The sequence below is a fragment of the Callospermophilus lateralis genome, chromosome 2 (assembly GCF_048772815.1).
Source record: "Callospermophilus lateralis isolate mCalLat2 chromosome 2, mCalLat2.hap1, whole genome shotgun sequence".
NCBI lineage: Eukaryota > Metazoa > Chordata > Mammalia > Rodentia > Sciuridae > Callospermophilus > Callospermophilus lateralis.
In genome coordinates, this window is record NC_135306.1 from 147,239,014 (window position 1) to 147,527,371 (window position 288,358).

At 39.4% G+C, this 288,358-nt stretch overlaps 3 protein-coding genes across 9 annotated transcripts; all 3 read right to left on the reverse strand.

Moving 5' to 3' along the window:
* Window positions 1–10,709: 10,709 nt before the first annotated feature.
* Window positions 10,710–212,670, reverse strand: Acer3 (alkaline ceramidase 3). 4 transcript variants are annotated; one of them, XM_076846599.2, is made up of 11 exons: window positions 212,509–212,670; window positions 134,494–134,604; window positions 102,055–102,107; window positions 89,966–90,018; window positions 82,459–82,540; window positions 76,455–76,490; window positions 61,301–61,359; window positions 39,629–39,730; window positions 36,553–36,657; window positions 32,919–32,964; window positions 10,710–10,822 (listed from the first exon to the last, which is right to left on the reverse strand). In XM_076846599.2, the coding sequence occupies exons 1-11, from the start codon at window positions 212,609–212,611 to the stop codon at window positions 10,775–10,777; spliced, it is 798 nt and encodes a 265-aa protein (XP_076702714.1). In that variant the 5' UTR covers window positions 212,612–212,670; the 3' UTR covers window positions 10,710–10,774. The 4 variants fall into 4 exon arrangements, with proteins under 4 accessions (XP_076702714.1, XP_076702712.1, XP_076702715.1 ...); XM_076846597.2 differs by lacking the exon at window positions 10,710–10,822 and adding an exon at window positions 31,979–32,427; XM_076846600.2 differs by lacking the exon at window positions 10,710–10,822 and adding an exon at window positions 31,979–32,427 and having other exon boundaries at window positions 212,526–212,584.
* On the reverse strand, window positions 16,884–19,998 carry B3gnt6 (UDP-GlcNAc:betaGal beta-1,3-N-acetylglucosaminyltransferase 6). Its single transcript, XM_076843952.2, has one exon. The coding sequence runs from the start codon at window positions 19,996–19,998 to the stop codon at window positions 18,850–18,852; it is 1,149 nt and encodes a 382-aa protein (XP_076700067.1). The 3' UTR covers window positions 16,884–18,849.
* Window positions 212,671–263,559: 50,889 nt separating the features above from the next.
* Window positions 263,560–276,671, reverse strand: Tsku (tsukushi, small leucine rich proteoglycan). 4 transcript variants are annotated; one of them, XM_076843954.2, is made up of 2 exons: window positions 276,621–276,671; window positions 263,560–266,079 (listed from the first exon to the last, which is right to left on the reverse strand). In XM_076843954.2, exons 1-2 carry the CDS (start codon window positions 276,631–276,633, stop codon window positions 264,998–265,000), a joined length of 1,095 nt encoding a protein of 364 aa, XP_076700069.1. In that variant the 5' UTR covers window positions 276,634–276,671; the 3' UTR covers window positions 263,560–264,997. The 4 variants fall into 4 exon arrangements, with proteins under 4 accessions (XP_076700069.1, XP_076700070.1, XP_076700072.1 ...); XM_076843955.2 differs by lacking the exon at window positions 276,621–276,671 and adding an exon at window positions 275,741–275,826; XM_076843957.2 differs by lacking the exon at window positions 276,621–276,671 and adding an exon at window positions 274,719–274,841.
* Window positions 276,672–288,358: the final 11,687 nt, after the last annotated feature.

Sequence of the window (288,358 nt, forward strand, 5' to 3'; positions counted from 1 at the left end):
ATTAGTACCACAAGCAGGGGATCCAATCAGACAGACCCGCATATTGTGTCCCTAGGAGTGGGGCTCCAATTTAAAAACTAAAATAGGTGCATGGACTCAGGGGGCACCAAGCAATGATAGTGTGGACATCCAGAGGAAAGGAGGAAAATCCAGAGACCATAAAAAGAACAAACCAAGATGCCCCCACTGGACTCCCGGCTCTGGGGCCCCTTCTCTTCAGAGAAGTCTGTCTCTGTTGCTTTTGCATTAAACCTGCTGCTTGCCTGCTATCTCTGTCCTGTTCTTCAGTTATTTGCTGAACAGAGACAACGAACTCAGCACCCCTAGATGTTAACACCTGGTGGATCCATGTGGAGGCCTCACAGTGGCCTTTGGACATGGTTTTCACCTAGCCCAACCCCTCATTTTGTGAAGACACAGGGTCCTCAGCCGCAGAGGCCTGTATGCATGACTAGCTGGAGTTCCAGTCACCCTAGAATGTTAGGACTGAAATGACCCACCTTGAAGCCTGTTTCCGGCAGCTTCCACCTTTTCTAACAGATGAGTCCAAAGGCCTAGAGAGACAGTGGCCTGTCCAGGGCACCCAGCCTGGTGTGTGAGGGGACAAACATTGGTCCTGCTCCTAGGAGAAAGGATAAGCCAGGAAGAGCCAGGCTGCCCAACAAGTTTGCAGAAGGGGTGGGGCCTTGACGCTTTCACCCTGGGACACTGCTGGTGGGTTTTTATAAGCTTAGTCATCTACTGGCACCATTAATGGCCTGATGTGTAAGTGTTTTTCCATTTAATTGTCACAACTGCCCTGTGCAGGATCCCCATTTTGCAGATGACACACTTAGCCTCAAGTCATACAATTAGCCTCAAGTCATACAACTCCATCTACACTGCACCCCAGGGAAAGACTACCTTTGCAGGCTCTTAGTGCTGCATGACCTCTCCTTGAATCCCCCTGTGACTGGGAACACATTTCCTCCCAGGGCAGCCGAGTCCCCTCTACCTGGGGAGTCTTTATCTCCCAGAGCTGATCCACCCCTTCATCTCTCTTTTCCTGGTTCTCTGCAGGACTCCACCCCCTCGCCCTTCCAATGCCTGGAATCTTCTCTGCTCCAGGCCAAAGAACCCCTATCCATACAGCTCCTGTGTATAAGGGATGTCCAGGTGAAAACCATGATAATGACTATTTGCTTTTTTTTTTTCCCCTTGAGGCCGGTTCTTACTCTGTCTGATGCCAAGACTGACCTTGAACTACTAGGCTTAACTGGTCCTCCCACCTTAGTTTCCCAAATAGCTGGGACTACAGGCTGAGGCACTGCACCAGGCCTGATTTTTTATTTTGATTTTTTAGGGTACCAGAGATTGAACTCACGGACATCTAACCACTGAGTCACATCCCCAGCTTAATTTGTACTATATTTAGAGACAGGGTCTCACTGAGTTGTTTAGTGCCTCACTTTTGCTGAGGCTAATTGAACTCTTGATTCTCTTGCCTCAACTTTGCAAGATGCTGGGATTAGAGGCGTGGGCCACTGTGTCCAGCTATTTTTTTTTTTCTTTCCTTTTTTTACTTTCAGCAACCAAACCATGAAGCTTTTTTTTTTTTTTTTTGGTGGGGGGAGGGGCACCAGGGATTCAACCCAGGGGCACTAAGCCACCAAGCCACATCCCCAGCCCTTTTTTGTATTTTATTTAGAGACAGGGTCTCACTGAGTTGCTTGGGGCCTCACTAAATTGCTGAGGCTGTTTTTGAACTCACAATCCTCCTGCCTTAGGCTCTCAAGCTGCTCAGATTACTGGGGTGCACCACTGATCCCAACTGACCCATCAAGCTATTTTTTAGAGTTCATTTACATGGGGAATGGCTCAGAGAGGTCTGGTGTGCTAAGGTGGAATATTAACATAAGCATGTTAGCCAGTCCCATCCAAATGCTCAGGGAATGGTTACTGACAGTGTTCTCCTAGGGCCCAGGAAACCAGAATATCATGTTGTATTCCAGTGCAGAGGGTGTGGAGGACAAATGACCTTTAAGTTACCCTCAATTGCATCCCTCTCTGAAGCACTGCTTGTATTTTTTTTTTACTATCCTGGATATTAAAACCTAACCTGGCTGGAGATGCAGCTCAGTGGTAGAGTGATTGCCTAACATGTACAAGGCCGTATGCTCAATTCCCAAGGTCAAGAAAGAAAGAAAGAGTAAAAACAAACAAAAAAACCCAGAGTGTCTGAAGTACACTCCTTTTTTACGTGAGAAAAAAGAAACTATAAGAACACACACACAACAACACAACCAAAGAACACAACCTGCTCTTCTGTGTAAAGGAAATACAGAATGGTAGAGCAGAAACTAAAGAGATTGGTTACCTACTGGACATATGGAAAGAAAGGTAGAATGGGATGGCAGGGAAAGGAGGGAAGGACACTTCTCTGACTATATCATTTTTAATATATTCACAAAATTGTGCAATAGTTACTAATTTCAGGCAAGCCGGGCATGGTGATGCATGCCTGCAATCCCAGGGGCTCCAGAGGCTGAGTCAGGAGGATCTCAAGTTTAAGGCAGCCTCAGCAATTTAACAAGACCTTGTCTCAAAAAAAAAAAAAAAAAAGGTAAGGGGTACAGCTTAGCAACCCTGGGTTCAATCCCCAGTACAAAAAAATTTTTTTTTCAGAACATTTTTATCATCCCCCAAAGAAACCCAGCACCCATTAGCAGTCATTTCCATTCCTCTTCCCCATAGTCCTTGGCAACCACTAACCCATTTTCTGTTTCTACCGATTGGTCCATCGGGACCTTTCATATAATCAAATTATCAACCTGTGGGCTTTGTTTCTGCCTTCTTTCACTTCCCATAATGTTTTCAAGGCTCACCTATGCCTGCAGCATGAATCAATACTTTATTCTCTTTTATGACTGGATAATAGTCCACTTTATGGATATTCCAGATTCTGTTTGTCTATTCATCTGTTGATGGACATTTGGGATTTTCCACTTTGGGGCCACTATGATAAGGTTACTATAAACATTCACATGCAAATTTTTGTGTGGACATCTGTTTTCAATTCTCATGGGTATATATATTTAGGAGTAGAATTTCTGGGTCCTGAAGTTTACTTTTTTTTTTTTTTTTTTTTTTGGTGCTGGGGATTGAACCTAGGGCTTCACATATGCTTAGCACACTTTGAGCTATGCCCCTAAACCCCCACATTTAACTTTTTTGAGGAACTATCAGATTGTTTTCCAAAGAACTGGGACTAGGTAAAATAGAAGAAATGTTTAAAAATAGGTAGCAAGGAGCCAGGTCCAGTGGCACATGCTTTTAATCCCACTGGTTTGGGAGGCTGAGGCAGGAGGATTGAGAGTTCAAACCCAGCCTCAGCAACTTAGTGAGGCACTTAGCAACTCAACCAGACCCTATCTCTAAATAAAATATTTTAAAAAGGCAAGGGAGGTGGCTCAGTGGTTAAGCGCCCCAGGGTTCAATCCTCAGTACCAAATAAATAAATAAATAGTAACAAGGAGATGTGAAGGAAGGACAAGGAAATAAAATTGTACCCAGAAGTTCTGCATGCTTTCCAGGCTGCCACTCCCTCAGCCTGTCCTGCTCCCAGTTCTGTCACTCCCAGATTCTGGGGAAATATGTAAATCTGCCTTGTGCAGTGTTAATTAGCCCATCAAAAAATAGATTAACCTGGCACAGTGGGGGCACTTCTGTAATCTCAGCATATAGGGAGGCCAAGGCAGGAGGACTGCAAATTCAAAGCCAGCCTCAGCAATTTAGGGAGACCCTGTCTCAAAATAAAATATAAAAAGAGGGCTGGGGCTGTAGCTCAGCAGCAGAGGGCTTGCCTAGTATGCATGAAGCACTGGGTTCGAATCTCAGCACCACGTAAAAACAAATAACGTAAAGGCATTTTGTCCATCTACAACTACAAAAAAATCAATCAATAAATAAAAAGAAACAGTTGGAATGTGGTTCAATGGTTTAGTGCCCTTGGGTTCAATCCTAGTATCAAAAAAGAAAAAAATATATTAAGCAAACAGATAATATATTTGGAGAAATTAACAATCTAGGGGATTTTCTGGCATTATCTGTTGGTCAGTCTAAGGATACTAGGAATGACCAGGCTGCCATAAACCATCGTGAGATCACCAGACTGATGTCATCCCCATAAACTTCCCCGTACTCACCTCTTACTAAGTTTCCTTTAAAAAAGAACCCTGAAAACACACCTCTCTTCTCCCTGAATGTGGAATTCCTGCTTTCCTAAATAAATATTCGTGCCTCTACTAGATTTGTTGAAATTCTTTTCCATCATATTATGTCAAGAACCCTACCTGTCCTCAGTCAGTTCCCCTGTCCTCCCAAACTCCTCAGGACCCTTTTCGGCGATATATCTTCTCCCATGTCAGGACTGTCCACTTAGATTCTCTCTGCTGAGCCCTGTAAGTTAATGACACAGACCCCAGACCCTTGGGGCAAGGCTGAGTATCCTGCCCAAGGCCCAGACAGTGAAGGGAGTGGGCTACCGAGATGGGACAGCTGAGTCTCAAGGGTCTCTGGATCCTGTATCCAGAGGACCAGAGCCAGTGGGCCATGTAGGGGGGCAAGGGTGGGCGCAGGTCCTCCCTGGATCATCTGAGACCTTGAGGAAGCAGCACCTGCCCTTGCCCTTCCTCCAGCAGGTAGAGGTCCACCGTTCTCCACCTTCTGCAGGATTTGGCTGACTGGGCTCTGCCTTCCCAGCAGTGAGGGGGTGGGTGGGTGGGGGTAACATAGCTGAAGGGGGTGTGCAAGGGGTCTCAGTTGGGCCTTAAGACATTTGGGTCTGGAGGGAAGTCAGGGAGAGGTAGAATTGCTGTCCCTTGGTGCCTGGGGACAGGAGCTCATGTGCCTAGGAAGTTTTTGGGTTTTGCTGAAGCTTCAGGTGTTTTGGCACTAGGTGGCCCTGAGATGTGGAAGGAATCTCCTGCTCCACTAGTGCTACCCACTAGAATACTGGTATGATCTGGGGTTGGCTGGGGGCTGCCAGTAGGAGTCCCCATACCCCACCATCCGTAAGAGTTTGGCCAAGGGGGTTCCCTTCTCCCCACTTCTGTGCAGAGCCCTGCATTGCTCTGGTGGGGGCACTTCAGAATACATAAGCCTGGGCCCAGAAGAGAGGGTTCGGGTTGCTTCACAGAGGGCACAAGGGATTGAGCAGGGGGCAGGTGGGAGGAGCCAGGTAGCCAGCAGTCTCCTGGCATTGAGCATTCCTGAGATACCCAGCGGCCTCCCACCTCTGCCTGCTGGGAAGTTCCGGGGATAGGAGGAGGGGCAGAGATTGAGGTATGGATGTAAGGAACCCCAAGAGCTTCCACTTGCTCCCAGGGCCCCTCACTCTCAATACAGGTGTTCAGACCTTCTCCAAGCTGCAGCTCACAACCTGTCTGCCGGACCCTCCCATCTGTCACTGCACACAAGGGCCTGTCCTGAGCCAGCCTCTTCTTTTGCCTGACAAACTTCCACTCCCCCACTCCACCTCCCACCTCCCATCTTACAGGAATCAGCCCAGCTGCACCTGCCCCCCGCCCCCCCGCCCCCCCCCACACACACCACAGCCCCAAGCCCCTTCCCCTCTGGCTACCTCCCACCCTCTGCCCTTTCTCCCTCAGGTCCAGTGCCATCCTAGCTCCCTGGCTGCAGCCCCTCAATCCTCTAGCCCAGCAGCCCACGACCTTGCACAAGTCTACATCCAAACCCTTACTCTTGTCTAAAACTGTTGAGAGCAGGAGGAAAGATCAAGGGTGGCATTTAAAAAACTGATGTCATTTCTGTGTTCTTGGGAGCATCAGGATTAATCTTCTGGACAGACTGCTCTTCTGTTGAGAAAAATGCTTTAATGGAGCTGTTTGTCATTCAAAGGTCAGGCGGGACATAGGCTGGGGGGCGGGGAGGGGGGAGGAAGGGATCCTTTACCAAGACAGTGTTATTGTGTAAATGACTGTCCCAGGGTGGAGAGAGCCCATTTTTGAAGAAATTGTTAGCATCTTGATTCAATGCTAAGAAGACTGGCAGTTTTCCCAGCCGCAGAGGGCAAAGGGAGGGCCGACCGAGCAGCAAGATTGACCTTTCAGAGGGGAGCCGGTGGTGGTTTCAGATTCTTGGTGGCACATAGCCGGGTCTTGAGTTTGGATGTTTGCAGGACGGGCCGAGCAGGGGGCAGGTGGGAGGAGTGTCTTCAGGGGGCCTCTGTCATCACTCGGCATGGGCATGGAGGGCCAGCCACACAGGCATCTGTGAGGAAAGGGGCCTGTGGGTAGTCTCCATTGCCAAGTTGAGACACATCTAAGGGATCACCATGACGCATTTCCCCCATATACTCAATATAATAGGTGCGCCTGAGAAACTAATGTGACTCCATTTTTAAAAATAAATAATAGCAGCTTCTACCTCAAGGCTGTCCTAAGGAAAGGGGCGTGACCCTTGTCCTTGGAAAAACCCACAGAGCACTCCTAAGTACATACTCACCCTGCTGAATTGTTTGTCTGTAAATAACAGGAGAGGTCTGAGGCGCCAGGTGTCTCTGACTCAGTTAGGCTAGGTGAGGACCCATAGCAACCCCCCTAGTAACCTCCAATCAGCATGAGACAGGGAAAATACCTGGGATGCCAGATGACCCCCAAGTAGTTTATGGTGGTTGATAACATGTTGGGAAACCATGTAGTTTAGCACGAACCCCCCTCGTGGCCTAAACTAATCAGTTCAAACGAACCCCCCTCTTGTACTAGCCAATCACCCCTACCCAACTTGTTCCCGCCATTGAATGTGCTAATCAATGTTAAGAGTTGTTGTTTGGGCTGGGGATGTGGCTCAAGAGGTAGCACGCTTGCCTGGCATGCATGCGGCACTGGGTTCAATCCTCAGCACCACATACAAATAAAAATGTTGTGTCCGCTGAAAACTAAAAAATAAATATTAAAAAAAAAGAATTGTTGTTTGACTTTCCCGCGGTATGGAATGATTTGCTGTGTGATGTTGTGACACATAGAGTATCTCCCCAAAACCTATAAAATCTCACTGAACAAAGGACCTAGACTCACTGCCTGCGACCGCTGCGTTGGGAACGGTTGTGAGTCCAGGCTCGAGCTTGCAATAAAGACTCTTGTGTGCTTGCATCAGATTCGGCTCCTGGACGTCTATTGGGGTCCCAGGAATCTGGCATAACATGCCCAGCTTTTGCAGGCTAGAATAATCAGAGCCCGCCTACCTCCTGGGCATGGGCGTGTCCAGGTTCTCTAGGGAGCCCAGCTCACCTCTCCCCAAATTTTAGAAAAACCCAGTGGGGTGGGTGCTTCCTCCATCTGAGGGGCAGTCATGCTTCCAAATGCCTCATGGAGGCCTGGGGGATGAGTGTCTGTGCCCACCTGTGGGATGTGCCTGCCAAATGGGGAGAGCAGGACGTGTGCCCATGTGCTCCGGTGTCCTATTAGGGCACACCAAGTTAGTGGGCAGGGTCTCCGCATGGCCTTTTCACCCGGGGTTGCTTGTCCAGCCCTGCTCCAGGACCCTGCTATTTCCCCGCCACCCTCTTTCAGTTCCCCAGTCCTCTCTTCGGGAGCCTTTGAGCCAGGCTGTCTGGACTGCTTCTTTCCTATGTCTCTGGCCCAGGCCGTTCCCCAGCCTCAGTATCTGGGCCTCTCCAAACTGGTTAATTTGGACCCAGGTGCAAAGGCAGGTCGGCCTGCTCTCCACCATGGGAACACCATCACCTGGTCCTTTTGGTTGTTTCCAAGGTGCTGGGCTTCTAACCCCAGGGCCTTGCACATGCTAGGCCAGCTCTGCCGCTGGGCGACACTGCTACCAGCCCTGGTGACTACAATTTTTATCCCCTCGTCCTCATTTCCATTCTCCTGCCAGAGGCAACAGATCTAACGGTGTTTAATGTGCATCTTTTTACATGCGTTTTCAGGTAATGCATCTCTTGTTTATCTACATAAATGTCATCTTATCTTCCTCTGATTCTTTCTTTTTGTACCAGGCACTGCGTTATCCACCTACCTATCAGCTCTCAGCTCTCAGCTGTCAGCTGTGGTGCTGGGATGGAACCCAGGGCCCGTCCCTGTTAGGCAAGTGCTCTTCCACTTGAGCTGCCCCTGGAGCCCCAGCACTAGGCTTCTAAGATCCCTCTTGTCCCCATGTAACAATGTCTAAGTCGGTGGGAACTACAGTGTCTGTCGCCTGTTTTACCTGCTACCCCCCGAGGAACGCACTCAGGAGACTGAAGACTCTCAGGCACCTGGAACCAGGCAGCAATGGCCAATCGCATAAAAGCAGCCTGTGAGATTTTCTTTGGAATATTCACCTCAGAGCCCCACTGATGGGTGGCTAGAAATGTGTGCCACTTAATGAAGAAGGTAGGACATTACTCAGAATGCCCACGGCCGGTCCCCGCACTCGCCCCCGCCTGACACAGTCCTGCCAGCACTTGGTATGCAGAGGGCTTCCTGATCTTGCTGACCCATAGTGCAGATAACATCTCATTGTTCTGTTCTGGCCTTTAGCCCGCTCATTCATGATCTTGAGGACTTCCTCACTGCTGCTGAGTGGGGTGCTTCCTCTCGGAGGACTGCTGCTGGCCCCTTGGGCCTCTTTCCTGTTGGGCTCACACAGTGTGCGTCTCTCTCCCACCGTCAGCCTTTATTTCCTTGGCCTTATTTTTCCTTGGACAGAAATCTTTAATCTTGATATATTCAAATTCAAATGTTTAAAAAAATGACATGTTTTTGAGTTTGAAATTTTGTTCGAAAAGTCTTTCCTCAATCCCAGGTCACAAGACATTCTCCTGTAGTTTCTTCTAGTATCTTTACAGTTTTATATTTCAAACGTAACTAATCTGCTTGACTTCGTCCTTGATGTGCCGTTTAATGAGGATCTGGTTCTATTCTTTCCCATGATGGAACTAGTTTTCCTCTTGCCACCCGCTGCACAGTCTCCCTTCACCTGCATCTGAGGGACCTGCCCACGCAGCTGCCTCTATCTCCCTCCTTTTGCCTCTGTTTGCAGATCTGTTCTTGCTTTAATGACATGCTATCCGCATTGCCGTAGTTTTGGGGAATGTCTAGTAAGGCAAAAGTCCTGCCTGCCTCTTAGTCCTTAAAATTGACCTAGCTATTTATTTACATTTTAGATTGTATTGAATTCTTTAAAAAATCCAAATTGAATTTTTATTAGGGTTCAATTGAATTTAAAGATGAATTTGGAAAGAACTGGCACTTTCTGACATCTTTATAATGTTATATAGTTTACTTTAAAAAATATCTTTAGTTCATGGGCCAGGCATGGTGGGGCACACCTGCAGTTCCAGTGATGAGGAAGGCTGAGGCAGGAGGATTGCCTGTGTGAGGCTATCCTGAACAACTTAGTGAGACCCCCATCTCAAAATAAAAAGGGCTAGGGATATAGTTCAGTGGTAAAGTGTCCCAGTACCAAAACTCTTTTAAAAAAAATTATTTATTTATTTAAATTGATAAATAATTGTATATACTTCCGTGTACCATATATCTTAAAATAGCTTTACATGGTGTAATGGCTAAATTGAGCTAATGAACATATGCATTGAAATAGTTAATAATTTTTCTATGTGTGAAGGGACATTTAAAATATAATCTCAGCTACTTGGGAGGCTGAGGCAGGAGGGTCACAAGTTTGAGGGCAGCCTGGGTAACTTAATGAGACCCTGTCTCAGAAAAAAAAAAAAAAAAGGCTGAAGATGTAGCTCAGAAGAAGGGTGCTTGCCTCACAGGCAGTAAGTTAGGTCCTGGGCTTGATCTCCAGCACTGTCCCCCTCTCCAACACCCACCCTAGTCACAGCCATTTCAAGTGTACAACACATGGTTACTAGTTATAGTCACCCTGTTGTATAACAGATCTTTTGAACTTGTTTTTCTTAACTGCAATTTGGATCCTTTGACCAACATTTCTCTTTCTCCTTCCTCCCCTCCCCAGGCTAGGAACACTCATTCTATTGGCTGCATTTATGATTTTTCCACATGAGTGACATCATGCCACATAGTATTCCATTGTGTGTATACCACATTTTCTTTATTAATTCATCCATTGATGGACACTTAAAAGTAGATTCTATAACTGACTATCATGCATAGTGGTACAGTTAAATTGGGAGTGCAGATATCCCTTTAACATATTTATTTCATTTCCTTTAGATATGTAATATTATGTGGTTGTATATAAGAACATGAACAATCGTTTTATTTAGATCATTGTTTACGTTCTTATTTTATTTTTTTCACAGATAGTCTCCCATTTCTGGGGATTGAAACCAATGGTCCTCTGCCGCTGAGCCATATCCCCAGAGCTTTTTTAAATTAAAAAAGAATTTAAGTTATAGATGGACACAATATCTTTATTTTGTTTATTTTTTTACTGTGGTGCTGAGGATCAAACCCAGTGCCTCACATGTGGGAAGCAAGTTCTCCATACAACCCCAGCCGCCTGCCCCCTCACCCTTTTTTTTTTTTTTTTGAGAGAGAGAGAGAGAGAGAGAGAGAGAGAGAGAATTTTTCTTAATATTTATTCTTTAGTTCTTGGCGGACACAACATCTTTGTTTTGTATGTGGTGCTGAGGATTGAACCCGGGCCGCACGCATTCCAGGCAAGCGCGCTACCGCTTGAGCCACATCCCCAGCCCCCCCCTCACCCTTTTTTGATACAGTCTCAGTAAGTTGTCGAGGCTGGTTGCAAACTGTGATCCTCCTGCTTCAGCCTCCTAGTTTGGTTGTTATTGTGTGTGATATTTTCTCCCGACTATATTCTTTAAAATGTCAACCTGTAGAAAAGGGAAAAAAAAAAATAAAATGATGAGTATCCTTATACTTTTAGCTTGGATTTACTAATTTTTAAAAAATTTTTAATATATGACAGTGGAATGCATTACTACTCCAATTACATATACAGAGCACAGTTTTTCATGTCTCTGGTTGTACACAAAGTATATTTTCACACCAATTCGAGTCTTCATACATGTACTTTGGATAATGATGTCCATCACATTCCACCATCATTGCTAATCCTCTGCCCCCTCCCTTTCCCTCTCACCCCTCTTCCTTATCTAGAATTCATCTATTCCTCCCATGCTCTCCCTCCCTATCCTACTATGAATCATGATGCCTCCTTATATCAGAGAAAACATTCGGCATTTGTTTTTTTGGGATTGGCTAACTTCATTTAGCATTATCTTCTCTAACTCCAACCATTTACCTGCAAATGTCTTGATTTTATTCTCTTTTATTGCTGAGTAATATTCCATTGTGTTTATATGCCACATTTTTTTTTTATCCATTCATCTACTGAAGGGCATCTAGGTTGGTTCCACAGTTTAGCTATTGTGAATTGTGCTACTATAAGCATTGATGTGGCTGTGTCCCTGGATACATTGTCGTGCTGAATGCTCTGTAGTATAGTTTAGGGTCTGGTATAGTAATGCCACTTGCTTCACTCTTCCTGCTAAAGTTTGCTTTAGCTATTCTGGGTCTCTTATTTTTACCAATATTTTGCCATCTTTGCTTTCTCTCCTTCCCCCCATACATTTGCACTTTTTCCCTGAACTATTGAACAGTTCCAGATATCATGAACATTGTCTTTTTTCTTTTCCTTTCTTCTTTCTTTCTTTTCTTTTCTTTTTTTTTTGTACTGGGAGGAATTAAACCCAGAGGTGCTTTAACACTGAGATACAGCCCCAGTCCTTTAAATATTTTGAGATAAATCAGGCCTTGAACTTGTGCTCTTCCTGCCTCAGTCTTCCTAGTGCCTGGGATTGTAGATATGTGCCATTACTCGGTATCTGTATTTTTTTTTTTTTTTTAAAGAGAGAGTGAGAGAGAGACAGAAATTTTTTTTTTTAATATTTATTTTTTAGTTATCGGCGGACACAACATCTTTGTTTGTATGTGGTGCTGAGGATCGAACCTGGGCCGCACGCATGCCAGGCGAGCGCGCTACTGCTTGAGCCACATCCCCAGCCCCTGTATTTTTTTTAAAATGACATTTTCTAGCTTTTTTCCCCCTGGAGGTAGTAAAATGCTTTTTATTTATTTATTTTCTGGTGCTAGAGATTGTGCCTATGGCCTCACTCATGATAGGGAAGTACTCTACCAATGAGCTACATCCCCAGTGACCTCCCCACTTCATTTTTTTTTCTTTTCTTTTTTTCCTGAGACAGAGTCTCACTAAGTTGCCCAGACTGGTCTTAGAATTATGATCCTCCTGCTTCAGCCTCCGGAGTAGCTGGGATTACAGCATGTACCTTTATGCCTAGCCTAATTTGCTCGTTTTCTTCTTTGGGGAAATGGGTAGTTGTGGCATGAGGCAGGGGAAACTGGGGTGGGCTTCACCTAGGAATTGTGCCCTCAACTCTGCCTGGTGTGTCACCTCAAAGGGCTACTGCCTTCAGCTCCAAGTGCCACTAAGATGGCAAGGAGCAAGGAGGTTTTCTTTCCAATGAAGGCATGAACAATGCGTGTGTGTGTGTGTGTGTGTGTGTGTGTGTGTGTTGCTGGGGATGGAACCCAGGGCCTCGCACATGCTAGGCCAGGGCTCTACCACTGAGCTATACCCTCAACCCAGCATGAGAAATGCTGTGGCTGTTCCTACCCATCCCTTCATATGTGAATCTTTTTTCTTTTTTGTAGTCGTAGATGGACAGCATGCCTTTGTTTTATTTTTATGTGGTGCTAAGGATTGAACCCAGTGCCTCAGGCGTGCTAGGCAAGTGCTCTGCCAGTGAGCCCCAGCCCCAGCCCCTGCACCTTTTATTTTTAATTGAAATTTGGATTCTGGGAAACTGTGGGAGATAGAGCACTCCTGGGGTGCCTAGGGAATAGACAGTCAAGTTGCTGTCTGCCTCCTCCTCTCTGAAGCTTGGAGGCTGGGCCTCTGGCTTTTGTAGCTCCAGCCTGGGGGGTGACTTGATATCAAGTGTGGTGACTGGTGCAGTGGCCATGGCCCAGGAATGGCAGGCAGGAGACCTGGGCCCATAGTCCTCAGTGCCAGCAGATTCATGCGACTCTGGGAAGGTCATTCCCTGGGCCTCAGCCTCCACATTTGCCAAATGGGGATGAAATCGCTCCCATTTTCTGCTTGTGGTGAAGATTCAAGGGACTCAGGGTGTTGGGGGTCCCTCATCACCTGATCTCTTTCTACATGAGTTTATGTGTTGTGTGCTGGGGACTGATCGCAGGGCCCTACCCACACAAGCAGCACTCTACTGCTGGACTATACCCCCATCTCATTTAAAGAAATATCTTTAAATACTTTGAAATTATTTTCTCTCATCTTTTTTTTAGATCCAGTCCTAAGTACTCTTTTGTTTTTGTTATACATGGTACTTTTATTTATTTTTTAATTTTTATTTTTTGTGGTGCTGAATTGAATCATAAATGTTATGCCAGTGCTCTGTCACTGAGCTACATTCCCAGCTAAAAGGGTACTTAATATTTAATAATAATAATAATAATAATAATAATAATAATTGAGCTAAATCCCCAGCCCATTTTACTTTATTTTTTTGGGAGGGTACCCAGGATTGAACTCAGGGGCACTCAACCACTGAGCCACATCCCCAGCCCTGTTTTGTATTTATATAGAGACAGGGTATCATTGAGTTGCTTAGTGCCTCGATGTTGCTGGGGCTGGCTTTGAACTCATGATCCTCCTGACTCAGCCTCCCGAGCTGCTGGGATTACAGGCATGCACCACTGCACCTGGCTCTTTATAATTTTATTTTTGTTTATTTATTTTTGGTATTGGGTGTGTAAGCACTTTACCACTGAGCTAGATCCCCAGCCCTTTTTTATTTTTTGAGACAGTGTCTCACTAAATTGTCCAGGCTCCTTTTGAACTTGCCTCAGCCACCTGAGTTGCCCCAGATGGTACTTTTAAAAAATGAATTTTCTGACTGTTGCTACTTTACAGAAATTAAGTTGATTTCTAAATATTGATTTTTCATTTGAAAAATTTGGTATATTTTCTTACTAATTTAATCCATTTCTGTTGGTGTTTTGTGTATGCGAGGCAGATTTTTTAAAAATTATTTTATTTTATTTATTCTAATTTGTTATATGTGACAGCAGAATGCAAATCATATTACACAAATAGAGCACAATTTTTAATGTCTCTGATTGTACACAAAGTAGAGTCACACCATTCCTGTTTTCATAAATTACTTAGGGTAATGATGTCCATCTCATTCCACCGTCTTTCCTACCCCCATGCCCCCTCCCTTTCCCTTGCTTCCCCTCCCTCTCCTTTGCCCTATCTAGAGTTTATTCCTCCCATGCTGCCCGCCCATCCTCATTATGAATCAGCATCCTTAAATCAGAGAAGACATTTGGCATTTGGCTTTTGGGGACTGGCTAACTTAGCATTATATTCTCCAGCTCCAATCATTTACCTGCAAATAGGGAAGCAGATTTTCTATGTAGACCAACACATCTCAAGGAAGTATGATGTCCCCTAGAGGGAGTTTTGGAAATTTTCAGGGATTTTTTCTGTTGTTGTTAAGCTCAAGAATTTACACATCAAAATTCATGTTGCTGTTGTTAATTTGCAAGGCTGGGGATTGAACCCAGGGCCTCACACATGCTAGGCAAACATTTTACCACTGAGATCCACCCCCAGCTTTTTTAAAAAAATTATTTTTGGAATATGGTCTTACTGAATTGTCCAGGATAGGCTTGAACTTGTGATCCTCCTGCCTCAGCCTCCTGAGTAACTGGAATTTCAGGTTTGCACCGCTGAATCCTGCTTCAAAATGTATATTATTTTTATCTTAATGTATTTTATTTTGCTTAAAATTAGAGCACTAGGTTGATTTAAAAATGTATGTGGGCAGATTATATCATCTGAAAATTTCATTTCAGAATGGAGAGAATATCTTAATTTGTATATAGAAAGAGGAACTTGGATTGGATAGAATTGTAAACTTCCAAGGTTTTAAAGGTTTCACTTTGTTGTACTTTTTTTTTTGGGGGGGGTACCGTGGTTTGAACCCAGGGACATTTAACCACTGGGCCACATCCCCAGCTCTTTTTATTTATTTATTTTGTTATTTAGAGACAGGGTCTCACTGATTTGCTTAGGGCCTCACTAAATTGCTGAGGCTGGCTTTGAATTTGCAATCCTCCTGCCTCAGCCTCCCAAATCGCTGGGATTACAGGTGTGTGCCACTGCCCAGGCTTTTTTCTTGTCTTGATGCACTCCCTCCCCCTTTGGTACTGAAGACTGAACCCAGGATGTTTTACCACTGACCTACCCATCTGACTATTTTTTTATGCTGCATTCTTGAGTCCTGGGAATGTTGAACAGAAGTGGCCATGAAGAGATGATGGGCACATTCTGTCTTGTTCCTAACCTAAAGGAATGCTTTCACCCTGGTTTTCTTTTCTTTTTTAATTTTTAATTTATTTTTTAGGTAGATGGACACAATACCTTCATTTTTTAATTTTTATGTGGTGCTGAGACTCAAACCCAGTGCGTCACACGTGCTAGGTGAGGGCTCTGCCACCGAACCCCAGCCCCCACCCCTAAGGTTTTCTCTTTTTTTATATATTTATTTTTTAATTATAGGTGGACACAATATCTTTATTTTTTATTTTTTTTTTATGTGGTGCTGAGGATGGAACCCAGTGCCTCACGCATGCTAGGTGAGCGCTCTACCTCTGAGCCACAACCCCAGCCCCTAACCCCTAAGGTTTTCTTTAGAATCATGAATGGATGTTGAATTTTTTTAAGCTGAATTTTAAAAAATTGCAAACTGTTTTTGGATGCGGAATTTTATTAAACTTTTCCCAGAACATCTCAGATGCTCATATTTCTCTTGATGTGATATATCACAGAAGTATCTTCCTGTGTTATCTATCAATTGTGAACCCCCCCTCAACTCCGTGCTGGAGATCAAACCTGAACCTCCAGCAGGCAAGCTCTGGTACACCCTCAGCCCATGATTGATCTTGTAATTCTAAACCCAACTGGACTGGGATACCCAGTTTGAATCCTGATACATTCTCCTTTAGCGCTGCATTTCGTTTCTTAGTATTTTAATGTAGGTCTTTTGCATCTATGTTCGTGAGTGAGACAGGTGCGTCGTTTTCCCTACTCGTGGGGTCCTTGGGAGGTTTGAGTGTCAATCAGGCTTGACTCATGAAGGGATTCGGGAGCACTCGCTGGTGGGATGAGGGCGCGTAGAGGAGTAGAGGAGTAGAGGCTGAACTGATCGTCCTCCCCAGCTGCAAGTCTAATGAGAGCACTGGGAGCTCCGGCTGCTCATAGACTCCCTGGGAACCCAAGTTGCCTGAATCCCCCCCGCCCCCCCCCCCCCCCCCCCCCGCTCCCAGAGTCCTCAGCATAGTTCACCAGCCTGGTGTCCTGCAGTCCTGGAGGGACGCAAGCGACTGACGGCCAGTCCCTATTAGAACGAAGAGCAACGTCTATGACCCATGGTGTGTGGGTCGCGCCCCCTGGCGGTATTTTGGCGCATGAGCTCAGGGAGCCGGGCAGTATGTGCAGGGTTGGTGGCACCAGATGCCCCTGATTGCCAAGTGGCTGCAGGCGATGCCAGGATTCTACGGCCGCGTGGCCATCCCAGCACCCGGACCACCCCGGACCACTCTAGCGACCCAGCTACAGAGACAGACTGACCAGGACCCAGAATCACACAGCAGACCCATAACTGCAGTTTTCGGACACACCTAAGCCATGAAGTTACTGAATCTGAATTTTTCCAGTAAGATGGGGATAATCCCTCACAGGTCAGGGAAATGGGAGGATATTGCGGAAACAGAATTCATTTTCCAGAAGATACTTATGCCTTCTGTCTTCTTGTTTTACTGTCTCTTTTAAGTACTGGGCAAATGGCATCTGGGGCAGGGAATTCAAGATTAATGACACAGTCATCCAAAATGAGAGTCTGCATCAAAGAGGTCTATGAGAAGGAAGTACAATACATCTTTTACTCATTTTTGCTCATTTTTTCATTATGGTTCATTTATTCCATAAATATTTATTGGGCACAATGGTAGGTAGAATAATGGTTCCCTTGATGTCCTCACCCTAGTCCCTGAAACCTGAGTGTATTAGGTTACATGGCAAAGGGAAGGGAGGCTATTGATGGAGCAAAGGTTGCTAATCAACTGGTTCTAAAATAGGAAGAGAATCCTGGACCATTCAGATGGTTCCTGTGTAATCACTGTGTCCTTACAAGTGGAAGAAATAGAGAATTTGCCTAGCATACTCCAGGACGTGGGTTTGATATCCAGCACCAGGGAAGGAGAAGGCAGAAGAGTTAGAGAAAGATTTGGCTACAGAAGCAAAGTACAGAGACATAACATTGTTATTTTTTGTTTGTTTGTTGTAGTTGTTTTTTGGTACTAGGGGTAGAACCTAGGGGTGTTCTTTCACTGAGCCTTATCCCCAGACCCTTTTTATTTGTTTGGAGGCAAGTATCTGGGCTGAGTTGCCCAGGCTGGCCTTGACTTGCCATCCTCCTGCAGTCTCCTGAGGGGCTTCTCTTATGGCATCCTTTTTTTTTTTTTTTTTTGTACTGGGGATTGAACCCAGGAGTGCTCTACCACTGAACTACAGCCACAGTCCTTTTTTAATTTTTTTTATTTTGAGACAGGGTTTCTCTAGTTGCTTAGGACCTTGCTAAATTGCTAAGGCTGGCCTCAAACTAGTCTCCAAATTGCTGGGATTACAGGTGTGCACCACCATGCCTGATTTATGGCATCTTTTGATAAACAGAAATTCTAAAAGCTATATTAGTCAAATTTATTGTACTTTCCCCTTATCTTATGTGTTCTCCCCTACAGCATCCAGAAGGAAATGCTGTCCTACCAACACCCTGATTTTAGCCTAGTGAAACCAGTGTTGGATGATAGAACATACTATAATAAATGGGGGTGACTTCAAGCTGTCAAGTTTGTGGGAATTTGCTACAGCAGCAACAGGAAACCAACACAGTGTTCTCACAGATACAGTTCACACCACTAGAACAAAAGGGTACTCATTTGCTCATTCATTCATCCCTAAAGCATTCAGGAAGTACTTGCTATGACCTGCTTATAAGCAAGGCCAGCAAAGGTCAAGTTTGCTGTGGCTACTGGGGGTCCATGATCAGGGCTGGGGGAAAGGTCGCCTAGATAGCGCTTCTTCCTCCTGTCCTGACTGGGTCTCAGTTTCTATTTTGCACCGTGAGGCTTTTTTTGACCTCTCATGGTACTGAGGTATACCGGCAGGAATGCTATTAATGCTCCTCAGTTCCAAATGTAAAGTGGCTTCTGGGAGAGGGCAGCCATCTGATGATTGTCAGTCTAGCTCTGGTTTAACTCATTTGAGAAGGAAACTCAACAAATATTTGTATCGCACGTGACAGGTGAAATTGATCCTGGCCCCCACACCTCCCTTATTCCATTGTTCATGACGAGCAGAACGTGGGAGCGAGGTATGCTGAAGGCTCGCGGAGGAGCAATGGTGCTGGGCTTGGGAGGGTATGCAGACATCACAGACCCAGCGGTCCTCAATCTAAGCTGCACCTTAGAACCACCCAAGGAACCCAACCAAAACCACCACGTACATGTTTGGGGCCTCTACAGACCTATAAGATCAGAAGCCCTGAAGATGGGGCCAGGAGAATATTCCAGACCCTTCCTCGGCGGTGGTTTCAAGGTGAAGGTGGGATTCAGATGCACCAGCTGGGCAGGGCAATGTATCAGAGCAGGGGAGACGCATTCTCATCATACACCGGGAGGCCCTGGCGGCTGAGGCCACTCATCAACCCAGCGTAGAGCAGCCTATTCAGCCTCAGGAAACCCTGTGTCCCCGGCCACAGCTCAGCGCCGGGTTGTGAAGTGCCTTCCACATGAGCAGCATCTCATAGGGCGCGAAGCGGTGCACTAGCAGCAGCTCGCGGTACATGCAGGGGTCGAAGGAGGGCTTCTGGGCGCCGGGCAGATGCACGCCAAAGGGCCGGATGCCCTCGTGGCCACTAGGCTGTAGGCCAGCGCGCTGCAGGCACATGCCCATGTAGGCGTCATCTATGGGGAAGAGAGGGGTGTGGCGTGCCGCTGTGCGCAGGGCCCGGGCCGTGTGGCGGGACAGGACGAAGCCGCCGCCGCTGCAGTACACTGGGTAGGCCTTCCCAGGGAAGAGCTGTGGGGGCACAAAGTACTTGCTCCAGCTGTCCCGGATGGGCACTGAGCCGTCCATGAGCTGCCCGGTGAAGAGGTGGCGGTCGGGCAACTGTGTCTCTAGGAAGCTAAGCACGTTGGCTGTGTGCACAAAGACGTCGTCGTCGCCGCTGAGCAGGAAGCGGGCCTGCGGGCAGCGCGCCGCCAGCCAGTCGAGCAGGTGCACGTGCTTGAGCGTGAGGTTGAGGAAGGTGTCGACGAAGGCCCACTGCAGCATGTCGCGGTGCTCGCGCGCCTCTAGGCGCACCAGCTCGGCGAGCTGCGGCGCCTGCGCCTCCTCCGGCGCCGGGGTCCCCAGCAGGAAGAGGCGGCGCACTTGCTGCCCTCTGTACCTGCGTTCCTGTCCCCACGTGCGACGGATGAGCTCACGCCTCTCGTAGTTCGCGGGCGACGACTTCACCGCCAGGAGCAGGAAGACGCCGCGGCGGCCCGCGCACTTGGCTGGCGCGTCCCAGAGGAGTGGGAAGTGGCGGCAGTGGCGGTACCGCAGAAAGTCTTGGATCCTTGCCGGTAGCTGCTCGAAGTCTTCAGTGCGGTTCGCGGAGGCATTGGCCACGCACGGGAGCCCCTGGTGGAGCTGGAGCGCAGCGGGCTGTTCCGCAGCAGCGGGAGTGTCGCTAGCGTCCGTGGGGCCCTCCCCTTTCTGTTCCTGCTGGGACCTCGGGGCTTGGAGGAGCCAGAGGCGAAGTGCCAAGAAACTCATGCCCACTAGAAGGCAGGCCAGAGTCTTGGGATTCATGGTCCTTCGGCAGGGAAAAGCCATCTGTGGGGATACCAAGTCAGAGATAAGGGGGGCGGGATTTCGACATCATGGGGATGACACTCTTGTGCTATTGTGTTTCTCCCAGCACAGTGCCCCAGCCCTTTCTTTTTCCTTTTGGTACTGGGAATTGAACCCAGGGACGCTTTACCACTGAGTTACATTCCTGGTCCTTTAAATTTTTTTAAAATTTATTTTTGGTTTTTATTCTGAAAACAGGGTCTCACTAAATTGCTGAGGCTGGCCTTGAACTTGGGATCCTCTGCTTTGGCGTCCTGGGTTGCTAGGATTACAGGCATGCGGAACCATTTTTTTTTAACGCTGCTGCTAAGATATAAAAAGAAACCAAAATTCAATATTACATTGAGGTATCTCAGGTCACTTACAGTCCAGAACTTTCTTCTGACCTGCACCTCTGTGTATCTCATTGCCTGGGCTCACCCTGGAAGTCATCCAGGCCCAGCAGACTCATCATGTCCAAAGTCAATCTCCATCTTGCTGTGAATCTGTATCCTCAGTCATTGGTACCAGTGTTCATCCAGCTGCTTCAATCAGAAGTCCTCTCTCCTCTGCTCTAGCTTACTCCACTTCCCACATCCTGTTGATTGTGCATCCTACACCTCTCTCATGTTTGTTCCCTCCTCCCCATCCCTGTCTTGCCTGGATCTTTTAATCTATTCCCCACGTTGGGGCCAGTCAAAAAAAGTATGAGGCCACAGCAGTGAAGTACACAGAATTCTGGCTTCCCAACTTAGAACTGTATCATCTGAACAAGGCAGTTCAGATCTCTGGGTCTGAGTGTTCTCATCTAACAGTAAATTCCCACCCTGGGGGTTGTTGTGAGCATTAAATGAGCATTAATGACCACTAGTATTGATACCAATATCCAATATGACTTTTTGTCAGCCCTCCAGTCCCACCTGTTTCTGTTTCTACTTAGGTTATTACTTGCTGTCCCCTACATGCAGGTCAGGGTCTGTCCTGCATGTAGCCTGCCCAGTGTGCCTCAGGTGAGGACTTCCTAAAGACCTCACAGGACAAATCCCATTTTTAATTATGTCCTGTTAAACTTTGACATTGAGTTCTGCCATGCATGGGGCATTGCCATTTCTTTTTTTTCTTCACTAGAGCACTGCAATTTTACATAATTGTGGAATCCATTACATATTTGTACATGCACACAGTATAACAATTTGGCCAATTTTGTTCTCCAGTACCTCCCCTTTCCCTCTCCTTCTCTCCCCGACACTCCCTTCTTAAAAAAACACTTCTTTGTTAACTCTCCTGACTTTCCCCCTTCATCTTTGACCACGTCTCACTTCCCTTTGCTCTCAGTTCCCTATCTAGTGATTTCAGTAGTAGGAGGTCTCTGTCTTAGATCAGCTTTTCACCTTTGTTCAGCATGATCTCCTTAACCATGTTGTTCAAGCCAAAAACCTCAATGGACTCCCACCTTTCCTTCATTTCTGCACTAAGCCCAGTCACTTCTAACTTGTATTTCATCAACCTATGTCTTTCCATTCCCCCTTTCAACAGCCAATGCACCCCTGCATCTCCTGCTGTGATGACATAGCCTCCTGCATGATCTCTCCTCCCACTTTCTCCCTTCATCCTAACCCTCCTCTGCTGCAGATGAGAGGTCTCTGAACTGTGCAGATGTTCATGCCATTCCTTATATCTTTTCCCCATCTTTCCTGGGTGCCATCTTCCCTGACCATCAGCCAAGTTGCAGCCTGCAGCTGCCGAGCCTCTTCCTACTCTGAAGCTTTTTCTTGCTGTTCGCCTACCTGGACTGACCACCTGGCACTCTTGCCTACTCAACGCCTTCTCATTCTCTGGTCCAAGACAAGTGAGAGAACCTCATAGATACGTCAGAGATCTAACTTCCCAGACAGAAACGCTAGCTGTAAGTATCATTCTTCACCTGGGTCTGCTTCAGTGTTTGGTGCACCAAGGGAAGAGGAGTGAGGAGATGAGCTATGCCTATTACCATCATAGGTACTCAGTGCAGAGTCCTGTGCCTGGCACTTTTGGGGCAGTTTATGAATAAAACAATAAAAAAATGAGTGAAAATAGAATTTGGAGTGTGAATAACTGGGCTTGTGTCCCAGCTCCTTTCAGTTTCCTCATCTGAAAAATTAAGAAAGTGAATACTCTTAATGAAATACTAATTTGGTGGGGCCAAGAGCGCCTTACAAATACTAGTTAAAATAATCATTGGGGCTGGGATTGTAGCTCATTGGTAGAGTACTTGTCTAGCACATGTGAGGCACTGGGTTCGATCCTCAGTACCACATAAAAATAAAATAAGGTATTGTGTTCATTTACAACTAAAAATATTTAGAATGTTCCCTTGTCTTCCCCAGCCAACACCAAATCATTTCTAGAAAGACATAATCTCACCTCAGCCTTAATGCAACACTGAATCTTATTTTACGACATGTGCATTTACTTTAATAAACCTGACCCAGGAAACTGAATCACAGCCAACTTTTGATATGAGAGGAAAAGGTGAGGAGCCAGGTCCCGTTCCTGCAGGCAGCGGTCACTTGCTCAGCTCTGTTTTTGGACGCTATGCTGCAGGTTTAGACTTGCTGGGAAGCATTGGGCGCCCTCTCTATGGTTCTTTTTGCTGGACTTCTCTTTTCCCAAAGCACTCTCCAGGTGCCCTGGAGGCCCACAATTTAATCTTGGCTGGCCCTGCTCCTTTGTCTCTCAGGACTCAGCTCCAGTACCACCTCATGGTAAGTCCAGGGCAACAGATCCTGTCTCCTTGTAGGTGCCATGGCTTCAGAGTTCGAAAAGTTGTTGAAAGAGGACAGATCTGCCATTTATTTGACCCCTTTGAGCATCAGGTTTCTTACTGTGGAATCTCAGGCAGGTTATTCATCTCAGTGTCTCAGGATTGAGTTAATTTGTGCAGATCCATGCATGATGTGAAATAAGCACCACAGCCATGTAAGCAGTTGGCTAACACTGTGTTTGTGGGTTGAGCCGATCATTTTTATATGAGACTGTCCTGCAGTCTCACACAGTGTGGTGTAAAGTTCCTTTGTAGAGTTCCAACTGCAGGTGTTTCTTCACTCTTACTGTTTTATGCTTTTTTATGCTATTCACTCTGCCTAGAATTCCTCTCTTCTTTTTCCAGGAACTATTTTGGTTATTCCTGCCACTGATTTGAAGCCATTATGGCTGAAGCAAATTCCTGTGCCACCCACTGGCCCCCTACCACTCCGGGGAATTCATGGGGCAGTATTTGTACAGCAGATGTGGGAGGCAAAGAAATCTTGTGAAGTCCTAACCACTGGGTTCTGCTACACTGGACCCATGCAGTGCTGAGTCCTGGTTCCTTTCTCCTTGAGCTCCCTCTGGTTCTTGCTTGGTGCTGTAAGGTGAAGGGAGTGGGAGAAGGAAAATGTACCTCCTTCCCAATAGGAAAAAACCCGGGTCCCCATCTTACCTTGCATGTCTGAGAGAAGACAGGAGCCCTCCCCAAACTGGAACGGATCCTTTGCCTAACATTCTAGGTTCCACCCCCAGGAAGGTGGCTTAGTTCAGTATCCTTGCATTTGACCAATCCACGCCATCCTCCTTCCTCCCTCCTCCTCAGGGGTAGGACATCCACATGCTTCCTTAGCCAATGTGACTGCCTACTTTCTCTTTAAGATTAATCTCAGATTTAAATCTTTTTCTAGGAGACTTTTTTAAAAAATATTTTTTAGTTTTAGTTGGATACAATACCTTTATTTATTTTTATGTGGTGCTGAGGCAAGCACTCTACCACTGAGCCACAACCTCAGCCCCATCTAGGAGACTCTTCTTGACCTCTCCACCTAGCAATTGCTGAGTGTTCTCCAAGTAATATACATGACTGTACTGAACTGTTCTAATGATGCGCTGCGTCAATCAGTTATCCCTGCTTGATTGAGAGCTATTCTGGCTGGGTGTAGCACCTATTCTGTTAATATAGGATGTGCTTTGAAATCTTTGTTGAATGGATTGCATGAAAAATGTTCAATAGGATTTTTTTTGTTGTTGTTGTACCAGGATTTGAACCCAGGGGTATTTAACCACTGATCCACATTCTCAGCCACCCCGCATCCAATTTTAAGTTACATTTTATTTAGAGTCAGGATCTTGCTAAGTTGCTTTAAGGCCTTGCTAAGTTGTTGAGGCTGGCTTTGAACTCACAATCCTCCTGCTTCAACCTCCCAAGCTGCTGAGATTGCAGGAGTGAGCCTCTGAGCTGACTATAGGAGCACTTTTTAAACACATTTAATGACTTTTGTGCATAGTGGTTTTGTGTGTGTGGGCACAAACCCAGGGCCTTGCACATGTTAAGCATGCTCTCTATCACTGAGCTATACCCATAGCTCCTGAGTAGTCTGAATTTGACAAGTAGTCAAGGGTTCATCCCTGACTTCTGTGAGTGGTTGGGACACAGGATGAATCACTCAGTCCTGATCCTCAAAAGGCTTACCATGTCTTGGGAGATGAAAGCCAGATACAAAATGATTATAAAATCATGTAACATGCACAAAACACAGAAGGGGAAATGGAGAAAGGGAGCCTGAAGGGTCCAGGAAAGACTCCACATTAGATCTGTACTATATCAGGCATCTATTGCTCTGAACAAGGCATCCTACAAATTTAATGGCTTTGCCACTCACTGTTCGTTATTTCTCTAGATTCTTTGAGTTCATGGGAGATTCTTATGTTGGACCCACCTAGATTTGCTCATATGGCTATTCCTATTCAAGTAGTGATGAGCCCTGGGCTAGCTCAGCTGAGATGACTGGCCTCACCCCTGTGCTCTCTCTTCCTAGGTTGCTTCCTGGAATAGTGGTCTCAGGGTTCCAAGGTGGTGAGCCCTGGGCTCCAGGTCTAGGATGAGGGCACTCATACCATATTTTGTTGGTCAAAGTATCACAAGATCACACCAACTTCAAGGGGTAGGGAGGAATTCAAAAAATTCACAGGTGTATTTGTCACTTGGTATATGAAGGTGGTAAGGAGTTTCCCCAGCATACTAGGAGAAGTGTAAAAGGGTGAGGACTAAACAAGATACTCTATTCTGGGAAATAGTCAAGGTTTAGAGTGGACAAAGGGGTAAACACTGGGAGTAAAGGTGTAGAGAGGTTAAGAAGGGTCTAAAATGTCATCCCCAGAGCTTTACCTTGATGTTTTGAAAAATTTCTGAAGTCCATTTCAGGAGTCCATTGTAGCAGTCCGCACTATAGGCAGTGTTGATATAATGCTCTTTTAAGCCCTGCAAACCATCTCCTTTTCAGTTATCCCCTTCACAAAGCCCAGATTGCTTTATAAATCCACTTCTATGTTCTGTCAGGCAAGGTTCCTGGTTCTCCTCTTGTTGTCACCCATCTGTTGATCCAGGCAAGCTGCCCCTCCCTGACACACAAAGGAAGGACTAGGTGGAGAATCAACCATATGGTCAGCAGTGACTGAAATTACCCATATTCCAGTAGGCTTGGCTAGGAAAGCTAATATTTGAAAAGCTGTGGTTTAGCAAAGTGACGAGTTGCAAGAACTTCTAATTTGTTTTACATCTTGTAGATGGAACTTGGGTCATTGTTAAAGAGGAAACCATAGACACATGTGGCTTAGGAAGGATGATTTTTCTCTTCCTGATTATCCCCACCTTCATACTAAAGCTGGAAGGATCAGTTGTTTACTTTAGAGCTCCTATAGCTGAGGATGCTGTATATTTATACCTCGTGAAGGTTTAATTGTAAAATTGTTAGCTTTTAGCCTTGTAACTTACTAAGGCTTGACGTAGAAAGGTACTGCAGCATAGTGTCAGGAGTCTAATAGCAAAAAAGACCCAGCATAATTGCTGAATGTCCTTCTCATGAAACAGGTCATTGCTGGCCTATACTGCTCCCTTAACCAAATTAGCAAAAGGTGTGTCCTCTGGGGTGCCACCTACCAAGCATGCATCTTGACAAGTTGAGTCCCCACCAATCCTTCTCAAATTGGTGCCTCTGTGCAGTGTAGAGGTATAGTCCCCCAGGTACAGTCCTGCCTCTTATAAATTTATTGATAATTTAAATATAAACCAGGGACAAAACATAACCAGAGTCTTATTTGAAACAGTATCATTTAATACTTTCACCTACAATAAGTAATGAGTGATGAAATACAGCCTAGATTATAGATTAGATAAAAATACATTATTCTACTCTCTTCTAGAAAAATGATTATGGCATTGGCAAATCAAATGGAAAAAAGAGAATGAGCAGATCTGAGATTACCTGGAAATGGTTAGTTCCTTATAAAGGTTCAATAAATCTATATGTTTATTAAATAATAGCTAGTAGAGCAAATGTTTATTACAAATATGAAATAGGAAACATTAATTTGAATGGGTTATCTGTTGGTCATACTGATAAGTTAGAAATATTAAAAGTATGGAAATGCTTGATTGTAAAGTGCCCAACTGATACATTAAACAGAAATTGCTAATAGTTTCTAGCTCTTAAGAATAAGCTTGATTATTCATTTGTATGCACAAGTTAGCTCTAGAAAGAAGAGCCACAAAGAAACCAACTGTGGAAAGAACCTTGAACTTGTCCTTTTAGAAAGTTTAAAAAAAAAAAAAAGGATATATGACCATAGCAGCTTTTTTGGCCTTGACAACTACCATGTGGCACATTTTATATGAAATGAAAAAAAAAAAAGGGTCAATAGATCTTAAATTTCTGGAAGTCAACTCAAAAACTGAATGCAACTAGCATGTTTGGATTTTACAGTATAAAATAAAATTACCTTAATTTTTTATTTCGATCTTTTTTGTGATACTGGGGATTAAACCCAGGGGCACTCTACCCCTGAGCCACATCTCCAGCCATTTTTTATTTTTATTTTGAAGCAGAAAGTTGCTGAGGTTGGCCTTAAACTTGTGATCCTCCTGCCTCAGCCTCCCGAGTTGCTGGGATTACAGGCATGTGCCACCACACCTGGTTTAGATTCCCTTTATAAAACAAATAAAATCATGAACTTTGCTTTTAGTAATTTTTCCTCTGGGGTTTAGACACTTTGTGACAGGCTATTGCCAATCTAGTAAAACTGATGTGAAATAATGATTTTATAGTTTAAATATTAAACACAAGACTTTGATTACATTTAAAACAGAGGGAGTAGAGTTGAAAATGCACAGAATATTTTCATTCTGACAAGTACACACTAGAGAAACGCAGTCAGGTGGTACTTCTGTGCCTCCATATTCCACACTGCTCATTTGCTGATGATCCAGGGCAGGGGAGACACACTCCCAGAGCCAAAGCCCAAGAAAATGCTGTTTCTGACTTTCTTTCTGTTTAAATAACACTTATTTATGTAAGTGCCATTCTTGCCTTACAGGCCACACTATCATAGACTGGATTTGGTCCTTGGGCTGCAGTTTGCCAAATCCTGGTCTGCACCCTTTTATAACACAATACATTTTTATAAATTTCTTTTAGGTGCAGGTGATCTCACAATCAATATTGATATCTCTCAATGAACTATATTTGTATGTTTAAAAGATTTCTCTAATAAATGTGCTCTGCAGTAACCTTAGAACTAATTCTGTAAACTTAATTTAAAAGTGATGATTTGCAGATGTGACAATTGCCAGAAAAGTTTCAAAAGCTTTATGACAATTCTGTGAATATTCACATTACCAAAGACTAAATCTAGTTCAAGTATTGACATTGTGCTATTATAAGCAATGAAACAGGTCACAATGAGCACAGTAGACAGCATGACCTGTGATGGAATGCTATAATACTGACAGCTGCCAAGAGGAAAAAAAAAATGGGGGAAGCTTAGGGCACTTGTAGGCCGGTAATTAAATTTCTTGTTTGGGTTTTAGGGTTTTTTAGAATGAAATATGGTGACCAATCTTTTCTTTTAGGTACTGGGGATTGAACCCAGGGGTGCTTTATTACTGAGCCACATGCTTAGCCTTTTTTATCTTTTGTTTTGAGACAGGGTCTCTCAAAGTTGCTTAGGATTTCACTAAATTGCTGAGGCTGACTTTGAACTTAACGATTTTCCTGCCTCAGTCTCCTGAGTTGCTTGGATTACAGGCATGAACCACTGCACCTGGCTGATCAACCTTTTCTACACTAACTGCCAATCTAAACAGAGAGTAATTTACAGGACTTAATGATAAATGAAGACATTAAGAAACAATATTAGATATTTACAGTGCACTGAAATGGGGCCAGTACTGCTTAGCTTTTACTCCAAATGTTTATCAAATATTTATCAATGACAGAAATTCTGTAGCTAAACACTACTGCTTAAAGTCTTCTACTTTGCTGCTCTATCAGGAAAGGACTGTACTTTGGTGAGACTTGTCATCCCTCATACTTTCTACTTGTCCTTCAACAGTGTCAAGGTCTCATACCTCAAACCTAAGTTAATTTTCAATGTGAATGTCAAGTAAAGCAGTAGCCTTACAAGGGTATATGCAGCAGACTGGGCTGAGAGTTTTGGAGAAATGGTTGAGTCTAGTGGCATGCTCACATGACCTCAGCGACACCAGCAACTCCCCCACATGGAACTACAATTAGATGTTAAGAAGAAAAGAAAACGGTGTTTCTTTGTTCTTAAAGGAAGTGCAACAATCTAAAAAACAGCACTGAAATTTTCCAGTTAGATGGATTGTGATGCTATGATTCTTTTTTCTCCCTTTTTCTTTTCTTATTTTTTGGTACTGGGGATTGGACGCAGGGGTGCTTAACCACTGAGACACATCCCCTGCCCTTTTTATTTTTATTTTTATTTTGAGACAGCATTTCACTACGTTGCTTAGGGCCTTGTCAAGTTGCTGAGACTGGTTTTGAACTCGAAATCCTCCTGTCTCAATCTTCAGAGCTGCTGAGATTACAGGTATGCACTACCCGCCTGGTTTCCCTTTTCATTTTCTAGCCTTTTTCATTAAGGGGTTTAAGTACATTACACAGAGTTTTAATTGCTGTTTGCAAATGGTTAGAGCACAGTGAATAAGCTGTATTTTCAGACATTGAAAAACAAAATAAGTGGTCAAACTAATTATATTATACCATTGATATATGGCACATAATGTAAGACAGAGGTAGATCCGCAAATAGCCACATAGCTGCAAATTACAATTGTAACTGGTTCTCTTTGAAACATCAATTTTACACAAATGCGTATCTAGCAGCACATCATAAATCACAGGCCAGAAGAATTTGCTATTATGTAAATGTGGGGTTAGAAGTTAATATTGCCAATTTTAGCAACAAATAATTGTTTTCAAGAGCAAAGCAATATGGAACTCATAGAACACATAAGAAAACTTTAAAATTTTAGACACTTTTAGGGATATTGGCTAAATTCAGAAGGTACTGGTATTACAGTAGAACAACTTCTATAGGCACCTAGATATTTCATGCACTGTGCACTTAAGTTTTTGGTCTCTTAGTTTTCTTTGACTCACACCTCCTTCTCACACCTCACTCTCCTTAGTATAAGAAAAATCCTCTCTGTAGAGAAAGTTCAGATTAACCCTGGAATTTTGCTTTATGTTGAATTTTGCATTATGTCTAAACCATCATACCCGATCTACTTCTTTTAAACTATTTTAATACTATTATTTTGGTTCTCACTTGAAGATCACTGAAAAACAAATGATCCTTAATCATCAGCATATCACAAAAATAAAAGAGATGACTTCAGGTGGTGGGGACTGTTTCATGAAAGTTCCAAGGGGTGTAGCCAACAAGTGCTTAATCAGATTAACACAAACACTTTTCACTTAGTTTTCCCCTAAAACAAAGTCAAATTGCTTTTAGTTTTCTAAAGAGAAAATGACAACACAAGAAAAATCTTCAAATGAGCAAAGTGCTTCTTTAACATCCTAATAAAGTATTAATGTAATTTGCTTTGAGCTCACAGATGAGCACCTTTCACATCAGGTGATAAGCAAACATACCATTATTTGCTCAGCAGGAAACAGGCTTTTTATACACTCTAGTTAACAGGAAGTTTTCTAAGCAAATGAAGGGAAGGGAGTGGGTAGGCATCCAATCCTGTAATGTCTACCCAGAATCCAAGAAGGAAAAAGAAGCCATTGAAATAAAGGTGAATTAACATTTGCATACAATTTGGCACAGATATAAAGTACTGAGTGTGTCACTTGTTGCTAATAAGAGAGCCACTGGGTGAGGTACAAACTGACTTGGAAAATTAAAAAGCCAATTAAGAGGCCTGGCTTTTTTTTTCCTCTGATTTCTGCTTAACACATATAAAGTGTTCTATGTGGAGCATTCATGCTGTATGTCCTCAAAACAGAAATAAAGGTCTTTGAAGAACTGGCTAGTCTTACAAGTCATCAGGAGTGCAGATGTCTCTATAGTGAGATGCTGGGCAATTTATTCAAGTGACCAATGGTGGTGGCTGAATTGAACATTCAACAAATGGTTCTAAATGGCCCAGTTTCAGGGCTCTCTCTTAATCTGACTTTACTACTGCAGAATATCAGTCTTATGATGTTAGCAGAAGTCATGAAGGATGTGCTTTTGGTTCCCATACATGGATTCTTCATTCAGTACAAAAATATAACGGTGTGAAACTAATTCTTTCTAAAGTGATAGCCAAAGGTAGATGGAAGAGAATGTAGCCAGAAGTTAGAATCTTGTGGCAAAAGAAAAAAGTTTTATGGACTGCACTGGAACTACATAGTTTTATGTCCTTCTAAACACAACCAAGGTACTCTTCGGATTTACGTTTTGGCAGGTATTGTTCTTGCTCAAAAGTAAATGGAAAAAAAAAAGTAGATGGAAGTATCTGCCCAGTAGCATGTTGCTATGCTAAGGGAAGGAAAATAGTACTCGGGCTAAAACTAAGGCCAGTAGGTGAAGAAAACAATTTTTGGCTTTGACTATGTATCAAGGTTACTTACTGAATATTGGAAAAATGACAGAGTGTTTTTTCCAACTTGGCAAAAGAGAAAAACTAATTTTTCTTTTGAAGCCATAGCTCAAGATGTAATCATTAGATGTTAAATATCTGCTCCTTCATTTTTTGATTATGAAAAGTGATTCAATTTGTTATACATTCAAATCAAAATTATAACTACCTGACTTACAATGAGATTTTACTGCTAGTTCTTAGCAATGTAATCTTTGGATGTTATGCAAGTTACAATTTTTTAATGAAATTATTTTCATTTAATCCATTCAAATGGATGAAGCATCTACTTAATAATAGATGGGCATTTAATCTGTAAACTCTGCAGTGTAGCTATTAACAGCTCCATTTTATTATTGAAGAAACTGGCTTAAAATAGAGACTTGTCCCTTATATCTATTTCCTTCAAAAAATGAAGGAGCAGATATTTTAATAAACTTTATATAAATAGAATTCTGACCATTTAATCTCTAGTTAACTTGACATACTTCCCTGGGCATAACTCTGAGAACTGGAAAATATCACATGAGGCAAAAAGTCAGCATTTTATGACATTCCCTGATAACTTCAAATAAGTTATGCTAGGAGGCTGGGATATGGGTAGGCTAGATCACCCATCATATTTGCCTAGCCATAAAAACAGATACAATTTAAAGATCTGCAAAGATCAAAGCAAAGGGAGCAACCACCTTTAACTGAGGAGCAGCAGGCTGTAGGTGTCCTGGTGGAGCTTCAGAAAGGATAAAAGATGACCCGCCTGTTCAGATTGGTCATGGTCCACAGATATCTCAGAGCCCAAGGCAAATCCTGGGAGGTGACAAGTATTGAACCCACCGGCCAGTCTGAATTTGCTTATACTATTCCATCTGCCTAGCACCAAGATGGACGGTGAAGAACTATCTATAATCCCACAGGGAGCTCTCTTTTTCCCCCCATCTTGGAAAATCATCCGTGAGGTTAATAGGACAACACTATAAACCAAAGCTGAAACAGCTAAGTGGTGTGTCACAGCTGGCCATCTGGATATAGGATTTGGCAGTACTTAATGACTATTTTCATTATTTAATCAAACATTAAGAAAGGTATAATTCACATGCAACCCTGTCAAAAAGAAAAATGGTTAATTTCCTATGACCAGCACAAACTGTTAACCTGTTAAGAAAAGCCCAATTTCCCCAGCATTCTAAAATATAAATACACATCTGTTTCTTTATGAACATCTTAGGATGAAGATGAGGAGGACAAATGAGATAAAGCCAGGAGCCAACATCCCACAGGTCCGTTCCTCATCCTCCCTGTGGCGGCAGCATTAATTAGAAAATCACTCCTCTGTTGTGATGGTCATGATGTATTTGAATATGTAGATCTTTAGATATCTCTTATTTATCCTGTCAGGTTTATGATAAGTGTCTTTGTTTTAATGGTGGAATAATCTCATCAGTACTTCCTGAGAGGCTCAAACATGATCACTGGCCAGATTCCGAAAAGAAACTGTGGAAACAAGTTAGGACAAAACAAGAGAAGATTGTTACATGTTATCCCCCCAAAATGAGAAAGAACCTGCAGGGCTGTGACTCCAGTGCTTGCTGAGTCTGCTGGTGACTGTTCTGATACAGTAGCCTGAGTGTGACACATTCCTTCTAGACTTGCACCAGTCTCAGAAATTATTTTCATTTAATTCATTCAAGTATATTAAGTATTTACTTAATAGTGGACCGGCATTTAATCTGTAAACTCTGCAGTGTAGCTACTAATAGCTCCATTTTATTGTCAAAGAAACTGGCTTAAAAAAGAGACTTGTCCAACATCATGTAGTAATAAACTGACGACTTAAAGAGTCTATGTCCTTTGATTTCAAAGCCTGTGCTCTATTACCTTTCCATGCCCCTTTTCTTCTCCTATATTACCCCATCTTCCCAATACCCTCCCCCTTCATACACACATGCACATGCCCCCCCCCCCCCCCCAGGACATGGACTTACTTTCACTTTTGGTCTATGTCTCAGGTAAAGTGTTCTAGTGTATAAACTGGAAGAAAAGGGGATGGGGGAAAGCTCTTAAGAATAATTTTTAATTATTTTAATTAAATTATTATTTAATAATTTTTAATTATTTTAATGGTTTACTGACAGAGTTAACCATACTGCCTTTGTATATACAAAGAAAAAAAAAACACTGGCATATCTAACATGTGGCAAGGTGCTAAGGAAGACAGAGAAATGATTAACTTGTATACCATGACATCAGAATGTTTGTAGTTCAGTAGTGGGCATCCCACTAATGCTTGATATGATTTATATCACAATTAACTGTTCCATCTTTTTTTTTTTTTTCACTGCCTCAGGACTGGGCTTGAACTCAGGGGCACTCTACCACTGAGCTACATTTCCTTTTTTGTTTTGGTACCAGGCTGCACATAACCCCCTGAGCCACATCTCTAGCCCCTTTTATATTTTATTTTGAGACAGGGTCTCTCTAAGTTGACTAGGGCCTTGCTAAATTGCTGAGGCTGGTTTTGAACTTGTTGTAATCCTACTGCCTCAGCCTCCGGAGCCATTGGGATTACAGACATGTGCTATCCACCCCTAGCTTCCCAACCCTTTTTATTTTTTATTTTGAAGTATTTTTATTTATATACTTTATTTATATGCTTCAGTCAACGAGGTACCTCTATATCCCAAATTTCCACATAACTGAAGCTTAAACATCTAAGCTTCTTTTATTTTAATTATTTAGAATGAAATGTCTCTAAAGAATACTTTATTCTTTCTCTTTTTTAAAAAAAAAAAAGAAAAAAAAGAAAAAGAAAAAAAACAGAAAGTAAACAATTTAAACATTAACAGATAACAAATTAAAAAAAAAAAAAAAGAACTCAAAACCCTACCACCCTGAGAGGGTGAGGCAGGAGGAGCTCAAGTTCAAGGCCAGATTGGGCTAATAGTGAGACCCTGATTCAAAGGGCTGGGACACAGCTCAGTGGTAGAACACTAGCCTAGCACGTGTGAGGAGCCCTGGGTTGGATCCCTAGTACTGAAAAAAAAAAAAAGAAGAAGAAGCAAAAAAGACTGCACCACCAAATCTAGTCAAGTTTTTTTTTCTACATTCACTTTTTTTCCACATGCAATCTAATTTTCCTATAGGTTTAATAATTTCATTAGTATGAATCTGTTTCACATAAATATTAGATTTTCTTTTTTTTCTTCCTTCCTCCCTTCTTTTTTTTGTACCAGGGATTGAATCCAGGGGTGCTTAATCACTGAGCCACATCTGCAGCCCTTGTTATATTTTATTTTGAGACAGAATCTCACTAAGTTGCTTAGGCCTTGCTAAGTTGCTGAGGCTGGCTTTGAACTTGTGATCTTCCTTCCTCAGCTTCCAGAGCCACTGGGATTACAGGCATGTGCCACCATGCCTGGTAAAATATTAGATTATTTTTCTATGTTGCTATAAGCTTTCCATATTTTAAATTTTAAATGGTGGAATAAAGGACATATTATAATTTATTTTATGATTCTGTACCATAGGGTAGTTTGTTTTGTCATTTTTCTAAATTAACTAACATTATGAGAAGCATTTTTGTATTTATACAGAAATTTTTATTATTTTTGGATAATTTCTCAAGGGAAATTCCTAGGAATATAATAATGGATAATAAATATACATTTTAAAAAATATTGTTGTGCTGGGGTTGAACCTGGGACCTCATGTGGGCTAGGCAAGCACTCTATTACTGAGCTATAACCTCAGCCCAACATTTAAAAAATTTATTTATCTATTTATTTATATCAGGGATTGAACCCTGTGCCACTTATCCTCTGATCCACATCCCCAGTCCTTTTTAGTTTTTATTTAAAAACAGGGTCTCACTAAATTGCCTAGCTTTTTGCAAAGATGCTGAGGCTGGCCTCGAAATGCAATCCTCTTGCCTCAGCCTATTGAGTCACTGGGATTACAGGTGTGCATCACCACACCTGGTCCAACATTTTATTTTTTTGAACACATATAATTGTCAAATTTCTTCTCAAATGCTTTGCATTAATTTATACTGTCAAGTAATGTGTGATATACAATTTTTACTGCAACTTAAGGAATGCTGAAGGGAGTTTCAAAAAACTATCGTTTACTTCACAAAATGCATTCCATTATTTTATTTTAAAATTATTATTTTGAATAGGTAATGAGTCATTTGGCAAAACAACTCAAAAAATGGAAGAATACACAGTAAAAAGAAGGTGTCTTTTCTACCCTTGACCCCCCCCAATTCCCCACTTTCATGGCCCAAAGGAAACTGATGTTACTTATTAGTTTCCCTACATAAACAGATAGTTTATGCCTTTATAAGCATATACATATGTTAATCTTTTTTTCCTTCCCTCCCCTCCTTTTCTTTCTTTCTGTTACTGGAGATTGAGCCCAGAGGTGTTCTGCAACTGATCATATCTCCAGTCCTTTTTTATCTTGAGCCCTGCTAAGATTTCTTTCTCACAAAAATAGACATAATATTGTTTTAGAATTCATTTTCTTCTAGCTAGATGAAAATTTTTTTCACTCATTTGCTCTAAGTATCTCTAAAACACACGGTTCCTTCTCTCTTTTTAAAATTTAAAATAGTTTCAAATGAACAGGAGAGATTGGTATGATAAATTCCTGAAACCCCCTTCTCCCAGATTGTTACCATTTAATTACCTTTGTTCCATCATACCCACACACCTATCTACATACACACACACACACAAATATGCACATATACATACATGTTTACATAAATATACATATATGTGCATATATATTCTATATAGTCTTTGTCTGACATGATGTTCAATCACACCCTAAATATTCCAATGTGTTCTGCCATAAAACAAAGACACTCACCTAAATTACTATAATATAGCCCTTCTAATCAGGAAATTAACATTAATATAACAGTAATATCTAAGCCACAGACCTCAATACAATTTACTGTCCTAAAAAATTTCTCTTCTTTCATTCTTATTGAGCCAGGTTATTAGCCAGGAACATAGTTTGTATTTACTTTTCTTTCTTCTATTGACACAGGTCTTGCTAAGTTGCTTAGGGACTGGATAAATGGCTTAGGCTGGCCTTGAAATTGTGATCCTCTTGACTCAAGTCTCCCCAGTCACTGGGATTGTGCCATTGCACCCAGCTTCTTTGTATTCTTCTTTTTATTTTATTTTATTTTTTTTGTGGTGCCGGGGATGGAACTTGAAGAATGGTATATGCTATGCAAGTCCACTATTAGCATTGACTGAGCTACATGTATCACCAGCCCTTTTAATTTATTTTTTAAAAATTTGAGACAGGGTCTTGCTATGTTGCTCAGGATGGCCATGAACTTGTCATCCTCCTGCCTTAGCCTGGTGGGGAACTGGGCTATATGTGTGCCATGGCTCTTAGCTGAAGAGGGACTTTTTAAGGTCATCCAGTGGCAGAGGCAAAACTGGAACATAAGTTCCTGATCTATCTCTTAACATTTCATACTTACACCATTCTATTCTAAGAGGAAAAACAAAAAACAAAACAACCCTTCAATACTAGGTTAAAAAACAAAACAAAACAAAACAAAACAAAAAAAAAAACAACAACTCCATTTCCTACCTGAAAAGGATGTGAAGATAAGAACCCAGTCCAGTTAAAATATGCCACCATGCATGAAACTGTGTGGTAACACCTAGAATAGGTGGCGCCTCCCTTCGAAAGTCCCTGTGTGGAAAGGAGGAAAAAAAATATCACATTAAAAGTTAAAAATATTTATTAGCACTAGTGTTGACAGTGTTAAGAGTATTTTGAACTACCATTTTCAAATATGGCAATTATTTAATTTCCCTAAGTCATCATACTATTTTTTAAAGTGTATTCTGAGGAATAGCACTCCTAGAAGTTCCATGAAGTGACTCTACTCAAATTAATGTGGGAAATATCATATAATTTTTTGCCTTCTTTTTGGTAACACACTTTGGGAAATGCTGGTCTAGCTAGTTAGTTCCCTTGAGTCTATCCACTAAGAAACTGGATATATGCTATTCCTGTCATCTTGGTGTGGCACCATGTAAAGCCCTTTAATAGCTATTATTTTTGCTCATATTTAGTGATTCCTTGAGAAACCTTTATTATTAGCTTTGCTTTAAAAATCTTTTTGCAGGTTATGAGAGTTGCCTAAGTCAGTCAGTTAGTGGTCCAGCTAGGTGTCAAATTCCAGATTTTTTTTTCTTTTCATAGTACTGGGGGGTTTGAACTCAGGGGAGGTCTACCATTTTGCTACACCTGAGCCCTTTTTAAATTTTATTTTGAGACAGAGTCTCACTAAGTTGCCTTGTGCTGGCTTCACATTTGTGATTCTACTGCCTCAGCTTCCTGAATAGCTACAATTTCAGGTGTATACACCAGTATAGCCAGCTCTAGATCTTTCCATTCAGTTTATAACATTAGCATTTACTAGAGAAAAAAAGCAAATACGAAACACCAGATGATTTTTCTAGATATTGTCATCAATATTTGAGACAATTACCATCTTTAAGAGCCACATTGTATGTTGTCAGTTCTCAACAGGGGATGAGATCTCAGCAATGAGAGGTCATCCCTGGTGAGGATTTTGCTGGGTATTCCTGATTCAGAGCCATGTACTTAGCTTTTAGTTTTCTAAACAAGGTGTGTTACTTGCTTATCTACATTTGAAGTCTATGTTTACTTATTTAACTGTTTACATGAAGAATTTCAAATGTGCAAAAGTAGGCAAAATAATATCCAACATGAGTAATTATCAACTAGCGGTAATGTAAGGGGAAAAATAGATGAGGATGGTGGGAACATGAGGTTAAGAGAATAATTCTGTAAAGTGAGCCGACTATACTGACTCTTCACATGCTTTCTCTCTCCAGATGCCAAAAAGTAATCTGTCTGCAGCTAGGTGGGGCCTGAAGGGATAGGATATGTCACATTCCTTAGCAAACTGAGGCAGAGGGTAAAGATCTGGCGGTCAGTGTAGATAATGAATATCTGGTTATCACTAGCTATCACACTTCCCAGGTCAATGGGTTGTTAATAGCTAACCTCTCGATAGCACTTCCCAGCACAAGGAGTTGGTAAGGATTAACCCCTATGGCCCCTGTACCTTCCTGCCCTTAGGCACATACACGAAAATTAAAAGGGGGGTTTATAAAAGAGCAAGGCACACTCACTCCCACAGACTCCCAGCTCTGGGGTCCCTTTTTCTTGTAAGAAGTCTGTTGCTCTCTCTTTTCTTAAAACTTGCTTCCTTCACTTGCCTCAGCCTTTCTCAGGTGTTTAATCTTCAACGGGAGGCGAGGGTGGGGGGGTGGGGGTGGGAACAAGGACCTGTTTCTGATCTCAAAGACCAGTATCAGTAATGTGTGTCATTTAAACCTCTACTCACTTCTCCCTCCTATATTATTTTGAAGCAAATACTAGATATTGTAGCATTTTATGTCTAAATATTTTAGTTATATCTCCAAAAGATAAAAACTCTTTAAGACATAAACTACAATACCATTTTCATACCTGAAATATTAATAAAAATCCCTTAGTATCATTATATATTCAATTATTGGCCAAAGTTCTAAATTTTTCATAAGTTTTTTTTTTTTTTTTAAGATTCAGAGTTAGTTTATTTGAATAAAGACACCCTCTCAGCTCCCCTGAAAAAAGGCTAACACATTGTATTTAGCTAATATATCTCTTAATTTCCTTAATAGGTTATTCCTCCCTCTTCTTCCTACCCTCTGCTATTTATTTGCTGCAGAGACCAGGTCATTTAATCTGTAACTTCCTCAAGGTCTGAACTTTGCTGACTGTCTCCCTAGGGTGCTGTTCAATATAGCCCCTGTCTTTCATATTTATGTAAAATTGTTAGGTCACAGAATTTTGAGTTAGAATGGTATACAAATTTATCTATTTGACATGCTCATTTTATGGAAATTGAGGCCTAGAAAAATAGTATCCTAGTGAAAGATGAGAATTGAGAGACCTAAGTTTAAGATACATAATTGCTGACAAGATGGTAAAAGGAATACTTACCTTTTTTAGAAAATAACATTGACCATATGAAAGTGCAATTTATATTTATTTATTACAAATCATTCTTATTTATTCAACAAAGCATATTAGTAGGTTTCAAAGATATACAATTTGATTAATTGTACAGTTCTGTGATACATACATACACAAAACCCAAAGTCTGCAGAGGTTATGAAACAATCTCAGGCTCAAACTTTTAAGTAATTTTTAACAGGTATTCCCAGCACTTTATTGTGCTGTATACATATTTTGTTTTTCTCCTTTCTTTTTTTCATTACTGGCTATTGAACCCAGGGCCTTACACATGCTTCCTAAGATCTCCACCACTGAGCTACATCCCCACCGCTAAGTTTGAGACAGGATCTCACTGAGTTGCCCAGGCTGGCCTTGAACTTGCAATCCCAATCCTCCTGGCTTCAGCCTTCCGAGTAGCTGCGATTACAGATGTGTCACCTTACCCAGTTTGTATATATTTTAAAAATGACAACATTAGTAAAAATTCACTCAGGGTGTTTTTTTTTAGACCTTTCCTTCTCATCACATGTGGCTCAAAGCACTGATATTTCTGTATGCCTATGAAATTTTCTGTTTAATAAAAAGCTTCCAAAAATATTTCTCAAGGAATGAAAATATATCTTACCTCAGCGAGTCACAAAAGATGTTATCTATGTTCCATAATAAAAATCCCAATAAAAATAAACCCAAAGATGTATACCCCAGTCCTCTAAGCCATGGATAAACCCTGTAGAAAAAAAAGAAAAGCAAAATGAAAAATTTTCAAATCATGTCACGAACACAGCTTGCAGTCATCATTTTCTGAGAAGGAAAGGTTTTCATTAGTATTAAAAGCCAGTCTTTTATTTAATACATTTGCTGAAGATGTGTAGGGCCAGCCTTCCTTCCTTCCTAAACTGGGGATTTACCCAGGGGTACTTTACCACTGAGCTACATCCCCAGCCCATTTTTATTTTTACTTTAAGACAGAATCTTGCTAAATTTCCCAGGCTGGCTTTGAACCTGTGATCCTCCTGCCTCAGCCTCCAGAGTTTCTGGAAAAATAGGGTGTGCAACCATGCCTCACCCCATTTTTAAAAATGTGGGTCTTGCTGTGTTGCCCAGGGCTCAAGTGATCCTCCTGTCTCAACCTTGTGAGTAGATGGGGCTACAGGTGTGTAATATGCCAAGTCATTTCCCAAATATATATGCCATTAAAAGGTACTGACAGAGAATGGGCCACCAAGACTTGCTAAGTATATCAGGAGGCTAATCTGAAAGTACTCACCAACTCACCAAAATTTAAAACACAAACACACACACACACACACACACACACACACAGAGAGAGAGAGAGAGAGAGAGACACATATTTATTAAATCACTTGATAATATATACTGAGCGCTTACTGTTTTCCTAGCATTGTTACGAGCATTTGAGAGGTTGGCAGTGCGTAAGATAAAGTCCCGGCTCTCAAGGAACTTACAGTATAAAGTGAGAGGGTAAATAAAAACTAAACTGATTTGAAAAAAAAAAAAAAAAAGGCCTGGGAAGGGGAAAGATGGTGATATGGAGGTATTATCTGGATGGGGTGTGCATACACACACACACACACACACTTAATCTAAAATCTTTAAATAAATCCTCGAAGGATGTATTATTCTTTTTACTTTACCAGTAAGGAAACTGAAGCTTGGTGAGTTACCCCAAATAATAATAACAGCTTATTTATTTTTTATAGTTTCAATGAGGTAAGCTGTATATATTTTTAAAGTATATATCTGATGAGTACCTCTGTACATACCCATGAAACAACCACATCAATCAAGATAAACAACATAACATCACCACCTCCAAAAGCTCAGTTTGCATTTTTTTTTTTTTTTAGAATGGAATCATGCCATATACAGTCTTTAATGTATGGCTTTTTTCCTTTTGACATTTTCAGATTCATTTCATGTCGTTATGTGTATCAGTACTTAATTTCTTTGTATTGCTCAGTAGTATTCCATTGTATGGATATAGTACAATTTATTTATCTGTCCAAATGCTGGTGAGCATATTTGTTTCCAGTTGAGCATTACAAATAAAGCAGCTATAAACATCCATGAAATGAATGCTAGGAAAGAAATGGCTGGGATGTATGGCAGATAAATGTTTGACTTTTTTTTTTTGGTGATACTTTGGATTCAACCAGGACCATGTACCTGTTAGGCAAGTGGCTACCACTGAGCTGGATCTCCAAGTCTCCAACTGTTTTCCTAAGGCATGGCTCTAATTTACATTTTTACTAGTTTCAGTTATTCCACATCCTCAATACTTGGTATGTTCTTTTCATTTTAGCTATTCTAACAGTGCTATTTCATTGTAGTTATTCTTTATCTTTCTCTTCTTCTTTTTTTAGTGCTAAGAATGAACCCAGGGGCATTTAATTACATCCCCAGGTCTTTTCATATTTTTATTTTGAGACAGTATCTAGCTAAATTGCCCAAGCTGGCCTAAAACCCTCCTGCCTTAGCTTCTGGTGTTACTGGGATTACAGGTGTGTAGTACTGTGCCTGGATCATTGCTTTTTTTTTTTTTTTTTTGGTACCAGGGATTAAACTCTGGGGCACTGGATCATTGAGCCACATCTCCAGCCCTACTATGTATTTTATTTAGAGACCAGGTTCTCACTGAGTTGCTTAGTGCCTCACTTTTTGCTGAGGCTGGTTTTGAACTCACAATCTTCCTGCCTCAGCCTACTGAAACGCTGGGATCACAGGTGTGTGCCACCACGCCTGGCTGGTTCATTGCTTTTAATTTTCATTTCCCTAATCATTAATGTCCTTGAGCATTTTTTCATGTGCTTATTGACATCCATATATCTTCTTTGATGCAGTACTTATTTGCTTTCTTATTATTGAGTTGTAAGAATCTTTTATACATTCTACATGTACATCCTTTTTTGGATAAATATTTTGCAGGTATTTTCTCCAAGTCTATGACTTGCCTTTCATTTTCTGAACACTGTCTTGAAGAATAAACTTGTCAATTTTTTTTCTTTGGAATGGTGTCTTGCTGTGTTGTCCAGGCTGGCTTGAACTCTTTGGGATCAAGGGGTCATCCTGCCTCAGCCTCACAAGTAGCTGGTATTACAGGCATGCATCACCAAGCTTGGGTTTTTTTTTTTTTTTTTTAGAAAAAGGAAAAAGGGTTATTGCTTTGCTAACAAAGGAGAAATACAGGGGACTCCTGTCCCAGAGGCTGTGATTCTCCCCATCAGGGAAAACAGAAGGCTTTTAAAGACGCTCTTTAAGGGTTGCATTCCAGGTGTGCTCTGGTAGGGGGTCCCTAGACACCTTAAAATTTTTTTAATAATGATGTTAAATTTAAGTTCATTTCCTCTCATAAGACTATTCAGTTGTGCTGCATAATTTGTCAAAAAGATGATCTTTTTCCTACATTACCTTGGCATGTTTACTAAAGATCAGGTAAATATGAGTGTACAGGTCTATTTTTGGATGTTCTGTTGATTTGTATTTCATCCTCACCACCAATGCAATATTGTCTTTATTGGTGTAGGAGTAAATCAAGTGGTGTTAAGTCCTCTTTTTCTTTGGTGCTGGAGTTGGAACCTAGGGCTTACGCATGCTAAATGTGCTCTATTACTGAGCTACATACCCAGTCCTAACCATCTTTGTTTTTCTTTTTCAATGCTGTTTGGTAATTCTAGATCTTTTGAATCCCATGTAAATGTCAGAATCAGATTTTCATTATACTGAACCTACAAATAAATTTGGAAGAATTGACAATATTGAGTGAAGTATTTTTTGCTAAGAAATAAATCTCTTAGCAAAAACCTGTATAGTTTTCAATGTACAGATCATGCACATAATTTAACCCTAAATATTTGATGTTGTTATAAATTTTACTTTAAAAAATTTTGTTTTCCATTTATTCAGTGCTAGTATATAGAAAATGATTTTTTGTTTGAATGACTGTAAAAATTTCACTTAGTACTGCTAGTAGTTTTTTGGTACATGTTCTTTAATATTTTCTGAACACAATCATGTTGCCATAAATACCACAATGGATAGGACTTCCATCAGCATAATGCTGAGTAGACATAGTATTAGCATAATATCCTTATTTTATTCTTGATTTTCAAGGGACACCCCCCCCACCCCGCCACACACACACTGGGAATTGAACTCAGTGGCGCTTTCCCACTGGGCTACGTCCCAAGCCTTTTTCATTTTTTATTTTGAGACAGGGTCTCACTAAGTTGCTGAAGCTGGCCTTAAACATGTAATCCCGCCTCAGCCTCCCTAGTTGCTAGGATTATAGACATGTGTCACCATGACTGGCTCAAAGAAATTTCAAAAAGTGTATCATGACTAAGTGTGTTATATACCGTAGAGTTTATAAGGTAAGAAATCCTCCTTCTTTGTGGTGCTGGGATTGAACCCAGGGCCTTGTGTATATTAAGCAAGTGCTTTCCCACTGAAAAAATGATTTTATCACTAGTTTGTAAGGTCTTTTGTTTATTATTTATTTTCAGATCATAAACAAGATGTTGAATTTTACAGAATGCTTTCTGCAAATCTACCAATACCATCATGCAGTTTTTCCCCCTTTATTTTTACTTTTTGGAATATGTAGAACAGTTTGAATAAACAGTTTTACATATAGTACCTTACATAAAGAACAGTATGTTTGCAAATTTAAATAATATATGAATGTACAATGGCATGTGTTCCTTTGTGTGTGTGTGTGTGGTGCTAGGGACTGAACCCAGGGCCTTGTGTATGCAAGGCAAGCATTCTGCCAACTGAGCTATATCCTCAGCCGGCATGTATTCTTATCAAAGATGAATTTAAGTTCACTGTTTATCAGTTCTAAAATACATTTATACAGATTGCTAGAACCGATAAACAGAATGAGGCATAAAATATTCAAGTGTTATATGTCATCAAATAGCCTCCTATTAATAGTCTTTCCCCCCTTTAAAAAATTTCCTTTATTTTTAAAACATGGTGAACAGCAATAATAGATTTTTTTCAACTATTTTGTTATTTTAACTATAGATATTCATATACAAGTGAATAAAAAGGTGATTTAAAAATCCAGAAAGAAAGCACAAACCTGGCAATGTATGTAAAGGGCACTACTCTCCTGTTGGATGAAGGTTTTCAAGAGAAGATGAGTTTATAAGAGAATCACAGACTTCAACTTTTCAGAGTTTATTACAGTCCACATTTGGGAAATACAAGAATGAGTCCCAGGAAACGGGGCTCATTCAGAGAAGGTACCTGGCAGGGTAGCAAGCTGTTTGTGCTAGGTATGGAAATGTGACAGGAATATGATTAGGAGGGAGTAGAGTGCTGGTTGTTTTTTTTTTTTTTTTTTTTTTTTTGCTTCTAAACTTACTTACCATGGACAATCTTCAGCTCTCAGGAGTAGTTCAAAGCAAAATTCTTCTGTGGGGTGAAATGAATTGTCTTTGGTTATCCAGGTAGCAGGGCACGGAGGAGAGAGCAAGAACTTTATCAGCACATGGTCCATGCAAGCTAAGTACAGGTATGATTCTAGGAACATTCTACCCATACATCGTCAAGTGCAAGAGTGTGAAATAAGAAGGCCTCAAAATATCTATGTTTGGAGTTACACGGTTTCATTCTGGACTGGCTGCTTGTCTGGTGTATAGCTATTCTCTGAAAAGTCCTTTCCCTTTACTTTCACTTTGGGAACTACCCTCGCCATCTCTTGGGTTGAAGCTCCTGTTTTGAATCCAATACCTTCCTCCTTATTGTATTACTCTCATTTTGGTGAAAACATTCTCTAAAATAGGAGCATGTTCCAGAGCAACGTTTATGGGATTCAAGTTTTGAGAACTTTTAATCCATAAAAAATATTTTCTCCGTATTTTATTGATAGTTTGGTTGGTTACAGAATTCTCAGTTATAAATCATTTTTCTTCAGAAATTTGAGGGTACTGATCTACTGTCTTCTAGTTTCTAATGTTGCTTTAGCAAGTCCAAAGTCATTATGATTTATAATTCTCCTTTGTATGTCTACCTGCTCCCCAGTTCTATAAACTTGTTGAATCTTCCTTATTATTCTGAAACTGACATGGATCTATTTTCATCCACTGTGCTTGGTTATTCAGTGGGCTCTTTCATTCTAATAACTCATGCCCTTCAATTATAGGATTTTTTCTTGAATTATTTTGGTGATTTTCTATCATTTTGTCTGACTTATCTCTCCTCCTGACCCCACCCCACTTTTTATAGTATTGGGAACTGAACTCAAGGGCTTGTACATGCTAGGCAAGCACTCTGTCAAGGAGCTAGATTCCAAACCCTTTTTTTAAAAAAAACATTTTGAGACAGGATCTTGCTAAGTTGCTTAGGCTCTCCTCAAATTTGTGATCCTCCTGCCTCAGCCTCCCGAGTAGCTGGGATTACAGATCTGAGTCACTGTGTCTGGCTTCTTCTCTCTGCCCTTAACGTTAGTTCTTCTATTCTGATTCACCATTATCTATTCAATAATATTCCCTTGGAATCTCTTCTATTTTTCATTTCTTTCTCTTTTTTTTTGTCCATACTCAGAGTGGATTCTTTAACTGGATTTCTCAAAAAGTTCACTTTTTCATTTTATCATATTTTAAAATTTTAACATTTTTTGGATTCTGTTTCCTTTTTATAGTACCCTACTCTTGAATCATAGGTATATTATCTGGGGGAATATTAATGAATTAATATTTTTATTTGAAATTTTCTCCTTTCTGCATTAATTTATTCCTTCAAGTTTAGTTTTTCATTATTATCTGTTTTGGACTTTTTCATATTGCATGCATTTATCATATGTGTGGTACTATCTCTTCACTGTGTGTGTGTGTGTGTGTGTGTGTGTATGTGTGTTATCTAGATCAAACCCAGGAAGTTTTGACAGGGTCTTGTTAAGTTGCCCAGGCTGGCCTCAAACTTGTCATCCTCCTGCCTCAGCCCCAACAGTCATTGGGATTACAGGTGTACATCACTGCACCTGGCTGTAATCCTAGACTCATTTTTTAAGAGTCCAAAAAAGGGAGACTAAAAAGGTGATCATAGCCCAATTTTACAGAATCTTCTCTTGGTAGAATTTTAAAAGAAGCAAAATGAGATACTGGGTGATTTTCAAGATACACTCTGTCTTTTATTTTTTCCATTCTTCATTTCTCTTCAGGTTTACTCTTGTTTTCTAATTCTTGAAGTTGATTGCTCAGTTAATTATTTTTCAACATGTCTATTTCTAATGCAAACATCTAAGATTATAAATTTCCTTCAAATAACCACCTTAGCTACATTCTATTTTGATTTGTAGTATTTTCATTATAATTCCATTCTAAGTATACTCCCTACAAACCCATGCTAGGGATCAAACTCAGGCCTTGTACATGCTAGGCAAGTATTCCACCACTAAGATACATGGCTAGCCCACCCCCCCCATCTGAGTGTTTTAAAATTTCTAATATAATTCCTTTTTTACTCATGAGTATCCCTCCTCTCCTTTTTTGGGAGGGGGCCAGGCTATCTTGCCCAGAATGGCCCTATACTCCTGGCTTTAAGGAATTCTCTTGCCCCAGTATTCTGAATTGTTGGGAATATGGGTTCTGTGCTACTGCACCTGGCTGGAAGTATGGTTTTAAGTTTGCAAGACTTTGGGCTATTTTAATTAATTCTGTTTTACTTAAACTAGTTGCACTGTACCCAGAGAACATGTTCTACATGATACTAATTCTTTAAAGTTTTTTGAGCCTTGCTCTAAAGCTAAAATGTAGTAGATTGAGAAACTGTTTCATACATGCTTGAGAAGACTGCATTCTTTAATTTCTGAGAGTACTAGATCATTTTGTTATGTATTACTGAAACTTTATCTATAGCTTTATTCAATTTTTTGGTCTGAGTTACTATATTACTGTGTTAAAATACTTGCATGATGGAGCACTATCTTTCTTTGTAATTTTGTCAGTTTTTACTTAAAAATTTCTGAGAAAGCTTAGGATTGCCATTTTTTTCTGGTAAACTGAATTTTTATTACTAATATAGAGAACACATTTGTTTTAAACAATGTCTTGAAATTTTGTCTATTATTAAAATTTCCAGTACCACTTTCTTTCTTTCTTTTTTTTTTTTTTTTTTTTTTTCCTTTTTGGTACTAGGGATTAAATCCAATGAACTACCCAGCCCTTTTTATTTTTTTTATTTTGAGACAGCGTCTTGCTAAATTGCTTAAGGCCTCTCTAAGTTTGCTGAGGCTGTCTTTGAATTTTTGATCCTCTTGCCTGAGCCTCCCCTGCTGCTGGGATTACAGGTATGCGTCATTGCACCAGGTTCTTTTGGATTTAATTTTCAGAATCCTATTTACTGCCTGGTATGTCGAGGGCGGCTGAGGCAGGACGATTGTAAGCTTGAGGCCAGACAGGACAACATAAGGAGACCCTGTCCCAAAATAATAAGGGCTGGTGATGTAATTCAATGGTAGATTGAAACTGAGTTCTATTCCTAGTACTGGAATCGGGGAGTCCTTCTATGCTTCTGGAAGATTATTGTAAAATCAATTACTATTTTTAGTAGTTACTGAAAGCACACATGTAAAAATGAAATGACAAGGACCTTAGAAATTACATAATTGATTATCCCCTTCTATCTTACATGTTATTTCCCTTACCATTTTAGTTACATTTTGTACATTTTCTTTTTCTTTTTTTTTTTCACATATAGTATATTTATTTTTTTATGTGGTACTGAGGATTGAACCCAGTGTCTCACACATGTGAGGCAAACACTTTACCACTGAGCTACAGCCCCAGTCCCTGTTTTGTACATTTTCAATCTCTCAAATTATACATTAGTATTTTAAGAAGTCACAATATTTTGTTGAAATATTTGTCATTTTTACTGGTTTTTTTTTTTTTTGCACCTCAGTTCTTGCTCCTAAATTTACAATATCTTTTTGAAGGTCTTTTAGTGAGATGTACAGTAAGCCCCCCTTATCTGCAGGGTTTCAAGGCTCCCAGGGGATGCCCAAGCTTTTGGATAGTATCAAACTCTATATTTGCTATGTTTTTTCATATACATGCATACATATGCAGATATAGTGCCTTTTCCATCTTAACTAAGCATTTATTTCATTTAACTATTGCATTATGGCTGTAACTTTTGCAGTTTAAAGTGACAGAAAAATTAGCATTTCTTTTTCTTTCCTCTCAATTTAATAGATAGAAAATTTGTTCTTTAGATCTTAGCAACTACAGCATGCAAATTTTTTCTTTTCCTTATTGAGAACTGTTTCCTTTTCACTTCAAGGAAGTACTTAATGGCTTCTCTTTGGTATATCTAAACTGCCAGCAACACTATTCTTGTACTTCAGGGCCATTAGTAAGTAAAATAAAGGTTACTTGATCACAAACACTGAGATACCTGGACAGCTGAGCTGATCTGATAATAAAGATGATTACTAAGTGACTAACAAGAGGGTAGTGTATTCAGTGTGGATACGCTGGACAAAAGGCTAATTGATATTCAGAAGGGATGGAGTGGGATTTCATCATGCTACTCAGAATGGTGTGTAATTTAAAACTTGAAATAAAAATTGTTTATTTCTGGAAATTCCCACTTAACATCTTTGGATTGTGGTTTGCTATGGAATGCAAAATCATGGTTAAAGGGGGAACTACTGCACTGGCAAACTTCTTCCATTTTATTTGTCTCTAATGTCTTTACCTTACCCTATTTTATTTTCTTTTTAGTATTTATTTTTTAGTTTTAGGTGGACACAATATCTTTATTATTTTTGTGTGGTGCTGAGGATCAAACCCAGTTTTTCATGAATGCTAGGCGAGCACAACCCCAGCCCAACCTTATCCTATTCTTGAAAGATATTTTAATATAAATTTCAAGCCGATGATTAATTTATTTCAGTATTTAGGAGATAACAGTCCATGTGTTTTGATTTCCATTGCTGCTATTCATTATGTCTACTATGGACCAATTATTATTCCTTTGTTAGTAACATGTCTCCCCCGCGCCCACCCCCCCACCCATTGCTGTGGATCAAATCCAGGGCCTGTGCATGTTAGGCAAGTGCTCTACACTGAGTTATGTCTCCAGCCCATAATATGTCTTCTATTTCTGGAGTCTTTTAAGATTTTTGTTTTTGGATTTCATCATTATCAGTATGCTTTTTCTATAAGCATTAAATCATAAAAACTTTATTTTTAAGCAAAAAATAATTTTATACTTTCAATTTCAAGAAAAATGCTAAGTAAGCAAAATGTAGGTCTCTCCAGGAATGGCTTGTGACCATTACCACATAAAAATCTTGCAAAATGAACTGCTTTTCCTGTCACAATTAGGAAGGTGAAGAATTGGGAAGCCACTGGACTAACTGCTACATCCAGCATCCCTCTATCTTAGTATAATTCACAGATCGAGTAGCTGCAATCATACGTGTTTACTGTAATCATGAAACACATTCTAGATCTAAACCATACGTGGATGACTTACATAGTACTACTTTTTTCCCTCACTGAATTTGAGTCTCATGTGAATATATGTGATTGGCAGAATCTGAATGCTATCTGGAAACTTACCTGCACAAAAGAAATATGGAAAATATATCTTTAAAAATTTTAGCACCTACTGCACAGGATGGCATACTTGAAGATATTTAGAATGATACTGAGTGAGCTGATCTTTTATATCTGCTGCACCTGAGAAAGATTTCCTTTTACTTATTCTGATTAAAATTTGCTTTTGTTCTTGAAGTTGTGTAGTCTTGTCTTTTATCAATTATAGAAATTTTTCACCTATTATCTTTTTGGATATCTCTTCCTCCCTCAATTTTACTATTTTTTTTTAATTGGAAAAACAATTAGACATAAATTATTCCTGTGATGTTTTCTGATTAATTTCTGTAGACTTGTCTTCCAATGTATTAATTCATTCTTTAGCTGTATCAATCTACTTTTAACTTATCCACTTAGTTTTTAATTTCAATGATTTTATTTTTTATGCTAGAATTTCTTTGATTATATCATATCTTGCCTTTCAATTTTATCGTACTTAATAATCTCCCATAACTTGACCTAATTTTCTTTTAGTTCATTGATTATTTGCATTTTCTCCTTCTTTCTTTTTATTACTAGGGACCGAACCCAGGGCCTCATGTATTCCCAAGTCCTCCAAGTGTACTCTCGAGGCCATTTACTGAGGCTGAGTTCGCCTCTCTGATTTTCTGCCCCATTGTTGGGGAGAGAAGCCAGTTCTTAGAAATTGCTTAGAAATGTTTCTTCTAAATTCACAATAAAATGACTATTCCAGAAAGAGGGTACCACTGATATTCTGTTCTTTTGCAAATTCCACACAGAATAAGGACTAGGCTGCTCAAGTTGGAGAGGCATGTAGTAATGTGGAAATTGGAGTTAATCTGAAAAACTGTTTGGCATCTATAAGGAGAAGAGGCATGGAGGTGCCTCAATGGTATATTTCCTTACACATTCTCAGATAAGTGTTTTTCCCCCATACCTGAAAAAGAGATTTCCATGTTACCGTCTTACTGAAGGGGGAAAAAATTGGGTGGGGAGCAGTCTTTCACTTACCATGTACTTCTTTGATGGTTCTGGTTTTATGTGTATGTGTGCAAGGTGATGGAGAAACAGTTCCAACTGGCAATCTTTACCATGCCAAAAGTTTTGTCTATTTTGAGGTTATGGAAACTGAAGGCTCTGGTCTCCTGGTATTAAATGCCTTCAAGTTGATGATGATCTAAGCACTCATTTGTAACTTTAGTTTGCAGTTCCTTCTTTGGATTTGATGTTTTGGAATTTTCCATGTTTCTTTGAGTTCAGCTAGACTTTTACAGGGTGTATGCTGTATTTTAAATTATCCAGAATTTCTAAGTGTTTTGTTATAAAAGGAATTTTCAGATATTTTGTCAGACATATTAAAAAAAACCCAGAAGTTTCTGAGTTTCAATTTGATATTAAGAACTTTCATGGATAAGCACAATCCTAGGTTCCAGGGATTATCAAGTTAACTAAGATTTTAAGAAGCTCACAACATAGTTGGGCAGACAGATGAACAACAAGGAACACTGCTAAGTGGAATGATCACCAAACAGATATATAAGAAAGAAGCTTTGGCAAAGCAGATGAAAGAAAGATGTTTTTATTTCATAGGCTTGCCATTGTTAAAGTACCTATTCATTTTTTTTTTTTCAGAGTTGGGTCTTAAATCCAGGGCCTTGTGCATGATAGGCAAATGCTCTACTACTGAGCTACATCTCCAGCCCTGTTAAGTACTTTCTAAAGGTCTATCATTTGGATTACTAAAAGTATTGGTATCCCATCCATCAGACTTGATTTAAGCCAAGAACTGTGTTTTATGCTTCTTTACATTTCCCATGTGCCCAGATTAAAAACAGAATAAACCGGGAACTTCTGATTCCAGAAATATATAGTAGATACATCTTTTTCCTTTCTTTCCACTAAGTAGAACAAAAATCCTGATATTATATAGAAAACAAACATGAGAAGACTGAGAAGTAGAAGAAGGCAGACTAACTAGGGACCTTGAAACCTGAGAAATGATACAGTAGTGAATTTCCTTTTTAAGTTAATATTATTTTAAATTAAAAAATCACAATTGAAGCTGGGCGCAGTAAAGTACACCTGTAATCCTAGACTCGAGAATGCTGAGGCAGGAGGACTGCAAATTCAAGGGCAGTCTCAGCAACTTATCAAGATGCTGTTTAAAACAATAAAAAGGGCTAGGGATGTAGCTCAGTATTTTGCACCCCTGGGTTCAATAGTCAGTTCAAAAATAAATAAATAAAAAATAAAATCACAACTGCATGTTTTTGTGGGGTATAATATAATGTTCTGATATACATATACAAGGTGAAATAAAATCAAGCTAATTAACATACACATCACTTCACCATTTTTGTGTGTGTGTGTGTGGTAAGATATTTACTCTCAGGTTTTTGTGTATTGTTTTGGTGGTACTGGGGATTGAACCCAAGTGCTTTCTAACAGGGAGCTACATCCCCAGCCCTTTTAATTTTTTATTTTGAAACAGGGTCTTGGTAAGTCACTGAGGTTGGCTCTGAACCTGTGATCCTCCTTACCTCAACCTCTGGAGTACTTGGATTACAGCCATATGCCACTTTTGCCTGGCTCTCTTAGCTATTTTGAAATACACATTATTACCAACCATTGGCACTGCTGGGCAATGCATCTCAAAAACTTATTTCTCCTGTCTAAAATGAAAACTTGCATCCTTTCATCAACCTGTCCTCATTCTTTCCCTCTCCCCACTAGCCTCTGGTAGTCACCATTTTACTTTATACTTCTGAGTTCCACTTTTTAAAATTTCACATGCAAGTAACAACATGTGATATCCAGTTTACTCCAGGTTCATGCACCATGTGTTTTCTTTTTACCAAGATATTTCAGATTTAGAACTAAAGAAGCCAGCAACTCCGTTCAATAATACAGGATTTCTCAGGAAACTTTAAAAGTCAAAAGAAAGAGGCATAGCATTTTTCAAGTTCTGAAAGGAAAGAACTGTCAACCCAGAATTGTATATTTAGTAAATATGTCCTTCAGGAATTAGTAAATATCAAGACATTCTCTAGCAAAGGTAAGTTAAGAGAATATACTGCCAGCAGATCTATCCTAAAAGAATTGACTACAGGAAATTATTTGAATAGAAAGGAACTGATGAAAGCGAAATTTTGGAACAGCAGGGAGGAAGAAAATGGAAAGAGTAAAAATATGGGATGATAAGGGCAAATTCCAGATGTCACCAGGTGAATGCATGCATAGAAGAGTTACTAGAACACCCTATAATAACATTTTCTTTATTAGCATAGTAAAAGGCACATCTTGCCTCTTTCTCCTATAGAGAGACGGCCTTTATTTGTCAGCTCTGACAAATAAACTCTCATGTATATCTTTGCCTGGTCTCTGTCTTTCATTTCTTGCTTATCAGTCTCTCATTCCTTGTTTTCCCTTCATTTTGGTGCCAAAACCTGGGACTGGGTTCCCCAATGTGCCCGTTTCCCTCTTTGAGGGTCACTGAGCATCCCTGGGCCCAATCTGGATTCCATCGTGGGACCAGGCCAAAGGCATTCTCTGCACCTGTTTCCAGTCGACCTAAACAACCTACAGGTCCCAGGAAGTGATTAATTGTCCAGCACTCCCAGGGTTATTTTGTGGTCAGGGATACCCCCAGCCACAGCTTTCAAAGCTAAGGCGGATCCTTACTGTTGACCAAGTCTATAGGTGGTCTTTTATTTGGGTCCTGGGTTTTGAGAAAAAAAATCACAGAGGGTGATCGGGAATTGTTCCTGATGAGACCTCTCAGCATTGGATCTCTACAGCTTCTGCCCCTACATAAGTCCCAGCTAGGTGCCCAAGTGCTTCTATGGGCCCTGCCCTTGACACTTTCCAAGCGGTAGTAAAGACCTCCTAAGCATAACTCTCCTCTCAACTGGGTGATACAACAGACTGGGGGATACCCCACCTCTAAATTCACCTCCTATATCTCACCATAGATGGCTCCTTATCCATTCCCTCCCATAGTCCTCTAGGCTGCCTCCTGGCTAACCTAGGGTCTCTCTCTCTCACCCTGGACCTAAAACCCCAAAACTTATCCATTTGTGCAATCAGATCTGGCCTCAATATCCTTTGGATAATGACTCTAAATGGTCACTTAATGGCAGTCTAGATCCCAACATTATTAGGGATCTTTTCAACTATTGTGAGCGTTCGAGAAAATGGAAAGAAATCCCCCCATTGTCAGGCCTTCTCTTTCCTTCCTTCCAAATCGTTCCTCTGCTCTTCCTGTTCTCTGGCCCAGGTTCTGCTGGCTCTTAAACTCTCTCCTCTCAACCTCAGGACCCTTCTCAAAAGCTCAGACTTCAACCCTGCTGACAAACTCCCTCCCTACTGTTCTCCACCTTCTGCTCTGACTCTTCTGGAACTTCCCTTACCTACTTTGAGTCTACCTACTATTCGTTTTTGCTCTCCCATGGCCCCCTATACCCAGCTCACACCTCTGCTTCCCTTTTGTGAAGCAGAGGGTTGGAGGGAGTTGTCCGGGTACACATCCCTTTCTCCTTTAGTGACCTCTCCCAAATCGAAAGGAGGCTAGGGTCCTTCACCATCAATCCTTCAGGGTACATTAAGGAATTCCAATACCTAACCCAATTAATATGATTTAACTTTCCATGATCCTATCCAACACTCTCCTACCTGAGGAGCGCAGGCGAGTTTGGGAGCAGGGTTAGGGAACAGGAGTTTTCCCCAGTTCCTTCCAGACCTATGTCAGGACTTACATTGAAATGTAAATGGAAGAAGCCTCATATTATACTAAATCAAAAAGTAAATTGTATGGTACTTTACTAGTTATCAGCCGGTCATTTTTTCTTAAGTTTCATATTTTTTGAGCTCATAATTTTGGTCCTATGCACCTAGGTTAATGTTTTTCTGACCAGTCCTATTTTTTTTTCAACTATCTGTAAGATTGCAATGGAGTGTTGTGTTGTCTGTCTATGTGTGTATAGGTCCATATGTCATGTACATATATCAAAATTGGCAGATTAAAAATAAGTGCTCATCAATTTAAAAATGGATACAAATACCTTTAATTCATGTGATTTAAAATGGTTCAATTTAAATTGGATAAACAGATGAAAGTAAAGATGTATTTAAAATTAAACTTAACTCACAAGTCTCTCTAGGTGGTCAAAGAACTAATAAAATGTTGTATCTATAAAATGTCTAATATCCATTGTTTCTAGAATTTTCTTCAACATGGAAGAAATGGCTAATACTGCTAAATACACTTGTCTGGTATCTTGGTAAAAATAAGTAAAATTATTACTCATAAATGTGTTTGTTAGACATCTGATTAATTCACAAGGTTAAAATGCTAACTGTTAAATATATCATCAAGTACTCTTAACTCCTTGAATTCCATTGGGTAACATTATTGATGTTTTCATAAATTGGTAAATGAAAAAAAAAGTGTTGGAAGTTGCTTTGTCATCACTGGAAAAAGGTTACTAAAAATTTAAAGTCCCAACAGGTATAATTCTATATACTTGAAGATTGTGTTTTCATGAAATGGTAAACAGATGTGATTCTATACACAAAAGTTTATAGAAGATTTCTATATTCAAAGGCCTAAAGTTTCAATTGTTTCAATTAAGAGTACTGTAAATAATATAAAGTATTTCTTTTTATTAAAATTAAATAATTTATCTAAAATTTAAAAATTTATTGAGTATTGTTTCAGATTGTAAGTAGAAAAGAGGGTTAATAGATGGGAAAGACAAATTAGAAGATTCTAGGTATGGAAACCATATTTAATAGAAAGAAAAGAAAGTATTTCTGGAAAGGAAAATACATGGATACAAATACCTTTAATTCACGTGATTTAAAATGGTTCATTCTATTAAATATGGAAACCATATTTAATAGAAGGAAAAAAAAGTATTACGTGATGAAGTAAATAACAGGATTTAAATAAGTGATAAAGAAGGTCTATGTAAGTTGGTTACATATGTAAATGAAACAATCAATCAAAGCTGTTTAAGGTTTTTTCCCCTAAGGTCAAATGTTAATGTACTGATATAAACCAAAACTTAATTTATGTGTTAAAAGAACAAGGATTTCTTAAAACATTAATTTACCTATAACATTGTGTTTATTAAGTTTTGTTTTTTTGAGCAAGTAATCTTTAAGGAATTAAGGATTATATAACTGTGGTTAAACAACAATTGTTATTTTGGAATATGTTATTACTTTAAGAGGTATACTTGACTAATATAAAAATATCAATGTAATTGTGATGCTATTACTCCTCTTTGTATATTAAATGTGTTCAAATCTTCTAGGTATGCAAGTCTTTAAGGTAGAAGCTTTAAAAGAGCATTACATCAAGCTGGGGTTCTCTAAACTAAAGCTGTATGGTAATTTTAGGCTTATAAAGATAACAAATTTTATTGGAGATTTATTTATATAATTTAATGTTCTATGACTGGACCTGTTATCAATAAGATATTTAAAGTTTTATGTTACTTTAAAAAAAAGGTCACACCTTGAGGTGAAGACCTAACATGATAAGACATTTTGCATGAAAATCTATGAAAAAGGGTACAGGTCTGACTACATGCAATGATACGAAGAAGACTGTATTCTCACCTACTTCATAGATACCACATAGCTGTAAATTTTTTTTTTTTTAATTCAGCTTGGTATTTTGTCTCCCTACACACTACCCCTCATGCTGGAACATAAGAACCACAGGGTTGTTAACACAATGATGGTTTCAATTGTCCCCCGACCCCCAGGCCAACATCATCAAAAGATTTATTGAATTTCTAACCCTAGTACCTCAGAATGTGATCTTATTAGTAAATTGGATCATTGCAGATATTATTAAATGAAATGAGGTCATACTGAAGTACGGTAGGCTCTTCCTCCAAGGTGGCTGATATTTTTATAGGAAGATAAGTCATGTGAAGTCACAGGGAGAAGACTATGTAATAGCAAAGGTAGCGATTGCTGCTATGAAGCTGCAAGTCAAGTTGCCAGAAAACCACCAGAAGCAAGGAAGAGGTAAGGAAGGACACCCCTAATGGTTTCAGAGGAAGCATGGCCCTGAGGTATCTTCATTTTGGACTTTTGTCCTCCTGAACTGTGAGACAACAGATTTTATTTTTTTTTAAAGCTACCTAGCTTGTAGTACTTTATTATGGCAGCTTTAGGAAACACAAGCACAGAAAGTATAGGTACATAAAAGAGATGCAGGATTTCTGCACTTCAATGGAAACATTAGACTCTGACAAAGTATGTACATATAATACTGTGAGCAACCACTAAAAAGCAATACAAAAAGAAATACAAATACTCTACATACACTAAAATGAAAATCCAAAGTTTTTAAGTAAATTGCAGGAAGGTGAGAAAAAGAAAACAGGGAAATATATATAAAAAAAGAACAAAAGATAGATAAATGGCAGACCTAAGACCCAACATAATAATAATTACATAAGTGCACATGATCTAAACACATCAATTAAAAGAGTCTGAAAGAGTAGATTAAAGAACTGACCCAGCACTGGGGCTGTGGCTCAGTGGTGGAGCGCTTGCCTAACACATGCGAGGCACTGGGTTTGATCCTCAGCACCACATAAAAATAAATAAGTAAAATAAAATTATTATAAATAAATAAAAAGAAAAAGAACTGGGGATGTAGCTCAGTGGTAAAGAACACTTATGTTCAACCCCTGTCCAAAAAGACAAAAATGAAAAGTCTTTGCATACCTGACATGTTGGATTATGCCAGGTAGCTTATGCTAATAATATGATTTACAATGAACACTTGTTTTTGTTTGCTTGGGGTCCTCAGCCATGCTACATCAGTTTGATCTCTAGGTAATACATCATGACTATGGGTATAACAACTTTACTGAATTTTGTAAGTTCTAGTGAATCACTGAACCTGAGGGTGGTTTGGGGAAACCGGATACATTAACCAACAGATACCTAATTAACATTTATAGAAAATTTCACTCAACAACAAAATACACATTCTTTTCCAGTTGGTATAAATATTTTTGGCATAGCCTGAAAAATTTAAAAGAAATGAAAACATACAGAATACTTTCTTGACTACTAAGGAATAAAATTAGAAGACAAGAAGAATGATAATAAGAAAATCTCCAAACACTTGAATGCTAAATATTACACTTCTAAATAATCCATGGATCAAGAACAAGTCTCAAGGAAATAAAAAAAAACATATTGAGCTGAATGAAAACGAAAATACAACATAGGAAATGTGAGACTCAGCTCAAGCAGTGGCAAGAGAGGAATTTGTAGCATACTGAAACTCATTAGGAAAGGGGAAGTCTGAAATCAATGACTTAAATTTCTACCCTAAAAACTTAAAAAGAGCTAAACAAACCCACAAAAAGCAAAGGTAGAATAAAATAAAGAGTGAAAATCAATGAAACTGAAAAAATGGGGGGAAAATCAATCAAACAAATATATATATTTTAAAGGAGCAATACAATTTGAGACACTTCTAGAAAGACTGACCATGAGAGAGAAAACACACATATCACTAAAATGAGGGTGTTTCATCCAGAGTATTACTACAAACCCTGCAGACATTAAAAGGAAGATAAGAGACCTTTATAACCAACTCTATACACACACATGTTGACATCTTAGAGGAAGGGGACCAATGCCTCAAAAACACAAACTACCATAATTCACCCAATATGAAATTGATCATTTTGGATAGCCCATAACTATGAAGGAAGGTGAATTTGTAATTTTTTAATGCTCCAAAATATAAATCTCCAGGCCCAGATGGTTTCAATGGGGAATTATATCAAACATTTAAAGAAGAATTAACACTAATTCTACCAAATTTTTCCAGAAAATATAAGGGAATAACATTTCTCAATTCATTTAATGAAATTAGTAATACTGATACCAAAAATGGATGACAGTACAAACAAACATGAACCAATGTCATTCATGATCTAGACACCAAGATCCTTAATAGAATATTAACAAATAAAATTCAGCAATATATAAGAAAAAATTATACACCATGACTAAGTGCAGTTTGTCACAGAATGTAAGGCTGGATCAGTATTTGAAAAATCAATCAATGTAATCCACTGTATTAACAGAATACAGAATAGGGCTTGGGTTGTGTTTCAGTGGTAGAGCACTTGCCCAGCATGAACAAGGTCCTGGACTCAACCCCTAAGCACCACAGTACACAAACAAACAAAAAAACCCAAAATGAAACAAAAATAAATACCATTTATAATTGCTTTTAAAAATGAGAATTCTATACAATGTTGATAAAAGAAGATCTAAATAAATCAAGAGACAATCTCTGTTCATGGACTCAAAGACCCAACAACTCTGCCAATTGACATGCATGTTTAATATAACTCTTAAAAAATCCCAGTAAGATTTTACATATAAATAATGTTATTCTAAACTTTGTAAAGAAAGGTAAAGAAACTTGAATAGCTAAGCCAATGTATAAGCCAACATATATATATATATATATATATATATATATATATATATATATATATATATATATTAAAAACAGGGTCTTGCTAAGTTTCTGAGATTGTCCTTGAACTTGCAATCCTTCTGCCTTGCCCTCCCAAATCACTTGCATAACAGAAGAGTGCCACCCTGCCCAGCTACCCAAATACTTTTTGACAAAGATGTAAAAGCAATTCAATGGAGAAAGGACAGTTTTTTCAATCAATGTTCTTGGACCAGTTGGAATCCGTGGGTAAAAAAATAGAGATTCAACTGAAGTCTCAGACCTTATACAATATTAACTCAAAATGAATTATGAACTTAAATGTGAAATGAAAAACCATTCAGTCTTTTATAAAAACGTAAGAGAAAATCTTTGAAATCTACAGATAGGAAAAGAGTTCTTAGAATTGTCACCAAAGCATGATTGGTGATTGGCAAAAGGGAAATTGAAAATTTGAACTCATTAAAATAAAAAAAATGTTTGCTCATTAAAAAACCCTGTAAATATGGTAAAAATTCAAGGTACAGATTGAGAGGAAATAATTGCAAACTACGTATTTGACAAATAACTGGAATTTCAAAACTCAATGGTAAACCCAACTACTTTCTATAACCATGAAGCTCTAACAAAAAAAGAATATGTTTACAAAATAAAAAACCCCCACTCAACTGTAATTAGCAAGAGAAACTATCTTTGTTAATCCTTATTGTAAATAAGCATGCAATGGGAAAAGACTTGAATAGATAAGTCAATGAAGAGCATATACTGATGACAAATAAGCATATGAAGGTATATTTAACATCATTAACTATTAGGCAAATGCAAATTAAAAACATAAGATATTGGTATTAGAATAAATAAAAATAAAAAAATGGTACTAACACTAAATGCTGGTGAAGATGCAGAGAAACTGCATCACTCATACATTGTTGTTGGTAATGAAAAATTGGTACAGACACTCTGAAAAACAGTTCAACAGCTTTGAGAAAAACTAAACATACAATCACCAAATGTAATTCCTAGCAATTCCACTCTAGGCCTTTATTTCAGAAGAAATAAACACTTGTGTTCACATGAAAACCTACATACAGATGTTCAAAACAGCTTTATTTATAATAGCCTAAAACTAGAAACAATCTAGATGTTATTCAACAGGTGAATGGTTAAACTGTGGTACACCTCTATCGTGGAATTACAGCAATAAAAATGAATGAACTACTTATATACTCAACAACTTGGATTAATCTCCATAGAATTATGCTGAGTTCAAAAAACAATCTCAAAGGCTATATACTATATGATTACATTTATATAACATTCCCGAAATTACAAAAATGGAGGACAGATTAATGATTACCAAGGGTTAAGTACAGGAATAGGGTGGGGTGTGTGACAGAAGTAAGTGTGATTATAAAAGGGCAACAAAGGAATTCTAGTGATGATGGAAACATTATGTATCTTGACTGAATTAATGGCAAATCCTGGTTGTGATGTCATACTATAGTACTGCAAGGTGTTACCACTGGAGGAAATTCATAAAGTGATAGAGTATCTCTCTCTATTATGTCTGCAATGTAGGTATTCCTACAATTATCTCATGAAACGTTTATTTAAAAAAGAAAACAAAACAAAAAGAGAACAAATCCACAAATCATATTACTTACTTATTTACTGAGTATATGTTATATGGCCAAGACTTAGTTAAGGTACTCTTATGAATGTTGTTTTTTATTAAAATTTCATGAACTGAACTCTTATTAAAGATTGTGCCCATTTCTCAAACTATCTTTCATGGAATGCTATTTCTCTGTGACACTAACATCCTTCCTTGAGAGGTGTTGTATAAAAGGAGCTCCCTAATCAAATAAGTTTGAGAAAGATAAAAACAACATTTTCTTTTTACTGTAGAATTTTTTCAAGGTTTTTGATATCCTAGTGAGTAATATACAATTTCAAAAGATGCCATCATTTACAGCTTTCCTCAGATTTAATTTTGGAACTCTTGTTTACACATGATGCCCATTAACAATTTCCTGAAGAACTAGTATTTCTTATACAATAATAATGTTGGGTTACAGTTTTCTATCAATAGCTCTGCTGGAGTTAGGTTTTGTGATTTATTTCAATGTAGGCTATAGATTTACTGTCATAAGCCTGAATATATTTATGGTTGATGATCCAAACTACTTACCATGTAACAATATAAATAGATCGAAGTACTAATGTAAAGACCAACATTCCATACATGACCTGGACAGAAAAGAAAAATGAAATCAGTATCATCATTATTCTTTGGCAAAGAAAGTATATTTTGCCCTCCAAAATAGCTCTTCCAATTAAATGTGAGTATCTATTATCTTTCATTATAATTTTGCAAGGTCAAAATATTTTATTCACCTTTGTCTTTCCAGTGCCTGGCATTTTATTTATTTATAGGTGGTACTGAGAATTGAACCCAGTACCTCACACAGCCAGGCAAGTGCTCTACTACTGAGCCACAACCCCAGCATATGACCCCCCATTACATTTTAAAGACATGCAAGTAGGTAATTAAGTCATGCTAATCTCGAAGGAAAAACTAAGAACATGATTATAAATAACCAATACTGGAAGTTCTATGCCAATTTTAATTTTCTCTCTCATTTAAAATTTTTTTTTTTTTTATATTGGGGATTGGATCCAGGGATGCTTAACCACTGAGCCATATCTCCAGCTCTATTTATGTATGTTATATGTATGTATGTATTAATGTATTGATTTATTGTACCAGGGATTGAACTCAGGGGCTTGAGCGCTGAGTCACATCTCCAGCCCTATTCTGTATTTTTTTTAGGGAAAGGGTCTCACTGAGTTGATTTGTGCCTCACTTTTGCTGAGGCTGGCTTTGAACTCACCATCTTCCTGCCTCAGCCTCTAGAGCTGCTGGGATTATAGGCATGCACCACTGTACCCAGCCTTATTTTTTATTTTGAGACGGAGTCTCACTAAATTGCTGAGGCTGTTCTCCAATTTGTGATCTTTCCTACCTTATTCCCCAGAGTCACTGGGATTACAGGCATACACCATTACTCATGTGTCATCATGCTTTGTGCCAATGTAAATTCTAAATGGTTATATGAAATTTTAAATATCTGCCAAAACTTGAAGAAATGGTACATTTTTAACCCACATTTCCTAGCTTCTTTTTCCCTTTTTAGCTTCACTTTCAGCAAATCATTGTTTTCCATGTAACAACAGTATAAACCTCAAGTCTTAAACTCTTCTCCAGAACGTCTCTACATTTATATGCATCCTCCTCTCTACATTCTTTCTCCCATATTTAGTCTCTAAAGAAAGTGGTGGCTATTCCTTCTTGACCACAGTTATCTGTCCTATAGGCTCACAACAACATATCTGGAGATAATATGTCTTAAAATCAGGAAGTGTGATGTCTCCAGTTTTGTTCTTTCTCAAGACTGATTTGTCTATTTGTGGTGTTCTGTGGTTCCATATGAATGTTAAAATTCTGTTTCTATTTCTGTTAAAAAATGCCTTTGGAATTTTTATTGGGATTGCATTGACTCTATAGATCACTTTGGAAAGTATTAATATTTTAATAATACTAAGTCTCCTAATCCATGAGCACAGATGTCTTCCATTGTGTCTTGTTTAATTTCTTTTATCAATGTTTGGTAGGTTTCAATATACACTTTTACCTCATTAGTTGAGTTTAATACTAGATATTTTATTCTTTTTGGTGTTGTTATATATTGAATTATTTTAATGTTTTTTAGATAGTTCATTATTAATAATATAGAAATGTAACTGATTTTTTTTATATGTTGGTTTTGTATCCTGTAACTTCACTGAATTAATTTATTAGTTCTAAGTTATTTTCTCAACTCTTCAGGGTTTTTTTTTTTTAAAAAGTATATATATTTTTAGTTGTAGTGGACACAATATCTTTATTTTTTATTTATTCATATGTGGTGCTGAGGATTGAACCCAGCACCTCACACGCACTAGGCATGTGCTCTACCACTGAGCCATAACCCCTGTTCCTCCTTGGGGTTTTTATAAATTCATCATATCTGTAAATAGGAACAATTTTACTTCTTCCTTTTGAATTTCAGTGACCTTTATTTATTTTTCTTCCCTAATTGCTCTAGCTATGACTTCTATGTCAAATAGTAGTAGTCAGAGTGGGCATTGTGAATTGTTCCCGATTTTAGAGGAAAAGCTGTTTTTATCTTTGATTATGATTCCAGCTGAGGGCTCCTCACCCTTTGCTTAGCTGCCCTTGAACTTGTGATCCTCTTGCCTCAGTCACTGGGATTGCAGGCATGCACAATTGTACCTAGCTAACTGAGGGCTTTTCAGGCATGACCTGTATTACATTGAAGTAATCTCCTTTAATTCTTTGTTGAGTTCTTTTACTCTTTAAAGGGTGTTGAATTTTGTCAAACATTTGTTCTATATTTATTGAGAAAACATGATTTTATTCTTTATTTTGTTAGTCTAATGTATTATATTAAAATGTTTTTCATATATTCAACTATCCTTGCATCTCAGGGATAAATCCCATTTGGTCATGGTGTATGGTCATTTTAACGTGCTGTTGAATTTGTTTTGTAATTGCTCTGAAGAGGATTTTGCATCTATGTTCATCAGGGATAATGCCCTATAGTTTTCTTTCCTCATAAAAATCTTGGTCTGCTTTGGTATCAGAGTAATTCTGGTCTCATAAATTATACTGTATTTGTTCTCCTCTTCAATTTTTTGTAAGAGTTTGAGGAAATTAAACATTAATTCTTTAAGTGTTTGTTAGAATTTGATAATGAAGCCATCTAATCCTGGACTTTTCTTTGTTGAGAAGTTTTTGATAACTGATTTTATCTCCTTATTAGTTTGAGGTATGTTCAGATCTTCTATGTTTTCATGATTTGGTCTTGTCAGACTGCATGTTTTTAGGAATTTATCCATTTATTCCAGATTGTCCAATTTGTTAGCATATATTTTGTTTATAGCACTCTCTTACTAAAATCCTTTTCATTCTTATGGCTTCAGTTAAAATATCCATCTCATATCTTTATTTTATTTAAGGGTTAGCCAATTTTACTAATGTATGTGAAGCTCTTTGTTTAATTCCTATTAATACACACACACATGCACACACAGACACAAGTTGACCCTTTCAATACAGTAACTCTTCATTTTGTTGTCTTCTTTCTCTGTTCTTCTACCATTTCATTTATTTCTGCTCTAGTCTTTGTTATTTCTTTCCCTCACCCAAATTGGGGCTTATTTTGTTCTTCATTTTCAAGTTCTTTGAGGTGTGAAGTTGTTTACTTGACATCTTCTTTCATAACATAGACATTTATCACTGCAAATTTCCTTCTTAGTACTGCTTTTGCTGTATCCCTGAAATTTCAATATGTTGTGTTTTCCTTCCTCTCAAGGTATTTTTCAATTTCCTTTTGACTCCCTTTTTGACCCAATGGCTGCTCAAGAGTATGTGGTTTAATTTTGACATATTTGTGAAATTTTCAATTTCCTTCTATTATGTTTGGAAAGGTTACTTGTATGATTTAAGTGTTCTTAAATTTGTTAAGCCTTGTTTTAATACTAACATTAAGATCTATCCTGGAGAAAGATAAGGGGACACTTGTCAAGAAGTGTATTCTGCTCCTGTTGAATGAAATGTTTTGTGTATGCTTGCTAGTCCATTTGATCTACAGTATTGTTCAAGTTTTTAGTTTGATATTCTATCTACAACTGAAACTAGGGTATTAAAGTCTCCTACTATTATTATACTGTTGTCTAACTCCCCTTTCAGTTCTGTCAATATTTGCTTTACCTGTTTAGGTGTTCTGATGTTGGGTGCACATTTAGTTTATTTCCTGGTGAATGAACTCTTTTATTATTTCACAATGTTGTTCTTTGTTTCTTGCAACAGTTTCTTCAAGTTTATTTTGTCTGATTCAAGAATACAGAATACTCACAAGACTTTTTTTTTTTTTTCGGTGGTATGGATTGAATTCAGTGGTGCTCTGCCAACAGAGCTACATTCCTAGTCCTTTTATTTTATTTTTTCATTTCAAGATAGGGTCTTACCGAGTTGCCAGGGCTGACCTTGAAGTGGTGATCTTCCTGCAATCTCCCAATTTGTTGGGATTACAAGGGGGTTTTCTTTTTTCAATTTACTCAGCTACTGTGTGTGTCTTCTGATTGGGAGTTTAAGCCTTCTATATTTAAAGATATTATTGATAGGGAAGGCTTTACTATTGCCATTTTGTTAATTGCTTTCTGTTAGTTTTGTACTTCTTTTGTTCTGTCTTTTCTTCTCTTGCTATTTTCTCCACCCCTGCTTTTTCCCCTTTCCAGTATTGGGAATTGAACCTGAGGGTAATTTATCACTGAGCTACATTCCCAGCCCTTTTCATTTTCTATTTTGAAATAGGGTGTTGTAAAGTTGCTGAGGCTGGTATTGAATTTGTGATACTCCTGCCTTAGCCTCCTGCATTGCTGGGATTATAGGCCTGTGCCATCGTGCCCTGCTAAATTTTTTTTTTTTTTTTAAGGAGAGTTTTGCTATATACAGTATTTTTCATTCAGCATTCTTCTTCTTCTTCTTCTTTTTTTTTTTTTTTTTTTTTTTTGGTACCGGGGATTGAACTCAGGGGCACTAAACCACTGAGCCATATCCCCAGACCCATTTTATATTTTCTTTAGAGACAGGGTCTCACTGAGTTGTTTAGTGACTTGCTAAATTGCAGAGGCTGGCTTTGAACTCCGGATCCTCCTGTCTCAGCCTCCTCTGCCACTGGGATTATAGGCGTGCACCACTGCACCTGGCTCATTCAGCATTTTGAATTTATCCTTCTACTTCCTTGTTGCTTGTAAGATTATTTGAAAAGTATGATGATAGAGGTTTCTGTAAATGTGACAAGTGCTTTTCTTTTGCGACCTTCAAAATTCTCTCCTTTGACCTTGGTCAGTCCTGATTATAATGTGTCCAAGCATGGGCTTTTCATCTTATTTGGTATTCTTTAGGCTTCCTAAATCTTGGTGTTTGTTTTCTTCTCTAAGCTTTTGGAAATTTTGAGCCAGTATTTCTTTGAAAAGGCTCTCTGCTTCTTTCTCCCTTTCTCCTCTTTCTATAACTCCCATAATACATGTATTAGTCTGGCTTAAACTTTATTTACTCTTTCTATTCTTTGGTTTTTCTTTGCTCCTCAGACTGAATTATGTATTGTGACCTGTCTTTGGGTTCCCTGATCTTTTCTTCAGTTTACCTATTTTTCAGTTTGGTTGACTTCTTTAGCGCCAGATTTCTACTTGGTACTTTAAAAAAATTTGCTCTGTCTTTGTTGAAAGTCTCACTTTGTTTCTGCCTTGTTCTCTTGACCTTGGTGAGCAACTTTTATAAGAGTTATTTTGAATTCTCTTGGGTAATTTATCTATTTCATTAGGGTCAGTTTCTGGAGAATTATCTTGTGCCCTTTTTTGGAACATCTTTGCTTGCTTTTTTTTTTTTTTTTTTTTCATTTTCCTTGACTCTGTTGGTGTTTCAACACTAGACAAAGCAAGTACCTCTCCTAGTCTTCACAGGAAAAGACCCCTCACCAATCGGCCCAGGCAGAGAACCTGGGCACTCTACTAATGCTTTCCCTTCCCAGGAAGAAATAGGCAGCTATGCTTTTCGTCTGTTCACTCCATGTTGAGTTGGGGTAGGAAAGAAACTGTGGTGTTTACCAAACCTAAGCTACCACCTCTACTCTGCTGAGTAGCCAGACAGCTGAACTTGTGAGCATTAGGACTGAAGAGAGAGAAAGATGCTACCTCTCTGGGTAATCCTGGGGAAGTTGGGAGCACCAGATAAAAGGATAATTCTTTCCCTCCTTAGCAAAAAGCTAAGAGTTGGGTTTTTTTTTTTTGTTTGTTTGTTTGCTTGCTCTGTGCTGAAAGGATCAATAGCATCTACCAGTCTAAAGTGCTGCCTCTTTTCTTTCTTGGGTGGCTACATTGTGATGAACTGGTCAGAGCTCCAAGATTTGCAAGACAGATTTCTGTCCTCTAAGGAGCTGAAGAGTCTGGGTATTGAATATGTGAACCAATTCCTTCCTCTCCTGGTGAAGGTGGGATCCAAGGGTTTTCTTCCTGACTTCATGGTGCTATACCAGGGGCAAAATCTCAAGATAGAGGGTGTCCCCAATCTCCAAAGCAGTTTAATAAATCTGGTTTTGCACTCTAACAAAGTGCAGGAGTCTTTTAATTCAATTGGATTCTTATTTTGCACAAAGTGACTCTGTAAATTATTGCTGAATTGGTATGTGTGTGGACAAAAGTCCAAGGCTTTCTACTCCAGCATCTTGGTGATGCCACTCCTTTATTTTTATCTTTTCTAGTTTTTAAAAATATATTCTTAGCCTTTCTCTTTTCCCTGATACATACTCCTCCTGGGTACTGGGAATTAAACCCAGGGGTGTTCTACCACTAATTTACATCTCCAGTTCTTTTTATTTTTTATTTTTGGGTCAGGGTCTCACTAATTTGCCCATGTTGGCCTTGAACTTGCCTCTGCCTACTAAATTGCTGGATTACAGGTATGCACCACTATGCCAGGTTTCCTGATATACACATTTTAAGGCTAACCATTTCCCTTCAAGTACTAACTCTGCTGTATCCTATGAGTTTTAACATGTACTTATTTCAATTATAATTCAATTTAGAGTGTTAGAGAAACAAAAAGAAAAAAAAGAATAAAAAGGAGTGAAAAAAGGTTAAGAAACTTATGGATACAATCAAGCAACTAATACATGCATTACGGGAGTCACAAAAGGGGAAGAGAGAGAGAAAAGGACCAGAAAACTTTTTCTAACTTCTATGATTTCTTTGGTCCATGACCTCTTGAACTGTAATATCTATATTTTAATATAATTGAAACATAATCAGAAATTATGTTCTGATTCCAACTGAAATTTGTTAATACTTGATTTATTACCCAATATATGGTTGCTTTTTGTTAATGTTTTCTGAATATAGGGAAAAAAGGCATTTTTGTAATCATTGGATACAATACTTTACATTTGCCCTTTTAATCAAGCTTTAAAAATTATATTAGCTGGGTGTGGTGGTGCATGCCTGTAATCTCAGTGGCTAGGGAGGCTAAGATAGGAGAATCATGAGTTCAAAGCCAGCCTCAGCAACAGCAAGGTGCTAAGAACTCAGTGAGACCCTGTCTCTAAATAAAATACATAATAGGGCTAGGGATGTGGCTCAGTGGTTGAGTGCCCCTGAGTTCAATCCCTGGTACCCCCCACCAAAAAATTATGTTGTTCAAATATTCTATAACATCTGTCAAATTCTTAGAACAATATATTAAAGTCACCTAGTATTATGAACTTGTCCTTTTTACCCTTCTAGTTCTATCAAATTTTACTTTATATATTATAGGTATATATAAATTTAAAATTATGGTTTTCTGATGATTTGGATCTTTTACTATGAAGTAATCACTATCACTAGAAATCTTTCTATTTTGAGACAGAGTTTCATTAAGTTGCTTAGAGCCTCACTAAGTTGCTGAGGTTGGCTTTGAACTTGTGGTCCTCCTGCCTCAGCCCCCCAAGCCATTGGGATTATAGGCATGCAACACTTTTCCAGTCCAGAGATGTTGCTTAAAGTGTATTTCATCTTATGTAAAAATAATGATATCATATTATTTTTGCTTAGTATTTGCATAGTTTTTCTTTCAACTTTCCTGCATCTTTTTCCCACCTAAAGAGATGGCTGGCCTCAAACTCCTGGGCTCCAGTGATCCTCTTGTGTTAGCCTCTAGCATAATTTGTGCACATTTTTTTTTTTTTTTTACATTGCTAGGAAAGAACCCAGGGTCTCATGCATGCCAGACAAGCATTCTACTGAGCTATATCCTCATATCCTCAATTCCCTATTCTTTTTAAGTTGGTATTTCTGATAACAAATTAGATTCTGAAGGAAACTACTTTAGGGGCAACATACTATCATAGGACTATAAGCTTTGGAATAAAAAAAGAGTTGGGTTCATTTTCTAGCCTTGACACTAACTGAGAAGCAGTGGGACAATTAAGAGTTAACCTTTCTGACTCTCAGTATTTCACTTATAAAATGAAGATATTTTAGTAAGATAATAGTTGAGTCAGCCTATATAAGCTATATGGATAGATATACAATATCTAGCACATAACAGATAAAAAATACTAGCTTTCTTTCCTTCTATTCCAAATGGGTTTACACCACGGTTTCTTTATATTCCTAATTTGTAATAAAATGCCATAAATGAAACCGTAAAATTTAAACAAAGCTACTTAAGTTATTGTTTTTCATATTGTTCTTTCTTTCAAACCCTGAGGGTCAAATGAGAAGTCAGTGAATTAATACACTGATGTGTCATGTCTAGATACAATCTTTAGGAGACATCTACTTTGGTGGGGAGATTTTAAGGGACAGGACTCCTTGAGACATAAGATGACATCTCATCTGAGATATTCAACTACTGATTTATTAGTTTGTTGTTTAAACAGTGTTCACAGACTTCTTAAGCATTCTTTTTATCTACTCTTATGTATGCTTCCCCCCCACCCCCCCTTTTTTTTTGCTTAAAATATACTGGTGATTCTATTGAATGTGACAGCAATGTGATTTGAGTATTATCCTTGGCAAGGCCATCCAACTAAATAAATGGCATTTGGCTTCCATTTGGAGATGTTTGGGTCATGTTGGACTTAATACAGTAAAGTAGAACTGTTATCAGTATTTTCTCCATCCAGGATGCTAATCTCGTTTAACAAGACAAATAATTCTGGTTGTAGCAGATACTGTTTTACAGCATTGGGGACTGAGCCCAGGGAGTGGGGGTGGTGCTCTACTACTGAGCTACATCCCCCAGCTCTTTTTATTTTTTATTTTGAGACAGTATCTAACTAAGTTACCCAGGCAGGCCTTGAACTTGTGATGTTCCTGCCTCAGCTTCCCAAATCACTGGGATTACAAGTGTGTGCCACCATGTCCAGCCTGCAGCAGATACTTTTAGAGTATTTATTAACCCTTTCCATCTAATTTTATCTCACTATCTCTCTAGGCCCAACTGAAATACCTCCTTTTAGAAGATTTCCATGATTATCATAGGCAGAAACTTATATATCTTACATCTTTTTATTTTTGGTCCTGAAAATTGAACCTAGGAGTGCTTAACCACTGAGCAACATCCCTATCCCTTTTTATATTTTATTTAGAGACAGGGTCTTGCTAAGTTGCATAGGGCCTTGCTAAGTTGCTAAAGCTGGCTTTGAACTCTTTGAACTCGTGATCCTCCTACCTCAGTCTCCAAGCCACTGGGATAATAGGCATGTGCCACTGTGCCTGGATTAATATGGGCTTTCATTATCACACTGTATTAGTTTATTGACTTGTATTTTGCATTATCTTACATTTTTATGCTTGTAAAATAAAATTTCTCCTTGTTTTGGACATTTTTACAGATGAGGAAATTAAAGAACAGAAACAGAAGAAATTTGTCCATGGGTAATTGAATGTCAAGAAATTAAAATTTTAAATTCTAAAGGCAGTGCTCCCTTATATTAGATAATACTCTCCTTTTCCATTATTTTTAGATTTTGAAAATATCTGCATTGAAATAGATATTTATTAAAATGAAAGATTACAGTAGTTAAAATTATAAAACAGAAGGCAAATAATAAAATATCAAATATTTTAATGGGCAAAAATGCTCATTAAAAATATTTTAGGTGGTAGATTGGGTTGTGGCTCAGCGATAAAGCACTTGCCTCCCATGTGTGAGGCACTGGGTTTGATCCTCAGCACCACATAAAAGTAAATAAACAAAATAAAGACACTACAACCATTTACAACTAAAAAATATGTAAAAAAATATTTAAGGTATTATCAAGACAATCTATGCAAGAGTTTGAACTTTTTATGTTTAATATAAACTGTCAGTACCCAAACCATGCTAGAGAAATAAATCTTTATGTTGGCCAAAGAATGTCTATTAGAATAATCAATTTTACCATGTTGCTATACCTGGCTTTGAAAAGGATCTAATTACACTTATAGCAGTAATTCTATCATATTACATATATATATATATATATATATATATATATATATATATATATATATATATATATTAGTTGTAGATGGACACAATACTTTTAATTTTTTTTTATTTTTATGCAGTGCTGAGAATCAAACCCAGTGCCTCAAATGTGCCAGGCAAGCAAGCACTCTACCACTGAGACACAACCTAGCCCCACTTCCTTTATTTTTTAGATTACCAATATAAATAAATTTTGAGTGATAGAACAAAGTTCTTTGATATTAACTACTTCAAGAGTTTGGTTTTACAAATACTTTTAAACATAAGACTATCCAATAAATAATTTCATGATAAGTAAGTATATCAAAATCTTCTTCCCTGATAAGTACTATAGAAGCATGTATTTATAATGGCTTCATCACTTTCTTTCCTTTTTTTTTTTGTTACCTAACTTTCCCAACATTTTATTTTGAAAAAATTTAAACCTCTAGATAAATCCAAAATATAAATACAATGAATAGCAAGCCACATGTTATATTATTATCATTACTGTTTTTGAAGTTTTGGGGATTGAATCTATGGATGCTCTATCACTGAGCTACATCCAAGCTGTATTTTTCTCCTGTAGAACCTAGTAAATACTTGGTATGAAGGCAGTGTTTCAGAAAATACTAACTTGTGTGCTTTCCTAATTTAATCTGCCTTCATTCCTCTAACTTATCCTTTGTTGGAACAATAAATTTATAATATACAAACATGATCACATCTCTTCTCAGCCCAATTAACTAACAGCAGCTAACATCTATTACTATAAGTAAAGCACAGCGACAAGCACATTACATGCTTTATTTCATTTAATTCTACAACAATCCTATGAGGTAGGTACTATCATTAATGTGATTTGATAGGTAAGAAAACTGAGGCATAGGGTATTAAATAATTTATCTAAGGTCACGTAGCAAGTGGCAAACCCAAGCTTTGGAGTCAGACAATCTAACTCCAAAGTCCATGTATTTAAGCATGAATTGCTGCTTATGTTCTCATTTTTCTTTGATTTTGAACATCCTCTCTCAGCCTGGACTCCCTGCAAATTCCTATTTATCTTGTTAGTCACATCTTAAAGCCTTATCCTAGAAACATTAGGCACCTTCTTTGCATTCACTGTTCTTTATATACAATTATAACTCACATTTCATCAAACGACCCCTTCAATACTCTTAATCATCTTTTTTTCCTTCACTTTTTTTAAATTGGTGCATTATGATCTTTCCCCATCCTGCCTTTCATGACATATCCCATTACAAAACAAATATTTAAACAGTATCTATTATTTGCTCAGCTCTGTATTAGACTCTGGGAATACAGCTCTTTACTTCCATGGAGCTTGCATTCTAGGTTTGCATGGGGGAGACAAATACATTTGAAACACACACATGTGGACACACACACACACACACACACACAAAACAAATTAGGAAAACAAAATAGCTAATTGCTATTAAGTGGGAGAGTCTAGATATGAATCCAGGTTTCTTTGATTTTAGATCTTAAAGTCTTTGCTCTGCTGCCTATTTTCAGCTTCTGTCTCAGAATTTGGTACTGTGAAAGCACACAGTGGATATTTCTTGAATGAATACTAACTGTGCTCTACCACCGAGCTATGACTACAACCCTCCTATCCTGATTTGAAATCTCTAGGCTCAGGACAAAAATCACATAAAAATATTTATTTCTGGAAAAAACATGGAGGGGTAGTTACATTAATAGAAGTCTTTCACCCTCAGATTACCTGTTTCACCTTAACATCATCCTACTTCTCCCTCCTACTTGTTCATTTATATATTCTGATTTTTAAAAAATAATAATCTTTATTTTTAGGGCATTTTTACATTCATAACAAAATGCAGCAGGAATATCATGAGTTTTCACATAGCCCCTGTGCACACATGTACAATTTCCCCCACTATCAACATCATACACCACAGTGGTACATTTGTTACAAAGAATCTATTGGACACATCATCATCACCCAAGTCCATAGATAACATTAAGATTTACTCTTGGTGTTTACAATCCTATAGGTATGGACAGATGTATCTACCATTTAATATACAGAATAATTTTACTACCTACACATTTGTAGGCTGAAATCTAAAATTTTCACTGTAAGTTGAATAGTTGCAATGGATATAATTTCTCAAATACTATAAACCCTGACATTTTAAAATACAATTACTATGTATTAAAGTAGGCCATTCCAATATTTAAACTTTTAAATTTTAAATAATTTCAGATTTACAGAAAAGTTTCAAGAATGCTACAAAGAACTTCCATCTAGCCTTCACTCGGATTCCTCAAATGTTAACCTCTTGCTACATCTGCTCTATCTATTTATCTCTTTATCTATCCCTAAATATTTTGGTTTTGATTTCCTAAAAATCAAGGACTTTCTATTACACAAGCACAGTATAAATATTATTAACTAGGAAAATAACACTGATATAATACAAGGGCTTTATTCAAGTTTTATAATTATATTAATAACATTCATTGTAGGCAAAGAAAATATAAGACCATGAGGTATATTTAGTTGTCAGTTGTCAGGTCTTTAGTCTTTTTTTTTTTTTTTTTTCTATTTTATCGTGCTGGGGATTGAACTCAGGGCTTCACACAGGCTAGACAAGTGCTCCAATACTGTCATTTCTTCTTTATTCCACAACAATTCCTTAATCTTCTTTTGTCTTAATTTTTTAAGGGAATAGTCAAGTTACTTTGTAGAATGTCCTTAGTTTGGGTTTGTTTCACTTTTCCTCCTGATTAACTCAGGTTATGCATTGTTGGTGCAAACACCAGACAATTCATATGTCCTTCCCAGTGTGTCATATTAGGAGAAACACCATATCTATTTGTTCTTTTACTGGAGATGTTAACTTTGATCATAAATTTATCCACATATTTTTTAAAATTTTTTTATACTTTATTTTATTTATCTTTATGTGGTGCTGAGGATCGAACCCTGGGCCTCGAATGTGGTGGTGAGCACTCTACCGTTGAGCCACAATCCCAGCCCCACATATTTTTCTTAATATTGTGTATTATGAGTTCATATTAGAACTTCCAATTTCAATCCAATTCCAGATTTCATTTTTGGCCCTTCCTTTTTCCATATTTATTTCTCCAAAATTAAGAGCTCAGACTTATTTGTTCAATTGTTTAGCAGTTTATTATAAGAATATTACAAAAAATATAGATGAAGGGATGAGTATGGTGAGGTTTAGAAGAAGGTGCACATAGCTCCCATGCCCTATCTGGTATTTAAGTGTGTACTTTCAGGACCTTCATGTGTTCAACTGTCTGAAAGCTCCTATTTTGCCTCTTCCCCGACTGTGACACTAGGGATCTAAGATAGGGCCCTCCAGTACCTAACTAGGAGCTCTACCAATGAGCAACCTCACCAGTCCAGTCCCTCTGAAATTGATTATTAAAGTCTAGGCCTGGTGCATAAACCACAGTGGACATGGATAGACCTAGTTTTCAACCTGTTTCCTTCTCATCAGCAAATATTATTGCTATACACACAAGAAAATATTTATTTTACTGGATATTGCAGCAGGAATAGCTATATAATAAATTTGTTATTTTTATTGTACAGTGTCAAATAGATCTAAAACATAAAATGGAAAATTGGTGGTCACAGAATTATACAAATTAACCCCAGATTTCCAATTTTTATTTTGCAGTTATGATTTTTCATTCTTATAAAGCCAAAAAAAATTTATAAAAATTGAGGATTTTTCATATAAAAAACTGCATGTTTTTCACTGTGTAAATAAATTTTTCTAATGAAAGGATGATAATGACAGCATTTCAAATTACAATAAATAAGAAGGTGATGATGTCCTTCCCTGTAGTATCTATTTTAATACATATGCTTTCAGTTGGCTGGAGAAAAGCAAGGCCCTAATGGTTATGGAATTTATTTCAACAAACAGATTTTGATTAGATGATTATTATATAGCTTGAGTTAAAAAAGTTACAGGAATGTTATTTTTTTTATAAGAGCACAAAATATTTAAAAAAATTCAAGGCCTCTGACACTTCTGAAAAGTGTGCTTGCTTGCTACTTATTCATTTACTTATGTTAGCAAGTTTATTTAAAAAATGGTGACAGGGGCTGGGGATGTGGCTCAGGCGGTAGCGCGCTCGCCTGGCATGCGTGTGGCCCGGGTTCGATCCTCAGCACCACATACAAACAAAGATGTTGTGTCAGCTGAAAACTAAAAAAATAAATAAATAAAAAATGGTGACAGGAGTCAGACAAATCTAAGGTTACAGTCTTGGCTCTGCCCCTTAATAAGTCCATCACCCAGGAGCAATATATTTTATATCTCTGAGCTCATTTCCCTTAAAATATGCATAATAATCTCTAATTTATAGGCTAGCTGGTGAATTTAGAAATATGTATAGTAATCAATGTAGTACCAGGAACCTGGTTGTATTCAATAAATAACAGTTCTCTTTATTTAAGGTCTGCAACTTTATTTCATTCTGGTTTCATAATGGGATATGCTTAAATCATCATTTCCTACAACAAAGTTTCCTGTGTTTGCTTCCTTTAATGTAAATGACCTCCTGCATCAACAAAATGTACTAAAATATATTAAGGTGGAAACAAAAAATTTGCAGCCTGTCCTTTGACCCGCTCCTCCTAGTGCAGGGGATTGAACTGAGGTCCTTATATAGGACCTCAGTTAGGCAAGCACTCTACCACTTGAGTTATATACTCCCAGCCCATGCAGTTTTTCTTTTCTAGATCATAATATAAGACTTTATGTGTGTATGTATGTATGTGATGCTCCTTGGTTCTTTCTGTCTGTAAGAGTAATCCTGCCCTTGCATAACTGAATATAATAGAGGGCTGGACCTTGGCTTTGGCTGTTAGATATATTCCTATTACCTAAACCTGGTTCCCATAAGCACTTATGTTTGCCAACCTCTTGTTTTAAACACTGACTTTTTTTTAGGCTCTCTCTAAAAGCTATGTCTACATATAATTACTAGAAAAGTGAAACACAAAGCAAGCATATACTATTAAACAATCAAATGTGGGGGCTGGGGCGGTGGCTCAGTGGTAGAGTGCTCGCCTAGCATGATGAGGCACTGGGTTCGATCCTCGACACCACATAAAAACAAACTAATGTATCCATCTAAAACTAAAGCTACATTAAAAAAAACAATCAAATGTGTGATAATTTAAAATATTTACCTGATGAAATATGGGATCTTTTACATGAAGGTAAACCTGCAAAATATTAGAAAAATACATGTAAATTAAATGTATTATGGAGGGGGAATAAAAACCTATTCCACCTACTTTGTAGATCCCAAACCTTTCCTGCTAATCTCATTTTGTTTGGACTTGACTCCAACCATGTAAAGCCAATCAGACCAGATAGCATGGCACACAAAGTGCTAGTACATACAGATGGCTCTCTACCAGTGCTAACCTTGCCATGGTAAATTAAATATTTCAAATCTATTGTGAACTACTCTGACTTCTTGGCCTTTGTGTCACAATCAAGTAGATAGAAGAATGCATGAAGACTCATGAAGAGGGAGGAAGTTCAGCTGATAATTCCTGTACCACATCTATTCTATAGTAGAAAGAACACGGAACGATTTAGAGACAGGAGTTAAACTCTGGACACCTATTTGTTACAGGCCATGGGCGAGTCAGTGAATCAAAAGACCCACTTCATCTTATCTGGGTAATGAAGAGTAATAGTGGAGAGGAATGACAAGCTAAAATACATGAAAGTATCTAGCATACAGTAGATGTTCAATAAACGAAGACATTTAAAACAAATTTCCTGTTCACTCTTTTGTTATTAATCTGTTTGATCACCTAGATGCATTCCAAGTTATACAATTTCTAGTTTTAGGACCCAGTGTCACACATATTATTTAAGCCCAATGCCTGATTAATATTTAACATGCATGCATTGCCCTATAGGAGCACATTTTTAAAAATATTTTTTTAAGTTATTGGTGGACCTTTATTTTATTTATTTATATGTAGTACTGAGATTCTGACCCAGAGCCTCATACATGCCAGGCAAGCACTCTACCACTGAGTCACAACCCCAGCCCCAGGAGCACAATTTTTAAATGATGTGGTTCACAAGAATCAAAATTCAAATCACTACTTTAATGACTCTCATCACTTACAGACAAGGTTCAAATTTCTCAGCTTGACCTCAGGGTCTCCTACAATTCCTGCCTTTCTGTTTGGCCTCACTGCTGTCTTCTTGTCTCCTTCCCATCCTCTGTTCCAAAAAGTACTGTGCTTCTTTAGATGTACTAGTTTCATGCTTTTGTAACTTTAAATATGCTTCTCCTTACTTTGTTCAGAAATGTTTCCCCGCTGGCAAAAACTCATCTGTTAATATTCAAAGATACCATCAAAAGCCTACCATCAAGAAAACCCATGACCATATGGATTCTCAGCTGAGTTCTACAAGACCGTTAATGACGAATTAACGCCAATAGTCCTCAAATTATTCCATGAAATAGAAAAGGAAGAAACCCTTCCAAACTCATTCTATGAGGCTACTATCACCCTGATACCAAAATCAGACAAAGATACATTAAGGAAAGAAAACTTCAGACCAATATCCCTGATGAACACAAATGCAAAATTCTCAATAAAATTCTGGCAAATTACATACAAAAACATATTGAAAAGATAGTGCACCACAATCAAGTGGGGTTCATCCTAGGGATGCAAGGATGGTTTAATATATGGAAATCAATAAGTGTAACTCATCATCACATTAACAGACTTAAAGACAAGAATCAGATCATCATCTCAATAGATGCAGAAAAAGCATTTGACAAAATACAGCACCCCTTCATGTTCAAAACAGTAGAAAAATAGGGATAGTAGGAATATACCTCAACTTTGTAAAAGCTATATATGCTAAGCCCAAGACCAACATCATTCTCAACAGAGAAAAACTGACAGCATTCCCTCTAAGAACTGGAACAAGCCAAGGATGCCACTTCTATTCAATATCATCCTTGAAACTCTGGCCAGAGCAATAGAGAGAAGAAAGAAATTCAAGGGTTATGAATAGGAAAGGAAGAACTCAAACTATCACTATTTGCTGATGGCACAATTCTATATTTAGAAGATGCAAAAAAAAAAATTCCACCAGAAATCTTGTAGAACTAATAAATTAATTCAGCCAAGTAGTAGGACACAAAATCAACACCCATAAATAAATTGCATTCCTATATTCCAATAATGAATCTGCTGAAAAAGAAATTAGGAAAACTATCCCATTTACCCATTTACAGTAGTCTCAAAAAAAAAAAACCAAAACAAAACAAAACCAAACTACTTGGGAATCAACCTTTTCACTTAAAGAGGTGAAAGACCTCTACAATGAAAACTATAGAACACTAAAGAAATTGAAGAAGATCTTAGAAGATGGATATTGTGAAAATGGCCATAATGATGCAACCACTATGAAAAGCAGTATGGAGATTCCTCAGGAAACTTGGAATGGAAACACTCAGTTATCCCACTCCATGGTTTATTCTCAAAGGGCTTAAAATCAGCATACTACAGTGACACAGCCACACCCACATTTATAACAGCTCAACTCACAATAGCTAAACTTGGAATCAACCTGGGTGCCCTTCAATAGATGAATGGATAAAGAAAATGTGGTATATATACACACAATGAAGTATTACTCAGCCTTAACGAAGAATGAAATTATGGCATTCCCCAGGTAAGTGGAAGAGAATATCATGCTAAGTGAAATAAGTCAATACTCCCCAAACCAAAGGCTGAATGTTTTCTCTAATATGCTAATTCACAATAAAAGGAAGGGGGCAGCTAAGGAAGAATAGAGATACTCTGGACTAGAGAGGGGAGTGAAAGCAGAGGAGGGGGTTTGGGAGTAAGAAGGGCAGTAGAATGAATCAGACATTATTACCTTATGTGCATATATGATTACATGGCTGGTGTGATTCTATATCACGGACAACCAGAAGAATGAAAAGTTATACTCCATTTATGTATGATGTATCAAAATACATTCTACTGTCATGTAAAGCTAATTAGAAAAACAACACCAACAAAAAGATACAATTCAAAGTATGCCTCCTTCCCACCATCACTATGGCATTTGGTTTTTCTCTTTCTCTCTCTGCAAGAAAAGAATTTCTTTGATAGAAAGGACTGGTTGTAAATATCTCTATATCCTCATTTAATGTAGTGATTTAATAAAGTTTTACAAATTCATACATACAATTTGGCTACTAAGTTTATTTCTGGAGTAAGTTTCTAGCTACAAAGTGATCAAATTATTTCCTTTGAACAGCCACAGGGCTTTAAAATAATGTGTCTGAGACTATATATATATATATCAGTAACTTTAAACTTGGCAAAGGAAAATGCTTTTATATTCCTTATTTCAAAGTAAGTGATTTCTGGGGCTAGAGGGTATAAGCTCAGTGATAGATTATATGCTTAGCATGAGTAAGAACTTGGGTTTGATCCCCAGCACCAAATGAAACAACTAATTTGCCTTTGTATGGTTAAAGCAGATTCTTACAGCTACTAATAAAAGAAATACAAAAGGGCATGCTCTCGAAGATACATTTTTTTAAAGGAAGAAAATTATGAAGTCCTTGCTATATGCCAATATTAATTTTCAGAACTAATATGAAATGTATACTATTGTTATCTACATTTTATAGGTAAGGAAAACTAAGGCTGAAAGAGACTAAGTAATTTGCCCAATGTCCCACAGTTACTAAGTAACAGTGTTAGATCTAAACTCAGATCTCATTGATTCCAAAGCCTTTTTTTGCTGTTGGTTTTTCTTTTGCAGTACTAGGAATTGAACCCAGGGCCTTGTGCATGCCAGCTAAGCTACATCCTTAGATCTTTTTAAAAAATTTTGTTTTGAGACACAGTCTCCCTAAGTTGCTCAGGCTGACTACAAATTTGTGATCCTTCTGCCTCACCCCCTGGAATAGCTCAGATAATAGGCCCATGCTACCATGCCCAGCTCCAAAGCCTGTTCCTAACTACATCATCTCTTAACTTAGAAAGTGATCCAATATTGTCTCTGCCACTTGCTCTCTATTTAAACTTGGCTGGCAAGGCAATTCACTGACATTCTCTAGACTTACTTTATTCTCTTCTTTAAACAGTAATAAGACTATTTTTCACCTCTTCTTGGATTCTTTCATCATTAGCTAGCATGTAGTTTAGGCAAAGCTTAGAAACTCAAGAAAATACTGCATATGTGCTCTTTCACCCTTTTATTTAACATCTCAACAACTGGAATATAGCTTCTGCCTTCATCAATTTACTGGTGACAGTATTCTCATTTAGATTACTTGGTTTTCTACTTCAAAATTTCTATTAGGTTTAAATCTTCATTTTATTCACATCCATTCAGAGGAAACTAATACTTACTATTTACTTTTCACTCTAAAAATTCCTGTTACATTGGGCTCTTGGCTTTCCTATATATATCTGATTACTTTTCTCAGACTGCTTTGCTTGTTCTATCTCTTCTGTCTGTGGTTGTAGCATTCTATCTTTAGTCATCATAATGGTCTATGCAATTTCTTTGCCAGTTCATCTATCCCCACCTATCTAGTCTACCTATACCCTTCCAACTCCCAAATCTACATCTTTGGACCAGACTACTTGCTAAGCCTCAGGTGTTATTAATGCTGGGAGCTTCAAACCAAACATATTCTAAATTGAATTTATCTACCTCTATGCCATGATACGAACTTATCCATTAAATTTCCTGAAACAGCTGCCCATCTTCCAAGTTTCCTATCATGGTTAAGGGCATACTACATATATTGGCGTCAGGCCATAAACTGAGCAACCGTTTTAACAACTCCTTTAAAACTCTATTTCCATCTTTTCTACTCAGTGGACCACAGGTCCCATAGACAGGTATTTATGTCAGCTTTTTTTCATTCCTATATGTTGCTTTATAGTCTGAATCTCATATCCCTAGCCCTTATTTCTTCCCATCCTCCATAACCAGTGTAATCTTTCTAAAACATATCTGATTACATTTTTCTCTACTTTAAGCCAGTTAATGGCTCTCCACTGCCTTGACAATAAAAATTGAAATAGTAAGATCTGGCAAACAATGAGCTTTATAACCTATTTCAGTAAGCTCATTCACTACTCCCCACTTATCATAGATATCCACCTATATAAAATCTTTCCCAATTCTATTGGTGACAAATAAAACAATAAAGGTAAAGTATTCAGTACAATATCTGACATTAGCAAATAATTAAAAACAGTAATTCTCTATGTGGTTCCAGAGTTTTATACCCATGGACATATGAAAGACTATTTCAAAATGTTTTGCCACACTGTTGCCCAGAGGTTGGATGAACTTTCAATTATCAGTCAAAATCTAACTCAACTGCCTCCTCTCTCTGAAGCTTTCCATGACCTACTCAAGTAGACTTTTTAAAAAATTAAATTTATTTTTAATTGATACATAAAAACATAAAAACACACACATATTTATGGGATATAAGGAATAGTCAAGCAGTCTCGATCGGCTTTCTTTTACCTCATCACATATAATTAACATTTACTTCTAGTATTTCAGTTATTATCTTTTGATACATTTCTTTGTTTACAAGTTTAATTTCTCTAATAGAATTAATTCCTTTTGGATAGTAAATGCTTCTTAGGCACCTCTGTATTTCCTGTGCCTGACATGTAGGTTTTCCTGAAGTGTTTGTTTAAATTAGTATTTTCTTAATTCAGAATGCAATTCACTTGAGGAAGAAAAGCACAAGGTAGGATAGGATCAGAAGTGACTGGCTACCTCAAGTTATTAGGAAAAGGTTACCCATTAAAATAGTCACACTAGATCCAATGGAGTGGAGCCAATTTCTTTAACAAATAGGAGGTAATATGTCCATTCATGATAAAAGTTAATTTTTCTCCATTGTTACTAATTAAATATTTACTTTTTGACCTTTATTCCTTTAAAAAATTAAACATTACAAAAGTTATTTCAATTATAAGGAAAAATAACACTTGGAAACAAAGAAGCAATATCCGAAAATGAGATATTCCAATTATATGTAGAAACATTTCAGTTTGAACAGCTTCAAGCAAATACAGGAAGCAAAATGTTTTCTCCATAAACGACAAATTCATATGCTTAATCTGTTAGAGACAAAATATGACTTACTGTGGTTACTAATAAACTGAATAGAACTAGGGTAAAAAGTAGATGGTAGTTTACTGAGTTCTTCATCTTGAAACATTCAAACCTTAAAAAGAAAGAAAGAAACTTTCTTAAGAATATATAACAGGAACAAATAGAATGGGACTTTACCACTTACCTACATACTTTTGTGGTCTAGTAATACCCATCATTTCTTTCCAACCACATTCTTAGAAACTCTGCACTCCTATAGCCTATGAGAGGCTGCGGGGATAAGGAGTAGACAAGTAGGGACAAAGTCTGGAGTTGGGGATCCAGAAACCTAATCAATTAAATATAGAGATGATTTCAAAGTATGAAGTCAAATGAACTTAAGATCTGAGGCTGATATTTGGGGGTACCCAAAGTGAATGAATAAGTGGATGAATGAGCAGAAAAATATTCCTCAGGGAAAGAAAAATAGATATAAAGATTTGAAGATAAATGGAGAGGAAGGAATGCAGAAAAGAGTGAAAGATGAAGAAGCAACCATTCAATTTCTAATGAAGTGAGTCTGTACTTCCTGCTGTCATGATCCATTTCTATGTCCTGCAACAAATGGTCCCTAAAGAAAACTACTTAAAAAAATCACTTTTTATAATTGTCTCTTTTCTTATCTGTTTCCCCAACTAAATGGTGCATTCTTAGCATGCAGATATACAATCTTATTACTTTTTCATATATCTAGTCACTAGGATAGTATCTGATGCATAGGAGATACAGAGTAAATAAGGAAATATATACATAATTGGCCATCAGTAAGTTTTTGAGGGCTGTCTTGGTATAGGCAATAGGAATATTCTCTCAGTTTACCAATTCACTGTGGAAGTTGGACCCAATTCTTATTTCCTTATCTGTAAAGAAAGGTGGATTGCAATATCTGATTTTTAAGTTCCCTTTTGCCTTTAATTTCTATGAATTCATGGCTTGGAAAATGATGAAAATGTTAGGATGTCAGGTGGATTTTTAAAAAATATTTATTTTTCAGTTTTAGGTGGACAAAATATCTTTATTTTTATTTTTATGTGGTGCTGAGAATTGAACCCAGTGCCTCAAGCATGCTAGGCAAGCACGCTACCACTTGAGTCACATCCCCAGCCTGGATGTTGTTTTTCTTTTAAATTATATGACTTTATGGCTTGAAAGTTGATTTAAAAAGTTAGGTAGGATATTTATGAATTATAATTAGCATTTTCATTCTGTCAATAGCTTAGAAATGTCTGTTTATCATTTGAGATGCCCTCAAAGCAGATTATTTATTAAAAAGCCAAAGGTCTTTGGGAAGCCTGGCTTATATTTACTACTATGGTCATCTTACTTTATCATAGTCAGTTTCTTATCTATACCCTTCTTTAGACAATGAGTTCCTTGACTCTCTATTTATATAGGGTCCAGTCACACCTAACACAAAGATGCACCCTAACATACTAGAACTTTCCAGTATGTGTTTCACAAATGAACAAGCATATGCACATAGAAGGCAAGGCAGGTTTAAAATGGTTAGTGGTCTAATCTGCTTTATACACTTGATAAGTTCAAAGAATGTCCTAAGGAATTAACAGAAAAACTGATTAGTGAAATTAACAAGGTCATGGAATAAAACGTTCATATACAAAAATCAATTGTAGGGCTGGGGATGTGGCTCAAGTGGTAGCGCGCTCACCTGGCATGCATGCGGTCCTGGTTGGATCCTCAGAACCACATACAAACAAAGATGTTGTATTTGCCGAAAACTAAAAATTAAATTTTAAAATTCTCTCTCTCAAAAAAAATCAATTGTATTTCTAAATGCTAATAATTAACATCTGGAAAATAAAGTTTTAAAATTGTAATATCACTTAAAATAAGTACCCCCAAATCATTAGAAATCTAGAGTTAGAGCTAGCAAAGTATGTGCAACAACTATGCAGAAAAACCATAAAATGTTTCTGGAAGAAATTAAAGGAAACCTGAACCAATGGAGAATTATGCTACATTCATGGTTTGGAAGACTGAATATTCTTTCCTTGTTTCTTCCTCCTCCTCTTCCTCCTCCTTCTCCTCCCCCTCTTCTCCTCCCCCTCCTCCCCTCCTCCTCCTTCTCTCCTCCTCCTCCTCCTCCTCTCCTCCTCCTCCTCCTCCTCCTCCTCCTCCTCCTCCATTCTTTCCTTCTATCCTCCTCCTCCATTCTTTCCTCTTCCTCTTCCTCCTCCTCCTCCATTCTTTCCTCTTCCCCCATTCCTTCCTCCTCCTCCTTCTCTATTCTTTCCTTCTCCTTTTCCTCCATTCTTTCCTCCTCCTCTTCCTCCATTCTTTCTTCCTCCTCCTCCTCCTCCATGTTAGGCAACGAGGTCTACCACTGAGCTACATCCCTAGCTCTAGCAGACTTTTTTTTAATATTAATTTTTTAGTTTTAGGTGGCCACAATATATTTATTTTACATTTATGTGGTGCTGAAGATCGAACCCAGTGCTTCATGCGTCCTAGGTGAGCAGTCTACCACTGAGCCACAACCCTAGCCCCTCCAGCAGACTTTTTTTGGTAGAAGTTGGCAAGCTGACTCTAAAATGAATGCAAAATTGCAAAGGATATAGGACATCCAAAGCTATACTGAAAAAGAACAGAACAGGAGGACTGTTCTGACTGATCTCAAGATTTACAATAAGGTGCAGCTTAGGAGGCTGAGGCAGGAAGATTCAGAGTTCAAAGCCAGCATCAAAAATTTAGTGAGACCCTAAGCAACCTAGAGACTCTTTCTCTAAAGAAAATATTTTTAAAAAGGGGTGGGGATGTGGCTCAATGGTTAAGCACCACTGGGTTCAGTCCCTGATACAAAATAAATAAATAAATAAATAATTAAATAATGCTTGCTACAATTAAAATACAATATGGTATTGACATAAGGATAGAACAGACTAGGAAAAAACTGTCATAATACATTAATGCATGGGCTGGGGTTGTGGCTCAGTGGTAGAGTGCTCACTTAGCATGTGTGAGGCACTGGTTCGATCCTCAGCACCACATAGGAAGAAAAAAAAAGATATTGTGTCCACCTAAAACTAAAAATAAATATTAAAAAAATAATAATTTAATGCAGAAAGAATAATCTTTTTAAAAGATGGTATGCAGGGCTGGGGATATAGCTCAGTTGGTAGAGTGTTTGCCTTGCATGCACAAGGTCCTGGGTTCAATCCTCACGACCACTACACTACCACCACAAAAAAAAAAAGATGTTATACAATAACCAGTTACTAGCAGGGGAAAATAGGGATTCAATCCTCACCACCACCACGTTAAAAAAAAAAAAAAAAAGAAAAGAAATGATGTTACGCAATAACCAGTTACTAGCAGAGGAAAATATGACCCTCAACTTTGCCTTACATTATACACAAAATTAACTCAAATGGATCATAGGCCTAAATACGAAAACTACAGTTAATAAAACTCTTGGGGAAAAAAGCAAACAAAATAGAAAATCTTTTTGACCATGGGGAAGGCAAAGATCTCTTCTGACTCAAAAGGTACTAGACCTAAAAATTTTTAAAAATAAATTGGATTTTGTAAAAATTTAAAACTCTATTCATCAAAAGACACCATTAATGGGGGTTGGGGTTGTGGCTCAGTGGTAGAGTGCTTGCCTAGCATGCATGAGGCATTGAGTTCAGTCCTCAGCACCACATTAAAAAATAAAATAAAGAGACACTATTAAGAAAATGAAAAGATAATTCATAATCGCCCCCCAAAAATTGTACACTTCAATAAGAAGAAAAACAACTCAGTTTCTAACCAAAAAGTACAAGATTTGAATAGACACTTCTTTTTAGTTTTTTTCCTTTCTTCCTTTGGTGGTGCTGGAGACCACAGCCAGGGTCTTGTGCTTGCTAGGTGAGCACTCTATCACTAAGCTATATCTCTAGATGCTTGAACAGATATTTCTAAGACATACAAATGGCCAACTAGCACATGGAAAGATAGACAACATCATTAGTTCTTAAAGAAATGCAAATTAAAATACTAGAGACAGTACTCCATACTCCCCAGAAAAACTAAAAATAACAAGATTGGTAACACCAAGTATTACCAAGGATATGGAGCAATGAGATTCTTCGTATATTTGTTAGTAGAACTATAATAAAATATAATATGTTGGACAATAGTTTGGCAGTTTCCTATAAAGTGTAGACTTATACAACCCAGAAATTCCACTTCTAGGTATTTACCCAATAGAAATGAGAAAATATATCCAATTAAAGACCTGTACACAGAATGTATGTAGTCACTTTATTCATAAGAGGCCCAAACTGGTAACAACCTTAACACGCATCATTGGTGAATGGTATATCTATATAATGGAATACTTACTACTAGCATTAAAAAAGAATGAACTACTGATACTGATAATAATATAGATGAACCTCAAAAAATCATATTGAACAAAAGAAGGCAGACATAAAAAGGTACATATTGCATAATTCCTTTTACATGAAATTTAAGAGCAGATAGGACTAATCTATAGAAAAGCAGGGGACAGGGTCAGGATGAACTGTAATACAGAAGAAAGGAATGTTCTCAAGTGATCAAAATGTTCTATTTCTTAATATAAGGGTAATGATGTAAGTACACATTTGTCAAAACTCAAATTATACAATTAAATATACTTAATATATATATAAATATAATTAAAATACATTTTATTATATGTTAATCATACCTCAGTAAAATGGTTTAAAATTATTTCAGTCTTTTTGTTTCCTTCTAAGAGTCACTTAAAGTGTACTATGGCAGGGTCTGGGGATGTGACTCAGTGGTCGAGCACGTGCCTAGTATGCATGATCCCTGGGTTCAATCCCTCATATGGAAGGAAGGAAGGAAGCAGTGTACAGAAATTCCTTTTTATATACTGAGGTGGTAGAACTTTGAAACTTGTTCTATTCCCAGTGACAGTCGGGAGACCATGCTTCATTTTCATAAAGTGGCAAGTTCTATCCTTTCCTACCCTACTGAATTTTGCGTATTTCTAAGGTAGAATATTAACCACATTACATGGAAGACTACTTGGTTTTGGTTCTGTTTCTTCTACTGAAAACCTCAGATTTTCTGAGGTAAAAGCTCACTTCTTACTTTTTAAATTCCCAGTGCCCATCGCAGTGCCTGATACATCAACAGCATACAAGTTTATATTATAAAAAAATAAATCATTTAATTTAATCTTCATGAGAAATTTGTAAGTACTACAACTTCCAATGAGAAACAAATGAAGAAATGGAAATATTGACTTACCCAGGGTCATGCAGTTAGTAATTACCAGAGCTAGAAACTGAACTATAAGTTTTAATATCCTTAGTGTGTTAGTGTGTGTGTGTGTTTGTGTAGCTGTGGATCAAACCTGCAGCCTCATGATGTTAGGCAAGTGCTCTACCACTAAGCTACATTCCCAATCCCCAGTCCTATCCTTATTTCTAAGTTAATACCCTTCTGTTCCCTAACCTAATACACAAGTGTTTTCTGAACCCATTTTATATGATTATCTAGTATTTTTCCCAATATGGTCATCATTACTAGCCCAAGAACATTTTCTTCTAAAGATATAAAAATATCAGAATAGTTTTTAAAATATGTTACTAAAAGGAGCTCATTCGCAAGTACTTTTTTAGATGGGGATAGCAAACTATAGCTTAAGGGCCAATTTCTCAGCCTGAGTTTTTTTTTTTTCCTTAATAGTGGCACCTTGGATTGAATCCAGGGTTACTCTCCTCAGCTTCATTCCCAGTTCTTTAAATTTTTTATTCTAAGACAAGATCTCACTTATTTATCCAGGCTGGCTTCAAACTTCTGATCCTCCTGCATTAGTTTCTTAGGAGACTGGGATTATAGGCATGTACCACCTTAACTAGTTCTGAGACTGTTTTTGTAAGTCACTCTCCTACAATGGCAAGGCTGAAAAGTTGCAACAGAGACCCTAGGCCCGCAAAGCCTAAAATATTTACTATATGGTCCTTTACAGAGAAAGTTTGCCAATCCCTATTTTTTTTTTTTAATCACTATTCTTGAACTTCTTTTCACCTACCTTTGAAACAGGACAATAGAGTTTGATGCCATACAAATCTAACCAATAAATGGGCATTCTTCCTTTTATTGTTTCTGAGTTTTAGTAAAGGTTTAGAACTAAGGGTGATATGGTTTATTACAGCAATAAAATCCCTTTGAGTTACTTTAGTATATGCTACTAACTTTTAGAAGTGGGAATAAGGAAGAGACAGACATGAATAGTGGGAATATAAGGTTAAGGAAGTAATTCTATAAACTGGGCCCACTGTATTGATCCCCACAAGCTTTCTCTCTCTCTGTTAAAGCAATTTTCCTGCAGCCCTACCTGGCTTAACTGGACACAATATGTTAATTCCTCAGCAAACAATGTGTTAGCTGCAGGAGAAATGCAGGCCATAAATGCTGAAACCCTAAGGGGATTTTTTTTTTTTTTTTAATTTTACACAGACCAGATTTCAGAATACAAGGAAATAAGGATAATTCTCCCTAACCATAAAACCTGTAAGAACTGTCTCCAATTAGCATTGTCAGTATGAGCTAAAGTTGTCATATACAGGGTTGTGATATGCAGTGGGGACTTGAAAATCCGATGTAATCTTGCAGTCAGCCAAAAGAAAGAGGTGGACCTGGGTAGAACTCTCAGGAAATTTTCTTGGGACCTCCAATAAAAAAGCTCACTTAAGTACTTAGTAAAGTTACTAAATATCTCTGTGCTTCACTTTTTTATTTAAAAAATAAGTACAATACCCATTTATCTTGCACAACTGTGAAGAATTAGAGATGGTGTAGTATGCTGTCTAGTACAGTACAAAGGCAATATTAATGCTTACTAATGTTATTTCATTTTATTTTTCAAGATTTGTCACTCAGGAAATAGAAATTAACTTGAGATTGAAATTAAAAAATATGAACCAGAAAGGGAACTTTGGATTCAATATTCCCATTCATATTTTTAAACAGCCAATCAAAATTAGCACATCCTTGACAGCTTTACTGTGATTTAAAATAATCACATTAAAGGATTAAAAGGAAACAAATACTATTTAGTAAGCAACTTCAAAACAAAGAGATTAAAATGACACATTATTGTACAGCTAGAAGTGTACTTCATTTTTCTGGTAAGCTTCTGTTAAGAAACTGTTAATGTTATTATATATCATGGAATAATAAATATAACCAATATCTAAATTTGTACATTCTTTCCATAAGGAAAGGCAAATTGAACAACTTAAGTACAATTAAGATTTTATCTAAATTGGATACAGGGTTTGATATCACAAAAGTTAATAAATAACATTATTAATATTTCCAAGAAATTATTCTCTTAATTGATATCATAAAATTTCTAATCTTCTGCATAATTATAATATCCTAGTAATATAACTGAATTGTTATATTAATTCCTTGAGAAAAATATGAATTCAAAAGTATATCAAGCAACTGAAATCTAAATATAAGTACTTACATGCAGTACACAAATATGCAACAGCTGTAAATCATTGGGAGTTCATCCAATAGCTATATGAAATAAAGAGAGATAACAGGCTTGAATATATAGAGGTACAATTATACAAATCAAAATAAACATAAGAATAATTGAGATTATCATTTCTTGAGCTGGGGATGTAGCTCAGTGGTAGAATGCATGATTAGCATGCACAGGCCCTGGGTTTAATCCCAAGCTCTACATAGACATAAAAGATTGATGTCTTCTCTTAATTTCTTTTACTAATTTATATATTTATCATCATCTAATTTACTCTGTATATAGTTTGTTGTTTTTGAACAAACGAGGTTATCCATCCATCTGTCCTAATGCACACACCTGAGTGACTCACTGTTTCTGGAAAGTAGCCTTGTAATTATGCTGCTCATATCACTTGGTATCACAAACTATGAAGTAATACTTCCAAGAAATGATGTAGAGCCTACCAGTATTCTTTTGTATTTCCTTCCTATAACACCTTACACAGATACAATGTCCACTAACACAAATAAAAAGAGATATTAATGGGTCAAGGAAATAATTTCATTAGTCTCTGTAATTTGTCTCTAAAAAGAACATTTACTATTATTTATGTAATAATAATAGTAATTATGGCCATTATATATTAAACTGCTTACTGAATGCTATAGGTTATAAATAGCCTATGTATATAGGTTATTTATAATCCTCAAAACAAACTTAAAGAGTTCATTTATCACAGGATATACAACTAGGTCTTTTTTGTTTCCCCCTTTGGGTACCCAGGGGCACTTTACCATGGAGCCACAGTCCCAGCCATTTTTATTTTTTTATTTTTGAGACAGGGTCTCACTAAATTGCTTAGGGCCTCACTAAGTTGTTGGGGGGCTAGACTTGAACTTAACCATCCTCCTGCCTCAGCCTCCTGAATCGATCATTGGATAGTCTCCTAGCAGAGATGGGCAACTGGTGGGCCCTAGGGGTGCATTGATCTAATCTCTCTAGAGCTGTCATCACCCAGAAAAGCATCTGGGGCCTGACTGGATCTAAGCTCACAACCACCATGGGAACTCCACCTAATGAAACTGCACTTACAGAACTCTGCAGCAGCCCAACCCTGGGAGTGCATCAAATTGTTCTGTGCAGACCAAACTCTAGCTGACAGCACCTCCCATCCCATCCTACCACATACTGGTAAGAAGCAAAGTTGATAATTTTTGAACTCCAACTTGCAACCTGGTGAGCAACACACAAAAAAGGAAGGGAATAACCCTTGGCTCTTACTGTCATGTTTAGTATATAACTCAAGTAGGTAGCTCAAGAAGAAATGGAAAAAAAAATAATTGGGCACAGACTGTGAACATATATTCTCACTGACTATTTTGACCACATCAGTGGAAACAATTCCTTAATTTTCATTAAGAATCTCTCTCTCTCTCTCTCTCTCTCTCTCTCTCTCTCTCTCTCTCTCTCTCTTGTTTTCTTCTTTAATTTTAGTTTTGTGTGTGTGTTTATATTTTCTATGTATGTCTGCTGAATGCTTCATGGACATATACACATATACATATTGTTTTCTTTTTTCACATGTGTAATACTTTAAAAAATGTACTTATTTTTCCTTGCCTTGTCTTTTAGGGTTAGGGTTTTTGAATAGTATATTTTGGTTTTGTTTTATATTGGTTTTTATTTGTCTGTTTGTTTCTCTTTCTCTCTCTTATTCTAACAGCCAAAGTCTACTATTCTTTCACTCTTCCTTTCCTTTTTTATTACTATTTTTTTCTCCTTCCTTATAACTATCACATCTTCCATCTCTTCTGCATTCTCTTTGTTCACATTTTGGAATTATAAACTCTTTTCTGCCTTCCTATCACATTTTATTTTATCCTAATTAACTCTAATCTTACCGTATTTTAGCACTATTTTGGTTTATATAATACCTGCCCCCACTGTTAATGCTACTGCAATAATTACTCCTGTGGATGCCACAGTTGATACCTCTTGTTTGATTTAATGCCAGATATAACACTGGGTTACTTATTGTTTGTGCTGATGAAAATTGATGACCCTACCATTTCTGGGTTTTTTTGTAGCAATTAACATTGTAGATGTCATAGCAGGAATTAAGTATTTAGTTTAATGCTCTATATTGTTTGCATTGGTTGTTACTATTATTTCTCCCTAATCTTTGAGGTACTGGAAACCTACAGAGACACTACAAGTTCACAGGGTAGAAACTCTGTTACTCCAGAACCATATTGATAGATGTGCAAACATACAAACAATATGAAAAAAACAGGGAATAAACCATCTCAAACAACTCCAAATGCCTAAACAACATCCTTCACTGACACCACAGTGGAAGAAATGTCAGAAAAGGAATTTAGAAAGTTCATAGTGTTCCATGAGGTTAAAGACAATATAAGGAGTGAAATCAGATAGAAAAAAACAAGAAGTGAAGATCATTTCAATAAGGAGATATAGATTCTGAAAGGAATCAATTGGAAATCCTCAAAATGAAGGAATAAACAAACCAAATGAAAAGTTCAATGAAAAGCATCACTAATAGACTAGACTACTTGGAAGACAGATTTTCAGGCATCAATGACAAAGTTTATGATCTTGAAAATAAAGTTGACCATAGAGAAAAGATGTTCAGAGACCGTGAAGAGAATATTTAAGAACTATGGGATAACATTAAAGGCCAAATTTAAGATTCACTGGGCTAGATGAAGGATCTAAAATACAAATTAAAGTAATGCACAATCTTTTTAAGGGGGCGGGGGTTGAATTCAGGGGTACTCAACTGTGGGAGACCAACCTTGCATGTGACTAAGTCACACTCCCTGGCTGGGTGCTGAGGCTTTAGGCAGCATTCTGCTAGACTTTCCCTACCCTTCCTGGGTTCGAGGGTTGGTGTCTCGTGCATGGATGTGTCTGGCTACAGCCCCATGGGTGAAGCTATGTTCACCTGTTCCTTTGTAATATTACCCCTTGCCCTGTTTGGGATAGAATGTTCCATGGAAACACCTTGTGTGTGTCCCCTTCTTTTACTGTACCTTTGGGTGTGGCCTAACTAGATGTCAGTCAACCTGCTGACAGTGGACATCATGAAGATTGACTCAGCCCCTTGAAACCTGACCCCTTGCCTCATTTGAATAGCTTCTCCTCAATAAAAGGGGTCAGTGTGTGCTCTCTTTCTCTCTTTCTATGGACCCTTAAGGTCAGAGGAGCAGTCACAGCGACCCCAAAAGAAAAAAGTATTTCTGTCTTTTGTGTGGTTATTTTGCACAGCCCAGTTAGCCCAGTTCCCCTGGAGTGACCCCTGAGCGTTTTAGTCACGGAACAAAACCTGGCACTCAACCACTGAGCCACATCCCCAGCCCTGTTTTGTATTTTACTTAGAGACAGGGTTTCACTGAGTTGCTTAGTGCCTCGCTTTTGCTGAGGCTGGCTTTGAACTTGCGATCCTCTAGTCTTAGCCTCCTAAACCACTAGGATTATAGGTGTGCACCACTGTACTTGGTGGAATGCACAATATTTTCAATGAAATAAATAAAAACAGAAAAGTTTCCAAACCTTAAGAAGGAAATGGGAATTCAAATAAGCAAAGGTGTACAGGACTCCAAATATACAAAATTAAAACAGATCTACTCCAAGACATATTATTATGAAAACAACTAACATACAGAATAAGGATAAAATTCTAAAAGCTGCTAGAGAAAATTAACAGCTCATATTTAGAGGTAAACCAATCTGGATCTTAACTGATTTCTTAACCCCAACCCTAAAAGCTAGGAGGTTTAGGAATAATATATACTGAGCTTGAAAGAAAATGGATGCCAACCAAGAATACTATACCCAGCAAAATTAAGATTCAGACTAGAAGATAAAATAAAAATCTTCCACAACAAACAAAAGCTAAAAGAAATAACTAAAATATTTCATGAAGAAGAAATAAAAAATAAAAATGAAAACTAGCAGAGGAAGGAACTATACTAGAAGACTAGTCAATCAAGAGAGAATCAAATTCAAATTTAAAAACCAGAAATAAATTAAAATGACAGGAAATAAAAATCATCTCTTCATAAAAACATTGAATGTAAATGGGCTAAACTCTTCAATCAAAAGACAAAGATTGGCAGATTGGATTAAAAAACAAGATTCAACAATATGCTCTCTCCAAGAGACTTATTTCATAGGCAAAGACATACACAGACTGAAGGCAAAAGAATGGGAAAAAAATACCATTCACATGGATCTCATAAACAAGTAGGGATTTCTATCCTCATATCAGATAAAGCAGACTTCAAAAGCCAAAGGTAATCAGAGGAGACCATGAAGGCCATTTCATACTGCTTAAGGGAATCATACATCAGTAAGAAACAATGATTGTAAATATTTATGCACCAAACAATGGACATCTCTGTACATCAAACAAATCCTAAAATCAAACAGACCACAACCCAAAAATACTGGGTGAATTTAACATGCCTCTCTAAATAGACCATCTAAACAAAAACTAAATAAAGAAGCTACAGAACTAAAAAATTCAGTTAATAATATACATCTAACAGACATATATAGAATATTTCTTTATCAATGACTTTCTTCTGAGCAGAACATGAAACATTTTCTAAAACAGACCATATTTTAGGCCACAAAACAAATCTTAGAAGATAAAAAAATAGAGGTAATGCCTTATATTCTATCCAATCATGATGAAATGAAATTAGAAATCAACAATAAAATAAAAAAATAGAAACAGGAAAGACAATAGAATGAATCAGACATTACTATCTTACGTGAATATGTGATTATATGACCAACACATAGAGACTTTTGAATGACAGATGGATAACAGAAGAAATTAAGGGAGAAATTTTTAAAAAATCCTTAGAAGTAAATGAGAATAGTGATACAACATATCAAAATCTCTGTAACACTATGAAGGTGATTTTAAGAGGAAAGTTCATAGCATTGAGCTCATATATTAAAAGAATAGAAAGATACAAAATAAATAATCTAACATTACATCTCAAGGGTCTAGAAAAAGAACAAACCATTAGAAGATAGGAAATAACTAAAATCAGAGCCAAAATCAATGAAATTGAGGTTAAAAAATAATTTTAAAAGATTCAATAAAAAGTTGGTTTGAAAGAACAAACAAAATTGATAAAACTCTTAGCCAAGCTAACCAAAACAGGGAAAAAATACAAGTTATTAAAATCCATGATGAAAAATGAAATATCACCACAGACATGACTGAAATACAGAGGATTATCAGAAATTATTTTGAAAATTTATATTCCAACAAGCTAGAAAATCTTGAAGATACTGACAAATTCCTAGAGACACATGACCTACCCAAACTGAATTAGGAGGATTTAGAAAATTTAAATAGATCAATTTCAAGTAATGAAATTTAAGAAGCTATAAAGGATGGAGCTGGAGAATACCATGCCAAGTGAAATAATCCAATCCCCCCAAATCAAAGGCCAAATGTTTCTCTGATATGTAGATGCTAATTTCATAATGGTGGGGGAAGTTAGGGAAGAATAGAAGTATTTGGATTAGAAAAAGGGAAATGAAGGAAAGGAAGGGGGAATGGGAACAGGAAAGATAGTAGAATGAATCAGACATTATTATCTTATGTGAATATGTGATTATATGACCAATTTAATTGTATGTCATGTACAACCAGAAAATATATACCCCAAACCTGTATAATATGTCAAAATACATTCTATTATCATGTATAACTAACTAGAACAAATTTTAAAAATTGTGAAATTAAAAAAAAGCCTGCCAACAAAGAAGAGCCTAGGATCAGATAGATTCTCAGCTGAGTTCTACCAGACCTTTAAAGAGAACTAATACCAATCCTCCTCAAATTATTCCATGAAATAGAAAAGGAGTGAAATTAATTATTTAAATTAATTTCTCCAAACTGATTTTATGACACAAGTGTTATCCTGATACCAAAATCAGACAATGACACATCAGGGAAAGAAAACTTTAGACCAAGAGTCTTAATAAACCATTGGCAAATTACATACAAAAACACATTAAAAAGAGTGCACTATGACCTCATGGGTTTCATCCCAGGTATGCAAGATTGGTTCGACATAAAGGAATCAATAAATGTAATTCACCACAAAAACAGACTTAAATACATATCCATTCATGTTTAAAACCTAGAAAAATTAGAGATAGAAGGAACACACCTAAACATTGTAAAGGTTACATACAACAACCTAAGGCCAACGTCATTCTGAATGGAGAAAAACTGAAAGCTTGTTTAAGTAATGAAACTGAAGAAGCCATCAAAAGCCTACCTTAGAGTTTTTTTCCTCTAATACAGGAACAAGACAGGGATGCCCACTTTTACTACTTCTATTTAACGTAATCCTTGAAACTCTAGCCACAGAAATTAGGCAAGAGAAGGAAATTAAAGGGGTATGAATAGGAAAAGAAAAACTCAAACTATCTGTTTGCCAAAGACATGACCCTATATTTAGAAGACCCAAAAAACTCCTAGAAGTTGGCCAGGTGCAATAGCACATGCCTATAATCCCACAGATAAGGAGTTGAGGCACGAAGAACTTAGTGAGACCCTGTCTCTAAAGAAAATACAAATAGGGCTGGGGATGTGGCACAGTGGTTGAGTGCCCCTGAGTTCTATCCCTGGTACCAAATAAGAAAAGAAACTTCTTGAATTCATAAATGAATTCAGCCTAGTAGCAAGATACAAAATCAACACCCATAAATCAACTGTATTCCCATATTCCAATAATGAATTTGCTGAAAAAGAAATTAGGAAAATGATCCCATTCATAACAGCATAAAATAAAATAAAATACTTGGGAATCAATCTAGCTAAAGAGGTAAAGGACTTCTACAATGAAAACTTTAAAACACTTAAGAAATAAATTGAAGACCTGAGAAAATAGAAAGACTTCCCATTTTCTTGGATAAGCATAAGTAATAGTCAAAATGACCGTATTACCAAAAGTGTGATATAGAGTCAATGAAATTACCATAAAAATTTTAATGATGTTCTTCATAGAAATAGAAAAAGCAGACATGAAATTCATTTGGAAAAACAAGAGGGCCCAGGCCCAAATAGCTAAAGCAATTCTTGGCTAGAAATGTGAAACAGGAGGCATCACACTACCAGACCTTAAATTATACAACAAAGATATAGTAACAAAAATAGCATGGTATTGGCACTAAAACAGGCATGAAGACCAATGGAATAAAATAGAAGACACAGAGACAAAATATAGTTATCTCATAGTAGACAAAGGTACCAAAAACATACTTTGGAGGAAAAACAGCTTCTTTAGTAAATGGTGCTGGGAAAACGGGAAATCCATATGTAGAAGAATGCAATTTGACTCCTCTTCTCTCACCCTGCACAAAACTCAACTCAAAGTGGATGAAAGACCTAGTTTTCAGACTAGAAACCCTGCACCTGTTAAAAGAAAATGTAGGCCAAACATATCAGCTCAGAAACTCACTTCCTTAGCAAACCTCCTAAAGTCCAAGAAATAAAAGATCAATAAATGGGATGGCATCAAATTAAAAAGATTCTTCTCAGCAAAGGAATCAATCAAGAGCTTGAAATGAGAACCTACAGAATGGGAGAAAATCGTTGCCACCTGCACGTCAGATAAGGCATTAATATATAAAGAACTCAAAAAACTTAACATTTTTTTTTCAAAAATCCGATCAATAAATAGGCAAAGGAACTAAACAGATACTTCTCAAAAGAAGAAATATGAATGGTAAATAATATATGAAAAAATGTTCAACATTTCTAGCAATTGAGAAATGTAACTACACTGAGATTTCATCGCACTTGTCAGAACAGCAATGATCAAAAATATAAGTAATAATAAATGTTGGAAAGGATGTAGGAAAGAATACACTTAAACATTGTTTTGTGGGACTGCAAATTGGTGCAACTCTGGAAAGCAGTATGGAGATTCCTCAAAAAATGGTGGTTAGGAATGGAACCACTATTTTACCCAATTATCCCACTCAGTGTTTATCCAAAGGATTTAAAATTACTATAGTGACTAGCATACTATAGTGACATAGCACATCAATGTTTATAGTAGCACAATTCACAATTTAGCTAAGCTATGGAGCCAACCTAGATGCCATTCAACAGATAAGTGATAAAGAAAATGTGGAATATATACACAGTAGAATATTACTCAGCCAATAAAGAAGAATGATTTTATGACATTTACCTGTAAATGGATGGATCTTGAGACTATCTTACTAAGTGAAATAAGCCAAATTCTCCCAAACCAAAGGTTGAATGTTTTCTCTGAGATACAGAAGTTAACCCATAACAAGGGGTGGCAGAGATTAGTTCAATGGAGTAGACAAGGGGGAATGAAGGGGGGTAGGGAAAGGAAAGACAGTGGAATAAATCTGAGACAACTTTCCTATCTATATACATGAATATAACACAGTGAATCTCACCATCATGTATATCCATAAGAAATTAAATTTTTAAAAAATTGATTAATTAATAAATGAAATATGGGAGAGGGGAAGGAGAAGTACTGGGGTCTGAATTAGAACAAGACATATTTCATGCTTGTATAATTATGTCAAAATAGATTCTACTGTCATGTATACCTAAAAAGAACCAATAAAAAAGAAGTATATTATAAAGATTCAGCGTCCAGGCCCCCTCATAGCATCCTTACAACGTATTTGAAAAGTGACATTTGTTAAAATAATAAACTACTGAAATAATGGAAGATCAAAGTCAAAGTTATTTCTCCAGCAATATAGTTTTATCCCCTTGGTGCTTTGGTGCATGGCTTGGGCAGAAGTTAAAGTGTGGATTCACTGTGAATCACGGGAGCCCTCTGCCATAGATGCTATAGCGGATTGAAAGATGGAGAATTCCAATTATTTAAATACTAATATTCAGGAAGAAAACAAGAACATCAGAAACTTGGCAACTTCTAGAAGGAAACAAAGGGGAAACAGCCCTGTGCTGGGCTGCTGTGAACCCCCATTTAGATAACGTCTTCACTCTGCCCATGTTCCCATATCGTACACTAGGTTACCCTGCTGTGTATAAGTTAGCTTCATCCTTCTAGGGCAATGAAACTCAGCACAAAGCTGCACCTGCTACATGGCATCCTCCTTATCCCACTCAGATTGTAACCATGTGCCCAGTGATCTCCCTAGTTTGGGTGGACACCTTATTCTACCCTGAGCTGCCATTTCTGCCTATACATCCTTTTCACTATGGTCTCTGAAACCTGATACGCATTGCCCTGCTGTTCAAGCACTCTTTTTCCCCCTGATTACACTCTGATACTCTACACTATCCCCTATGTGGATACATGCCTTGCATTATTCAAGGGTCAATGCTCTGTGGTGGTGGACTCCCAACTCATGAGAATACACTGTTTCTCTCTCAGGTTTTGACTCTGGGTCACCCCTCCCCGCTATGTGGAAACCAATCTTACCCGACTCAGGCTCTGATACCTCAGTCTGGGCCAGAACCTCCTTCCCTTAGTTTTAGGGTTTCTGATAATATTGCCAAAACGTCTCTAGAAAGGTCCTAACTTTCTTACACTGTCAAAAGATAAGGGAGATTAATCTGGGGATAAAAATTCAGGATTTAAAATCAGAAAAACTGATTTGGGGTTAGAATTTATAACCTGTGAATAATTCACGGTGTTATATTCATGTCAGTCAAATCAGTTAGTCTCTTTCACTTCTAGTACTAGAATGTGTAAAACATGAGTAGTAACTAAGAATTGTCTTGAGGTTTTAATAAAAAAAAGTACCTGGCTATTTGAGAACTGAAAAAAATTCCAGTTACTTTTTAAAAAAATTTTTCTTAGTTGTAGATTGACCAATACCTTTATTTTATTTTATTTTTTATGTGTGCTGAGGATCAAACCAAGTGCCTCACAAATGCTAGGCGAGCACTCTACCATTGAGTCACAATCCCAACCCCTCCAATTACTTTTAAATAAGATAACATGCAAAGTTCTATTTTCAGGATTATTAATTAGCTGTAGCTCACTGGTATGGCAGAATATTGCAATTTTTAAGTATTGTGAATATCAATGATACCATTTCTTACTTTATGGTTTCTTACTTTATGGATATGAGGTGTCCCCAAAAAGTTCTTGTGTCAATGCAGGGATGTTTAGAGGTGAAACGATTACATTATAAAAGCTGTACTCTAATCAGTCCATCCAAATTTGAAGGAATTACTGTGCTGGATGGTAACTCTGGGCTATGGGAAGTGGCTGGAGGAGGTGTGTCACTAGGGCCACACCCTGGAAGGGTTCACCTTCCCTGCAGCACTACATAGTACCTCTCTCACCTACACCGCCTGCTTCCTGGCCTCCATGTCCTGAGTTGCTGCCTCTGCCTTGCTCTTCCACCATGATGTTCTACCTCATCTTGGTCCCAGAAATGTGGAGTCAGCCCACATGGACTGAAATCTTTGAAACTGAGCCCATAATAAACTTTTCTTTCTCTAAGTTGTTCTTATTGGGTGTTTTCATCATAGCAACAAAAAACTAACACACCATTTTTTCCTACATTTCATATTCTACCTTTGCAAGTATTGCTATACACACCACACATTGTAATGAGTCCCTGTATCTGCTTCCATCATAATGTAAATCTAGTAATTTCATTCTTTTACTACCTAAAAATTTTGAACTACTTCTTTCAGAGTCTGTTTTAATGTCTTTAACCTTTATAGATTCTTCCAAGCACCCCCATGTTGCCACAAATCATTTACATTTCCTTCAAATTAATTTTTACATTCCATCACTGTTTTCCCAACAAGAAAATGTAAAAATAAGTGTTTGTTCTATGCTTTACTAGAATTAGACCTGTCTTGTCCAAATGTGTATTCCCCAAGTCAAGCAGAGCATGCTGCATAGAACATGACACCTTATATAAATATTTGTTGAATATTAGAATCAATTCTAAGAATTGTTATACATTTAATAACTATATTAATAATAAATAAGACTGTTGTATATGTACAATGTCATTGTCCAACATGATAGCCACCAGCCACTCCAATATGTCAAACAAGCCAAATCTGAACTGAAATATACTGCAGATATAAAATATATCAGATTTCAGAACGTGAAGTACTTTATTAAATTTTTAATATTGATTATATGTCAAAGTAACACTTTTGTAATATTAATATATTAATTGCACCCATAGCTTACTTTTTTAAATGTGGCTACTAGAAAGTCTTCCTACCTTTCAGCACTGGGGATTGAATCCAGGTGTGCTTTACCACTGATCACTTTTTATTTTACTTTGAGACAGGGTCTCAGCAAGTTGCCCAGGATAGCCCCGAACTTACAATCCTCCTGCTTCAGTTTCCCAAACTGCTGAAATTAACAGGCATATTCCACCAAGCCCAGCTGATAAAGTCATAATTTCAGGTCCTATTTCTACTGGACAGTGATATTCTAGAAGTTCCTGGGTTAATGATGGTAAACCAAGTGGTCAAAAGCTCGAGCACTAGACATATGGCCTCCTTAGATAAAGAATAGGAACTAAAAATCCTTGCATGATTCTAAAATTTTACCAATTAGAAAGATATGAGACCATTCACACATGGATATCTTGGAGATATAAAAGAAGGCAGGCATCTAAGAATAAGAATACATTGTTCTCAGCAGTAGAGCTCTTGCCTAGCACATGTGGGGCCCTGGGTTCTATCAGCACCACATAAAAATAAAATAAAAGTACTGTGTCCAACTACAACTAAAAAACAAACAAAAAATTAAAAAAAGAATACACTGTTTTGGTGAACTGATTATGTCTTTGAAAAATGTCTCTACACAACTCTAGAATGCTTCTCTAAAATTATAATGCCTGAAAAGAGGTGGTATAAAAAATGATACCAATTTCACTTGTTTTCTTTATAAACAACTCAACTATTCACTTCTTTACTTTAATCCCATATTTTAATTTTCCTTTATTTATGTGCTCTTTTCTCAAATCTGAAGTGTCTTTAGATTTAGAAAAATAAGCATTTAGTCAATTCTGTCATTACTAACCTGCATTTCATATTGCAGAGTCATGTGGAAGCACCAGGATCCCATTCCTACCACTGAAATGTAAACAAACAAACACAAATTAGCATAAAATTCTTTGGGAGTAACCAGAGTGACTTAAGACAATAAGACATTTTCCAGCATTGAGTTGTTTGTTTTTTTTATTTTTTAATATTTATTTTTTAGTTTTCGGTGGACACAACCTCTTTATTTTATTTTTATGTGGTGCTGAGGATCAAACCCAGGGCCCTGCACATGCCAGGTGAGTGTGCTACCACTTGAGCCATATCACCAGCCCCAGCATTGAGTTTTTTTAAACATTTTTTTTAATATTTATTTTTTAGTTTTAGGTGAACACAATATCTTTATTTTATATTTATGTGGTTCTGAGGATCAAACCCAGTGCCTCATGCATGGTAGGCAAGCACTCTACCACTGAGCCACAATCCCAGCCCCAGCATTGAGTTTTAAGGAAAACAAAGTGTATAAAATCTTGTGGTAAAATATAGCTGACTCTGGATATGTTCAATAATTGAAATTTCATATAGAAGAAAATGAGTACAATATAAGTGCTTTTAAATTCCCTCCACTATGTGATTTACTAGATTAACAACATCCCATTATTCATAAATGGAATATTATAAAATGTGTTACTGGATGCTCAGGATAAGCTTTAAATGTGCACAGCTAGTTTAGTACTCTTCAGTACTACTTTGCACTTCTGATCCAAACAGCTGAGCTGTATGCTTAGAGTAAGGGCCAGTCAATTATGCTTGCTCCCAAATCTGCTAATGACGTGGTATTATTAGTAATACAAACTACAAAAAGAGAGCTTCTATTTCTAAAAGAACAATTTTTAAATGCTTAAAACACATTCTATAAAAGTGAGTTGCTAATAAAAATTTCTATTGAAGTGGGTATGTGTTAGATACCTAACAAAGATTGGGAAACAATGGTAACCATCTAAAAAGATACTGTATTCATGTCTCAAGTTCTCCCCAAGCTTCTCCACCTTAAGTAAATTATTATTAAGTTAAATAAACTATTGTCTTATTAAACTTACTATCTTTTAGCAACTATTATCAAGTAAACTATTATCATGTTAAGAGTTTTTTAAATGTTGGATTTTTAACAAGAAAGACTAAATAGAATTAAATTTAGTCCCATATTCAAAGGCCATGCCCTTTATCAAATAATAAGATTATACAACTAGGAGGTTTTCAAGATGGAGGAATAGAGGAGGTCACTTTTCTGTCTGCTCCATGGAGTGAAACTAAGAAAGCAGACAGGCAGCTTCTCAGCAAGGTGGGTGAACAAAAAAAAGAGTAGGGGAACTTTACTGGAATTTAAAACTGGACATTAAAAGAATAGGGACTCAGGAGGTTGATATAAAAATAAGGAAAAAATACCCAGCAGCACAATCACTGCAGCAGGAAGCACCAGCCAGAGCAGTCCCTCTGTGAGCACAGTGGAAGGACAAAGGAATTAAAGGAACCCAAATTTTGGGGAGGCCCCAGCCGTGTCTGGGCACAAAGTGTTAAGAGATCAAAGACATTGCCTGGCAAACCTGAAAGATGTGCTGCACAATATCTGCATGTGGGTAAAGAAGCTGCCATATCTCTAGGAGGCATGAGGAAGACAAAGGAAGGAACTATTTCATAGCTGCTGCATGGGGGCCAGCAGCTGATGGGGTTGATTCCTGGCAAACCGAGTTTGGCCTGAAATACAGGCCTGGTTAACACACAATGCATGACACAGAATGTGCTTAATTGACCAGGAGAAAATCAAACCTGGAAAGGTTTACACAGGGTTTAACTGGTTGTTGAAACCCACCTGTTTCTACCCCTCTGCCTCTATTCCAACTGCTTGCAGAACCAGCTGGGAGAGATAGATGCAACTGGCCTGGAACTCAGAAGGGCAGAGGCAGGAGAGACTGTTTGAAGACTGAAGCCAAGACCAGGAAACATGGGGTCTGAAGGTGATGTAAGGGACTAAGAACTGGGTCTCCAACCACATGAATCCCTGGGGTACAGTCTTTCAGCATGGACCAGCAAGTACTGGTTGCTGGAGGTGCACTGATTTAAAAATCTCCAGACCAACAGGCATTCAGCAAAGAGCCTGGAACCTATCCTAGCCTAAGCCCTGCCTCAGAAATTCTGCCTAAGAGATTACCTCCCTTACTCCAGCAATCCAGAGGGTAGAGCGTCACACTCCAGAAGATACCATCTAAAACTGCTGGGAAGAGAAGCTGAGAATATTTTGAACTCCAACAGAAAGTTCTTTAACTTTTCATCAAGATCTTTTTTTTTTAATTATTCTTTTTCTGTTTAATTGTGACCTTAATGGTACATGGACATTTATACATATTCATATTTGTTTTTTTCTCATTTCTAGTATTTATGAAGCCAGTTACTTTTCATGGTTTAGGTTTTTTGTTGTTGTTGTTTGTTTGCTTGTTTGTGTGTGTGTGTGTGAACTAGGATGTTTGATTAGTATATGTTTTTCATTTTTATTTTAAAAATTTTTAAAATTTTTACTTTATATATACATATATTTTTTTTCTCCTGTTTCCCTTGATTCTCTTTTCTTCTGTTAACAGCCAATCTCTATTGTTCTGTCTTACACTCTTCCTTTAATCTTTTACTTATTTTTATCCTCTCCTCCCTCCTAATCATTAGCTCCTATATCACTTCTATTCTCTCCCTGTCCACTATTTGAAATTATAAACCCTGTTGCAAACTTGCTGTTTTTATTGTAGGTAATAACTGATCATATAATTTCTGTTTATTGTGATAATTAACATTGTAGATGTCATAGCAGGAACAATTTGGTTTAATACTGCATATTGTTTACATTGGTTGCTGTTATTTGTCTCCCCTTAAATAGTGAGATACTGAAAACCTTCAGGAACACTATAAATCCACAGGGTAGAAACTCTATTGCCTTAAATCCATACTGTTAGATGGGTACATGCATAAACAATTTCAAAAAGCAAGGGAACAAACTGTCCCAAACAAACCAACATTCCAATAACAGAATCCATTGACACCACAAAAGAAGAAATGCCAGTGAAGGAGTTTAGAATGTACATAATTACATTGATCTGGGAAGTAAAGGATGGTATAAGAAATGAAATGAGGGAGAAAATACAGGAAGTGAAAGATAACTTCAATAAAGAGGCAGAGATTCTGAAGAAAAAACAAAAACAAACAAAAAAAAAAACACAAGCAGAAATCCTCAAAATGAAGGAAACAATAAACCAAATTTAAAATTCAATAGAAAGTATCACCAACAGACTAGATCACTTGGAAGACAACTTCAGGCAATATAGACAAAATATATAATCTTGAAAATAGAGTTGACCATGGAGAGAATATGTTAAGAAACCAAGAACAGAAATTTCAAGAACTATGGAATAACATGAAAAGACCAAATTTAAAATTTATTGGGATAGATGAAGGTACAGAGGTACAAACCAAAGGAATGCACAAGCTTTTCAATAAAATAATATCAGAAATTTTCCCAAATCTCAAGAATGAAATGGAAAATCAAATACAAGAGCCTTAGAGGACACCAAATATACAAATTACAACAGACCCACACCAACACACATTATAATGCAAATGCCTACCATACAGAATTAAAGACAGAATTTTAAAGACTGTAAGATAAAAATATCAGATTACACATAGGGGGAAACCAATTTGGATCTCAGCTGATTTCTCAACACAGACCCTCAAAGCTAGGAGGTCCTAGAATAATATATACCAAGCTTTTAAAGAAAATGAATGCAAACCAAGAATCCTATTATCCAGCAAAATGAATCTTCATATTTGAAGATGAAATAGAAACCTTCCATGATAAACAAAAGTTAAAAGAATTTGCAACTAGAAAGCCTGCACTACAGAACAATCTCAACGAAATAGTACATGAAGATGAAATTAAAAAAAAAAAAAGTGAAAACCAGTAAACAGAAGAACTACACTAAAGGAATAGTTGATCAAAGGAGAAACAAATTCAAATTAAGAACTAGAAATAAACCAAAATGACCAGGAATATAAATCATATCTCAATAATAACCTTGAGCATTAATGGCCTAAATTCATCAATCAAAAGACAAAGACTGGCAAACTGAATTAAAAAACAAGACCCAACAATATGCTGTCTCCAAAAGACAGACCTCATAGGCAAAGACACCCAGACTGAAGGTGAAAGGATGGGAAAAAACATATTGCTCACATGGATCATGGAACAAGCAGGAGTTCTATTCTCATATCAGAAAAAGGGGATTTTAAGTCAAAGTTAATCAGAAGGGACAAAGAGGACATTTCATACCACTTAAGGGAATTTATACATCAACAAGACATAACAATAGTAAATACTTATGCCCCCCAAATTAAAGCATCTACATACATCAAACAAACCCTTCTCAAACTCAAGAATCAAATAGACCATAACACGATAATACTGGGTAACTTTAACACGCCTCTATCACCACTGGATAGATCCTCCAAACAAAAATTAAATAAAGAAATTATAGAAGTAAAAAATACAATTGATAATTTAGGCTTAACAGCATATATAGAATATTTCATCCATCAAAGACTGAATATTGATAATTTAGGCTTAACAGCATATATAGAATATTTCATCCATCAAAGACTGAATACACATTCTTCTCAACAGCATACAGATTCTTCTCTAATATAGACCAGGTTATGTAAATGATCACATATATTGGTATACAATTGTAATATTACCATAATATATTTTTAGCATCTGTAAGGTTATTTTGATAGCTCCTTTCTATTGATATTAATTTTGTGTTCTTGCTTTTTCTTGATTAGACTTATTTATTTTTAACCAAATTTTAGCTATATAATTTCTCCTCTATTTCATATATTTCTGCTCCTACTCTTATTTTTTCTTTCCTACTACATCATTTGAAAATAATATGATTGTTATTCTAGCTTCCTTCTGATACAAGTACTTTAAGTTAAAAATGTTATCTGCATACTGTTTGATCCAAGAGATCCTGATATTTTAAGCTTTTATTATCACTTAGTTCAGAGTACTTTTTATTTACTTTTTTTGTGATTTCTTTCTTAACCACTGAGATATTTATAAGTGTACCATTTAATTTTGAAAAAGTTGACATATGGGAGTGGGGTTATAATATATCTTAAGGTGATTGATTTCCAATGTAATAAATCATGGAGAAAACAGTCTGCATGATTTAAAATTTTAAAAAGTAATAGAAATGCTTTTTATACTGATTGTATTGTTTATATACATGTTAAAACTAAATAAGCTGTTATACTTCAAATATGTGCATTCTATTGTACTTCAATTTTACCTCAATAAAGCTATGGAAAAAATATCATACAACTATATGTCTTGACAAAAAATGAAACTTTTAAGATTTTATATATTTTCATTACTTCAGTTACAACTTAAAAAGAAAAACCTGAATGAATTCAGCACCTATAACATCGAATTATAGAAAAGTTCTCTGAAGAAGTCCAGTTCAGCATTGACTGAGCACTTTCTACTTGCCAAAGAGTTATAGATCCTGAGTACAAAGAGAAGATCCAGTCATTAATGAATGACTTAATGAATCATGTAATCTTAGTGGAGAAGACAGAAACACAGAAGTTATCAGAACATGGAGACAAGTGTAGAGTATCAGGGGAACACAGAGAAGAGACACTTGTGAAGGAAATCAGAATGCAAGAACCAATGGCAGAGGCAACACTTACGGGGCACACAGGAGTTAGCCCAATGAACATGCTGAACAGGGTGTTATCAAATAATTTGTATAAAGTCATCTGGAAAATTTCAAACTATTTGTTATTCTTGCTTTTTAAAATATCATTGTATACATTGTTATCACATTATTTTTACTTCTCAAAATGAGATGGGGGAAACGGTTACTGCACTCATTTCACTAGAGCAATCATGAAATAGGCTGGGTAGTGTTTTATCTCAAAAGGAAAAATCAGAAGTTACAAAGGTGGATAAATTATCTAATGGCAGGGAAAAAACCCTAAGAACTATTTAGATCTAAACCTGTTTAAAATGCTCTCATTACTGATAAATTATATATCATTAAAAGTCTGATTTGGGGGACTGGGATTGCAGTTCAGTGGTACAGCACTCACCTAGCATGCGTGAGACACTGGGTTTGATCCTTAGCAACCCATAAAAATAAAATAAAGGTATTGTGTTCACCTGAAACTAAAAATGCATATATTTTTTAAAAGTCTGACTTTTTTAGGTCTCAATAATTTATTTCCTTTCAATAATCTGGGCAACACATAAAATAGTACTCTGCTAGAAAATGTATTCTGGTGGCTATTCTGAGGTTTCAATTCCTTTCAAGGGAGAGCAGCACTAGGTTTACTTCTTCATTTTATTTCCATTTCTTTTAAAAATTACTCTGCTACAACTGATATTTCTATACATTTAGAAAGCAAAGAGATGTAACAGGATAGCACAGCATTACCTTTGTTCATACAATATTTTATATTTTGTCCCTTTAAAGAAAACCACCAATTGTTGCTAAATTTTTGTTTATCAACTTTATTGAGATATTCACCTACCATAGAATTCATTTATTTAATGTGTACAATTCAATGGTTTTTAAATATGGAGTTATGTAAATATCACCACCTAATTTTATAACATTTTCATCACTCCCCCCAAAAAAATCCATTTATAAGTCATAATTTTTTTCTATAAACTTCTCCAGCCTTAGAGAATCATTAATCTACTTTCTGTCTCTATAGATATGCCTATCTTAATAAAGCAAAGTTGTTAGAAAACTACACACACATCTACACATATAACTAGGCATTAACATACTTGGTTTTGCATTTAAAAAACATCAGTCCTATTATGTTGCAGAGCCCATCCTTGGACCTACATGGAGGAATGCTTAACTTGTTCATTGTGCAGTAGGGAAGTCCTAACATAGAATACTATGTTTTGGGACAAAGTGCTGTCAGAACACTAGCAAGCACTATTTCCTTGCTCCTTTGACAAGGAATTATTCCCCTGTTGGTGCAAGGTCAGCCTACGTGGCAGTTTCTCGACTCTGGGTATCTGGACTTCTGTAAGATAGGTTGTGTATCACCTCTGGTCTATCATGACTGTTATGTATAAAATTGGCACATACCCACTATAAAAGCTATTTTTGCTGTGGCAATAAAACAGACGCTGTTCTCTGAAACCATCTCCAGAAGGGTTTCTCGGAGCCCTCAAGCTCCCCACAGTTGATGCTGGAAGGGCAGGCCCTCTCAGCACTGTTACAATAAAGGAAAATGTCTAAAGAGGTAGTTTCACAACTTGATAACAGAAATATTTTTACGCCACACACACTCACACACACACATTTACAAATTATATATGTACTGTGGTGCCAATATACATATTTAAAAACCTAAAAAACATAAATTTAGAAAAATAAAGAAGACATATACAAATAAAAGTTGAAGAGGTGTTCCTGCATCCCAACAGATAATCCTTCTTATTCCTGGAGGTGTGAGCATCCTACATGTTTTTTTTTGGGGGGGGGGCGGTTACCAGGAATTGGTGCTCACTGGGGCACTCGACCAATGAGCCATATCCCTAGCCTTATTTTGCATTTTGTTAGAGACAGGGTCTCACTGAGTTGCTTAGTGCCTCACTAAATTGCTGAGGCTGGCTCTGAATTCTCCATCCTCCTGCCTCTGCCTCCTCAGCTGCTGGGATTATAGGCGTGTGCCACAGCACCAGGCCCTATACGGTTTTTATTTTGTTTTCATTTCATTTTATTTTTGGTACTAGTGATGGAATCCAGTGGCTCTACCACTGAGCTATATATCTCAGTCTCACTAACTTGCTGAGATTGGCCTTGAACTTGCAATTCTCCTGCCTCAACATCCTAAAATGCTGATATTTTGCATATGCTACTGTACCCAGTTTATTTGGCTAGTATAAATAGTAAAGCATAAATTCCTTGAAAGGCATAGGTGGGGCTTCCTCATCTGGTTCTACCCATTTCTTCTTTTGCAACCTATAGTTCAATCACATCATACTGCTTTCTGTCTCTGGCCTCACAATGTCAACTCTAGTCTAGATTAGTGTAGTGAGCTCCTGTTCTACTCATATTGACCAATTTTTAACATTTTGCTATTTTTTTTCTGAGTCATTTATGAGTAAAATGGCTACATCATGTCCTTTTACTCTTAATACTTCAGTGTGTATCCATATTGTTATCTCCTAAGTAAAATCCTCTCTGCTTCCTTTTTATTTAAGTCTATCATACAAGGAATCTCAGAAATAATGTTTGACTAAGTCAGTTGTTATCAGCTTTTGGTGTACACTGGCTTTACCTATATGGCTTTATAAATGCCAGGCCAGTTCAGACAGTCCTGATTCAATGTGTGCCTGTTACTTGTATTTTAAGGATATGTCAATGATTCTGTTGCATATTAAAAGCCAAAGATTCCTGTTAGATTCTAAGGTTCCTAAAGGAGTATATATATATACTTTTAAAATTTTTGCATCAAATAGTAGCACTATGCATGATACTTTGTATGTTCTATCTCCAAACATTTCAAAAGTCCTACAAGCCCCAATAAAATTCACCATTATTCCCATTTTGTGTAGCAAAAAAGCAATGCTCAGAAAGATTAATTAACTAAGGTTACATAACTGGTAAGAGGCAGAAATAAGATTAGAAACAAAGACTGTCTGGCCCTAAAGTTCTTTTCTACATTTCACTGCCCTTGGGAGCAAAGAAATTTTAAAATTTTGGTAAGATTGGGGGAGTGTCCAAAAATTTGAACTTTTATTTAGACTCTCTTGGTGTGCCATGCTTCCATGAGGTAATAAGTCCAGGTGAGATGGGCATAATGTCACACTGCTGAGATGCTGAGGCAGGAGAATTTCGAGTTCAAAGCCAGCCTCAGTAATGGCAAGGCTGCTAAGCAGCTCAGTGAGACCCTGTCTCTAATAAAATACAAAATAGGACCGGAGATGTGGCTCAATGGTTGAATGCCCTTGAATTCAATCCCTAATACCAAAAAAAAAAAAAAAAAAAAAAATCCAGCTGAGAAAACAGCAACAAAAAACTAGGTCTCAGTTACTAAAGACAATAAAAATAGAAAGAGGCAGATTCTAGAAATCACAAAGATAGAACCTAAATATTTGGCAAATTAACATATATGGAACTCCAAAGAGGAGGAGAGTCTAATTTTCAGATATATTTGTATGTAAAAATTTTTAAGCCATTTATGATACATCCTTTTATGATTTTAACAGTATATATTCTAGATCCTTAATAGAGGACTATCAAGCATGAAACTGGTTTTGTGCCCAGGATCTAAGAAACCAGCAAAAGAAACAAGGGCAGGAGGTGGTTTGCAAAGGGAAGGGAGAAATAAACTAGGATGCTTGAAATCAGCTCCCTAATGTAAACTAAATGGAGGAAACTCAGCTGTATCTCTACATTTCATTTCACAAGTAATCAAAGAAGAGTTCAGAAAGAATTTTGGACATTTCCTCTCCAATCAGTAATTAAGAGATGGTCATATAAGTAGCTTGGTAGAATTACCTAAGGCAGAAAGTGTGACAAATTCCTTGATTTTCTGTTTTATTGACTGTTTCATTACTAAGTATAATTGCTAAGATTTAAAAAAAATATTAGTCCAGTATGCAGTATTCTAAAGCATCCACTCAATTTCTCCTTGATAGGAAATATAATATATTAAGATCCTTCCAGAGGATGCTGATCTAGTCAGGCAGTGACAGGTATGATCACATGAATTCAATTAAGGCTGCTCTATGTAAAGACTTTCCAATGGTCCTCTTCTTAGTAGAATGACTTTGCATCACTGACATTTTTCCTTCTTGAACTTTCTATTTCAGATAAAGAAATAAAAACTTTTTAGACTTTTTTTCCTACTCACTGTTGATGTTGTGATTGTTTTATAACTTATTTCTTGTTACTCATTACCTATTCATTTAGATAACTGCATAACTAGATTTTGTTGTTTTTGCTTATTTATTTGCATTAATCTCCCATCACTTTAACATTAAACTCTCTAGGGACAAGGACCTTGTCTTTGTTTTTAATTGACCTAATTTTATCTTTTTCTTATTAGATCTTAATGGTTATACACAGATAATAGTTGGGTTCATTCTGACAAACTCAGACATGCCTGGAGATTGATTTCAGTTCATAATTATTCCTTTTTCTCAGGTGCTCCCCTCCCTCTCTTTCCTCTACTCTACTAGACTATTAATTTGTATTTGATTGGTTCTTTACATGATCTTATCCTTCCCTCCTCCTTTCCTTTATTTTACTCTAGCTTCCACATATGAGAGAAGACATTCAACCTTTGAGTTTCTGAATTTGGCTAATTTCCCTTAGCATGATATTCTCAATTTTCATCCATTTAATGGCAAATGCCACAATTTCATTCTTTTTAATAGCTGAGTAGAACTCCATTATACACATAAATGCCACAATTAATCCATTTATCTATTGATAGACATCTGGGTTGCTTCCATAATTTAGCTGTTGTCAATTGTGCTGCTATAAACATTGATGTGGCTTTGTCACTGTAATATGTTGATTTTAGAGCTTTGGGAAAATATCCAGGATTGGGATAGCTGGGTCATATGGTGGTTCCATTTCAAGTTTTTTGAGGAATATCCATACTACTTTTAGAGTGTTTGTACTAATCTGTAGTCCCATCAACAATGCATGAGTGTTCACTTTCCCCCCACATTCTCACTAGTATTTATTATTATTTATGTTCTTGATAACTGTAGAATTGACTGGAGTAAGATAAAATCTTTTTTATTATTTTTTAAATATATTTTAGTTATAGGTGGACACTATATTTATTTTTTTTATTTTTATGTGGTGCTGAGGGATCAAGTCTGGTGCCTCATGCATGTTAGAGCTCTACCTCTGAGCCACAACCCTAGCCCTTATTATTTATTTTAATTAGGTATATATGACAGCATAATGCATTTTGATTCATTGTACACAATAGCAGCACAACTTTTCATTTCTCTAGTTGAACATGATATAATGTCGATATGTACAGTCATACATGTACCTAGCAGAATGATGTCCATCTTTTCCACCATCTTTCCTGCCCCCAAGCACTCTCCCTAACCCTCCTTTCCCTTTGCCCAAAGTTCCTCCATTTTTCTCATTCCTCCCACCCCCTTTATGGATCAGCATCCACATATCAGGGGGAACATTCGGACTTCGGTTTTTTGGAATTGGCTTAATTTGCTTAACATGATATTCTCCAATTCCATCCATTTATAAGCAAATGTTCTCTTTTAATGCTGAGTAACATTCCATTGTGTATATATACCACAGTTTCTTTATCCATTTATCTATTGAAGGGCATCTATGAATATTGATAAGATATAAAATATTAAGAGTGTTTTTGATTTGCATTTCCCTTATTGCTAAGAGATGTTGAACATATTTTCATATATTTGTTGGCCATTGTTTCTTCTTTTAAGAAATGTCTGTTTAAGAGGGCATTAACTATGGCCCTTGGGTCTAATCTGGTTGGTTCATGGCCTTTGAGCTAAGAAAGACTTTTACATTTTTTTTTATTAATTTTTATTGTTGGTTGTTCAAAACATTACATAGTTCTTGATATATCATATTTCACACTTTGATTCAAGTGGGATATGAACTCCCATTTTTACCCCGTATACAGATTGCAGAATCACATCAGTTACACATCCATTGATTTACATATTGCCATATTAGTGTCTGTTGTATTCTGCTGCCTTTCCTATCCTCTACTACCCCCCTCCCCCCTCCCCTCTTCTCTCTCTACCCCCTCTACTGTAATTCATTTCTCCCCCTTATATTTTTCCCCCTTTCCCCTCACTTCCTCTTGTATGTAATTTTGTATACCCCTGAGGGTCTCCTTCCATTTCCATGCAATTTCCCTTCTCTCTCCCTTTCCCTCCCACCTCTCATCCCTGTTTAATGTTAATCTTCTTCTTATGCTCTTCCTCCCTACTCTGTTCTTAGTTACTCTCCTTATATCAAAGAAGACATTTGGCATTTGTTTTTAAGGGATTGGCTAGCTTCACTTAGCATAATCTGCTCTAATGCCATCCATTTCCCTGCAAATTCTATGATTTTGTCATTTTTTAATGCAGAGTAATACTCCATTGTGTATAAATGCCACATTTTTTTTTATCCATTCGTCTATTGAAGGGCATCTAGGTTGGTTCCACAGTCTTGGTATTGTGAATTGTGCTGCTATGAACATGGATGTAGCAGTGTCCCTGTAGTATGCTCTTTTTAGGTCTTTAGGGAATAAACCGAGAAGGGGAATAGCTGGGTCAAATGGTGGTTCCATTCCCAGCTTTCCAAGAAATCTCCATACTGCTTTCCAAATTGGCCGCACCAATTTGCAAGACTTTTACATTTTTAAAAGCTAACATTTTCAAATTATTCACATACTACATAATATTATTAATGTTGCTTCTTAGCCAGGAAAACCTAAAATATTTAGCATCTAGACCCTTAAGAAAAAAAATTGCTGACCCTTTTCCTAGAGAAAATCTCATAACTAGGGAAATTTGTACTGTAATGCTCATAAGCATTATTGTTAACAATAATAGAAAAATGGAGACTTTTAAAATATCCATTAACAAGCAAGTAGGATATAAAATATTTTGCTAGACTATTATAAGCAGGGAAACAAATGGACACAAACTTTGCATTGTAAAGAAATAAATTTTCAGTACTGTACAATGTAATAAAGGTGTTACAATATGTTTCCATTTATATGGAGTTTTAAAATCATGAAATATAAAACGATTTACAAATATACATACACTTTCTGTGAAGCCACAAAAATATGCATGAAAAAAATAAAGACAATTTTACCATCTTTTTCTATGAAATGAAGACAGGGGCAATTTAGGTAGAATAAACATGTTGCTTAAACCATCTCTGTTACATATGATTCTAAGTTACATTTCCCAAGACTAAGGATCTGAAATTGATATGTTGATATTCATTAAATGCATGGTTTTTGTTTGATTTAAAAAAAAAAAAAAGTCTGTTTAGGCACGCCTGTAATCCCAGTGGCTTGGGAGGTTGACGCAGGAGGATCACAAGTTCAAAGTCAGCCTTAGCAACTTACTGAGACCCTGTCTCTAAATAAAAATTTTTTAAAAGGGCTGTGGAGTGGCTCAGTGGTTAAGTCTGTTTAGCCTTTGGACCATTTTTGATTGGGTTATTTGCTTTTTTTGGTGTTAAGTTTTTTGAGTTCTTTATTATTCTGGATTTTAATCTCTTGTCAGAGGAGCAGCTGGCAAAGATTTTTCTCCCATTCCTTAGGCTCTCTCTCCACATGCTTAATTGTTTCCTTTGTGGTGCAAAAGTTTTTAAACTAGATTGTTAGAGTCTGTAAACAAGTCAAGATGGCACCTGGCATTTTGCCAGAGGGAGTGGTTTGTGAAGTAATGCCAGCGAGCCATTAAGTGTGGAGATTCCTTATTGGTTGACTGCTGTATCTGGTTTATGTTAATTAAGATAAGCTGTGTGGAATGTATATATACCCCTCCTATCCTACAATAAACGGCTCCCACTCCTGCTGTATCAATGTAGCCAACTTGCTTGTCTGTCCCCCCTCTCCCCCCCCCCCCCCCCGGGCTATTTTGCTGCAGCCAGACTGCGGCAGATGGTGGCCCGTCTGGGGAGCCCTGGGACACTGGGGGTAAGTGATGAAAAAAAGCTGCCCGTCCCTAGATAGGACGGGAGCAAATCTGCTCATCCCTAGGCAGATAGGGCGAGAGGAAAAATGGCCATTTTGAGAAAATGGAGAAGATTGATACAGTATGTTTGTGTCTTGTTTTGTCTTGGTGTATTGTATTGTCTTTGTGATGAAAATATGGAAGGGGTGAGAAGTAAATTACTAAGGGAAGGAGGCACCCCAGTGGAACCAAGAATAGTTATTGCATGTGTTGACTGAAGCCCAGGAACTCTAGTCAGAAAGAAAAAGAAAGTTCAGAGGAGGAAGGATTATCAGGGAAAAAAGTTGCAGCAAAAGGCTATTACTGAATACTTTTTGTTACCGGAGGGTGCGTGAATTGGCATGGCGGCTGCCACGTGCGCAAGCCGGTCATGGCACAGCAAGAATTTTCCAAGCGGCGGCAGCCGGCTCTTCCCCACCCCCCACCCAGGGAGCAGGACATCACTGTGAGAGCCCAAATCCAAACCTGACCCAGAGGCACAGTTTCGCAGGCTCTTGCTCCCTGTGCCCGGTGGCAGTTTGAGTCCGGAACACTCCCCGGACTTTCCCCAGGGCCATCTGGGGCTGCCTGGGACGCTGCAGGTGGAAGACGGCCCATGTCCCTGAAGTTTGATCATTTCCAAGGCCAGTTAACTACAACGGTTCTCTCACACCTGGAGGCTGAATGAGCACCATTAAGGCTTATTTCAAATGTAAAAAAACTCGAGATAATGTACTAAATTGTTCAGAAGGTTGTTTTCTTAGCGCCTGCTGGAATACTACAGGATTTTCTTTAACATCATTGCCAGGTTTCCTGCCTTCATCCCAGTGCCAGTGAGGACGAGGGTGGAAGAATTTCCAGTGTTGCTGAGAACCGGACGAGACTTCGGATCAAGCTAGCTGCCTGCAGAACTTACCTGGACTGTGATTTAAGCTAGCTGCCTGCAGAACTTACCTGGACTGTGATTTACCTGTACTGTGAGTTAATCTATTGAGACACTGCTTTACCTGGACTGAGACAACAAACTGTAATCTACAACAAATTGTAACTCAGTATCTTTGCTAACGGTGTCATTGCTGGTATAATTTTTCCAAGGGCTTCTTGCATGGAGCCATCAATTGGCTTGGTATTGTGACATTTTGTATCCTCCCCTTCTGCTTGTAGCAGATTATTTATGGTATTTGTGTAAAAACCACTATGGTGGTTATTTAAATTAAACAAAAGGGGGAAATGTTAGAGTCTGTAAACAAGTCAAGATGGCACCTGGCATTCTGCCAGAGGGAGTGGTTTGTGAAGTAATGCAGCGAGCCATTAAGTGTGGAGATTCCTTATTGGTTGACTGCTGTATCTGGTTTATGTTAATTAAGATAAACTGTGTGGAATGTATATATACCTCTCCTGTCCTACAATAAACGGCTCCCACTCCTGCTGTGTCAATGTAAACAAATTGCTCCTCACCCCCCGTTATTTTGCTGCAGACAGACTGCAGCACTAGATGGCATCCCACTTATTAATTCTTGGTTTTATTTCTTGAGATTTAAGGTTCTTGTTAAGGAAGTTGGTGCCAGCATCAATATGAACTGAATATTAACTCTATGTTTTCTTCTAGTAGTTGCAACATTTCTGGTCTAATTCCTAAGTCTTTGATCCATTTGATTTTACTTTTTGAGAGATAGGGATCTACTCTCATTCTTCTACACATGATTATCCAGTTTTCTCTAATTTATGTTTTTGGCAACTTTGTCAAGTATCAGATGGCTGTAAGTATGTGGCATTATCTCTGTTTTTTCCCCCCTATTCTATTGCTCTTCATGTCTGTTTTGATGGCAATACTATGCTGTTTTTCTTACTATAGCGCTGTAATATAATTTGAGATCTGGAGTTGTGATGTCTCCTACATTGCTATTTTTGCTCAGTACTGCTTTGGCTATTCTGGGTCTCTTATTCTTCCAAATGAATTTAAGGATTGCTTTTTCTATAAAAGTGTCACTGGTATTTTGATGAGGAGTGCATTGATGCTGTATATTGCTTAAGTACCTACTCATTTTTAAACTTATTTGTCTGTTTCCCTTGCTACATCATCAGCTCCAATAGTTTGAGAACTACACCCAGCACATAATAGTGTCTTGGTAAACATTTATTGGAAAATTTTTTTAAATGAATAAATTCTTAATTAATCTGAAACCAAGCCAGGACAAAATGGTCCTCATAAATTTACTAAAAGTCTGTCACTAAAATACTTCTCCACAAAGCCAAAATCCCCAATTCTTTCTGCAAAATATTCCTCAATTCCAAAAAACCAAAACCCTAATAGTTAAGCAGTTAGTATGTACTATGTAGAGTGATATTAAGTGTAATCACAAAAGCAAGAATAAGGTTTAGAAGTAACTGTTATTTTTTCCAACTCTGGGAGATGAGAATAGAGGAATTGTTAAGTTAGCAAAAACATTCTTCTATCATCACTGTCTACTTCTGTTCCTACCTTTATTTACTTCAAACCTCTTGCTCAAAAGATCACATGGTATACTATTATAAAGACTGTCAGTCTCAATAACTTATATATGACAGTGGAATGCATTTACAATTCCTATTACACATATAGAGCACAATTGTTCATATCTCTGGTTATATACAAAGTATATTCACACCAAATTGTGTCTTCATACATGTACTTTAGATGATGACGTCCTTCTTATTCCACCATCATTTCTAACCCCATGCCCCTTCTCCTTCCACCCCTCTCTTCCCTATCTAGAGTTCGTCTATTCCTCCACAGTTCCCCCTCCCTATTCCACTATGAATCAGCCTCCTTATATCAAAAAGAAAATTCTGCATTTGGTTTTTTGGGAATGGCTAACTTCACTTAGTATTATCTTCTCTAACTCTATCCATTTACCTGCAAATGCCATGATTTTATTCTACTTTATTGCTGAGTAATATTCCATTGTGTATATATAACACTTTTTTTAATCCATTCATCTACTGAAGGGCATCTAGGTTGGTTCCACAGTATAACTATTGTGAATTGTGCTGCTATAAACATTGATGTGTCTGTATCCCTGTAGTATGCTGTTTTTAAGTCCTTTGGGTATAGATGGAGGAGAGGGATACCTGGGTCAAATGGTGGTTCCATTACCAGTTTTTCAAGGAATCTCCAGACCGCTTTCCATATTGGCTATATCAATTTGCAGTCCCACCAGGATTGTATGAGTGTACCTTTTCCCCTACATCCTTGCCAACACTTACTGTTGTTGGTATTCTTAATAGCTGCCATTCTGACTGGAGTGAGATGAAATCTTAGAGTAGTTTTGATTTGCATTTCTCTAATTGCTAGAGATGATGTTTTTTCATATATTTGTTGATTGATTGTATATCATCTTCTAAGAGGTGTCTGTTCAGGTCCTTGGCCTATTTGTTGATTGGGTTATTTGGTTTTTTGGTGTTTAGCTTTTTGAATTCTTTTTATATCCTAGAGATTAGTGCTCTATCTATGTGTGAGGGATAAAAATTTGCTCCCGGGGGGATCCAACATGGCGGCGGGCAGAGAGGCTGTGCTTTTAAGGCACACCCAGTGATGGGAACATAAAATCGCAAGGATAACTCTTGGATTCGTCCAACGGAAATTCTCCTAGCAAAATTCCTCTGAAGAGAGACCACCCGGGAACTACTAGAATTTTTTTGAAGCGTCTGTGTGACCCGGACAAGCGGGACCCTGCCAGAGATGCGGAATTCCAAAACTAACAGCCACAATCCGCGCACCGCGGGCACAGCTGCAGATCCGTCCACCCGCCCGCAGCCAAAGTGACTGGGTCCTGCTAGACGCCGAGACACAGCTTGGCAGGAAGAAGTCTTTAGCCAAACCTCCACAAGCCAGAAGCTGAGGCGAACCGGGCCAGACCAGTTCCACCCCTCCCCTCAGACACTCCGGCAAGGAGCCTGGGGCCCGCCATAGCAGAGAGGTGACATCATCGGAATTCAGCCGCCGGAATTCCTTCCCAGCAGAATCCACTTTAGCAGGTGCGTGACTTTCCATACTGATACAGGCAGCCAGGAAACTTCATTGACTTCTCAGGGGTCGTGTCCTTAGGGAAGCAGAGGGGATCCCAGACCCCCAGCCCCACATATCACCAGCGGCAAATCCCGAGGTCTTAGCCACCAGTTTACCACAGCACTGGGGCTTAAAAGGGACACGGGGTGGGGCTGCAAGTGTAACTAGACCTTGGGGGAGTCACTTCTGGGGAACAGGACCTGGCTGGTAGACTGTCAGGAGGAAGGGGGTTAAGAGCTGGAGAAGTGAAATGGCTCTGGACTGACAAGTCTGAGAGACCCCCAGGAGACGCCCTACAGAGACAGCTCTTGGCTGGTAGAGAGCAGACGCTCCTCTTGGAGGGCACAGCACCGCCTACTGGAAGAGAGGAAGGTGGATCTCTAAGACTTTAATTTTTTTGTTTTTTTGGTGTTTTTTTTTGTTTGTTTGTTTGTTTTTGTTTTGTTGCTGTTGTCGATATTTTATTCTCTCCTTCTTCTCTCCCTGTTCCTTTCTCCCCTTTTCCTTCTCTCTTTCTATCCCATTTCAAGTTTTATTGTTCTTTTCATTCCCCTCTAATCTATCTCTACCTCTAACCTTTTTTCTTTTTTTAACAGCACCCTCATTCCCCTAACCCCCAACTCTCATCCCAAGCATTACATCTTCCATTGCGTGTAATTGTCTAAATGCAAATAGGTGAATGTCTCGAGGCTGTCTATAAGACTCATAAATACCTAGCTACTATCAGCACCCTGATCCAATTGCCTGGTAGTATCCACCTTCAGTGGAGCAATCTTCTAAAGTAGCCAAGACATACTAACCATCGTACCACCAGAGCACCCAACCTAAACATATAGTCCAGTCCTAAGAACAAACAGCAAAACATTATATGCATACAGAACCCAGAAGCCTTATATGAATTGAATGAATCAGCTGTAAAGTACAACAAAGCCCAACATTTCTAGGCATAATCTCCCACCACAAAAGAGAGACAACAGAGATATACAAAGCCAAAACAAATGTATAGGAGAAAGCAGTTACTAAGCAGTCAAACAGAGCTGGAAAGCAACGTGAACAATATGAAAAAACAAGGAAAAAAAGGGTTACAAACAATAGAGGACAACCTAAATTTACAGGAGGGCCTAGAAGAATCAGAAACATGGACAGGGAAAGAAATCAAGGCATACCTAATTCAGATGGAACGGAATATTAGAGAAGACATGAGACAGCAAATCCAAGCATTGAAAGTATATTTGGAAGAGGAACTAACCACACAAATTCAATCCGCAAAGAATGAGCTTTATCAGGAGATAGAGGTGTTAAAAAAAAATCAAGCTGCAATCATAGAAATGCAAGAAACCGTAAATCAGATTAAAAGCGCTAATGAGAATATTACAAACAGACTGGATCAAGTAGAAGTCAGAACATCAGATAATGAAGACAAAGTTTATCAAATTGAAAAGAATATAGTCAAGACAGAAAAGATGCTGAAATCTCACGAGCAATCTATCCAAGAGATATGGGACCTCATCAAAAGACCTCATCTGAGAGTCATTGGGATAGAAGAAGGCACAGAGAATCAATACAAAGGAATGGATAGCTTATTAAATGAAATAATACTAGAAAACTTCCCGGAGATGAAAGATGGAATGGATTGCCAAATCCTGGAAGCTTACAGGACCGCAAACATCCAAAACCATAATAGACCAACTCCAAGACACATAATTATGAAGATAGCTAACATACAGGACAAGGAGAGAATACTAAAAGCTACGAGAGAAAGGAGGCAGATTACATTTAGGGGTAAACCAATTAGGTTAACGACTGATTTTTCATCACAGACTTTGAAAGCGAGAAGATCCTGGAACAATGTATTTCAAACACTGAAAAATAATGGATTCCAACCAAGAATCCTGTATCCAGCAAAACTAAGCTTCAGATTTGACAATGAAATTAAAATATTTCACGATAAACAAAAGCTAAAAGAATTCGCAGCTAGAAAACCAGCACTGCAAAGTATGTTGAGCAAAATATTACAAGAAGAGGAATTGAAAAATAGCGCCCAAAATTAACAGTGGGAGGTATCTCAGTAAAGGGGGAGAAAAATAACCAAAGAGGGAAAACTAACCAATCTAAAATAAATAAATAAATAAACATGACTGGAAGTACAAACCATATTTCAATTGTAACCTTAAATGTTAATGGCTTAAATTCACCAATCAAGAGACATAGGCTAGTAACCTGGATTAAAAAAACAAATCCAACAATATGCTGCCTTCAGGAGACTCACATGATAGGAAAAGACATACGCAGACTGAAGGTGAAAGTGTGGGAAAAATCATACCACTCACACGGCCATCGGAAGCAAGCAGGAGTGGCCATTCTCATATCAAATAAAGTCAACTTCAAACCTAAGGTAATCAAAAGGGATAAAGAAGGACACTATATACTGTTAAAAGGAACCATCCACCATCAAGACATAACAATTATCAATATGTATGCACCAAACAATGGTGCTGCAACGTTCATAAAACAAACTCTCCTCAAGTTCAAGAGTCAAATAGACCACAACACAATTATTATGGGGGACTTCAACACACCACTCTCGCCATTGGATAGATCCTCTAGACAAAAGCTGAACAAAGAAGCTATAAAACTCAATAACACAATCAATAACCTAGACTTAACCAACATATATAGAATTTATCAACCGTCATCAAGTGGATACACATTCTTCTCAGCAGCACATGGATCCTACTCAAAGATAGACCATATATTATGCCGTAGGGCGACTCTCAGTAAATATAAAGGTGTGGAGATAATACCATGCACCATATCTGACCATAATGGAATGAAACTGGAAATCAATGATAAAAGAAGGAAGGAAAAATCCTGCATCACCTGGAAAATGAACAATATGTTACTGAATGATCAATGGGTTACAGAAGATATAAAGGAGGAAATCAAAAAATTCCTAGAGATAAACGACAATACAGACACAACATACCGGAATCTATGAGACACAATGAAAGCAGTTTTAAGAGGGAAATTCATTTCCTGGAGTTCATTCCTCAAAAAAAAAAAAACCAACAAATAAATGAACTCACACTACATCTTAAAACCTTAGAAAAGGAAGAACAAAACAACAGCAAATATAGCAGAAGACAAGAAATAATTAAAATCAGAGCGGAAATCAAGGAAATTGAAACAAAAAAAAACATTGAAAAAATTGATAAAACTAAAAGTTGGTTCTTTGAAAAAATAAATAAGATCGACAGACCCTTAGCCATGCTAACGAAGAGAAGAAGAGAGAACGCAAATTACTAACAGACGGGATGAAAAAGGCAATATCACAACAGACACTACAGAAATACAGAAGATAATTAAAAAGTATTTTGAAACCCTATATTCCAATAAAATAGAAGATAGTGAAGGCATCGATAAATTTCTTAAGTCATATGATCTGCCCAGATTGAGTCAGAAAGACACTCACAATTTAAACAGACCAATAACAAAAGAAGAAATTGAAGAGGCCATCAAAAGACTACCAACTAAGAAAAGCCCGGACCGGATGGGTATACAGCAGAGTTCTACAAAACCTTCAAAGAAGAATTAATTCCAATACTTTTCAAGCTATTTCAAGAAATAGAAAAAGAAGGAGCTCTTCCAAATTCATTCTATGAGGCCAACATAACCCTGATCCCAAAACCAGACAAAGACACTTCAAAGAAAGAAAACTATAGACCAATATCTCTAATGAACTTAGATGCAAAAATTCTCAATAAAATCCTGGCGAATCAAATGCAAAAGCACATCAAAAAAATTGTACACCATGATCAAGTAGGATTCATCCCTGGGATGCAAGGCTGGTTCAATATACGGAAATCAATAAATGTTATTCACCACATCAATAGACTTAAGGATAAGAACCATATGATCATCTCAATAGATGCAGAAAAAGCATTTGACAAAGTACAGCATCCCTTTATGTTCAAAACACTAGAAAAAATAGGGATAACAGGAACTTACCTCAACATTGTAAAAGCTATATATGCTAAGCCTTAGGCTAACATCATTCTAAATGGAGAAAAACTGAAGGCATTCCCTCTAAAATCTGGAACTAGACAGGGATGCCCTCTCTCACCACTTCTATTCAATTTAGTTCTTGAAATACTAGCCAGAGCAATCAGACAGACAAAAGAAATTAAAGGCATAAAAATAGGAAAAGAAGAACTTAAATTATCGCTATTTGCGGATGACATGATAATATACTTAACAGACCCAAAAGGGTCTACAAAGAAACTGCTAGAGTTAATAAATGAATTCAGCAAAGTGGCAGGATATAAAATCAACACGCATAAATCAAAGGCATTCCTGTATATCAGCAACAAAACTTCTGAAATGGATATGAGGAAAACCATTCCATTCACAATAGCCTCAAAAAAAATAAAATACTTGGGAATCAACCTAACAAAAGAGGTGAAAGATTTATACAATGAAAACTATAGAACCCTAAAGAGAGAGATAGAAGAAGATCTTAGAAGATGGAAAAATGTACCCTGTTCATGGATAGGCAGAACTAACATTATCAAAATGGCGATATTACCCAAAGTTCTCTACAGGTTTAATGCGATGCCAATCAAAATCCCAATGGCATTTCTTGTAGAAATAGATAAAGCAATCATGAAATTCATATGGAATAACAAAAGACCCAGAATAGCAAAAACAATTCTAAGCAGGAAGTGTGAATCTGGAGGTATATCGATACCAGAGTTCAAACTGTACTACAGAGCAATAGTAACAAAAACAGCGTGGTACTGGTACCAAAACAGGCAGGTGGATCAGTGGTACAGAATAGAGGACACAGTGACCAATCCACAAAATTACAACTTTCTTATATTTGATAAAGGGGCTAAAAACATGCAATGGAGGAAGGATAGCATCTTCAACAAATGGTGCTGGGAAAATTGGAAATCCATATGCAACAAAATGAAACTGAATCCCTTTCTCTCGCCATGCACAAAAGTTAACTCAAAATGGATCAAGGAGCTTGATATCAAAGCAGAGACCCTGCACCTGATAGAAGAAAAAGTTGGCTCCGATCTACATATTGTGGGGTCAGGCTACAAATTCCTTAATAGGACACCCATAGCCCAAGAGTTAATAACAAGAATAAACAAATGGGACTTACTTAAACTAAAAAGTTTTTTCTCAGCAAGAGAAACAATAAGAGAAGTAAATAGGGAACCTACATCCTGGGAACAAATCTTTATTCCCCACACTTCGGATAGAGCCCTAATTTCCAGAATATACAAAGAACTCAAAAAATTAAACAATAAGATAACAAATAACCCAATCAACAAATGGGCCAAGGACCTGAACAGACACTTCTCAGAAGAGGACATACAGTCAATCAATAAGTACATGAAAAAATGCTCACCATCTCTAGCAGTCAGAGAAATGCAAATCAAAACCACCCTAAGATACCATCTCACTCCAGTAAGACTGGCAGCCATTAGGAAGTCAAATAACAATAAGTGCTGGTGAGGATGTGGGGAAAAGGGTACTCTTATACATTGCTGGTGGGACTACAAATTGGTGCGGCCAGTATGGAAAGCAGTATGGAGACTCCTGGGAAAGCTGGGAATGGAACCACCATTCGACCCAGCTATCGCCCTCCTCGGACTATTCCCTGACGACCTTAAAAGACCATACTATAGGGATACTGCCACATCAATGATCATAGCAGCACAATTCACAATAGCTAGATTGTGGAACCAACCTAGATGCCCTTCAATAGATGAATGGATAAAAAAAATGTGGCATCTATACACAATGGAGTATTATGCAGCACTAAAAAATGACAAAATCATGGAATTTGCAGGAAAATGGATGGCATTAGAGCAGATTATGCTAAGTGAAGCTAGCCAATCCTTAAAAAACAAATGCCAAATGTCTTCTTTGATTTAAGGAGAGCAACTAAGAACTGAACAGGGGGAAAGAGCATGAGAAAAAGATTAACATTAAACTGAGACGAATGAAGAGAGGGAAAGGGAGAGGGAAGGGAAATTGCATGGAAAAGAAAGGAAAACCACATCGTTATACGAAATCACATATATGAGGTTGTGAGGGGAAAGGGGGGGGAGGGAGAGAATGGAACAACAACAGATGAAGTAGAGAGGGAAGATGGGAGGGGAGAGGAGGGGGGATAGTAGGGGATAGGAAAGACAGCAGAATACAACAGTCACTAATATGGCATTATGTAAACATTGTGAATGTATAACTGATGTGATTCTGCAATTTGTATTTGGGGTAAAAATGGAAAAGCATAACTCACATGAATCAAATGTATGAAAGATGAAAAAAAAATAAAAATTAAAAAAAAAAAATTTGCTCCCAAGAAGTAGGTTCTCTATTCACCTCACAGATTGTTTCTTTTGCTGAGAAGAAACTTTTTAGTTTGAATCCATCCCATTTATTGATTCTTAATTTTTAAAAAATATTTATTTATTTATTTATTTTAGTTTTAGGTGGACACAATATCTTCATTTTATTTTTATTTGGTGCTGAGGATCGAACCCATTGCCTCACGCATGCTAGGCAAATGCTCATGCTGAGCCACAACCACAGCCCTTGATTCTTGATTCTTGCCCTCTAGGAGTCCCTTGATTCTTGCCCTAAAGGAGTCTTATTAAGGAAGCTGGGGCATAATCTGACATGATGGAGATCAGGGCCTACTTTTTGTTCTGTTAAATGCAGGGTCTCTGGTTTTATTCCTAGATCCTTATCCACTTTGAGTTTTGTGCATGGTGAGAGATAGGGGTTTCATATTTTGTTGCATTTGGATTTTCAGTTTTTCCAGTACCATCTGTTGAAGAGGCTATCTTTTCTAACTCTTTTTTAAAATTTAAACTTTCTATTTTAAAAATATTTTAAGGTAGTACAGAAATTACAAAAATACTACAATGAACTCCCATATAACCTTTAACCTGGATTTATGCATTTCAATTTTGTCATATTTTCTTTTCTTTTCTTTTTTTCCCCTAGTACTGGGGATTAAACCCAGGGATGCTCAACCTCAACTACTTCCCCATCTCTTTTAATTTTTCACTTTAAACCAAAATATTTGTGATTCTCTGGCCTTAGCCTCCCAAGTAGCTGGAGTATAGGCATTGCCATCTTTTCTTTCCCTCCATATATATAAAAATGTATATTGGCAAATAAAATAGAACAAATAAGCACTTATTGTTATTTTGATGTACCATTTGAGAGACCATGATCCTTTCCCTTAAATACTTCCATACGTACAGTCAGCCCTCTGTGTCCGTGGGTTCTGCGTTTGTGGATTTGAACCACCACAGATCGAATTTGGGAAAAAATTTTTACCTCAACTGAACATTTGCAGATGATTTTTGTCCCATCATTATTCCCTAAACAACACAGTATAATAGCTACTCATATATTAGGTATCATAAGTAATCTAGAGATATTTAAGGTACATGGGAGATATGCATATGTTATATGCAAATACTACATCACTATTCAAGTCACTTAAGTAGCCACTTAAATCACTTAAGTATCTGAGGGGAAAGCCTGGGACCAATCCCCCATGGACTGATGGATGACTATATTCCCTAACTAGGGACGATCTCTTACATGATCACAGTGCAATGATCAAATTCGGAAGATTTCTTCTTCTTCTTCTTTTTTTTTTTGTGTGTGGGGGGTACTAGGGATTGAACTGAGGGGCACTCAACCAATCCCCAACCCTATTTTGTATTTTATTTAGAGACAGAATCTCACTGAGTTGTTTGGCGCCTCAATAAATTGCTGAGGCTGGCTTTGAACTCGTGATTCTCCTGTCTCAGCCTCCCAAGCTGCTGGGATCACAGGTATGTACCACCACGCCTGGCTTCCCCCTTATTTTTTTAAGCACTTTCTTACTTTCTATATGACAAGATGCTCCAGACTCATTTTGTACTTTTCCTGCTTCAGCCCAGAGATTAGCTACTTCTCAAAAGAGTTTTCATTTCTTTTAGTGAGGAAAGAGTTTTATATACAAGACCTGGGCATTAGGTATGTACATTGCTATCAAAGGGTCACAGACTCTATCCAAAGATAGAACATTTGAAATAGTTTGAAGAAATTATGGTTGATACTTCTCATTCCAGCCCATTACCACAAAGTTCTTTGCCTATTCCCTCCCAAATATTTCTCCTTCACAGTGAGAACCCTAGCTCCTAACAATATCAATAGAGATTTCATGTGCTGTTCAAAAATGCATATAATAGCAGCTTCAGAATTGTTATACCTATATTACTACCAATAAACATGTAGTAAGTAAACTTAGCAAAGTGAGGTTCAAGAAAACTGAATTTTCTATTGTGTAGACACTGGGGATATGTAATGAGAATGCTATGTCTAAAGTTATGTGGAAAAAAAAACTACTTTGTCAAGGATAAATGCATATATAGTTTTGTTAAATATTGCCAAATTCACCCACAAAAAATTTTGCATTCTCACTGGTAATATATGAAGAATGCTAAATTCTCTCATTGCCTTGTTAAAATAGGATTTGTTAAGTGTTTGACTTTCTGCTAATTTGATAAATGATAAATAATATGTGTCAGTGTACTTTTCATTTGAAATTCTCTTATTATGAGTACACTAAATATTTTGCCTTGTACTTGTGACTTTTTTATCTCTCTTGGAGAATTTTCTGTCTTTGACCATTTTTTTTCCTACTGGATATTTGGTCCTTTTTATATTCAATATTTTAAAATTATTTTATATTAAGAATATTAGATCTTTTATTGTGGTATGTTCCAGACACTTTCACCATTTGGCCTTTTACTTTTAAGTTTGCTTATGACATTTTTTTATCATGCAAAAGTTTCTATTTTTATATAATTCAGTCTGGAAACCTTTTATTTTGTAATACTGGGGATTGAACCCAGGAAGCTCTATCACTGAGCTATATCCCCAGTACTTTTCTTTCTTTTTTTTTTTTTTCTTTTTTTTTATTGTGAGACAGAGTCTCACTAAGTTGTTCAGACTGGCCTTCAATTTCAGATCCTCCCGCTTTGGCCTCCCAAGGAGCTGGGATTACAGGCATGTGTTGTTGTGCCTAGTAATTTTTTCTTTACATCCACATATAGATTTTGAATCATAGAAAGTCTTTCCCCAAACACTGGATATATAAACATATCACATGTATTTTCTTTTAGTACATAAAATATTTTAGTTTCTACATTTAGGTTTCTAATCAATTACGAATTTATTCTTGGGATTATGTAAGGTACACATTCTTTTTTCCATCATCAATTATTAAAACATCATCTTTACCCCAGTGACTGGAGATGGTATTTTTATCAATACTTGGTAAGCTGATTGTATCCAGGAATTTATATATTTCTTCTAGCTTATCCAATTTGTTGCCATATAACTGTTTACAATAATCCTTCATGCCGCTTGTAACCTTGTGGCATCAGCTATAATAGATTATTTTTCATTTCTGATTTTGAGTCTTTTTTAATCTCTCCAAAAAGCCAATCATTCATTTCATTGATCTTTTCTATTTTTTATACTCTATTTATTTCTGCTTTGATATTTATTATTTTCTTCCTTTTATTACTTTCAGTTTGTTCTTGTTTTTCTTCTTCTTTGCTGAAAGTTGTTTATTTGCAATTATCTTTCCTTTTTGATGTAGACATTTACAACTATAAACTTCCTTCTTTGAACTGCTTTCTTGTATCTCACAAGTTTTGGTATATTGTGTTTCCAAAAATTTCATTCATTTCAAGAAAATTTAAATTTCCCTTCTAATTTATTAACTCATTGGTTGTTCAGGAGCATGTTCTTTAGTTTCTATGTATTTGTAGTTTTTGAAGTTATTCCATTTACTAATTCTAGTTTTCTATCTTTCTAATCAGAAAAGGTAGTTGAAATTATTTAAATCTTCTAATTGTTAAGGCTTAGCTTTGTGACTTGACATAATCTATCACGGAGAATGTTCCATATGTTGTTGAGACAAATGTATATTGGCTATCTGTTGTGGGGAATGTTCTGTAAATGTCTGTTAGGTCTACTTGGTCTAGAGCACAGTTTAAATCTGCTAATTTTTTGTTGATTTTTGTCTAGATTATCTGTCCCTTGCTGTAAGTAGGGTGTTGAAGCCTCCTCCTATTATTGAATTGTAGTTTATGTCTCCCTTTAGATGTACAACATTTGCTTTAATGTGGATATATATATTTACAAATCTTCTATACACTTTCTGAATTGACCCCTTTATAATTATATAATTACCAACTTTGTCTCTTTTTACAATTTTTGCAGGAAAGTCTATTTTATATGACATTAGTATAGCTGATCCTATATAGCTGAAACTCCCTTTTGGTTTCCATTTGGATAGAATATCACTTTGCATCTCTTCATTTTTATTCTCTGTGTTATTCAATCTGTCAACCTTTTCTTTTTTCTTTTTTTTTTTTTTTTTGTAATACTGCGGATTGAACCCAGGATGCTCTATCACTGAGCTATATCCCCAGTACTTTTTTTTTTTTTTTTTTTTTTTTTTGTGAGACAGAGTCTCACTAAGTTGTCCAGACTGGCCTTCAACTTCAGATCCTCCAGCTTTGACCTCCCAAAGAGCTGGGATTACAAGCATGTGCTGCTGTGTCTAATTAATCTTTTCTTTCCACACACATATAGATTTTGAATCAAAGAAAGTCATAGGTGAGGTGAGTCTCTTGAAGGCAGCATACAGTTGAGTTTTGTTTTTTCAATCCATTCAGCCACTCTCTATGTCCTTTAATTAGAGAATTTAATCCATTTACATTCAAGGTAATTATTGATAGGTAAGGGCTTACTATGGCATATTGTTATGTTTTATAGTTGTTTGGTATGTCCTGTCTTCCTCTCTTACTGTCTTCCTCTGTAGTTAAGTGATTTTTCTCTAGTATTATGTTTTTATACCTTGCTTTTTTCAATTATAGGTTTTTGTTTTGTGGTTACCATGAGGTTTACCAAGAATACTCTGTAGTTATATATTTATATTAAGTAAATAAAAACTTAAGTTTGATAACATAAAACCAAAATAATCTTTATACTTTAACTCCTTTCCTTGACATAATTTAAATTTATGATGTCATAATTACATAATTTTATAATGTATATAACTATTAGTTACTACTATTTTAATGGTTTTGTCTTTTACCCTTCATTCTAAAGATGTGTTTATATCCCACCATTCATTACTTTAGAGCACTCTGCATTTGATTCCATACTTAGTATTTAATGTGAGTTATATGCCTTCAGATAATTTCATGTTACTCATTGATATTCTTTTATATCAACTTGGAAAACCCTTTCAGCATTTCTTGCAAAGTGGGCCTAGAAGTGAAAATTCCTCAGCTTTTATTTGTCTGGAAGTCTTTCTCTCTCCTTCATTTCTTTTTTAAAAATATATTTTTAGTTATAGATGGACATAATACCTTTATTTTATTTATTTATCTTTTTATGTGGTACTAAGGATTAAACCCAGTGCCTCACACATGCTAGGAAACTGCTCTACCATTGAGCTATAACCCTAGCCCTCTCCTTCATTTCTTAAGGACAGGTTTGCTGGGTACAATATTCTTGGCAGGTTTTTTTCTTTTACTACTTTGAATATATTAGTCTACTTTCTTCCAGCCTATATGGGTTCAACTGAGAATTCTGAAGCTAGGTGTGCTGAGAGTCCTTTTTTATGTTATTTGCTTTTTTTTTTTTCTCTTGCTGCTTTCAGGATCCTTCTTTGGCTTTGATCTTTAATAATATGATTATAATGATTCTTGATGAATTCTTATTTGGATTTAACCTGATTAGTGACTTTTCACTTTCCTGTACTGGAAAGACATATCCTTCATCAGTTTTGAGAATTTTATGCTATCATTTCTTTAAATAAACTTTCTATCCCTTTATTTTTCTCTATTGCTTTTTAAATTCCAATGACCCATATATTTACTCTTGATGTTATTCCATTAAATCCCTTTAGATTTCTTCCTTCTTTTTTTATTGTTTTCTACTCTGACTGTATATACTCTAATAACCTGTCCTTGGGTCCACAGATTCTTTCTTCTGCTTGATGAGTCATCCTGATGAAGTGCTCTATTACATTTTTCATTTCATTCATTGTATTTCTCAACTCCAGGATGTGTTTGAATTTTTAAAATACTATTTCAATCTCTGTTAAACTTCTCTGATAAATTTCTGAATTATTTCTGTGTTTTCATGAAGTCTATTGAACTTTGTTGTAGTAAGCTCTTTTGAATTCTTTGTTTGACAGGTTGCATATCTCAATCTTACTAGGGTCAGTCACTGACACCTTATTCTATTTGATGAGTAATAGTCTCCTGCTTGTTTTTAATGCTTTTGAATGTTTCCAAACTGAAGAATTAAGGGTTTACTTCAATCTTCATAGTCTGGCTTTGTCATCATCCTTCTTCACTAAATCTGTCGAAAAGTTCTAGGCATTCTGATTTGGATTCTGTAAGCCTGTGACTGATTCCTCACATAGGTGTGACAGATGCCCAACTATGGCAATAGGGACTTGAGCTAAAATTGGACCAATCAGGATTTGCTGTGGGACAGAGGATGGTAAGCCCATCCTAATGGAGCACATAGGCATGCATCTCCCAGCAGTTCCTAACAGAGACAAGCTATTTTCCTGACTGCAATGAGAGAGACCAGAGCTAAGAGCAGGCTATCTCAGTATCTGTTGTGAGATGGAGGCTAGCAAGCATGTCACAGAGGTTCTGACAGATGGGTAGCTGATGGACTGTTAAAGATGAGCAAGTCTCCCTCTATATTCTTGTGTGAGTAGTCCTAAGTTAGGACCACAATTGAGGGGAATTGGAGCCAAGCAACAGGGTAGCTGCCAAAACCAATGTCAGCAGGTAACTGAACCTCTCTGCTAAGGCACTAGAAATTTATGGTTCTTCCTGGACCCTTTGGCAGATGGTATTGATTGTGGGCCCAAGGATTAATCAAGCCTTTAGGGGAACAGGGCTCTTTCTAGGTTTGAACTCAAGAGCAATATTAGTATATCTGCTGCCTGGGTTTGGGTCTTCATTCTCAAAAGACTCTCCACCAGGATCCCATTCAAGTCTCCTACTTAAATCCTGAGTCTTTTACAAAGCAACTTTTGTCTGTGGGTGGATGCAGACTTCTTGGTGTTATAGGAGATGGAAGTGGGCAACCTTTTTCATTCTATCATTTTGCAGGTCTACCTTTTAAATTTTTTATTCATTTATTTGCTTGAGGCTATTTAATTCAATTAGGAGGAATATGTTATGGTTTTCTTCTGTTTCACAGTTAGTTGTGGAAAGAACTTACATTGGCCAAAATATTGTGATTCTGTTTTCCTTTTAGAGTAATTTTGTATGAAAATTAATTTTTTTCCTGTCCATTTTATGTACAGAGTAAAGGTTTTGGGTGACTTAAAAGTTTTTATTTTAAGACAGCTCCCTTTGGTCAGACTACTGAAGTTTTTAATATTCTGATCTGATTGTATTTTATAAACATTTTAAAAACAACCCAGGATACAAAGTTAAGGCCTAAGTTCACGGGTGTCTTCTTTTTGAGATAATTCAAGTTCCTTTCTTAAAACTCCATGTATATGAATAACAGAATCATAGATTAATTATGGTATAATCTCACATGATATACTAGTTTATAATTGTGATAACTGGAAGTCCTTTCTGTCCTTGTATAAATAATACCCCAAGTGAGCTAAAACAAAAGAAGTTGTGTTTAGCATTATATAAAACAAATGTTTAGAGTGTTAAATTAAAAAAAAAATAAACTAGAATCCACTTCCTTCACTGTTTTTGTTTTGTTTTGTTTTTCCTTTATTATGATGATGTAAGAACATGACACTTTAGGCCCTGGTAAAGTTGATTCATCCATCCATCCACCACTTACTGTGAACCATGGGGGTACAAAGATGACTAAAACATAGTCCCTCCCTCACAGACAAGAGGATAAATTGCAAAAGGTTAGATAAAGTAGGGCATTATTTATTATTAGATAAAGTACAGCATTATTTTCAAAAGTATGAAACTATGCAAAACCATATTATATGTACTTTTTAAAATGTTACATATATTTTAAGAGTACATATGTATGCATATATACATAAAAGCATCTGAGAAAGTTATAAGAATCAAAAAATGTCACAAGGATCAAATTCAGGATAAAGGTTAGCTCTTGGGGGAGGGGTTAGGAAGCTAAGGGGGAATCAGGCAGAAATACAAAGGAAGTTTCAATTTTATCTGCACTAGTGTAGTCCCTTGAAGTAGGAAAAGTTAAGATCTGAAACAAATATTCCAAACTGTTATGATCTGACAAAGCTGGGTGGTAAGAGATATGTTTATGTTAATTATTTTCTGTATGCTTGAAATATTTTATAATTAAAAAAGTTCATTCAGTGTGTAGTTCAATTCATTGGCAAGGTTTATGGAGTTTTGATTTTGAAGTTTCAGGATATGTTGTGTAATAACACAATATTGAAAACTACTTTTAGAAATGAAAAAGGAAAATAGTTCACCAGTACATTACATATCTTTTTTTTTTTTCAGATGAAATGTTATACATACCTGTGAGTGCTAAATAAGAACCAATGTACCGCTTTTCCAGTCCATCTCTAATACTCTGAATTGCACCCAAAATTGGAGGTATGATCATAATCAGGTTACTCACTGTATTCCCTAGAGGAGAAAAATACAAGAAGATATTTAGATTAATCAATAATAATTTTTAAAAAGACATAATCAATTGGTCCTTAACAACAATTAAATGGGTAACTTCTCAAAAAGACAGTGGAAAGGTTATTTTCAAGATGCCAAAAAATAATAATTTTGTACTCAACAAAAATTTCTTTTAAGAATTCAAGTAAAACAAAGATACTTTCTGACAAATGAAACTAGGAATTTTCCACAGCATATCCACTAATGAAAATTCTAAATTCTAAAAGCAGGCAAGAAAAGGATCTCAGAAAGAAAAGAGATACAACAATAAATGAGTTAGAGAAGGCAGTCTGCATGCTGCTGAAAGTGTAGTTCATGAAAATATACAGAACTGAGTTAATTTTGTATATGGAATTGAAAAGCAACAAACTGGAGTCTACATTTTTCATGTCTTTTTAAAATTTCATTTTTCTAGTAATGCTTTTAGTTTTGAGTAAAACATAAAAGTCAATGAACCTTATCTGATTTTTACTTTCTTCTTTACAAAACAAAGTTCAAAGACAAATAACAAAGGAAAAATATAAACCACAACAGTGGAAATAAGTAGGTAAAATGGGAAAAGAAATGGCTAAAGGATATTTTATAAATTTGATTGTAGGTAGAATATAAAGTGCCACAGTATTTTCAAAAACCAAATTTTTTTCAACATAGGTTCTAATATCAAGACAAATTAACAATTGAGAGAATAATAAAAACATTTTAAAATAATCAAGAATCAAAAAATTATACTTGCAAAGATGACATGAGATCTAAGAAACAGGTGCTGCAACCAAGGAGAAAGTAAAGGCAAGGCCCAAGATTACTTCTGTACAAAAAAAACTAGACACCCAGTCCAGGTCCAAGTAGGAGAACCAAGAATTGCAGTAAATTAATAGGAAGAAAAATTTTTTAAAAATAACCAATTTTATATGTTAACGTTTGGAAAAAATGTCAATGGGCACTAGATAGAAGTGTTGGAAAATCTGTACTACAGTTTCATGAAACAAGCCTCTATTGCTGTATGATTTAGTTTATTTCTCCAATTCTTACCATTACATGCAACACTGTAATGAATAACCATATACTGTTAGTCTTTCATATCCATGAACTCTGCATTGGTAGATGAACCATCCAGGGATTGAAAATATTTTTAAACATTTGTGTCTGGAACTCTAAACAGGGCAAAGGGGAGGGATGGAAGGAAGGGGAGCAAGGAATGTAAAAAAGATGGTGGAATGAGATGGACATCATTACCCTAAGTTCATGTATAAAGACACGAATGGTGTGAATATACTTTGTATACAACCAGAGATATGAAAATTTGTGTTCTATATGTGTAATATGAATTATTACACATTCTGCTGTCATATATAATAAATGAGAATAACAAATTTGTGTCTGTTTCAAACATGTACAGACTTTTTTCTTGTCATTATTCCCTAAATGATACACTATAACGACTATTTACATAGAATTTATATTATATTAGGTATTATAAGTTGCAGATGATTTAAATATGTGGGATTATATTATCATAGATTACATGCATATACCATGCCATTTTAAATAAGGTACTTGAGTATCTGCAAATTTTGGTATCCACTAGGGGATGATCTTAGAACCAATGTCCCTAAATATTAAAAACATTACTGTGTATGTACGTGTGTGTGTGTGTGTGTGTGTGTGTGTATGTATGTATGTAAACATATATAGTTTCATCTGTAAAACAGACTCTCAAAAATGAGACTTCCAAGTCAATGAGTAAATCAATCTATTGACCAAAAAAGTATTAAAAGAATATATAGATGCATTATCCTCTCTCTCATGCATGAGCATAGGGAGCATTTTATATGCTTAAGGACTATTTCCTTTTCTATGGACTGAATATGCCTGTCATTTGCCATTTTCTTTACTGGTCTTTCCTTTTTCTATAAGAAGGAGCCCTTCTTGTAAATAGAATATTAGCCTACATTACAAATTGCAAACTCTTTTTTTTAACTTATGACATCTTTTGCTACAATTTTTTAATTGTTCTATGCAATAGAATTTATTAATCTCTTCTTTTACTGCTTTTAGATTTTTGAGTTAGTTTTAGAAAGGCCTTTCTACTATAAGATTATAGAGAAATTTGCCTATATTTTCTTGTACTTTTTTTTTTATCATTTCACATCTTTAAATATTTAAATTTTAAATGTTTTGCTCATGTGCTGTATGAATATCACTCGACTTTATCTTTTTCCAATGACTACACAGTTGTGCCAACATGATGCAATTATTAACTATAAAGAATAATGCCTACATATGTTACCAAGAATGTTACCAATGTGCACTATTTGACTCAGTAGCAAATATTATTTACATAGCCACACTGATATTATTGATATTACATCCTAACTACTTATGTAATAAAAATGTTAAGCTCTGATTTTTTTTTGCTTTTCCTTTTATTTTCTAATTAGTTATACATGACAGTAGAATACATTTTGACACACTGAAAACAAATGGAGTACAGCTTCTCCTGTACTAAACATGGTGTAGAGTCATATTGGTAGTGTAATCATACAGTATCTAGGCTGATAATGTCCGTCTTATTCCGCGGTCTTTTCCTTCCCCACAGTCCTTCCCCTTACTCCCCTCTGCACAATCCAATGTTCCTTCGTTCTTCCTCACCCACTCACCCCCCATTATGGATTAGCATCCACTTATCAGAGAAAACATTCAGGCTTTAGTTTTTTGGGTTTGGCTTATTTCGGTTAGCACGATTCTCCAGCTTCATCCAAATGGCAAATGCCATAATTTCATTCTTCTTTAAGGATGAGGAATATTCCATTGTGTATATGTACCACATTTTCTTATCCATTCATGTATTGAAGGGCATCTAAGTTGGTTCCATTGTTTAGCTATTGTGAGTTGAGCTACTATAAACACTGATGTGGCTGCATCACTGTAGCATGCTGGTTTTACATCCTTTGGATATAAATCATGGAGCAGGATAAGTGTGTCAAATGATGGTTCCATTCCAAGTTTTCTGAGGAATCTCCATACTGCTTCTCAGAGTGGTTGCATCAATTTGCAGTCCCAACTTTTTCTTCACATCCTTGCCAACACTTATTGTTGCTTGTATTCTTGATAATTGCCATTTCTGACTGGAGTGAGATGAAATCTTGGAGTAGTTTTGATTTGCATTTCTCTAATTGCTAGAGATGTTGAACATTTTTTCATATGTCTGTTGATCCATGGTATTTCTTCTGTGAAGTGTCTGTTTAGTTCCTTTGCCCATTTATTGATTGGGTTATTTGGTTTTTTGATGTTAAGTTTTTTGAGTTCTTTATATACCTTGGAGATTAGAGCTCTATCTGAGGTGCATGTAGTAAAGAGTTCCTCCCATTCTGCAGGCTCTCTCTTCATGTTATTGATTGTTTCTTTGCTAAGAAGCCTTTTAGTTGAATCCATCCCATTTACTGATTTTTGATTTTACTTCTTAAGGTTAAGCTCTGATTTTAATGAGAAAATGTAGTGGGGTAAAGTAGATGGTATAAGAAAGCTAAATCCATGGACTGGGTATATGGCTCAAGTAGTAGTGTGCTCGCCTGGCATGCGTGAGGCACTGGATTGGATCCTCAGCACCACATAAAAGTAAAATAAAGATATTGTGTCCACCTAAAGCTAAAAAATAAATATAAAAAAAAAGAAATCTAAATCCCCAACCACCATAACTGGAAGACAAGAGACAATATCATTTTTATTGATCTTTTTAATTATACATGACAGTAGAATCAGTTCTGATAAAATTATAGATGAATATTTATATATTATTCTAATTAGGACACCATTCTGTGGATGTACACAATGGTGAGATTCGCTTAGGTTTTTTCATATATGTAATTAGGAAAATTATGTCACATCTTTTATGATTTCACATCTTCAAATATTTAAATTTTAAATATTTTTGCTCAATGCTTTATGAATATCACTCAACTTTATCTTTTTCCAGTGACTCTGCATTTGTAACAAGATGCAATTATTAACTATAAATAATAACAAAAATGCAATACAAAGATAAAAATCACAGTGTCTAGTATTCATTCCACTGTCTTTCCTATTCCTAGCTGGCCTCCTTCCCTTCATTCCCCTTTGTCTAATGTACTAACGTTTTCTTCTCCACCCCTTATTGTGGTTTATTTTTCATGTACCAATAAAAACATTTGACCTTCAATTTTTGGAAACTGGCTTATTTCACTTAGCATGATAGTCTCCAGATTCATCCATTTACTATTAAATGAACAGACAAAATCTTAAATTTACAGATCCATAAACAGAATAAGCAAGTTTTTAGAAATGTGGAGCCAAAATTCTAGGGGGAAAAAATGTGTTAAAAGATTATTGCTGGGGCTGAGGATGTGGCTCAAGTGGTAGCTCGCTCGCCTGTCATACACGAGGCACTGGGTTCAATCCTCAGCACCACATAAAAATAAAATAAAGATATTGTGTCCACCTAAAACTAAAAAATAAATATTAAAAAAAAGATTATTGCTAGACTTCCATTTCCACATAAGATAAAGAAATAAGAACTAGATATATCCTCTCACATATAACAACAACAAAAAGGACAAAATATATGAAACACATCAAGCATTGAAAGCAACAATTCCTGAGAAACAAGAAACAAATGGTGAAATTTATGACTGTCCTAGCCCACTGCCTAGAGTATTCAGGTTGTAGCATAGGGAGGAATACCCAAGGGGAGACTGGCATACTCCCAGAGTTGAGGAAACAGAGCTAAGAGTTCAGGAAGACCAAGGTGACTATGAGAGTAGGTGAGAGAGAGGTTCACGGAGAAACAACTCTAAAATCTATAAAGGCACCCCTTGCTATTCAGCAGAAGACTGATCTGCATACACATATGAGGAAACTACCTCAAAGCCAGTAAAGAAGAATCTGAAAAGACTGGAGGAACAGTACGTGGTACTCAGTATCTGTTGAGAAACAGTATCTGTTGCCACAAGCCAGATGCTAGAGTTCTTATTTACCTGTCATTGAATAATCAAGATGGCCTTTCTCTCAGTATTACAGAATCAATTAACATCAGACTGAGTTGTCTTCCAACCATACCTAACAAATCATATAGGCAAAATTCAAAAGGATCAACTCTTTCCAAGTAACTTAACTGATTCTCAGAATAAAACTCAGAAGTATTTGGTATGATATGCAGAAGCTAGTCCAAAATAAGGGAGGAAAAAAGAGAGAAAAAGATAAAGGGTAAAGGGGAGAGGGGACTGTGAAAATAGAAGAAAGATCAGTGGAACAGATGAAGGAGGTGGGGGATGCGATAAGGGAAGAACAATGGAATGAAAAAAATGACAGCAAAAAGATCAGCAGAGGGGAGGAAAAGGGGAAGTACTAGGGACTAAATTAGAGCAATTATATTCTATGCTTTTATAATTACGTCAAAATGAATCCTAATGTTACACTTAACTTAAAATAACCAATTAAAAAATTATTTGGTGATCCAAAAACGTATCCAGTATAAAACAAGATAAAAATCACAATATCTAATATCCAATCAAAGACTGCCAGGCAAAGCTGGGTATGAAGGCACAGGCTGGTAGTCCTAGCTATACCAGAGGCTGAGGCAGGAGGATCACTTGAGTCATGAGTTCTAGACCAGCTTGGGTAATATAGAGATCCCCATCTCAAAAAACAAAGATTATTACCAGGTATACAAAGAAGCAACAAAAATGACCCGCAAGGAAAATAATCTATTAAAATTGATCCAGAATAGACACAGATGTTTGAATAAGCAGACAAGGATTAAAACAGTTCATGTAAAAGCCTAGAAAATGCAAAATAACTTATAGTGACAGAAAGCAGTGCATGTGGGGGAGGGTGAGAGGACAGTGCAATGGAAGAGGGCTTACAGAGGGACACAAGAAAACTTGGAAGTGATAGATATGTTCACTATTTTGATTGTGGCAATGGTTTCATGGGTCAAAATGTAAGGTATACATTTTCAATAAGTTCAGCATATCATACGTCAATTATACCCCAATAAGGCTATCTTTTAAAAAAATTGCCACCAGGGAGAAGAATTAGAAGCCAGAGAGGGAAAGAAGGGAAGACTATTGTTTTCTGGTTTGTTCCGCGTCTTTTAAAACTACCTATGCTTTTATTTAATTTTAATGTATTCCTATGATAAAATAAAAATTGATTTTAAAGAATTTAGAAAAGGGATTAAAATAACTGGAGGTAGTTTCATAGATGTGGTAAGACTTGAACTAGACCCTAGAAAGAGAGAAAAGAACTAAAATCTACTGAGCCTATTAAGTTATTGGACTTTACATTTTATATATGTTAACTTATTTGCTTCTCATAACCTCATGAAGTATTATTTTCTCCATTAAATCAACAATAAAAACAGGCTAAGAGGTTGTATAATTTATCCAAGTTTGCAAATGATGGAATCAAGAATTTATTCTAGGCCTATCTGTACTTACAGTCAAAGTTCTTCCCACTAGATGCAGCAGTACGTTTGCACAAAGAGGTACAAATTAATACTCTAAAAATTATATAAAAGGGAGTATTAAGTAAATTCCAAATTATGCAAATAACAAAGAAATTTGCCAAAATGAAACATGAAAATGTAAGGTGAGGAGCCAGGCTGAAAGTTAGATAACCAAATAACAGTTACAATGGCTTTAAGTAAAACTATATTTGTTGTATATTTTTAGCATTCAGTAGAGTTGTAAGATTCAAACTAATGAAAATCTTTACTGATGACTGATATAAATGAATTGAAACTTAAACACACCCAAATAAACATATAATATTAAATTTAGCCAAGACATAAACAGTATGGAAGTCACGAATATTTTTCAAATGACCTTGAGGCCAGGGATGAAGGAAGGGTCCTAATCACTATAAGGTCCTAAGGACAACACAAAGTTTTAAAAACTTAAAAGAGGAATTACAAATCACAAACAAAGGCATTTGAGAGATAGAAGGACTATCCAGAAGAAAACATCTAAAGATAGAAAGATGGCAGCAGGCTATTCTGTGTATGGTAAAAGAATATCAACATGCTACCTAACAGAGGTAAAAATGGAAAGAGCTAGATAGGGATCATTCAACTTCCCTCTGCTCCAATTTGGCTTCCCTTTGTAGTGTTTGTCTTTTTGTCTGTTTATGGCACCATACTTTAAAAAAATCAGAGATACTAAAGCATTCAGAGAAGAAAAACAAAGGAATAATTTACTTATTATTAATTAAAACATGTTATATGAAAAATGGCAGGACTATGCCCTCAAATATCTGAAAGATTATTAAACTAAAGGTGATGGGGCTGGCTATATTTCTAAAATACCCAAATTAAAAAATCAATGGCGGATCAGGCCCAGCATCCCGCGGAGCAGCAGAGCCACCCCCCGACCTGCAAGGTAGGTGGACTTGCCACCCACCAGCAGGTCAGGCCCAGCAACCCTCGGAGGGGCACAGCTGCCCCACACGCCTGCAAGGTAGGCGGAACTGTGACCACCGACAGAACAGGCCCAGGGGCCCTCCAGACACATCGCCCCGGTTGGGGGAGGAGCAGAGCCGCCGCGCGCCTACAAGGTAGGCAGACCTGCGACTCACCAGCAGATCAGGCCCAGCAACCCGCGGAGCGGCAGAGCCACCCGCCGCGCCTGCAAGGTAGGCGCACCTGCCACCCACCTGCAGGTCACGCCCAGCAACCTGCGGAGGGGCACAGCTGCTCCACGCGCATGCAAGGTAGGCGGAACCGTGACCACTGACAGAACAGGCCCAGTGGCCCACCAGACACATCGCCCCGGTTGGGGGAGGGGCAGAGCCGCCACCAGTGCCTGCTAGGTAGACAGACTTGCAACCGACAGACAGAACAGGCCTAGCGGCCAGCGGAGGGGCAGAGCTGCTGCTCGCGCCTGCAAGGTAGGCGGACCTGCGACCCACCGGAAGAACAGGCCCAGCGCCCTGCAGAGGGTCTGAGCCGCCGCCCGCGCCTGCAAGGTAGGCAGACCTGTGACCACCGAAAGAACAGGCCCACCGAAAGTACAGGCCCAGCGGCCTGCCGGGGTGGTAGGCACATTGCCCCAATTGGAGGAGGGGCAGAACCACTGCCAAAGCCTGCGAGGGAGACTTTGCAACTATACAAGAGCAATATAAATATACAGGGGGAAAAATCAATAACACATCAGTTTCACCAAGCAGAAAGAAACGCGATCAGTATGAAAAGACAAGGAAAGAAAGGACCACAAGCAATGCAGGTCAACTCAACTTTAGAAGAGGTAATATCTGCAGCAGATGGAATGTCAGATAAAGAATTCAGGATATACATGCTTCAGATGATCTGGAGTCTCAAGGAAGACATTAGACAGCAAAATCAGACAATGAAAGACCACTTCGACAATGAATTACATAAACAAATCTAAGAAGCAAAAGATCAATTATACAGGGAGATAGAGGTTATAAAAAACAAACAAACAGAAATCCTAGAAATGCAGGAAGCAATAAACCAACTTAAAAACTCAATTGAGAATACTACCAGCAGAGTAGAACACTTAGAAGATAGACCATCAGACAATGAAGACAAAGTATTTCAACTGGAGAAGAACATAGACAGCTCAGCAAAACTGTTAAGAAACCATGAGCAGAACATTCAAGAAATAGGGGATAACATAAAGAGACCAAACTTAAGAGTCATTGGGATACAGGAAGGTATAGAGGTCCAATCCAAAGGAATGAGCAATCTATTCAATGAAATAATACGAGAAAACTTCCCAGACTTGAAGAATGAGACAGACTCCCAAATCCTAGAAGCCTACAGGACGCCGAATGTGCAAAATCATAAGAGATCCACACCTAGACACATTATAATGAAGATGCCCAACATACAGAATAAGGAGAGAATTTTAAAAGCTACAAGAGAAAAAAAGCAGATTACATTTAGGGGTAAACCAATCATGATAACAGCTGATCTTTCAACACAGACTCTGAAAGCTAGAAGATCCTGGAATAACATATTTCAAACACTGAAAGAAAATGGGTTCCAACCAAGAATTGTGTATCCAGCGAAATTAAGCTTCAGGTTGGAAGATGAAATTAAAACCTTCCACGATAAACAAAAGTTGAAAGAATTTGCAGCTAGAAAACCATCTCTTCAAAACATACTCGGCAAAATATTACAGGAAGAGGAAATGGAAAATATCAATGAAAACCAACAGCGAGAAGTAGTACAGTAAAGGCGGGGGGAAATAATCAAAGAGGAAAACAAACCATGTTTAGTAACATAAATAAACAAATATGGCTGGAAGAACAACCCATATCTCAATAATAACCCTAAATGTTAATGGCTTAAACTCACCAATAAAGAGACACAGGCTAGTAGAATGAATCACAAAACAAGACCCAACAATATGCTGCTTTCAGGAGACGCATTTGATAGGAAAAGACATACATAGACTGAAGGTGAAAGGTTGGGAAAAATCATATCACTCATATGGACTTCGGAAATAAGCAGCCAAAGTTAATCAAAAGGGATAAAGAGGGACACTACATACTGCTCAAGGGAAACATACACCAACAAGACATAACAATCATAAATATATATGCCCCAAACAATGGTGCAGCTATGTTCATCAAACAAACTCTTCTCAAGTTCAAGAGTCTAATAGACCACCATATAATAATCATGGGAGACTTCAATACACCTCTCTCACCACTGGACAGATCTTCCAAACAAAAGTTGAATAAGGAAACTATAGAACTCAATAACATAATTAATAACCTAGACTTAATTGACATATATAGAATATACCACCCAACATCAAGCAGTTACACTTTTTTCTCAGCAGCACATGGATCCTTCTCAAAAATAGATCATATATTATGTCACAGGGCAACTCTTAGACAATATAAAGGAGTAGAGATAATACCAATCATCTTATCTGATCATAATGGAATGAAATTGAAAATCAATGATAAAAGAAGTAAGGAAAAATCATGCATCACTTGGAGAATGAACAATAGGTTACTGAATGATCAATGGGTTATAGAAGACATCAAGGAGGAAATTAAAAAATTCTTAGAGATAAATGAAAACACAGACACAACATATCGGAATCTATGGGACACATTAAAAGCAGTTCTAAGAGAAAAATTTATTGCTTGGAGTTCATTCCTTAAAAAAAGAAAAAAAACAACAAATAAATGATCTAATTACTTCAACTCAAAATAAATTTCTTAAGTCATATGATCTGCCCAGATTGAGTCAGGAGGATATTGACAACCTAAACAGACCAATATCAATTGAGGAAATAGAAGAAACCATCAAAAGACTACCAACTAAGAAAAGCCCAGGACCGGATGGGTATACAGCAGAGTTTTACAAAACCTTTAAAGAGGAACTAATACCAATACTTTTCAAGCTATTTCAGGAAATAGAAAAAGAGGGAGAACTTCCAAATTCATTCTACGAGGCCAACATCACCCTGATTCCTAAACCAGACAAAGACACTTCAAAGAAAGAAAACTACAGACCAATATCTCTAATGAACCTAGATGCAAAAATCCTCAATAAAATTCTGGCGAACCGGATACAAAAACATATCAAAAAAATTGTGCACCATGATCAGGTAGGATTTATCCCTGGGATGCAAGGTTGGTTCAATATTCGGAAATCAATAAATGTTATTCACCACATCAATAGGCTTAAAAATAAGATAGATGTGGAAAAAGCATTCGACAAAGTACAGCATCCCTTTATGTTCAAAACTCTAGAAAAACTAGGGATAACAGGAACATACCTCAATATTGTAAAAGCAATCTATGCTAAGCCTCAGGCTAGCATCATTCTGAATGGAGAAAAACTGAAGGCATTTCCTCTAAAATCTGGAACAAGACAGGGATGCCCTCTCTCACCACTTCTGTTCAACATAGTTCTCGAATCACTGGCCAGAGCAATTAGACAGACAAAAGAAATTAAAGGCATAAAAATAGGAAAAGAAGAACTCAAATTATCACTATTTACAGATGACATGATTCTATACCTAGCAGACCCAAAAGGGTCTACAAAGAAACTATTAGAGCTAATAAATGAATTCAGCAAAGTGGCAGGATATAAAATCAACACGCATAAATCAAAGGCATTCCTGTATATCAGCGACAAATCCTCTGAAATGGAAATGAGGACAACCACTCCATTCACAATATCCTCAAAAAAAATAAAATACTTGGGAATCAACCTAACAAAAGAGGTGAAAGATTTATACAATGAAAACTACAGAACCCTAAGGAGAGAAATAGAAGAAGATCTTAGAAGATGGAAAAATATACCCTGTTCATGGATAGGTAGAATTAACATCATCAAAATGGCGATATTACCAAAAGTTCTCTATAGGTTTAATGCAATGCCAATCAAAATCCCAACGGCATTTCTTGTAGAAATAGAGAAAGCAATCATGAAATTCATATGGAAAAATAAAAGGGATCCAACATGGCGGCGGGCATAGAGGCTGCACTTTCACTGCACTCCCAGTGATGGGGTCATAAAGTCGCAAGGATAACTCTTGGATCCTACCAACGGAGATTCTCCTAGCAAAATTCCATTGAAGAGAGACCGCCCGGGAGCTACTAGGATTTTTTTAAAGCGTCTGTGTGACCCGGACGAGCGGGACCCTGCCACTAGACGCGGAGTTCCAGATTCACCTTCCACAGTCCGCGCACCGCGGGCACAGCTGCAGATCTGTCCACCCGCCCGCAGCCAAAGTGACTGGGTCCTGCTAGATGCCAAGACACAGCTTAGCAGGAAGAAGTCTTTAGCCAAACTCCCACGAGTCAGGAGCTGAGGCGAACCGGGCCGGACCAGTTCCACCCCTCCCCTCGGACACTCCGGCAAGGAGCCTGGGGCCCGCCATAGCAGAGAGGTGACGTCATCGGAGTTCGGCCGGCGGAATTCCTTCCCAGCAGAATCCACTTTAGCAGGTGCGTGACTTTCCATACTGATACAGGCAGCCAGGAAACTTCATTGACTTCTCAGGGGTCGTGTCTGTAGGGAAGCAGAGGGGATCCCAGACCCCAAGGCCCCCATATCACCAGCGGTGACCATCAGGGTCTTAGCCACCAGTTTACCACAGCACTGGGGCTTAAAAGGGACACGCGTTGGGGCTGCAAGTGTAACTAGACCTTTGGAGAATACTTCTGGGGAACAGGACCTGGCTGGCAGGCTGACAGGAGGAAGGGGGTTAAGAGCTGGAGAAGTGAAATGGCTCTGGACTGACAAGTCTGAGAGACTCCCAGGAGACGCCCTACAGAGATAGCTCTCGGCAGGTAGAGAGCAGACCCTCCGCTTGGAGGGCACAGCTCCGCCTACTGGAAGAGAAAAAAGTGAATCTCCAAGACTTTAATTTTTGTTGTTGTAGTTGTTGTTGTTGTTGCTGTGGTTGCTGCTGCCGATATTTTTTCTCTCTCTCCTTATTCTCTCCCTGATCCTTTCCCCCCTACTCCTTCTCTCTTTCTATCCCATTTCAAGTTTTTTTGTTCTTTTCATTCCCCTCTAATCTATCTCTCCCTCCACCCTTTTTTATTTTTAACAGCACCTTCATTCCCCTACCCCCCAACTCTCATCCCAAGCATTACGTCTTCCATTGCGTGTAATTGTCTAAATGCAAATAGGTGAATATCTCGAGGCTGTCTATAAGACTCCCAAATACCTAGCTACTAACAACACCCTGATCAAATTGCCCGGTAGTATCCACCTTCAGTGGAGCAATCTTCTAAAGTAGCCAAGACATACTAACCATCGTACCACCAGAGCACCCAACCTAAACATATAGACCTAAGAACAAAGAGCAAATCATTATATGCATACAGAACCTAGAAGCCTTATATGAATTGAATGAATCTGCTTTAAAGCACAACAAAGCCCAACATTTCTAGGCATAATCTCCCAACACAAAAGAGAGACAACAGAGATATACAAAGCCAAAACAAATGTATAGGAGAAAGCAGTTACAAAGCAGTCAAACAGAGCTGGAAAGCAACGTGAACAATATGAAAAAACAAGGGAAAAAAGGGTTACAAACAATGCAGGACAATCTAAGTATACAGGAGGACATAGCAGAAACAGAAACATGGACAGGGAAAGAAATCAAGGCATACCTAATTCAGATGGAACGGAATATTAGAGAAGACATGAGACAGCAAATCCAAGCATTGAAAGTATATTTGGAAGAGGAACTAACCACACAAATTCAATCAGTAAAGAATGAGCTTTATCAGGAGATAGAGGTGTTAAAAAAAAAATCAAGTTGTAATCATAGAAATGCAAGAAACCGTAAATCAGATTAAAAGCGCTAATGATAATTTTACAAACAGACTGGATCAAGTAGAAGTCAGAACATCAGATAATGAAGACAAAGTTTATCAACTTGAAAAGAATATAGTTAACACAGAAAAGATGCTGAAATCTCACGAGCAATCTATCCAAGAGATATGGGATCTTATCAAAAGACCAAACTTGAGTCCTTGGGATAGAAGAAGGCACAGAGAATCAGTCCAAAGGAATGGATGGCTTACTAAGGGAGATAATACTAGAAAACTTCCCAGAGATGAAAGATGGAATGGATTGCCAAATCCTGGAAGCTTACAGGACCCCAAACATCCAAAACCATAATAGACCAACTCCAAGACACATAATCATGAAGATAGCTAACATACAGGACAAGGAGAGAATACTAAAAGCTACGAGAGAAAGGAGGCAGATTACATTTAGGGGTAAACTAATTAGGTTAACGACTGATTTTTCATCACAGACTTTGAAAGCGAGAAGATCCTGGAACAATGTATTTCAAACACTGAAAAATAATGGATTCCAACAAAGAATACTGTATCCAGCAAAACTAAGCTTCAGATTTGACAATGAAATTAAAATATTTCACGATAAACAAAAGCTAAAAGAATACGCAGCCAGAAAACCAGCACTGCAAAGCATTTTGAGCAAAATATTACAAGAAGAGGAACTGAAAAATAGCGCCCAAAACTAACAGAGGGAGGTATCTCAGTAAAGGGGAAGAAAAATAACCAAAGAGGGAAAACTAGCCAATCTAAAATAAATAAATAAATAAACATGACTGGAAGTACAAACCATATTTCAATTGTAACCTTAAATGTTAATGGCTTAAATTCACCAATCAAGAGACATAGGCTAGTAACCTGGATCAAAAAAACAAATCCAACGATATGCTGCCTTCAGGAGACTCATATGATAGGAAAAGACATTCACAGACTGAAGGTGAAAGGTTGGGAAAAATCATACCACTCACATGGCCATCGGAAGAAAGCAGGAGTGGCCATTCTCATATCAAATAAAGTCAACTTCAAACCTAAGGTAATCAAAAGGGATAAAGAAGGACACTATATACTGTTAAAAGGAACCATCCACCATCAAGACATAACAATTATCAATTTATATGCACCAAACAATGGTGCTGCAACATTCATAAAACAAACTCTCCTCAAGTTCAAGAGTCAAATAGACCACAACACAATAATTATGGGGGACTTCAACACACCACTCTCGCCATTGGACAGATCCTCTAGACAAAAGCTGAACAAAGAAACTATAAAACTTAATAACGTAATCAATAACCTAGACTTAACTGACATATATAGAATATATCAACCATCATCAAGTGGATACACATTCTTCTCAGCAGCACATGGATCCTACTCAAAGATAGACCATATATTATGCCATAGGGCGACTCTCAGTAAATATAAAGGTGGAGATAATACCATGCACCATATCTGACCATAATGGAATGAAACTGGAAATTAATGATAAAAGAAGGAAGGAAAAATTCAGCATCACCTGGAAAATGAACAATATGTTACTGAATGATCAATGGGTTACAGAAGATATAAAGGAGGAAATCAAAAAATTCCTAGAGATAAACGACAATACAGACACAACATACCGGAATCTATGGGACACAATGAAAGCAGTTTTAAGAGGGAAATTCATTTCCTGGAGTTCATTCCTCAAAAAAAGAAAAAACCAACAAATAAATGAACTCACACTACATCTTAAAACCTTAGAAAAGGAAGAGCAAAACAACAGCAAATATAGCAGAAGACAAGAAATAATTAAAATCAGAGCGGAAATCAATGAAATTGAAACAAAAAAAAACCATTGAAAAAATTGATAAAACTAAAAGTTGGTTCTTTGAAAAAATAAATAAGATCGACAGACCCTTAGCCACGCTAACAAAGAGAAGAAGAGAGAGAACGCAAATTACTAACATACGGGATGAAAAAGGCAATATCACAACAGACACTACAGAAATACAGAAGATAATTAAAAAGTATTTTGAAACTCTATATTCCAATAAAATAGAAGATAGTGAAGATATCGATAAATTTCTTAAGTCATACGATCTGCCCAGATTGAGTCAGGAAGACACACACGATTTAAACAGACCAATAACAAAAGAAGAAATTGAAGAGGCCATCAAAAGACTACCAACTAAGAAAAGCCCAGGACCGGATGGGTATACAGCAGAATTTTACAAAATCTTCAAAGAAGAATTAATACCAATACTTTTCAAGCTATTTCAAGAAATAGAAAAAGAAGGAGCTCTTCCAAATTCATTCTATGACGCCAACATAACCCTGATCCCAAAACCAGACAAAGACACTTCAAAGAAAGAAAACTATAGACCAATATCTCTAATGAACTTAGATGCAAAAATTCTCAATAAAATCCTGGCGAATCGAATGCAAAAGCATATCCAAAAAATTGTGCACCAAGATCAAGTAGGATTCATCCCTGGGATGCAAGGCTGGTTCAATATACGGAAATCAATAAATGTTATTCACCACATCAATAGACTTCAAGATAAAAACCATATGATCATCTCGATAGATGCAGAAAAAGCATTTGACAAAGTACAGCATCCCTTTATGTTCAAAACACTAGAAAAACTAGGGATAACAGGAACTTACCTCAACATTGTAAAAGCTATATATGCTAAGCCTCAGGCTAGCATCATTCTAAATGGAGAAAAACTGAAGGCATTCCCTCTAAAATCTGGAACTAGACAGGGATGCCCTCTCTCACCACTTCTATTCAATTAGTTCTTGAAATACTAGCCAGAGCAATTAGACAGACAAAAGAAATTAAAGGCATAAAAATAGGAAAAGAAGAACTTAAATTATCGCTATTTGCGGATGACATGACAATATACTTAACAGACCCAAAAGGGTCTACAAAGAAACTGCTAGAGTTAATAAATGAATTCAGCAAAGTGGCAGGATATAAAATCAACACGCATAAATCAAAGGCATTCCTGTATATCAGCAACAAAACTTCTGAAATGGAAATGAGGAAAACCACCCCATTCACAATATCCTCAAAGAAAATAAGATACTTGGGAATCAACCTAACAAAAGAGGTGAAAGATTTATACAATGGAAACTACAGAACCCTAAAGAGAGAGATAGAAGCAGATCTTAGAAGATGGAAAAATGTACCCTGTTCATGGATAGGCAGAACTAACATTATCAAAATGGCGATATTACCCAAACTTCTCTACAGGTTTAATGCGATGCCAATCAAAATCCCAATGGGATTTCTTGTAGAAATAGATAAAGCAATCATGAAATTCATATGGAATAACAAAAGACCCAGAATAGCAAAAGCAATACTAAGCAGGAAGTGTGAATCTGGAGGTATAGCGATACCAGAGTTCAAACTGTACTACAAAGCAATAGTAACAAAAACAGCGTGGTACTGGTACCAAAACAGGCAGGTGGATCAATGGTACAGAATAGAGGACACAGAAACCAATCCACAAAATTACAAATTTCTTATATTTGATAAAGGGGCTAAAAACATGCAATGGAGGAAGGATAGCATCTTCAACAAATGGTGCTGGGAAAATTGGAAATCCATATGCAACAAAATGAAACTGAATCCCTTTCTCTCGCCATGCACAAAAGTTAACTCAAAATGGATCAAGGAGCTTGATATCAAAGCAGAGACCCTGCACCTGATAGAAGAAAAAGTTGGCTCCGATCTACATATTGTGGGGTCAGGCTACAAATTCCTTAATAGGACACCCATAGCCCAAGAGTTAATAACAAGAATAAACAAATGGGACTTACTTAAACTAAAAAGTTTTTTCTCAGCAAGAGAAACAATAAGAGAAGTAAATAGGGAGCCTACATCCTGGGAACAAATCTTTACTCCTCACACTTCAGATAGAGCCCTAATATCCAGAATATACAAAGAACTCAAAAAATTAAACAATAAGATAACAAATAACCCAATCAACAAATGGGCCAAGGACCTGAACAGACACTTCTCAGAAGAAGACATACAGTCAATTAATAAGTACATGAAAAAATGCTCACCTTCTCTAGCAGTCAGAGAAATGCAAATCAAAACCACCCTAAGATACCATCTCACTCCAGTAAGATTGGCAGCCATTAGGAAGTCAAACAACAATAAGTGCTGGCGAGGATGTGGGGAAAAGGGTACACTTGTATATTGCTGGTGGGACTACAAAATGGTGCAGCCAATATGGAAAGCAGTATGGAGATTCCTGGGAAAGCTGGGAATGGAACCACCATTTGACCCAGCTATCGCCCTCCTCGGACTATTTCCTGAGGACCTTAAAAGAGCATGCTATAGGGATACTGCCACATCCATGTTCATAGCAGCACAATTCACAATAGCCAGACTGTGGAACCAACCTAGATGCCCTTCAATAGATGAATGGATAAAAAAAATGTGGCATCTATACACAATGGAGTATTATGCAGCACTAAAAAATGACAAAATCATTGAATTTGCAGGGAAATGGATGGCATTAGAGCAGATTATGCTAAGTGAAGCTAGCCAATCCTTAAAAAACAAATGCCAAATGTCTTCTTTGATTTAAGGAGAGCAACTAAGAACTGAACAGAGGGAAAGAGCATGAGGAAAATATTAACATTAAACTGAGACGAGTGATGGGAGGGAAAGGGAGAGAGAAGGGAAATTGCATGGAAATGGAAGGAAACCCTCATTTTTATACGAAATCACATATATGAGGTTGTGAGGGGAAAGGGGGGGAAGGGAGAGAACGGAACAACAACAGATGAGGTAGAGAGGGAAGATGAGAGGGGAGGGGAGGGGGGATAGTAGGGGATAGGAAAGTCAGCAGAATACAACAGTCACTAATATGGTATTATGTAAACATTGTGACTGTGTAACTGATGTGATCCTGCAATCTGTATTTGGGGTAAAAATGGAAATGCATAACTCATTTGAATCAAATGTATGGAAGATGAAATAAATAAATAAATAAATAAATAAAAGAAGAAAAATAAAAGACCCAGAATAGCAAAAACAATGCTAAGCAGAAAGTGTGAATCAGGCAGTATAGCTATACCAGACTTCAAACTATACTACAGAGCAATAGCAACAAAAACAGCATGGTACTGGTACCAAAATAGGCGGGTGGACCAATGGTACAGAATACAGGACACAGAAAAAAATCCACAAAATTACAACTATCTTATATTTGATAAAGGGGCTAAAAGCATGCAATGGAGGAAGGATAGCATCTTCAACAAATGGTGCTGGGAAAACTGGAAATCCATATACAACAAAATGAAACTGAATCCCTTTCTCTCACCATGCACAAAAGTTAATTCAAAGTGGATCAAGGAACTGGATATCAAATCAGAGACATGGCGTCTGATAGAAGAAAAAGTTGGCTATTATCTACATACTGTGGGGTCGGGCTCCAAATTCCTCAATAGGACACCCATAGCACAGGAGTTAATAACTAGAATCAACAAATGGGACTTACTCAAAATAAAAAGTTTTTTCTCAGCAAAAGAAACAATAAGAGAGGTAAATAGGGAGCCTACGTCCTGGGAACAAATCTTTACTCCTCACACTTCAGACAGAGCCCTAATATCCAGAATATACAAAGAACTCAAAAAATTAGACAATGAGATAACAAATAACTCAATCAACAAATGGGCCAAGGACCTGAACAGACATTTCTCAGAGGAGGACATACAATCAATCAACAAGTACATGAAAAAATGCTCACCATCTCTAGCAGTCAGAGAAATGCAAATCAAAACCACCCTAAGATACCATCTCACTCCAGTAGGATTGGCAGCCATTAGGAAGTCAAACAACAACAAGTGCTGGCGAGGATGTGGGGAAGAGGGTTCACTTGTACATTGCTGGTGGGACTGCAAATTGGTGCGGCCAATTTGGAAAGCAGTATGGAGATTTCTTGGAAAGCTCGGAATGGAACCACCATTTGACCCAGCTAGTCCCCTACTCGGTGTATTCCCTAAAGACCTAAAAAAAGCACACTATAGGGACACTGCTACATCCATGTTCATAGCAGCACAATTCACAATAGCAAGACTGTGGAACCAACCTAGATGCCCTTCAATAGACGAATGGATAAAAAAAATGTGGCATTTATACACAATGGAGTATTACTCTGCATTAAAAAATGACAAAATCATAGAATTTGCAGGGAAATGGATGGCATTAGAGCAGATTATGCTAAGTGAAGCTAGCCAATCCCTTAAAAACAAATGCCAAATGTCTTCTTTGATATAAGGAGAGTAACTAAGAACAGAGTAGGGACGAAGAGCATGAGAAGAAGATTAACATTAAACAGGGATGAGAGGTGGGAGGGAAAGGGGGAGAGAAGGGAAATTGCATGGAAATGGAAGGAGACCCTCAGGAGTATACAAAATTACATACAAGAGGAAGTGAGGGGAAAGGGGGAAAAATATAAGGGGGAGAAATGAATTACAGTAGAGGGGGTAGAGAGAGAAGAGGAGAGGGGAGGGGGGAGGGGGGATAGTAGAGGATAGGAAAGGCAGCAGAATACAACAGACACCAGTATGGCAATATGTAAATCAATGGATGTGTAACTGATGTGATTCTGCAATCTGTATATGGGGTAAAAATGGGAGTTCATATCCCACTTGAATCAAAGTGTGAAATATGATATATGAAGAACTATGTAATGTTTTGAACAACCAACAATAAAAATTAATTAAAAAAATCAATGGCGTTGCAAGAAAGAAGACTTAAGGCATTTGATATTCCATCATTCAAGCCATATAGTTTCTTTCAAGGATTTATAGGTGTATATTCCCTGAATTCTCAAGAAAATTATTGTCTTTTGCCTTTATGCTTAAAAAATGACTTAGCTATAAATGTTCTGGTCACTCTTTCCTTCAACAATTTGTAAGTTCTGTGCTGTTTCTTCCAAACTGATTGTGACTATGGAGAAGTTAAAAGAAGCCTAAATTTTCCCTTCTGGATGACTTGCTTTTTCTGTCTGGGTCTTTCTTTGTACTTAATGCTACATATTTGGGTAGCTAATGGGCTTCTAGATCAGATGAAGATGCTACACTGGTTGTTTCTCTGTATTAAAGCTAAGTCAACACGGGATTACCCTAAAAACATTTTTCACTCTTGAGACAGGATGACAACTTGAACCTAAAACTAAAGAAATAATTTACAACATATCAAAGCATGTCTCATGCCTAGGAATAAATCTAACAAAGATATGCAAGACATAACAAAACTCTCAACAGGTTTTGGGTATAAATTGATAATCTGATCCTAAGGATTATATGAAAATGCAAAAGACCACAAAGAGCCAAATCAATCTTATGTAACAAAAAAATGATGTATTTACCCTGCTAGTTATCAAGATAAATTAGGCAAGGATAAATAGAAGAGATAAGATTCCAAGACAAAACTAACATTTACGATCACCTTATTTACAACAAATGTTATCCTGCAATGTAGCAGGGAAAAGATGGTCTTTTCAGTAGAGGGTACTAGATGAACTGAATGTTAATATGAGAAAAAAAAGAATCTGGACCCTAAGATCATATTCCTTACACAAAAACAATTCCAGGTATACTACAAATCTAAATGTAAAAAGTTAAACAAAACTTTTAGAAGATATGGAAAAACATGTTCATTACCTTGGCATAAGAATAAAAAGCTGTTTTTTAAAAAGCTGATTTAAAGAATAATAGATATAAAATCATTTTGTATTTAAGAGACCATATAAATGATAGCTAACTTAACTTTACTTAAAAAAATAATATTATACATATAGGGCTGTGAATGCAGTTCAGTGGTAGAACATTGGTCTTACATGTGTGGGTCCTGGGTTCAACCCCTAGCAGCACTAATAATAACAACAATAATAATATACATAAAATAATTAAGAAGAATTATTAACTATTAGAGGGAATTTGAGAATTAGGGACTAGCTAGTAAGACTTCTAGGTATAGAATCATATCATCTGCAAAATAGTGATAATTTGAGTTCTTCTTTTCCTATCTGTATCCCTTTAATTTCTTTTTGTCTGTCTGATTGCTCTGGCTAGAGTTTCAAGAACTATGTTAAATAGAAGTGGTGAAAGAGGGCATCCCTGTCTTGTTCCAGTTTTTAGAGGGAAGGCTTTCAATTTTTCTTCACTTAGAAATGATGTTGGCCAGGGACTTAACATAGATAGCCTTTACATTATTGAAATATATTCTTGTTATCCCTAGTTTTTGAACATGAAGGGATGCTGTATTTTATCAAACGCTTTCTCAGCATCAATTGAGATGATCATATGATTTTTATTTTTGAGTCTATTGATGTGATGAGTTACACTTATTGATTTTTGTATGTTGAACCAACCTTGCATCCCTGGGATGAATCCTACTTGATCATGGTACACTATCTTTTTGATATGTTTTTGTATTCGATTTGCCAGAATTTTATTGAGAATTTCTGCATCTATACTCATTAGAGATACTGGTCTGAAGTTTTCTTTCTTTGATGTGTTGTTTTTGTCTGGTTTTGGAATCAGAGTAATATTGGCCTCATAGAATGTGTTTCGAAGTGTTCCCTCTTTTTCTATTTCATGAAATAGTTTGAGAAGTATTGGTGTTAGTTCTTCTTTAAAGATCTTGTAGAACTCAGCTGTATATCCATCCAGTCCTAGCTTCTGATGGTGTCTTCTATTTCCTTACTTGAAATTGCTCTGTTTAAACTTTGTATATCATCCTAATTTAGTTTGGGCATATCATATGCCTCTAGAAATTTGTCGATGCCTTCGATATTTTCTATTTTATTGGAATACAAATTTTCAAAATAATTTCCAATTATCTTCTGTATTTCTGTAGTGTCCATTGTAATATTTCCTTTTTCATCATAGATATTAGTAATTTGAGTTTTCTCTCTCCTTGTCTTCATTAGTATGGGTAATGGTTTATCAATTTTATTTTTTTTTTAAAGAACAAACTTTTTATTTTGTCAATTTTTTTTCAATTGCTTCTTTTGTTTCAATTTCATTGATTTCAGTTCTGATTTTAATTATTTCCTGTCTTCTACTGCTTTGGGGTTGATTTGTTTTTCTTTTTCTAGGGCTTTGAGATGTAATATTAGGTTATTTATTTGTTGACCTTTTCTTCTTTGAAGGAATGAACTCCATGCAATGAATTTTCCTCTTAGAACTGCCTTCATAGTGTCCCAGAGATTTCGATATGTTGTATAGGTGTTCTCATTTACCTCTAAGAATTGTTAAAATCTCCTCCTTGATAACATTCCACCAGAAATCTCCTAAAACTAATAAATGAATTCAGCAAAGTAGCTGGATATAAAATCAACATCCATAAATCAAAGGCATGTCTGTACACCAGTAACAAATCCACTGAAAGAGAAACTAGGAAAACCACTCCAGTTACAATAGCCTCAAAAAAAAAAATACTTGGGAATAAACTTAATGAAAGAGGTGACAGACCTCTACAATGAAAACTACAACACACTAAAGAAATTATAACACCTTAGAAGATGGAAAGATCTACCTGCTCTTGGATAGGCAGAATTAATATTGTCAAAAGACTATACTACCAAAAGCACTATACAGATTCAATGCAATCCCTATCAAAATCCCAATGACATTCCTTATAGAAATAGAAAAAACAATCATGAAATTCATCTGGAAAAATAAGAGACCCAGAATAGCCAAAGCAATCCTTAGCAAGAAGAATGAAGCTGGTGGCATTACTATTCCAGACCTTAAACTATACTACAGAAAAAATAGTAACAAAAACAGCATGTAAACCTGAGACCAATGGTACAGACTAGAGGACACAGAGTCTAACCCACATAACTACTGTTATCTTATATTAGCAAAGGCACCAAAAATGTACATTGAGAAAAGATAATCTCTTTAACAAATGGTGCTAGGAAAACTGGAAATCCACATGTAACAAAATGAAATTAAACGTCTATCTCTCACCATGTACAAAACTCAACTCAAAGTGGATCAAGAACCGAGGAATTAAACCAGAGACCTTGCGCCTAATGGAAGAAAAAGTAGGCCTAAATCTCCATCATGTCAGATTAGGCCCCAGCTTTCTAATAGGACTCCTATAGTGCAAGAGCTAAAACCAAGAATCAATAAATGGGATGAATTCTAACTAAACAGCTTCTTCTCACCAAAAGAAACAATCAGTGAAGTGAATAGAGAGCCTACAGAACAGGAGAAAATCTTTAACAAAAACACATCAGATAGAGCACTAATCTCCAGGATATATAAAGTACTTGAAAACCTTAACACCAATCAATAAATGGGCCAAGGAACTGAACAGACACTTTTCAGAAGAGGATATACAATTAATCAACAAACATGAAAAAATGTTCAACATCTCTAGCAATTAGGGAAAAGCAAATCAAAACTACCGTAAGATTTCATCTCACTCCAGTCAGAATGGCAGCTATTAAGAATACAAACAACAATAAGTGTTGGTGAGGATGTGGGGGAAAAGGTACACTCTTACATTGATGGTGGGACTGCAAATTGAGGCAGCCAATCTGGAAAGCAGTATGGAGATTCCTTGCAAAACTTGGAATGGAACCACCATTTGTATCCCACTGCTGAGTTTATACCCAAAGAATGCAAAAACAGCATACCACAGAGACAGCTTTATCAATGTTTATAGCAGCACAATTCACAATAGCTAAACTGTGGAACCAACCCAGATGCCCCTTCAGTAGATGAATGGAGAGGGAAACTTTGGTATATATACACAAAGGAACATTACTCAGCATTAAAAGAGAATAAAATCATGGCATTCTCAGGTAAATGGATGGAGTTAGGAATATAATGCTAAGTGAAGTAAGCCAATCCTAAAAAACCAAAGGCTGAATGTTTTCTTTGATAAGAGGATGCTGACTCATAATGGCAGTGGATGGGGGTGGGGAGGATGGGAGGAATGGGCATCTGGGTTGGTAGATAGGGCAAAGGGAAGGGAGGGGAAAGGAGGGAGGGCAAGGGGATAGGAATGATGGTGGAATGAGCTAGACATCATGTATAAAGACACAAATGGTGTGAAAATACTTTGTGTATAATCAGTGACTTGAAAATTGTGCTTTATATGTGCAATATGAAATGAATTGCATTCTGACACCATGTATAATAAATTAGAATTAATAAATAATTTAATAAAAAAAGATGTAAAGGGAATAAAAGAATAGCAGGTGTGAAGGAGAGCCATTACCTCATAAAACTGTGAAAGGGCACTAAAGGAAGAGGGAGGCCCTCCATGGACTGAGATGCAGACCTTGTTGGAGAGGATATCCATCACTCATGGTTCACTGAATGGTGAAGCTGCTGAGCTCCTATGCCTGGAGAGCTTGCTGAAAATCCATACGCCAGAGCCTATCAGAAATCTGCCCTCCACTGTGCCAGCAAAAGCTGATCACATAAAGGTATGATGCTGCTGACCAAACTTTAGGAGTTGGGAGCTAGGGAAGCCTGTGCAATGTAGGAGCCATATACTGTCTGTGTGGACCTTCAAGGAAACTGGCACCCGAGAAGGTTGCCAGCACGGGAAAGGAAAATCTCTTCCTGCAATGTCTGTCTAGTGCCCTCTACTGACAAGGTTTAATATCCTGCTAGCTTTCAAAAGAAAAATAAGTCACAGGTCCATTTTGGCAGACTATATATATGATATGGAGGAAAGAGGTAATAAGTTCATAACTAATGCAAATATAAGACTATGTTTTTACCAAATATGACTAAAATTATTATTGGTGACAGTTCCCTAATCACCCAAATAATGATGGTTGTTTAAGATGATGAATTTTTTTTCTATATTTTCTACAATGTGGTTATATTGGGGGTTTTTTTGCATTTTTATTGTTGCATACTAATTATACTTAATAGTGTATTTCATAGTGTATATGTACATAACATAAATTTCCGATTTCACTTCTCAACACCTTCCTTTACCCTCCACTCCTGCTTCTGGCTAACTCCCTTCCTCTATCCTAATGGTCTCTCTTATGCTTTCATGATGTCCTTTTGTCCCCCTCTAGCTTCCACATATAAGAGAAAACATACAATACTTGTCTTTCTGTGTCTGGCTTACTTTGACTAACATGTTACTCTCTGCTTCCGTCAATTTTCCTTCAAATGACATAATTTTATTCTTTATTGGTGAATAAAACTCTGTTGTGTATATATACACCCCATTTTCTTTTTCATCATCTGTTGATGTACACCTAGGATGATTCCATAAATCAGCTATTGTGAATTATGCTGTAATAAACACGGGTTATGCATATATCTTTGAATATGCGAACTTTAATTCTTTCAGATAAATACCAAGGAGTGGTATTACAGCTGGATCATGTTAATTCTAGTTTTAGTTTTTTGAGGGACTGCCATACTGATTTCCATAGTGATTATACCAATTTACATTCTCACCAACAGTATATAAGTGTTCCTTTTCCCCACATCTTTACCAGTGTTTATTCTTTTTGTATTCTTGAGGATTGCCACTTTGGGATGAGATGGGATCTCAATGTAGTTTTGATATGCATTTCCCTGATGGCTAAGGATATTGAGCATTTTTCATATAATAGTTTACAATGTATACTGTTCATTCATCTTCCCACTTAGTAAATGGGTTATTTGTTGTTGTTTGGTACTGAGTTTTTTTAGTTCATTATATATTCTGGATATTAATCCTCTGTTGTAAGAGTAGCTGGCAAAGATTTCCCCACATTCTGTAGGATGTCTCTTCACACTATTAATTGCTTCCTTTGCTGTACACAAGGTTTTTAATTTGACGCCATCCCATTTATCAATTCTTGTTATTAGTTCCTGAGCTATAGAAGTTATAGTCAGGAAGTAATTGCCTGTGATTACATACCAAAGTGTTTCCCTTATGCTCCCTTCTACCAGTTGTGAAGATTCTGCCTTTATACCTAGGTCTTTGATCCATTTTGAGTTGACTTCTGTACAGGGTGAGAGACAGAGATCTAGTTTCATTCTTCTACGTATGGTTACACATTTTTCCCCAGCAGCATTTTTAAAAGAGGCTGTCTTTTCTCCAATGTATGTTTTTGGCCCCTTTGTCAACAATCAGATGACTAGCTGTGTAAATTTGCCATAGTGTCCTCTCTATTATTGTTTTCTTATTTATAATTAAAGTATCTTAAAGATAAATGATACGTAATAAAGGTAAAATTACATTTACTAATTAGGTTTGGGATTAACTGCTCTCAGAAAATCTAATTAAAACAGTTTTTTTCTGGAAATGAAAACTAGAAACTAATTCATATGCATCAAAAGTAAAGCATTTTTTCTAGAGGTGACCTTTATGGATACAGATTTAAGGACTGAAAATCTGAAAAGTATAACATTTTAACACCCTCCAAACACATTCTCCTATTTATATAATACAAATTATAAGCCATATTGAAAACCTTCCAAGTGATTTCAAGATTTCTTAATAGGTAAAATCATCTTTCAGCAAAAAATACAAACTCAAATATCACAATATGGCAGAGACAGTCAGGGGGAAAGCACAATCAACATACAAAAGAAAAAATTTAAATGAGAACTCTGAATGAAGATACAGAAGGAAGATGTTTGCCTCAGCATGGCAGCAGGTAGAGTCATTATGTTTAACAGTCTAAATAGTTCTCTGATATTTGGCAGAATATGTAGAGCCCTAAAGTGACTGGATAAACAATTTGGAGTTCAGTTGTATTTACAACCATATAATCACTACCCAAAGTTAAGGATCAAAAATAAAAGCATTAAAACCTGGTGAAGCTGAAAAGTTAATTTATGCTACTTCACTGCCACTGTGAAGAGCCCTCCTGCAGATCAACAAATGAGCTAGATAACAGTTATAACAGTTTGGGCCTGAAAAGCAACCTAGCACTTTCCCCAAAGCAAGTTCATTTTGTCAGATTATTTTACTTATTATGCAAATGGTCAAATAGGGTGTTAAACATTCACAGAACTTAAGAGTCTTCAGAGCTGGAAGAAGTAGAGAGATTATTTAATTTAATCACCCCAAATTACAGCAAGCAACATTTTGTTCATATCCATTATCACTCTTTGGTGGTAGGCAATTTATTTATACTTAAGTTTGCCAACCCATAGAAGGGAAAAAGCAATGTTTAAATTATTTATATAATTAAGTATGAAATAATATGATCAAATAATTCTTAGAAAGATCATTTTTTATATCAGAAAGAGCCATTATTATACAGAACTTCCAAAATCTTGCTCTGTGAAGAAGTAGGTTCTACTGAGAATAGTCTTGGTACTTGGACAGGCTCAAAAACCTTATCACAAAGGAAGAGATTTACCTTCCTATCTAGACCAGTAGGAGAAAGTTGTAAGGTATTCTGCTTCACCTTAAATTTAAAAACAAACAAATCATCTTAAAAATGCATTTTACCATATTAAGTACTCCTTACAATAACTTTTTATTAGGACAAATATCAGAATTAAAAACAAGAAACCAATACAGATGTGTCTCACTTTTAAAAACATAAAGGGGTGCTGTATTTTGTCAAATGCTTTTTCTGCATCTTTCTAGATGATCATATGATTCTTTTCTTTAAGTCTATTGATGTGATGTATTACATTTATTGATTTTTATATGTTGAACCTTGCATCCCTGTGATGAATCCCACTTGATCATGGTGCACAATCTTTTTGATATGTTTTTGTATTCAATTTGCCAGAATGTTATTGAGAATTCATCACATCAATAGACTCAAAGATAAAAATCATATGATGATCTCAATAGATGCTAAGGAAAGCATTTCATAAAATACAGCACCCCTTCATATTCAAAACACTAGAAAAACTAGGGATAACAGCAACATATTCTCAACATCATAAAGGCTCTCTATGCTAAGCTTCAGGCCAACATCATTCTAAACGAAGAAAAATTGAAGGCATTCCCTCTAAAATCTGGAACTATAGCCAAAGGACTTAAAAACAGCATAATCCAGGGACACAGCTGTTGAGAGCCACAGCCGAAGGGGCTCCAGCAAACTTTCAGACTGCCAGCTGATGATTGGCTCACAGCGGCCCCAGCAACACCTAGCTGATTGGCTCCTCTGTGGAGATGCTCATTGAGCTGTTTCCCTGCCCTTTCAGACTACCAGCTGATGATTGGCTCACAGCAGCCCCAGCAACATCTAGCAACATCTAGCTGATTGGCTCCTCTGCGGTGATGCTCATTGGGCTGTTTCCCTGCCCTTTCAGACCACGGAGCTGCTCATTGGGGGACTTTTTTGGCTCCGCCCATGCGACCCAGCCAATCGGCCTCAAGAGCAGGAGGATTGTGGGAGGAGGAGGTGGTTGGGGTGCGTGGCTTGTGGGAAGCCGGTGGTGGCAGTTGGGCTCTGAGGGTTTTTTCCTGAGGAGCTGTTTTGTTTATCGTGTGTGGTTCTAAAAATAAAGTTAGTTTCTTTTGATAAGTGGCTCCTGAATTGTGCCCAGCCAGACTGCGGCACACAGCCACATCAATGTTTATAGCAGCACAATTCAGAATAGCTAAACTGTGGAGCCAACCTAGATGTCCTTCAGTGGATGAATGGATAAAAAAAATGTGGCATATATACACAATGGAATTTTACTCAGCATTTAAAAAGAACAAAACCATGGCATTTGCAGGTAAATGGATGGAGTTAGAGAAGATAATGCTAAGCGAAGTCAGCGAATCCCCCAAAAAACAAATATCCAATGTTTTCTCTGCTATAAGGAGGTTGACTCATAGTGGGACTGTGAGGGAGAGCATGGGAGGAATAGATGAATTCTAGATAGGGAAGAGGGGTGGGAGGGAAAGGGAGCGGGCAGGGGATTAGAAAAAATGGTGGAATGTGATGAACACCATTATACAAAGTACATGTATGAAGACTTGAATTGTGTGTCAACATACTTTATACACAGAGATATAAAATTATGGTATATATGTGTATTAAGAATTGTAATGCAAAGGGGCTGGGATTGTGGCTCAGGTAGAGCGCTTGCCTAGCATGGGAGGGACCCTGGTTCGATCCTCAGTACCACATAAAAATAAAGGCATTGTGTTCTGTCCATCTACACCTAAAAAATAAATATTTTTAAAAAAAAGAGTTTAAAAAACAAAATTGTAATGCAAAAAAAAAAAAAGAGAGAGAGAATAGCATTACCTTAGATTAGGTAGAGGGAAGTAAAGGAGGGGAAGGCAGGGGATGTGGGGATAAGAAAGATAGTAGATTGAAACAGACGTTATTATTTTATGTATGTATGTGATTATATGACCAATGTGATTCTACAATATGTATAATCAGAAAAATGAGAAATTATATCCCATCTGTGTATGATATATCAAAGAATATAAGTGCATTCTGCTGTTATGTATAAATAATTAAAACAAATAAAAATTTTTTTAAAATGATAAACACAAACTCAGCTCAATTTGACAAACATTTATTAAGTATTTTCTATGGACAAGGGCACTAAATATGGAAGCTAGGAAGAAAAATTAAGAAGTGAATAACATTGATTTTCATCCTGAAAAGTGTATTTACAAGATGAATGAACAACTAGCAAAGGAGGAGGACAGGGCTGAAGAGCATAAACCACAGTACTCAGGGTAAGGGTAGAGAGGGAACCCTAGATGGATTTAAAGAAGGTAAAACTTGAGCTGTGCGTTGAAGTTAGAGAGATGCAGGATTTTTATCACTACTAATATAAGTCATCGTATTTTCTTTGGAATGTATATAGTAGCTTAAATATATACATATTAAGTTTATTAGCTTAAAATTGGTTTTAAAAATATACATTATACTTTCACTTTACTACATGTATAATTTATAACTAAAAATATTTTTAAAGCAAATATTGTAAAAATGAAAATGTACATATCAAATTCAAAAGGAAGTATATTTTAAGATTGGGAAGAAAGTAAGTACATGATAGTAAAGAGAAAAGAGCCCAGGAGCTCCAAATCAGTTATTGCTCAGGTTAACTCTGGCTAACAAGATGGAAGTTACAGGAGAGGGAAAAGTCTCAGCAAGAAGAGCAATGCAGGTATAGGACCTTGGACCTTTGAAGTCCAAAGAGGCACACTGAACAGTCTTTTAATAAAGAAGCATGACAAAGATGATATGGGCCAAAGAACAAGGGAAATAAAATGGTCCTGAACACTCTGGAGAAATATTTAATGAAATGAAGATTTCAGATTTATCCAAACAGCAAAAAGGGAAAATTTCCAAACCATGCTCAGGAATGTACAGTTAATATTGAAATGACAAACTCTATTTTGATAACTTCTATTTTCCTCTTCATTTTTAACTGAAACTTCCCTTTCAGGGACCAACTCGAATCCTACTAGTATTTGATGAAGATTTTCCTAATCACCCTACTGAAAATGACCACTCCCCTTATAGCACTTATTATTTAACTTCTTGCCTGGCACTCAGCACAGATGGCCTTGCACAGAATTTTCACTAAATTAGGTCAATATATGTTTCATCACCTCATTTATGGCAGTGAGCTTGCATTCAATCACTCATTCAATAACAAATACTAAGCAACTACTACTGAAAGGCACTACATGAAGGAATACAAAAAAAAAATCAGTCAGACTGCTCTCATGCAAATTAAACTAGTAGCAAATTTACAAAATGGTTAAGATATTTAAAAGCTAAGATATTTTTCTTATTTTTGCTGGGGTAGAACTGGGCATCAAACCCAGGGTTGCACTAGCACTGAGCTACATCCCTAGACCTTTTGAGACAGGGTCTCATTAAAGCTGTCCAGACTGTCCAGAAACTTGTGATCCTCTTGCCTCAGCCTCCTGAGTAGCTGTCATGTGGTAAAGAGTTCTTTCTTAAAGTAGACACAGAGGGATTTTTTTTTTTTTTTTTACTATAGTACTGCCTCTTAATTACTCTTTAAGGGACAGGGGTTTAGTTCAGTGGTAGAGCACTTGTCTAGTCCCGAGTTTGATCCCCAGAACTGCAAAATAAAAATTTAGCTGAGTGTGGTGTCAAACACCTGTGGTCCCAGATAATTTCGGAGGTAGAAGCAGGAGCCAACTTGAACCCATAAATTTTGAGATCAACCTGAGCAATAGAGCAAGACCCTGTGTCCAAAAAGAAATCCTCTCAAGGATCTTCAATGATTACTGTGATTTCAACTCTACACACTTACTGTCTAGATCTTTAATTATATCTGCAAAAATCCTGTTTTCTAATAAAGTCACATTCTGAGTTTTCAGGTGGAACATGGACTTTGAAGAGACATTCAACCGCTACAACATCCGTGACATATTTTTTTTGTTCATATATTTTTATTCAAAGTCCACAGGAAGAATTTCTGAGAGTACAATATGCTCTTGGAAAAACTAACCAGCAACTTATTTTTAAGAGTTTACTCCTCAAAAAACTAGGAATAGAACCACCATATGACCCAGCTATCCCACTTCTTGATAGGTATCCAAAGTATCTAAAATCAGCATATTACTGGAATGTACCCACTTCAATGTTTATAGCAGCGTAATTCACAATAGCTTTCATGGAATAGCCCAGATGCCTGTCAGTTTATGGATGGATAAAGAAAATGTGCTACATACACAGAAAGGGATTTTGCTTAGTCATAAAAAAGAAAGAAATTATGGCATTTGCTGGTAAATGGATGGAACTGGAGAACATCATGCTAAGTGAAATAAGCCAGAATCAGAAAGTCAATGGCTGAACGTTTTCTTTCATATTCAGAAGCTAGAGTAAATAAGGGGAAAAAAAAGCAGGGGATCCCATGAAAACAGAAGAGAGATCAGTGAAGTAAAGGAAGGGGATTGAGGGGGAGAGAGGATGGATGAGAAACAGTAGAACAGAACTGACCAAACCATCCTATCTATATATAAGAATATACCATAGTGAATTTCACCTTTACATTATTATAAATTAATTATTACTAACTTAAAGAACTGTAAATAAATAGAAGAAATACTGATAGAATACAGGAAAGAGAATAGGGAGACAGAAAGTCAAGTACTGGGGATAATATTGGAGCAAATTATATTCTGTGCGTGTATAATTATGCCAAAATGAGCCCAAATATTATGGATAACTATAATGCAATAATTTAAAAAAATTTTAAGAGTTTCCTCCTTAGTTGGGACAGGCAGCAAGTTAAAAGATCTTCTACATCTCCACATTAGTGTGGCAATTCTCACACTAATCCCAGATTCTTTGTCTGAAAAATTAAGAATTAGGACTCAAATTTTTAATAAATACTCTTTTGGATACTTGTACTATGGTTCAATGGTAAAGATGAAGCATCCCTATTTAGGCCAAGTGTACTATATACTGAATCAGAGAAAGCTATTTTCCAGAGAAACAAAAAGGCAGATGCGGCAGATAGTGGCAGACATGAAACACTATATGGTAGCAGACTGTAGAGACTAAGGATTATGATTTCCAGACCTAAGAATCATCATTGCTTTTATAAGTTTAAAAAGCACTAATGTGCCCATTGAAGAAATTCTGAAAACACAAATACAAAATAAAAATCCCATAAGCTCTCCACAATACCATTAATACTCTCATATTTTTCCACCTAATATTTAAAATATTTAGGATTATACTATATTTAATATGAATGCTGAATTTTCCTCTGAACATAATCACAAATATTCATCTATGTAATTTAATGATCTTTGAAAATAATGTTTTGATTATGTTCCACCATATAATAATCATTTACGTAATCATTTCATTTGTGGGCACATTATATAATATAACCAAACTGCTTTCTTGTATGGCTAGACCAACAATACTTCTATAAGCAGTGTATAAGGGTTATTGACTAGTTCATACCTCAGTAACATTAAGAAATATAATTCCTTATTTAAAAGGTAGTAAATTATTATCATTATTGTTTTAATTTATGTATTTTTCAGTTACTGAACTATTTTTGTATTTATTAATTTTTCTTTGTGTTTATTAATAGTATATTCTTTTTTTGAAATGTTTATTAAAGTTAACAACTTTGAGCTATGAATTTCTTATGTACAGATCAAACACAATAATCTATTTTTGTGATGCTAAAATACTTTTAAAAAGTAAATTGAGTAAATGAATAACAAATGTTAATTCTTTAAGATTTTGTTCCAGTCTAATAAAGTGAAATATCTTAGAAAAATATATTTATGTCACAGTTTATAATCATTTGTTTCTAACAGATTCATTGGAATTGTATGTTTTTAAAAAAAAGCAGTAAGAAATGATTACTCTATGATCTATCTGTGAAAATTATAGATAAGCAGCAATAGTTTCATAAATTGAAGTCTCTTGGCTTATTTTATTCAACTCAAAAATAATCTGGTGATTCTAAACAGTTAAAGATCAAGGTGAAATCAAAAGTATTCAAGAAAGTCAGCTACATGTACATTATTTAATGTCCATGTGAGTTTAACAGTCAGTCATCCTTGTTGCCAAGAATATGAAAGAAGAACCACAGAAACAGATATAACACCACCAACAGCACATCCACTAAAAACAAATTAGCTAAATAACACAGGTTTCATAATAAATTCATTTGAAATAATGCCTAGAGATGGCAATCTACAGAAGACTTTCAACTGTAGCAATCAGTGGATAATGACAATGATAGGAGTCAATGCTATTCCTCATAACTCATTCTGTCCCAAGTGTTCAAATTCTGCAAATATTTCAACAAAACTAACACACACATTAAAATACAATGGAAATCATAATCTAGACCTCATATATTATGTTAATATTATATAACTATGTTCCTATTATTATTAAAACATAATTATATATTAAAGTTTTTATAGCTATTCTACATCTAGGACTATGGGATAAAATGGGTTAAGCACAGGTTCCTGGTCCTATATAATATCATCTATCTAATATAAAAAATATTTGTTTCCTGAATTTGTACCTATTAAGGTAAGAGTCACTTTAAACTGATGAGGCTTTAAATCACTGGGGTATTAAACTAGCTATCTAATAAAATTACTGATCCACTCCTGTAGAAAATGGTGGGGGAAAAAACACTGGAACATAAATTAATTAAATATGTTTTTGCTGCTATACAACATGACCATTTGAGAACTATAAAATTCAGTAAAAAGAAAAATGTAGCAAATACACCAGCACTTTAGAATTTGATAATTGTTTATATTTTGTATGTACAGATCAGACACAATATCTATTTTTGTATTCTGTATCAAATTTCTTGTTTTCATTTGGTAAGTAAATTATTTCAGATAAAGTCAAAGTCACCCATCTTTCTAGTTCAATTCCTTCATACATACCCAGAAGCGATGGCTAGTGTTAATTTGTGTGTGTTACATTTTGGACATGGTTTATTCCCTGTGCTAGAAGCTTGGTCTCAAGTGTGGTGGTGTGGAGGTGGTGAAACCTTAAAGAGATGAGGCCTAGTGGAAGGTAATTAAATCATGGGGTACTGCCCTCAGAAGGAATTAATGCTAGTTTCAAGGAGTGAATGAGTTATTATAAAGAGGGGATTATTATGAAGCAAGCTCACCTCTCACCTTTGGCCTTGCTGCACACACCCATTTCCCTTTCTGCTTATTTTATGCTGTTATGTAACCAGAGGGCCCACACCAGAGGCTGAACACATGGACCACATGATCTTGAACTTTTAGACTCCTTAACTGTGAGGTAAATAAACGTCCTTTCTTTATAAATTACACAGTGTCGGGTATATGTCATTGTAATTCAATAAAAAACAAGTTTACATAAATGTGTCATAAACACATAGATTTTTTATTTATATATGACAGCAGAATGGATTACAATTCTTATTAACATATAGAGAACAATTTTTCATATCTCTGGTTGTATACACAGTATATTCACACCAATTTTTATCTTCATATCTGTAGTTGGGATGAAATAAGGACATTACTCCAGTGAGTATTTCTGTTGTTGCTTGACCTTCTGCCTCCTATGATAGCCCAGGACCACTTTTGGATAATAATGATTATCACAGTCCACCATCATTAATAACTCCATCTCCCCTCCCTTCCCCTCCAACCCCTCCTTCCCTATCTAGAGTTCATCTATTCCTCCCAAGTTCCCGCTCTCTATCCCACTATGAATCAGCCTCCTTATATAAAAGAAAACATTTGGCATTTGGTTTTTTTTAACTTCACTTAGCATTATCTTCTCTAACTCCATCCATTTACCTACAAATGCCATGATTTTATTCTCTTTTATTGTTGAGTAATATTCCAGTGTGTATATATGCCACATTTTTTATACATTCATCTATTGAAGGATATCTAGGTTGGTTCCTCAGTTTAGCTATTGTGAACTGAAAAATTCATAAATTAAAACAATAATGATAATAATTTACTACCCTTTAAATAAGGAATTATATTTCTTAATGTTACTGAGGTATGAACTAGTCAATAACCCTTATACACTGCTTATAGAAGTATTATTGATCTAGCCATACAAGAAAGCAGTTTGGTTATATTATATAATGTGCCCACAAATGAAATGATTACGTAAATGATTATTATATGGTGGAATATTATGCTGGCATCAAAACATTATTTTCAAAGATCATTAAATTACAAATATATTGTGTCCTGTAGTATGTGTTTTTAAGTCCTTTGGGTATAAACCAAGGAGAGGAATAGCTGACACTTCTCAGAAGATGATGTACAATCAATCAACAAATACATGAAAAAAATGTTCACCATCACTAGCAATTACAGAAATGCAAATCAAAACCACTCTAAGATTTCATCTCACTCCAGTCTGAATGGCAGCTATTATGCATACAAACAACAATAAGTGTTGGCGAGGAAGTGAGGGAAAAGGTACAATCAAACATAGCTTTTGCACATATTCTGCAAACAGCTTTTATCAATAAAAATTATAATTAAGAGATCTATTAGATAAGTAGATACTATAGTTCATTTCTTTTTATTTCAAGATATTATGCTATCATTGGAATATAAACCACATTTTATTTATCCATTCCTCCACTAATGAACATTCTAGACTGTTTCCTATGTTTTTTTCTGTTAAACAATATTGCAGTGAACATCGCTACTTATACTTCTCTATGTACATTTACACAAGTGTCTTGCTGTATTATGCATATAAAAGAGTACTCCTACTTGAAGAAGGAAAGAAAAAGAATAAAGAAATGAAAAGTGGTCCTGGGCTATCATAGGAGGCAGAGAAGTCAAGCAACAACAGAAATACTCACTAGAGTAATGTCCCTTACATTCATCCCAACTATTACTGCACTATTTATTTCATTTTTTTGGGGATTGGCTAACTTCACTTAGCATTATCTTTTCTAACTTCATCCATTTACCTACAAATGCCATGATTTTATTCTCTTTTATTGCTTCTTATCTTGACTTCCATGATAAAAAGAAAAATACTTAGAAAAAAGAACAATACATGCTACATGTATTGTTATACGTGTCAAGAGATAGTGTCTTTCTTTTTTTTTTTTCTTTAGAAAAAGAAACTTTTTTGTAGTTGTAGATGAACAGAGTTGCCTTTATTTTATTTATTTTTATGTGGTGCTAATGATCAAACCCAGTGCCTCACACATGGTAGGCAAGCACTTTGCCACTGAGCTACAGCCCCAGCCCATAGTGTTTCATTTTTTGATAGAGAAATATATTTTTGATAAGTTCAATATATTTTTTAATTTAAAGGTAAGTTCGCCAGGCATGGTGGTGCATACCTGAAATCCTAGAGGCTTGGGAGGCTGAGACAAGAGGATTCCAAGTTCAAAGCCAGCCTCAGCAAAAGTGAGGTGCTAAGCAATTCAGTGAGACCCTGTCTCTAAATTAAAGTTTTAAAAAGGGATGGATGTTGCTCAGTGGTTGAGTGCCCCTGAGTTCAATCCCTGGTACCCCCCCCCCAAAATTTTTTTAAAATAAATAAATAAAGGTAAGTTAATACACAATAAAAGGTTTATCTTATAAATTACATTTTAAAGACATGAAAGTGTTATGTTCACTGAGCGATCACACAATATTTTATAATATAATGCATAATCATGTTTTCACTTAACAATATATGTATATGTAGATATACAATAAGAGGACAGTCTGGAGGATATATGTAAAATAACTAACTGTTCATAAGGAACTTTCCATGAGGCCACAAGTGTGGACTGAGGGACAGGCAATGAACAGTAGGAGACCATCCACCTGTCTGTGCTGTTTAATTATGTCCATGAACTTGCTTGTGCCAGGCCCTATTTTTACAAATTTCATTTTATAATGGAAATTGAGGAAACAAGCATTTTATAATGGGCAAAATAATCACTGCTGATTTTCATTATCCTTTTTGTTTCTTGGGCATTTTCTGTATTTTTCCTTCCCCAAAAATTCGAAGAGATGAAATTTACTTAAGTACTTCCCCAAGTCTAAACTATGAGCTCCATGAAGACTTAACCTGTTTCTCACAGGCTTAACATTGTACCTGACACATTGAGAGCAACCAATCAGTATTTGCTAACTGATTCAATGTGCTTTACAATAAAGAAGTAATTGCTTTTTAAATAAGAAAAACAATAAAAGCTACATTATCATAAAGGAAATCCATGTGAACATAACACCAGTTTTTTAAAAAACAGCATACTATAATTGAGGTTGATATAAAATGATATTATAAGAAGGGAGATCAGTAAAGTAGAGCAAGCTGATCAGGGAAAGGGGGGTATAGGAATGCAAGAAAGGGAAGGTACTGGGGAATGAGACTGAACAAATTATGTTACATACATACAAATATAGCATAATAAATCCCATTATTATACATAATTATGATACACCAATAAAAATTTAAAATGGTATTATAATAACACTTGAGTTGGTATAGATGGTAAAAATTTCACAGAAGAGATATTTAAGTATGCCTTAGAAGAGTGACTAGAAATTAGACAAGTGCAGAAAATAGTATTCAAGACAGACAATGTATTCATGTTCAAAGGCAAGAAGGAACATGGTGTGCCTAGGAAACCATGAAAGATAATTTACATTATGCTTAGGGACAAACTGTGTTGGGAAATAAAGCTATTAAGATAAACTGCAAGTGCCAGGCAAAGTGGCATATGCCTATAATCCCAGCTACTTAGGAAAGTGAGGCAGGAAGATCACAAGTTTAAGACTGTCCTAACAATTTCCTAAGATTCTGTCTCAAAATGAAAAATTTAAAGAGCTGGTGATATAGTACAGTAACAGTCCCTAGGTTCAATCTCTATGGTGACATAGAGAACCTGGGTAGAGGGGGGATGTAGAAAGTGAACCATGAATAAGGCAATCATGAAGCTATAAAAGAATTTGTTAAAATAAGGCTGGGAGTGCAGCTTACAGGTAGAATGCCTGCCTGTCATGAGTTTAATCCCCAGCACCTCTAGCACATACACAATCATTAAAACAATATGATACTGAGATGAGAGAGTTAATAAAACAGGTTGGAAAGTTCAGATATATACCCAAAATATATATAGGATTTAGTATATAATAATGCTGGCATTTCAAATCATTGAAAGTAAAGAGGAAGTATTTAGTAAATGATAATAAGGCAACTTCGGTAAAACCATCTTGAAAAAAAAATTAAGTTGAATTCTTTCTCCACATTTCAAATACAATGTTATATTCCGAATACATTTTTCAATGTGTAGGAATAAAGCATTAAAAGTACTAGAAGGAAAAAATACTATCTGATCAGAGCAATATCAAACATTCCACTGGGAATATCCACCTTGAATTCCTGATAGAGATAAGATTTACTACACAGATCCTAATGGTTCCATTCAGAGATGAGGCAAGCCTGTGTACAAATTAGGCTACTAGTGAGTTTTTCCCTTGATGTCTTTCACATTTTCAATGTTTGCCTGTCCATTCTTTCTCTTACTATACCATATCCTCTGCCTTTAAATGAAACTCTTAGATATGCACTGTGAAAACACAAGTCTTTTTTAAAATACCCAAACTTGTGAAATCATTACAATAATATTTTCTAAACACTTTCATAAATATAAAAATCAGCCCCATGCTCAGCCCAAATTCTTGTTAATAAAATTTTTTAAATTCTATACTTCATACTGCTTTATGATTTATAAATACTTTCACATCCATTTACAGATAATGACCCTGTAAAGAGGTAGTCTTCACCATTGAGAAATTGAGGCTTAAAAAATTAAATGACCTGTCCATAGTTGCTCAGCCAGTAAGAAGCAGCACTAGATTCAAATCTAGCTATAAGCATATTAGTTGTACTATGCTGCCTCCCAAATCTGCAACATTTTGCCTATGATATCTCTACAATAACTTTGTGGGTTTAAGGTAATACTTTTGTATTCTTATAAGGCTGATGGAAACAAAGTCACAAAGGTATCTGTATTATTCAAAGAAGCAATTTTTTTTTCTTTTTTTTTTTTGTACTGGGGATTGAACTCAGGGGCACTTCATCACTGAACCATATCACCAGCCCTGTTTTGTATTTTATTTAGAGATAAGGTCTCACTGAATTACTTGGCACCTCACTTTTGCTGAGGCTGGCTTTGAACTCATGATCCTGCTGCCTCAGCCTCTTGAGCCTCTGGGATTATAGGCATGGGACACTGTGCCCAGCAGCAATTTGGCTTTTTTTGTTTGTTTGATTTTTAGTTGTAGTTAGACACAATACCTTTATTTTATTTATTTATTTTTATGTAGTGCTTAGGATTAAACCCAGGGCCTCACACATGCCAGGCGAGCACTCTATCACTGAGCCACAACCCAAGTCGGCAATTTTTTTAAAAAATATTTATTTTTTAGCTGTAGAGAGATACAACACAATGCCTTTATTTTTTATGTGGTGCTAAGGATCGAATCCTGATCCCACCCATGCTAGGGAAGCGCTCTACCGCTGAGCCACAATCCCAGCCCCGGCAATTTGTTTTTAATAGTAATATATGATGTTGAGATTAAAAGATTGAACATGTTTGTTCCTTCACTTCACAGCCATTTAAGCTCTTGTTTTAGGGTGTAAGCACTGTGTTAGGTAAAGCTTACAGTTTTATAAAAAAAAAAAAAACAGACATTCTAAAGCAGAAAAATAACATTTCAGTTCATGAAAAAAAGAAGTTTTAATTTAATTGCATAATCTGATGTTGTAAATTCTTAAGAATGCCATTAACCAGCATTTATGTAATGTTTGTATGAAGTCATTACTTTATCTAATTTTTCAAAACAAACCTATGAGTTATTTGTAATCCAATTTGACAGCTGAAGAAAAATTAGGCAATTTATCTTTACCTATGGAAAATCTCAAGATAAAGTCAGGATTCAGATAAAGGATACTGATTATATATCTCAATTTTCTTTCCGTTTTAAAAGTTACTTATCCTTATGTTGATCTAAATTAAATATCTTACTAAAATTTTTGGTTAAAAATCCAGAAAATGGAAAAATTCATAAAAGATTTGCTTATGTTATCATTTTAACTACTAATTTAGAATTTTAGTAAAAACTTAAATGTCTTAGTGGTGATTTTATTTTCTTCCTTATTGACAGATAAAAATTTATTGAATTACAGCTGGGCGAGATAGTGCACACCTATAATCCCATTGGCTCAGGAGTTTAAAGTCAGCCTCAGCAACAGGTGAGGTGCTAAGCAACTTCAGAGACCCTGTCTCTAAATAAAATACAAAATAGGGCTGGGGATGTGGCTCAGGGGTTGAGTGTCCCTGAATTCAATCTCCCTGGCACTCACCCACCCCCTAAAAAAAGAAAGAAAAAAATTATTTAATTACAGATCATTAACTTCCTTGTGATTTAAAATATATTTCAATGAGTGTTTTAGCAAATGAAATAAAAATCAGTAATTTCTTTTAGTCAGTCATAAGAATCAATGTGAATAATGAAACAAATAATTTAGATATACTTAAACATAAAATCTTAGTTGTGGATTCCTATTGAAAATGTATAATTAGTTGTTTATGTTTAGTATTTCATTCTTCAACATTAAATGAAATATATTCAATAAAAAATAGTGGAGCTGGGGTTGTAGCTCAGGGTAGAGTGTTTGCCTAGCATGTGTAGGCCACTGGGTTTGATTCTCAACACTGCACATAAATAAAGATCCATCAGCAATTAAGAAGAATTCTTAAATAGTTTTATGAATTTATTTAAGTTCTTTGGCAGTGTTTAATCAAATTCCCAAAGTAGTAAACAAAAAATTAAAGACTGTAAGTGGAAGTTTTAAACTTTTAAAAAGTTCCCAAATCTTTCAAATGAACTATGCTAGTTCTACCAGAATTCTTTAAGCTAACCTGCACTGAAACAAGATACTTTTTTCCAGGTATTCATTGCCCAAGCATTAGCTTTTAATAAAGATAGAAAGAAAGAGAGAGAGAGAGAGAGAGAGAGAGAGAGAGAGAGAGAGAGAGAGATGGATGGAGGGTAAAGCAGGCAAGTCAACTGCTTTGAAATAAATCATAGAAAATGGAATAGCTCAGCCAAGACAAGTGTGCCATGGTACCAAACAGAAGCTTCTCTGTGATCCAACTTGAAAGAGTAGTATTGTTAAGCCTCCCTGCCACACACATATCTAGAATATTTCCATGGTCTTTCTCATTAAGCTTTAATCTAGATACTGAATTTGTTATTTTAAAACTTCGTGGTCATTTTATTTTTAAAAAACTTTTTTAAAAATAAAAAAGAATGAAAAGTGGAAAAAACCAAATTAGATAAAAAAAGATGAATCAAATAGTAAGGTAGTAACATCTATTGAGTTTATATAGACTAGTGACTTTATTCATACAATGTCTTTTCATATAAAATGTCACCTGTCAGTCTGAGTGTTATTACACTCGTTTTACATGTCAGAAAACTTGAGACCCAGCAAGACTGAGGAATTTGCTCAGTTCTACATAGCTCCTAAATGAGAATGTCTGGATTTAACCTCCTGTCATATCTCTTGACAATAAGCTGTGTCCTCTGACCACATCAGCTAAAAAAATTGAAGGAAAAAAAAGAAGACACAGGACAGAAAAGACACAATCAAGAGTGTTAGTCTATATTAATAATTCCCAAGAGGCAAGCAAACCATATAATTCTGGCAATCATACTGCACTCATCTGAAACTCTACAAAAATTTATTCATTTGTATTTTACATGATTAAGGAAATGATACTATTTCAAGACAATTCTTTCACTGCCATAATGAATCATTTATATTCTATGCTATTTACCTGTTTTTTATTTTTAAGTCTATACCCTAGCTAGCACAAGGGAGAAAATCCATTGCACAACACTAAAAATATATACAGTAAGTATTTAGTACATATTTGTTTGTATATATTTGAATACTTTATATACTTACAATGCCTTGAAATAATAAGTACTTGAATAACTAATGTGGTTAGGCTTCAGTGATACTGAATTTTTTTACAGATTTAATATTTTATTTTTTATTGATTTTATTATTTTTTTAAATACATGACAACAGTGGAATGCATTACAATCCTTAATACACATATAGAACACAATTTTTCATATCTCTGTATATAAAGTATGTTCAAATCAATTTATGCCATTATACATGTACTCTTTTTTTGCATTACAATTTTTAATACACATATATACCACAATTTTTCATATCTCTGTTTGTATATAAAGTATGTTGATACCCAATTCAAGTCTTCATTCTTGTACTTTGTATAATGATGACCATCACATTCCACCATCCTTGCCAATCCTGTTCCCCCTCCCTTTCCCTCCCACCCCTCTTCCCTATCAAGAATAAATCTAATCCTCCCATGCTCTCCCTCCCTACCCCACTATGAGTCACCCACCTTATATCAGAGAAAACATTTGGCATTTGGGGGGGGAATGGCTGACTTTACTTAGCATTATCTTCTCCAACGCTATCCATTTACCTGCAAATGCCATGATTTTGTTCTTTTTTAATGCTGAGTAATATTCCATTACGTATAAATGCCACATTTGTTTTATCCATTCAAGTGATACTAAATTTAAAGTTGTTTGGGGGTTTGGTCTGGAAAACAGTTCTACTTTAATCAGATATTTGGTCAACAAACATTCACTAAGAACTCAATTTATATAAAATAAAATGCAAGGGACATACAGTTAAAACTAAAAAGTTCTTTAGCTTGGGATATTATCAACATAGTGGGGAAAATACATTTTTTCTTTGCAGTACTGGCAATTAAACCAGGGCCTTGTGTGTACTAGGTAAGTGCTCTATCACTGAGATACAACCCCAGACATTTATTAATTTTTTTTATCTTACCAAATTTAATTGTTACCTGTAATCAGGTCAGTACAGACAAGTTTTCATGTTTCTCTATGCTAGAGAGTGGTTGCTTTTATATTTAATTTATCTGCTGACTAGGTAGCACCCACAAGCACCTCAGCTTTCTCTAAGGGATTTCAGATCCCGCATGCATTCAAGGCCTCATGCCCCTGAGTGAAACTCAGCCTCTTGTGGTAGAGACGGGCAGCTTACTGCTCTACTACTTGCCCTCTGAGCAATAGTTATAACCAAATTGATCCTACCAAATTGCTAGGCTACCTCAAACTTGCAATCCTCCTGCCTCAACTTCTCAAGTAGCTGAGATTATAGGAAGGAGTGTTTTACCATAGACTAGAGAAAATACACATTTTTATAATTATAATATCTGAAAAGTACAGGTACATCATTCATTCATTCAGAGAGCCTCATGTACTAAGTACTGTAATAAACCCTATGATACAGAAAACAAGGCCACAGGACTTCTTCCCTTGAAGACTACACACTTCAACATGGCCTCAAAGATTCCCTACATCTCCAAAAATAAATGAACTCTTGGTAGAAAATCACAAGCATACACAAGGAAACATGTGGCCATAAGCAAGAATCAGCAAAACAAATGATAATTAGACAAATAAAAATGTAAGATATTGAAAGCTATTGGATACAAATTATTAAATAAGTACTTTTGAAGTATATAAAGAAATAAAAGAGCAACAAAAAATAACCAAGGGGGAAAATTATCATAAGTAACCAGGTATATTTTTAAAAAGAAACAAACAAAAACCTCTAGGAAATGAACGACATTTAGTTTTTTCAAAAACTAAAGTGAAACTGACTTTAGAAGAAAAAATATAGGCTGTATTAATTAGAGAGAGAGAGCAAGGATAAAGCAAAAAACATTCCAGACAAAAAGGATAATGCATGCAAATACACAAAACTACAAAGCTGAATTCTGTGTTTGAGAAAATAAGAGCAGTACCATATAAAATACAACCATTTAGATAATCAAGACATTATATTAGAAAAGGAATCATGGGGCAAATCATAAAAGTCTCCATGTACTATGGCTTCAACTCTGTACTCCAAGTATGGTGATACTGATGTACTGACATTCCTACACAGCTTTAAGAATAAATATTCATGGGGCTGGGGTTGTGGCTAGTGGTAGAGTGCTCGCCTAGCAATGTGAGCCACTGGGTTCAAACCTCAGCACCACATAAAAATGAAATAAAGATATTATGTCCACCTAAAAAATAAATATTTTTTAAAAAAATATTCATATGTAGTAAAGAATATTTCTGGGCTGGGGATGTGGCTCAAGCAGTAGCGCGCTCGCCTGGCATGCATGTGGCCCGGGTTCGATCCTCAGTACCACATACAAAGATGCTGTGTCCGCCGAAAACTGAAAAATAAATGTTGGAATTTCTCTCTCTCTAGCTTTAAAAAAAAAAGAATATTTCTATTCTGAAATATATATATTCTCGGCTAAAAAAAAAGGAATAGTTATTTATCAATATGAAGACACAATATTCACATTATGATTACCTACATATGCTGGGGAAATGTAATTAATCTTTAAGTGCACAGCTTAGCTCTAAAAAAAAACTAAAGATCTGTGTGGAGAGATCAGAGGAAATTGAAAACTAAAAGATGACTGGGTTATGACTATTCCACAGAGGGCAGGTAGTAGAGCAGCAAGCTGCTTGTCTCTACCATAAAAGGCTGAGTTTCACACAGGGGCATGAAGCCTTGAACCACACATGAATATATGCTGGATCTGAAATCCCTTAGAGAAAGCTGAGGTGCTTATGGTGCTACCTACTCAGAGATAAATCAAATATAAAAGCAACCACTCACTAGCACAGAGAAACAAGAAAACTAATCTATATTGACCCGATTTTACAGGTAACAATTTAAAATAAAGGCAATAATTATCTCACTTGAGGATACAAAAACAAGGTGTAGGGGCTGGGATTGTGGCTCAGTAGTAGAGCGCTTATCTAGCACGTGCGAGGCCCTGGGTTCGATCCTCAGCACCACATGAAAATAAATAAACAAAATAAAGGTATTGTGGTTCAACTACTTCTAAAAAATACATATTAAAAAAAAAAGGTGTATAACAAACAGATTCAAGTGGTCCTCGTATTCCTTGTCCCTGGTGTCCATAACATTCTGTAATTCCTTCCTTTTGTGGGTATAGACAAAACCTGTTACTTGCTGCTAACCAGCAGAATACAGCAAGGTCCACCATATGACCCAGCTGTACAACTCCTTGATATTTATCTTTAAAGAATTAAAATCATCATACTATATATAGTAATACATGCATACCCATGTTTATAGCAGCACAATTCACAATAGCCAAACTATGGAACCAGGCTAGGTGTCCATCAATAGATGAATGGATAAAGAAAAGGTGGCATATATACAATGGAGTCTTATTTAGCCATAAAGAAAAATGAAATTATGTCCTTTCCAGAAACGGATGAAACTAGAGACCATTATATTAAGTGAAATAAATCAAACTCAGAACTCATATGTGGAAGCTAGATAGGGAAAAGGAAAGGAAAAGGTGGAGAGGGGGAATCTCATGGAAATCAAAGGGAGATGAGTAGAAGAAATGGTACAGGGAGTGGGAGGAGGAGGGGAAAGGGGAAGTGGTGGGAAGTGAGATTGGCTAAATTATATTTTTATATTGTGTGCCATGTACAAATATGTAGCAACAAATCCCATCATTGTGTGCATCTATAACACACCAATAAAAATATGGGAAAAAAAGAATCCAGCAAGGTGACAAGACATAATTAACTATATATGTATATATGATATTACTTAAGAATATACCCATCTTGCTGGGGGTCTCTCACTCTTTTGCTGGCGTGGAAGAAGCAAGCTACCAAATTGTGAGCTGTACATCTTGCTGGTTCCATGTAGGAAGGAACTGAGGACAGTCTCCAGAAGCTAAGGACAACTTCCATCCAAAAGCTGGCAAGAAACTGAAGCCTCCATTCAACAACCACAGGGAAACTGAATATTGCTAATATAGTCCTCCCTGTTTAAGATTCATATGAGACTACAGCCCCAGCAACACCTTGATGGCTGCGAGCAGACTTTGAGACCCCAAACTAAGGACCTAACTAAGCTAAATCCAGACTCCTAATCCATAGAAACTAAAATTATAAATGTCTGATGCTTTAAACCACTAAGTTTGTGGTAGGTAGTTATGCAATAAAAAAGACTAATACAAGGTGAAATTAAATACAGGATAGCAGCATGTAAGTTGGGAGAAGGGTCATCAGGGTTAAGTAGATTCCTTGAATTGTTTTTAAAAAGGGGAAAAATATTAACTTTATACTTTAAGTCATATATGCATTTTAAAAATTTCTAAAGTTGGGCACAGTAGTACACTGTGTAATCCCAATCACGAAGGAAGCTGAGGCAAGGAAGACTGAAAGCTCAGAGCTCACTGGGCAAAACATTAAGACCCCCATCTCAAACAATCAATTTAAAGTAACCAATAAAAGACTATAACTAGAATAAACCAGTAGCTTCCAAACCACAAGGGGAAAAGATATTAGAAGAAAAATTTAACCAATAAAAAAGAAGGCAAAAAAATAAAGGGAAAAATTCTTCTAAATGTAGGATAAATAAAAGCATTACAAATGATAGAAATAAAAATCTATTAGTAATCACAGTAAATGTAATAAAAGTCAAAGAAATGAGACTGGATTTAAAAAACAGAAACAACTATATGTTATTTACAAGATAAATACTTAAAATGTAAAATTTTTTTTTAATTGCTGAAGGTAAGAGATTAGGGAAAAAATTTAATTAAGCTGGGCATGGTAGCACATGCCCATAATCCCAGTAGCTCTGGGAGGCTGAAGTAGTAGGATTACAAGTTCAAAGCCAGTCCCAGCAACTTAGTAAGGCCCTAAGCAACTTAGTAAGAACTTGTTTCAAAATTTAAACATGCAAAAAAAAAAATAATAAGACTGGAGATGTGACTCAGTGGTTAAAGGTCCCTGGGTTCAATCCTGATACCAAAAATTAATTCATTTTAGTCCTAATATAGTCTTAATTAATTAATTAAAAGGGCTGGGGATGTGACTCTGGGTTCAATACCTGGTATCAAAAAATTTAAGGCACAAATCAGTATAAAGCTTAAAATTGTTCTTAGCTTAAACAACTTCTTCTTCTTCTTCTTCTCCTTTTTTTTTTTTATTACAGGGATTGAACCCAGGGGCACTTAACCATTGAGCCACATCCACAGCCCTTTTAATGTTTTATTTTGAGACAGAGTCTCACTAAATTACTTATGGCCTCACTAAATTGCTGAGGCTGGATTTGAACTAGTGGTCCTCCTAGTGGTCCTCAGTCTCCAGAGCTCTTGCGCCACCATGCCTGCCTGGCTAGCTTCAAGTTTTTAAATTAGTACCATGCTTTGTCAAGAAGCAAATCATTTACTGATTATTCACAATGGCTTTGTAATAATCTCACAGCTAGTAAAGCAATTTGATGAAGATATATACACAGCAATGCTTACCATGTAATTTATAAAGACAATAACAAAGCAAGGTAGGCTGTAAAAATGGCAGGATTGAAAGTAATGCACTGTCCTTCCACCCAAGATGGAGTAACAAGAAGCAGATTTACTTTCCAACCTCTAACCTGAAACATCATAATATTCATGGTGGTGATGAATATGTTAATTTCTTGATTGTAGTGAGAGTTTCATGAAAGTACATGCATCAAAATTTATAAGATGATATTTTAAAAAGACCAAATTTTTTATGTCAAATATGTCAAAGTTTTTAAAATAAACTGAAAAATGTAAAGCACAAATATTCACATAATCTTTCAGTAAATAGTTATTGAATGCCTACTTGTGTCAAGCATTGTTGGTGCAAAATAATACAAAGATAGAGTTTTGAAAAATTCTTAAGTCCAGGGAAAAGCAAGAATATAAACAAGTCAGAAAATAAAACATTATACATGAAGAATTGAGGGAGCCCATAGGGTGGAGGAGGAAGTCCATCTGGAAGAATCAATGAAGGTTTCAAGGAGCAAGCAATATTTAAGGAGGGCTCTAGAAGGTTGAGGCTGAACAAGAGTAACTGAAATCATAAAAAAAAAAAAAAGTTGTGTGTGTGCTGGGGGTCAGGTGTAGGTGTAGTATGTGGAAGGTGTTTAAGGCCTGATTCCACAAAACCACTAGAGGGTTTTCTCACAAAAAGAGTAGATTCACCAGTGTTACTTTGTAAATTTAGGAGAAGCCCACAGACAACGTTAAAGTTTTTGGTTTGTTTCTTTGCTTTTTACCATGCTGGAGATCAAAAGGCTACACAATACACAAGATCATGCTAGGCAATATCTCATGTCCCATTATTTTCACTTTCTACTCTCCCATTACATTTTCTATTTAAGACCAATTCACTAATTTCCCATTTTCAATGCTTTTCTGCCTTTATTCTTACTGTGTATAATACCCGTGTTCTCTTACAAAATTCTACAAATCCTTAAAGCCCAATTCAAATTACCTATTCAATGAAGACTTCACTAAGATTGACACAATCAATTTTTCTCTTTTCTACTTTCTGATAACTTTGTCCATACTGTCATTCACTGCTTTATAAATAATGAGCTTTTTTCCTTATTTGTATCATCAACCTCCTTACTGTCAGAGTACAGCACTGTACTTCGTATAGAGTATCCTGCCAACCCCAAGTTAAGATTCACTATATGACTTGAGAAAATCACTTTATTTGCATATGCAAGTGCCACAGTTCTCACACATTTAAAGCATAAAGTTCATTGATGGTTTAAACAAATTGCAGGAGCATGTCATGGCATACATAATACTTGGAGTATTTTGACCATAAATATATAGTCAGAAGTACTAAATATTTAAGATAGAAAATTTATTTCTATTAAAGCCAATCATCATACTCTCCCAGTTAGATGATTATAATGAGAAGCATATGACGTATTTTTAATTTTCAACAAGTCAAAAGTTTATTTTTACTGTTTTCAATTATTTTTTTTTTTTAGCTTTAAATGTTGCCTACAGTAATTAGCCTCCACAGAATCCAATAGGTTCAATTAACTACAATAATGCCTAGACGTGCAGGAAAAGATTTTTGCAATTAGAGTATACACTTATGTAATTTAGATATATTTCTGAATGACAGCACTAAGGCAGGACAAATATTTTATAACAATGTCTTTTTTCTTTCCTTTTTTTTTTTTTTTTTTTTGGTGCTGGGGATTGAACCCAGGGCCTTGTGCCTCTTGAGAGGCAAGCACTCTACCAACTGAGTTATATCGCCAGCCCCACAGTGTCTATTTTCTAACATTTTTTTTAAAAAGTGACTTAAGATTCCAGAGACTTTCTCACTCCTACATCAGTGCTTCTGCCTTTTCTTCATGAAAGGTTTTGAGGAATAACAATTTTTAGATTACTTATCAGTGATGAAATGCCATATTAACTAATTCCTTCTTTCTCTCAAGACTTGAAGACTAAGCAAATAGCTGTGGCACTTGCATCAATTAAAGATATTTGTGAAAAGGGCATTTCATATAGGCAAAATTTGTTTTTATACTTACTGTAATGCCTCTGAATTCACTTATTAATTTTTCTCTTCATCTTAAAGGGATTAAATAAATATCCTTTTATTAAAATGGTACAATCTAAAAAGTATATAGAAATCAGGATCCTAAAAATCATTTCTTTTCCTTTTCTGAAATAAAAGTTAATTCTAAGAAACTGACGAGTACACGCTGTCTATGGCAGGTTAAATGCTTAAAGCTATAATATGCTAGCTACCAAATATGATTTTCTTTATCAAGATGGTTCTCTCTCTTTTTGGGGGGTGGGTGGGTACCAAAATTGAACTCAAGTACATTCGACCACTGAGCCACATCCCCAGCCCTATTATGTATTTTACTTAGAGACAGGGTCTCACTGTGTTGCTTAACGCCTCAACATTGCTGAGGCTGTCTTTGAACTCATGATCCTCCTGTCTCAGCCTCCCATACTGCTGGAATTACAGGCATGCACCACTGCTCCCAGCTCAAGATGGTTCTCTTGCTTGTTTTCTACACAGCCATATCACGAGACCTAGAACAATGCTGTAAATAACCACATTTTGGTTTCAGTATTTGATGCTTAGATATCTGGGTTTTGCAATAGAGCTCTAAACTTAACAACTGTAATAGCACACAGGCCTGGAGATCTTTATGTTGTGACTGCACATAATATAGATCATATTGAACACTTAGAGAATACTCTTGGAAAAGAGTGTACTTTTCATATGGAAACAGAACAATCCACAGCCCATATTCCCTTATCCCCTTTATCAAGCTCCTATATATCAGACTACTATTCTCCCAACCCTAATCACCTCAGGGCCAAGCACCAGAAAATTAGAGACAGCATTTACATCTGTGAGCTCACTAGCTCATTGGAATTACTCAAGCTATCCAATCCTAAACCTTACTTACACCATCTCACCCATTCCTTCCTGCAGAAATCACAATAAAGGGATTTGCCCATGTTTCTCTGTCCCCGAATGACACTAGCACTTCCCCATGTGGCCCTGCATGGTGTGCCATGTCTCCTGTGTTTAGAAAAGTGTGAATATAAAAACTTCCTACTTTATGACAATCGTGTCTGTGTCTCTTACCATACCTGATTAAAATAAATCCCAGATACTTTTAAAATACATGCCTAAAATATACAACATGCTCAACAAATATCTGTTAAAATGTATCACCTGAAGAATTATCTCTCTTCAATTCCTTGCAAAGACTAGGGTTACTCATTTTATTTCATAATAGATTTTTAAAAAATAATTCATAAAACATGTATTCTTTGCCCAATAAATTACAACTACCAAGCTAAGTACAAAGGATGCAAAGAAGAATAAAATTAGATATCTTCTGTTTGTAAGCATTTCAACTAAGATTTGAGAATGTGGAAAGGCTGAAAGTTAAAGAATGAAAAATCGACTATATCAGTACTACAGAGAAAAGCTGGTATAGCAATTATACTATTTTATATAGTATATACTATACTATATTTATTTATAAAATAAATATCTAATTCACCAGGAAGATATCATAATGCTGAATAGATTAGGAAAACTCTTTACAAAAATAAATATCTAATTCATAATCCTAAATACATTTGCACCTTATTGCATAGTTTCAAGCAATCATATAGGTAAAGTAAGTCCACAGTGGAATATTTTAACATACCTATGCCCTTTTGCGGGGAGAGGGTACAAGGGACTGAACTCAGGGGCACTCAACCACTGAGCCACATCCCCAGCCCCATTTTGTATTTCATTTAGAGACAGTGTTCTCACTGAATTACTTAGCACCTTGCTTTTTCTGAGGCTGACTTTGAACTCGGGATGCTTGTACCTCAGCCTCCCCCATGTATATTTTAATGTCTGATAAATGAAGTACCTTTCCCACACTCCACACCTCCTGAGACAGTGGGGTACAGATTTTAACATCACAATTGGCTTGATCCAACACACAATAGAACTAACAGATATAAGAATACTACAATTATTTGAGGGACTTCTACTTCTAGAGATTATAGAGTAACTGAGACTGGACTTTCCCTCTTCCATTAAATAGTAGAAACAAGGGCAAAATGTATTTATATACATATGTGTATGTATGTGTGTGTATGTATATACATATATATTATGTTCATATATATGTGTGTATATGTATATGTTTGTATGTGTGTGTGTACACACACACACACACACACACACACACACATATCTTTACAGACACTGAGCAACAATGTAGTAGAGAAATGTGACCCCTGAGAAAAGGGAAACAAAATAAACTTTATGATTACTTCAGCTTTCTGGACGAAGCACTTTCCAAAAATTGAAAAGGAATCCATAGCACAACAGTCTCACTAAATTGAGACATGATTAGATTTAGAAGACTGAAATAGTAGTGATTTACAGAATGCAAGAATACAAAGGAAGTAGCTATACAGAGAAAGCTTTAGAAAATCTGCAAGGGATCCTCTTAAGTCTATTTGTGAACAAAGTTAAGACTTCATTAGGTTGAAAAAAGAACTACTGGAGAAGGACTGGGGGTGTTGCTCAGTGGTAAAGTTTGTGTTTAGCATGCATGAGGTCCTGGGTTTAATCCCCAGCACAAAACAACAACAACAACAACAACAAAACTACTGGAAGAAAAAAAGTAACTGCAATAGAGTGTTGAGAGCCACAGCCGAAGGGGCTCCAGCAAACTTTCAGACTGCCAGCTGATGATTGGCTCACAGCGGCCCCAGCAACACCTAGCTGATTGGCTCCTCTGTGGAGATGCTCATTGAGCTGTTTCCCTGCCCTTTCAGACTACCAGCTGATGATTGGCTCACAGCAGCCCCAGCAACATCTAGCAACATCTAGCTGATTGGCTCCTCTGTGGTGATGCTCATTGGGCTGTTTCCCTGCCCTTTCAGACCACGGAGCTGCTCATTGGGGGACTTTTTTGGCTCCGCCCATGCGACCCAGCCAATCGGCCTCAAGAGCAGGAGGATTGTGGGAGGAAGAGGTTGTTGGGGTGTGTGGCTTGTGGGAAGCCGGTGGTGGCAGTTGGGCTCTGAGGGTTTTTTCCTGAGGAGCTGTTTTGTTTATCTTGTGTGGTTCTAAAAATAAAGTTAGTTTCTTTTGACAAGTGGCTCCTGAATTGTGCCCAGCCAGACTGCGGCATTTGGTGGCTCGCACGGGGAGCGACTGAGGGTAAGTAAACCGCTCGCCCCTGAGGGCAGGGTGAGAGGATGGGTAGCCATTTTAAGATTCCTCTTTTGTTTTGCTTCATTTTTGTTTTAAGTTGCCTGTCCCTGGAGATGAGTGAGACGGAAGAAAAACCGCTCACTTCTGAGGAAAAACTATTTACGTCTGAGGAACAGATAGGGAGAAAGGACGGATGCACATATAAGGAGGATAGAAAGGCTATAATGAATTTTTGTTGTTCCATTTTTATTTCATTCTGTCTCGGTTTTGTTTGGCGTCATCTTGTTGGGTTGTATTATAGTAGAAATACGGGATCAGAAACTAGTAAAAAACAAACTGAAAGAGTGTTAAGTAAATTGTTAGAGAAAGAAGGCATCCCAGTAAAATCAAGAGCAGTCAGGGCATACGTTGATACAATGCAAAAATGTAGCCCATGGCTTTTTAAGGAGGAGTTGTTAAATATATCACAATGGAACCATCATGGTGAAGATTTAAAAAGAATAGAAAAGAACAGCCCAGGAACTCTGCCAGCTGGCACATTGGCATTGTGGGCATTGGTATCTGGTTTTCTTAGTCCAAAACCTTCAATTCAGACAAAGGTAGAGGAAGGAGAAGACATATTGATTAAAGTAAATGAGGAGGTCTCTCAAGTTAGTCAGAAAGAGGAAAAGATTCAAGTAAAAGAGGTCTTTCGAGCTAATCAGACAGAGAAAGAAAGTTTAGAGCAGAAAAAGCCATCAGGGGGAAAGTTACAAAAGGAGACTGCTACTAAAACCTTTCTATCACCAGAGGGCTTAAGTGTCCAACCAACAGCACCACCTCTACAGGAGACTGCTACTAACACCTTTCTATCACCAGAGGACGTAAGTGTCCAACTGACAAGGCCACCTTCATATGCTGAGAGGCCCCCAACCCCCGCAGTGGATAGTTCAGATCCTGAGACAGGATCTCAAGTATTAACATGCCCTGTATTTGAGGTAGGAGGGCAGCGAATTTACCATACTTTAAATTTCAAAACAGTGAAGCAGCTAAAAGAGGCTGTAATAACCTATGGTCCTCAAGCACCCTTCACTGTAAGCTTGGTCGAATCCATTACCAACTTGAACATGACGCCAGCAGATTGGGCTAATATGTGTAAAGCTGTGCTAAATGGAGGACAATACCTGTTATGGAAGGTTGCCAATGAGGAATTTTGCAAGGAGACGGCTAGGCGAAATGCAGCAGCTGGTTATCCACAGAGAAATCTAGATATGTTGTTAGGAAAGGGACCTTATGAGGGTCAGCACCAACAAATTGCATATGATCCTGGCGTATACGCACAAATTGCTGCAGATGCTGTTAGGGCATGGAAGACTTTACAAGGACATGGAGGTTTACAAGGTCAATTATCTAAGATAATACAAGGAACTAATGAATCTTATGCTGAATTTGTAGATAGGCTTAGTCAAACAGCTACCAGAGTTTTTGGGAATACAGAACAAGCAATGCCATTAATAAAACAACTGGCTTATGACCAAGCGAATCGTTGGTGCAGAGATATCATTAGACCATGGAAACATGAAGATTTAAACACATATATTAAATTATGTAGAGACATTAATGAACAAGAGCAAGTCATGGCAGCTGCAGTAAAACAGGCTTTAGATGCCAGAGACATTAATGAACAAGGGCAAATTGTGGCAGCTGCAGTAAAACAGGCTTTAGATTCCAGGCCAAGAACATGCTACAATTGTGAACAAACAGGACATTTTAAAAGGAATTGCCCCATAGGAGGAGGGTTTAACAAAACTAGGTATCAAAGGAGTAGAATACCGGGTATTTGCCCACGATGCCGTAGAGGGAGACATTGGGCTAATGAATGCCGTTCTCAAACCACCATAGAGGGTACTCCATTATCAAAAAACGAACAAGGACCAAGTGTTTATCCACGATATCGTGGAGAAAGGCATTGGGCTCCATTGCCAAAAAATGGACAGGGGGGCCCAATGCTCCGGGGCCCAAAACCACAAATATACGGAGCACTGGAGGAACCCAGCAACCCCATCAGGGTAGTGCCCAGGACACATTGTCCATTAGATCCCTCATCAGACAAACCAGAGGGAGTGCAGGGTTGGACATCTGCGCCTCCGCCAGATCAGTACTAACTCTGGAGATGGGAGTTCAAATCATTCCCACAGGGGTGAAAGGACCTCTTCCCAAAGGAACAGTAGGCTTATTATTGGGACGCAGCTCTTCTACTCTAAAAGGACTTATGATAAGTCCTGGGGTAATTGATCCCGATTATGAAGGTGAAATAAAAATTATAGCCAGTTCTCCAAATGGTATATCAGTAATTTCACCAGGAGATAGAATAGCACAGTTACTAATAATACCAAGCCTACATGATAAATTTTCCAGTCGTGCTACAGAAAGAGGTTCCAAGGGATTAGGCTCCACAGGTGTAGATTGGGCTATGCTGTCTTTAAATTTAGATTCTCGCCCCATACTAAAACTAAATATTCAAGGACATGAATTTAATGGGCTACTGGATACAGGTGCAGACCTTAGCATCATCTCTCGTCAAGAATGGCCAAAACATTGGCCATTACAACAAGCCACTCAAACGCTTCGAGGCCTAGGAGTGGCGACTAATCCCCATAGAAGTGCAATGGTATTAGATTGGAAGGATCCTGAAGGATGTGAAGGAACCATACAGCCATATGTATTGGATCATCTTCCTATAAATTTATGGGGACAAGATGTCCTAGATCAATTAGGTTTGACATTAACAAATAACATCAACCAAAATGCACCCACTATTATGACTAGACAAGGTTTTAGGAAAGGAAAAAGATTAGGAAAACAAGAACAAGGTATAGCAGCACCAATACAAATAGATCAAGGAACAGACAGACATGGGTTGGATTTTCAGAAAGGGCCACTGAGACAATAAAAATTACTTGGAAATCAGAAAGACCAGTATGGGTTCCTCAGTGGCCCCTGACTAAAGAAAAGATACTAGCAGCCCATGATCTGGTCAAACAACAATTAGCAGAAGGACATATACAACCTTCCGTATCTCCCCATAATACTCCCATTTTTGTCATCAAAAAGAAATCTGGTAAATGGAGATTATTGCAAGATTTAAGAGCCATTAATAATGAGATGGTTATTATGGGACCTGCTCAATCGGGGATTCCTCAATTGTCTGCTTTGCCAAAAACTTGGTATGTTTTAGTTATAGATATTAAAGATTGTTTTTTTTCAATTCCAATTCATCCTGAGGATAGTCCACGTTTTGCATTTACTATCCCTGCACTGAATCATGAAGGTCCTGATCAGAGATATGAATGGAAAGTACTCCCTCAAGGGATGGCTAACAGCCCAACTATGTGTCAAATTTATGTTAACAAAGCAATCCAGCCACTTAGAAATCAAAATCCTAAACTACAAATATTTCACTATATGGATGATGTATTATTAGCACACAAAGCTAAAAACACATTGCTAGACTGTTATGCCACACTTACAAACTTATTAAAAAATTATAATCTAGAGATAGCAATAGATAAAGTACAATTAAATTTTCCAATTAATTATTTAGGAGTTCTATTATCCTCAACCATAGTCCGTCCACCAAAAATTCAAATACGAGTAGATCAACTCAAATCACTTAATGACTTTCAAAAGTTATTAGGAGACATAAATTGGATAAGGCCTTATCTAGGTATACCAACAGGAGAGTTGGGACCTTTATTTGATATCCTAAAAGGTCCATCAGATCCAAATTCACCCCGAATGTTAACGCCTGAAGCAAGAAAGGCATTAAAAATCATTGAAACATATATGGAAAATATGCATTTGGATAGAATTGATATAAGTTTGCCTTTATTATTTATTGTACTACCAACAAAAAAATATTCCTACAGGAGTATTTTGGCAAGAAGGCCCATTATTATGGATACATTTATCTTATTCTCCTAACACTATTCTTACTAGGTATCCTGAGGCTGTAGGACAATTAATACTCAAAGGAATAAAAGCAGCAAAGGGAGTGTTTGGAATTTCTCCCAATAAAATTATTACTCCATATACTATGAATCAAATTGATGAGTTAGCTAATGAGTTAAATACTTGGGCAATAATCATGTGCAAATCTAATGTTTCATTTGATAACCACTTACCATCTAATCCTTTATTGTCTTTTTGGTCATCGCATCCTGTAATTTTTCCAAAAATGACAAGAAAAACACCTATCGGGAATGCTCCAAATATATTCACTGATGGATCAAATAATGGTACAGCAGCAATAGTTACACCTGATCAAACTTTTACATTTTTAGTACCCAAACAATCAGCTCAAAAGGTAGAGCTTAAGGCAGTATTACAGGCTTTTGTGATGTTTAAAAATTCTGTATTTAATTTATTTTCCGATAGTCAGTATATAGTTAATGCTATAGTATCCCTTGAAGATGCTGGTAGGATTTCCCCTTCCTCTACTATTTTCTTTTTCCTTTCCACTATACAAAGTCTAATCTGGGACAGAAAAGATCCATTCTTTATAGGACATATCAGGGCACATACAGGATTTCCTGGAGCCCTTAGTTTGGGCAATGATTTAGCAGATAAAACTACACATGACATACATATTTTCTCTACACTAGAAGAAGCTATAAATTTTCATAAAAAGTTCCATGTCAATGCTAATACTTTACAAAAGCGTTTTAAAATAACTAAGGAACAAGCTAGACAAATAATAAAACAATGTCAAAATTGTGTGACCTTTTTACCACAAGTTAATCTTGGAGTCAATCCTAAAGGATTGATACCTAACCATATTTGGCAGATGGACGTCACACACTTGCCAGAATTTGGAAAATTAAAATATTTGCATGTTACAGTTGATACTTCTTCTGGATTTTTGATGGGCTCCCTTCATGCCGGAGAAAAAACTAAAGATGTTATAGCTCATTGCTTACAAAATTTTGCCACTGTGGGCGTTCCAAAACAGTTAAAAACAGATAATGCCCCTGGTTATACTTCTACCTCTTTTAAACAATTTTGCTCATCATTTGGCATTACTCATATAACAGGAATCCCATACAATCCACAGGGACAAGGCATAGTTGAAAGAGCTCATCAAACTATTAAAATGTACTTATTAAAGCAAAAAGAAGGAATTGGGAAGGGGTATATATTCCCCAAAGATAAACTTAAAATAACCCTTTTTACTCTAAACTTTTTAAATTTGGATTCATCAGGGCTTAGTGCTGCGGAAAGGCATATGTGTCCAAAAAATGTATATAAGCCCAAGGTACTTTGGAAGGATATTCTAACAGGACAATGGAAAGGTCCTGACCCAGTAATTGTCTGGAGTCGGGGGTCTGTTTGTGTGTTTCCACAGGGAGAACAGCAGCCGATTTGGATTCCAGAGAGATTAACTAAGGTCCTGACCCAGTGATTGCCTGGAATCGGGGGTCTGTTTATGTGTTTCCACAGGGAGAACAGCAGCTGATTTGGATTCCAGACAGATTACCTAAAGCGATTTCTACAGACCAAAAAGAAGATGTGATATCCAGAACTTCAGTTTGGTTATTCTTACATCTGCGACAGAACCAGAATGCTTTTTTCAATATCTATTTTATTATTGCCCTTTCCCATTTTTTTTTTTTTGAGCTCATACAGACCTAGGTTAATGTTTTGCTGATCAGTTCTATTTTTTGACTATAGAGTTTTTAAACATTGCAATGGAGATTTCACCTGTAAAAAGTTATAAGGCCTTTACTATTATGTTATGTGTCGTATGTATTATGTGTGCACACTTGTGTTTTGTGTTTGAATGTACGTATGTCCATATGTCATATATGATGAGCGCTCATGAAAATATGGATCCAAATAATTTTTTTTTATTCACGTGATTTAAATGGTTTAATTTAAATTGGGTAAACAGCTGTTGAAGATTGTTTTATAATGTGAACAAAAAAGGAGGTTAACAGATCTGTTTGTTTACTTTCACCTTTCCTTTTCATTATATTTAATAATTCTCTTAAAGATAATGTAAATTGTTAAGAAAATTGTTTTCTTTTAATGCCTTCTGGAACGTTACATAATTTTTTCTTTAGCCATTATTGCCAAAATGCCTATCTTCATCCCAGTGCCAGTGAAGACAATGTAAATTGTTAAGAAAATTGTTTTCTTTTAGTGCCTTCTGGAATGTTACATAATTTTTTCTTTAGCCATTATTGCCAGAATTCCTATCTTCAGTGAAGACAATGTAAATTGTTAAGAAAATTGTTTTCTTTTAGTGCCTTCTGGAATGTTATATAATGTTATATAATTTTTCTTTAGCCATTATTGTCAGAATTCCTATCTTCATCCCAGTGCATAAAGACAAAGATAAAACCAATCTACAGCTTCTGCAATAGCCATCACTGAACTGCTTGCAGAACTTGCCTGGACTATGTATCACTTATATGCATTGTGAACTCACTTGTATGCATTGTGAACTATCTGTTGGTGCAGCAACTTCTGGTAGTGTTGGGGTATTTATGCTGATGGTGTCATCGGTGGTACAATCGATGGTGTCATCGGTCATCTTCCTCCCTTCTGTTTATCATGATCGTTCAGCTACAATTTGGGGGCCAACAGAGGTGAGGCAAAGAACCTCACCCCCCCGCTGGTACGAAGACCTCTACACAGGTGTGGCTGTATACTGGACTGGTAGTCAATGACGGGTAAGATCCAATTACTATGGTACCAACCTAAGACAGGAGGCTGACGCCTTGAGGTCAGCTCATCCAATAACGGGTAAGGACCATATGTACTATTGGACAACCTAAGGCAGACACGGTCCCTAAGCCACATGCTTCTTGTTTAAACAGAGAGGGGGAGATGTTGAGAGCCACAGCCGAAGGGGCTCCAGCAAACTTTCAGACTGCCAGCTAATGATTGGCTCACAGCGGCCCCAGCAACACCTAGCTGATTGGCTCCTCTGTGGAGATGCTCATTGAGCTGTTTCCCTGCCCTTTCAGACTACCAGCTGATGATTGGCTCACAGCAGCCCCAGCAACATCTAGCAACATCTAGCTGATTGGCTCCTCTGTGGTGATGCTCATTGGGCTGTTTCCCTGCCCTTTCAGACCACGGAGCTGCTCATTGGGGGACTTTTTTGGCTCCGCCCATGCGACCCAGCCAATCGGCCTCAAGAGCAGGAGGATTGTGGGAGGAAGAGGTTGTTGGGGTGTGTGGCTTGTGGGAAGCCGGTGGTGGCAGTTGGGCTCTGAGGGTTTTTTCCTGAGGAGCTGTTTTGTTTATCTTGTGTGGTTCTAAAAATAAAGTTAGTTTCTTTTGACAAGTGGCTCCTGAATTGTGCCCAGCCAGACTGCGGCAATAGAGCTCTAAACTTAACAACTGTAATAGCACACAAGGCCTGGAGATATTTATGTTGTGACTGCACATAATAGAGATCACATTGAACATTCAGTTGAACCCAGATGGTCATGTTTAGTAAAGAAGCAAAATTAGCAAAAAAAAAAAAAAAAAGTACAAAACAACTCTAGACCCATGCCTCAAAAATATGCTTTACAACAATCCTTGAAAGGATCAACTGGTCAGAAATTTAATAGCTGGCCAGAATAAAGTCCAACAGTCTTTAAAAGAAGATAACAAAATCCAGTCACTCAACAATGTAAGATTGCAATGTGTGGCATCCGAACAAAAATTATCAAACAAGTTAAAAAGCAAGAAAATCAGTCAAAAGGAACTTGCGGAGCCAGTCATGGTGGTGCACACCTGTAATCCCATCAGCTTGGGAAGCTGAAGCAAGAGGATCAGTGAGTTCAAAGTCAGCTTCAGCAATGGTGAGTTGCTAAGCAACCCAGTGAGACCCTTTCCCCCCCCCCCCCGAAAAAAAATATGAAACAAGACTGGGGATGTGGCTCAGTGGTCAAGGGCCCCTGAGTTCATCCCCATTACCAAAATAAATAAATAAATAAGGTTAGGGATGTGGCTCAGTGGGTAAGTAACCTGAATTCAATCCCAGGTACAGAGGAAAGAAAGAAGGAAGGAAGGAAGGAAGGAAGGAAGGAAGGAAGGAAGGAAGGAAGGAAGGAAGGAAGGAGGGAGGGAGGGAGGGAGGGGGAGGGGAGGGAAGGAGGGAGGGAGGAAAAAAGAAACTTGCAGAGATGATAGTGATGATGAAATTGGCAAAGATTTCACAATTATTCTAATTATGATCAAGTATGTAAAGGAAAGCATGAACATAATGGGAAGAGAAATGGAACATTTACTTAAAAGGACCAAATACACTTCTGCTTCCAGAATTAAGATCCTATTTGCTAGTTTCCTCTCTTAAAAAAAAAAAAAATGGTAACATCTAGAACCAAAAGGGTTATTGAGAAGCACTGAATAGTAAAAGAGACGCAGACAGGCACTTAACAAGGAGTACACACTTGAAGAAAGGGAGTTACACAAAATAAGTTCCCATTTCCACAACTTTTAGCCTTTGGTCAAGGGCAGCTGAAGTAGGGAAAAGTAACACCACAGGCTTGTGTGCTGTCAGTTGCCCTTGACCTAGGAAACTAGAAAAGTGAAGCCAGGAAAAACATAGCCACTGAGAGAATGGAGAATTCCTGAAAGGCAACAAGACAAGGAAGAGATCCCCAAATTCTGTCTGCCCATATCCCTGATTGAACTCTGAACCAACATGAATCTAACAGACTAAAACATGTTCAGCTAAAGATAGAAGAGAAGCTGGCCAAGAGATGCTGGATCAGAAGTGCTGGCCAAGAAAGAGTTTATAGGTCAAGTCAAGTCAGCCAGGATGACTGCCAGTAAAAACAATAGAAATAATGCTTACCTAACAATAGAATCTCCAAAATTAACATTCATTATATCCAGAATAAAGCTTAAATTTATCCAACATATGAAGAAACAGAAAAATGAAACACATTCTCAAGAGAAAAATAATACCAACTAAGATTGATCCCAAGGGATCACCCAGATGTAGGGAAAAACAAAATAAGGATTTTAAAGATTTTATAACTACCCTCAATGAATTAAAACAAAATATGATAATAATAAAAAGATAGAAAATCTCTGAAGAAAAATAGAAATGATAAAAAAAGAACTAAGAGAAAATTCTAGAACTGAAAAATATAATATCTGAAATACTGCATCTACTAGATGGATTTACTGGACAAATGTGAAAAAAGTAAGTGAACTTGAAGACAGATCAATCAAAATCACCCATTCTATACATTGTACAGAAAGAGAGAAAAAAAAGATTTTTTATTAAAAAAAAAAAAACAGATCCTAAGAAACCCATTAAATTACATAAAACTTTCTAACATCCTGTACCTAAAAGCAAAAGAATAGAAGAAAAAAATGAGACAAAATATTTGCATGTATGTTAACCAAAATTTTTCAAAATGAAAAAAAAATGTATAGATACAAGAACTTGAACCCAAGGAAACAGATAATATCTGGATAATAACACTGGAGAGGAATTCAGATATTCAAACAAACAACAGTGGAGAGCACCAAAATTGGTAAACTGCAGAAGACAATTACTTTGTCTCTTACCTTTAAATTTATTTATAACATTAACTTTTAATATATAAATGTTCTGAAGTTTATAACACATGTAGATGCTATAACAACTATAGCACCAAGATCAAGGTAGGTAGGATATACACTGTTGTCTTTTCCTTCAAGCATCTACAATTAAGGATGTATAATGTAATCCCTAGGAAAAGTTAAACGGAATTTTAGGATTAGGTGGTAATAATACAATCAATGTTCATTTTTTTTATTTTAATTATTGTATTGTGGTTAATAGGACAACATTCTTATTTGAAGAAAATACACAACAAATTATTAAGGGTAATAGAAGACTTTGTTGGTAATTTACTTTGAAATGATTCAGAAAAAAATATTTTGAATTGTATTACAACTATTCTTTTCACTGCACACTATATGGAAAGAATCAGGAAAATGTAACCCACTTCCCAATGAAAAAATTCAGATTTTGAAATGAGTATAAGGGTGGAATTAATAGATAATAATGATTTTTTAAAAAACTCTTATCAATATGTTCATGGCTTAAAGGAAAATATGAATATAACCCAGAGAAAAATATAAACAATAAAAAATTAACTTCTAGAGTTTAATAATGCAGTATCTAAAGTGAAAATTTCACTGCATGTGCTTACCAGTAGATTACACATTTCAGAAGAAAAAGATCCATGGCTGGGCATGATGACACATGCCTGTAACCCCAGTGGCTTGGGAGGCTGGCTGGGGCAGAAGGATTGAAAGTCCAAAGCCAGACTCAGCAACTTAGCAAGGCCTAAACAACTTAGCAAGACCCCGTCTCAAAATAAAAAGGTGGGGTATGTGGCTCAGTGGTTAAACACTCCTGGGTTCAATCTCTGGTACCAAAAAAAAAAAAAAAGAGGGGGGAGGGGGAAGGGGAGGAAGTGGAGGAGGAATAAGAACCACCATGAACTTGAACCCAAGGAAACAGATAATATCCAAACTTAAGCTGACATAAAGTGGGTGACAGATAAGATATAATATCAGACTACTTAATATAATGCTAATATATGTATAACTGAAGTACCAGAAAAAAGAGGAAACAGAAACAAAGTAGGATAAATAATAAAGCCAGACTACTTTCAATCTTCCAGATTTTATTTTTTTTTAATAAAAATCAGTTCAAAGATCTAAGATTAAGAAAGTCCAAGAGAGATATCCATATATATATACCACCCTATCACCAAGGAACATCACAATAAAACTACTCAAAACCAAAGATAATACTTTAAGAGCACAGAAAAAAACAGGACAAGAGAGTAAGAGATAATTAAAAATTATAACTTTTCAAACAAACAAAAGCTGCAAAAAGAGACAATGGAGCAAGTTTTTAAGTAGTAAGAGAAAATGACTGTCCAACAAAAATTCTACAGCCAGCAAAAAGATGCTTCAAATATTGAGGTGAAACAAAGATATTTCAAACAAGTAAACTGACAAAATTTATTCAGGTATACTATTTTCAAGAAAAGTTCAGGTATACTATTTTCAGGTTCTAACATCATACATGAAATGGTATGATTACTTGAAAATAGACTATAGTAAATTTAAAATATACACTACAAATTGATAACAACCTCTAAAGAAATGAGAGATGTAGCAGAAAACACATAGAACACATGTAGCAGAAAACTCATTTCATCTTGATATAGACAAGATGAAATGAAACATTAGATGCAGCTAGGTGAGTTGGTGCAAGCCTATAATTCCAGCTACCCAGGAGGCTGAGGCAGGAGGATGGCAAGTTTGAAGCGAGCTCCAGCAACTTAGCAAGACCTTGTTTCAAAATAAAAAATAAAAGAGCTAGAGATGTAGCTCAGTGGGAAAGCACATGTATGAGACCCCAAGTTCAAACCCCCAGTACTAGAAAAAATAACAAAAAACTATATGCATACACACTCTTCTAAATTAATTTAAAAGAAGGCAGGAAAAGAGGGAAAAAATAAAGAAGAAATGAAAAAAATATATAAGATAAATAGTAAGACAATAACCCAACTATACTGATATTATATTATCTAAAATTAAACAATATATGCCAGTTAAGCAGCACAGATTGTCAGACTAGACCAAAAAAAAGGCAACCCAATTTTATAAGAAAAGCACAAGAAATATAATAACATAAATAAGCTAAAATTAAAAAGTTAGAAAAGAAGAACCATACAAATACAAATTCCAAGAAAGCTGGGTGGCTACTTTCATGTCAGAGAAAGTAGACTTCCGAAATTAAGATATTACCAGAGAAAAGGGAAGACATTTCACAGAGATAAACAGTCAATAGTTTAAGATTACACAGGTTGAGTATCCTTTATCTGAAATGGTGGGACCAGAAATGTTTCATTTAGATTTTTTTCAGATTTATCCTTATGTCTGCTTTAAAAAAAAAAGGGGGGGAGGGAGGAAAAATTGTAGCATAGAAACTGTAATGCTTCATTTTAGGAGCATCATTTTATCTAGGCTCTTTATCATTTTGTATGTGTAAATAATAAATGAAAGTCATAACAAGTTTTTATAGTTATATTTTAATACACATAATTCTGGAGTTTAGTTTTTGTCTTCTGACTCTATGCCAGTCATTCCCATTTGCTATTAAAAGCAGCTTTCTCTGAAGCTGGGTACAGTGGCACATACCTGTAATCCCAGCAGCTTGGGAGGCTGAGGCAGGAGGACTAGAAGTTTGAGGTCAGCCTCAGCAACTCAGTAAGGCCCTAAAATAAAAAGTAAAAAGGACTGGGGATATAAAGCTCAGTGAGGTGAAGTGCCTCTGGGTTTAATCCCCAGTAACAACAACAATAACAACAAAGCAGCTTACTCTGAAAAGTTGAAGAACATATATAAAATGCAAGAGTAATACTCATGATCAAAGATTTTTTTTCCCAGTTCTGCAACAAAATTATTTCAACCTTGAGGTACTTATTTATTTTTACTGGATAAAATACTCAAAAGTCTTATGAGTACTTTTTGAGTCTTATAAGTAAAAAATGTTTGCAGGGCATGGTGGTGCATACCTATAATCCCAGTGATTCGAGAGGCTGAGGTAGAGTTCAAGGTCAGCCTCAGCAACTTAACAAGACTCTGTCTCAAAATAAAAAGTAAAAAGGACTGGGGATATAGACCAGTGGTAAAGTGTCCCTTGATTCAAACCCCAGTACCACACACATACACACACACACACACACACACACGCTTATAAAACTCCTTAAATTTTCAGATGAAAGGGTCTACAAAAGTAATAAGTTTATTATTATTATTTTTAAAGTCTCATCTTCCAAGACAAAAAGGTATGGTGTAATTTGGTGTTCCCAGAGTTTATACAACAGGAAATCAAAATTCCTCAAATTCAAGACACTACTTTCAATTATTTATTGTTGAATAACTACCCCCAAACTTCATGATTTTTTTAAAAAGTTTATTAAATCTCTCATGGGAACAATACAAACACTGAAAGGGGCACAAAATCATAATGTGTACGTAAATGGCCTTTTTCAACAAGAGGACAATGTAGGGCAAGAAAAAGGAGAAAGAAAGACTAAAGAATTAAAAGAATAAACTAGATACCACAATGATATAACTGCGCATCCATCAGAATGGATTAAAACAACTGACATCAGCTGTCAAGGATGTGGATCAAATGCTGTAAGTGTAAAATCATATAACTACTTTGGAAAAAGGCATGGCAGTTTCTAATAAAATATATACCTACCCTATGATCCAATTATTACAATCCCAGACATTACCTATGAGAAATGAACATATACATCCACAAGAAGACTTGTTCAAAAACATTCATAGAAGTTATATTTAAAATTGTCAGAACCTGGAAACAGTTCGCTTTCCATCAATAGGAAAATGGATTATCAAACTGTTTTAGATTTATACAATGGAATACCATCACATAGCAACACAGATGGATCTCAAAAAATAATCTTCTGAGAGAAACAAGGCTTATTATACCAAATAGTTAATAATAAGATAATTCCACCTGTATACAGTCTAAAAGAGGCAAATCTAATCTATAGTAGGGGAAATTTTCAGAAAATAGTTGTTATACTGGAAAGAAAGGGGAAGGGGAAAGGGCAGGTGAGGGTTAACCAAAAAGGGGCAAAAGGAATATTCCTGATTAATAGCAAAGCTTACCTTTTAAATTTTTTTTATTTTTATTTATTTTTTTGCTGCTACAGACTGAATCCAAGACCTTGAGCATGCTAAGCATGTCTACCATTGAGCGAAACACCCAGTTCAAATTATCACATCTTGATAGGGGTTCAGTTACACAGGTATACATAATTATCAAAATTCAGCAAATAAAAACTTAAGATTTGTGCATTACATTGAATGCGAATTTTACACCAAAAGAAAAAAACATGGGCTGGGGACATGGCTCAAGCGGTGGTGTGCTCATCTGGCATGCACGGGGCACTGGGTTCGATCCTCAACACCACATAAAAATAAAATAAAGATATTGTTTCCACCTAAAACTAAAAAATAAATATTTTTAAAAAAACATTTAAAAACTGAACTTCAGTTAATGATATGAATGCTGAAATATTTAGGGGAAAGAATACATATGTCTTCAATTTACTTTGAAGTGCGTCCAAAAATAAAATAAATTGATGGACAGAGAGGAATGGATAAATTAATAGACACATGATAAAACAATTCCAATAAAATCTTATTGGTATAATCTAGGTAGTGAATAAGTGAACATTAACTGCAGAATTCTTCCAACTTTGTTATATGTGTAAAAAATTTCACTTAAAAACCAATCAAGGGCTAGGGATTTAGCTTTTGGTTTCAATCCTCAGCACCAGAAATTTACAAAAAAAAAAAAAAATCTTGTTTTATAGAAAACTGATACAGAGAACAATTAAGTGATTTGCCCAAAGTTACAAACCTTAAGTGAAACAAAGTCCAGATAGGAAACTGATTCTGACTTGAAGTGCAGCAATCTTTCTGTTATACTATGTACTTTCCCCACAGTAAAACATCTAGGATTTTTGTGCCACCATAAATTACTTTTGTTGTCTCTGATGAGTTCTTATCATTTTGCTGGGCCCTAAAATGTTTCTTCACGCCATTGCTCTTCTGCAATACCTAAAATTCTTCATCTAAGTTTTCCCTACTGACTAGGAAACACCTAGCAAAGGAAAATGGCAGAACTCAAAAATCAAAGAAGTAACTTAAAATTTTAACCTAAAATAATGTACTGGGAAAGATTTTCATAACTACTATTCTATGTATCCCAGCTCATTGAAGTTCTGCAAATTGCCATTTGAAGAATCATTCTATTATTTTTAATTAGCCACATACCAATTACTGTTCCTCTTTTTTAAAATCAATTTTTTTTTCCCAACATGTGCTAACAAGTAACAATTCTTCCTAGCTAACATCTTGGAAGAACTTGATAAACACTAAGATTAGATTTCAAAATAAACTCCACCTTCAAGCACCTAGTATCTCTAATTGCTAACTACAGACTTGAGTCTAAAAATTGGTTTGGTTTGAGCTTGGGAAAGGCATTAGAAGAAGATAAAAATAAAAATTATTTCAGAAATGAAAATGTTTAATTTAACTCATAACCCAGGATAATCATTTTCAAGCTTTCCTTCAAGTGCAGTGTTTTCAGGAAAATCAAGCCTAGAAATCTAGGTTCTGTACCAGTCCCTTGGGTCTTGAAGAAGTTGTTTTTGATTCCCCCTCCCCCCAACCCTTGTTACTGGGGATTGAACCTCGGGGTGCTTAACCACAGAGCCATACTCCCAGCCCTTTTTTTATTTTGAGACAGGGTCTTGCTAAGTTGCTTCGGGCCTTGCTAAATTACGAGGCTGGCCTTGAACTTGTCATCTTCCCTCAGCCTCCCAAATCACTGGGATTACAGGTGTGTGCCACCATGCCTGGCATTATCTTTCTGAACTTGGTTTCCTTACATACAAACAGAGATAACACCTACAGTTCTTGGGGGGGAAAGATGGAAAGTGCTCTATGAACTGTAAAGACTTGCTTCTCCAAGTGCAATCTCTAGACCAGCAGTACTGGAATCACCTGATAGCTTATAAGAAATGCAGACTAAGACCACTTTTCAGACCTACTAAACTAGAATTATATGTTTTAACAAGATCCCCCAAGTAATTCACATGCACATGAAAATGAGGAACACTAATTAATGTACTGTTAGCATCTTCACCATAATAAAACAGTTCATTGAGAATTCTTTTTGTTCTGAGGAAGTCCTATGATTTGGTAACTCATTGAAATATGAAATCAACAACACTAATGTTCTCCCCCTCCTCTCTACCATTTACCAGCCTGAGAAACTACAGAATGTGGTGAAGTCTAGTCTTCACCACTAATTTGCAACAGAAGCTTGGCCAGATCAATTCACTTCTCAAGGTCTTTTCCTTACTTCTAATATTAGATCACTAGTTCCTTGTCTGAGGTCTCTGGATTTAGTAAGGTTTAAAAAATTGTATGGAGGAAGGCAGGAATAGTATGGTAGGTCCATCACACAGCTCTGGAATTAAGTGGCTTTTGGGTCATTTGGGCTCTGCCACTTAGTAATATGTGACCTTGGGTAATTTTCTTAATCTTCTTAAATTTCAATGTCCTCAACTGTAAAATTGGGATTATAATATTACCTACTTTGGAAATCAATCAGTATTAGCATATGATTAGAAAGGCATGCTCTGATAACTTTTCAGGGTACTAAAAACAGTTCAGACTAGGATTGTAACTCAGCGGTAGAGTGCTTGCCTAGCACATGGGAGGCCCTGGGTTCGATCCTCAGGACCACATAAAAAAATAAACAAATAAATAAAGGTATTGTGTCCAACTTCTACTAAAAAAATTAAATATTTTTAAAAAACAGTCCACATCTTGATTGAGATAGTAGTTACATAGGTATACACATCTATCAAAACTTTACAAACTATACACTTTAAATGGATGTGTCTTAGGGCTGGGGTTGTAGCTCAGTGGTAGATACTTGCCTAGCATGTGTGAAGCACTGGGTTAGAACCTAAGCATCACATAAATAAATAAATAATAAAGGTATTTTGTCCATCTACAACTAAAAAAAAATATTTTTAAAAGAATGTATTTTATTATAAGTAATTTATAACTCAAAGATATTTTAGTGAGAGAGAGAGAGGGAGAGAGATATGAATGTACTCTGGAGTCAGAAATGCATGAATTCAAGGGGCTGGTGTGTAGCTCAGCGGTAGAGTACTCGCCTAGCACGTGTGAGGCCCTGAGTTCAATCCTCAGAACCACATAAGAATAAATGAATAAAATAAAGGTATTGTGTCCAACTACAACTAAAAAATAAATATTAAAAAAAAGCAATGCCCAAATTCAAATCTTCATTTTGTCCCTGGCAAAGTAGAAAACTTTGAACAAATTATTCAATCCTTCTCTGCCTTAAATTTCCAGATCTCTAAAATATGACTAAAACTTAAAAGAGTAACTTAAAAAAACTGTAAATAGGGCTAGGGTTGTAGCTCAGTGGTAGAGCACTCGCCTAGCATGTGTGAAGCACTAGGTTCGATCCTCAGCACCACATAAAAGTAATAAATAAAATAAAGTCATTGTGGCCACCTACAACTAAAGAAATATATATTTTTAAATTTGTAAATATTATAACAAGGGTTCTTATCATATAATACACAAGAGAATGTTGCACATTAAGCCCCATAAGTGTTAGCTATTATTATTTCTATGGGCTATTTCCAATATTTTAAAAATCACATTTATCCACAAGAAGATTGCAATAAAAACAGTATGCTGTTTTGCTTTGGACTAGAATTATATTAAAACATTAAAGTAATTAGTAACTATCTAACATGGATCAATATAGTGTGGTAACAGTGACCAGCATTCATCTGATTGACATGTGCCTTACACTAATTAAAACAGGGATAAAGTACAATCAAAACTTAAGTAGAATAATAATAAATTACAATCTATGTGAGAGTGATAATAAATTCATGGAGCCTATAACAAATAAGAGGCTTCCTTATGATGAAAAAGTTAAAATATGTTATGTTACCACATGATCCAACAATATTACTATTGGGGCTTGAAGAGCTATTTGTTTACCCACATTCACAGCTGCACTATTCACAATAGCCAAGAGGTAGAAGTGACCCAAGTGTTCATCAATGGAAGAATGGATAAAGAAAATATGGTATGTACATATAATAGAATATTATACAGCCTTTAAAAAAAGAAATTCTCATACATGCTACAACATCCATGTTGTGAACTTTCAGGACCTTATCCTAAGTGAAAAAAGACAGTCACAAAAAGACAAATATTGTATGATTCCTCTTATATATCTGGAATAATAGAGACATAAAATAAAATGACAGTTGCCAGAAGCTAGAGAGAGGAGAGAATGAAGAGCTGTTATACAGTTGAATAGAGTTTCAGTTTCACAAGATGAAGCATTTTGAAGATTTAGTGTACAACAATGTGAATGTACGTTAACACTACAGAACTGTATATTCTTAAAAATGGTTAAGATGATAAATTTTGTATTATGTGTATTTTTCCACAATTTAAATAAAATATCAGTTGGTATGGTAGTTCTTGAGGCAGGGATATTGTAAAGCCTTTATGAATCTTTGTTTAAGTTTTCAATAAATACCATTTCCTTGTATTCCAACACGTCACATATATATTCATCAGAGCATCTAAACAACTTACTGCCAGTCTTTGACTTGGATATATTAAACCCATACCCTTTTATACACTGAATCTGGCCTTTCACTTGGCCTTTCTTCATCAGTTGACTTATGATGTTTTCAGGCTATAAGCTGGAGGTACCGCTGCTTGCCTGTCAGAAACTCTTAGGGAAAGGATTATCTACCTTAAAGTTATCACCCTCTGCCAGCCCACAGAGCCCCAGAAACAAAAAAAAGCCAGAAGTGTGCTCACTTACTTGAGGCTTGCTATTCAAGGAAGATGTTAGGAAGAGACCCCAAGAAAAGGAAAGGAAAAGAAAAACAGCAAAGAGCTACAAGCAGCCAGAGGCCCTTTGAGGCATGTGTATGGTAGAGGCAACTGGCTAAAATCTCTTTTGTCTTGTACTGCTGTGATAAGAAAATAACATTTCTTTCCCCATCTAAGTGAATTTCCCATAACAAAAGTATAAAGCCTGAGGGCTGCCCACTTTCCTTTAGCCTAGTTCCTAAGGACAGAAGAGGAGCGAAAAATTCACCAAAAAAGCTTGAATTATCCTAGCCCAAGAACAAAATAAAGATAGCTAGATGGTCATAACATAAGCTGCCACTCATTCTCTCCAACCATGGAAATCTTACCAACTAGGTGACTGTCTCAGACTGAGGTAGTCCCTATAAAAGCCATAATTAGAAATTTTCAAATATATTTATTAGTTTTCTGACAACCCCTCCCATAATGTCAATCCAGGATCTTCCAAATGCATTTTAGGAATGCAGTTTATTTGAAAGTAGGAGTGTACCTGTTGAATGAATCTGTTCATACTCCTAATTTAGCCTCTCCAACAACCAGAAGAGAAAATCTGTCTTCATATATACTTTAATAGACTGAAGCCTTGACAAAATAGGTACTCAGTAAATATTTGCTGAATAAATGAAACATTTTAAATAATTTTAACTGGATAATTAGAATTCCCCTTCATCACCTTTTAGGTAATGTTTCTTTTGTTAGTCCAACAGTACTTGAAATTCCACTTTGGGAAGATTGTTTGTCTTAGTAGAAAGGCTTATGAGATCTAAATTGGAATACCATTTCTGCCACTCAATAGCTGTATGACACTAAGCAGGTTTCTTAACTTCTCTAAAACTCAATTTCCTCTTCTTTAAAATGGGCTAACAGCCAGAAGCAGTTGGGTACACCTGTAATCCCAGTTACTCAGGAAAATGAAGCAGGCGAATCACAAGTTTGAGATCAACCCTGGCAACTTACCAAGGCCCATCTCAAAATAAAATGGATGGGAATATAGCTCAGTGGTAGAATGAGCTACACTGGGTTCAATCCCTAGTAGCCCAAAAAGTGGGGAGTGGGAGATATAACATTAATCTCCTTAATAGGAATGTTCTGTACATTATTAATACATAGGCAATCTTTACTTCATAGAGTTTCAGCAGGCACAAATTTCAGTTACCAGAGTTTAGTTAAATAATGCCAATCTCCCGGCAACACAATTCAAATTGCAGTTATCACTCTTTATTAACTGTGAGAAATTGAATATAGTCCAAACTTTGCTGCTAGATCTTCATTCTATAAATCCCATTATTACATAAACACTAAAAGAATATTATGTGGCTGGAGCTGTGGCTCAGTGGTAGAGCACTTGCCTAGCACGCACGAGACACTGGGTTTGATCCTCAACACCACATAAAAAACAAATAAACAAAATAAAGGTATTGTGTCCATCTACAACTAAAAATATATTTTTTAAAAAAGAGTACTTTGTAAAGTGCTTGTCTGCTCTTCCCACAATTTATGGCACAGAATAAATTGTTGTGTCTCTATGAATCATTTCTAAATTTGAATTGGCTTACAACATTTTATTCTTTGTACTTTCAATGTTATGAAAGTACAATGTTATAAGCCACAACCTCAGCCCACTCTTTTTTTAAAATATTTTTTTAGTTGTATATGGACACAAATAAACTTTATTTATTTTTATGTGGTGCTGAGGATAGAACCCAGTGCCTCACATGTGCTAGGCAAGCGCTCTACCACTGAGCTATAGCCCCCGCTCCAAACTACTCTTGATAAGCTATTTTACAAAGAAATAAAACATTTTAATACCTGTGTTTTCAATTATTTAAGTTATAGTGTAAAAAATTTAGTTCTACTTCTTTCTCATTCCCCTACATATTTATAACCAACAATAAGAGGGTTTATACAATGTTTGACAAAAAAATTTAAAGGTCACAGAATAATTCTAACTTTTCTTATTGATTATGAAGACTGTTTTGTCTAGTTTTAATGTGCATGGCTATTTGTATGGTCCCATACTGCTAGACAAAATGAGGATTCCCATACTTAAAAAGTCTGGCATCAATCAGGATCATTATTTTACAAATAAAGAGAGACCCTTTGCCCTTTTCCCTAGTTCTCACAATCTGCTCAAATGAAAAGGAATTTGGATTGTTGTTGGTTCATGCTAAAAAGATAGTTTTTCAGGTTCTGAAAGTGATAAAGAACCATATCTAAACACACAATTGCCCAAACTCATTATTATAACCCCAAAATATATACTCTATTGCTGAAAGATAATTGAATAATTGAAAGATACTTGAATAACTTGAATTGCTATTCAATTTATCTTTTGTGATAGAATAGGATTTCTTGTCTGTCCTATCCCCCTTGAATGTGTGATTGAAAGAATGAAGGGAGAGGCAATACAGTCTAACAGTTTTAAAATCACATCTCAATTTGAATACTGTCTCTACACCATTTATTGTGACTGTATATAAATTAGTTCTCAGAAACTCAATTTTCTAAACTGTGAGAGATAACAATACCTTCTTTTTTAAATTATTGTAAAGATCAAAAGATATAAATTATATTAAATGCTTAGCAAGTTGTGGAACACAGCAAACATACAGGTAACAACTATTATTACTATCATCCTTAATGTAGTCATTAATATAAATATAATGATAAAATGGCATTTATTTTGAACACATATTTTAAACATATTATTACTAATCAGTATATTTTTCAAAGATCCATTTCTCTTATTTCAAGTTATAATAGACACCAACCACTTGCTGTGGTATTTGACCTCAACTTCCTCCAAATCATTTTCTCCCAAGGTACATGCGCAAAGGGCTGCCAACATATGCACTCATCCTCTTCTTGCAACCCCTCAGATTCCTGTGTCAAAACCTTCCTGCAGTCTGCTCAGTTTCCTCTTCTGAGGACATTGAGAACTAAAGCCATTTCCTATTTCTCAGAGCTATCTGTCAGAATACTAGTATCTGCTCTCTTATAATTCACATGATCAACTGCCAGTATTCTCTTTTGATTCTAATCCAAAGCCTTGGTTCTAAACTAAAAGTCATTATACTTATGTAGACCAAAAAGACTGCAGGAAATCTAAAGGCCAACTCAGGCTCCTTTCCTCTACTAGTTAATTCCTCCTCAGATTCTCACATTAGTTAGCTGAGCAATGTCTGCTCTAACACCTTTAGTGAAAGTCCTCTTATCCTTAAGCCAACCCGTTCTGTGTTAATATCATTAGAAAGATTTTCTTTATGCTGAAGTCCTTGTGTTAGTTTTTTCCATCCATTGCCCCAATTCTAAATTCTAGAGAAACTGTAAAAGTTAACTACTATATATGAGAGTCCATCCAATATTTGAAACCACCAAGTAAAAGAAAAAAAGTTCTACATTTCCAGCTCAGAGAGAATAGCTTTACATCCTCTCTCTCTCATGATCATGGTCTTCTGGACCAGGTATGGGCTTGCCAAAGAAATTTAAAAATTTGAAAAATGGGCTGGGGATGTGGCTCAAGTGGTAGCACGCTCGCCTAGCATGCGTGAGGCACTGGGTTCGATTCTCAGCACCACATAAAAATAAAATAAAGATATTTTTAAAAATTTATGTATGTATATATGTGACTGCATGACCAATGTGATTCTGCAACCTGTACACTCAGAAAAATGAGAAATTATACCCTATCTGATTCAAATGTATGTCAAGATCATTATACTGTCGTGTGTAAATAATTTCTTAAAAATTGATAAAAATGCTTCCTTAACCTATATTCGAATTGCCAAGTAATTACACTACAAATAATCACTTTGCCATATTTCTCCATTATTATGTAAAAATCTAATAGCTCAGGAAAAATGATTCTCAGCCCTATCATGATCTCAACTTCCTCCAAATCAAGTCCCAAAAGCTACCAAAAAAAAAAAAAAAAAAAGATTTCTTTCTTTCTTTCTTTTTAATAGCCAACTACAGGGACAGAATAAAGGAGGATTATTTGGTATGAAACTCTAGCCTCTTTTTTTTTTTTTTTTTTTTGAGACAGGGTCTTCCTAATTTGCTTAGGCCTTGCTAAATTGTTGAGGTTGGTTTTGAACTTCTGATCCTCCTACCTCAGCCTCCCAAGTTGCTGAGATTCTAGGATTACAGGCCTGCCACCAGGCCTGGGATCTTGTCTCTTTTCTACAAAGCCAAACACACATGCCTAGGAGAAGGAGTCAGTAATAAGAAGGTTAGCTGCGAAGAGTTTTGCCTCATGTCCTGACAAAGTGGATTCAATTAAAATAAGGCAGTAATAACCAAAGAATTAGATTGTCTCTGCATCTTGCAGAAGCAGGTACCTGAAAGAAGGGTGAAACCCTGTGCTCTTAAAACTTGACCAAAATAGGGGCTGGGGTTGTGGCTCAGTAGTAGAGTGCTTGCCTAGCATGCTGAGGCACTGGGTTCGGTCCCCAGCACCACATACAAATAAATAAAATAAAGGTATTCTGTCCGTCTCCAACAACAACAAAAAGATCCATTAAAAAAAAATGTATTTTTTAATATTTATTTTTTAGTTATAGATGGACACAATATTATTTATTTTTTTAATGTGTGAAGGCCAGCCTAACCAGATTCCGGCAGTCCTCACTCACCGGATACCCCTGTCCACACTCCTGCTTCCCCCGGGGCCCTGGTACCTCATGCGTAGTAGGCAAGCGATTTACATCTGAGCCACAACCCCAGCCCGTCAAAGTATGTTTAAAAAAAAAAAAAAAAAAAAACTTGACCAAAATAAACAATAGAAAATCTCTCAAGCCTGGCAGAAATGATTATCTAGGAAAACACACACTCATACACACTCACACACACACACACACAAAACCACCAACAACAACAACCCAGACCTGGCCAGCAATGCTTGTTAGAGCAAAGGCTTGAGGAGGACTCTTAAGTTCCCAGAAGGTGTGGTTAGTGGAAGTAGGGTTCTCAGATGACCATTAACCCCTAGGAAGTCTGATGAGGTTCACAGTGAAGCAATGACTTGGTCCCTCATGCCCTTGGAAGGCTGGCACAAGCAGAAAGGTACTTGATCCTCTGCCTTCTACTTCTGGTGCAAGATGGGAGTTGAATAGTACTAGCAGATCATTTCTGGTACCCGAAGATATGGGAGAGGGAGTTGGATCTCTGAGATCATAAAACTGTTCCCTGGAGATGGTGAGGGGGATCATATAAGAAAGGAGAAAGAGAGCTGGGGTTGTGGCTCCGTGGTAGAGCGCTCGCCTAGCGTGGGTAGGCGCTGGGTTCGACCCTCAGCACCACATTAAAAAAATAAATAAAATAAAGGTATTGTGTCCAACTTCAACTAAATATACATAGAGAGAGAGAGAGAAAGGAAGGAGAAATAAGACTGGAAAGACCTTAGAGTTTTCCCAGACTTGGGGGAAGACGGAGCAAGGAAGTGTTCCCCTCTGGCTGAGGAAGGGGTGACAACAGTAGAACAGGTGTCCTGGGCTCTCATTCCAATAAGCAGAGACCTCCACTCTCCCGACCCCTTCTGGGCTGCCCGCTGCCTGTCTCCACTCCGCGGACAGGTAGGAATTCCCATTTCCAGCCCTGTTTCTCAGGCTGTCCCCTTAGGTCGGGCAGGGGCTCCCCACTTCCAGTCCGACCCCAAAGTGAAGGCCAGCCGAACCGGATTCCGGCAGTCCTCCCTCGACACACCGGACACCCCTGACCACACTCCTGCTTCCCCCGCGGCCCCGGACGCCAGGCCTGGTGCCTCCCCTCGCGGCCAGGTTCGTCCTCTGCCTTCTCCACACGGCGCCTCCACTCAGCCCGGTGTCCCTACTCCCTCGCTCCCCGCCTCAGGCCACACTCACAGAACTCGGCGACGTACTCGGTCACAAAATAGTTCTCCTCGCACCAGTCCAGTGTGGAGGTCGTAGGGCCCCAGTAACCCTCTCGGTCCAAAGCCGGAGCCATCGCGTCGCCGCTGCCACCCTAGCTGCGCTCGGATCCGCGGCTCCCAGGCCAGCTTGGGCCCAGCTCGCGCGCGCGCTCGCGCCCCGCCCTCGGGAGAGGGCGGGGCCGGCGCCGTCACTAAGGGTGCCCTAGGGAGGCTACGCCTATCGGGGGCGTGGCGGTCGCAGGGCCCACCCCGAGGGCGCCCTGTGGCCAGGTCACTCTTTCTCTTGTGGGCAGACAGAGCTGAGACCCGGAAAGGAGGTAGAGAGCTGAGCTGTCTGGCCGGCCTAGACCACCCCAATGGTTCCCGATACAACCGGAGGCTTTTTTTCTGTCCAGATGTGTCTGAGCCTCTATTTGTGTGGGGGCGGTTTGATTTAATGAGGGCAGAGATGGAATGAAGCCTTCTCTACAAGCCCTTGCTTGAGCAAACCTGTGTGGCCAGGCACCTCAGGGTATAACTTTAGCCGCAGGCCTCAAAATCACGGAAATCCAGAAACAACATCCCCAGCCAGCCCCCAGGATTCCCACGAAATAAGTCGTAATTATCTAATAAAGGTATAAAGCGTCATGGGGAAAGGGCAACAACTCCCAGGACCAAAAGAAAAAAAAAAAGAAGGGAAGGGGAAGGGGCAGGGGAAGGGGAAGGGGAAGGGGGCTAAAATCCTAAAAAGAACTTTCTAAATAAAGTACTAAAATAGTTTGACAGCTTCAGTTTGGGCTTCTGAGCACAGAGGTTTCTGCCTTGTAGTTATCTATAATTGTGCCCTACTCTTCAGGCAACCAACAACCTCTCTCTACTTTCAACTTCAAGATCAAATACTCCACAGAATCTCCAGAGTGATCTATTGAAAACAGATGCTCTAGAGGGGGTGGCTGTCACCTGTAATCCCAGCTACTTGGGAGTCTGGGGCAGGAGGATCTCAAGTTGAAAGCCATCATGAGCCACTTAGTAAGACCCTGTCTCAAAAGTAAAATTCAAAAAAAGTACTGGGGATGTAGGTCAGTGATGCATAGAATACACAAGGCTCTGGGTTCAATCTCCAATACTGCAAGCAAACAAAACCCCACAGAGATGCAATCACCATTGCCTTTTGTGTTCAGCTCCATCAAATTTTCCCCTCGCTTCTCATATTCCTGCCTTTGCTTCTGAAGTCAGCTGGAATGGTCTTCCTGTCTTCATTTGACTAACAGTCTACTTGTCCTTTAAAATCCAGCTCCCTGAAGCCCTCTCTGACTTCAATACCCAAGAGCTTCCTTTGATGCCACCCTGAATAGAGACATTGTTTTCAATTCTTTATGCAGGACTCTGCTTGACCAACGTGGTATGAAATGAAGAGTATACATTAAAGATGATAGAATCACTATTTTGTAAATAAATAAGTCAGATGAGGTGCAATCAAAAGTAGAAGACCTGAGAGATGAGGAACACACAACCTTCCACAAATTGATCCTAGCAGACGATAAACGCAGAAACTTTACTTGCTAGTGCAAAACCTAGAAATAGAGGTAGTGTTTTTTATAATATAATAAAAATAGTAGGAGATCTGATTTTTTTTCTTTTGAAGACATGAGCTTCTGCTGTTTACTAGGACCTGTTTGGCTGGATGCTAGAAACGCACACAGGTAAAATCCAAGAAGGCAGTCTACAGGGAGATTTAAAAAAAAAAAAATGCCAATGAAGCGTGGGAAGACTTCTATTTCTAAGCATTTTTAAATCTCATTCTCTAAAACTTCCATTTGCATATGTTTTTGTTTTCATTTTTTGTTTGATTTTTGGCACCAGAGATTGAACTGAGGGACACTTAATGACTAAGACACATCCCCAGCCCTTTTACTTTTTATTTTGAAACAGGATCTCACTGGGTTGCTTACATCCTTGCTTAGTTGCTGAGGCTGGTTTCAAATGTGCAATCCTCCTGCATCAGCCTCCAGAGCAGCCGGGATTACAGGCATGTGCCACCACGCCTGGCATGTATGATTTTAATATATAATAATTATTAGTGTATATAACTTATAAATGAATCAAAGAATATATATTTGTATACTTAAACTGAATTACTATATATATATATATATATATATATATATATATATATATATATACTCAAAAGTGATTGCTGAAGAGGTATACAGTCAAAACAGTGTATCAGCTATATCACCACAACAAAGAATGTGATAATACTTTGCTAGGAGTGTACGGGGGATTGTGAGATCCATGCTCCCCACTCCCATTCCTGTGGAAATAACCTCTGAGCATCAGGTGACTCAAGGTAGGAGATCAGGCCTTGTCTGAGTCCACACTACACAGTGTTCACCAACAGTGGGCAACAAACAAACAGAAAACTACCATAACAAGGACAGAATCAGGGAGAAATTCCCCCACCCAGGAGAAAAGATATGCTGCAGAATAATCTTTCAGAAATCAAAGTAAATCACACAGTTCCTTCAGCAATGTCTATCTTTCTTTCTCCTTTTTCTCTAAAAACCTACCCCCCCCACACACACAAAGAATAAAAGTAATGCATTGAAATGTACAGGACCCAGAATAGCTGACACTATCTTGAAAAAAAAAAAAAACAAAATTCTCAATATGAACGCTTACTACAAAACTGCAATAATCAAGACAGTGTAGTACCGGCATAAGAATAGGCATATAGGTCAATGGAATAGATTTGAGACTCCAGCAATAAACCCTTGTATTTATGGTCAAATGGTTTTAAACAAGAGTGCAAAGACAATTCAATAGGGAAAGAATAGTCTTTTCAACAAATGGTGCTAGAGCAACTGGATATCCACATGCAATAGAATGAAATTCGAATCCTTCTTGCCACAACAAAATTCAACTCAAAATAGATCAAAGACCTAAATGCAAAAGCTAAAACTATAAAATTCTCAGTAACTGTTTGTAACCTTAGGCTAGACAATTTTTTTTATGTAAAGCAATGAAAGAAAAATTAGATAAATTGGATTTCATTGGAATTACAAACTTTTTTGTTGCAAATGACACTATCAAGAAAACAAAAAGACAATCCACAGAATGGAAGAAAATGTTTGCAAATCATATATCTGATAAGAGACTTGTATTCAAAATATATGAAGAATTCACAGCTAAAAAATGAAAAGACAAATAACCTAATTAAAGAATGGGCAAAGGATCTGCATAGACATTTCTCCAATGAAGATATGAAAATGGCCAATAAACACATGTTCAACATCATTAGCATTTATATAAATCCAAATCAAAGTGACAGTGAGATGCCACTTCCATACATAGGATGCTATAATCAAAAACACAAAGGATAACAAATGCTGGCGAGGATGTAGAAAAATTAGAACCCTCATGTATTACTGATATGTTAAATGGTGAACAACTTTGAAAACACTTTGCAGTTCCTCAAAGTGCTAAACTAACTTATCGTGTGACCTGGCAATTCTACACAACTAGGTATATACCAGGAGAATTGAAAACATAAGTCCCCAAAAAACTTGAACAAGAATGTTCATAGCAGCATTATTCACAATAGCCAAGAATTGGAAACAAGCCAATATCTATTAACTGATGGATGGGTTGGAGTGTGGTATATCCAATACAATGAATGATTTTTCAACAATAAAAAGGAATGAAATATGCATACATGATACAGTTGGATGAGCCTTGAAAAACTTATGCTATGTCAAAGAAGCCAGACGCAAAAGGGCACATATTATGATGCCATTTTTCTTGAAATATACAGAATAAGCAAATCTATTAAAATAGAAAATAAATTAGTGGTTGCTTAGGACTGAGAAGGGAAGGAGGAATGGGCGGTGACTGCCAAAGGGTACAGGGTACCTTTTGGGGATGATGAAAGTTCTAAAATTAGTTGTGGTAATGGTTGAATAACTCTGAATGTGAAGAAAAGGAAAAAAATCATGGAATTGTACATTTTAAATGACTGAACTATATGGTATGTGAATTATATCTTAATAGAACTGGATTTTTAAAAAATTAAGTCTTATCTTGGAAAATTGAGAAAGTAAGAAAACGGGGGGGAAAAAGAAACCACGCAGAATCCCACCAACTGGCAATAACCATTGTAAAATATTATAAAAGGTACAGCCTGTGTATTAGAGAGAAAGCAGAAAACACTATTAACCTAGAAGCCAAGTGATGAAAATGTTCAAAGAAGATCCTTTTGACTAGACTCACTTATTCTATGCATGGATTAAAAAGGTATACACTCATATATTGTTGGTGGGACTGCAAATTGGTGCAACCACTGTGGAAAGCAGTATGGAAATTCCTTAGAAAACTGGGAATGGAACCACCATTTGACACAGCTATCCCACTCCTTGGTTTTTACTCAAAGAACTCAAAATCAGCATACTACAGTAATGCAGCCATATCAATGTTTATAGCAGCTCAATTCACAATAGCTGAACTATGGAACCACCCTAGATGTCCCTCAATAGATGAATGGATAAAGAAAATATGGTGTATAAACTCAATGGAATATTACTCAGCTTCAAAGAAGAGTGAAATTATGGCATTTTCCAGTAAATAGTTGGAATTGGAGAATATCATACTAAGTGAAATAAGCCAATCAACAGAACCAAAGGCTGAATGATTTCTCTAATATGCGAACGCTAATTCACAATAAGGTGGAGTGTTAGAGTCTGTAAACAAGTCAGGATGGTGCCTGGCATTTTGCCAGGGGGAGTGGTTTGTGAGGTGGAGCCAGCGAGCCATTAAGTGTGGAGATTTCTTATTGGTTGACTGCTGTATCTAGTTTATGCTAATTAAGATAAGCTGTGTGGAATGTATAAATACCTCTGTTGTCCTACAATAAACGGCTCCCACTCCTGCTATAACAGTGTACACAAGTTGTTCGTCACCACCCCCCCTCCCGGTTATTCTGCTGCAGCCGGGCTGCAGCAGATGGTGGCCCCTACGGGGAGTCCCAGGACACTCGGGGGGTAAGTGACGAAAAAAAGCTGCCCGTCCATAGATAGGACGGGAGCAATCTTCTCGTCCCTAGGCAGATAGGGCAAGAGGAAAAATGGCCATTTTGAGAAAATGGAAAAGATGGATACAGTATGTTTGTGTCTTGTTTTGTCTTGAAATGTTGTATTGTCTTTGTGATGAAAATATGGAAGGGGTGTTAAGTAAATTGATAAGGGAAGAAGGCACCCCAGTGGAACCAAGAATGGTTAGGGCATGTGTTGACGGAAGCCCAGGAACTCTAGTCAAAAAGAAGAAAGTTCAGAGGAGGAAGGATTATCAGAAAAAAAATTGCAAAAGGCTACTACTAAATACTTTTTGTTACTAGAGGGTGTGTGAATCGGCACAGCGGCTGCCGGCTGCCATGTGCAGGAGCCGGTCCTGGCGCAGCAAGGGCTTTCCAAGCAGCAGCAGCGGGCTCTTCCCCGCCCCCCACCCAGGGAGTGGGACACCACTTCGAGAGCCCAAATCTAGACCTGACCTGGAGGCACAGTCTCACAGGCTCTTGCTCCCTGTGCCCGGAAGCAGTTTGAGACAGGGACTCTCCCCAGGGCCATCTGGGGCTGCCCAGGATGCTACAGCTGGCAGAAGACACTACCGGTGTCCCTGAAGTTTGATCATTTCCAATGTCAATAACTTCAATGGTTCTCCCACACCTGGAGGCTGATGAGTAATGAGCACCATTAAGGCTTATTTCAAATGTAAAAAAACTTGAGATAATGTACTAAATTGTTCAGAAGGTTGTTTTCTTAGCGCCTTCTGGAATACTACAGGATTTTCTTTAGCCATCCGGAGTTCCTGCCTTCGCAGCGCCAGTGAAGACGAAGGTGGAAGATTTTCCAGTGTTGCCAAGAACCGGACGAGACTTCGGATCAAGCTAGCTGCCTGCAGAACTTACCTGGACTGTGATTTAAGCTAGCTGCCTACAGAACTTACCTGGACTGTGATTTACCTGGACTGTGAGTTAATCTATTGAGACACTGCTTTACCTGGACTGAGACAACAAACTGTAATCTATAACAAATTGTAACTCGGTATCTTTGCTAATGGTGTCATTGCTGGTATAATTTTTCCAAAGGCTTCTTGCATGGAACCATCAATTGGCTTGGTATTGTGACATTTTGTATCCTCCCTTTCTGTTTGTAACAGGTTATTTATGGTGTTTGTATAAAAACCACTATGGTCATTATTTAAATTAAACAAAAGGGGGAAATGTTAGAGTCTGTAAACAAGTCAGGATTGTGCCTGGCATTTTGCTAGAGAAATGTTAGGGTCTGTAAACAAGTCTGGATGGCGCCTGGCAAAATGCCAGAGGGAGTGGTTTGTGAAGTAACGCCAGCGAGCCATTAAGTGTGGAGATTCTTTATTGGTTGACTGCTGTATCTAGTTTATGTTAATTAGATAAGGTGTGTGGAATGTATAAATACTGCTCCTGTCTTACAATAAACGGCTTCCACTCCTGCTGTATCAATGTACACAAGTTGTTCGTCACCCCACCCCCCCCTTAGCTTGCTGCAGCCGGGCTGTGGCAGCGGAGAGCACTAGGGAAGAATAGTGTTACCTTAAATTAGGTAGAGGGAAGTGATGGGAGGGGATATGGGGATGGGAAAGATAGTAGAATAAAACAGACATTATTACTTTATGTAAATATGTGACTTCTTGGCCAATATGATTCTGCAACATGTATACTCAGAAAAATGAGAAATTATATCCATCCCATCTATATATGATATATCAAAGTGCATAAATGCATCCTACTGTCATATATAACTAATTAAATACAAAAACTTAAAAAGGTATTATATATAATACATTGAACACAGCTGAGATGAGCTAGTGATTTTATATCTCTTTAAGTATTTTATTAACAAAATGTAGACTGACATCATGCATTTCTTCTTTTACTTTGCTATTTGTTTGAATGGCACCTGCATTAGATTTTTTTTTACTGTCATGGTTGACTCTCTCCAGATCAATCAAAATGCTCCCATAAAATTGTCAGTTGAATCACAAAAAAAATCCTCATGAATATCATTCATAGATATATCATATTCAATTATATAGTTATACCATAATGTACTTTATTATGTTATATCTATTTTACTATCCCCATATTTAGGTGTTTCCAATGTCTATATAGGTGGTCCCCAATTTACAATGGTTTGATTTTTCAATAGTGTAAATAGTATCCATGCAACCATTCTGGTTTTCAATTTCAGTATAGTACTCAATAAATCCCATGACATATTCAGCACCTTATTAGAAAATAGGCCTTGTGTTTGGTGATTTTGCCCAGGCGTAGGCTAAAGTAAGTGTTCTGAGCACATTTAAGGAAGGCCGGGCTGAGCTTGGATTTGGTAGATTAGGGATATTAAATGATTTTCATCTGCGGTATTCTCAATTTAGGATGTCAAGGAGCATCTGTATTTATTTTTTAATTTCAGATAAGAACCCAAATTTCGAAAGATTTCAACCAGATTTCTACTGAAAATTATTTTTACTTACTAGTTCCCAAGATGACAAAAGAAATCCAACCTATAATTCATTTTTTTTCCACATGATATGTTGTGCCCTGTCACAACTGCAAAGGAAAACCTAAAGCCACACAAAAAAAAAAAATGTGCAGACTCACCACAGGTTAAATGAAGACTGCCAGTTTCTTCTTGGCCTTTTTTCTGATCCATGATCAAACACATTATCCATTGTACCCTTGGCCTGTACTTCTTGACCTTTTTTTTTTTTTTTTAATATTTATTTTTTACTTTTAGGTGGACATAATATCTTTACTTCATTTTTATGTGGTGCTGAGAATCGAACCCAGTGCCCCATGCATGCTAGGCAAGCGTGCTACCACTTGAGCCACATCCCCAGCCCTTGACCTTTCTTAATTCTGGGCATGGTTATGGAAGCTCCTCAACACTTCTGCAAAATTTTAATAAGTAAAAGTCAGTTTATATAAGAATCAGCAAAATGAATTGGACATCTTCTATAGACCAAGACTTAGGGCTAGTGTTGGGAATATAGAATGGAAGACCATAGCTTCTGTTGTTGCATCTGGTGATAATTTCCCTGGCAAAATGAAATACGACCAGACATACTCACCAAGCAAGCTAGCAAATTCGTTTTCTAATTTTATTTATTAAAATTATTTAACGAAACCCAACTATGTGTTAGAAACTATTCTAAGCAATGGAAAAGGACAGAACAGATCTCAAGGATCAAATTATAATTGCTAACACTAATATTTACTTTTCCTGCCACTGCTCTGTCTTTAGAATTATCTTTTAACACCTTTCTAACAGTCCTATGAATTGAGTACTATCTTTAGTCCTCATTTACAAATATTGAAACTGGTGGAGTGAGTTGGAAATTTCACCCAAGGGTAACCAGACAAGCATCTGAGCCAAGGAATCCAGGCAGCGCCATGCCAGGTCACATTCTTATCTTCTGTGCCAAGCTGGCCTTGTAGGAGCTCAGAGGAAGGGGATGTGCTGAACAGACAGAACTTACGGGCCAGCATCTGGAGTGTAAGAATGAGGCTTGAGAATTCTGCAGGGTAAATAGCATTAGGAGAGTAAATGGTTTGGGGCAAGTGATGACACAGGTAAGTTTGCAGAAGAGATGACAGAATGATTGAACTGGGGAAGACTGGAGGCTTATGGTTAGGGTTAGGTTCCAAGAACTGTTAGAGCGATCCTATGGAGAGCGGTACTGATGGAGAGGAAGAGGCAAATTTACAGGTGATTAACAGGAAGAATCAATAGGATTTGGAGAGAAATTTAGAAACAGAATTGAGGGAGAAGGAGGAGATGGATTTCTAGCCAGTCCCAGCCATTGGGAGGGTCAGAAAATTAATCTGGCTGCACTGGTGGCTGGGGTAGCTGGTCAGGGCATGAAGCAAAATAGAGGAAGCATTTCTAGGCAGGAAAATAGCCTGCAAAGACTTGAAAGGGCAGGAGAAAGGCAGGCAGAATGAGACACTCAGAGGGACCAAACCTGTGCTCTGAGATGGGGGAGGGGTGAGGGCAACTCTCCAGCTGAGAATGGAAAGGTTGGCGCCTGTGCTATACTGAGGCCTGTGGGGTTTATCCCAGGGACATCAGGAGTGTTCAAGGAAGGAAATAAAATGCCCAAATTCGCATGTGAGGGAAAATAGGTTTTGGGGTTTTTTTTTTTTTTTTCTTTTTAGTGGGGCAAGATGAGGAGAAAGATCAGGCAAATCCAATAGGAGGCTGTGGCAAATAATCTTGGCAAAGGCAGGCAGAAAGGTTAAATTGCACTGTAGGTCCTGGGCAGCCCTGGCACTAGCCCTCCCAGAGAAAACCAGGTTTCCTTGTTTTGTGAGAAACAGGAGGACTGAGGTTTACTAAGTCAGCTCCTGAGCCCAAAACATGCCACCCTGGGAGGTGACACCACATGTATGATTAGATTCACCAGCCCTTGCTTAAACATCTGGAAAGTTGTTACAAAATAAATTTCATGGGGATTGAATATTCTCTAAATAGCCTGAAATTGATTGTCGTGTTTTGAGTTACGGAAACATCAACAATAACAAAGTCCTCTAAAGACACTGCCCCTTGAACAGAAATTCCTTCTTTCAACATTGCTTATAAATTGAGCCCTCTCTGTCCTTTAACTCATGAAAGTCATTCACATGTGTGCATGTTGGAGTGCCTGGTTCTCTCCTATCCACCCCAGAGCTGTCAGTTACCATCTAGATGCTGACCCCAATCTCTGTCTCTAAACTAGATCTGTCTCCAGAGCTTTAGCTCTTGAATCAGTTAGGATCATGTTTTGATACAGGTGACAGAAAGCCAGTTCCAGTGCCTTAACCAGATAAGGGTTTTGTTTTTCTCAGGTGGTAGACAGCCAGGACCATGGCTCAGCAGCACAATGCCAGAATCTTATCTTTCTGCTCTTAGCCTATGTCCTATGTCTGCTTCTTGTCTCAAACATCCCAATCCTGTTTAGCCAAGGGAAGGAAAAAGGGCCAGGACAAAAGAATAATACCAGCTGGGCCTGTCCATTGTTATCAGAAAAACAGTAGTCCCTCCAGAACTCTGCCCAGTGATACATTTAGAGCCTTTTGGTCAGAACAGGGTTCTTAGGAGCAATCAGAGAGTCCGGGAAGACTGGCAAGAGAGTCTAGGAGAATGAATATTTTTGCTGGGCCTATGGCCATCCCAAGCCTAAACTGACTTCTGTTAGGAAAGAGGTCAGGAGGAAAGGATATTGAGTGAGCAACTGACAGGATCTCCCACAGACCTGCATTTCCAACTATCTTCTGAATAGCTCTGCTTGGATATTTCATAAGGACGTCAAATTCCACATGTTCTAAAGCGATTTCATCATTTTCCCTCCATACTAGTTTCTCTTTCAGTAGTTTCTTTACTATGGTGAAATTCACAACCATTGACCCAGTTGCTAATGTTACTTGACTCCCCCATCCAGGCACATCAGATCAGTTACCAACCCCCCGAGGCCTTCTGTCCACTTCCCTCATCCCACAGCCACTGCATCAGTCCAGGTCATCATTGCCTGCACCCTGACTGGTAGCCCCAAGGAAAGTCTTGTCCTGTCCCATCTCACAACCTCTTTTTTTGTACTATGGCTGCCAGAGAATTCTTTCTTAAACTCAAAAATATCCACGTCCCTCTCCAAGTGAACAAATAATTTTCAGTGATTTTCCACTACCATGGGTCCAAACGCCCCGACACAACCAGCAAGGGTCTTAGACTTGGTTTTGCCCACCGCTTAGGCCTTGCTACCACATTTCGAAAATACTCTCTCTTCCCTATACTGCCTCTTCCGTTGATCCTAGGCTTTTGTTAACATTGTCCTTTCAGCTTGAAAGTCCCCTTTCCTTTCTGCCCAGCCAATCACTAACATCTTCTGATTCTTAGGTCTCCGCTCCGACCAGGCTTCTTCCAGAATTTCTTTCCCCACATCTCTCTGTGACTCTTATCACTCTGCCTCTGATCATCTGTTACTCCTCTTCCTCAGCAGCAGGCTCCCAAAGTTCACATCAGAATCGCTGCTTGTCATGTTCCACTACAAACCTGAAGAGGAAGACTCCCTAGAGCCCCGATGGAGTCTACCTATTGAGCAAACAGCTTGGTTCATTGTGAGTCAAGTGGTCCAATAACGACATCTTGAGAAATACTGAAGCAGGATCTGGACAGCTTCAGCACCAGAAATGTGTCTGGGTCCCCACTGTGTCCATAGTGTCCAGCACAGAGCCAGACACTAAGTGGGCCAGCTGTCTACTCCAAATCCCTCCTCCTTCCCTTCCTCTACCTTGCCTTATCCACATAAAATAATGATTACTATTACAGGGTAGCACATATTTTGATGTCTTTGATAAATAGGTCAATCAGTTGACTTACCAGTGTCCATCAATTGATTAACTGGTCTCTCCCAGTGATTCTCCATATCTGAAAGATCTCCATATCTGAAGTCCAAACTCCATGACACGCCTGGGATTTGCCTCTTTTTATCTCTAAGACTTTGAACAATTTGTTTGACCTGTATATGCCTTGGCTCTGTCACCTAAAAATTTTTAGAAAATATATTTATATTTCTTCTTAAGGTTGCTAATAAGAGTAAAACAATGCCTGAACCAATAGTGAGAACTCAAGACACATTAGCCATTTATTATTACTTCTGTTATTACTACAACTATTTATGGAGGGCTTGTTAAGTTGCAGCCAGGCATATGAGCAAACATTTTTATATGCATTATTTCATTTAATTCACCCAGTCAACTAGCAATAAAAGGTGACTGTCACCTAGCAATCACTATTCTCATTTTACAGATAAGACAACAAGGTTCGAGAGGCAAAGTGATTCATACTAGGAAAGGAGACAACAAGTGGAAGAGATAAATTTTAAATTTGGTTAATAAGGAAATAAGATTAATCAAGTTTAGCAACCAGCTGGAACAACATGAACTTTCACACATTGCTGATGGGAATGTAAATTGATATGCACTCTCTTTGGAGAATAATGTCTGGCAAAAGTGAAGACATGCATTCTGAATGATTCAATGAATATACTCTTAGGGATAGATCCTGAAAAATTCTCACCACCTATATATAAAGAGACATGCCCAAGAATATCTCATGATTTCTTATTGAACAGAATTATATTTAGATAACTGGAGTATAATCACAAAATGAAATAATATACATCATTTATAATGAATGAATCTCAAAACACATTGAGAAAAAAATAGGCACAGTAGGACACCATTTATATAAAGTTTAAAATGTGCAAGACAAGACACCGATTTTATATAGGTACTACATAAAAACAGAGAATTTATAAACTACAAATTCAAGAAGATAACAACCTAGGGCTGGGGATGTAACTTAGTAGTATTGCAAAAAGAAAAAGGAAAAGGGGGAAAAAAGATAATGATCTATAGGGAAAGAATAATCGGAATTAGGAAGACTTCTGCAGAGACATTCGAGTGTGTATCTAATGCTTTGTCTCTTAAAAAAACAAATGAACTGAAGCAAATAGAGTTTGAGTACCCATTATCCAAAATCTAAAATACTTGGGCTCATAAGTGTTACAGATTTCAGATTTCTTCAGGTTTTAGAATATTGCATATATGCAATGAGATACTCGTCCAGGACCCAAGTCTAAACATGGAATTCCTTTGTATGTCATATACATCTTGTACACATAAGCTGAAGATGATCTTTGCAATATTTTTAGTGCATCTACATTTTGAGTGCAACCCCTCCGGTGCCCTACTTGTGGCATTCTGTCGGTGCTCAGAGTTTCAGACTTTGGAGCATTGCAGATTTTCAGATTAGGAATCCTCAAACTGAAGAGCAAAATATTCAGTTAGGACTGAGCTGGGTAATGGGTGTAAAGAGGTTAGTTATATTATCCCATTTTTGTGTGTGCTTTAAATAATTTGTAGAGATTTCATTAAGAGCACGTTTAAGAGGTACTGGGGGCCCAGAAATCCCCTTTGGGCCATCCCTTCCACATGCAGCCTGCACCCTGCTTCCTTCCTAAGCCTCTTGGCTCCCTGGGAGTCATTTTCAAAAGTTCTACCCGCTTGGAGTCTAGCAAGCTAGCTAGACTCCAAGCGGTACTAGCATGACCTAGTCTATAACTTCCCCAACCCCTGCCCCAAGCCAGGACGCCGGGTCCCAGGGGCCACTGAGCCCCGGTCCAGAGCCGGGTTAGTATCCAGGCCCACCCCTAGAGTTAAACCCGGCCAGGAATCGCCGCATCTCGACCGTTGCCCCGCCCAGCTCCAGCCTAGGCGAAGGCGCCACCGGTGGCAACAGCCGGGTCAGCAGAGCAGGCACCACCCCATTGGCCCGCCCCGGGGTTCCCGGTGGCCGCTTCCCACGACCCAGCAGGCCCTGCGGGGAGTCGGCGCCACCCCAGCCTCTAGTCGCAAACCTCAGCCAAAAACCGGGGGTGCGCAGGACGCTGCAAATTCCTGCTTTAACTTTTTTTTTCTATTTTTTTTCCCGGTGCTGGGGATTAAACCAGGAACTTGTGCCTAAGTAGGCAAGCGCTCTGCCGCTGAGCCACATCCCCAGCTCCTCAGCATTTTTGTAGCATGGAGAACTTGTAAACCACCTGAACTCCATTGGTAGTGTCAGATCTGAAGTGAAAAGATGTAACGTGGCTTGATTATTGATAAGCACAAAAGGCAGGTTATAAAACAGTAATGAACATATAGTTAAAAAAAAAAAAAGCCAGAAATGAGTGCCTTTGTAAAATAGAATTAGGAATTATTTTTATGACAAGTTGTACTTGCTAAAAGTTCTGCGGCTTTAATTAAATTTTAAAGCTGGGTTTTAACATGTACACAGGTTTTAAAGTTCACCAAGTTCAAAAGATACTCAAACTCTTCCTCTTACCCCCTTCCTTGGCTTCCTCCCCAGCAGAGGACTTTCATATTGAAACAAAAGGACATTTGCATTTTGATATATAAATGAATAGAATGTTTGTTCCTGGGTTTGTTCCATTAACTGGAGACTGGAGATTCCTAGGATAAGGGGAGGAAGTTAACTTTGGAATCAGGGTTTTCAGCCCTAGCAGTGTGACTAGGTGTGGTCTTCAGCAACCACCAAGCCTTTCTAATTCTCAGTTGTCTCTTCTTCAAAATAAAAGTTGTCGCTCTTACCAACATCTTATTGTAAAGATTAGATGAGCTGGCTCTCTGCTTCCTGGTTGCCGTGTCCTGCGCTGCTTTTCTCCCCTATGCCCTTCTGCCCTCGAAGTTCTGCCTCATTTTGAGCCCATAGCTATGGAATCAGCTACCATGGACTGAACCTTTGAAACCAGGCTCATTCTGAGAGTTGAGTCTCAGAGGAGATGTTGGACTTGGATTTTGAGGTCTTTGGGTCACAGTGATGAAAAAGCTAACAAAAACAAAAGTGTTCCTGACATGTTTCTTATCTGTCAGACCAGTTTCCCTGAATGTATTGAGTAAAAAGCAAAGTTCCTGCTGGAGGAATGCAGATCTAGGGATAAATTCATCCTGGATCTCTGTTAATGCTGGAACCGGGTCTGAGAGATGTTGAATTTGGAAATACAATGGCACCTGGTTTGCAGCAGAGTGGTGTGGAGTCTTCAAATTTCTGAGAGCTATTTCTGGCAGAACTTAGTTCAGTTAGAATAAGCCAAACCTAGAAAGGGATAAGAGGAAGACTTTGAGAAGACTTTTGAGTTTCTTTTGAACTTGGTGAATTTTTAAACCTGTGTATGTGTTAAAACCTAGCTTTAAAATTTAATTAAAACAGTAGAACATTTAGCAAGTACAATCTGTTAAAAAGGAAAAGAAATTTTGATGCTGGGGCGTACTGAAGACAATGTACCAACAAGTAGATTGGGGATACCAAGCAAAACTAATTGCAATGGCAGCCTGGATCATACCTGGCAGGAACTTGGAAGAAATTTTACAAGGTTGCTTTTTGGAGCCAATGGCACTAACTTCTTCTCAGGGGACTGAAGTAAAAGTGAATGCCTAAAATCCAGCTTCCAGTCAGGGGGCACACACAGGGTACCTCATGCCTCCTAGGTACTGTTCCATGAAGTAATACCTTCTATGTCCTGGGTCTTCGAATTTGATTCTTGGTCTAGGGCTAGAAGGATCTACAGAGAATGGGCAAGCTCTTATGAATATCTCTGTATTTACATTTATGCATATTGTCAAGTTCCGTATGGTTATCTGAACTGAGCCCTCTAAATATGTGCCAATCCATACTGTTAAAGATATTCACTACTGGTCTGTTATCTGTCATAATAGTTTCCCTGAATGTATTGAGCAAAACAACATTTTTTGAATAGGACTACAGAACAAGAGATGAATACATCTGGTAATTCTGTGTGTTTAGGGGAAACGCACAGAAATTCTGAGAAATATTTCAATGATGATTGAACTTATTAATTATTGAAATAGAAAATTGATTCAGTGAATAAAGAAGAGACCAGAAAAAAAGATTAGATGAGATAATATGTAGAAAGCATTTAGTGCCATTGCATGAATACAGATGCCTAGTAAATGTCAGCTGCAGTCATTATGGTAATTATTATTACAAGTATGTATCACAGGAACTGGCAAGCAATCTTCAGAAATGTCTGTTAGATGCTGGACTGATCATCCATTTACTTGGCAGGGGATAATTTCTGAGGTGAAAAGCAGGTATAAAAAATTCTCTTGAAGGTGATATGGGCTTTAAGGAATCACAAATTCTTTTGTCACTGGGTAGCTGGGGGATGCAGTAAAGGGCTGAGATTATGCTCTGTAGCTAAAGCAGACCCCATTAGGCTATGAGCAAACCCAGATATATCTGCTCTCAAAAGTCCCAGAAAAAGTAAGCCTCCAACCAACCAGAGGAAGATGAAGAGATGGGCCCAGGAATGAGAAAGTTAATGTGCATTCATCTCTGCTGAACTTGGTGTCCCTGTCTTCTGTGGGTGAACAGTCTCCTGCGTGCATGTGCTGGCTCACGCTTTAGATTAGGGCAAGGAATGTGGAGTTCTTGGATTATCTGCACAGGGATTGGGGGCAGGTAGAAGAAAGTGGGACCAGGTAAGGGACTAATATTTGCTGAGCTCTGACTGAATCTGGGACAATTTATACACATTTTTTCCCATTGCATCTCTATACTTTTTTGAGATAGATATTACTGCCCTGTTTGTATACAAAGTGACTTGATGATGGTCACACAGTTACTAAATGATGAAACTAGAACTCCCACTCAAAGGCTGACTTAAAAGCTGCCTGCCAAACATATTGCCTTGAAGAAAGCAAGGTGCAAGTAGCTGAACGTAGTGGAAAGCAAGGGCTCTGAAATTAGAAAAGTTGAACTGAATTCTTTTAGGGTGAATCAATGATCTCGGTCCTTGGTTTTCTTTTCTATAAAATGAACCTTATGATACCTAAGGGCTGGATGCTTAGTTCAGATAGCCAGACCTATGTAAATGTTCATGTTAGTTGTTAGGAGCTTGAATTTGAGGATGTCTCTGAAGGAGACTGTGCCCAGCAAGGTAAGAGATGCAGGGTCAGTCCTCTGCTTGAACCTGGGAAATGAGAGGGAGGGATTGGCTAGGCTTAACCAGAGCAGAAGTGTTTTGCATAGTATTTGGTACTTCAAAGAAGATCAGTAAACATTAACTGAAATTAATCCAGACACTCCATGGGAAGTGGTTTGGATGACAATCGATCCTTTCATTAAATATTTGTCACTCACTCTCTGCAAAGTCCTGAGCTGGGCCCTGTGGAGATAAAGGAAAATGAAACAGGTCTTTTAGAACATGAGGTAGAGGGTGCTGCACACGACTGGGTTCTCTGGGACTGCTGTAGGAATAGGGATGAAAGACCCTGGAACCCATAGCTGAAAAGGGCAGTGATCCAAGTCCTCACAGAGGCAGGGAGACTGTGGACAGCCAGAGGTGGCAGGAAGATGCCTGCTTGGGGGTGAGAGAGGGAGAGACAGGAAGATGGGAGATGAAGGCCTGAGGCTCTTTGTTCCTCCTTAGTGGGTGTCAACATCATTTTGAAACAGGGACCTTGGCAGGGTTGAGGGGTCTAGAGGAAGGAGACAGGGAGGGTGAGGTTGAGAGGGAGACTGCTGGGATGCTATGAAAAATGGGATGGATTGGGGAAGGAACTGTCTAGAGAGGAGCTCTTTTTTTTCTTAGGGTATGAGCCAGGCAGGTTTCTCTGCTGATAGACCACTTCAAGACACTTCAGGGAGAGTCAGCATTGCACTTCTATGAGACCCATGTCTTTAACTATTTATTAAATTTTCTTTATCTGAGCTTCAATTACTTCATAAACTGACGCTGATTATACATACTTTATATGGTGGTTTGTAAGGAATGAATTAGATCAACACCATATACTTGTGCCTCAAGAAGCATATATGAGAATGTTCCTAGCCATGCTGTGTATAATGTAGAAACACTGGAACCATCTTAAGTGCCCTCAACCCAATGGATAAATAAATGCTAATGTATTTATATAAAACAGGGTACTACACAGCCAAGAAAATGAATGAATTAGGACTCTATGAGTCAACAAAAATGAATTTCAGGAACATAATGTTGAATGAAAAAGTAAGTCACAGAAAAGCATATATACTCATATATATATATATATAAAACATATATACTCTAAATAACATATATATATAACATATATACTCTAAATTTTTATCTAAAATTTAAAAACATTAGAAACTAAAAAAATGCCCTTTAAGATGCAAATATATGGTAAAACCATAAAGAAGAGCAAGGGAATAAAACAGAAAATTCAGAAGTGTGGTTATCTTTGGGGTGAGAAGGAAGGAGATGGAATGGGGTCAGGGAAGGCACTGAGGTGATTGCAAAGGTCATGGTAATGCTCACCTTTAAGATTTGAATTTAGCTGGGTGCAGTGATGCACTCCTGTAATCCCAGTCAGTGGCTGGGGAGGCTGAAGAAGGAGGATTGCAATTTCAAAGCCAGTCTCAGCAACTTAGTGAGGCGCTAAGCAACTCAGCAAGATCCTGTCTCTAAATAAAATACAAAAAGGGTTGTGGATGTGGCTCAGTTGTTAAAGCGCCCCTGGGTTCAATCCCTGGTACCAAAAACAAACAAATTTTTAAAAATCTGAATTTAGTTGCATGTGTTTTGTTGCATAATTATTTTTATACCTTACACATATTTTATAGGTTTTTGTTTTGTTTGTTTACCTGCTTAGTACTAATACAAAAAAAAAATTTCATTCTCAAACTCAGCATTTGTCTCTTTGGTCTCGTGTGGGTTCAACACATTGCTCAAGAAATGTTATTTCTGTTTAGACCCCATCTATGCTGGCTGCAGGAGGACATTTGTCTGCAAGGATTGCAAGGTCTTCAGGTTCTGTAAACACAAATGTCATAAAAATTTTTTTAAAAAGTGAAATCCTCACAAATTCAGGTGGACTAAAGCATTCTGGAAAGTAACAGGTGAAAGGCTGCCTGTGGATTGCTGATTTAAATTTGAAAAACGTAGAAATGAACCTGCAAGAGCTATGGAATAAAATTACTGATGCAATGAAGAGAGTCTAAGAGATCAAACAGAAATGCCACGCTAAATTTATAATTAACAGGTTGGAGAAAAATAAAGAGCTGCGGAAAGTTCAGGACATCAAAGAAGTCAAGTAAAATACCCATCTTATTCCCATGCAGTCAAAGGGAAGCAGCTGGGGAAAAAAATTGTACAGTAATTACAACAAGATATGACACGAAGACGGATTCTTAAAAATCTCACTATGACCATTTCTATGTGTGCATTTGAAAAAATCTTTGGAGACTTAGAACTTCCAATTTATTGATTTATTTTTTAAACATAAGGTCACTCGAATGAAAAGTGATTAAAAAAACACTTCTCTCCCACATTGCTGCTGCAAATTATCAGATTATGGATGTTAGATTGTGTCTCAAGGTTAAATCCTCAATGATAAATGTGCTATGTAAATGATTAAAATTCTGTTTGTAAATAACAGAAGTGAATTGTGGACATAAAATTGTCATGCCATTTGGGTAATGCCTCTAGGAAGCATTTGTGTAACAATGACTTAGAGAAATTCATTGCTTGGTGATAAGTAAAATACAATTAATAATATTTATGTGAGATATCTGCATGCTATTGGATTACACTAATTTAAGACTGGTTTATCTTATGTTGATTTGAACATTTTATCATTAATATTAAAATAAGATTCATCCTATCTTTTTAATTCTGGTGTGATGATTCAGAGAAAAGAGGAGACCAAAGGGCATCAGAAGAATATATTTATAATATTCATAATAATTTCAACATTCCAGAAAATATTTATGAATGTTTTATTCATAGCATGTGTAGAAGGAGATATCTTTCATTGATATCTAAGAATATATTCTTTTGGGGGAGGTTACTGGGGATTGAACTCAGGGGCACTCAGACACTGAGTCACATCCCCAGCCCTATTTTCTATTTTATTTAGAGACAGGGTCTCACTGAGTTGCTTAGCACCTCATTTTTGCTGAAGCTGCTCTGAACTCACAATCCTCCTGCCTCAGCCTCCTGAGCTGCTGGGATTACAGGTGTGTGCCACCGTACCCAGAATATATTATTAATAAATATATGTACATTAGAAGAATATGTTCTGGAATATTGGAATTTTTCTGGATATATTTTTTTCCTGCTCCTCCATATTCTTTTTCTTGCTTCTCTGTTCTCTCACCCCCGCCTCGCTGACCCTCAATCTTTTCCTCCCTGGGCCCTGGTGTCCCCATTGTCTGCTGGTACTGACCCCCTCTCAGTCATCCTCCCAACATAGGGTCCCTCTGTCTGCCTCAGGCAGCTCAGAACCAAGGACAAAGTTGAGACACCTGAGATACCAGGAATGCACTGCGAAATACTGTTACCAAGACAAAAGTAGACCTATCAACAAAAAGCAAATTCAAATCTTAAAAAGCTGTTAAAGCCATCTCATCTACTGAAAAATCTCCATACATTTTAGAAAGTTAAAAGAAGTAAATTGGGAGCATTGCTCCTTTGGGGAAGTGTCTGAGCTCACTGACCTGCTTCCCCAGGCAGGTCTCCTCCAGGGCAGGAATGGCTTTAGTTTATCTGTTTGTCCCTAGTTCCAAGCACAAAGATAATGTCTTCAAAGCTTCCTTAGAGAAGAATGGGTGTATTGAGGGTTTCAACAAGACACGACACTGGGCCAGAACTTATTTCCTGCTACCCTGGGGGTAACAGATCTGCTTTTGGAGCTGTGCTGGCTTCCTAGCAGCCTGTATAACCTGCCTGTTGTCCTGGCATTTGGGGGGCTGCAGGGAATTTCCAGAGGACTTTGCCACCAAGAGCCAGTTGGTGGGAGCCTGAGCAGGAGCCTCAGGAGTATCATTTTGCCATTGGTCATTAGGATCCTGGACTCTAAAATAAGATGCAAGAGGCCGTCAGCCTGAGCAAGATCTTCACAGATGACTGTGCTTGTCCCCACTGACCTCCTCCCTTCCTGTGCCCTGCATGCACTAAGGTTCACTGAAGGGTCTCCCAAAATGTGTGAGCACTGCGTGTGGACTCAGGAGAACCAGAAGCCGGTTGACCTCTGGGCTGCTGGGCCGGGAAACGAGGCAGTGGGAGCACAGTTCACGTCCACACAAGGTGATGTGCAATCACAGGAATCTGGCCGTATTGTGCTGCCCAGTGACAGGGAGTGCAGGGATGCTCATTTGTGAGGAGAGGTGCAGGGGGCAGGGGGGCAGTCCTGTGGTCTGGCTTCACTTCCTTTACAAAGGCAGCTGTCCTCAGAACTGGGTTTGAGGCCTGTGAAGCTGTGTATCAGATGGCAAGGTGGAGAGGAGGTGGGGGTATCATTTAGAAAGTAGGAAAGAGTATGGGACAAGACCCAGAGGTCAGAAACAGCACAGCTCGCCTGGCATTATGAGTAGCTTGGGAGGAGCGGGAGGAGGTTTCAGGGGACTGATGGGTGAGAGGAAGATTAGGCTGAAGAGGAAGGCAGTTGAGGTTTTGTCTTATGGCAATGGGGAACTCCTGAAATATTTTCAGCAGAGGGAAGGCATGATCAGATTTTCATTTGACCAACATTGCTCTGTTGCAGGGTTTAGACAGGAAGAAGGACCCTGTAGGCGGTTGTTGTCACAGACCAAGGGCAAGATCATTGGGGAGCAGGAGACCGATTCAAGACACCTTTACAAAAAAAGAGCAGGTAAGATTGAGTGACTCACCTGTGAAATATGTATTATACTCCTGCTGTGTTCAAGAAAACACGTGGGAGTGTGAGAGGGAAGAGAGGGAGGAAATGCAGGGGAGTAGAGAGGTGGACATGCATTCCTTACCATGGGTTCACTGCGTGTCCACCTGGCCCATGCACCCAGCAAACACAAGGCCCAAAGCAGCAAGTGTGCAGGGAGCACCACTGTTCAGTGCTGTGGGAATCCAGGGGCAGGAGGGACCTTGGAATATGCAGTGTGCCATGCTGGAGGGAGGCCACCAGAGCAGGGGGACTAGCATGAGCAAGAGCACAGAGATGTAAAGCCCCAGGAACTGTGGTTTGAGAGTGCCAGGCAGAGGATTAGAGGGGGACAGAGAGATGCATGGCCAGGTCAGCCAGGGGTGGATTGTGGCGAGCCTCAGATGTCCACCTGGGAAGCAGGGGTAGTTGGGTCAGACGCAGAGGGCACAAAGCCTCCTGAGTAAGGCAGAGGCATGGCCTGAGCTGTGCTTTATGAAGACAAATCTTGTACCATGTTCAGTACAGCTGGAAGGGACAAGCCTCCCCGGATGGGGATACCAGTAGGTGGTGGTTGGCATGGCTGCTGTGAGAGATGATTGTGCTCTAGAGGAGGGTTCTGGCAGAGAGAATGAAGCTAAAGGGGCAGTTATGACACATTGCAAAGGTGGCCTTGAGGGTGGGCACGTTTGTCGTTTGTTCACCAGGCTGCGCTGGGCGTCAGCAGTGTGGGCGGATTTGAGCACAGTTAACAAGATCCTGAGCTTAGCACGCTCACAGGCCAGAGGGGGCAAGAGAGAAAGGAAGAAGATCTGTTGCTTTTGGATTAGGTGCTGGATACTGCGCCAGAAACTGATAGGTATGATCTCATTTAATCTCAAAGCTACCGTCAAATGGGATAGGATTATCCTCATCTCTCAGACAGGGAAAGAGGTTCAGATGGTCCAAGGTCAAGGTCATAACAATATTATTTGTTCAGCAGTTATTTTTACATGCAAAATCCAGGATTCAATGCACAGAGAATCAAGATCCCTAACATAAGGGCCTGCCCTCAGGTCTGGAGGGGAGACTCCAGCAAAAGTATGGGATGAGGGTGGGGGGCGGTAATCAGAGCCGCAATGTGATCCAAATTCAGGCTTAATATGACCGTTCTGCTCACTGTGTAGACAACAAAACCATAGGAAGGTGAGGGTGAGAGTCGGACAAATGAAGGCTGTTGGAATTGGTCGGGAGAAAGACACAGAGGTGGCCTGGTTGCACTGCCATCCAGGTGTCTCAGCTTTGACTCAGAGCTCTGCTTTAACATTCTGAAGAGTTGGGATTCCAGGGTTTTGCACATGGCTTCAGCACTAACTGATCCCGTTGGGTCTCTGGATAGGTCTCTTCAGTGGAACCAATATGAGGTGCTTGGGCTCAAGTGTCTTTAAGGTTCCAGTCCTCTCAAGGATGGATGTCACTACTTGCTTACATTTTCCCAATGACTTTGCTGTCTAAACTCCATGTCATGGCCCCGTATGATCCCACCTCCTTTCACATCATTTTCTGCTGCTCCCCATTTCTTTAATCTGCCCCAGACACATTGACTTCCTTTTTATCCCTCAAATAGCTAAGCTTGTTCCTACCACAGGGCCTTGGCACCTGCTATTCCTGCAGCTTCCGAAACATTTCCCATAGATAATTACATGACCAGATTCTTCTCATCCTTCTAGTCTCAGTTTAAATTTCGCCTTCTCATGGAGATTGTTTCTGATTACGCTAAATTATGTAGACTTCCAATCATACCACATCACTTCTACGAGTTTGTATTTCTTCCAGAACTTTAACATACAATAATCACCTTATTAATAAGTTGAACTCATCTTGTTTATACTTTTTGTCTTCTTTTTTAACTATTTTTTAGTTGTTGATGAACATTTATTTATTTATTTATTTATTTATATGCGGTGCTGAGAATCGAACCCAGTGCCTCACACATGGTAGGTAAGAGCTTTACCACTGAGCCACAGTGCCAACCCCCTTTTTGTCTTCTTAATACAATGTCAGTTCCATGAAGACAGCCACCTTGTCTGTGTTTGTGCAACATGACGTATCCAGTACCTAGAATGGCATGGTCAGGACATAGTAAATATTTGCTGAATGAAACAAATAAACAAAGGAGTGAGCCATCTTTCAGCTTTTTATAACATATATTCTAGAATAAGATGTTATCCATTTCCTGAATCAGATTTTTCTAAGTATTTTAATTACTAAGAGCCCAGTTTTAACAAAGGACATTATCATGCATTTTCCTGAATCAATCAAGCAAGCAATTATTCATTATTTATTTATTTTTGGTAATTGCAGATGGACAATACCTTTCTTTTATTTATTTATTGTTATGTGGTGCTAAGGATCAAACCCAGTGCCTTACACGTGCTAGGCAAGCCCTCTGCCACTGAGCCACAACCCCAGCCCTTTTTTTAAAAATTATTAAATCAAGGCGTTACAAACTGTCATGGTTGAGTGGAACCCATCTTGGTCTTTAGAGCCAGGCGGGCCTCGATTGAAGGGCAGCTCCACTGCTTGCTAGCTGCGGAGGCACACAGGTTCCTAAGCTCTTGAGCCTGAGCGTCCCTTAGTGATGTGGGGTGACGACACTTACCTTGGAGGAAGCATTAAACTAGGCGTTGGCTATGAAGCGCCTGGGAGCCGTTGGTGCTCAGGGGAGGCCAAGGAGTGAGCCTGCTTCCTCTCCCAGGTGCAGCCTCCTCAGAGCAGCTTTGCCTTCATCCTTTCCTCTGTGAGATCTGCGCAGTCCAGAAGACCAGCATGATGTTTGTTGAACAAATGGTGAAGTCTACTCCAAGGCCTTGTCTTAGTTCTGGTTGCTATTAAATAAAATAAAAAAAAGTAGACTTGCAGACTCGGTGGCTTATAATCAATAAAAATGTATTTCTCCCATTCTGAAGGCTGGAAGTCTATGCTCAGGCTGCAGCATAATTAGGTGCTGCTTTTTTGTATCAGCAAAAGGAGGAAAGAGGGTGAGAGAATTCTTTGGGGGTCCCCTTTATATGGGCTCCAATCCTATTTATGAGGGCTCTACTCATGACCTAATCACCAGCACCCCAGCCCTACTCTTAACAACCGTCACCTTAGGGGTTAAGATTTCCACATGCAAATTTTGAGAGAGACACAAACATGGCAGTCCATAACAACCTTCATTCTACAGATGAGGACCATGTAGCCCAGAGAGGCAAAGGTGCTCTTTAGGTCGCACAGCATTTGAATGGCAGAGTGCAGCTTAGAAATGGATCTGAAGGAGTCTAGTGCTTTTAAACACCCACCATCCCCCACCGGGGACTCTGCTGCTTTGGTTTCATTCATTGTTCATGCATAGCTTCTGGATCCTGTCCCAGGATTCACAAATGTCCACATAACTCCCCAAGGGTCAGGGGGATTTTTAGGCTGCAAGGGAACCTGTACCAAGCTAGTAAACCAGGCTAAAATACTTCACAAGCTTTATAAAAAGTGTTTACACAAGGGCTTACTAACTGCCTTACAATGGTAAACTGTCTGTGAAGTAAATTCTCACTGACTGGAAGTGTAGGCAGAGGGTCACCCTCTCCTATCCACCAGCCTCCAGCCATGTTTCAGTATCATACTGTGGGCTCACATATTCCTGGTGCCACTCCAGTGCCTGGCCTTGTGCTGGGCCCCGGACCTCTGAGTGAAGTCTGGGCTGGCAGGAAGGCATGACGTGGACAATGACCATTGCAGGAAGTTGGGGGAGCCTGTAAGCCAGCCTGGCAGAAGCTGCAGGGAAGGCTTCCTGGAGGAGAGAGCCTCTGAGTTTCATTTTTCCTTCTAAGTGAGAAGAATTTTCTTGTTCTGGTAACATGGCTTTTACCAAGCCTGGAAAACTTGTGATTAAGGAGACACAAACTTTCCAAAGGTTTTGCTACATGGGGTTGTATAATTTGGAATTGCCCATGAGATCTTGATGTGGGCATTTTCACCAAAATGCCATATATATGATCCTGAAAACAAAACCAAGTAAAACGAAATCTTTTTTGCAAAATCCTATGGTGAGGAGAGTATAGGGCCTAACAATAAGTTTGGGGCAGACTAAAAACCAAATAGTCTTTTTATAAGCACAGCTCTACCAAAAATAGCCCCCGTCCAAATTCAGCAGCTGCAGAGCTGAATCACTACCTGCATCTGCTCCCAGGATCACAGTCACTTTGTCCCTGCAGCTCTCAGCCTGTGGTGTGTTTTCATTTTTGATCCTGTGCATGGAGCCCAGGGCCTCGCACATGCTAAGCATGCACTGAGCCACACCCCAGCCCCTTTGAACCCAGGGTTTTCCCCAGAAGAGAGACCTTTATAATATATACTTGTAATAGGGATTGAATGTATCAAAATGAGATATTTGAATTTTGGTTTAGATTTCTTAAAAAACTAAAAGAAAAAAATTTTGTTTCTTCTTAAGTACAAGAGGAAGCATGTCCACAGCTTCTTCATCTGTACTTTCAGCTTCCCCAAAGAGCTGGACAGGGTGGACAGGGTGATGGTTCTAGAAGCCACCAAACCAGCACCTATTCTTTTCAGAAAAAGTGCTTCTGCAGGATTTTCAGGGTGTATGTGTGTGTGTGTGTGTGTGTGTGTGTGTGTGTGTGTGTGTGGTTGTGGTGGTTTTAAGGTCTTACAATGTTCACAGTTCCTTCAAAACATGAACTTGCTAGAAAATATTGCAAGTGAACCAACATGACTTCACATTTCAGTGGCAGAGACTTTTGAATCTTCCTTGGGGAGGGGGATTTAAAGTGGCTGGTTCCTCAGAAAGTTTTTACAGAACCTCAGGCACCCCCCCCCCCCCGCCTTTTTTTTTTTGCCAACCAGGCAGCCTTTTACCATGCACACTCTTGCACACTCTTTCTTCACCTGTCACAACAGTTTTGTGGATTAAGACATATAGACAGCAGATGCCACACCCACCATTCCCTCTCCTGGGGTAGGGAAAGGAATCAACTGCCAAGAGCCCCCAGGCCACAAGCCTTGTGCCAGACACCTGCCATATGCCACCTAATTTCTTCCTCACAACAGCCTGGGCTTATTTCTCAGACAGTTTGATGCTCTCCTCACTTTTCGGCAGGAGGGGGAACACGGAGCTTGGAGACATGAAAGGTCACCTCACACAGAAGTGTGGTGCCTCAGGGAACCAAACCAGCAGCCCCCAGCATAATGGATGAGATTTTCCTGCTGCAGAACAGCCCTTGCAAGCCCTTCTTGGCCAAGAGCAGGAAGCCCTTGCCTCAGTAATGTGAGTAATGACTCCCACTTCATGACATTTATTATGAGCCAGGCACTGTGCCCAACGCTCTGCGATGTTATCGCTCCAAACTTCTCTCAAACTCCATGAAACAGGATTTTGAAGCTCAATTCACAGGTGAGGAATCTGAGGCAAAGAGATTCAACAGCTCACCCAAGGTCACAGGATTTACTAAACAAAGGGCTGGGATCTAAATCTACACCTGACTGACTTCCTGTGAACCTGAATGATGTAGCCTGATAGGGCTAAGACAGCTTCCTGTTTGACTCAGTGTCCACAGAGACACCAAAGATCAAGGGCAAGACAGCTCACAGGGGACACACTAAGAGACAAAAACCCCACCGTGAAGAAGGTGAGACCTTGGAGGATGAAGAAGGGGATGATGAGCGGACAGTATTGTCCACCTCTGCCCGCCTACACCCTGTCCCAACCCCCGTGTGGAAGGGAGTTTCTTCCTCACTTGGCCCACAGAAGGGGGCTTCCAAGGAATCACGCACAGAATGTGGGCCTGTGGGCCTTGACATTTAGTGGGTGGGGTCCAAACCCTGATCCATTCCTGAAGATGTCTATGTGTGAGAGTTTGGGCTAGGGTGGCCACAGGCACCCAAGTCATGAGATGAGGTGATCTGAGAACAGACTAGATTCTGACTGGGCAAGGATACTTGGGGATTTCCATGGCCCAGATGTGTCCTCACTGCAAGAGGTTGGATTTTACAAGGGTCACAGTTCAAGAGAACTTTCTAGAAGAACAGATGACCCTCAGAGGGGATAGCCAAGAACTGGGCTGAGAGAGGTGGCCAGACAAAGCAAAACTAAGTGAAGGGATCGTGATGGGAGATCCCTGGTGACAAGGAAGGGCTGTGAGGAACCCAGGGGCCCTCACACAGGACAAATGCCAATAATAGCTATCTTGAAGAAGGCCTCAATGCCAGTTATATTTGCAGTGATCCAATTAGATCTTGCCTATTCCTTGTCTTACTGTCCATCTGCACCTGATGGGAATGACTAGGGGGATGAGAGCACTAGACAGTGTGGATAGAAGTGCTCAGTCCACAGGGTGGCTCCTTCAGGACCGCTGAGCTGGTTGTCACCCTTTTGGGTACTGCAATCTGAGGCCTACAGGCAATCATCAAAATGGTCAACTTTCTTGCAGTGATGAAATACTCCACATGTGGAATTTATCACTTTTTTCCCTTTATTACATTTGTAAAGTTTCAATCTAATATCCCTTTAAATATTATCATCCCTCTAACCTAGTTTTACTTTGCCTCACTGTGACCTGGCAGGAACAATGTAGAGGAGGGAAAGTTATTCTGGTTCATGGTTCCAGAGGTTCGATCAGTCCATGATCAGCCCTCTCCATAGCTCTAGGCACAAGGTGAAGCAGAACTTCATGGCCGAAAGGCCTGGAGGAGGAAGACAGCTCAGGATGTGGCAACCAGGAAGCAGAGAGCTTGGCTCACCAGGAACAGAATACAATCCCCAAAGGCAAGCCTCCAGTGACCCATCTCCTTCAGTCATGCCCTCTGTATTACAGTGACCACCTAGTTAATCCATATCAGTGGCTTATTCCACCAATTAGGTACAGCTCTTATAATCTAATCATTTCACCTCTGAAAATTCTTGCATTGTCTCACCCAGGGATAAAGGAATGAGAGATGCCTGTTGTTGAAATGAACATCTGGCCACAATGTGCCACCGAGTTCCACCCCTCCCCTTGTCTGAGCACAGACCCTTCTGCAGGAGTTGGCTCTGGGCAGGAATGCCTCGGACACAGGCAGCTGTGAGAAGAGCCCAGTGCTGACACCACCTTTGTACCAGGAATCTTCTCAGGCCCCCGGGGAGCAGACTGGGGGCTGGTATACAGAGAGGAGAGGAAATGCCTCGCCCCTCAGGCAAGGCTCACCAGTCACAGTGTCTCTGCAAGGTCCCCAGAGCTGCTTCTTAGCTTTGTACTTTTTATGACTCACTGGTGTCAAGCCACCCAGGATCAACTGGGCTTAGGGGGACTTTCCCAACCTAATCAAAGGCCAAGGGAGATCCTAAAGTAAACATCCTTACTTTGGGATGAGGGTGGAGGATATATTAGTCTTACAACGAAAGCAATAAGTATTACTTTTTTCCATTTTCACATTATTTGGTATCCACCACTGGCCAGGCACTGTGCCCATTGTGCACATAACCTGCAGATTAAATAAGAGCCTTTGGGGAAAACAAGAAACCTCACTTCACTAGATATCAATTACCAGATATGTGTCCATTTCAGAGAACAGCACAGGAGAATGAAAGGCATATCTTGGAGTTGGGAAGTGATGGCTGCTTTCAGGAATGGGATGGCCCTGGTGCCATCCTGGCTGTCACCAGGTCTCCCTCCAGAACTGGTCCCTGTATCCGCTTCCCTGACCTTGGCCAGGATCTCTTCCAATGTTGCCGTGAACCCTGGGAGTCAAATGCTCGGGTTCCTGCCAAGGCCGCCTGGGCCAAAGCCTGCATGACAGAACAGGTAGGGTCAGTGTCACCAGATGGCTCCAGTGAGTGGCTTAGTTTCTGAAAGCTGTGGGTGAGCCCTCTCTCACTGACACACCAGGTGAGGGTAGGGGGCACTCCCAGGATTGATGGTACTAAAAGATTCCAATGGGAGGCAAAATTTTAAATTTCTTTTTATTACACAAGTCATTTATGCTCCTAGTTGAAAAATATAGATAAGGAAAAAATATGTATGATAACCCCTCATTTTTGTCTGGTGTGTGAAAAACTGATCTACCATCCCCTGCCTTCCAGCACGCAGGCAAGACACACACACCACAGCCTGCACATGCGCACACACTTGTGAGGAGAACTAAAGACTGAGTAAGTCCCTTACTAGTATGGTCAATCTAAGTCCCTTGTTTATATGGAGAGAACCAATAGGCAGAAATTCTTGAACCTTCCTTAACTTGACTGAAACTACCCAGGAACCCCATTAAAAACACAGATTTCAGGCTTCACCTTGAGGATTCTGATTCAAGGTGATTAAGGCTTGAGCATTTTAGCAAGTCCCCAGATGACACTGACACAGGGGTCGAACCTCACCTAGAGAGATACTGAACTGAAGGGAGACAGACCGTGTAAGTTCTTCTGGGGAATCTCAGAGTAAGACACAAGCAAAGCCCTCTCAGCAGGGCTAGGGGAGGGGTTGGGGTGGCCGACTCCTACCCTGCAGCTTAAATAACAACTATTTCCTCTCAATGTGTTTAGGTTGTGCTGACAATTGATTTCTCTCTGATGTATTGTGCTTATCCAGAAAGTTCAATGGTTAAAGACAAATGAATATCAGGGCAGGGATTGTGGCTCAGGGGTAGAGCGCTTGCCTACCATGCATGAGGCACTGGGTCTGATCCTCAGCACCACATAAATGTAAAATAAAGATATTGTTTCCACCTAAAACTAAAATATATATATATAATATATATATATATATATATATTAATGAATATCAAAGAGAAAATCCTCCCCAGGGTTTCTCCTTTGGTACAGCGGGAAATGTTAAGACCTAAATGAGGGCCTTGGATTTCTCAGTTGTATTTCCTGTTACGGACATCAAAAAATATCAGCTGGCCTGACGTAGTACTTGCAGTGGTGTAGTTCCTGTGAACTATATTTGTGTCCTTTCAAAATCGATGTGGAAACTTAATCCCAATGCAACAGTGTTAACAGGGAGGCTTTTAGGGGATGATTAAGCCATAAAATCTCTGCCCTCATGGGTGGAATTTGTGCCTTATAAAGGGACTGAGGGAACTAGCTAGGCTCCTTTTGCCCTTCTGTCCCTCCCGCCACGGGAGGACAGTGCTCCTCCCTCTGGAGGACTCAGCAGCCAGGCGCCATCTTGGAAGTGGAGAGCTGCCCCCACCAGACACAGGACCTACTGGCCCCTTGATCTCCTCAGCCTCCAGAACTGTAGGAAATAAATTTTTATTTGATGAATTACCCAGTCTGTGGTAAAAGTTACCCAGTCTGTAGAATCTTGTTTATAGGGGCCCACAGGGACTGAGATACCATGTAACAACTAGACGGATCCACCTGTTGTGGGCCAGGCATGGCTCCCATTGGCATGATGTCCTCCAGGGAAAATGTATCGGGTGTTGGGGGAGGATGGGTCCAGAGAGTGTGAACCTCCTCCCTATGGTTGGGCCTGGATTTTCATGGGATCAGAGAGGCTGGTGGAGAGGCATGAGGGAAGGAAGCCTCCTTTTCTTGGAGGAACAGAGGTATAAATCTTGGGGCAAGAGAAAGAAGGTTAGAAACTGGGGTGGGGGGGGTCCCCTGAGAGAACCTCTCCACTGGTAAATATCCCTAGGGTTTCCCCATCTTTTGAAATTTCCATTTGGTCCAAGCTTGAACCATCCCCTCAGACATTGTAGCTCCTTTTACAGCTGTCCCAATCATCTGTGAAGGAGGCTTTCCCCTGCCCAGTTGCTGTGTCATCCTAGGAGCAGCAAAGGGACAGAGCAGAAAGGGGGATGGAGCCCTCTTCCTTGCCATCTCCTCCAGGGCCCTGTAGGAGGGTGGTCACCAGCCCACTGAGGGAGCCGCAGTCCAGATACCCAGGAGACTCCTGCATCCCAGTCACAGTGGCCCCACCAGACAGGAGTATTTCTGGTAGATGACGCCAGAGAGGTGAGAAGACTGAACCCCTCTTGCCAATGCCTATTAGGGGTCTCCTTTCTGCAAGGAGATGGAGGGAAAGACAGCAGATGCCAGGCCACCTGTAGTCCCCTCGATGCCTTTCTGCAAATTAGAAAAAGGCCCATTTCTCAAGACTCTTAACATCTCGTGGTCAAAATTGCCACAACATTTTGTGAAAACAAGCATTTTGCTTCCATCCACTGGAGAACCATTAAAAGGTACACAAAGACACTTGCTGGGTGAGGGGCACGTCCTTATAAGCTGTGTGGTGACATACTGTGTGACTACATATGACAACTGCTTACAGGGGTCTAAATTTCACAGAGGAGGATGCTGAGCCGAGAGAGGGTAAGTGACTCCACCAGGTCACACAGCGCTGTACCCTTGGGCCACTCGGTTTACATCAGCAGTGTTCTTTACTCCCTTATCTCCCTGACAGGCCCCTGGATATTGTCCTTAGAAGCCAGCTCAGACATCACTTCCTCGGTGATGACTGCTTTGACCTTGTCAAGTCAGATTGGCCTTCCCTCCTCAGTGCTTCCTGCTCCTGAACTTGATTGAAGCCTTCGCCTACGGAGTGGGTTTGGTGAGTTGCCAGCCAGTCTCTAGCCCCACTGTGAGCACATTCTTCAAGGGCTGCTGGGAAGGCTGAGAAATGCCAGCTCTGTGCCCCCAGAACCTGGCACAGGGCCTGGCACAGAAGAGCAGCTTGGCGATGATGGATGAAACAAACAGAAATGAATTTGTGCATGAGGGGATTGGACCAGTGCTCTCCCAGGACTCTAGCTCTGATTGAACTTAATGAATGCATTAAGTGTTTGATTCTTAGACTCTGCTCATGGTGGGGCAGAAATCACAGTGGTATAGAACAGAGGGACACAGGACAATGCCAGGAAATGGCAACAAGTTGTCTGTTTAGAAGTCCGAGTTGATTAGATGGGAATTGGTCTAGAAATAGTGGAGCTTGTTGGAATGCTCACATGAGCCCATTAAATCCCTCAGAATGCCCAGGGGCTCCCCAGGCAGAGTGACTAGATGAGCTGCCAAGGTCATCACCAACTTTGAACTCCCCCAGATACTCTTACATTAGTAGGTTTTCAGGAAGGAAGAAAAAAAAAACAACAACAACAACAATGAGCTGTCACTCTGGAATCAGAGTGCATTGATAACACTCTCGCTGGGAAAAGGTCTAGGGCTTTTTGCCAATTTCAGTCGTCTCCAAGGACACCCTGTTTGTGCAGAGCTTCGAGTAGAGAAATGTGAGAATGAGCTCAGAGAGTGACGAGACACAGCTAGAGGCCCCTGGACCATCCTTTTCTCTTCACTTTAACAGAATATAACAAGACACCACTGTGGACTGAACCCTGCTGCAGGGAAAGGGAAGGACCGCTTGGCTGCAGAACTCAGCTGGATTTCGAGGGGCCAGTGATACATCTTGCCTGCTAGAACTTACTAGAACTGAGCTCTATGGAGAGGGCAGCTGATATATCTTGATTAGCATTTGGTGTTGGGCATAGTATTCTCTTTATAATTCTGTTCCATTTACTCACTATGAAAAAAGAATTCCCAATGAATCCATCAGATTCTCTAAGTTGATTCCCCTTCATTAACCAATCCGGCCACTCAGTAGGTTGTTATTAAACATCTACCATGCACTTCTGGCCAGTTCAACCCCATCTTAACTTTGTTCTTTTCCTCTTCCAGACTCTTGGTCTTGGCAGGTTGCCTTTACCCCTACCTGGAGTGAGCTCCCTGGGCCCCTCTGGCCAGAAGTCTTGATGCAATTTATTGGTGGTCTGTGTCCCATCAAGGATCAAAAGAGATTGTGCCACCCAGAATCCAGAGAAGCAATTGCCCAATAGATACTGCCTGAGCCCAAAGACCTCTTCCCCACATGATAAGACACTCAGGGTGGGCACCCATGACCTTCAGATTCTGTCATTTGCTGTAAGGGATTGTCTGTTCAGATTCCATTTCCTCTTCATAGTGGAGAACATAGATAAGTGACATTTGCTGTGTTCCTTGGAGGAGAATACACAAAGAAGATAGTAAAATTCCCCTGTGATTCATTAAGCATCATGATGTTTATAATTTCCATTAAAAAATCCTATATGGACACATCCACCTATTTTTTTTAAAAATGGGATTTTTCTGCCATCCTTTTTGTGACCCACTTTGAATACATACTCTTGTGACATTTTCCCATATCATCTATTTCATAGTATTGCCTAGGAGACCAACCTTGCATGTGACTGAGTCACACTCCCCGGTTGGGTGCTGAGGTGCTCAGTCGCAGAAATGTGGCAGAGCTTTGCCCACCCTTCTTGGGTTTGAGGGTCAGTGTCTCGTGCATGGGTGTGTCTTGCTACAGCCCCATGGGTGAAGCTACACTCACCTGTTCCTTTGTAATATAACCCCTTGCCCTGTTTAGGAGAGAATCTTCCACGAAAGTGCCTTGTGTGTATCCCCTTCTCTTACTGTGCCCTTGGGTGTGGCCTACCCAGGTGTCAGTCAACCTGCTGTCAGTGAACAACATGAAGACAGACTCAGCCCTCTGAAACCTGACCCCTTGCCTCATTTGAATAGTTTCTCCTCAATAAAAAGGGTCAGCATGTGCTCTGCTCTCTCTTCCTGCAGACCCTTAAGGTCAGAGGAGCCATCACAGTGACCCCCCCAAAAAAAGGTACTTGTGTCTCTTGTGTGGTTATTTTTTGCAGCCCAGTTAGCCCAGTTTACCTGGAGTGACCCCTGCGCCTTTTATGCTAACAGAAACCTGGCAGCCTAGCATGGGTATAACAGTTTCTTTAACTTACCTCTTTCCTCACTCTCTAAGTTATTTACAATTTTTTTTCTATTATGCAAAAGATGAATTTTTTAAAGAGACATGGGCATTTCCTGTGGACTCGTGTTGCATGCCTGGCTCTGGTTTTTCCTGTTGTTTTCACCACCTACATGTCACCTCAGCCTGTCCTGTCTCCAACCCCCACAACCGATCAGTCTCTGGGCCTTTTAGGCTCTCTTCCTCACCTCTCTTTCTGGACCATCACAGAGGCCTGACTTCTAGAGGTCACCCTCCAAATTCCCCCTTCTCTCCACTTGGAGCCAGCTTGGAACCAGGATGATCTTCAGTTTACTTATCTACTGTCCTCAGCACAGAAACAGGCCCAAAGCCCCTAGTCTTGGCAGGGGAGAAAGGGAATTTTGTTTCATGGGGATCGCTGTACTGTTCTGTTTTGTTTTGGTACCAGGGATTGAACCCAGAGGTGCTTTACCACTGAGCCACACCCCTAGCCCCTTTTTATATTTTATTTAGAGACAGGGTGTTGCTGAGTTGCTTAGGGCCTCACTGAGTTGCTGAGGCTGGCTTTGAACTCATAATCCTCCTGCCTCAGCCTCCTGAGCCACTGGGATTATAGGTGTGCACCACTGTACCTGGCCACTGTACTGTGTCTTAAGGGGGCAGGTCTCAAGGAAATAGGGGAGAAATTGGTCACTAGGTGTCAGAAAGGGAAAGGATCTCTGTAGTGCTTGGGTGCTGGTTGGGAGTCCTTGGAGGTCAGTGTGCTGGCCATCTCAGCTGCTGAGCTCTCAGGGCTTAGCCATTAGCTAGCAGCTCTTCCCTTGTGAAAGATGGAAAATGGCAACCCCCAGGAAGAAAGGAGGACCCTGTGGCCGGGAGGAGGGAGTGGGGAAGAAGCAAACGTTGACAATGGGTCCTTAAGGGAGGAGGCAGATACTGAGCGCTGGGCCCTGGACTTGTACCCTTTCCCATGGCCCCATAAGTCCTGGAAGGAGAAAAGCAAATAATGAAGCTCTGAGTGACCATGGGTTCTAGAAAAAGCAGGTGAGCAATAAGCACAGGCTCTGAGCTTTCATCCCTTCCCAGTAACGAGTTTTGGACATTTTGCAACTTTTTTCCTGACTGCCCAAACCGACACGTTCTGCTTTAGTCTCCAGTGATTAAGCCACCCTCATTGTAAACTTTAAAACACTGAACCCTTCTGTAACCAGTGGCCATTTTCTACCCTTCGATGCCTGATTGACTCCATGGCTTAATAAGCAGCATTGCTGAATCTGTTGAGGTCTGCTCCTGTCTCAGTTATTGTGCTTACACCCCACCATTCCCAAGCCCATGCAGTCTTTAACAGGTTCTCAGGGGGCCTAGGGCTCAGGCCCTCCTAGAGAATATCAGAATGAGATGCCAAGACCTTAATAAGGGAAGACAAGGCCTTTAGGAGCTGGGCAGCAGAGCTGTGCATGTTTGAGGTTGACTGCTCTACTACACACATCCCACTCGAGTTTTATAGAAGAATGACTTTGGCTCAAGATTCTTCAGTCCTAGCTGGCACAGTGGTGCATGTCTGTAATCCCCCCCCAGGCAGGGGGACCACAGGGTCAAACTCAGCCTCAATGACTTAGTTACCAGTGGCCTAAGCAACTTAATAAGAACCTGTCTCAAAATAAAACTTCAAAAACAAAAAAACAAAAAAGGGCTGAGGAAGTGGCTCAGAGGTTAAGCACCCCTGGGTTCAGTACCTGGTACCAAAATAAAAAGATCCATCAGTCCTGAGATGTGATATACACGGCCTCTTGGACACAGAGAGTGATCTCATGTTTTCTTTCTAATCAGGTTAACCCAGAATCTTGGACCTAAGAAAGACCTCCGATTCTCTACTTAATGCTCTCTCCCTAGAATGTTCCAAACAAAGCCACTACTTCACATGCCCTTTCTTCCCAGGAAGTCTTTTCTGTCTTTGTCCAGATCTTAGATTCCATTGTGCATGAAGGGGGAGCCCCTCTCCTGTCCACACCTTTGCTTTGTAAGTCTGCCAAGCCCTTCCCCAGGGTTTCCATCAGGTCAAACTCTTACTCTCTCTTCAAATCCCAGCCCAAGGTCAGCTCCTTCATGGAGCCTTCCTGTTGTCCTGCAGACAGAGTTGATTCCATTTCTCCCACTCCCATCCCCGTGAGCACCACCACAGGGATTCCTGAGGATGGCAATCTGCCTGACACATCTCTCCATCCCGTAGGCAAGAGAGGAGGCATGAATGAATGAATGAATGAATGAACGAACGAACCAACGAACAACAAGGAGGGAAAGAAGGAGGAACTCAGGCCACTTTATACAGCAATAGCCAAGTACTGCCTTCTATCATCTGACACAGGTCTCTGACTTTCTAAGCCTTTTCCTGTTAGCACAAAAGGACCAGGCTGGACACAAGCTCCACGGATCATCTCAGCCTTTTATTCAGGAATGAAGTTTCCTGCAGGAATGGGGTGATGTGTGTGGACCCACCTTCCTGGTGGAAAATGAGCCACTGAACAAAGGAGGGGACTGGGCTTATTTAGGTTACACTGAGAGTGATTTAATTAATGAGCATGTCAACTTGGGCACTCAGGAATGTGGGGTCTGTTTTACTGGGCAAAATGGAAGGGAGTCTGGGGTCAGTGGTCAATGTCTGGGATTTATCTTACTGGACTAGCTGGAGGGCCTGGGGTCAGTGGTTGGTATCTGGAAAGGATTTATTTAGGGAAGGATCAATGCTTTGGCCTCTTTCCAGAGACTGTCTTTCTAGGTTTGATGGATACCTCCTGCCCAGGGTTTGTTTTATCACTGGGAAAGAATGTACTGGGAAAGGATCAATGCTCTCAATGTATGGCTTTTTTTCTCACTCCCTTTTCCCAGGCCTCACTATTTTGGGATTTGTCATTTTCCATATCTAATATTTCCTATCCCTGATCTTACTGGATCTGCAGATCTGCATGTGGGCACTGACATAGTTTAGGATAGAGACCCACACCCCATTGGCAAATGAGGAAGCTGAAGTCCCAAAGGGAAGAGTGAATTACACAAGGTCACCTCAGAACTCCTGTGGAGACCAGGACCAGTGGAGACCTTCCTTCCTGAGGAATACCTTTCCTGTCACTCTCTTCCATAGCTCTATCCACCTGCCTTAGTTCTCTGATGGCTGCAAGGGCACAGCTGGGATTCCTGTGGAACTGGAAATAAGTTTGGAGACTTGAAGGCCTCCTGGGTGGCGAGGTGTGTGGATGCAGTGCATGCGGGCTCCCCTCGATGTGTGTGGGGATGGTGATTTTGGACCCCAAGGCATATCTGGCACTGAGATATCAACTATGTCTCCTTCCACACCCTGCTTCTGAGAGAGGGGATCCCCTGAGTTCCCTCAATGTCCAAGCAGCTCCAGCCACATCAGCAGAATCCACAGAATGCTGGACCATAGTAGACATTCAATAATCATCTATTGATATCCAATTTAAGCTTGTTATAGGAATAAGAGTAAGCAGCTCTTCTGAGTCTCAGGTTTGGATCTAGAAAATTAGAAACTTGGAGTCCCAACATGGGACAGGGGCAGGATTGCTGTCTTTCAAATTCTGTAGAGCTGTCACAAGGAAAGGGGCTCTATTTTCTATAGTCCAACAAACAGTTTGAAGATGAATGAAGAAAGGTAAAGTAGGGGTGTTGGGTCTGTGGAAATGCTGAGTCACTTACTGAGAGCTGCAGCAGATCTAGAATGGAAGGAGGGGGTGAGTTGGAGGTGTGCAAACAGGGACCAGGTGGCCATTTTGGGTGTGATATAGAGAAAGTCAGGAATTGAACCAAAGAACATGTGAGGTCCAGCTCAGAGAACTATGATGTTAGTTACCTTTGCAGTCCCCTCAGCACCCAGTATGGTGCTTTGCTCATGGCAGCAGGATAGTGATGGCCATGTTAAGGAAGGGAGCTGGGAGATCTTGAGACATAGGCTCAGATAATTGACTTAGATAAGAGACTCCCCCTCTCTGGTCTAAAGTTTTCTAATCCGTTTAATTGGAATGATAATCTTCATCCTGCTGATCTTTCTAAAAACATGGCTATAAAATACTCAGAAGCTAGGAAATCCCATAGCAATATCAAAGATCAGCATTTAAAACATTTTTTTTTATATTTTGCCCCCCCCCCCAAACTAATGCATGGTTACCACAGCAAATACGGAAATATCAAAGAAAAGAATTTAAAGCTATCCACAATTTCACTAACCAGAGATGGCTATTACTACCATTTTGGTCACATGATGAGTGTAGTGTTCAGTTTTATGATAAGCCATCAAACTCTTTTCCAGAGTGAATTTCCTTTTGCAATCCAAACCAGCAGTGTGTGAGTGACCCAATTTCTCCACATGCTCGCCAATATTTAGAGGTGTCATTGTTAGACACTCTGATGGGTATGTGGGGGTATACCACTATGGTTTTAATTTGCATTCCAATGATGATCCATGATGTTAAACTCATTTTTCAAGTGCTTATTTGCCATTTATTTATCTTCAGTGAAAAATCCATTCATTTTGGGGGGACCCATTTTCTATTTAGGGGAATAGTGGTTTCTACTGTTGAGTTTTGATAATTCTCTATATATACTAAACACAAATCCTTTGTTGGATATGTGATTTTGCAACTATTTGGTACCTTGTCTTCCTATCCTCTTCAAAGTCTTTCACAAAACAAAATTTTGTGATGAGGTCCAATTTATCATTTTTTTCTTTAGTAGATTGAGTTGGGGTTTTTTTTTTTTTGGTACTGAAGATTGAACCCAGGAGTGGTTAACCATGAAGCTACATTCCCAGCCCTTTTTTATATTTTCTTTAGAAACAGGGTCTCACTGAATTGCTAAGTGCCTCCCTAAGTTGCTGAGGCTGGATTTGAACTTGCAATCCTCCTTCCTCAGCTTCCAAAACTGCTGGGATTACAGGCATGCGCCACTGCACCTGGCTGAGCTTCTTTAAAAAAAAAAAAAAATGTAGCTGTAGATGGACAGATGTTTATTTTTATGTGGTGCTAAGGATCGAAATCAGTGCCTCACACACGCTAGGCAATGCTCTGCTCCAGCCCTGGATTGAGCTTTTGAAGTCTAAAAATATGTATGTCTGGCCTTAATTCTTAAAGATTTTATTCTATGCTCTTTCTTAAAAGTTTTATAATTTTATGTTTTACATTTATGTTGTGATCTGTTTCGTAATGTATCCAGTCCAGGGCTTGTTTTGTTTTGTCTGTTTTTACCTATGAACAGCTTAATTTTTAATGGTTGGCCAATATCTATCCTTAAAAATACCATGAGTTACTTAAACAGCATGCTACTGATGAATCCTTAGATTGTTTTCCAATAGGTTTACTATCAGAAATAGCAATAATAAATATTCTGGTAGCTAAACTTTTTGTTTAGTTGTTTCCTCAGATGAGTATTTTAGAAGTGGAATCACTGTGGCGACTTTGGGGCTTTGGGCAGGTATTATTGAACTGCTCTTTGGCAAAGACTGGCAATGTTCTCTCTTGAGCTAGATATAAACATCCTCTGTTCCCCTCCTGAAAACAAACCCAAAACCCAAAACAGAAACACTGAAGGGGATCTCCATGGCGTGTTTACATTTGTAGCTCTTTGATTACCAGGGACAAGTGTGAGTGAGCAGCCACAGGGGATCCTGGGCTCCCAGCCCCATCTCCTTCCCTCCTGCTGGGTGTCTTCTCTGACCACCAGTTTCCTCCTTTGGGAAGGGAACCAGTGGTGTTAACAATGGCATTTCCTCATGAGGTTTTTGTGAAGATCTGGACACATTGTGGACATACACTTGCTTTGAAACATGCCCTGCTGTTCTGATGGTACACAGCCATTACTGACTTATTGTTAGTTTTAGTTCCTTTTCCTTCCTAACTTCTGACTCCAGCTTGCATTGATTTATCAGCGCCCCCTGCTGAGTGGTCATGAGATAGTGACCCCATCGTAATTTGGGGCCTGGCCTGGATGAGAGTCAAAGGATTTGAGTACTAGGGTCACACCAGAACTAACCAGACAAAACCCTGATCCAGGACCCTTTCCTGTAGGGCAGTAGAGGATAGGGTCCCGCCCGCCTGTGCCAGGCCTTGTGATGGGGTCTCTACTGGATTCCCTTGGAAACATTACCACCGGCCGTGAGCTTGTTGTGAAATTGTAAACCATGTCCTTGTCCCCACTTTCTGGTGAGGAAACTGGAGCTCAGAAGGTCAAAAGCCTCCATGGCAGTGATGCCCCTGGTTAGTGGCAAGAGGGGTTGGGATGTGAGCTGCCTCAGGCTTCCCTGCCACCCTGTTCAAGGGACAAAACACTTCCCCTCTGCCCTACCTGAGGCCTGCATGTCTCCATATCACCAACTATTTTTAGTTGAAGCTCCAAAGTCTCTGTTAAAAAGCCAAGGACTTGGGTTTGGGGATGTGGCTCAAGTAGTAGCACGCTTGCCTGGCATGCGTGAGGCACTGGGTTCGATCCTCAGCACCACATAAAAATAAAATAAAGATTTTGTGTCCACCTAAAGCTAATATATATATATTAAAAAAAAAAAAAAAAAAGCCAAGGACTCAGCCAGCCGGCTGTGGTGGCACACACCTATAATCCCAGCAGCTTGGGAGACTGAGACAGGAGGATTGAGTTCAAAGCCAGCCTCAGCACAAGTGAGGCTTGCTAAGCAACTCAGTGACACCCTGTCTCTAAATAAAATATAAAATATTTAGGGACACTGATGTGGTTGAATGCCCCTGAGTTCAATTCCCGGTACCCGCACTCCCTACCCCCCCAAAAAAAGCTAAGGATTCAGAGGGGAATATGCTTTGCCTTCCTCTGCTGTGGGTGGCCGAGGAGCAATTTTTGCTTCACTTTGCGCTGAGTAGTGCTCTGTGAAGGTCAGGGAGGAGGCCTGGGCAGGAAAGTCAGAGGACCCAGGATTTAAACCAGCTGGGCGATGATCAGCGGGTTTGTCAAGGCAGGGAAGAGCGAACCCTGGGCTCTTGGGAGCTTTCTATGAGAAGCTTCTGGATGGGATCTGCCCTGGGCTAGGAGAAGCTCCTAGTGGCTGTGAGCAGAACTTGCTCCCTGCTGATCCCTGGCCCCAGGTTGGCTGCCCTGGGCTGGAGCCTGGATCAGAGCAGTTGGGTCCTGGCCTGTGGGACCTCAAGTCCTTTGTAAGGGCTCAGCTACCACCAAGTCACCATTGTCTCTCTCCTGGTTTAAGGAAACAGCTTCTTAACTGGTCTCTGCATCCACTCTGGAGCTCACAACATGGCCATCACTGTGAAATGTCCACTAAAGCCCACTACCCCTCTGCCTAATAGCCTCTTGTGGGTCTTCCCCTGAAATGGAGTAAAAGGCTCGTCCCCACAGTGGCACTCAGGCAGGGTCCCCGACCTTGGTTCTCCCCACAAATGCTTTGCTCTCTTCCTGGCAGCCACCCACCAGCCTTTCGCCCTCCCTTGGGCGAGGCCCTAGCTTCCTCTGTTCATTCAAGCCTTAGCTCAAACGTGACAGTGTGTGCCGCTGAGTCCCCTCTGTGACAACACCTCACATCCACTCTGCCCTCTCTGGCCCTCCTGGTGGCATTAACCTTCGCCTCTCTGACTTCCATACCAGGCACTATCCTTCACAGCCACCTCCACATCTAGGGACCTTTTCTATGGTCACTTCTTTTTCCTTGGTATGGATCCCTGGGTCTGAACCCCGAGACACTTGAAACTCTTTATTGAGTTGAAAAACAAAAGCTGGATAGATTTTTTAAATTTTTTTAACTCAGAGGTTTAAAATCTCCTATTGGAGGAAACCATGTGAAGGCCACGGGGTCCCTGGGGTCTAGTGAAAACCTCTGCTCATTCAGACTTGTGCTTTTGAGTTTCCCTCTGCTTTCTTCTTGAGGGGCACATGCCCTGGCCTCTGGCCTCCATCCTAGGCCTGGTCTACAGTCAACTTCTGCAACAGAACAGGGCTCTTCCAGAAAGAGCACAGGAACCACCAGGAAAGGAAGGGAGTGTGCCCCCTCCAGGCAGTGCCCCCTGGTGGGCACAAGCTCCAGGACTAGAGAACAGATTCTTCCAGACAGAGAACTAGATTCTGGGTCAAGGTTTGGCCTGTCCCTCGCAGCCTGAGGGGAACTCAAGTCTGGCCTCTGCCTATGCAGTCCCTTGCCACCTTGTGTTGCAATCTCCTTTCTGAGATGGAGAGCCACTTGGGCCAGGACTGGGTTTGGTCCATTTAGGTGCCCCATAGCTAGGACTGCAGCTTCTCTGCCAAATCTATGGCTTTGAAGTGCGTGGGGAGGATCCTGCCCCCGCCCCTGGGTTGCCCTGATCCTGAGTCACTCCCTCAGAATCCTGTTGCCTTTGTCCTAGGGTTTTATTATTCTTGTCATCTCCTGCTTCTCTGTCCCCTAGAGAAAGGGCTTCCCACCAACTGAGTTAGCTTCCTGCCAGGGCAGGAGTTCCTTTGGTGGGTCCGCCAGCCACGTAATTATATTGGTCCTTTCTTTCTTTTCTTCTTTCTCTTTCTTTCTTTAACTTTCTCTTTTATTTATTTATCATTTCATTTTTTTAAACTCTTTTTTTTTTAAGAGAGAGAGAGAGAGAGAGAGAGAGAGAGAGAGAGAGAGAGAACTTTAATATTTATTTTTCAGTTTTCGGCAGACACAACATCTTTGTTTGTATGTGGTGCTGAGGATCCAACCTGGGCTGCACGCATGCCAGGCGAGCGCGCTACCGCTTGAGCCACATCCCCAGCCCCATTTCAACCCAAATCACTCCGAGGAGAACTGTTTGGAACAAGGCCACTGAGTGCCAAGCCCTGGTGAGACAGGCTGGTGATAGCCTGCCCTGCTCTCTCCCAGAGGTTGCCAAGAGCGAATGGGGTATGGGTGTGACAAGTAAGACCTGCGGAAACTCGAAAGCCTTGCCCAAAACTAATTACATGGCAGAATTGGCTGGATTTGCTTAAAGACCTGAAAACTGCCACCCCCCACACATGCAAAAGCTTAAAAATGATGTAACATTGAAATAAAGGTGGGGAACATTTGGAAAAATAAGGAGCTTTCTGGCCTTTCTGGAAACTGTGGGCAGCGCACAGCTGGCTGTCGGCACTCCCTGTCTTTTGCACAGGGGTCCCCAGGCCCTCAGGGTGGGAAAGAACATCAGAATCTCTAGGTTGATTCATCTCTCAGCTGGGGAAGGCAGCAGCTCAGAAGGTGGGATTGACCCCTTCAGAGCCAGTGAGGCTGCAGTTGGGGCCACTGAGGCAGGGCACATGCTTAGTCACTGGGAGGACGTCAAAGCAGAGGTGGCTCCGGGATAAGGAGCCAGAGAAGCAGAGGGAACCTCACTGGGGACTCCTGACGCATCCCAGCTTTAGGCCCCAGGGTGCTCACACCTGGTAACTGTGGATCTTTGTACATGCCCTGGGGTGGGGGTGGGGAGAGGAGTGATGGGGAGAGGGAGAGGGAGGGAGAGAAGGAGCAGGGAAAGGAGGTTCCCATGGCAGAGGAACTGGAAAAAACCTGGAAATGTTAAGAGCTGAGTTCTGCCACAAGTTTCCTGCGAGCTTGTGAAACTACTTAACCTCTCTGGTCCTCCATATAATCATCAGCAAAATGGATGTAAGAGAGCCATTTATTGGCAGATATGTATTAACAACCACCTACGTGCCAGGCACCAGCTTGGGTGCTAATGAGAAATTGCTGTGACTCCATTTTTGAGAAACTAGCCTCTACCTCAGAGCAAAGCCTGTCCAAGGAAGGGGCCGTGAACTTTGTCCTTGGAAAAACCCACATATCCACCCTGCTGAGTTGTTTGTCTGCAAATAACAGGAGAGATCTGTGGCGCCAGGTGTCCCTGACTCAGTTAGGCTAGGTGAGGACCCATAGCAACCCCCTAGCAACCACTGATCAGCATGAGACAGGGAAAATACCTGGGATGCCAGATGACCCCCAGTAGTTTATGGTGGTTGATAACATGTTGGGAAACCATGTAGTACACCCTCGTGGCTTAAACCAATCAGTTCAAAGGAATCCCCCTCATGTACTAACCAATCATCCCTACCCAACTTGTTCCCGCCAGTGAATGTGCTAACAATGTTAAGAGCTATTGTTTGACTTTCCCAAAGTCATTCCATTCCCGTGGTATGGAATGATTTGCTGTGTGATGTTGTGATGCATAGAGTATCTCCCCAAAACCTATAAAATTTCACTGAACAAAGGACCGGGACTCACTCCCTGGGACCGCTGCGTTGGGAACGTTGGGAACAGTTGTGAGTCCAGGCTCGAGCTTGCAATAAAGACTCTTGTGTGATTGCATCAGATTTGGCTCCTGGGGTCTACTGGGGTCCCACGAATCTGGCATTACACTAAAGACCTTTTGGGAGCAAGACAGTCATGGTTCCTGTATAGAGTGGAAGCTAGAAAAATAAACACAAAATCAATGTGGTGATGACTCTGCAGGGAAGACCAGGTAGTGGGCAGCCACAGAGGAGCATCTAATCTTGCCTCCATGGGATGGGAGGTGATCAGGAAAGGCTTCCCAGAGAGGGAGGATGGAAGCTGAGACAGGATGGATAAGCTAATCGGGCTCGCCTCTCTGAGGGCCACCTTCCCTTAAAACAAGGTAATCCAGGGAAAGTTTGTGTAGAGTCACTCCTGAGCACTCACAGGCCGGACTTCCAGGCCATCCCCCACTCCCTCCACCTCTGGCAGGGCCTGGGATTTTCCTGGTGGGTGGGGCCAGCCCAGGGAATGACAGTGTCAGTTTCTGTGGGTATTTACAGCAGGTGCTCAGGATGACCCTGCCCTAGTCTGAGGCAAGCACGGACAAGCCCCGCCTTTCCCTGGGTCCCCTGGAGCGCAGCTGGGTCCTAGCCACTTTCCCCTCCTGCCCTCCCAGCCACTTCCACCTGTGCCCCCAGTAACTGGCTCACTTGGCCTCAGTTCCCCTCACACCAGTCCCTCAGTTTGGGAAGGGGAAGACCAGTTAGAGGACAGTGAGTTCCAGTCTTTGTCTTCCAGTTCCCAGTCCAGGTGAGAAGAGACCAAAGGATTTAAAGGCCAGAGGTAGGTCTAGATGCCTGGGACTGGGGGCAGGCAGGCCGGAGGAGGATGCAGGCTGCAGGGAGGGGCCAAACCTGCTGGCAGATATGCATCAAAGGATGTTCCCAAGCAGAGTGGCTGCTTGTAAACTTTAAATCACCAGGTGCACGTGTCCCTCTGCCTGCGCCCTGCAGGAGGATGGCTTTTTCATTTGACATCTTTGCATCTTCAGCTGCCCATGCCCTATGACTATGTTAGCAACAGGAGTATGAACAAGGGGTTGGGGGGACAATAGGCTGTGACAGATTATTTTAGTTATTTATTGCTGCATAAGAAACCACTCCAAAGTAAAATGACTTAGAACAATAACCACTTTATTTATTCCTGATTCTGCAGTCAGAGCTGGGCACAGCTGGTTGGTTCTGCTGGTGTTGCTGTGGTCACTCATGAACATTAAGCTGGGGGTGGGCTGGCACTGCTATCTGCAGGGATAGTGGATGGTGGAGTTTCTCTTCATCTTTATATAGTCCTGGGTCTCTCCCCATGTGGTCCCACCAGCTCAGGGCTTGGAAGGCTGCAAAAGCAAAGCAGCCAGGCCTTTTTAAGACCCAGGTCTGGCACTGGCACAGGCCGCTTCTGCATCATCCTGTGTTTAAAAAAGGTCCTGATTGCAGGAACACCAGATCCAAGAGGAGTGAAGCCTGGGCTGTAACTTTTGAGGAGTGGTTTGCTGGGGTCACTGATGTCAAAGGAAAAGATTGGTTGGTAGAGAGGTAGTGCAGAGACAAGACGCTGCCCTTCAACTACATTCTTCATGGGCCTCCCAGTTTTGCCTCTAGCAGAGTCTTCACAGCTGTCATACCAACCATACCACCTCAGCAAACTTTTTAGGGTGTAACACTTTGAAAGTATGTTGGACACCCCGTGCTCTCCATGAGTTAGCAAATGCCCTACTCCTACACCCAGCCCAGAAACCTCATCTCCATCCTGCAATCACACTCTTGGTACCTTGACCCCTGCCTATCTAGGAGGGACATCAGACAACCATCAAAGCTGAAGCCAAAGAGTAATGGTGGAACTTCAGGCAGAGGGCAAAGCTGTTTGGGAAAGAAGGCAGAGGGAAAGTTTCCCTTCATCTCCAATCCCAGCAGGTCAGCCACTCCATCTGCAGTCCTACCCCCAGGCCTGGGGAGGGTAGTGGCATACAGACCTTGGGATAGGGCTCTGAGGACATTTCCTAGGCACTGTATCTTTAAAAGTGTTGGGCCAGAGGCTGGGGCTGTGGCTCAGGGGTAGAGCTGTTGCCTAGCATGGGTCAGGCACTGGGTTTGATCCTCAGCACCACATAAAAATCAATAAATGAAATAAAGGTATTGCATCCATTTACAACTCAAAAACAAAAACAAAACAAACAAATACAAAAAAACTTTTTAAAAAAGAGACTTGAGCCAGAGGAAGCTGTGTGTCTGGTTTGGAGTGTGCTGGGGCAGAGGGCACAATTTCTTCTCAGACTAATTTCTCAGCATTGCAGTTTCCATGACATCCCCCACCCCCCTGCCCACCGAGAGCTAATGGCCCCTGACGAAAATCTGCCCGAGAATATTTTGAGCCATAGCAGGCTTACAAATCTGACAAAAGAATTTTTTTTTTCAAAATAAAGATACATAATATTTTGCTTACTATAGGCACCATTACTGAGTATTCAGCCTGCATTGCTCGCCCCCATGGCAGCCCTGTGAGGGAGAACTGTAGCCCCATTTTACAGGGGAGGAACTGAGGCTAAAAGAAGCTGGTGGCTTTCCAGGGATGGCTGTGAGTGGCAGAGCCGGGTCTCTAGCCCAGGCATCATTCCTTGTACCCTGGGACGTGGCCCAAAGTTATGCTGCCATAGGTGCCCCTGACCTTGGTGCTTCATCTCATTAGGGAACCTGCTGACTTTTTCAGTCCAAAGCAGGGCCCTCTGTCCTTCTTCACACCAGCAGGAGTGGACCCCTCAATTCATTATTTAATTTTGGAAAAGTTGTTGCTACCAAGAAACAACTAATAGAAAATTGTTCCTAAATTGATATGTTCATCCTCCATCCTCTTTTTCTGTGACTCCCTGTATCTTGTATTTAAATAATTCAACATACACACTACATACACACATGTGTATATGTCAAGAAACATAAATGTCCGCATGCACTCCCAATTCAGAACCTTTTGACTAATGAATACATAAGTGATAAATAGCTTTGGGAATTAAAAAATGAACACAGGAAGAATTTCCCTCCAAGCTCAACAAACCCAATAATCTCCACAAATACAACCACTAGTACTTAAATAAATAAAAGACGAGAAACAAAAGAGAAGAATAAACACAGGGCGCGTGACTTAAGTGAACAGACATTTGCTGATGCTGCAAGCTGAGCTATGGGACTGCACCAGGTAATGATGCACAGAACAATTGTAATGGTAATTTGCTCCCCAGACACTGAGCAATGGAACACAGAGAACATTGCCACCACCAGACATTTTCCCTTCGTGGATACTGGTCATTGGTGGAAGCCTACACGGATATGATAAACAGCAGCTATCAATGGACATCTGCTCCCTCATGAGCATTAGCCAACAAGGAGCACTGACATGGATGGGCAAGGCCACATGGCCTGTGAAGACCTCTGTTCTCATAGACATTGCCCTTGGTAGGCTTTAGGTTGAGAGGACTTCAGCACTGGTGGACTGTTAACTCTGTAGTTGCATCAGGTGAGCAGTGGGTAGGCCTCTACCTCCTAATCCCTGGCAGTCTGGTCCAGAGAAATGTCCCCAGAATGGGTTTGTTAGAGTTGGGAGCTGGTGTCTGCCTTTCTGCCTGTCCTTTGCCTCTGAAAGTCCTTTGACTGAGGTGTGAGAAAACCAGTAGGGGGTGTGTGTGTGTGTGTGTGTGTGTGTGTGTGAGAGAGAGAGAGAGAGAGAGAGAGAGAGAGGGAGGGAGACTGAGAAATGGAGGGAGGGAGGGAGAACACTGACAGAAAGGAATTACTGCATTTTTCTTATCCACTTTGTTCTGGAACTAGAGGGATTGTCATCCTGACCAACACTATCTAGGCATTTGCCTCTTTCTTTTCTGTAAGCACAATGAACAAAGGCTCAGCAGGGTACTTTATTTCACAGTGCAACCTTAGGACTGTGTTTGCTTTGCTCTTGCCAAATTGACATTCTTAATTTTTGAACAAGGAATCCCACATAGTCATTTTACATAGGGTCCCTCAAATTACTTTTCCAGTTCTGAAGACTAGAATCCCAGCCATGTGTCATGGAACTGAGGGCTGCTCTTCTCTGGGCCTCAATCGTCCCATCTTCCAAAAAGAGCCAGAAGAGGAAGGACCTTGACCTTTGGCTTTTTTAAAAAAATATATTTTTAAAATTGTCAATGGACCTTTATTTTATTTATTAATTTTTAAAAATTTATATGTGGTGCCGAGAATCGAACCCAGTGTCTCACACATGCTAGGCAAGCGCTCTACCACTGAGCCATAACCCCAGCTCTACCTTTGGATTTTTTAATGATCTAGAATCAATGGTCTGGTTGGAGATATTTAGAGCTGCATAACTTCCCCCAATTTATTTGCAATAAAGAAATAGATGGAATCCCAGTGCTCTTTGGAGTCTCAGAGTACCCCTACCCTCTCTGATTCCTGGGAGGTGCACTGGCCCAGTCCCTGAGGTAGGACAGGAAGAATGGGGGAATGGACACCTAACAGATGAGGCAGGCCAAGCTAGTTTCCTCATCTGTTGGTGACAAAAATACCTGGTACAGGTGTGAGGAGAAAACGGTGGCATGTACAAGTGCAAGGAGCATACGCCCAGGAAATGGAATCTGCATAAAATGAAGTGCAAGGAAATGTTTGTGACCCTGCTCGCCTCTTCCCATCTCTAAACTCCCCCACATGGACAAATGCCTGTCCCACATTAGGCACGTGAAAGCTAGGAGAATGAGGATAGGGGTATCGTTCTGTGATTCTACAACCTAAAACTTTATGAAATTCTCCAGTTTTGAAGAAGTTAACAAAATACGGCTGGTAGGTTCCCCGGTTCTGTAAAGTCTCCATAATTCTGTGGTTGACTGATGGAGGGAAAGGGCACTTCTGGGGCTTCTGCTTGTGGCAGCCACAGTCCTTGGTCCTTTACACATGTTACGTCATTTGCTCTTCACACAATCCTGTGGACACAGAGATTTTCATCCCCATTTTCCAAGCTCGGAGAAGTGACTATGCCAAAGTCACACTGGTGATTGGCGATGAACCCAGGACTTTAACCCTTCCCTGTGAATTCAAAATTATTTATTTTCGTAGGAATCTCTTCGATTCCGTAAGGTTCGAAGGCCCTCATCCTAGGTGCCGGGATACCCGGAGGCCGGGGGAGGCCCAGGCATGGGCCCACCGAGGGCAGGAGACCAGCCGCTCAAACTGCGCAGGTGCACTTCGCCTTCAGCCGCCCTCACATCCGCGTGCTGGCTCGAACTCTGGGGGTGCCTGGCCCTATATGGCCACAAGGTGGCGCTGCGGGCTGGAAGCCCTTGTGCTGCGCCAACGGGACCTCGCGACGCCGGTTGCTTAGGGTGTTCCTAGGCTACTCAAGGCGGGCAGGAGGAGAGGGCTGCAGAGTGCAAGGCGATGCCCCGTAAGGATGGAAGAGCCCGCAGTGTGATGGCGTGTGCTCCCACCCCTGCCGGGTTTTGCATCTGCGGAAGCTGCAGAAGCCCTTCCCTACTCTTTTCTACCTCCCCCATGTGTTGTTTCTAACTTTAAGACCCTTGTGTTTTAAGGTTCTCCTTGAAGGACACCTGCGGCAACATGGTTTTAGGAGACCCAAACACAGTGGGTGAAAGCACCTGCATTTGAGTCTTCTCTAGTCCCAGAGAATGCAGGTGGTTCCAGGAGGATGGATCCCAAATGGACCTGCGTGGGAACATGGGACTGTGGGGTCTGGGTTTCTGCCCATGCCTCTTTCATACAGTATCTGCTGGGAATCAGCAACTATGGTTTGTAGGCCTCCCTAGGGAGACCTGATTGGAAAAGGCAAGCTCCCCACCGGCAGCATATCCATGGCCTGAATGTTCTAGACTCTGTGCATTGACCCCTTCATCCATGACCTCTTCCAAGCCTCCCTTGTCTGGTCCACTTGTTCTGTGCTGTATGGATCTTCTACAAGGGTCTCACTGCCCCCGACCTGCACCTACAGCCAGGGGTCCTCTGTGTGTCCCCACCTCTCCCATCCTAAGAATGGAAGTCCTCCTAGGGCAGAGATTGAGGTGAAGTCATCTTGCAGTCTAGCACAGGGCCTGGCACAGACCAGGTATCAGCATAGCTTCTCACTGGTGACTATAGTGATAGACACTCCTGCAGACCAGCCGGTTGGAAGAAAGAACTTGGTGAGAGAGCAAATGCATCCTGATGAGCTGAAAGTGAGCCCCTGTCACAATAAGTGTGCAAATAGGAATTGGGGTACTGTGGCAACAGAAATGCCAAGGAAGGATAAACCATTGCATTTAGAAGGGAGAAGAGGGGACTTCAGGGAAAGCTTCTAAGGTGAGATACTAACAGGGTAGACTGGGTGGGAAGGAGGTTGAGGGGCACGGATGGGACAAAGGCAGAGATGGGTAAGGCTTGGTAAGCTCATAGCTTTGGCTGCACAGCTGATGGGTGGAGTGGGCAGTAGGAGGGAAGATGAAGGTGGGTGGGGTACAGGCTCCAGTGAAAGATCTAGTCCATCTGAGTGACTCTGTCTCTCATATCACCTCACTTCTCAAACTCTGGGAGATTACTGGGCCTTTCAGGGAAAATAAGCCTCCAGGGCAGAGCCTAACTTGATTCATCCTTGTGGCCCCAGAGCCCAGCCCAGGGATTGTCAGTGGACATTGGCTGCATGATGAAAAGAACTCTTTAGTGTTTATTAAATCATGGACCAGTCAGGTGCTGGCTTGGGCTGGTGGGGGAAGCCAGAGTTCTTGCTGCCCTTGGGCATCTCTGAGACCAGCCCCAAGATGCTCACAGGGCCACTGATGGCTGACTTCCCCACAACCCTGCCAACAGGTGCCCAGGATAAAGTATTACAAAAGTGAACAAACATTCTTCTTCTTTTACAAATGATGTTTCCATCCCCTGCCAGCAGTGGTGTGTATGTGTGGGTGTGGGTGTCTGTGAAAGTGACAGTCCATCAAAAAAGGCAACACTTTTATCAAATGAACACAAAGGGAAGAATCCAGGGCTGGGACATTGAGATGCTGCCCTAGGGGTGGAGTTTAAATGGCATGGGGAGACCCTGCCTCTTCCTGCTCTACTCCTGGGAGGGTGAGAGGAGCTTTTGGGTTCAGGCCCATGGGGACTGAATCCAGGAGCCCTATTGGAGCTCATGGCCAGATGGGACTCCAGAATTGCATTGACAACTTGGGGAAGCATCTAGAGGCAGGGTCTCAGGAGAATATGGACTTATTTCCAGTCTTGATACTGGGGCCCCCACCCCAGAGTGAGAAACTTGCAGGCCTGGGACTGGCATGCCCCAAGCTTCTAGAGGCTCTGAAGGGGGAACTTTGCTCATGCCACATGAATGATCACTGGACCCAGAGTCCCACTTCTGAGGCCCTTACCTGTCTTGCTACTGCTGCTGCTGGGGATGAAGGGGAAATGGGACAGGCAACAGCAAGGGGAGCCCAGGAAGGAAAGATGAAGGGAAGACCTCACAAAGACAGGTAGGTGCAGAGGGCCTGGACTGGGCTTCAGTCCTGCCTCTGCCTGGACAGGGCTTCTCTAGGCCTCATTTTCTCATGGGTAGACTTGATTTTTCTCTCCAGTCCCTCCTATAATTAGGGTTCCACCCAAGATTCTATGAAAAGAAAAATGATAAGATGGGCCTTGTGAACCCAGACCAAAGAAGGGGTATAATATAACAGAAACTCCTGCCCCTGAGTGACCAGACTGTAGGCCCAAGGGGACACAGCCCAGTGGACCTGAGTCTCCTGCAGCAGTAGCTCCCATACATCCTCCTCCCATCATGGGTCAGGTCAGCCCAGGCAAGAGGGAAGGCACTTGGGGGACGAGTGTGGAGGACAGCAGAAAGGGACCAGAGTCTGGTTTGACATCCAAGTCCCTCTGCTTGGTTTCGGGGAGAGGGTAAGAGAGTAATAGGGGCACTTTGTTCCCAGGTGCTATTCCCAGGAGCAAAGCCCCTCCTAGGCCACAGCTCTGCAGGACATGGGCCTGCAGACTCCCCGCTGACTCTGGCACATTAAAATATAAGTTACTTAGAACCTGAGCAAGCCCAGGGCAGCAGTCTGTCACATGGCCCCAGGCCATGCCATTTGTCACAAGATGTCTGGGCCCTTGGCAACATATTCCCGGGTGTCTCCACAGTGCAGTGCCACCTTGGGGCTGGAGCCAGGCTGCCGTGGGTAGGCGCCCTCCCGTACCAGGCGCCGACACCTCCTGTCCTGGCCCACGCTTACGCTCTGCAGAGCTGGGAGGTGGTGGAGCAGCACTTCTGGCAGAGGCACCAGGCCCGTGCCTGACAGGTCCAGTTCCTGCAGTGAGCCCAGGCCTGAGAACACCTCTGCTCCTGTCCACGTGAGCTTGGGGTTGCCTGACAGGTCCAGGACCTGCAGACCCGGCAGCTCATGGAAGCTGTGGGGCGCCAGCTGGGGGAGACCCTGCAGGCTGGCTAGTGACAAGTGTGTAAGGCCTCCCAGCCCTGTGAAGGCATCTGGGCCAATGCTGGCTAGAGGGTTCCCATCTAGGCTCAGGTAGCGCAGGGGCAGGTCTCTGAGGCTGGGCACTGTGCGGAGCCGGTTCCAGGCCAGGTTCAGGCTCTGGATCGTGGGCACGGGCAGGCTGGCCCGAGCGGGGTGGGGGAGCAGGCGGTGGATGAGGTTGTGGGAGAGGTCCACGTGCAGTGCACGGCCCTGGCTGTGTGTGGTGAAGGCAGATATGGAGACCTCCCGGAGTCGGTTGTGGCTAAGGTTCACATCACTCAGCGGGGAGCTGGTGAAGCTCTCGGCTGGCAGGGCTACCAGGCCATTGTGGCTGAGGTCAAGCGATTCCAGGTAGCGGAGGCGGGAGAAGGCAGTGGGTGAGATGCTGGTGAGCAGGTTGTGGCTGAGGTCCAGACCGGCCAGCGTAGTGTAGCCTGGCCCGGCCAGCACCGACTCGTTCACCATCTCCAGCCGGTTGGAGGACAGGTCCAGGTGGGCTGTGTCCAGAGGGATGGGCACGGGCATGATGTGGGGGCCCAGGCCACTGCAGTCCACTCGAGTCAGGCTGAAGCTGTCAAACAAGCCGAAGGTCTCCACCTCACACTGGCACCCAGGGAAGCATGGCCGTGTCGTCTGGGCTCCACTCACAGCCAGCAACAGCAGCAGAGGCACCAGCAGCGGCCACGGCATGGTGGGGGCTGGAGAGAGAGCCACAAGTGAGGGCTGGATGCGCCGACAGCTTTTACCCCACCTCAAAAGATATAAGCCAGTGTGTCTGGACACAGCTACACATTGTCACTGGTCCCCATCCTCCTAGAGTACTGTCCCAGAATACTCCTCATAATTCCTAGTCCTTGTTCCTCTCTGGCTTCAGCCTCCCATCTGAACGGTAAGTGGTTAGGCCAGGTTGGTGGACTTTAAACCACAGGTGGCAGAGCCCTTTCTTAAATAAGATCAGCAGAAGCAACTGTGCCTGCTCTGGCTGGAGTTGGAGACCTGGAGCCTTCTAGGTCTGCTTGCCATGCCTGCCACAGAATTTAAGTAACACAGTTTGGAACTCACTGGACTTGATGGTCTCCTAGCTGGCCTCTCCAGCTCTGAGGGGTGAGGGCCCATGGACTGCCTGGACTCCCTAGGGAGTGCTCACAGTGTTTGTACCATGTGATGGGTACTTTACAGCATTACCTCATTGAACCCTCACAATCACCCTGCAAGTGTTGTGGCACTAAATAAAGACACACAAAGCAGGGCCCCTGTGGCTGTTTGGCAGAGGCTGAGCCCTTACTGTGGCCTTCCAGACTAAGGATTTCCCTATAACAACTGCCCCCACCTCACCTACCCCTTTGGCCTGTTTTCCAGAGGCAATATCCTCCAGTCTAATGGGCGATACTGTTTCTAGACTCCTGCTTTAGGGATACCTGTCCCAAGCTTTTTCCTCCTTCCCCTGATCCCTATTCCCAGCTGACATAGCTATTTTACCTCTCTTGCCCTTCTTTTAACCTTGGGCAGGCAGATGAGCTGGTTCCCCCATTATTACAGATGAAGAAACAGAGGTTCAATTAGCATAAAAAAAAAAAAAAACCAGGTTCAGAGAGGACAAAGGCCTTACCCCAAACTAGTACAAAGCAGGGCAGGATTAGAACCCAGACCTGCTCAATTCCAATTCTTGCATTCATATCTGCCTGGCAGGGGGATTGGTGAGGAGGCAGGGTGCAGGCGGGGCTTTTCCCATAGACATGCTACAAGTCAATTCCCCTCCCCAGACCTCAGTTTCCCTTGCTGTATAGTTGCAATAGCAGCTGCCACCTATGCCAGACACTATGTATATCTCATCACATCTAAAGGTCACACACACCCATATAGGTCAAACTCAAGGCCTGTGTTCCTGCTCACAGGAGACCAGAGGGTGGAGGAGCAAGAGCTTCTAATATATAGTTGGTGCAGTCTAAGTCTACTCCTCCCCTGCACAAGGGCCACTCAGCTGGGGGACAGAAGGCTCTTCGTGTGTGGCCCTGCTGTACCCCTGCTTTCATGCCCTGCCTCCTTCTCACTGGTCACAGGGGAAGAGGGTGAGAGAGGGGCCAGGAGCAGGTGGACCAGAGACCTGCCCACCTTCTCGACTGGGGGCAGTGGAGGGAGCTGGTGGATAACATTACCAGCCCTGCATGAAACTTTAAAGCGGTAGCCACTTGATCTGCACTCTGGCTCTGCACAGGGCTGGTGAGAAGTGGGGCCCTTCTCCTCTGTCCCCACCCCAAGGGCCCTGCCTCTCCCACCCCTTTCTTTTGTAGAGGCCAATTTGAGAATTAAACCCTGCCCAGGTGCATCCTGGGCTCGGTCCCAGCTGAGGCAGGACAGAGTGTTCCAATGTCTGAACCAAAAGGAAAATATTAAGTTGCTTCAGGCCCCCTTTGTTCCCCAGTGAGCTCCTCACCGCAGAGTTCATTACCACCACAGGCCCCACCTCCCCTGCTAAGCCGATCTGCTCATACTCACCCTTCCTGGGGTTTAAACAAACATCACAAAGGGCCCCAAGATTACCCTTTGGTTCCCAGGGGTGATTATATGCTGTGTCCATGAAATGCCAAGTGGCTTCTCATGAGCGCCTGTTTATGTAATGGCAGCTCAAATGCAGCCCGGAAGCTGGCCCTCCAGGCCTTGGCCTTGTCCCTTGCACAATAGGACAGTAATTTCTTCTATGCCCTCCTCACATAAGTTAATTAACCCTCACTGAAGCATACTGCAAACTGTGAAGAGCTCTGCACATGCTCAGAGAGGCTTCCCCCTACCCCTGAACATCTGGACCTGAGCAAAGGTCATAATAGCTGGTGTAAGGGAGTGGGAGTATAGATGGAGACCCCTGGATAATGACTGGTAAATGCTCCCAAGGCACTGGGACAGACCTTTGCTTAGCTCTGCCCAGTGAATCTCTCCCAGGGTCCCTGTTTAATGTCAAGGGTAGGCCCAGGACTGAGCATTTACAGTGGAAGTGCCCACAGTGACAGAGTCAGTCCTCATTGAATGCTAGTACTTGACACACCTCCTCTGGTCCGATCATTATAGACACCCAGCAAAGCCAGGAGTGTCATCTCCATTTAGAGCAAAGGAAACTGAGGATTCACAGATTCACCTGCTAGCCTGTGACTCTGGAAGTTGTAGGGGAGAAGAAATGGAGAGAACAGTCCCTGCCTCAAGGAGGTTCTGTAAGGATTAAAGGTCCCAGGGGTGACAGGCCCAGCACACCAGGACAAAGACAGGTACAGTTATGGAGTGGTCTGTCTCTCACAGGCTACACACAATGGTGTCCCCTAGACAGGTATCCCAAAGACTATCCCAAGCTCCTTTACCATGTTCCAGGATGCTGACAGGGAGGAAACAGGGCAACTGTGCATGGTGGCAAGTCCTGGGGAGTAGTCAGGAGCCCTAGGTCTTCATCCCCCCTCTGCCTTGGACAGCCCCCATCATTGGTCAGGTCCTGCCCCTCTTTGAGCCTCAGTTTCTCCATCTGCGCGATAAGGATTTAGTCTAGATGAACCAACTCCAGAGTTTTAGGAGTTTAAAATTTAACAAAAGTGCTTACTAAAGCTCTACTAAGCACAAAGCACTGGGCAGGTCAGGTTGGGGTGGGGGGTGGAGAGGAAAGCAGGGACCTCTTCTCTTGGGGCTTATAGACCAGCAGTGGGGACAGAGACCCACCAATAGCAAGCCTGAGACTCAGAAGACTTGGATCTGTGTGACCTTTGTAGCTCTCTATTTCTCTGAGCAATTTCTCGTCTGTATAGTAGTATTAACCTGGTCTCCTCCTAGGACCCGTGTTCCACCCTTGCAAGAAAGGAAAAGGCAGACCAGTGGCCACCAAATAAGGACAAGGGAGAAGAGGGATCTCTGGGTCAAGATCATCTCCCCCACCAAAACCTGACCTGCCGAGGTAGGCCTGGTAGGGAGTGTGCACCAACACAGAGCTGGATGAACCAAGGACCCATCTACTGATCAACCAGGTTACATAACACAAGGGCAGAAAGACAAGGGCTTAGAGATTACACTTGCCCCTGGCTTGGAAGATATACTGTGAAGTCATCCCTGACTGGGGCCATGAGTTTTTCACTGTGGGGCCATGGTGCCAAGTCCACAGTTACTCTAAAGAAGGTTTGCTGAAGTCCTAGGACAATAAGAGTAAATGGTATGGCCCTAAGAGCCCCAGGGAATTCTCCCTGCATGGCACTCCAGGCCTTTTATAAGATGCTTCTCTAAAACAGCTTTGGCCCATCATGGCCCCTCTGGGGTGTTTTTACCTATAGAGCTTGAATCCTCCCAGGCATGGAGGCCATCTGCAAATTGCGCCACCTTCTTCCTCCCTTGCCCAAGGTAGATTTGGACCTTCCTTGATAGCCAGAGTGGCAACAGCTGTCACCTTTATGGATTCTGAACAACTCTCAGTCTTTGTTCACTTTCCCAAGAATTCCATGGTCCCTTGGAGATCATGGGTGACTGAGGCCCAGTGAGGGGCAGCAACATCGAAGGAATGGCATGGCAGGACCCAGGAGTTGGGACGTGACAGATCATACTGCTGCAGGCATGGCACACATCCACACACCTGGCCCCACCAGCAGAACAAAGCCCACTCTGTCCATGCAGGCTGCAGGCCCCTCCCTCCTGGCCACACACCACAGGCTACCAGTAGGCCTCCTTCAGAGGCTGCTGAGTGAGTTCTCTGCCATTTCAGACTTGAAGTGTAAGCAGTAGGGGCAGATGCCCGCCTTCTTCATCTATGCATCCCTTCCCTCACCTGGGCAGCTCTGGTGGGGTATATGTACCGGCAGAAAGCTGGACGAGCCAAGAGCCCAGCAAGCAACAAGACCCAGACCCAGGTGGGAATCCAGCCTTGGCAAGTTTCAACCCTGCTGTGCCTCCGTGTCCTCGATGGAGATAAGAACAGAGGACTGTCAGAGGATTAAATGACAGCATGTGAAGCTGTTGCTCATTATCTGCCACATCATGAGTGCTCAGTGCGAGTTAGATGGTGATGGAGATGATTTATGAAGCTTCCCACCCAGGATCCAGTGCAGTGCCAGGCACTCAGCAGGCCCATGGCTGCTTGTGCTGACTTCTCCAGTCACCTTGCTGGTGTCTGTTGGCAACACTGCAATCTTCCTTCTCCTTGAGGGCATATCTTGGGTTCAGGGTTTGAGCCAGGCCTTCCTAGCCCTAGTTGCCTGCCCTTGGTGCCCCACTAAATCATCTCTGGCTCAAAAAATTTTCCAACTGCCCCCTAACATCTTCCAGGAAGCCCCTGGCACAGGGGGGCAAGAGGCCAAGCTGCAGCCTGGCTCAGGTCCTAGCACCCACCAGAAATAGGCCTTTGCCTTAACCAGCTGCTCCTCCCCCTGGGTGGCCTCCCCACAACTCCCCTTGGTCATGAGCGATCTGACACTAACCAACCAATTCCATAGGTAGAAATTTCATGACCACCAAGTCTGTTCTGGAAATGCAAGGCCAAACCTGGAGCCCTGAGGGCCAGCTCTTCCTGCAGAATTGCTAATGGTGTACCTCTGCACAGGCACGCCTGCTTGCCACGCTCCTTGCCTTGCTCTAGTTTCTGCCTCCCCACAATCCTGGAGATTGCTGCTGCTATTCTTCAGGCAAGGAATGGGACCTCATTAAGCTGGATATGGAGGAACCAGGACTCAAACCCAGACATCTTCTCTCCAAATCCAGGTCTCCTTATGCTACTCTTCTCCACTTGCGTGAACAACAGTTTACAACTTAGGGCGCAGGATGGTAATTACTTGTTTACTGGTCTGTCCTCCTGTGGGAAGAGAGACTCACTTTTAGGTCTCTGGAGCTGAGCACTGGCCTGGCACAGAGCAGGTACTATATGAAGACACAGTGGGCATCTAGAATATAATTCGGGCACCAAAGGTCACTGCTCAACCTTTCCTATGCTTCCTTATCTGTTCTGTCATTTTGCAAGGTCAGCAGGTTAGATGGCACTGCACTTATGGCTGTTTAAAGAGGCACAGAAAGGTTCAGTGAGTCACACAGCCAGTGGGTGGGGGGGGGATAAGAGCTGGACTCAGGACCTAGGTATTCTGATACCCAGCACCTGGCCTCCTCCATGACATCATCCCTGGTGTAAGATGGGGTCTGAAAGCCTAGCATCCTTGCCCAAGGAGGACTGTGTACAGGGAGATGGGCAAGGCTCACAGTTCTGCTTTCTCTTTCCACTGTGTTCTTCCCCAAAGACTTTCATATTCCCATTAATCAGAGAGCATGTGTGGACACTGTGAGAGAGAGTATGGCACAGAGGAAAGGGGCTCTGAAGCCAGGCAGCTGGACTCCAACACTCTAAGGCTTACCTGCAGCAAGGCTTGTGGGTGCCCTCACCCAAATCTGAGTGTTCTCTGTACTGTGTGAGAAGCCTAGTACTGCTCCAGCGAGTCACTGTGATGATCAGTTCTGGGCTGGCACGGACGGCTTCTCATTGCATGTTGATTCCTGCCCCCTAATGGGTGACTGCAGGGACCAGGAAAGAGAAAGGAACTGTAACACCAATAGATGCTGAGGCAGAGGATAGAGAAGAATCTAAAATTCATCCTCTGAGACCTTGGAGTCTCTCTCACTTCATCACCCAGAGCCTAACCAGGCTCTGCGGGAGAACTGATAAGGACTGATGGAAAGGTCTCAGAGGCCAAAGCAGGCTGAAGCAGTTGTGTTGTCTGTGACAGAATGAGGACTTGGTGTCAAACCAGAAGCCACCCCTAAACAGGTGGGTCTGCTTCTCTTTCCTTCTTCCCCAAGCTGGGCAGCCACCTTTCCCTGCCCAGGTAGGGCTCAGGGGCCTGCTGCAACAGGCTGGTGCCTGACCCCTGTTTCTAACTGCTAGTCATGCTGGGAGCCAGAGTGCACCTCCCAACAGAGGACCAGGACACTATCATTACTCCCTGTTTAAACACTGGCTGGTTATGTGCTGAGCATGTGTGAAGCCCTAAATTCAATCCCCAGCACTGCAAAAAATAAAATAAAAATAAAACCCATTGTGTAAAGACAGCTTTCTAGGCTGGAGGTGAATCAGTCCCCAGGAACCCTGCCTCTGCATAGGCTGTTCCTTTTGACAAAGATGACAAAGGGATCCTTCTTTTGTCTATTGCAGACTCTCACTTGTTTGAGTCAAAATCTACTTCCTCTGTGGGGCCTTCCCAGACTAATCTTCCCCTCATCACCAAAGGGTCACTCTACCCCGGGGCTCCTGAGTTATCCCTAGTCTGTCTACAAATCTCTGTCTAGCTCCTCCCCTGCACAGGGCTTGGCTATGGGAAGTGGGTAAGCCAAATGAATGAATTGTTAGGGACAGAGAGTTTCTTTCTGCTTGGAGATACTTGCAGGATGCTTAGCTTTGTGAATGGTGAAATCAGGTTTAGGACCAAGGAAGATGTGGTTTCTGTCTTCTATTGTCAGTGCAACCCAGCAAATGTCTGCACAATGTAAAACATCCTGCAAACCACTTCTCATCTTATTAGCATGTGTAATACATTGTCCTATTAACATTCACAACTGATCAGTAGAGCAGAAATGAGTATCCTCATTTGAAGGATGAGGAGACTGAGAATTGGATGGATAGGTGAGATTACTTGTCTCAAGCTACAGAGCCAGGAAGCAGGGGAGTAGGATAAAATCCAGGACCTTCTGACTCTAGGAGGCTGGAATACTTTGCCTCCAGATTGATCTTCCAGCCTCTAGTGCCACCCATAAGCCAGAGGAAAGTTTCTTAAAATTACCCATCCCACCCTATTGCACCTATTGAGACCTTCCAGCAGCTCTCCACTATCTACAGGTTCAATTCCCAGCTCATAATGATCCTCTGTGATTTGGCCCCTGCTTCCCTCTTCCAGTCTCCAGTTCAACTCCAATTCCCCACCCCCTAGATCTTGTGTCAGCCTAAAACGCTGACCACCTTTGTGCTGTTTCTAGAACACATAGAGTTCTGCACATGCTGTTCCTTTTGTGGGAGACCCTTCTTGCCTCCCCTGTCTATTGATGACTTCAAAAACCTGAGCAGAGTCACCAGTTCTATCAGGCCCCTCCCCAAAGTACTCCCATGAAAATGTCTTAGAACTTGCTTTGGCAGGGAACTTCTATAATGGGCTCAGCCCTCTTTAGGAGCACCCTCAGTGTACAGCCCAGCTGTGCCCTGTGAAAGGATGAGTGAACTTGTAAGTGTATCTCCCCTGTTTTGAACCAGAAGTTATGATTAAAAAAATATTGATCATTACTCTGTTCATCCATAATCTGTCTTTTAAAAGCTATGAGAATCCAGGCTTCCTGGCACATGCCTATAATCCCAGTAACTCAGGCGGCTTAGGCAAGGCCCTAAGCTACTTAGAAACCCTGTCTCAAAACAAAAACTCAAAAGGGCCGGGGATGTAGCTCAGTGGTGAAGTGTCCCTGGGTTCAATCCTTAGTACTACTACTACTACTACTACTACTACTACTACTAATAATAATGAATAAATAAAATACAATGGGGAGAGCCTGTCAATGCCTTCCTTTCCCTCCATTTTTGACTGATCAGCTTTTGCCTTTCAACAGGTGGAGACGATAGGTGGAAGCCCTAGTTTGCATTCCAGTCTGGGAGCAAATCAGTGCCTGGGAATTGAGCAAGCCAGAATGGAGGTGTATTACACATCAAAATGTTTCCAGGTTCTGGGATCTCAAGCAGTCAGCCAGAACAGCAAGGAGGAAAGAGGCTGTCCAACCTCTCCTCTCAGAAGGGAAACTAAAGGCCAGAGACAGAAAATAAAGTGACCACATTGCCTCCTTCTCAATTTAGTATCTGTGCCCCTCCCTCTTGTTTGCAGCACTTAGGCAAAGTTCTTGGGTTAAAGACTGGGGTGGGGGACGGGGAGGAGGACGTTGGTGTTATCTTTGCCACCAGGGACCAAAAGATCGGCAGGGCTGAGCCTTTCCTCTCCAGTCAGTCACTGGGTTCAGCAAGTCTAGACTTATCCGAAGGGCACAACGCGGCGAGGAAGGATGGAAGTTTGAGTCACCTCCTCGCCAGGCCAAGTGTGGGCGGGCTCTGCTCTCAGTCGGGTTTCTAGCAAGCACTGGTTAGCCCGACCGCACGCTTCGATGGTGAGGGAGTTCTCACTCCATCCATAACAGGGTGATGGCGACAGCAAGGCTTAGCAACATGTCCGGAGTCCTAAAGTGGGCCACTGACTGTTGCGTTCGAAATCAGTGTGTGCAAGGCTCTCCCTGCCCGCAACCCAACAAGGGGTCCTGGAGCCGGCGCTGCGAGCAGGCCTGTATCCCCACAAGCTGTGGCCTTCTCACCTACCGAATCGGAAGGCTGGTCCCCTCACCCCGGGGGCGGGCTGCAAACGCAGAGCGGATCTCAAAGCGGAACCCGGGCTGGAGCCGATCTCTCTGCCAAGCAGACAGGTCTCTGTCGGTCACACACTCTCTCCAAGAAGCACGGGGCAGGCAACGCCAGGAGCCTTCTCTCCTCTCTCCAGACTCAGGCCAGAGACCAGGACCAGCCGCTCCCCTCCCTCCCCCCAGCAGGGTCCGGTGCGGGTGTCCGGCACGCTCCGCCCAGTCCTGGCCCCGGCCCGTCCCCAGGCGCTGTCGATCCCCTACCACTCACCAATCCTATCCTATCCTCTCGCGGCCCTAAGGACCCCAGGAGGTGAAAGAGGGGCGGGCTGCCATCTCCCACCCCCGGCTCAGGCCGGGCTGCGGCTGCGGGGTCCGGGGCGGTTTCCCGAGGAACCCGGAGAAAAGTTTGAAGCCAAGTCGGGGTGGGGGGTGGGGGGGGTGGACAGCAGGGGAACGAGGAGTCAGGGCGGCGTCCGGCTCTCAGCGCGCACACACTCCACCGACACCCAACCCAGACACGTCGACAGCACAGACCACGTACGCGGACACACAACGGTGAGCCCACCGGCAGCCACCACCAACGCAAGTCCACAAAACGTGGGCACCGGCGCAAAACAGCTGTGCAGAGTCACCGACACACAAAGGCACAGGAGGATGCACGTCCCTGAAGCCAAATCCACAAAGTCCCACAACAGTGAGATGCACGTGTCCGCACAAAGACCCCACAGGGGACGGCCCACGCCCACGGCACCCGGGCAGCGCCTTTGTCTCCTGGAAGCCCTCTCCCCCTGGTCCGGGTTCCCCACTGCCGCCGAGTCTCGGGAGCCCGGCTGCGGCTGCTGTCGCCCTGGCTCCAGGTAAAGTTGAGGGGCCTTGGCGGGACCCGGGCGCCGTCCGCCCCGGGATGGCTAGGAGCGGTCGGGGGCTCCGGACCTTCGCCGGCCGTGCGGACTCCGGCTCCACCTGACGACCCGCACCCACCTGGAAAGCTACGCAGCTGCCTCCTCAGCACGCTCACCTAGGCGGCCCTGCGCTGGCCCTCAGGCCGGCGCTTTTCTCCGCGCCGCGCGGCCCGCCCCCAGTCCCCGCCCGCCGCGGGACTCCGGCTGCCCAGCGCCCAGTGGCAACTCCAGCCGGCCGCCCGGCGGCTCAGGGAGTGTCGCCAAATTGCCGGCCTTGCCCGGCGTGCTCCCAGCCCCGCCTCTGCCGGAGCCCGGGTTCCATCCTAGGGAGCGTCTCAAAAGTGCGCAGCTCCCACCTACTCCAATCGGCGTTGCTCCCTGCTTCCTGCATCCCGGATCCCTTCCCCCTCCTCCCGCGCGCCAGAGCAATCTCAGCAGATGGCCTCACGGTCGGGAACATCTGGAGGTCGCTGCATTGTGTGTGTGTGTGTGTGTGTGTGTGTGTGTGTGTGTGTTTGCGCGCGCGCGTAGAGAAAGAGAGAAGGAGAGAAAAGTATTTGTTGGTAAGAAAGAGATTGGGAGAATGAGAGTTACCTCTCCTGGAATTCCCCGCCCGCTCCCCATTTCATTAAAAGAGTGAAAGGGATCCAGTGATGTTATTGAGAGACCAAGAATCTGAAGCATAGAAAGACTTGCTGAAAGAGGAACCCACAGAGGGGACAGCCCGGCTTAGGCAGAAAAAGCTGGCAGACAAGGAGTGAGAAAGCCAACAGACTTATTTTTCTCTTCTGGAGGGAACTATAGACTTCTGGCTGGATTTCTAGGAAGGGAAGCTGCTATGTGACTAGGCAGCAGCTTAAGTCTGTCCCTCTGCAGCTCATCTTCTCCACCCCTCTGTATGCTAAAAAGGGCAGGAAAGTTGCCAAATAACTTTTTTAAATAGGGCTTGCAGAAATTACCTGATGAATGCATTCCCTGGAAGGCTGAGCTGGGGGCAGGGATGAGGCTCCCAAGACTACACACCCAGATAATGCCAGCCCCGTCCCAGGGAAGGGAGGGCAGTTCCCAGGCACTTGACAGATCCAATGAGGGGGTGGAGGCAGGCTTTGGTTTTAGCCCTGGACCTCCCAGGAACTTTTTCCCCTCTTGGAGAGAGCCCCTGGGTGAAGATATTGGGCAATGTTCCCCCTACAGAGGCCCAGACTTGTTACACTCGCCTTTTTGCTCCTTCTTTCCTTATTATGTAAAAATCAAAACTAAAATAAACAACAAAAAAGAAATGTTGCTTGAGCTTGTGAGTTGTGTGTGTGTGTGTGTGTGTGTGTGTGTGTCTGCCTGCCTGGGGAAAAAAGGGAGGTCAAAGTCAAACTTGCTACTCAGAGAAGGAAGTGATCTTATAGGTCCTCCCCCAGCACGTATAGTCTGAGGGGGTCTAGGGTACTCACCTGAATTGAGTGGGGTGACCCTGCCAATTAGGGAGGTGTAAGGAGAAGGTTGGGATCCTGGTCTCCTCTGTGTGGGAGCTGAGAGAGACCCTTTCTCTTATCTGCCCATTGTCTTTCCTGGTTAGAATCTAGCCTCCAGAACTGGGACGCCCTCTCAGAGTCCTCATCAAATCTTCTGAAATGGTGCCAGAGGCTCCTTTATGGCCAGGTCCTCCTTAGTAGTCTGGCTTAGTAGATAGTCTGGCTCAATACAAGGGTCTGCTGGAATTTAACTTTGCACCACCTGGGGCCCTTGAGGAGGAGTTGAACTGTCTTTCCCCCACCGGCCACCCAAAGACTCTCTGTCTAGATGGGAGACAGACCTGAAATGAAAGTCCGTAGAGGTCCCGGCTTGGACAGACTTCAGGTTCCAGTCCTGCACTTAGCAGCTCTGGGTCACCTTAGGTAAGTCACATAACCACTGAAACAGTTTCTGCAATTGTAAAAGAGGTTGTGGTGAGGAGTAAACAAGTAACATAGGTAAAGCTTTAACCTGGCTCACAGGAAGCTTCACTGTGTGGTTGTAATTACTAAAATGTCCTCCAGAAGGGATTGGGGTGGAGGCTGAAAGTCTTGCAGGCTTGGGAGGGGAGGGACTGGGGGAATGATCCCTTGACTCTGACTTGTCCAGTGTCTGTAACTGCTGCCTCCTCTATCCTCATGGGGAGGTTCTTTTGGGAACCCGCTTGCCCTGGCCTGACTTTCACCCTCCCTTCCCTGAATGTGGAGTTGTGGAGTGAGTAGTACTCAACTTCCAGAAAACTTAGGGACACTAACTAACACTACACTTTCTTGGTGAGGGCTTCTCATTTAACATCAATGTGGTAAACAGCTCTTCACTCCTTGCTGGTAGCTTGTCTTTCCTATCTGGAAGGTGGCCTCCAGGGAGAGTCTCCATCAGTTTACTTATCCCTCCCATCCCCGGGCCTCAGGTTAACCATCTCTCTGCCTTGAGGCTCTGCCCTCCTATCTGCTGTCTACACTGCTATAAGAGTGACCTTTCTAAACAGCAAATCTGCAAAATGGACCGTGACACTTGTCTTTTAAAAGCTTACAATGGCAAAAGCCAAACAATTGGAGGCCTGTGGTCACCCCTATTCTATATCCCAAGCTCTAGTCATGTAGAAATAAAGGGAGGAGGGAGGTGAAGGGACAGTAGTATCATGTATTCTTTAAGTCTCTGTCCAATGCTTTCTTCCTCCAGAAAACCCTCTGGCAAAGTTGGTCCCTTCTTCTATTAAGTTTCCAGTCACTTTGTACCTAAGGACTGTCATTGTCACCATTCTTCCGCCCTCCCCTTTTGTGCTCATCCTGGCCACTGAGACATTCCAGTGACTGTGCTGGGTACTTTGGGGTTGAGGATACAACTCAGTGATGGTGATTGCCTGGCATATGTGAGGCCCTGGGTTTGCCCAGCACCTGAAAAAAAGTCATTATGTCATTTTTATGTCAACAATAACCACCCTAGAATAACAGTGGAGAGTCCCTGAAAGGGCAATTAACCTGACTGAGGTTACTCAGCACATTCTCTGTAAAGTTAGAAGAGAGGACTCCATTGATCTTTCTACTACCTGCAATCTCCAGGAGGAGCAAAGTACGGTGTAGTAGAAAGCAGGTATAAATTGTCACTCTGTTTCTGGCTAACTGTGAACCTTGGGCAAGTCACTTTTCCCCTCAGTCTCCTTGGCTATAAAATGGAGATAAACCCTAATTTGAATAAGTTATACTCCATGTATATATGTCAAAAATATACTCTACAGTCATGTATATCTGAAAAGAAAGAAGAAAAATATTTTTAAAAAATGGAGATACACAAGAAATCCTGCTTCCCAAGCATATTGGGAAGATCAAATGAGTTCATATAGATGCAAATGTGTTAGGAGCTGTAGGGTGTTGTGAGCTTTGAATAGAGGTACCTGCCCACTGTTGTGAGGCTGGGAAGGATTGTTTGAGGATCTTTTTTCTCTGTGACCAATGGAGATTAAAAGCACCACTAATCCTTTGGCTGCTTTGCTCATTGTTTAACACTTTGAGAAAGATCTTTTTCTCTTGCTTGTCAGAGCTATCAAGCCCTGACCAGAACACCCTCCAAACCCAATTCATCTCCCCAAACCTCCAGAATCTCTGTTTTTCTTGCTACGTTTCCTTCTGCTGTCAGAAGCTGGCAGGTCTAAAGTCAACAGAGCATCAGGACTACATGAGGAAAGAACAGAAAGGAGAGCATGGAGAAAAAGAACGCGTCTCCCACCACCTTCGCGTCCTGCCAATCTGGGTTAGCATGTGGCATGTTATGTTTTTTAAAAGCTCCTCTGGTGATCTGACGTCATTATGAGGACTGGGGGACGCAGCAGAATGCCTTAGTGTTGGCAAAGTTCTTCCACAACACATTCTCATTTTTAAACCTCCGCATGAACTTCTTAGGTAGCTGAATATCACCTTCATTTTACAGATGTGGAAACAAATTCTGCAGTGACTCATCCTCGGTCACACAGCTGGGACTTCAAACTGGACCAGTGAGATAACTGCAGCCTTTCAGCTGCGGGGCAGGATTCTGTGCGCAGGCCTTTGCTGGTGTCTCAGCAGTCACTAGATGAACGTTCCTCCCCTCCTGCCAAATCAAATGTGTCCCTAAATATTTCTCTCCCACTCTCCCACCCCCATGCTTTTTCCCCTGCTGGGAATGCTTTTCTCAGCCCAGGCTACCAGCTGCAGTCCTCCTCACTGGCATTCCAACCCTGCCACCTCCTTTCCAAAGGCTTCTCTTCCTTGAGCCTGGGAGCACTTGGTTTGTGCCTCAGGACAGCCCACTTTCCAGCCCTGCACTGCCTCCACGGGGTGCTCCAGCACACCCAGCTGTTAGGGCTTCCTGTAAAGTGTGGCATTTCCAGGTCTTTGCTCCTCTTTTGCCGCCTACAGAAGTGCCCCTTGACCCACCCATCTCTTACTTATTCACACTTCAATGCAGGCATTGCCTCTTCCAGAAAGCCTCCCTTCCCCAGCCCCACTCTGCCATGGAGAGCCCTTCCTCGTGCTGCTGTGTGATACACCGAGGGAGGTTCTGTTTGAACAAGTTTGTTGGATCTTTCATTTATTTATTACAGCAAGGTGTAGACTTTGGAGCCAGACTCCTCAGGTTTGAATCCCAGCTACTGAGTGGGCAAGTTCTTACACCAATCTCTCTCTGTGTTTTACTTTCCTCATCTACAAAATGAAGAAAGATAGAAGTGCATTGGATTAGACAAAAGGGAATGAAGGGAAGGGAGGGGGGATGGAAATAGACAGTAGAATGAATTGGACATAACTTTCCTATGTTCGTATATGAATACACCCCCAGTGAAACTCCACATCATGTACAGACTAGAATCCTAATTAGAATAAGTTATACTCCATGTATGTATAAATACGTCCAAACACACTCTACTGTCATGTATATCTAAAAAGAACAAATTTTTAGAAAGTAGTAAAAAATTTTAAATGGAGAAAGTAACTCCAACTTCAAAGGTTGTTGTAAGGATTAAATGAATGAATTCATGTAGAATGTGTAGAACAGTGCCTGGAATATTGGTGACTGCTCTTATGATTTATTAGTTCATTGTACAACACAGGAAAGATATTTGTAAAATTGGACAGAGAAGAGGATCCTGGAAAGATGGCAGAATAGGAGGCATGAGGAATCTGTCTCCCTGCTTAAGACAATTACACTAGCAGAAGTCTCTCTGCTATGGCAATTTTCGATAACCAGAGTGTACTGAAGGCTTGAAACTCCCAGGGGAAATCTCAGACTACAAATTATTGTTAATTTCAGCTGGTGACACAGAAGCAGCAGCCCTGACTCCAGCCCTGTGCATGTATTCCTGGAGCAGCCTGTGCACAGCTTCTAAGAGCCGAGGTTCCCAAAAAGGACCTTGTCCTAAATATTGAGGATCTGAGCTCTGATTCTGATTGTTGCTTCTGATCAAAGAGGTGCAGACAGAGAATCAGGTGGCCTTTGTTGTTTCACCTCTCCCTGTGTTTCAAGACCCTTGTCCTCCTGCTCAAGCAACTTCCAGGGATTTAAAGAGCTGGTACCCTTCCTTTTTCTTTTCCTCTTTTTCCCTTTGGGGAGCAGACATTAAAGTATAGGCCATTGAAAAGCAACTGTTTATACAGAGAAAATTACAAAGTCTCTGTACATGCCCAGGGAAAGGCACAGGCTCAGAAAAGACCCAAGAAGACCTCAAGTGTATACCTCAGGCTGGTCCTGGCACATGACAGCTTTCAACAAGAACAACAATGAAAGTAGCAAAAAGCAGCAAATCCTGGAGAAAAAGGTGAGTCTTATTTCCAGAGCAACAAAATATTAGCTTAGTTTTTTAACAAAATATCACAAGGCAAACAAAGAAATGGCAAAGTGTGGCCCATTCAAAGGAAAAGAGAAATGAACTGGAGAAGACCAGGGGACAGATATATTCTAAAAAGACTTTAAAGATGCTGCAACAACAAAGGGAAGATGTGGGAAAAGCCAAGAAAATGGTGGATGAAGAAAATGGAAATATCCATGAAGGAAGAGAAAACCTCAAAAGAAACCGAAAAGAAATTGTGGAGCTGAAAAGTACAATAACTGAAATGAAAAGTTCACTCCATGGGTTTAAAGGCAGATTTCAGGAGGCAAAAGAAAGAATCAGCAAATTTGAAGACAAGACAATGGAAACTGTTGAGATTGGGGAATGAAAGATTAAAGAAGTGTGAACAGAGCCTGTGGGTCCTGTGTGACACCATAAAGCCGATGCACTATGGGAATCTGAAAGAAGAAAAGAGAAAAATGGACAAAGAGGATATTTAAAGAAATAACAGCTGAACACTTTTCAAATTTGATGAAAAATATAAATATAAAAACCACCCTAGGGGCTGGGGATGTGGCTCAAGTGGTAGCGTGCTGGCCTGGCATGCACAAGGCACTGGGTTCGATCCTCAGCACCACATAAAAAATAAATAAATAAAGATATTGTGTCCACCTAAAACAAAAAAAAATATTTAAAAAAATTTTTAAATAAAAATAAATAAATAAAAGCCACTCAAGAAGGGGCTGGGGCTGTGGCTCAGCAGTAGAGTAATTGCCTGGCACATGCAGGGTACTGGGTTCAATCACTGGCAGACATAAATATAAATAAATAAAATAAAGATATTATGTCCAACTACAACTATGTGTGTGTGTGTGTGTGTGTGTGTGTGTGTGTGTGTATACCACCCAAGTAGCTCAAAAAATTTGGGGACTGGGGATTTGGCTCAGAGGTAAAGTCCTTGCCTATCATGTGTGAGGCCCTGAGTTCAATCCCCAGCACTGCAAATATAAAATAAAAAATAAAAAAACCTTAAACTCAAAGATGCCCACACTGAGATGCATTATCAAATTGTTTAAAGCCAGACATTGAATCTAGAAATTTTTGAAAGCAAGAAGAGAGTAGCAACTTGTCACATATAAGGGATTCTCAAGATTATCAGCAGATTACTCATCAGAAACTTAGGAGGCCAGAAGGCAGGGACTGGCTAATATGTTCCAATTGCTAAAACAAAACAAAACAAAAAACCCTGTTAACAAGAGTCCTATAGCTGGCCAAATTGTCCTTCAAATGTGAGGAAGAATTAAGGCATTTCCAGATAAACAAAGGCTGAGGAAGTTTGTTCCCAGTGGATCTGCCCTGCAAGAAATGCTCAGGGGAATTCTGCTGGGTGAAACCAAAGAAGATAGAGAGTAACTTGAAGCTGCACGAAGAGAAAATATTTTAATAAAGATAAATACATAAGCAATTATAAATGCTAGTACTATTTTTGTAACAATGATTTTGTAACTCCACTTTTTGTTTCCTATATAATTTAGGAGACTAATCATTTACTAGGATTATTAGTTTATGCTTTGGGGCACATAGTGAATAAAGATGTAATTTTGTGACATCAATGACTGAAAGGAGTGCAGACAGAACTGTTAAAGGAACAGAGTTTGTGTATGTTCTTGAAGTTAAGCTGGTATAAATTCAAATTAGAGTGTTACAACTTTAGAATGTTAAGTGTAATCCCCATGGTTACCACAAAGAAAATAGCTATAGAATATGTACAAAAGTAAGTGAGAGAGAAATTTAAATGTTTCACTACAAAAAAAAAATCAGCTGAACAGAAAAGAAGACAATAATTCAGGAAATGAGGGACAAAAACACTATAAAGCATACATAAAATGAATAGCAAAATGATAGAAGTGAATCCCTTCTTACTAGTACAATTGTCCCCTCTCAACTGTGGCAGGTATGTTTCAAGACCTCCAAAGAATGCCTAAAACTCCAGACAGTACGGAAACTGCAGATAGTACTATATATATTATGTTTTTTTCATATGTATACTTAGTTATGGTAAAGCTTAGTTTGTAAATTAGGCATTGAAAGAGATTAATAGCAAAATTGATATAAAAAACCAGAACAATTATAACAATATACTACAATAAAAGTTAGGTAAATATGATCTATCTCAACTGTCACAGGGCAGGTATCATAGAAATCACAGATAAAGGCTGGGGGTGTGGGTCACTGGTAGGGCACTTGCCAAGCATATGTGAGGCCTGGGGTTTGATCCTCAGCAGTGGGGGCAAAAAAAAAGGCACAAAGGAGTGATTCATGTGCTGGGTGAGATGGGTTAGGACAGTGTGAGATTGCATCATGCTAGTCAGACCAACAATTTAAAACTTATGAATTGTTTATTTCTTAGATTTTCCTTTAATATTCTTAGACTTTGGTTGACGGTAGGTAACTGACACTACGGAAAGCAAAAGGGAAGGGAAAACTATTGTAATTATTTTAAATGTAAATGGATTAAACTCTGTAATCAAGGCAGAGATTGGCCTAATGGATTTAAAAATACATGATCTAACCATAGACGCTCCTTGAGTTTATAACCCAATAAACCCATTGTAAGTTGGAAATATCATAAATAAAAGATGCATTTAATACACCTAATCTATTAAACATCATAGCTTAGCAGCAAGCACAATATAGGGTGTTGGCTGTTTGCCCTTGTGATCACATGGCTGACTAGGAGCTGTGACTTGTTGTTGCACCCAGCTTTGAAAAGCAGTATCAGACTGCATATTACTCTTTAGTTTGGCAATAGATTAAAACTCAAAATTCAAAGTACATTTTCCTCTGAATGTATATTGCCTTTGCTCCATTGTAAAGCTGAAAAATTAAGCCACACTATTTAAAGTCAGGAACCATTTCACTTTAGAACCAAAGACACAAATAGATTCAATATGAAAGGATGACAAAAGATGCAAATAGAAACCAAAAGAGAGCAGGAGCAGCTATATCTGATGAACAGCCTTTAAATATAAAAAGATTACAAGAGACCAAAAAAGAACATGAACAAAAGTTTCAATATAGGAAGAACCTAATGAGACCATCAAAACATACGAAGCAAACACTGACAACTGAAAGGAGAAATAGATAGTTCTACAATAACAGTGGGGAATTTCAATACCCCATTCTAAATAATTGGGTAGACCAATCAGGTGGGGAAATAAGTAAGGAAAAAAAGTACTTGAACAATGCAACAGACCGAACAGATCTCAGAGACATGCACTTAGTAGCATGGTATCAGTTTGATCAGACAAAAAGGATTGTGGAGATGGACAGAGTGATGGCTGCATAACATTATGAATATTTAATACTACTGGAGTACACTTAAAATAGTTAAGATGACAAATTTTATTTTATTTTTCATATCAGTTAAACAACTTTTACTAATAGGCAAGTGCTCTCCCACTGAGCCACAACCCAAGCCCTCCTCTACAATCTTTTTTTTTTTTTTTTAATTTTAACATGTATTTTTTTTTTTTAGTTTTCGGCGGACACAACATCTTTGTATGTGGTGCTGAGGATCTAACCTGGGCCGATGTTGACTTTTCTACTCCTTTTCATTTATTAATTCTCACCCTTAAAAAAAAAAAAGCAAATCTAGATGCCCTTCAATAGATTAATGGATAAAAAAATGTGTCATATATACACAATGTAATATTACTTAGCAATAAAAGACAATAAAATCATGGCATTTGCAGGTAAATGGATGGAGCTAGAGAAGATAATGCTAAGTGAAGTCAGCCAATCCCAAAAAAAAACAAATGCCGAATGTTTTCTTTGATATAAGGAGGCTGATTCATAGTAGGGTAGGGAGGGGGAGCGTGGGAGGAATAGACAAACTCTAGATAGGGCAGAGGAGTGGGGGGGAGGGAGAAGGCATGGGTTATAAATGATGGTGGAATGTGATGATCATTGTTATCCAAAGTACAGGTATGAAGACACGAATTGGTGTGAATATACTTTGTATACAACCAGAGATATAAAAAAATTGTGCTCTATATGTGTAATAAGAATTATAATGCATTCTACTGTCATATTATTAAAAAAATAAAGCAAAGAACAGAAAAAGAAATGCTGCAATAAACTCTTGATCATATACAGAAATTATTGCTGCTATAGTTCATTATGAACAAATTTTACATTATGTATATTTTACCACAATAAAAAAACTGAATAACAGCAAATGAAAAGGGAAACCAATGCAGGAGCCTGATTGTAGGGCCCAGGAGAACACAGTGTGGGGTGTGGAAGATTTGGAAGACATCAGGAAAAAAAAGGTAGGAGTTTTAGACCTTCCCAGAGGGGAAAAGATAACACTAGAGAGGGAGGCTCCCTCAGCTGCTCCCGGAGCAGGTGACTGTGGCTCAATAACGGTCCAAGTCAAATCTACTAAGGCCTCAGCTTCCACCCGCACCCCCGCCCCCGCCCCATGTGGTGGGGTAGTAGGAGGCAGGAGCTAACTGTCTCCTGAGTAGCTGCCAAAGCTGCAGTAAACTCTTGATCATAGCAGAAATTAAGAATCACATCCAATGAATCACAAATCTGTGTCCTGTAAGTTCTTCTAAAATCTCTCAAGAGGCCAGATTCACACCTGAAGCTCTGTCCTCCATTGTGCCTTCCAGGCTTCCCCTGGCCTTCGAGCCTCCCTCTGTTCCCATCCCTACATCCAGGAGCTAAGCTCACCTGCCTGTTGACAAGGATGCGACGCTCCTGCCCCTATGGAGTCAGCATAGGAACTGGAGGGCCTGGGGATCAGGTGTCAGACATTTTATCCCACAGCCTCCCCACTTTGCAGGTGGGAGATGGAGGGCTAGAGATAGGGAGTGACTTGTTCAAGGTCACAGAGCCAAGGAGCAGGAAAGCTTCTAGACTTCCAGCGGAGGGCTCGTTTTACTTCTCCATTGCCACTGTAACTAGGTATTCCCCTAGCCCATTCTGTTCTTCCATTCTCCTGTCTTACTGCCTTTTTTCTCTATCTAACCAACCAACAGACATTAACCTGATGAGTCTGACACCGAGTCAGATTTTGTGCTGGACTGTGAGAGCTCACAGTTGGGGTGGACACAGAAAGGTCTTAGTTCTCGAAGCATTTTGGATGCTGCTAGAAATCTTTGAGGAGCACCTGGAGCAGAGGCAGGCCAGGCTGTAGCCAGAGCACTCAGGAAAGACGTTGTCCCGGTGGGCGTCCTGTTGAGGTTAGCCAAGAAGCTAAGGGCATTCCAGACAGGAGGGGAGAGAGTGGGGCAGCAAGGGATTCAGGGTGACTGGGGCACAGTGAGGGACGAGTCTGAAAGAAGGGGAGCGGGTTGCAGGATAAGGAACCCTGTGAGCAGGCTGAGGTGACAGGACTTTGGGCCACATGCATAGGAGGCCACAAATGGTCCCTACATCATCAGGTTCCCACAGGAGAGAGTCCCAGCAAAGGCTCCCAAGGGAGAGAGGGGAGCTCTGGGGACCTTGTTCCCCCACATTAGCCTGTTGGTGTCCTCAGAGAAGCCTGAGAGCTCTCTGTTGCCATCCCTGCCCTCTCCACCAATACACATCCTCTCATTCCCCTCCTCAGTCTGTCTGTCCTCTGTCCACTTGTCTCTCACCTTTAAGCCTAGCAGTTCTTACCAATTAGCCAGACACTCCCCTGTTTTTCCCTTGTCTGTCTTCCTGACAAGGACCTGAATGGATCCTACCACACACTCTGCAGGCACAGAGCCCTGGACACGGGGTTCCTGGCTTTGCCACTGACCCTGCATGGGCAGCTTATCGATGACCACATATCTGCAGGGTGACTTCCAGTCCACCAAGTCCTTCTTCCCGTGACTGCATTGGTCCCTCATGAAAGCACCCTCGGTAGTGGAAGATGTCTTGTCTGCACCATGGCCCATAAGCTTCCTGACAAGATCAAGTGTGCCAGACGGCCAATGAACCCAGGGAACTGCATTATTACAGCCTTGCGTGCAAAGGGCTGTGTTCATTCATTACCTTCGATACCAGGACAAACAGAACTCTGGAACGTTAACCCCACAGAATTTTACTCTCAGAGCACATTCGAATCATGCCAGCCATAGCAAACAAGCTAGAAAGAGGTTTTCTGATTTTTTTAAAAAAAGGATAGCTCATGGTAAGAAATGCATGTCATCACAACTGGGGAGATAGATAAATAGATAGATAGATAGATAGATAGATAGATAGATAGATAGATAGATAGATAGAAAAAGATAGATGCACACTGTACACGTACATATCTGAAACAAAAGTTTGACAGACAATGCTTCCTCTTACCACGTAAAATACACTCTTTCTGCCACCTGCCACCTCATCTCAAGCCTCATGCTCTCTTGAACCCTAGATTTAACTCTTAACCAAATTGTCTCCCTCACATCATCTTGGTGGGGGCTGCCCACCACCCACCCAGCTGAATAAACCAGGGACCTGGGACTTGCCCAAGATGCCTCCCTCTTCCTCATCTCCAGTGTATGCCCAGCCTTCCCGAATCTACTTCTCTCTGCCCACATCACCTGATGCTGGTCCAGGTGAACAGCATCTCCCACAGGGACCATGACAACCCCTGCTTGAGGTCTCCTGTTCATCTCTCATCCCTTCCACACCCAGCTCTTGGAATGGTAAGAGGGTTTCTTCTAAAATACAATTCTAATCTTGTCACTAAGTGGTTTTAAATCTCTCATGATTCCTTGTCACTTTTAGGCTAAGGTTATAATCCCCCATGGAGAACCCCAGCCCACGTCTCCTGCCTTACCTCCCCCTGGCACTTCTGTTCCACACACAACCACCTCCAGGTCCTTGGTCCAGGTGCCCTCTTCCCTCCCAGCCTTTGCCCCT

Bases quoted from the DNA above. Each gene is read 5' to 3' on its own strand.
- B3gnt6 (XM_076843952.2), bottom strand. From the start codon at position 19,998: ATGGCTTTTCCCTGCCGAAGGACCATGAATCCCAAGACTCTGGCCTGC.
- Acer3 (XM_076846597.2), bottom strand. From the start codon at position 212,611: ATGGCTCCGGCTTTGGACCGAGAGGGTTACTGGGGCCCTACGACCTCC. The intron at 90,019-102,054 runs GTTAGTAATGAC...TATTTCATATAG, and splicing joins CTCTGCAATATGAAATGCAG to CTATTGGATGAACTCCCAAT. The intron at 36,658-39,628 runs GTAAGATATATT...CTTTCCACACAG, and splicing joins ATCTTTTGTGACTCGCTGAG to GGACTTTCGAAGGGAGGCGC.